This window comes from Plectropomus leopardus, chromosome 11 (assembly GCF_026936395.1).
Source record: "Plectropomus leopardus strain MGB_pleo_1.0 chromosome 11, ASM2693639v1, whole genome shotgun sequence".
In the NCBI taxonomy this organism is placed as follows: domain Eukaryota; kingdom Metazoa; phylum Chordata; class Actinopteri; order Perciformes; family Serranidae; genus Plectropomus; species Plectropomus leopardus.
In genome coordinates, this window is record NC_142186.1 from 11395576 (window position 1) to 11625436 (window position 229861).

Consider the following 229861-nt stretch of genomic DNA (forward strand, 5'->3'; position numbering starts at 1 on the left):
GAATTATGATGCCACACAAATGAAAATGTTCTGCATGATGGCAGCAGGGACCAATGCAATGATTATAGTATATAGTATATAATATATAGTATATATAACATAATATAAAGTATATATAGTAATATAATATACAGTAAAGAGGTAATTCTCTATAAAGACAGACTGGATGTTACAGAAATCACTTCTTTGTGTAAATTTAAGAAATAAGATCCCAGGTTCATATTGTATCTAACATTAGAGTCCCAATTGTAAGAATACAATACATTATTGGAAGGGGAAAATCTGATACTTCATGAATTTCAGGGGCTACCTCTACCCCTGTCACACCTATGTCTGAGGTGAAGGCAATGTACCGATAAAACACTGGATTCTCAAAACAAATGGGAAGGATGGCAAGGACACAGATTGACCAGGTCAGGGCGAATTATTCTCTCAAAATCAAAAGAGTGGCAATTTACAAGGGTGGTCCCTTGTTTGCCTGTGATAGAGAACACAAAGTTAAACATTAAGTATCAAATACCAGCATTTTACTAACAAAAATGAGCTCCTAATAGAGTAAACAAAGATTTCCAAGTCAAAACAAACAATGAATGTCATTCAGGATTGTAGGTAAAAACTGGTGTAACATCACCTTTAAAGCAGGCTCCTCACAGCACCAGTACCGGAGGGCGCACCAAAACAGCCCAATATCATCATCATCAATCATAATCTAAAGTATTGCATTAACTCTCTCAGTGAAGGCCCTCTGAGACACAGCGCTGGTTCAGTTGGTTAATATTATTATAGTTATTTGGGCCTATATTGTCTGTTGCCTCTGCAGAGCGATGTTTTTTTTTGACACTTAAGCTCACTGAAACATACCTGCGTTTATCAGTGAGACAGTCTAGCTGTCATCAGTGCAGAACTCTTTTCAGAAGCTGTCATATAATCATATAATGACCTCAATAACTCCCAGGCAGACATGTTTCCCTGCAGAGCAGCTGCTGTAAAATGCCTGTTCTACAGTTCTGTTGTAGTGGTACATATATGCAGAGTTTGTAAAGTTTTGCGCCTTTTCCTCTGTTCTATGTATCAAATTATGCTTAGTGCACCCAAAAGACCAGCAGTGGCCCAATCAGCTGATCAGCTGCTGCCTTCATGAGAAACGGGCGTTGCTTCACATGAGGCTTCAAAGGAAACAACGTCTCATGTCTCTTAAAACCGTCTGCGCTCGTTTCTTCTGACCTTTCGTGGTTTCTCTAAAGGGCAGGGCTTAGACTCAAGGAAAAGACGCAAGTGAGGGAAGGAAGGATACAGTTTAAGGGACTTGGGATCCAGCCCAGGTGTGAACAATCAGTCTCTCCCACCAGACTCTTCCTTGGTGCAGGTGTGGGCAATCAGTCTCTAAAGTGAGAATTTAGTCAGGCAAAGTCTGGCACACGACTTCTTTGGCAGCCAGAAGGTGAGTGTTAAACTGAACAGGGAGACGGAATGTGATGAGAGGGTTAATACTGGGTGTGCACCCCCAGTGAAGCCACACTGCCATAATTATTTGTTTGATCCTTTGTTTAGTTTTCAGTGACCATGTGCGCCCTCATGGTCATAATCCCCCAAAGCAGGGATCAGCAAATCAATCTGTCCTCGGGCCAGCAATTAGCAATTAGATGGCAGGCCAGAACATAATCGAAGGCTGATTTAAGAAACTGATTTATAAAAAAATAAATAAAATACAACTGAAATTTGTGACACACTGCCTTATAGGACACGCATGTGTGGGATATGCAAAGAATGGGTAAATAACTCAAGAAATAACAGAGTACATGGATAGACCCATGATGAAAGTAAATCATAGCTACATTTCATATATAGAATTGAGTCATGAAATGCTTTTAATGAGCTTGGTATTATTTCCCTTTTATATATCATATTGTGATTCAACTTGTAACCTATCAATTTCATTTTGAAAATGACTGCTAGCTACTGCTTCACACACAAAACATCACCACTTGGACTGACCATGTAGCGGAGCCTAATTTATTCTGATAATTATTTGATATAGTTTTAATCTCAGAATTATTTCTTGGTATTGGTGACACCTCTCCTCACGGTCAACATAGCATTTGTTTTTTAAAGATATTTTTAGGGCTTTTAGTGCCTTTTATTTGATAGGACAGACGTAGCATGAAAAGGTGAGTGAGAAGGGATGACATGCAACGAGGGGCCAAGGCTGGGCTTGAACCCGCGGCCGCTGCGGCTAGGACACAAGCTTTGTACATGGGGTGCTTACTCTACCAACTGAGCCATCGGACACCCCCAATATAGCATTTTATAAAATTGTTTGCGTGCAATATTATATTTTGTGCAGAGTGACGTTAGCTAAACATTTAACCTGCTAGACTAAGTATACTATGACAAGTCTCGACAAGCTATAATATGTCGTTTTCAGCAATCTTTTCAACATGTCAAAATTTGAGGTTCTGCCACATACTCTACCATGTTGTTTAAAGCTATTTTTTCAACATGCTATATTAGAAAGTTTTTGGCTGTTCAGTCAACTTGGTGATGTGTCTCTACGAGCTATAATATGTCGCTTTGAACTGTTTTTTTGTCATGTCAAAATTTGAGGTTTTCCGATATACTAAATAATGACGTTTTCAGGCATTTTTTCGACATGCTATGTTACGATGTTTTTGGCTGTGTTTTCGACTTAGTATACTATCACGTGTCTCCGCAAGCTATAATATGACATTAAAAATGACCAAATAAGCAAGACTATAATATAGCAAATTTTTCAAAATTTGACATGTCCTAAAAACAGCTGAAAACACCTCAAAACAGCATAAAACAACGTGCTAAGACACGCCATTGCATTAAAATGTTCAAATATGGCAAAATAAACCATAATATCACAAGTTGAAAAAATGAGCAAAAAAGCAAGGCTATGGTTTGGCAAATTTGTCAAAATTTGACATGTCCCAAAAACAGCTGAAAACACCTCAAAACAACATAAAATACTGTGCTACTACATGCCATTGTGCTAAAATGTTCAAATATGGCCAAAAACAACATAATATCACAAGTCGAAAAAATGACCAAAACACCAAGGCTATAGTATGGCAAATTTGTCAAAATTTGACATGTCCCAAAATCAGCTGAATACACCTCACAATAGAATAAAATAACGTGCTAAGACACGCCATTGCATTAAAATGTTCAAATATGGCCAAAAAGGACGAAATATAGGAAGTCGAAAAAATGAGCAAAACACCAAGGCTATATAGTATGGCAAAAATGTCAAAATTGGACATATTCCAAAAACAGCTGAAAACACCTCAAAACAACATAAAATAGCGTGCTAAGACACGCCATTGCATTAAAATGTTAAAATATGGCCAAAAATAAGTTAATATAACAAGTCGAAAAAATGACCAAAAAAGCAAGGCTATAGTATGGCAAATTTGTCAAAATTTGACATGTCCCGAAAAAGCTGAAAACACCTCAAAACAGCAAAAAAATACACGCCATTGTATTAAAATGGTAAAATATGGCTAAAAAGGACAAAATATAGGAAGTCGAAAAAATGAGCAAAACACCAAGGCTATAGTATGGCAAAAATGTCAAAATTGGACATATTCCAAAAACAGCTGAAAACACCTCAAAACAGTATAAAATAACGTGCTAAGACACGCCATTGCATTAAAATGTTCAAATATGGCCAAAAAGGACATAATATAAGAAGTCGAAAAAATGACCAAAACACCAAGGCTATAGTATGGCAAAAATGTCAAAATTTGACATGTCCCAAAAACAGCTGAAAACATCTCAAAACAGCATAAAAATATGTGCTAATGAACGCCATTGCATTAAAATGTTAAAATATGTCCAAAAAGGACATAATATCACAAGTTGAAAAAATGACCAAAAAAGCAAGGTTATAGAATGGCAAATTAACAAAATCTGACATGTCCCAAAAACAGCTGAAAACACCTCAAAACAGTATAAAATACTGTGCTAAGACACGCCATTGCATTAAAATGTTCAAATATGGCCAAAAAAAACATAATATAGGAAGTCGAAAAAATGAGCAAGAAAGCAAGGCTATAGTATGGCAAAGATGTCAAAATTTGACATGTCCCAAAAACAGCTGAAAACGCCTCTGAACAGCTTAAAAATACGTGCTAATACACGCCATTGCATTAAAATGTTAAAATATAGCCAAAAAAAACATATTATCAGAAGTCAAAAAAATGAGCAAAAAAGCAAGGCTATAGTATGGCAAAAATGTCAAAATTTAACATATTCCAAAAACAGCTGAAAACACCTCAAAACAGCTTAAAGATACGTGCTAATGCACGCCATTGCATTAAAATGTTAAAATATGGCCAAAAAAACATAATATCACAAGTCGAAAAATTACCAAAACACTAAGGCTATAGTATGGCAAATTTGTCAAAATTTGACATATTCCAAAAACAGCTGAAAACACCTCAAAACAGCATAAAAATACGTGCTAATGCACGCCATTGCATTAAAATGTTAAAATATGGCCAAAAAAACATAATATCACAAGTCGAAAAAATGACCAAAAAAGCAAGGCTATAGTATGGCAAATTTGTCAAAACTTGACATGTCCCAAAAACAGCTGAAAACATCTCAAAACAGTATAAAATAACGTGCTAAGACACGCCATTGCATTAAAATGTTAAAATATGGCCAAAAAAACATAATATCACAAGTCGAAAAAATGACCAAAACACCAAGGCTATAGTATGGCAAAAATGTCAAAATTGGACATATTCCAAAAACAGCTGAAAACACCTCAAAACAGCATAAGAATACGTGCTAATGCACGCCATTGCATTAAAATGTTAAAATATGGCCAAAAAAACATAATATCACAAGTCGAAAAAATTAGCAAAAAAGCAAGGCTATAGTATGGCAAAAATGTCAAAACTTGACATGTCCCAAAAACAGCTGAAAACATCTCAAAACAGTATAAAATAACGTGCTAAGACACGCCATTGCATTAAAATGTTCAAATATGGCCAAAAAGGACATAATATAGGAAGTTGAAAAAATGACCAAAACACTAAGGCTATAGTATGGCAAAAATGTCAAAATTGGACATATTCCAAAAACAGCTGAAAACACCTCAAAACAGCATAAAAATACGTGCTAACGCACGCCATTGCATTAAAATGTTAAAATATGGCCAAAAAGGACATAATATAGGAAGTCGAAAAAATGAGCAAAAAAGTAAGGCTATAGTATGGCAAAAATGTCAAAATTGGACATGTCCCAAAAACAGCTGAAAACATCTCAAAACAGTATAAAATAACGTGCTAAGACACACCATTGCATTAAAATGTTTAAATATGGCCAAAAGGACATAATATAGGAAGTCGAAAAATGACCAAAACACCAAGGCTATAGTATGGCAAAATGTCAAAATTTGACATGTCCCAAAAACAGCTGAAAACATCTCAAAACAGCATAAAATAATGCTAATGCACGCCATTGCATTAAAATGTTCAAATATGGCCAAAAAAACCCATAATATCACAAGTCGAAAAAATGACCAAAAAAGCAAGGCTATAGTATGGCAAATTTGTCAAAACTTGACATGTCCCAAAAAAAGCTGAAAACATCTCAAAACAGTATAAAATAACGTGCTAAGACACGCCATTGCATTAAAATGTTCAAATATGGCCAAAAAGGACATAATAGAGGAAGTCGAAAAATGACCAAAAAAGCAAGGCTATAGTATGGCAAATGTGTCAAAACTTGACATGTCCCAAAAACAGCTGAAAACACCTCAAAACAGCATAAAAATACATGCTAATGCACGCCATTGCATTAAAATGTTCAAATATGGCCAAAAAAACATAATATCACAAGTCGAAAAAATGACCAAAACACCAAGGCTATAGTATGGCAAAAATGTCAAAATTGGACATATTCCAAAAACAGCTGAAAACACCTCAAAACAGTATAAAATAACGTGCTAAGACACGCCATTGCATTAAAATGTTCAAATATGGCCAAAAAGGACATAATATAGGAAGTCGAAAAAATGACCAAAACACCAAGGCTATAGTATGGCAAAAATGTCAAAATTTGACATGTCCCAAAAACAGCTGAAAACATCTCAAAACAGCATAAAAATACGTGCTAATGCACGCCATTGCATTAAAATGTTCAAATATGGCCAAAAAAACATAATATCACAAGTCGAAAAAATGACCAAAAAAGCAAGGCTATAGTATGGCAAATTTGTCAAAACTTGACATGTCCCAAAAAAAGCTGAAAACATCTCAAAACAGTATAAAATAACGTGCTAAGACACGCCATTGCATTAAAATGTTCAAATCTGACCAAAAAGTACATAATATAGGAAGTCGAAAAAATGAGCAAAACACCAAGGCTATAGTATGGCAAAAATGTCAAAATTGGACATATTCCAAAACAGCTGAAAACACCTCAAAACAGTATAAAATAACGTGCTAAGACACGCCATTGCATTAAAATGTTCAAATATGGCCAAAAGGACATAATATCACAAGTCGAAAAAATGAGCAAAACACCAAGGCTATAGTATGGCAAAAATGTCAAAATTTGACATGTCCCAAAAACAGCTGAAAACACCTCAAAACAGCATAAAAATACGTGCTAATGCACGCCATTGCATTAAAATGTTAAAATATGGCCAAAAAAACATAATATCACAAGTCGAAAAAATGACCAAAAAAGCAAGGCTATAGTATGGCAAATTTGTCAAAACTTGACATGTCCCAAAAACAGCTGAAAACATCTCAAAACAGTATAAAATAACGTGCTAAGACACGCCATTGCATTAAAATGTTCAAATATGGCCAAAAAGGACATAATATAGGAAGTCGAAAAAATGAGCAAAACACCAAGGCTATAGTATGGCAAATTTGTCAAAATTGGACATGTCCCAAAAACAGCTGAAAACACCTCTAAATAGCATAAAAATACGTGCTAATGCACGCCATTGCATTAAAATGTTCAAATATGGCCAAAAAGGACATAATATAGGAAGTCGAAAAAATGACCAAAACACCAAGGCTATAGTATGGCAAAAATGTCAAAATTGGACATATTCCAAAAACAGCTGAAAACACCTCAAAACAGTATAAAATAACGTGCTAAGACACGCCATTGCATTAAAATGTTCAAATATGGCCAAAAAGGACATAATATAGGAAGTTGAAAAAATGACCAAAACACCAAGGCTATAGTATGGCAAAAATGTCAAAATTGGACATGTCCCAAAAACAGCTGAAAACACCTCAAAACAGTATAAAATAACGTGCTAAGACACGCCATTGCATTAAAATGTTCAAATATGGCCAAAAAGGACATAATATAGGAAGTCGAAAAAATGAGCAAAACACCAAGGCTATAGTATGGCAAAAATGTCAAAATTGGACATATTCCAAAAACAGCTGAAAACACCTCAAAACAGTATAAAATAACGTGCTAAGACACGCCATTGCATTAAAATGTTCAAATATGGCCAAAAAGGACATAATATAGGAAGTTGAAAAAATGACCAAAACACTAAGGCTATAGTATGGCAAATTTGTCAAAATTTGACATGTCCCAAAAACAGCTGAAAACACCTCTAAACAGCATAAAAATACATGCTAATGCACGCCATTGCATTAAAATGTTCAAATATGGCCAAAAAGGACATAATATAGGAAGTCGAAAAAATGAGCAAAACACCAAGGCTATAGTATGGCAAATTTGTCAAAATTGGACATATTCCAAAAACAGCTGAAAACATCTCAAAACAGTATAAAATAACGTGCTAAGACACGCCATTGCATTAAAATGTTCAAATATGGCCAAAAAGGACATAATATAGGAAGTCGAAAAAATGACCAAAACACCAAGGCTATAGTATGGCAAATTTGTCAAAATTTGACATGTCCCAAAAACAGCTGAAAACACCTCTAAACAGCATAAAAATACATGCTAATGCACGCCATTGCATTAAAATGTTCAAATATGGCCAAAAAGGACATAATATAGGAAGTCGAAAAAATGAGCAAAACACCAAGGCTATAGTATGGCAAAAATGTCAAAATTGGACATATTCCAAAAACAGCTGAAAACATCTCAAAACAGTATAAAATAACGTGCTAAGACACGCCATTGCATTAAAATGTTCAAATATGGCCAAAAAGGACATAATATAGGAAGTCGAAAAAATGAGCAAAACACCAAGGCTATAGTATGGCAAATTTGTCAAAATTTGACATGTCCCAAAAACAGCTGAAAACATCTCAAAACAGCATAAAAATACGTGCTAATGCACGCCATTGCATTAAAATGTTCAAATATGGCCAAAAAAAACCATAATATCACAAGTCGAAAAAATGAACAAAAAAGCAAGGCTATAGTATGGCAAATTTGTCAAAACTTGACATGTCCCAAAAAAAGCTGAAAACATCTCAAAACAGTATAAAATAACGTGCTAAGACACGCCATTGCATTAAAATGTTCAAATATGGCCAAAAAGGACATAATATAGGAAGTCGAAAAAATGAGCAAAACACCAAGGCTATAGTATGGCAAATTTGTCAAAATTTGACATGTCCCAAAAAAAGCTGAAAACACCTCTAAACAGCATACAAATACGTGCTAATGCATGCCATTGCATTAAAATGTTAAAATATGGCCAAAAAAAACATAATATCACAAGTCGAAAAAATGACCAAAAAAGCAAGGCTATAGTATGGCAAATTTGTCAAAACTTGACATGTCCCAAAAACAGCTGAAAACATCTCAAAACAGTATAAAATAACGTGCTAAGACACGCCATTGCATTAAAATGTTCAAATATGGCCAAAATGGACATAATATAGGAAGTCGAAAAAATGACCAAAACACCAAGGCTATAGTATGGCAAAAATGTCAAAATTGGACATATTCCAAAAACAGCTGAAAACATCTCAAAACAGTATAAAATAACGTGCTAATGCACGCCATTGCATTAAAATGTTCAAATATGGCCAAAAAGGACATAATATAGGAAGTCGAAAAAATGACCAAAACACCAAGGCTATAGTATGGCAAAAATGTCAAAATTGGACATATTCCAAAAACAGCTGAAAACACCTCAAAACAGTATAAAATAACGTGCTAATGCACGCCATTGCATTAAAATGTTAAAATATGGCCAAAAAAACATAATATCACAAGTCGAAAAAATGAGCAAAACACCAAGGCTATAGTATGGCAAAAATGTCAAAATTTGACATGTCCCAAAAACAGCTGAAAACACCTCAAAACAGCATAAAAATACGTGCTAATGTACGCCATTGCATTAAAATGTTAAAATATGGCCAAAAAAAACATAATATTACAAGTCGAAAAAATGACCAAAAAAGCAAGGCTATAGTATGGCAAATTTGTCAAAACTTGACATGTCCCAAAAACAGCTGAAAACATCTCAAAACAGTATAAAATAACGTGCTAAGACACGCCATTGCATTAAAATGTTCAAATATGGCCAAAAGGACAAAATATAGGAAGTCGAAAAAATGAGCAAAACACCAAGGCTATAGTATGGCAAAAATGTCAAAATTGGACATATTCCAAAACCAGCTGAAAACACCTCAAAACAGCATAAAAATACGTGCTAATGCACGCCATTGCATTAAAATGTTCAAATATGGCCAAAAAGGACATAATATAGGAAGTTGAAAAAATGACCAAAACACCAAGGCTATAGTATGGCAAAAATGTCAAAATTGGACATGTCCCAAAAACAGCTGAAAACACCTCAAAACAGTATAAAATAACGTGCTAAGACACGCCATTGCATTAAAATGTTCAAATATGGCCAAAAAGGACATAATATAGGAAGTCGAAAAAATGAGCAAAACACCAAGGCTATAGTATGGCAAAAATGTCAAAATTGGACATATTCCAAAAACAGCTGAAAACACCTCAAAACAGTATAAAATAACGTGCTAAGACACGCCATTGCATTAAAATGTTCAAATATGGCCAAAAAGGACATAATATAGGAAGTTGAAAAAATGACCAAAACACTAAGGCTATAGTATGGCAAATTTGTCAAAATTTGACATGTCCCAAAAACAGCTGAAAACACCTCTAAACAGCATAAAAATACATGCTAATGCACGCCATTGCATTAAAATGTTCAAATATGGCCAAAAAGGACATAATATAGGAAGTCGAAAAAATGAGCAAAACACCAAGGCTATAGTATGGCAAAAATGTCAAAATTGGACATATTCCAAAAACAGCTGAAAACATCTCAAAACAGTATAAAATAACGTGCTAAGACACGCCATTGCATTAAAATGTTCAAATATGGCCAAAAAGGACATAATATAGGAAGTCGAAAAAATGACCAAAACACCAAGGCTATAGTATGGCAAAAATGTCAAAATTTGACATGTCCCAAAAACAGCTGAAAACATCTCAAAACAGCATAAAAATACGTGCTAATGCACGCCATTGCATTAAAATGTTCAAATATGGCCAAAAGGACATAATATCACAAGTCGAAAAAATGACCAAAAAAGCAAGGCTATAGTATGGCAAATTTGTCAAAACTTGACATGTCCCAAAAAAAGCTGAAAACATCTCAAAACAGTATAAAATAACGTGCTAAGACACGCCATTGCATTAAAATGTTCAAATATGGCCAAAAAGGACATAATATAGGAAGTCGAAAAAAAGACCAAAACACCAAGGCTATAGTATGGCAAATTTGTCAAAATTGGACATGTCCCAAAAACAGCTGAAAACACCTCTAAACAGCATAAAAATACGTGCTAATACACGCCATTGCATTAAAATGTTAAAATATGGCCAAAAAAACATAATATCACAAGTCGAAAAAATGACCAAAACACCAAGGCTATAGTATGGCAAATTTGTCAAAACTTGACATGTCCCAAAAACAGCTGAAAACATCTCAAAACAGTATAAAATAACGTGCTAAGACACGCCATTGCATTAAAATGTTCAAATATGGCCAAAAAGGACATAATATAGGAAGTCGAAAAATGACCAAAACACCAAGGCTATAGTATGGCAAAATGTCAAAACTTGACATGTCCCAAAAACAGCTGAAAACATCTCAAAACAGTATAAAATAAAGTGCTAAGACACGCCATTGCATTAAAATGTTCAAATATGGCCAAAAAAACATAATATCACAAGTCGAAAAAATGAGCAAAAAAGCAAGGCTATAGTATGGCAAATTTGTCAAAACTTGACATGTCCCAAAAACAGCTGAAAACATCTCAAAACAGTATAAAATAACGTGCTAAGACACGCCATTGCATTAAAATGTTCAAATATGGCCAAAAAGGACATAATATAGGAAGTCGAAAAAATGACCAAAACACCAAGGCTATAGTATGGCAAAAATGTCAAAATTGGACATATTCCAAAAACAGCTGAAAACACCTCAAAACAGTATAAAATAACGTGCTAATGCACGCCATTGCATTAAAATGTTCAAATATGGCCAAAAAGGACATAATATAGGAAGTCGAAAAAATGACCAAAACACCAAGGCTATAGTATGGCAAAAATGTCAAAATTTGACATGTCCCAAAAACAGCTGAAAACACCTCAAAACAGCATATAAAATAACGTGCTAATGCACGCCATTGCATTAAAATGTTCAAATATGGCCAAAAGGACATAATATCACAAGTCGAAAAATGACCAAAAAAGCAAGGCTATGGTATGGCAAATTTGTCAAAACTTGACATGTCCCAAAAACAGCTGAAAACATCTCAAAACAGTATAAAATAACGTGCTAAGACACGCCATTGCATTAAAATGTTCAAATATGGCCAAAAAGGACATAATATAGGAAGTCGAAAAAATGAGCAAAACACCAAGGCTATAGTATGGCAAAAATGTCAAAATTGGACATATTCCAAAAACAGCTGAAAACACCTCAAAACAGTATAAAATAACGTGCTAAGACACGCCATTGCATTAAAATGTTCAAATATGGCCAAAAGGACATAATATAGGAAGTTGAAAAAATGACCAAAACACCAAGGCTATAGTATGGCAAAAATGTCAAAATTGGACATATTCCAAAAACAGCTGAAAACACCTCAAAACAGTATAAAATAACGTGCTAAGACACGCCATTGCATTAAAATGTTCAAATATGGCCAAAAAGGACATAATATAGGAAGTCGAAAAAATGAGCAAAAAAGTAAGGCTATAGTATGGCAAAAATGTCAAAATTGGACATGTCCCAAAAACAGCTGAAAACATCTCAAAACAGTATAAAATAACGTGCTAAGACACACCATTGCATTAAAATGTTTAAATATGGCCAAAAAGGACATCATATAGGAAGTCGAAAAAATGAGCAAAACACCAAGGCTATAGTATGGCAAAAATGTCAAAATTGGACATATTCCAAAAACAGCTGAAAACACCTCAAAACAGTATAAAATAACGTGCTAAGACACGCCATTGCATTAAAATGTTCAAATATGGCCAAAAAGGACATAATATAGGAAGTTGAAAAAATGACCAAAACACCAAGGCTATAGTATGGCAAATTTGTCAAAATTTGACATGTCCCAAAAACAGCTGAAAACACCTCAAAACAGTATAAAATACATGCTAATGCACGCCATTGCATTAAAATGTTCAAATATGGCCAAAAAGGACATAATATAGGAAGTCGAAAAAATGAGCAAAACACCAAGGCTATAGTATGGCAAAAATGTCAAAATTGGACATATTCCAAAAAACAGCTGAACACATCTCAAAACAGTATAAAATAACGTGCTAAGACACGCCATTGCATTAAAATGCTCAAATATGGCCAAAAGGACATAATATAGGAAGTCGAAAAATGACCAAAACACCAAGGCTAGAGTATGGCAAACATGTCAAAACTTGACATGTCCCAAAAACAGCTGAAAACATCTCAAAACAGTATAAAATAACGTGCTAAGACACGCCATTGCATTAAAATGTTCAAATATGGCCAAAAGGACATAATATAGGAAGTAGAAAAATGACCAAAACAGCAAGGCTATAGTATGGCAAATTTGTAAAAACGTGACATGTCCCAAAAACAGCTGAAAACATCTCAAAACAGTATAAAATAACGTGCTAAGACACGCCATTGCATTAAAATGTTCAAATATGGCCAAAATGGACATAATATAGGAAGTCGAAAAAATGAGCAAAACACCAAGGCTATAGTATGGCAAATTTGTCAAAATTAGACATGTCCCAAAAAAAGCTGAAAACATCTCAAAACAGTATAAAAAAACGAGCTAATGCACGCCATTGCATTAAAATGTTCAAATATGGCCAAAAAGGACATAATATAGGAAGTCGAAAAAATGAGCAAAACACCAAGGCTATAGTATGGCAAAAATGTCAAAATTGGACATATTCCAAAAACAGCTGAAAACATCTCAAAACAGTATAAAATAACGTGCTAAGACACGCCATTGCATTAAAATGTTCAAATATGGCCAAAAAGGACATAATATAGGAAGTCGAAAAAATGACCAAAACACCAAGGCTATAGTATGGCAAAATGTCAAAATTTGACATGTCCCAAAAACAGCTGAAAACATCTCAAAACAGCATAAAATAACGTGCTAATGCACGCCATTGCATTAAAATGTTCAAATATGGCCAAAAGGACATAATATTACAAGTCGAAAAAATGACCAAAACACCAAGGCTATAGTATGGCAAATTTGTCAAAACTTGACATGTCCCAAAAACAGCTGAAAACATCTCAAAACAGTATAAAATAACGTGCTAAGACACGCCATTGCATTAAAATGTTCAAATATGGCCAAAAAGGACATAATATAGGAAGTCGAAAAAATGAGCAAAACACCAAGGCTATAGTATGGCAAAAATGTCAAAATTGGACATATTCCAAAACCAGCTGAAAACACCTCAAAACAGTATAAAAATACGTGCTAATGCACGCCATTGCATTAAAATGTTAAAATATGGCCAAAAAAACATAATATCACAAGTCGAAAAAATGACCAAAACACCAAGGCTATAGTATGGCAAAAATGTCAAAATTTGACATGTCCCAAAAACAGCTGAAAACACCTCAAAACAGCATAAAAATACGTGCTAATGCACGCCATTGCATTAAAATGTTAAAATATGGCCAAAAAAACATAATATCACAAGTCTAAAAAATGACCAAAAAGCAAGGCTATAGTATGGCAAATTTGTCAAAACTTGACATGTCCCAAAAACAGCTGAAAACATCTCAAAACAGTATAAAATAACGTGCTAAGACACGCCATTGCATTAAAATGTTCAAATATGGCCAAAAAGGACATAATATAGGAAGTCGAAAAAATGAGCAAAACACCAAGGCTATAGTATGGCAAAAATGTCAAAATTGGACATATTCCAAAACCAGCTGAAAACACCTCAAAACATCATAAAAATACGTGCTAATGCACGCCATTGCATTAAAATGTTCAAATATGGCTAAAAATGACATAATATAGGAAGTTGAAAAAATGACCAAAACACCAAGGCTATAGTATGGCAAAAATGTCAAAATTGGACATATTCCAAAAACAGCTGAAAACACCTCAAAACAGTATAAAATAACGTGCTAAGACACGCCATTGCATTAAAATGTTCAAATATGGCCAAAAAGGACATAATATAGGAAGTTGAAAAAATGACCAAAACACCAAGGCTATAGTATGGCAAAAATGTCAAAATTGGACATGTCCCAAAAACAGCTGAAAACACCTCAAAACAGTATAAAATAACGTGCTAAGACACGCCATTGCATTAAAATGTTCAAATATGGCCAAAAAGGACATAATATAGGAAGTCGAAAAAATGAGCAAAACACCAAGGCTATAGTATGGCAAAAATGTCAAAATTGGACATATTCCAAAAACAGCTGAAAACACCTCAAAACAGTATAAAATAACGTGCTAAGACACGCCATTGCATTAAAATGTTCAAATATGGCCAAAAAGGACATAATATAGGAAGTTGAAAAAATGACCAAAACACTAAGGCTATAGTATGGCAAATTTGTCAAAATTTGACATGTCCCAAAAACAGCTGAAAACACCTCTAAACAGCATAAAAATACATGCTAATGCACGCCATTGCATTAAAATGTTCAAATATGGCCAAAAAGGACATAATATAGGAAGTCGAAAAAATGAGCAAAACACCAAGGCAAAAATGTCAAAATTGGACATATTCCAAAAACAGCTGAAAACATCTCAAAACAGTATAAAATAACGTGCTAAGACACGCCATTGTATTAAAATGTTCAAATATGGCCAAAAAGGACATAATATAGGAAGTCGAAAAAATGACCAAAACACCAAGGCTATAGTATGGCAAAAATGTCAAAATTTGACATGTCCCAAAAACAGCTGAAAACATCTCAAAACAGCATAAAAATACGTGCTAATGCACGCCATTGCATTAAAATGTTCAAATATGGCCAAAAAAACCCATAATATCACAAGTCGAAAAAATGAACAAAAAAGCAAGGCTATAGTATGGCAAATTTGTCAAAACTTGACATGTCCCAAAAAAAGCTGAAAACATCTCAAAACAGTATAAAATAACGTGCTAAGACACGCCATTGCATTAAAATGTTCAAATATGGCCAAAAAGGACATAATATAGGAAGTCGAAAAAATGAGCAAAACACCAAGGCTATAGTATGGCAAATTTGTCAAAATTTGACATGTCCCAAAAAAAGCTGAAAACACCTCTAAACAGCATACAAATACGTGCTAATGCATGCCATTGCATTAAAATGTTAAAATATGGCCAAAAAAAACATAATATCACAAGTCGAAAAAATGACCAAAAAAGCAAGGCTATAGTATGGCAAATTTGTCAAAACTTGACATGTCCCAAAAACAGCTGAAAACATCTCAAAACAGTATAAAATAACGTGCTAAGACACGCCATTGCATTAAAATGTTCAAATATGGCCAAAAAGGACATAATATAGGAAGTCGAAAAAATGAGCAAAACACCAAGGCTATAGTATGGCAAAAATGTCAAAATTGGACATATTCCAAAAACAGCTGAAAACATCTCAAAACAGTATAAAATAACGTGCTAAGACACGCCATTGCATTAAAATGTTCAAATATGGCCAAAAAGGACATAATATAGGAAGTCGAAAAAATGACCAAAACACCAAGGCTATAGTATGGCAAAAATGTCAAAATTGGACATATTCCAAAAACAGCTGAAAACACCTCAAAACAGCATAAAAATACGTGCTAATGCACGCCATTGCATTAAAATGTTAAAATATGGCCAAAAAAACATAATATCACAAGTCGAAAAATGACCAAAAACCAAGGCTATAGTATGGCAAATTTGTCAAAATTTGACATGTCCCAAAAACAGCTGAAAACACCTCAAAACAGTATAAAATAACGTGCTAAGACACGCCATTGCATTAAAATGTTCAAATATGGCCAAAAAGGACATAATATAGGAAGTCGAAAAAATGACCAAAAAAGCAAGGCTATAGTATGGCAAATTTGTCAAAATTGACATGTCCCAAAAACAGCTGAAAACATCTCAAAACAGTATAAAATAAAGTGCTAAGACACGCCATTGCATTAAAATGTTCAAATATGGCCAAAAAAACCATAATATCACAAGTCGAAAAAATGACCAAAACACCAAGGCTATAGTATGGCAAATTTGTCAAAACTTGACATGTCCCAAAAACAGCTGAAAACATCTCAAAACAGTATAAAATAACGTGCTAAGACACGCCATTGCATTAAAATGTTCAAATATGGCCAAAAAGGACATAATATAGGAAGTCGAAAAAATGAGCAAAACACCAAGGCTATAGTATGGCAAATTTGTCAAAATTTGACATGTCCCAAAAAAAGCTGAAAACACCTCTAAACAGCATACAAATACGTGCTAATGCATGCCATTGCATTAAAATGTTAAAATATGGCCAAAAAAAACATAATATCACAAGTCGAAAAAATGACCAAAAAAGCAAGGCTATAGTATGGCAAATTTGTCAAAACTTGACATGTCCCAAAAACAGCTGAAAACATCTCAAAACAGTATAAAATAACGTGCTAAGACACGCCATTGCATTAAAATGTTCAAATATGGCCAAAAAGGACATAATATAGGAAGTCGAAAAAATGAGCAAAACACCAAGGCTATAGTATGGCAAAAATGTCAAAATTGGACATATTCCAAAACCAGCTGAAAACACCTCTAAATAGCATAAAAATACGTGCTAATGCACGCCATTGCATTAAAATGTTAAAATATGGCCAAAAAGGACATAATATAGGAAGTTGAAAAAATGACCAAAACACCAAGGCTATAGTATGGCAAAAATGTCAAAATTGGACATGTCCCAAAAACAGCTGAAAACACCTCAAAACAGTATAAAATAACGTGCTAAGACACGCCATTGCATTAAAATGTTCAAATATGGCCAAAAAGGACATAATATAGGAAGTCGAAAAAATGAGCAAAACACCAAGGCTATAGTATGGCAAAAATGTCAAAATTGGACATATTCCAAAAACAGCTGAAAACACCTCAAAACAGTATAAAATAACGTGCTAAGACACGCCATTGCATTAAAATGTTCAAATATGGCCAAAAAGGACATAATATAGGAAGTTGAAAAAATGACCAAAACACTAAGGCTATAGTATGGCAAATTTGTCAAAATTTGACATGTCCCAAAAACAGCTGAAAACACCTCTAAACAGCATAAAAATACATGCTAATGCACGCCATTGCATTAAAATGTTCAAATATGGCCAAAAAGGACATAATATAGGAAGTCGAAAAAATGAGCAAAACACCAAGGCTATAGTATGGCAAAAATGTCAAAATTGGACATATTCCAAAAACAGCTGAAAACACCTCAAAACAGTATAAAATAACGTGCTAAGACACGCCATTGCATTAAAATGTTCAAATATGGCCAAAAGGACATAATATAGGAAGTCGAAAAAATGACCAAAACACCAAGGCTATAGTATGGCAAAAATGTCAAAATTTGACATGTCCCAAAAACAGCTGAAAACATCTCAAAACAGCATAAAAATACGTGCTAATGCACGCCATTGCATTAAAATGTTCAAATATGGCCAAAAAAACCCATAATATCACAAGTCGAAAAAATGACCAAAAAAGCAAGGCTATAGTATGGCAAATTTGTCAAAACTTGACATGTCCCAAAAAAAGCTGAAAACATCTCAAAACAGTATAAAATAACGTGCTAAGACACGCCATTGCATTAAAATGTTCAAATATGGCCAAAAAGGACATAATATAGGAAGTCGAAAAAATGAGCAAAACACCAAAGCTATAGTATGGCAAATTTGTCAAAATTTGACATGTCCCAAAACAGCTGAAAACACCTCTAAACAGCATAAAGATACAAGCTAATGCACGCCATTGCATTAAAATGTTAAAATATGGCCAAAAAAACATAATATCACAAGTCGAAAAAATGAGCAAAACACCAAGGCTATAGTATGGCAAATTTGTCAAAATTTGACATATTCCAAAAACAGCTGAAAACACCTCAAAACAGCATAAAAATACGTGCTAAGACACGCCATTGCATTAAAATGTTCAAATATGGCCAAAAGGACATAATATAGGAAGTCGAAAAAATGAGCAAAACACCAAGGCTATAGTATGGCAAAAATGTCAAAATTGGACATATTCCAAAAACAGCTGAAAACACCTCAAAACAGCATAAAAATACGTGCTAATGCACGCCATTGCATTAAAATGTTAAAATATGGCCAAAAAAACATAATATCACAAGTCGAAAAAATGACCAAAACACCAAGGCTATAGTATGGCAAAAATGTCAAAATTTGACATGTCCCAAAAACAGCTGAAAACACCTCAAAACAGCATAAAAATACGTGCTAATGCACGCCATTGCATTAAAATGTTAAAATATGGCCAAAAAAACATAATATCACAAGTCGAAAAAATGACCAAAAAAGCAAGGCTATAGTATGGCAAATTTGTCAAAACTTGACATGTCCCAAAAAAAGCTGAAAACACCTCAAAACAGTATAAAATAATGTGCTAAGACACGCCATTGCATTAAAATGTTCAAATATGGCCAAAAAGGACATAATATAGGAAGTCGAAAAAATGAGCAAAACACCAAGGCTATAGTATGGCAAATTTGTCAAAATTTGACATGTCTCAAAAACAGCTGAAAACATCTCAAAACAGTATAAAATAACGTGCTAAGACACGCCATTGCATTAAAATGTTCAAATATGGCCAAAAAGGACATAATATAGGAAGTTGAAAAAATGAGCAAAACACCAAGGCTATAGTATGGCAAAAATGTCAAAATTGGACATATTCCAAAAACAGCTGAAAACACCTCTAAACAGCATACAAATACGTGCTAATGCATGCCATTGCATTAAAATGTTAAAATATGGCCAAAAAAACATAATCTCACACGTCGAAAAAATGAGCAAAACACCAAGGCTATAGTATGGCAAAAATGTCAAAATTGGACATATTCCAAAAACAGCTGAAAACATCTCAAAACAGTATAAAATAACGTGCTAATACACGCCATTACATTAAAATGTCCAAATATGGCCAAAAGGACATAATATAGGAAGTCGAAAAAATGACCAAAACACCAAGGCTATAGTATGGCAAAAATGTCAAAATTTGACATGTCCCAAAAACAGCTGAAAACACCTCAAAACAGCATAAAAATACGTGCTAATGCACGCCATTGCATTAAAATGTTAAAATATGGCCAAAAAAACATAATATCACAAGTCGAAAAAATGACCAAAAAAGCAAGGCTATAGTATGGCAAATTTGTCAAAACTTGACATGTCCCAAAAAAAGCTGAAAACATCTCAAAACAGTATAAAATAATGTGCTAAGACACGCCATTGCATTAAAATGTTCAAATATGGCCAAAAAGGACATAATATAGGAAGTCGAAAAAATGAGCAAAACACCAAGGCTATAGTATGGCAAATTTGTCAAAATTTGACATGTCCCAAAAAAAGCTGAAAACATCTCAAAACAGTATAAAATAACGTGCTAAGACACGCCATTGCATTAAAATGTTCAAATATGGCCAAAAAGGACATAATATAGGAAGTCGAAAAAATGAGCAAAACACCAAGGCTATAGTATGGCAAAAATGTCAAAATTGGACATATTCCCAAAAACAGCTGAAAACACCTCAAAACACCATAAAAAAACGTGCAAATGCCCACCATTGCATTAAAATGTTAAAATATGGCCAAAAAAACATAATATCACAAGTCGAAAAAATGAGCAAAACACCAAGGCTATAGTATGGCAAAAATGTCAAAATTTGACATGTCCCAAAAACAGCTGAAAACACCTCAAAACAGCATAAAAATATGTGCTAATGCACGCCATTGCATTAAAATGTTCAAATATGGCCAAAAAAAACATAATATCACAAGTCGAAAAAATGACCAAAAAAGCAAGGCTATAGTATGGCAAATTTGTCAAAACTTGACATGTCCCAAAAACAGCTGAAAACATCTCAAAACAGTATAAAATAACGTGCTAAGACACGCCATTGCATTAAAATGTTCAAATATGGCCAAAAAGGACATAATATAGGAAGTTGAAAAAATGAGCAAAACACCAAGGCTATAGTATGGCAAAAATGTCAAAATTGGACATATTCCAAAAACAGCTGAAAACATCTCAAAACAGTATAAAATAACGTGCTAAGACACGCCATTGCATTAAAATGTTCAAATATGGCCAAAAAGGACATAATATAGGAAGTCGAAAAATGAGCAAAACACCAAGGCTATAGTATGGCAAAAATGTCAAAATTGGACATATTCCAAAAACAGCTGAAAACACCTCAAAACAGCATAAAAATACGTGCTAATGCACGCCATTGCATTAAAATGTTAAAATATGGCCAAAAAAACATAATATCACAAGTCGAAAACATGACCAAAAAAGCAAGGCTATAGTATGGCAAATTTGTCAAAATTTGACATGTCCCAAAAAAAGCTGAAAACACCTCAAAACAGTATAAAATAACGTGCTAAGACACGCCATTGCATTAAAATGTTCAAATATGGCCAAAAAGGACATAATATAGGAAGTCGAAAAAATGAACAAAAAAGCAAGGCTATAGTATGGCAAATTTGTCAAAATTTGACATGTCCCAAAAACAGCTGAAAACATCTCAAAACAGCATAAAAATACGTGCTAATGCACGCCATTGCATTAAAATGTTCAAATATGGCCAAAAAAAACCATAATATCACAAGTCGAAAAAATGACCAAAAAAGCAAGGCTATAGTATGGCAAATTTGTCAAAACTTGACATGTCCCAAAAAAAGCTGAAAACATCTCAAAACAGTATAAAATAACGTGCTAAGACACGCCATTGCATTAAAATGTTCAAATATGGCCAAAAAGGACATAATATAGGAAGTCGAAAAAATGAGCAAAACACCAAGGCTATAGTATGGCAAATTTGTCAAAATTTGACATGTCCCAAAAAAAGCTGAAAACACCTCTAAACAGCATACAAATACGTGCTAATGCATGCCATTGCATTAAAATGTTAAAATATGGCCAAAAAAAACATAATATCACAAGTCGAAAAAATGACCAAAAAAGCAAGGCTATAGTATGGCAAATTTGTCAAAACTTGACATGTCCCAAAAACAGCTGAAAACATCTCAAAACAGTATAAAATAACGTGCTAAGACACGCCATTGCATTAAAATGTTCAAATATGGCCAAAAAGGACATAATATAGGAAGTCGAAAAAATGAGCAAAACACCAAGGCTATAGTATGGCAAAAATGTCAAAATTGGACATATTCCAAAACCAGCTGAAAACACCTCAAAACAGCATAAAAATACGTGCTAATGCACGCCATTGCATTAAAATGTTCAAATATGGCCAAAAAGGACATAATATAGGAAGTTGAAAAAATGACCAAAACACCAAGGCTATAGTATGGCAAAAATGTCAAAATTGGACATGTCCCAAAAACAGCTGAAAACACCTCAAAACAGTATAAAATAACGTGCTAAGACACGCCATTGCATTAAAATGTTCAAATATGGCCAAAAAGGACATAATATAGGAAGTCGAAAAAATGAGCAAAACACCAAGGCTATAGTATGGCAAAAATGTCAAAATTGGACATATTCCAAAAACAGCTGAAAACACCTCAAAACAGTATAAAATAACGTGCTAAGACACGCCATTGCATTAAAATGTTCAAATATGGCCAAAAGGACATAATATAGGAAGTTGAAAAATGACCAAAACACTAAGGCTATAGTATGGCAAATTTGTCAAAATTTGACATGTCCCAAAACAGCTGAAAACACCTCTAAACAGCATAAAAATACATGCTAATGCACGCCATTGCATTAAAATGTTCAAATATGGCCAAAAAGGACATAATATAGGAAGTCGAAAAAATGAGCAAAACACCAAGGCTATAGTATGGCAAAAATGTCAAAATTGGACATATTCCAAAAACAGCTGAAAACATCTCAAAACAGTATAAAATAACGTGCTAAGACACGCCATTGCATTAAAATGTTCAAATATGGCCAAAAAGGACATAATATAGGAAGTCGAAAAATGACCAAAACACCAAGGCTATAGTATGGCAAAATGTCAAAATTGGACATGTCCCAAAAACAGCTGAAAACATCTCAAAACAGCATAAAAATACGTGCTAATGCACGCCATTGCATTAAAATGTTCAAATATGGCCAAAAAAACCCATAATATCACAAGTCGAAAAAATGACCAAAAAAGCAAGGCTATAGTATGGCAAATTTGTCAAAACTTGACATGTCCCAAAAACAGCTGAAAACATCTCAAAACAGTATAAAATAACGTGCTAAGACACGCCATTGCATTAAAATGTTCAAATATGGCCAAAAAGGACATAATATAGGAAGTCGAAAAAATGAGCAAAACACCAAGGCTATAGTATGGCAAATTTGTCAAAATTTGACATGTCCCAAAAAAAGCTGAAAACACCTCTAAACAGCATACAAATACGTGCTAATGCATGCCATTGCATTAAAATGTTAAAATATGGCCAAAAAAACATAATCTCACACGTCGAAAAAATGACCAAAACACCAAGGCTATAGTATGGCAAAAATGTCAAAATTGGACATATTCCAAAAACAGCTGAAAACATCTCAAAACAGTATAAAATAACGTGCTAAGACACGCCATTACATTAAAATGTTCAAATATGGCCAAAAAGGACATAATATAGGAAGTAAAAAAATGACCAAAACACCAAGGCTATAGTATGGCAAAAATGTCAAAATTGGACATATTCCAAAAACAGCTGAAAACACCTCAAAACAGCATAAAAATACGTGCTAATGCACGCCATTGCATTAAAATGTTAAAATATGGCCAAAAAAACATAATATCACAAGTCGAAAAAATGAGCAAAACACCAAGGCTATAGTATGGCAAAAATGTCAAAATTTGACATGTCCCAAAAACAGCTGAAAACACCTCAAAACAGCATAAAAATACGTGCTAATGCACGCCATTGCATTAAAATGTTAAAATATGGCCAAAAAAACATAATATCACAAGTCGAAAAAATGACCAAAAAAGCAAGGCTATAGTATGGCAAATTTGTCAAAACTTGACATGTCCCAAAAAAAGCTGAAAACACCTCAAAACAGTATAAAATAATGTGCTAAGACACGCCATTGCATTAAAATGTTCAAATATGGCCAAAAAGGACATAATATAGGAAGTCGAAAAAATGAGCAAAACACCAAGGCTATAGTATGGCAAATTTGTCAAAATTTGACATGTCTCAAAAACAGCTGAAAACATCTCAAAACAGTATAAAATAACGTGCTAAGACACGCCATTGCATTAAAATGTTCAAATATGGCCAAAAAGGACATAATATAGGAAGTCGAAAAAATGACCAAAACACCAAGGCTATAGTATGGCAAAAATGTCAAAATTGGACATGTCCCAAAAACAGCTGAAAACACCTCAAAACAGTATAAAATAACGTGCTAAGACACGCCATTGCATTAAAATGTTCAAATATGGCCAAAAAGGACATAATATAGGAAGTCGAAAAAATGAGCAAAACACCAAGGCTATAGTATGGCAAAAATGTCAAAATTGGACATATTCCAAAAACAGCTGAAAACACCTCAAAACAGTATAAAATAACGTGCTAAGACACGCCATTGCATTAAAATGTTCAAATATGGCCAAAAAGGACATAATATAGGAAGTTGAAAAAATGACCAAAACACTAAGGCTATAGTATGGCAAATTTGTCAAAATTTGACATGTCCCAAAAACAGCTGAAAACACCTCTAAACAGCATAAAAATACATGCTAATGCACGCCATTGCATTAAAATGTTCAAATATGGCCAAAAAGGACATAATATAGGAAGTCGAAAAAATGAGCAAAACACCAAGGCTATAGTATGGCAAAAATGTCAAAATTGGACATATTCGAAAAACAGCTGAAAACATCTCAAAACAGTATAAAATAACGTGCTAAGACACGCCATTGCATTAAAGTGTTCAAATATGGCCAAAAAGGACATAATATAGGAAGTCGAAAAAATGACCAAAACACCAAGGCTATAGTATGGCAAAAATGTCAAAATTTGACATGTCCCAAAAACAGCTGAAAACATCTCAAAACAGCATAAAAATACGTGCTAATGCACGCCATTGCATTAAAATGTTCAAATATGGCCAAAAAAACCCATAATATCACAAGTCGAAAAAATGACCAAAAAAGCAAGGCTATAGTATGGCAAATTTGTCAAAACTTGACATGTCCCAAAAAAAGCTGAAAACATCTCAAAACAGTATAAAATAACGTGCTAAGACACGCCATTGCATTAAAATGTTCAAATATGGCCAAAAAGGACATAATATAGGAAGTCGAAAAAATGAGCAAAACACCAAGGCTATAGTATGGCAAATTTGTCAAAATTTGACATGTCCCAAAAAAAGCTGAAAACACCTCTAAACAGCATACAAATACGTGCTAATGCATGCCATTGCATTAAAATGTTAAAATATGGCCAAAAAAACATAATCTCACACGTCGAAAAAATGACCAAAACACCAAGGCTATAGTATGGCAAAAATGTCAAAATTGGACATATTCCAAAAACAGCTGAAAACATCTCAAAACAGTATAAAATAACGTGCTAAGACACGCCATTACATTAAAATGTTCAAATATGGCCAAAAAGGACATAATATAGGAAGTCGAAAAAATGACCAAAACACCAAGGCTATAGTATGGCAAAAATGTCAAAATTGGACATATTCCAAAAACAGCTGAAAACACCTCAAAACAGCATAAAAATACGTGCTAATGCACGCCATTGCATTAAAATGTTAAAATATGGCCAAAAAAACATAATATCACAAGTCGAAAAAATGAGCAAAACACCAAGGCTATAGTATGGCAAAAATGTCAAAATTGGACATGTCCCAAAAAGAGCTGAAAACACCTCAAAACAGCATAAAAATACGTGCTAACGCACGCCATTGCATTAAAATGTTAAAATATGGCCAAAAAGGACATAATATAGGAAGTCGAAAAAATGACCAAAAAAGCAAGGCTATAGTATGGCAAATTTGTCAAAACTTGACATGTCCCAAAAAAAGCTGAAAACACCTCAAAACAGTATAAAATAATGTGCTAAGACACGCCATTGCATTAAAATGTTCAAATATGGCCAAAAAGGACATAATATAGGAAGTCGAAAAAATGAGCAAAACACCAAGGCTATAGTATGGCAAATTTGTCAAAATTTGACATGTCTCAAAAACAGCTGAAAACATCTCAAAACAGTATAAAATAACGTGCTAAGACACGCCATTGCATTAAAATGTTCAAATATGGCCAAAAAGGACATACAGTGCCTATGGCAAGTTGAAAATTCGACCCTTATGAACCTTGCAACCTTTCGCCACATTTCAGGCTTCAAACATAAAAGATATCAAATTAAATTTTTGTCAAGAAACAACAACAAGTGGGACACAATCGTGAAGTGGAATGAAATTTATTGAGTAATTTAAACTTTTTAACAAATAAAAAAACTGAAAAAGTGCAATATTATGCCTTTGCGTTAATACTTTGTAGCGCACCTTTGCTCAATTACAGCTGCAAGTCGCTTGAATGTTTCTATCAGTTTTGCACATCGAGAGACTGAAATTCTTGCCCATTCTTCCTTGCAAAACAGCTCGAGCTCAGTGAGGTTGGATGGAGAGCGTTTGTGAACAGCAGTCTTCAGCTCTTTCCACAGATTCTCGATTGGATTCAGGTCTGGACTTTGACTTGGCCATTCTAACACCTGGATACGTTTATTTGTGAACCATTCCATTGTAGATTTGGCTTTATGTTTTGGATCATTGTCCTGTTGGAAGATAAATGTCCCAGTCTCAGGTCTTGTGCAGACTCAACAGGTTTTCTTCCAGAATGGTCCTGTATTTGGCTCCATCAAAAACATCTTCCCGTCAATTTTAACCATCTTCCCTGTCCCTTGCTGAAGAAAAGCAGGCCCAAACCATGATGCTGCCACCACCATGTTTGACAGTGGGGATGGTGTGTTCAGGGTGATGAAATGTATTGCTTTTACCAAACATATCGTTTGCATTGTGGCCAAAAGTTCGATTTTGGTTTCATCTGACAGCACCTTCTTCCACATGTTTGGTGTGTGTTCCCAGGTGGCTTGTGGCAAACTTAAACGAGACTTTTTATGGATATCTTTGAGAAAATGGCTTCTTCTTGCCACTCTTCCATAAAGGCCAGATTTGTGCAGTGTACGACTGGATTGTTGTCCTATGGACAGACTCTCCCTACCTCAGCTGTAGATCTGCAGTTCATCCAGAGTGATCATGGGCCTCTTGGCTGCATCTCTGATCAGTTTTCTCCTTGTTTGAGATGAAAGTTTGGAGGGACGGCCGGGTCTTGGTAGATTTGCAGTGGTCTGATACTCCTTCCATTTCAATATGATTGCTTGCACAGTGCTCCTTGAGATGTTTAAAGCTTGGAAATCTTTTGTATCCAAATCCGGGCTTTAAACTCCTCCACAACAGTATCTCGGACCTGCCTGGTGTGTTCCTTGGTCTTCATGATGCTCTCTGCTTAAACAGAACCCTGAGACTATCCACAGAGCAGGTGCATTTATAATGGAGACTTGATTATTACACACAGGTGGATTCTATTTATCATCATCAGTCATTTAGGACAACATTGGATCATTCAGAGATCCTCACTGAACTTCTGAGTGAGTTTGTTGCATTGAAAGTAAAGGGGCGAATAATATTGCGCCCACTTTTCAGTTTTTTATTTGTTAAAAAAGTTTAAATTATCCAATTAATTTCGTTCCACTTCACGATTGTGTCCCACTTGTTGTTGATTCTTGACAAAAAATTAAAATTTTATTTCTTTATGTTTGAAGCCTGAAATGTGGTGAAAGGTTGAAAGGTTCAAGGGGGCCGAATACTTTCGCAAGGCACTGTAATATAGGAAGTCGAAAAAATGAGCAAAACACCAAGGCTATAGTATGGCAAAAATGTCAAAATTGGACATATTCCAAAAACAGCTGAAAACACCTCTAAACAGCATACAAATACGTGCTAATGCATGCCATTGCATTAAAATGTTAAAATATGGCCAAAAAAACATAATCTCACACGTCGAAAAAATGACCAAAACACCAAGGCTATAGTATGGCAAAAATGTCAAAATTGGACATATTCCAAAAACAGCTGAAAACATCTCAAAACAGTATAAAATAACGTGCTAATACACGCCATTACATTAAAATGTTCAAATATGGCCAAAAGGACATAATATAGGAAGTCGAAAAAATGACCAAAACACCAAGGCTATAGTATGGCAAAAATGTCAAAATTTGACATGTCCCAAAAACAGCTGAAAACACCTCAAAACAGCATAAAAATACGTGCTAATGCACGCCATTGCATTAAAATGTTAAAATATGGCCAAAAAAAACATAATATCACAAGTCGAAAAAATGACCAAAAAAGCAAGGCTATAGTATGGCAAATTTGTCAAAACTTGACATGTCCCAAAAAAAGCTGAAAACATCTCAAAACAGTATAAAATAATGTGCTAAGACACGCCATTGCATTAAAATGTTCAAATATGGCCAAAAAGGACATAATATAGGAAGTCGAAAAAATGAGCAAAACACCAAGGCTATAGTATGGCAAATTTGTCAAAATTTGACATGTCCCAAAAAAAGCTGAAAACATCTCAAAACAGTATAAAATAACGTGCTAAGACACGCCATTGCATTAAAATGTTCAAATATGGCCAAAAAGGACATAATATAGGAAGTCGAAAAAATGAGCAAAACACCAAGGCTATAGTATGGCAAAAATGTCAAAATTGGACATATTCCAAAAACAGCTGAAAACACCTCAAAACAGCATAAAAATACGTGTTAATGCCCACCATTGCATTAAAATGTTAAAATATGGCCAAAAAAACATAATATCACAAGTCGAAAAAATGAGCAAAACACCAAGGCTATAGTATGGCAAAAATGTCAAAATTTGACATGTCCCAAAAACAGCTGAAAACACCTCAAAACAGCATAAAAATATGTGCTAATGCACGCCATTGCATTAAAATGTTAAAATATGGCCAAAAAAACATAATATCACAAATCGAAAAAATGACCAAAAAAGCAAGGCTATAGTATGGCAAAAATGTCAAAATTGGACATATTCCAAAAACAGCTGAAAACACCTCAAAACAGCATAAAAATACGTGCTAATGCACGCCATTGCATTAAAATGTTAAAATATGGCCAAAAAAACATAATATCACAAGTCGAAAAAATGACCAAAAAAGCAAGGCTATAGTATGGCAAATTTGTCAAAACTTGACATGTCCCAAAAACAGCTGAAAACATCTCAAAACAGTATAAAATAACGTGCTAAGACACGCCATTGCATTAAAATGTTCAAATATGGCCAAAAAGGACATAATATAGGAAGTCGAAAAAATGAGCAAAACACCAAGGCTATAGTATGGCAAAAATGTCAAAATTGGACATATTCCAAAACCAGCTGAAAACACCTCAAAACAGCATAAAAATACGTGCTAATGCACGCCATTGCATTAAAATGTTAAAATATGGCCAAAAAAACATAATATCACAAGTCGAAAAAATGACCAAAACACCAAGGCTATAGTATGGCAAATTGTCAAAACTTGACATGTCCCAAAAACAGCTGAAAACATCTCAAAACAGTATAAAATAACGTGCTAAGACACGCCATTGCATTAAAATGTTCAAATATGGCCAAAAAGGACATAATATAGGAAGTCGAAAAAATGAGCAAAACACCAAGGCTATAGTATGGCAAAAATGTCAAAATTGGACATATTCCAAAAACAGCTGAAAACACCTCAAAACAGTATAAAATAATGTGCTAAGACACGCCATTGCATTAAAATGTTCAAATATGGCCAAAAAGGACATAATATAGGAAGTCGAAAAAATGAGCAAAACACCAAGGCTATAGTATGGCAAAAATGTCAAAATTGGACATATTCCAAAAATAGCTGAAAACATCTCAAAACAGTATAAAATAACGTGCTAAGACACGCCATTGCATTAAAATGTTCAAATATGGCCAAAAAGGACATAATATAGGAAGTCGAAAAAATGACCAAAACACCAAGGCTATAGTATGGCAAAAATGTCAAAATTTAACATGTCCCAAAAACAGCTGAAAACATCTCAAAACAGCATAAAAATACGTGCTAATGCACGCCATTGCATTAAAATTTTCAAATATGGCCAAAAAAAACCATAATATCACAAGTCGAAAAAATGACCAAAAAAGCAAGGCTATAGTATGGCAAATTTGTCAAAACTTGACATGTCCCAAAAACAGCTGAAAACACCTCAAAACAGTATAAAATAACGTCCTAAGACACGCCATTGCATTAAAATGTTCAAATATGGCCAAAAAGGACATAATATAGGAAGTCGAAAAAATGAGCAAAACACCAAGGCTATAGTATGGCAAAAATGTCAAAATTGGACATGTCCCAAAAACAGCAGAAAACACCTCAAAACAGCATGAAAATACGTGCTAATGCACGCCATTGCATTAAAATGTTAAAATATGGCCAAAAAAACATAATATCACAAGTCGAAAAAATGACCAAAAAAGCAAGGCTATAGTATGGCAAATTTGTCAAAACTTGACATGTCCCAAAAACAGCTGAAAACACCTCTAAACAGCATAAAAATACGTGCTAATGGACGCCATTGCATTATAATGTTAAAATATGGCCAAAAACACATAATATCACAAGTCGAAAAAATGAGCAAAACACCAAGGCTATAGTATGGCAAATTTGTCAAAACTTGACATGTCCCAAAAACAGCTGAAAACATCTCAAAACAGTATAAAATAACGTGCTAAGACACACAATTGCATTAAAATGTTCAAATATGGCCAAAAAGGACATAATATAGGAAGTTGAAAAAATGACCAAAACACCAAGGCTATAGTATGGCAAAAATGTCAAAATTGGACATATTCCAAAAACAGCTGAAAACACCTCAAAACAGCATAAAAATACGTGCTAATGCACGCCATTGCATTAAAATGTTAAAATATGGCCAAAAAAACATAATATCACAAGACGAAAAAATGAGCACAAAAGCAAGGCTATAGTATGGCAAATTTGTCAAAACTTGACATGTCCCAAAAACAGCTGAAAACATCTCAAAACAGTATAAAATAACTTGCTAAGACACGCCATTGCATTAAAATGTTCAAATATGGCCAAAAAGGACATAATATAGGAAGTCGAAAAAATGACCAAAACACCAAGGCTATAGTATGGCAAATTTGTCAAAACTTGACATGTCCCAAAAACAGCTGAAAACATCTCAAAACAGTATAAAATAACGTGCTAAGACATGCCATTGCATTAAAATGTTCAAATATGGCCAAAAAGGACATAATATAGGAAATTTAAAAAAATGAGCAAAACACCAAGGCTATAGTATGGCAAAAATGTCAAAATTGGACATATTCCAAAAACAGCTGAAAACATCTCAAAACAGTATAAAATAACGTGCTAAGACACGCCATTGCATTAAAATGTTCAAATATGGCCAAAAAGGACATAATATAGGAAGTCGAAAAAATGACCAAAACACCAAGGCTATAGTATGGCAAAAATGTCAAAATTGGACATATTCCAAAAACAGCTGAAAACACCTAAAAACAGCATAAAGATACGTGCTAATGGACGCCATTGCATTAAAATGTTAAAATATGGCCAAAAACACATAATATCACAAGTCGAAAAAATGAGCAAAACACCAAGGCTATAGTATGGCAAATTTGTCAAAACTTGACATGTCCCAAAAACAGCTGAAAACATCTCAAAACAGTATAAAATAACTTGCTAAGACACGCCATTGCATTAAAATGTTCAAATATGGCCAAAAAGGACATAATATAGGAAGTCGAAAAAATGACCAAAACACCAAGGCTATAGTATGGCAAAAATGTCAAAATTGGACATATTCTAAAAACAGCAGAAAACACCTCAAAACACTATAAAATATCCTGCTAAGACACGCCATTGCATTAAATTGTTGAAATATGGCCAAAAATAACATAATATCACAAGTCGAAAAAATGAGCAAAAAAGCAAGGCTATAGTATGGCAAATTTGTCAAAACTTGACATGTCCCAAAAACAGCTGAAAACATCTCAAAACAGCATAAAAATACATGCTAATGCACGCCATTGCATTAAAATGTTCAAATATGGCCAAAAAGGACATAATATAGGTAGTCGAAAAAATGACCAAAACACCAAGGCTATAGTATGGCAAAAATGTCAAAATTGGACATGTCCAAAAAACAGCTGAAAACATCTCAAAACAGTATAAAAATACGTGCTAATGCACGCCATTGCATTAAAATGTTAAAATATGGCCAAAAAAACATAATATCACAAGTCGAAAAAATGAGCAAAAAAGCAAGGCTATAGTATGGCAAATTGTCAAAACTTGACATGTCCCAAAAACAGCTGAAAACATCTCAAAACAGTATAAAATAACGTGCTAATGAACGCCATTGCATTAAAATGTTCAAATATAGCCAAAAAGGACATAATATAGGAAGTCGAAAAAATGACCAAAACACCAAGGCTATAGTATGGCAAATTTGTCAAAACTTGACATGTCCCAAAAACAGCTGAAAACATCTCAAAACAGTATAAAATAACGTGCTAAGACACGCCATTGCATTAAAATGTTCAAATATGGCCAAAAAGGACATAATATCACAAGTCGAAAAAATGTCCAAAAAAGCAAGGCTATAGTATGGCAAATTTGTCAAAACTTGACATGTCCCAAAAACAGCTGAAAACATCTCAAAACAGTATAAAATAACGTGCTAAGACACACCATTGCATTAAAATGTTCAAATATGGCCAAAAAGGACATAATATAGGTAGTCGAAAAAATGACCAAAACACCAAGGCTATAGTATGGCAAAAATGTCAAAATTTGACATGTCCCAAAAACAGCTGAAAACATCTCAAAACAGTATAAAAATACGTGCTAATGCACGCCATTGCATTAAAATGTTCAAATATGGCCAAAAAAAACATATCACAAGTCGAAAAAATGACCAAAAAAGCAAGGCTATGGTATGGCAAATTTGTCAAAACTTGACATGTCCCAAAAACAGCTGAAAACATCTCAAAACAGTATAAAATAACGTGCTAAGACACGCCATTGCATTAAAATGTTCAAATATGGCCAAAAAGGACATAATATAGGAAGTCGAAAAAATGAGCAAAACACCAAGGCTATAGTATGGCAAAAATGTCAAAATTGGACATATTCCAAAAACAGCTGAAAACATCTCAAAACAGTATAAAATAACGTGCTAAGACACGCCATTGCATTAAAATGTTCAAATATGGCCAAAAAGGACATAATATAGGAAGTCGAAAAAATGACCAAAACACCAAGGCTATAGTATGGCAAAAATGTCAAAATTGGACATATTCCAAAAACAGCTGAAAACACCTCAAAACAGCATAAAGATACATGCTAATGCACGCCATTGCATTAAAATGTTAAAATATGGCCAAAAAATCATAATATCACAAGTCGAAAAAATGAGCAAAACACCAAGGCTATAGTATGGCAAATTTGTCAAAACTTGACATGTCCCAAAAACAGCTGAAAACATCTCAAAACAGTATAAAATAACTTGCTAAGACACGCCATTGCATTAAAATGTTCAAATATGGCCAAAAAGGACATAATATAGGAAGTCGAAAAAATGACCAAAACACCAAGGCTATAGTATGGCAAAAATGTCAAAATTGGACATATTCTAAAAACAGCAGAAAACACCTCAAAACACTATAAAATATCCTGCTAAGACACGCCATTGCATTAAATTGTTGAAATATGGCCAAAAATAACATAATATCACAAGTCGAAAAAATGAGCAAAAAAGCAAGGCTATAGTATGGGAAATTTGTCAAAACTTGACATGTCCCAAAAACAGCTGAAAACATCTCAAAACATCATAAAAATACGTGCTAATGCACGCCATTGCATTAAAATGTTAAAATATGGCCAAAAAGGACATAATATAGGAAGTTGAAAAAATGACCAAAACACCAAGGCTATAGTATGGCAAATTTGTCAAAACTTGACATGTCCCAAAAACAGCTGAAAACATCTCAAAACAGTATAAAATAACGTGCTAAGACACGCCATTGCATTAAAATGTTCAAATATGGCCAAAAAGGACATAATATAGGAAGTCGAAAAAATGACCAAAACACCAAGGCTATAGTATGGCAAATTTGTCAAAACTTGACATGTCCCAAAAACAGCTGAAAAAATCTCAAAACAGCATAAAAATACATGCTAATGCACGCCATTGCATTAAAATGTTAAAATATGGCCAAAAAAACATAATATCACAAGTCGAAAAAATGACCAAAAAAGCAAGGCTATAGTATGGCAAATTTGTCAAAACTTGACATGTCCCAAAAACAGCTGAAAACATCTCAAAACAGTATAAAATAACGTGCTAAGACACGCCATTGCATTAAAATGTTCAAATATGGCCAAAAAGGACATAATATAGGAAGTCGAAAAAATGACCAAAAAAGCAAGGCTATAGTATGGCAAATTTGTCAAAACTTGACATGTCCCAAAAACAGATGAAAACATCTCAAAACAGCATAAAAATACATGCTAATGCACGCCATTGCATTAAAATGTTCAAATATGGCCAAGAAAACATAATATCACAAGTCGAAAAAATGACCAAAAAAGCAAGGCTATAGTATGGCAAATTTGTCAAAACTTGACATGTCCCAAAAACAGCTGAAAACATCTCAAAACAGTATAAAATAACGTGCTAAGACACGCCATTGCATTAAAATGTTCAAATATGGCCAAAAAGGACATAATATAGGAAGTTGAAAAAATGACCAAAACACCAAGGCTATAGTATGGCAAATTTGTCAAACTTGACATGTCCCAAAAACAGCTGAAAACATCTCAAAACAGTATGAAATAACATGCTAAGACACGCCATTGCATTAAAATGTTCAAATATGGCCAAAAAACCCATAATATCACAAGTCGAAAAAATGACCAAAAAAGCAAGGCTATAGTATGGCAAATTTGTCAAAACTTGACATGTCCCAAAAACAGCTGAAAGCACCTCAAAACAGCACAAAATAGCATGCTAAGACACGCCATTGCATTAAAATGTTAAAATATGGCCAAAAATAACATAATATGACAAGTTGAAAAAATGACCAAAACACCAAGGCTATAGTATGGCAAATTTGTCAAAATTTGACATGTCCCAAAAACAGCTGAAAACACCTCAAAACAGTATAAAATAACGTGCTAAGACACGCCATTGCATTAAAATGTTCAAATATGGCCAAAAAGGACATAATATAGGAAGTTGAAAAAATGACCAAAACACCAAGGCTATAGTATGGCAAATTTGTCAAAACTTGACATGTCCCAAAAACAGCTGAAAACATCTCAAAACAGTATAAAATAACATGCTAAGACACGCCATTGCATTAAAATGTTCAAATATGGCCAAAAAGGACATAATATAGGAAGTCGAAAAAATGACCAAAAAAGCAAGGCTATAGTATGGCAAATTTGTCAAAATTTGACATGTCCCAAAAACAGCTGAAAACACCTCTAAATAGCATAAAAATACGTGCTAATGCACGCCATTGCATTAAAATGTTAAAATATGGCCAAAAATAACATAATATGACAAGTTGAAAAAATGAGCAAAACACCAAGGCTATAGTATGGCAAAAATGTCAAAATTGGACATATTCCAAAAACAGCTGAAAGCACCTCAAAACAGCACAAAATAGCATGCTAAGACACGCCATTGCATTAAAATGTTAAAATATGGCCAAAAATAACATAATATGACAAGTTGAAAAAATGACCAAAAAAGCAAGGCTATAGTATGGCAAAAATGTCAGAATTGGACATATTCCAAAAACAGCTGAAAACATCTCAAAACAGTATAAAATAACATCCTAAGACACGCCATTGCATTAAAATGTTAAAATATGGCCAAAAAGGACATAATATAGGAAGTTGAAAAAATGACCAAAACACCAAGGCTATAGTATGGCAAATTTGTCAAAATTGGACATATTCCAAAAACAGCTGAAAACACCTCTAAACAGTATAAAATAATGTGCTAAGACACGCCATTGCATTAAAATGTTCAAATATGGCCAAAAAAACATAATATCACAAGTCGAAAAAATGACCAAAAAAGCAAGGCTATAGTATGGCAAAAATGTCAAAATTGGACATATTCCAAAAACAGCTGAAAACATCTCAAAACAGTATAAAATAACGTCCTAAGACACGCCATTGCATTAAAATGTCCAAATATGGCCAAAAAGGACATAATATAGGAAGTCGAAAAAATGAGCAAAACACCAAGGCTATAGTATGGCAAATTTGTCAAAATTTGACATGTCCCAAAAACAGCTGAAAACACCTCTAAACAGCATAAAAATACGTGCTAATGCACGTCATTGCATTAAAATGTTAAAATATGGCCAAAAAAACACAATATCACAAGTCGAAAAAATGACCAAAAATCAAGGCTATAGTATGGCAAATTTGTCAAAACTTGACATGTCCCAAAAACAGCTGTAAACACCTTAAAAAAGCATAAAAATACGTGTTAATACACGACATTGCATTAAAATGTTAAAATATCGCCAAAAAGGACAAAATGTAGGAAGTCGAAAAAATGAGCAAAACACCAAGGCTATAGTATGGCAAAAATGTCAAAATTGGACATATTCCAAAAACAGCTGAAAGCACCTCAAAACAGCACAAAATAGCATGCTAAGACACGCCATTGCATTAAAATGTTAAAATATGGCCAAAAAAAACATAATATAGGAAGTCGAAAAAATGAGCAAAACACCAAGGCTATAGTATGGCAAAAATGTCAAAATTGGACATATTCCAAAAACAGCTGAAAACACCTCAAAAATGCATAAAATAGCGTGCTAAGACACGCCATTGCATTAAAATGTTCAAATATGGCCAAAAAGGACATAATATAGGAAGTCAAAAAAATGACCAAAACACCAAGGCTATAGTATGGCAAATTTGTCAAAATTTGACATGTCCCAAAAACAGCTGAAAACACCTCAAAACAGCATAAAAATACGTGCTAATGCACGCCATTGCATTAAAATGTTAAAATATGGCCAAAAAAACATAATATCACAAGTCGAAAAAATGACCAAAAAAGCAAGGCTATAGTATGGCAAATTTGTCAAAACTTGACATGTCCCAAAAACAGCTGAAAACATCTCAAAACAGTATAAAATAACATGCTAATGCACGCCATTGCATTAAAATGTTCAAATATGGCCAAAAAAACCATAATATCACAAGTCGAAAAAACGACCAAAACACCAAGGCTATAGTATCGCAAAAATGTCAAAATTGGACATATTCCAAAAACAGCTGAAAACACCTCAAAACAGCATAAAAATACGTGCTAATGCACGCCATTGCATTAAAATGTTCAAATATGGCCAAAAAGGACATAATATAGGAAGTCGAAAAAATGAGCAAAACACCAAGGCTATAGTATGGCAAAAATGTCAAAATTGGACATATTCCAAAAACAGCTGACAACAGCTCAAAACACCATAAAAATGCGTGCTAATACACGCCATTGCATTAAAATGTTCAAATATAGCCAAAAAGGACAAAATGTAGGAAGTCGAAAAAATGACCAAAACACCAAGGCTATGGTATGGCAAAAATGTCAAAATTGGACATATTCCAAAAACAGCTGAAAACACCTCAAAACAGCACAAAAATACATGCTAATACACGCCATTGCATTAAAATGTTAAAATATGGCCAAAAAAAACATAATATCACAAGTTGAAAAAATGAACCAAAACACCAAGGCTATGGTATGGCAAAAATGTCAAAATTGGACATATTCCAAAAACAGCTGAAAACACCTCAAAACAGTATAAAATAGCGTGGTAAGACAGGCCATTGCATTAAAATGTTAAAATATGGCCAAAGATGACATAATATCACAAGTTGAAAAAATGACCAAAAATGCAAGGCTATAGCATGGCAAAAATGTCAAAATTGGACATGTCCCAAAAACAGCTGAAACACCTCAAAACAGTCTCAAATAACGTGCTAAGACACGCCATTGCATTAAAATGTCCAAATATGGCCAAAAAGGACATAATATAGGAAGTCGAAAAAATGAGCAAAACACCAAGGCTATAGTATGGCAAATTTGTCAAAATTTGACATGTCCCAAAAACAGCTGAAAACACCTCTAAACAGCATAAAAATACGTGCTAATGCACGTCATTGCATTAAAATGTTAAAATATGGCCAAAAAAACACAATATCACAAGTCGAAAAAATGACCAAAAATCAAGGCTATAGTATGGCAAATTTGTCAAAACTTGACATGTCCCAAAAACAGCTGTAAACACCTTAAAAAAGCATAAAAATACGTGTTAATACACGACATTGCATTAAAATGTTAAAATATCGCCAAAAAGGACAAAATGTAGGAAGTCGAAAAAATGAGCAAAACACCAAGGCTATAGTATGGCAAAAATGTCAAAATTGGACATATTCCAAAAACAGCTGAAAACACCTTAAAAAAGCATAAAAATACGTGTTAATACACGACATTGCATTAAAATGTTAAAATATCGCCAAAAAGACATAATATAGGAAGTCGAAAAAATGAGCAAAACACCAAGGCTATAGTATGGCAAATTTGTCAAAATTTGACATGTCCCAAAAACAGCTGAAAACACCTCTAAACAGCATAAAAATACGTGCTAATGCACGTCATTGCATTAAAATGTTAAAATATGGCCAAAAAAACACAATATCACAAGTCGAAAAAATGACCAAAAATCAAGGCTATAGTATGGCAAATTTGTCAAAACTTGACATGTCCCAAAAACAGCTGTAAACACCTTAAAAAAGCATAAAAATACGTGTTAATACACGACATTGCATTAAAATGTTAAAATATCGCCAAAAAGGACAAAATGTAGGAAGTCGAAAAAATGAGCAAAACACCAAGGCTATAGTATGGCAAAAATGTCAAAATTGGACATATTCCAAAAACAGCTGAAAACACCTCAAAAATGCATAAAAATACGTGTTAATACACGACATTGCATTAAAATGTTAAAATATCGCCAAAAAGGACAAAATGTAGGAAGTCGAAAAAATGAGCAAAACACCAAGGCTATAGTATGGCAAAAATGTCAAAATTGGACATATTCCAAAAACAGCTGAAAACACCTCAAAAATGCATAAAATAGCGTGCTAAGACACGCCATTGCATTAAAATGTTCAAATATGGCCAAAAAGGACATAATATAGGAAGTCAAAAAAATGACCAAAACACCAAGGCTATAGTATGGCAAATTTGTCAAAACTTGACATGTCCCAAAAACAGCTGAAAACATCTCAAAACAGTATAAAATAACATGCTAATGCACGCCATTGCATTAAAATGTTCAAATATGGCCAAAAAAACCATAATATCACAAGTCGAAAAAACGACCAAAACACCAAGGCTATAGTATCGCAAAAATGTCAAAATTGGACATATTCCAAAAACAGCTGAAAACACCTCAAAACAGTATAAAAATACGTGTTAATGCACGCCATTGCATTAAAATGTTCAAATATGGCCAAAAAGGACATAATATAGGAAGTCGAAAAAAAGACCAAAACACCAAGGCTATAGTATGGCAAAAATGTCAAAATTGGACATATTCCAAAAACAGCTGACAACAGCTCAAAACACCATAAAAATGCGTGCTAATACACGCCATTGCATTAAAATGTTCAAATATAGCCAAAAAGGACAAAATGTAGGAAGTCGAAAAAATGACCAAAACACCAAGGCTATGGTATGGCAAAAATGTCAAAATTGGACATATTCCAAAAACAGCTGAAAACACCTCAAAACAGCACAAAAATACATGCTAATACACGCCATTGCATTAAAATGTTAAAATATGGCCAAAAAAAACATAATATCACAAGTTGAAAAAATGAACCAAAACACCAAGGCTATGGTATGGCAAAAATGTCAAAATTGGACATATTCCAAAAACAGCTGAAAACACCTCAAAACAGTATAAAATAGCGTGGTAAGACAGGCCATTGCATTAAAATGTTAAAATATGGCCAAAGATGACATAATATCACAAGTTGAAAAAATGACCAAAAATGCAAGGCTATAGCATGGCAAAAATGTCAAAATTGGACATGTCCCAAAAACAGCTGAAACACCTCAAAACAGTCTCAAATAACGTGCTAAGACACGCCATTGCATTAAAATGTCCAAATATGGCCAAAAAGGACATAATATAGGAAGTCGAAAAAATGAGCAAAACACCAAGGCTATAGTATGGCAAATTTGTCAAAATTTGACATGTCCCAAAAACAGCTGAAAACACCTCTAAACAGCATAAAAATACGTGCTAATGCACGTCATTGCATTAAAATGTTAAAATATGGCCAAAAAAACACAATATCACAAGTCGAAAAAATGACCAAAAATCAAGGCTATAGTATGGCAAATTTGTCAAAACTTGACATGTCCCAAAAACAGCTGTAAACACCTTAAAAAAGCATAAAAATACGTGTTAATACACGACATTGCATTAAAATGTTAAAATATCGCCAAAAAGGACAAAATGTAGGAAGTCGAAAAAATGAGCAAAACACCAAGGCTATAGTATGGCAAAAATGTCAAAATTGGACATATTCCAAAAACAGCTGAAAACACCTCAAAAATGCATAAAATAGCGTGCTAAGACACGCCATTGCATTAAAATGTTCAAATATGGCCAAAAAGGACATAATATAGGAAGTCAAAAAAATGACCAAAACACCAAGGCTATAGTATGGCAAATTTGTCAAAATTTGACATGTCCCAAAAACAGCTGAAAACACCTCAAAACAGCATAAAAATACGTGCTAATGCACGCCATTGCATTAAAATGTTAAAATATGGCCAAAAAAACATAATATCACAAGTCGAAAAAATGACCAAAAAAGCAAGGCTATAGTATGGCAAATTTGTCAAAACTTGACATGTCCCAAAAACAGCTGAAAACATCTCAAAACAGTATAAAATAACATGCTAATGCACGCCATTGCATTAAAATGTTCAAATATGGCCAAAAAAACCATAATATCACAAGTCGAAAAAACGACCAAAACACCAAGGCTATGGTATCGCAAAAATGTCAAAATTGGACATATTCCAAAAACAGCTGAAAACAGCTCAAAACACCATAAAAATGCGTGCTAATACACGCCATTGCATTAAAATGTTCAAATATAGCCAAAAAGGACAAAATGTAGGAAGTCGAAAAAATGACCAAAACACCAAGGCTATGGTATGGCAAAAATGTCAAAATTGGACATATTCCAAAAACAGCTGAAAACACCTCAAAACAGTATAAAATAGCGTGGTAAGACAGGCCATCGCATTAAAATGTTAAAATATGGCCAAAGATGACATAATATCACAAGTTGAAAAAATGACCAAAAATGCAAGGCTATAGCATGGCAAAAATGTCAAAATTGGACATGTCCCAAAAACAGCTGAAACACCTCAAAACAGTATAAAATAACGTGCTAAGACACGCCATTGCATTAAAATGTTCAAATATGGCCAAAAATAAGATGATATAGGAAGTCGAAAAAATTAACCAAAACACCAAGGCTATAGTATGGCAAATTTGTCAAAATTTGACATGTCCCAAAAACAGCTAAAACATCTCAAAACAGCATAAAATAGTGTGCTGAGACACGGCATCGGATGAAAACGTGCCAAAACAGCCAAAAATACCATAAAAGAACATGTCGAAAAAATGACAAAAAAGATCAATGCTATAGTGTCGCAAAAATGTCAAAAAATGAAATGTATGAATTGAAAACAGCCAAAAACCATATAAAATACCTTCCGAGACACGCCCTGGCATACAATTTTGCAAAAACAGCCCAAAACACCATAATATGGCATGTCAAAAAAATGACCAAAACAGCAAGGCTACAGTTTGGTGAAAAGGGTCAAAAAATGAAAATTCCCTAAAACAGCTGAAAAACACATACAACAGTATTCCAAGACACACCATAGTATTGGCCAAAACCAACATAATATGGCATGTCAAAAATACGACCCAAAAAGCAATACTATAGTATAGTGAAAAATGTCAAAAATTATTATTTACACTTGGTGTGTAGCTGACCTTTCCATAGCGCTGACAATAAGACCTCTGACACAAGGAGTAATGACTCATCCTACCAGGGCAAACACTACCATGGAGACATTAAGTACAGATACAACAGTCAGAATAAATGATTTACATTTTTCAAACATGAAGTCAAATAATCCATCTTCCATGTTGTGTCTGTTACAACATTCCTTTTTCAGTTCCTTGGTGAGCGTTCCTAGTTCGGTCAGTGTCTCTGTGAATGAACCGTTTAGTGTCATGTTAAAAGGATGAATGTAAAGCATTTTCTTTTGGCAGCAAGGGAGTTATATTGTTATGAATAAGAGCAGGTGATCTGGTAGGTCTGAAGGATCTGGGTCATCACTGATCCCACGTTGGTGACACAGTTGTCTACTGCCGTCACTTAGGTGGTAGCTTGGCATGCTACTTGTAGGAGGAGGTTGCCGTTTTCCCCCTCGCTCATTGTGTTGTTTGGTTGGTGTCCTCAGACAGTATGCCAATACTGTCATCCTAGATCTTTTCCTGGAGTGTGCTTTGGACACCTTAGAAGCAGCGATCCGCCTACACTCCTGACAAATCCTCAACATGTTGTGGTGACTTTAACTTGCTCTGGGCACTAGCTAATGTATTTGGAAAGTAAATGGAGGGCCCTGTGTCATCATATGGTTCTGGCACAAGTTTGGAATGGCGTGGACCCAAGTAGCCTTTCCTGCGATCTTTACAGCTGTATCAGTGGATAGCAGCACCTGGAATGGACGGTGATGTTGTCTCTGCTTCCACTGACGCCTCCTTTGGTCTTTAATGAGCACCCAATTGCCTGGCTTCAGGTTCTGAAGCACTGCTGTGGTTGCTGAGGACACATTCATCTGAAAATGCAATCCTAACAAAGTGGCAAACAGGTTGGAACAATATCACAGCATTTTATCATCGCATGAGGTTGTAGTTGGAACAGACTGCTTAACTGGACCTATTTTGGGGTGGTCTCCTCAACACGGTTTAAAACGAAAGGAGACCATGTTTGTTTCTTACACGAGCGCACATTTGAAAAAGCAATGGTGGAAGTGCTTTAACTCAGTCCAGTTTCATCACAACCTTTCACCAGTTTTGCCTTGAATTTACAAATTTCACGTACCACAGCACCAGGGCACTGTGGATGATAAGAACAGTGATGACGTATTAGAAGTGATGATTATATATATATATACACACACACACACATATACATATATAAGCTTAAAAAGTATGACACTTTAGAGAGCACATTGCCAGTCAGTCATCATGACTGATTGTCGAAATACCCCATCTGGGTATTATTTCATTAACAGTGCCTTTGTCACTGCGCTGACATTGTGTTCAGCTGTGGGGAAAAAAACTTTAGCCCATTTTCTGAACATGTCAACAATAACAAGACAGTATTTCTTTCCTTCACATTGTGTTAGTTCTGTGAAACTCATCATAAAATGGCCAAATGGTTTATGCATTGTAGGCTGTGCAAAGCATAGGACGTACAACTGTTCCTGTAAAAATCTTCTGCAAGAACTGAAAAATCCCTGTGTGTATAATGCACAGTTAAAAGCAGTACACATTAAAAATGCAAAGTTAATAACAGTAGTCATTCCCCCCTTTTGTACCAGATTTTGATCAGAGAGCGCTTTACTGCAGAGTAGTGTAAGGGTTAACTTCAGTTGGTGTGTTTTGTAAGACAACATGGAGGGAATCTTGAAACATAGCTGCATACGCTGCAGCATTTCCCGTAAAAAAAAAAAGGTTTGTTAGAGTGACCACAGCCTTTACTGCTGCAGCTGCAGCTCAAAGACACAGAGGGAGCCCAGCTGCAACAGGATCAAAGTTAATTTAAAAAAATAAGCATCAGGACATGATTTTGTGTCAACATGGACGTCATGTCACTGTCCTTTAAGTCGACAAACTGAGTAAATGGTAGGTCGGGTTTAGGCAGTCTTAGGGTCAGTTTATGAAGAGGTTTTAAGTCAGTCAAGGCTCTGTCAGTTCTGTCAGTCCAATTCAGTTTTTTGTGTGCACTGAGATTTAACCATGGATCATGAAGGAGAGAGGTGCCTCTCTGAGAAATTTGGAATCCATTGTTTACAGTATGACGTCATATTGTTTTTTATTTTTTTTTAGTATGGCAAAAAATGTCAAAATATGACATGCCCCAAAAACAGCTGAAAACTGCATGAAATAGCATGCTTAGACACGCTATAGAATAGTTTTGCATAGAATGTTGCAAAAACGGCCAAAAACACAGCAAGCTCTTAAAAATGAGCAAAATACAATACTACAGGATGGCGAAAAATGTTAAAATATGACATGTCCCCAAAACAGCTGAAAACTGCATAAAAGAGTGTGCCGAGACACACTTATATGTCAAAATCTGATGTTTTTCGACATACTATACTATGGCGTTTTTGGCCATGATAAATTATGATGGTTTTGGCCTTCTTTTTGGGATTGTATACGATGATCTGTCTGTAAAGGATTTAATATGTCGTTTTGAGCCTTTTTTTTTCGCCATACTATACTATCAGCCATTTTTCAACATGGTATACTATGACGTTTTTAAACGGTTTTTGAACTTGCTATACTATGACGTGTCTCAACAAACTAAAATATGTCGTTTTCAGATGTTTTTTCACCATATCAAAATTTGACATTTTTTGACATACTATAATATATCATCACCCTTCATCACCTTCATGTAAGGGTAACCAATTGTTAAAGTACGACTATCAATAATAATTAATAATTATTAGTGACAGACATCGCTGCCAATACTGAGCTAAAGGGAATGTTGAAATATTTGGACTGTTAGGTGGTTTAGCTCAGTGGGTAAATCAGGTGGTTAATATGCCTGAGGTTGCTGGTTCAAGTCTTATCTGGGACAGGCAATTTTTGACTTTTATGGCATAAATAAAATATATAATCGGCTGATATATCTGTCTGCTCTGCTGATATTAGTCATCAATGACGTACCTTGCAATGAACACATAAAACAGTTAAAACATACCACTGTCTCCTTGTCTCCTGAATTTTCATATACTGAATACTAAATTTTCCCTGACGAGAACTTAGTTGATTATCAACCGAACTCGTATATCAGTTGAGTTTTTGACAGACATCACTGCCAATACTGAGCTAAAGGGAATGTCGAAAACACCTGAAGGTACAGGAGATTTGGCTCAGTGGGTAAATCAGGAGGTTATTGTGCATGAGGTTGCTGGTTCAAGTCTTATCTGGGATGTGACTTTTGAAGACTGAGCTAAACCCAAAGCAAACATAGAGCTAAAGGGAACACTGATACATGAAGTTGGGTTAGGAGAAAAGTTAGTTAGGAAAGTCAGTCAAGTTGCATGCAGTTGGGTTGTGAGACAGGAAGGACAGTCAAGAGACAGGAAATGGAGGGGACAAACAGGTATTTGGGTTGAGAGAGAGGAAGGACAGTCAAGTTACAACAAATTAAGTTGAGAGACAGGAAGTTGAGTTGACCGACAGAAAGTTAAGCGACGGTAGAAGATGGAGGTTGAGGATTAGAATATAAATAAAATATCGGGTGACATATCTGTCTGCTCTGCTGATAAAAGGTTCAATGGTTTTGCAATAGAAAATTCAGTCTTGGCAGTGATGTCTGTCGAAAACTCGACTGATATGTGAGTCAGGCTGATGATAAACGAAGTTCTTGGCAGGGAAAAATCAGTATTCAGTGTATGAAAATGAAGGAGACAACTGTGTCACAAACAAACAAATAAAATTCCATACACTTGAATGTTAAAACCTGTCAGTACTTTCTAATGGACAAAGTATGTTATTATATCACAGTTTCTAAATTACCTCAGATTTTACTTTGATAATTTTTTCCGATATTCCTTGATTTCACCAGATGTATCTGTCAATACTGGTTTTAAGTGTTTCAGGACCGCTTCACCTGATTTATCGGCCAAAACAATATATCACTCAACTTTACATGTCTTAATTTGTTCTGCAATATCACAATCAGTGTCTAAACTGTATGAATCTACAGCCAAATTATATTTTATGGCATTACTACAATATCGGCTGATATGTCTGTCAGCTCTGCTGATATAACGGTCATATGGTGTTGAAATGCAAAATTCAGTATCAGCAGTGACGTCTGTTGAAAACTGGAATGATATATGAGTCAGGCTGATATTCCTTGATTTTAACAGACAAAATTCAGTATCTGCAGTGACGTCTCTGAATCCGACTTCCTGTTTGACACCTCAACTTCCTGTCTCTTAACTGTCCTTCCTGTCTCACAACCTAACTGCATGTAACTTGACTGACTTTCCTGTCTCTTAACCTAACTTCTTGTCTTTCCCCCAACTTCCTTCCTGTCTCTCAACCCAACTTCATGTAGTCTACATTCCTTTAGCTCTTTGCTTGCTTTGGGTTTAGCTCAGTCTTCAAAAGTCACATGTCCCAGATAAGACTTGAACCAGCAACCTCATGCACACTAAACTCCTGATTTACCCACTGAACCAAATCTCCTGTGCCTTCAGGTGTTTTCAGCATTCCCTTTAGCTCAATATTGGCAGTGACTTCTGTCAAATACTCAACTGATATATGAGTCAGGCTGATAATCAACTAAGTTCTCAGCAGGGAAAATTCAGTATTCGGTTTATGAAAATTCAGGAGAAAAGGAGACAATGGTGTGTTTTTCAACTGTTTGAAGTGTTTGCTGATATAAGTCATGGATGACGTACCTGCAACAGAGCAGACAGATATATCAGCCGATATTTCCTTTTATTTAGGCCATAAGAATCAAAAAACACCTGTGCCAGATAAGACTTGAACCAGCAACCTCAGGCACACTAGCCACTTAAATTACCCACTGAGCTAAACCTCCTGACTATCTGTATTTTTTTGTACAACTGAAAATGATAGACACGTGTACCTGCAAACTTTCTTGGAGGAGGTTTGGGAGCAAGAAACGGAAGATCAGCAGATGCTTCTCTTCTTGGCTCGGTGACATCCTGGGGGGGGGGGTCACTGTGGTGAACCAATTACGTCTGGAGAGGAGTCCATGGGAAAGGAGTAACACTAAGGTGCGAAAGGTGAAGCATCCTGGGGGATGAGGGACATGGCTTTCCCTTAATTCCTGAGAACAGAGGACATGCAGTCTCCGCCACCATTTTCCAATTGCGCTATACTTACAGACTTACCTTCACATGTTCAGTTAAAGTTGCACAAATGAACAAATCATCAGTGCAGTCCAGTGAATCCCAACATGTCTCGACAAGCTATAATATGTAGTTTTCAAAGGTTTTTTTTGACATGTCAAAATGTGACGTTTTTCAACGTACTATACTATGTCCTTTTCGGCCATCTTTTCGACATGTTATATAATGATGTTTTTGGCTGCTATTTCGTCTTACTATAGATTCAAAATTTGACAGATTTAATGTCACTTTCGGCTTTTTATTTTCAACATGCTATCTTATGACGTTTTTGAACATGCTATACTATTACGTCTCCACAAGCTTTATGTTGTTTTTAGCTGTTTTGATGTCAAAGAAACAGCTAAAAACAACAGTGTAGTATGCAAGACATGTCATGGAATACTAACCTGAAAAAAAGCCAAAGACATAATATACCATGTCGAAAAAACAACTGAAAATGACAGTATAGTATGTCGAAAAACATAAAATTTCCATGTCAACATAATATCTATCTATCTATCTATCTATCTATCTATCTATCTATCTATCTATCTATCTATAGATATATACACACACACACACACACACACACACACACACGTATCACATTAGGAGGAAGGGACATGAGAGGCTCGAGAAATACCAAGGGCTGAAAGAGGAGATGGAGAAGGTGTGGAAGGTGAAGGCAGTGGTGGTACCAGTGGTTGTCAGAGCACTCAGGGCAGAGACCCCCAAACTGGGACAGTGGCTCGCCAACTAAAAAAACTGTTCACCACAAACCCACCGATTTCCTGATTTTTACCTTCTTATAGCAAGGATTTTTTTGTTATATGGATGTGTTTTAAGGATATAGATCATGGTAAAATAAGACGTTGAGGCGTCCAGGTGAAATGACAGTCCATTTTATTGTTTCAGAACACAGCAGGCTACAGCAACCAGCTCTTCCCACAACCCCACCCCTTAGCAACAGCAGACCAATAAGAGCCCTCCTCCATCCCTGTCCTTCCACAGCCACACCCAACCAGCTAGGTCAGCTTACACCCCCTTTGGAACAGCAGAGACACATCAGTGTCCACCTTTAAAGCAAGAAAATAGCTTGATATTTGGACCATGATTTCCAATTCATGTTGTTTTTATACAAAAGCTACACAATGTTACACTTGATCATCAGAATACAATTCAACTGATTAACTTTAGTGTTTGGACACCATTTAAAATGTGATCAGATTCTTTACTTGGATGGAGCATTACCACTAAAAACTTAACACTACCAGAGACTTAAAATACAAGGGACTGCAAAAACAAAAGATGAATATCATAATCGAGAATAATGAAAAAAGCAAGCTAGAATCAGTTTGTACCATTACAGACTTGAGAAAAAAAAGAATAAAAAAGTAAAACAAAAACAACCAAATGAAGTATAAATGAAAAACATAAAAGTACATAAAAAGGGTTTTTTTCAAAAATCAACTGTTGAGATCAAAATCCATTTGTCATGTCAGGATTTGAAGTCAGCCCTCCCTCAGGCTGAGAGACCAGAACAGAACCGCACATAAATCTAGTTTGTCCCAATGGAGTTCCCATAGACAGGAAACTCTGCTTGCTGTTGTTGAGTCTTCTTCAGGCACTTTCTGAAACCCCGCCTCCTCCATATGGGCGAATCACGATGCAGGTTCATCCAGATCACGATACAGCTGCCAAGGGAGGAGGAGGGGAGGGGGGCAAGAGGAAGGAGACAGGGGCACAGGCGTTGGTTAAGACCACACACACAGATCAAACACCAAGTAACATCACACACACCACATCACAACACTTAGCAATTAGGAACAGTCTGAGCATGCAGCAGCCACAGTGAGTGAACCCACTCTGCTCTCCCTCCCCCAGCCAGACAGAAAACCTCCCCACTGCATTTGTACTTTTACATCTTGCCCCGGGAAATGCCTCTCATTCATTTCGGCTTACACAAGGATATAGCAATGACATTCTTACCTAGTAGAAAGTGTAGTGTAATGTTGGTCTTGGTATTTACAGGTCGGTATCAAACCAGGCCAGTTGGTTGGAGTCGCCAGGTGGCAGGCCTTCTATCAGTTCCTGGGCATGTCCCAGGTCAGGCAGCCCCTCTACAGGGGGGTAGTCCTGGCCAGGGTGATGGCCCCCGCCCAGATCATGGTCCATCATGGGCTCCATACCCATTGTGTCCCCTCCGTAGCCCCCCGAATGGAAGGAACGGTAACTGGGGTCTGGGGGAGGAAGGAGTGGGTGGAGGAGACGCAGGGGAAGCAGAGCAGTTGTTAGAAGCATGTTAACAAACCAAGCGTTCACACAGTAGTATGATCATTCAAACATGACACTACACAGCAACACAGCATACTGTCCATACTCCAGCAGAAAAAAATCAACTCAACTCATGGCTCAGCAGTTCAAGTCTTTGTTTTCACTTGGATGGTCCAGAGCCAGTTAATGCAGTTAGTGCGTGTTTATTAAAAATAAACGCCCTTTAGCTACTTAGCCTACTATTGCCCTTTAGCTACACAGGGCAAGGTCCTGCGATACTCGTAGCACTTAAGTGGCCCACTGTGACAATAAAGAAAAGCAGCAGTGTTGTATTTCTTATCCTGACTGTGCAGCAGAGGAAATATGAATCTACATCCTTAACTTTAAAGCATTATTGTCCTTCACCACTCTGTCAAGTTGCCTTTGTATCATGACCATTAGCAGTCAGTTCTGTCAACAGTAGAAATGCCGAATGGTAGGAGCTCAGTTATTGGACTGTAACAATATTCAGCTGTGTATTGACTAAGGAAGGCAGAGGAGGTCCACCGATTTTGAGAAACTAATAGAACAGGAAGGACACAATCACCCAGAACAGAGAAGGCGGTGACTGCGTGCTCAGTTAGTAATATTCAGCTAAACTTGTTTTTGTAGCAGCCTAACTGCTCTGGTGTTTGTGACCTTCCTGTGCTGTTCAGTGTTTGTCCTGGGAGCCTCACAGTCAGCCAGAGGTGTAGAGGTGACTTACCTTCTGGTCTGTAACCCAGAGGCTCTCCCTGAGCCCCAATGTCCAAACCCAAGTCTCCAGTCTGCAGAACAACACAGATGGACAGGGATGAGAACGAGGGCAGCAGTGTCAAGAAGACCACAGTTAGTTATGCAGGTTTATATTTACAACTCAAAGTTGACTTTAGTATCAGCATGTGTACAAACTCTACCGTTAAAAAAATTGAGTTGATTTTGAGTGCTTCTTACCTCGTTCCAGGCCATTGGTTCTGTTCTGAAGAGCGAGCTGGTGAGTTCTACAGAGAGGCGTTTCTTGTAGTCTTGGGGTTTGTCCTCAGACATACGGAACAAAACTGCTGCAGCGTAGGTGGCTGAGGGAGCATAGAGGGTTGACATGTTAGTCAAAGAGCAACTTGGTATAAATAAAGCAATGCCACAGCAATCACAGAGAGAAGATAAAGGTTGATCAACTTTTCTACATTAATTAAATCCATAGAAAACATCAAAAAGTGCCAGTGTTTTATCCAATCCTATTATACGGTTTTACTGAATACTTTAATCTGATTGGTCAAGAACAGCAATCTATGGTCTGTTATTTCTATACAGAAAATCACTGCTATGAACACAATTCTGATTATAGACAAGCAGCTGAAGCAATAAAATAATTTTAAATCAACATTTAATGACAAATTATTGATTTCTTTAATAAGTAGTCATGTAATAAAAAGAATACAGCAAGCAAAGGTCATTGCTGCAAAATGAACCCCTTCAGGATGTCCTGCATCACTCTGTTGTGGTTCATTTTGCATGAATGACCCGCTTGCTGTACATTATCCCTGACATAAGCACTCATTTCTCCTTTGGACGGGCTATTCTGAACATCTGCGTAGTCAAGAAGTAGCCATCATGTAAATGAGTCTGTTTTGGTGAACATACCGACTCCTTCGTTGCGGCTGTGCAATAGCTCTGTGAGTGGGGCGGTGGCTCCCTCAGCCTCGATGGCCTCAGCAGCTTCTTTATCCTGAGCCAGCTCACACAGGACGCCTGCTGCTACACGCTGGATGTTCTCAATGGGAGAATACAACAGCTGCACACACAAACACAGAGGAAAATACATTCTCAGCCTTCACAGTCCTCACATGATCTGAAAGGATGCAACAAGCAGAGATTCATGGAGCGCAAGGACACAAACACACAAAAGGTGGTGCAATAGATTTAACCCTTTTGAAAATCATGGAACAGCCAAAACAGGAAAAACTCCCTCAATGTGACTTTCAAAATTACTGACATTTTTAATAACTGTGGTCCCTGTTTAATACAAAATGACACATTCACACACATACAAAACCATAAAAACACATTCACAGTTTACAAATTCCTGGGAACATATTACAAAGTTGAAGATCAAACTTCTCTATATTATTTTATTTGAATTATGTGCTGGTATGATTACAACATCACAACACAAGAAAAGAGAATATACGAGCGAAAGAATGTTTTTTTTTGTTTGTTTTTTTACCTGTACAAAGAGTGGAATGGTGTTCAGTCCTCTGATGACTATTCTGTTGTGGACGTCTCTGGCCAGGATGTGAAGTGCTCCTGTGCAGCCCTCCACAATCTCCTCCATACGAACTCCCTCCTAATGACACAAACACTCAATTAGTCAAGTTGGAACTGTAGGAAGCACTTTAAGTCTCTCTGCAGTGACTTTTAAGCACAGAATGGTGGGAAATCACAAAAACCTACCAAATCAGACATCAGTTCTGGGTTTAAATTGTGTGTGTGTGTGTGTGTGTGTGTGTGCTTTGAATCAGTGATTTCTGCCAGGTAAAAAGATGGCATGGCACTACCACTGAGCTACAAATCGCTTTAACTATGCCGTGTTGGCGTGGTGTGTTTATAGAACTGTCTAAAACTGTGTGTGTGTGTGTGTGTGTGTGTGTGTGTGTGTGTGTGTGTGTGCGTGCGCATGTTCTCACCACAAACTGCTGCTGCGTGCCTCCCATGCTTGTGCGTCTCTGTGTGTCTTGGTGTGCTCTGACCAGCAGTTGAACCAGTCTGGGGATGGCTCCCTGCTCCCTCAGAGGAGCGTGGTTGGCAGGACACAGAGCCAGGTTACGGATCAGACCGACTGTAGCCTGATAAACAAAACAGATTTACATGTCAACTTTAGGTGGCCATGAGTCCCATCTAATTTAATGTAAAAAGTCCTTCCTTCTGACAGATCCCAAGTGGTTTATCTTGGTAATTTGGGAGCAAGTCTGGTCTCAATCATGTCACAAGAATGAAACTATTAAAATGCTTGCTTTTGTGTCCATCAAAACAAATATACTACAATATACTTAAGGCTAGACCTTAAACTGGGCGCAAAACCAGTATGATTTGCAGACATGCTTTTGGTTCAAGCAACTTCCAACAGCAATGCACTGCATTCTCAATCAACAAAACATTCAGTCCTGACAGACCCAAGGCTGCCAACATGGATTAATAACCAAAATTCCACAGGAGTAATACTGTGCCAGGTCAGACCCATTGTTTCAGATTCAAGGTGTGATCGAGTGTGAAGTGATTTTTACTTGTAACCCTCCTAAAAAAAAAAGAACAGCCACTGAGCTGCTTATGAGGCTGACAGCTGCTGAAAAGTCCATGTGTGAGTGTACCTTAATGAGAGGCCAGTGTGATGGCGGATGCAGTAATTTGACGACCACAGGGAGGCCGTAGTGCAGTCTGACAGCATTCTGTGCCATCTCAGCATCCTGGTGTCGAGACGTGAGGTGACGCAGGGCACAAATAGCAGGTTCTGTGATGTCTTCTCTGTCTCCGGCTCGAAGCACTGTGCGAACTAATGCCTCAATACCTCCAACCTACAGAGCAGGAGATGGAATAACAACAGATCAATGGATACATCAGATTCTCTTTAACTGGGTGGTGCGTTCTTCCATGAAGTAAGCATGCAGGCATTAGTACCCTTATCTTCATACTCACCTGGCAGACCATCATCTTATTCTTGTAGTTGTTACAAGTCAGGTTTGACAATATGCCAGCAGCGCAGGTCACCACATTAATGTCGTCACTGCCGAGGAGCTGGACCAGAGTTCCTAGGAGACCCTCCATTCCCTCCTAGAGACAAAGACAATTACAGAGTTAGCATGAAAGGACAGTTAGATACACAGTATTAAGAGCATGGAGAATGCTTGGTACTAAGATAAATTTCAACAGCAAAAAAATGTAGTGCCTTTTTTTCCCCTTTCTGCTGAGAAATACTTTTTTTAAATCCAAAGAGAAAAGTTACTCTGTCTTTCACCGACAAGATTGATTTAGGTGTTGCTACGGGGGGCAGTTCTCATCACCTGTTTGGTGGCAGCATCTGATAAGTTCCTGAGAGTCCAGAGACAGTTCTGGACAAGTCTCTGGCTGGGATCTGTCAGGTGGAGTCCCAGAGCCTGCATGCCTCCTGAACAGAAGAAATATGGAAATAATGAGTTATTTACTTATGTGGAAAATCATTATACATTCCAAATTTCTGACATGTCCTGTTATGAGATTCTGCCGTGTCTGTCATTATAAATGCAATTCAAATAAATCATAAGAAATAACCTGTCCCATGGACACACAGTATATGTATTATGATTTTCAAGTTTGCAATACAACCACTTTAATATTTAGGAGGCCAATCATACCAGCTTCTACAATGGCAGGCTTGTTACTCGAGCAGACAGACAGAACTTTGAGAACACGGCTTGTGGTCCACAACAGCTTCTCGTAGGTGTAAGTCCTCATGATGTTGACCAATGCCTGGGGGCCACCACTGGCTAAGATTATCAACTAAAAAAGAAGGAAGAACAAAAAGGTGAGAGGTTTTAATGCCATCATAAAAAAAGTACTTTTACCTTACAGTATGGAACAGACCAGTTTACAACAAGCATGTCTTTAAACATCAACATTTAATACATGGGCATTATCAAGTATTAGCACAGAGTCACCTTCTGACCATGCTCTACTACCTCTTACTGAACCCTCACCTTGCTTTCCTGGTTTCCATAGGCCAGTATCTGGAGACAGTCAGTGGTGATGGCCAAGAATTTGACATTGGTTTTGTTGAGAAGAGCCACCATTTTCTGTAGACCTCCAGCCAAACGGACAGCCATCTTGGCTCCTTCTTGGTGCAGGAGGAGGTTGTGGAGGGTGGTAATGGCGTAGAACAGGACAGAGTCCACTGGTGAACTGCACAACAAACAGAGGCTTATTAGACTACCGTCTGACTTAGGAATAACCACAACTAGAGATGTATTGGATTAGGTTTCACAAAAGGTCCTTCCTCTACACACCCTCTGCTTTTGATGAGTAAACAGGCAATGATGATTTTTTTTATGTCTCTCTAATCACAACTGATTGGCCACTGTTCCAAGAAGTTAACAATTTACTCATAAGGAAACAAAATCATGCTAATGCTGTTGAAAAACTCTGGATTCGTACAAATCTGGTTATAGCCAAAACATCACAATCTTTTTGTCCAGAGACCAGGGAGACATCCCACCACATGGTTTCCTGGCTTGCTGTACTAGTGAGCTGCAGTACAACAAATGGAAACCCAAGAAAAACACAAATCAAGTATCCCTCCTGTTACATACCCAAGCATTTTAACTAGCGCTGGTATTCCTCCAGACTTGAAAATTGCCAGCAGACCCTCTCTGTGATGGGACAGGTTGTGGAGTGTTCCTGCGGTGCAGCGAGCTGTCTCCACATCGTTTGTGTTCTGCATGGTCCTGACAATAGCAGACACCATCTGAGGAGAGCGCATGATGGCGTGGCGAGAAGCCTCTTTCTTTGAAAGCTGGTGGACCATCACTGCTGCTTTGTTTACTACAACCTGGAGGAGACAAGCAAAAATGTTAGGGAATGACCAGAAAGAGAAAAAAAAAAATAGAGCCGCAGTTTTCATGAGCACCTACCTGATCCTCATCATTGAGTAGTTTGGTGAGTTCTGGTATGGCTCTGGTTGCCAGCTCAGCATCATCTTGGTAGTTGATCAGATTGACCACAGCATGTTTGAGCATTTGCGAAGGCTCTGCCAGCCTCTGAACATTGGTTGGGTTTGCCGCATCATACTGTGTGGAGGGGATCTGCATGCCCTCCTCGAGAGTCTCTGGGAACATTGCTGCACGCACCCGCTGGGCACGCGTCATGGCATACTGACCATCTATGTCTAGAGAAGACAGAAGAACAATTGTTTCGAAATATTGAAATCCAAGCTGCTGTATGAGGCATACAGGTGCAAGACTTAATGTGTAGTAAAAAGATTTTCCTCAAAACACAAACAAATTTTATGCATTCTGACCTACCTTGTACTTGTTCCTGGGAGAAGTTCTGGTTGAAGCCCTGCTCCCACTCATACATGACCTGGTTGTCAACATCGTCTTCTTCGGGGTTGCCTTTCCCACTGAGAGAGGGAGCCGTTGTGGTGGCCCCTGAATGGATGCCCGAATCCAGGTAAGACTGTTGCTGCCAGTGACTGACTGCTGCCTTACGGTCTGGCTCCATGGCCATGTCGAGCTCCATCAGATCAGCTGTTAAAAGACAAAGAATTAGAAAAATCAACAAAAGGACAAAACATTTGGTAAAGTCAATCCAATCAACTTTGACATAGATGGAATTAAAAGAACAGAGCAATGTTTAAAGCGTGTTAACTGTCTACACAATTATTGCCATGAAATATGATCACAGCTACGGGTGTGCCATATCATATTGTTCATGATAATACCGATCTAATTTTTCATATGATATAAATAATTCATATCATGATATTGGCATTTTTGACTAGTTGACAGAATGGGTTTGATGGTCAGAACCAAATAACACACCTTACAGTGGGAAGAGTAGAGGAGCATTGACAGAGCATGCAACTCAATCTTAAAGGATTTTTCCAAAAGACAACGAAATCACCTGTTGATTAATTTGTATAAATATACAAGATACAGATTTAAGGGCAATTTTTTCCATTTGGCAGCTGTTTAGATCTTGACTTGTTTTTTTTTTCTGTACTATTTATATTATATACAGAATCTTAATATCACTCCAAGTTAATCACTGATTGCAAATTAAAGAAATTAGATAATTTTTGTTTAATTTTTACTGAATATTTGAGATGTGATGCTTATACTAACATATAACACTTTTTTGTTGCAAATGTATATTCTAGAAGTTAAAAACAAAATATTTTTCAATATTTTGTCATATCATTAAGAATATCATTATCGCAAAAATACCCTGTAATATATTACAGAATAGAACAGAATATATTTTAGAACTATATTGCCCACCCATAATCACAACTATTAACCCATTTTCAGAAACCCTATTTATGTTTATAGCCACTGCAATAAATGGATTTCTCAGACTCGTCATGCTCTTATTTTCCTACACTTTCACACTCAAATGATGTGTGATTTATCAGCAAAGGTCTCGTCATGCAGAACCTTTGATTTTACATGTGCTTCCAAGTTTCAAATTGAAATCAATAACTAATTCACTTTGCTTTTATGAGAGCATAAATCTGCACCAGGCGAAGAGACAGTTCTGAAATGCTGCAAAGTTTACCACATAACGCATTAGTCAATGAGTGTGTATGTGAGTAAGAGAGAGAGAGGGATACAGACAAATGATGAAATAGAAGCTGGAGAATGTGAGGGGGTGAAAGTGTCTGAGTGCGTGTCTGAAAGCTATTAACTCACCCTGGGAAGCCATGTTCCTTTCTCAAACCGCGGCCGACACAGCTTCCTGATCTGAAACAGGAAAAAAAGCAGTCAGTCAAACAGCCTCAGTTGCATCCTGCCTTCCATCACTCCTACCCTCTAACCCTGCACACTGCCAGTCGTCTTCCCTTCCAGTCAAACATCAGCCATTTGACTTTTTCAAAAGATCACAGCAAAAAAAACAGACTAAGCAATTAATGGCCTCACTGGATCAGAAAGGGTCCAGACGAGTGACTTTTCAGTGTCTTCTTTCCTTTCCCTCTTCCTCCCTTTCTTGGATTTCCCCTTCTGCTAAAGCCAGACATGCAAACAGCAGCAACTCACACACAAAGCCACCATTAAATGTAGCAGCTAGCAAATATTTAGGTGAGGAAGGACAGTGGAAGTGGAGCATTGGGTGGGGGAGAAAAGTGGCAGGAGGGGGGAGGAAGGCATATGCATTCCTGCGCTGGCTTTGAAGCTGAAACCACACTCTGCAGAAAAGTAAACACTGGCAATGGCAGGAGAGAGGTAGAGCGAGTGAGAGGGGATTAATTCAGACAAAAAAAGGGAAAATTGAAACAGAGGTATTTCCAATTCATACTCAAAGATAAATGCTATGACAGAAATGCCAAAAGGCAGGAAATGGGAAACTGCAGAAGAAAATCCTGGCTAAAATGAGACACAGAAAGGGGTGTATATCCATACAATCAAAAATCCTTTTGTCGTGCCCTTTTAAAAGTACAGCTGTGGTTATTCCGACATGAATCCTACAAGAAATAGAGACCAAATCCTTTTCAGTCATAGCATAGCATAGCAGTCTGGACATGCTTTAAAACTAAACAGCAATACTGACAAAAAATGAGGGCATGGCAACAAAAGTCGTGATTCATACATTACCAGAGAAAGTAGAGGTGACTAACAATGAGACAGACTTTCCGACAGTGTACTAACCAAGAGAAAACCACAGACCTGCCTACAGTATGCCTCTTCCACATAATCTACAGTCTACATGAAAATATATAAGACTTGACATTCTTTAAAAGCACATCAAAAGCCTTCATTTATCCCACCTCCGTTTGGCATGGATAGTTGTGCCCAAATTTATTTGCACCATCCACTGAAAAAACACATTAAGACACTGTACTTTAACACTAGTTACTGAATAAAGTACAAACAAGTTTAGAAATGGTATGTTAATATTTCTGCAACATGTAGAGAGCATGAACTGCTCCAATATTAGTATAATGTTCTTGACCAACACAGCAACTGCAGTACAAGAGACTACAACATGTAAAGACTAAGCAAGGCTACAGATTTAAAGTCACACCAACCTTGTCAGGCTGTGAACTAACCTTTTTTATGGAAAATAATCAAAAATCTACCCAGCTATTATTAAAAAGGGCTATTTTGGAGGATTGTTTTTCATTTGTCCCCATGGAAAATAAACGTGTTTGATTAAAATTCTAAGCCCCTTCTTGCCGCAAGGCTTGATGCAACAGGTGTGCGACCGTGCTGCTGTTGTGAGGTCAGCTGTAGTGACAGCAGCAACGCTGATGTCTGTGTCTGAAAGAAATCTTAAAAAATGGCCATGAAAAATCTCATTTCATTTTTCAGGTTTTTGTGTGGTCATTTGGAGCAGCATGCTGAATTTTGAAGGTAGGGACATTATTAATGAGATCAGAGGCTGTAATAGGAAAAAACACACCTAATGCAATAAAGCACCTCAACCAATTAAATGGTCAATAACCTTTGAAAAGACTCGCACTGCGCAAGAAACACAGGGTTCTGCCAAGGAGGTCAAGGCTGCCAGAGACAGTGCATTAACATTAGCCAATAATGTTAAAAGGCAATGATGTCAGAGTAGCATCCCCTAAAATGTTGTCTTCTCTTTTTAGAGGTGTGAGCTAACTTTGGTTTTTACAAACTGGCAGGAAATGCTATATCACAACCCTGAATCTCAGGCCCCTTTACAGAGATATCAACCTTTGCTGTTGGCTGTCACCAGTGTTAATATTATGTGATGTGATCATGTGATTGCTTCTGCAGAGACTCACCTCTGTCTATGAACACCAAAAACACAGTTCACTGTCTTTTCACATAAACACTGGCATCTTTTTTTCTCTAAACCTTTCTAAGCCTGTTTGGCCAAAGGTTAAGACGCACACAGTGTGGCGTGTATAGTGCATTTAGCAGACAACAGCAAAGAGTTTGGTTAACTGTGACTGACCCTGTAGTCAACACGTTGTATTAAAAACCTCACCAATGGTGCGGAAGATATGTCGGCCTATTTAAGGTAGATCATTTTTAATTTTTTGTAACCCACAGGATTCAATTAGGCTTGCATTGATATACGGATTTTAGGGTATAGTTAGATTCAATACACACTTGAAGAGCTTATGCTAACAAATACTGAACAAACTGATGATTAAGATCACCCCTGCAGTTGCTTACTTTGTTCTGCAAGTTCAATAGCTTTTACAGTGCTCTGTAATTTGACCTAAAGATGACTAACATTAAGCACAAAGGAGAAGACTAAACGGCCAATAAACAGAAGTGGACATACAGAAATACACAGCAGCCAGGCATGAAGTTGTAAAAAAATCAGTCTGGCATCGGTGCCAGTGAATGTGTAGGAGTTTGTGGAGTTAAAATGCTGCCAATATGCAGATACATTCAAGGACAACTAAACTACTGCCCTGAATTACTTCCCTCCTCTCACACCCACACCACCCGAGCTCAGCTGTGTCATTAAAACAGTCTTGAGTCAGGCTCCAAGACTGCTGCTGCCTCTAACCACAGACGCACCAACTCAAATTCACTGTTCGCACACCATCCTCCAAAACTTTGGGCCTGCCCCCATATAACCTAGCCCAGCACTAATGGGAGCCACATGTCTCATGCAAGGCTGCATACAAATCAAACATACAATCAAAGCATGCAGTGGAAACATTTATCATTCACATTGGTGGAAAAATGTGGGTCTTTACATCTGGCTTTGCAAACTGAGCCAATGACAGTTTTTTGATGGGCAAACAAGCAAAGACTGGTCTCCAATAGGGACACATAAATGGCAGCCTTACCAGAAAGTCTGACGGTTAAAAAAAATCATTACAGTTAAGAGTTCCTTGATATCAGGCTAGCAGCCTGGCTGCAAAAATCTGAATGAGAGGTTTCTTTGAAGCCAGATGTGAAATCCAATATGTAGAGTTGTGCCTGGTCCAGTTAAAAGGCATACAATTGAAACCAGATGACTAATGAGTGACACACCAGTTACCAGTCAGATGGCTGTCTAATGCAGTATGTGGGATGAAATGGAGGTATACAAAGTCACATGCAGCTATGCTTGGACAGGTCCATCAAACAGTTTCCTTGAACTCTTGGTTCATGCAAATGTAGATGGTGAGTAATTTGCATGCAAAAGAGCCCTATGAAGTAAAGGATAATCACAGCACTGCTGTCCCAGGTCAAAACTCAAATGACAGGCTACTGTTCCAGCACAGAACTGGAAGCCCAGGAATAGTGTGCTTCAGTCTGTTTCACTGCCCTGATTATAGTAATGAAAAACATAGCATTCATGTCAAGAGTTAGAGTTCATTAATGTGTGAATGACAAACAGAAAACAACAGAACATGAGGGGAAAACAGCACAACTTTTTTTCTGTTGGAAAATGTGGTTCTTTCAGTATCATAGAGCAAAAAAGCAATGCATTCCAAATTTTTGGCTCATTTCAGAACATAAGGAATACAGCTCATAACCTTCATAGACAGAGCTGGATGAAGAGCTGTTAGGACCTGGGTCGTGACACAAAAACAGGAAATAATAATAAATATATAAAAATCAAAAACATGACTGTAACCAGGAATAAATGTCTTTGATGCAACTTGATTTGTCTGCCATACAGGGTAGAGAGCAGGCACCCCTCAAGCATCTGGATTTCCCCACATGTAGATCTTGCTACATTGCACGGAGGGCAACTCAATTAGGATTAGGCTCAAAGCCAGATGACTGACAACTATCAGGAGATAACGACATGCCAACCCCCACTAACAAAATAAGACATGACCACTAGGTTATTACAAGTCCATGGTGACACGTACACAGTCTAATATGCCAAAGTTTAACCAATTATCTAATCACATTCAAAGCTAGCTGAGCAAGCGTGAAAGAAATCTGTAAGCTATGTGGGAAATCTTGCATTTCTAAACTCTTTAAAGCCGATAAAAATCTAAATTGCCAATGCAATAACACATACAAAAATCATCAGTTAATTGCTTAATAAACCAATCATAGGAGGTTTGAAAATCATACATATTTATTCTTAGCTGGAATTTAAAGCAGATAAGCACATCTAAACTCTCCAATCCTAGTTCCTCTCAAAGGAAAGAATAAAAGCCATTCTGTCAGCAAATTTGAGCCAGACTGTCACACAGTGAGTTCAGGTGAGCCTCGAGGTGTACCTTGTGTAAAGACGACAGTATCATATTAACATTTAAAAAAAAAAAAAAACTAAATCAGTTTGTGAGACACAAATCCTGTAAATTGCATTTCACTCTGTTGCCCTGCAGACATTTATGGCATAATTTTACAGCCTCTTCTTGGCATGCTGTGGCATTTAAATAACTTATACAAAATTAATTTCGTAGGGAAAATACACTGTGCTTGGGTTGAGGGAAGAAATGCATTTATCGAGAACAGGACTTCAAAAGAGCTAAATCCATCTAAATTCCTGCACAGAGCATTTCCTCTCAGGTGAAAAAACACAGAGTTCAATACATCCATATGAGTTAATGACCCAAACAAGCTGTAATATCGGCACAAGCAGAGACAGGAGCCGCCACAGGCTTCAGTGTTAGTCGTGTAATGTGCAGGGTCAGCAGCACTCACTGCTGGCTGCCAACAATACAATGAGCTCAATGCCTGCAGCCGCTGCAGTGTTTGGTCTGTGTTTTTAACTGCAAAATGACGGATGCCCATGGAGGAATAGGAGCTCCAGGAAACATCCCAGCGCCTTGTACATGATGAGGTCGTTTCCCTTGTTCTGCTCAATAATTATCAATCTATTTAAAAAAAAAAGAAAATAACATCAAATAGGACATGAGTACTACAAAAACGTATACAAATTCTTAGAAGCATTCTCCAAAATAGGTTGGAATAATTTGTTTTCAAAGGATGTTGAATTAAAATCTTTATTTCACTTCTTTCACTTAAAACCAATGGCATACCTACAAGCAGCAAACAAAGTAATATGTAGATGCGGACACATAGGTGGAAAGAAAAAGAGAAATTCAGTATTAGGTAATGGCAACACCACTAGAATGATTCATGGTAACAGTTTTCTTGCAAGTGGACTACCTCAAAACAAACCACAACCGGTCTCGGATGTAGCTTACACCTACGTTTCCGTCTTAAAAAATGTTAATGCACCCTGAGAAGAAAGATTTGCTGACGAGATGACGGCTTTGTCTGTTTTTTGTACCATTGTGTAATCTGATCGGGGATTTCACAGAAACACAAACAAAATATTTTAACCAATTTTAAACGAACCAAAAGCCAAAGACAATGCAGTGACTTCTGGAGCATGAAAACACCAGAGACTGTTGGCATCAGTACAGTAATTGCTTAAACTCATGACCCCGCACTTGTTTTCTTCTTATTTAAAATTAACCAATTTAGTTGCGGTGCTTTCGTGACTAAAGGAATGATGAAGCCGCTATGTGAGACGTAAACACCATCCACCCACAATTTAATCTCTCCATCTCCTTTTTTCCTATTAAAAAAAAAGCAAAAGCAAAACAAAATCAGCGGCGTAAGGAAAGCCCTCACCAATAAGTTGTTGTGTTCCACTAAACAACACAGCAAACATCTTTTTCAACCGAAGCCATCATATCGCCTGTTTTCAGGATGGCGAAAAGAAGCGAGGTAACCAACTTTCCCCGCCGTGACCCGCCTGTCTCTCTCCAGCAGCCATCAACATCTGGTTGTGCAAAGGGAAACGTAAACTCCCAATATAACATTTAATAAAAACAGATCAACACTTACTAACTATCCAAATAATAGTGTGCGGCACCCCTCTCCCCCACAGCTGCTGGCTGCCCCTGACTTTCCAACACCACTGACTCAAATTTCACACTCTGGCTCCTCCTCGTCTTCCTCCCAAAGCACAACGGCTGGGAGGAATTTGTCGGTCTTTGTTTAAAAGGACGAGGGGAAAACACACTCTCACGGGCTTTTTACCTTAAATAAACTTATATATAACCCATCAATATTAGCTCGGGCCGATTCTGCTGGCAACGAGCTGGATTTAACATGCAAGTTTTCAGTTTTACGAAGTTGCAGATAAACTTTCGGCGAAATGTTTGCGTTAACCTGACGTTAACGCTCCTTCACCAGTTTGCGTGACTTGGCTAACGTTAATTAAACTGTTGATAACTACATTTAAAACACGTCAAACTAAACACATGGCAACGATACACCAAGCTTCCCACGCGTTTATCTTTGCCCCATATTAAGTGTCTGTTCAGCTCAACCAGCTGCAAAAACAGCCGAGCAAAAGGCGAAACTCAAGTCGAGCAAACATGAGTCAGAATAGTGGAATGTGGCCAGCAGCACAAGTGGGCTAATAGTAGTTTAGCTAACTAACCTTAGCTATCATCCGCTAACTATTCAAACAAACGAGGGCACAACATCGGCGTTTACTCCCAAATCCACAATAACGTTTCCGAATAAACTGGAAGGCAATGAAATCCATCGGACACATCTCGCTAACTGATAACTACTGTCTTACCCAGCACAAGCCCCGCATTGACGTTAAAGTAAACGATTACCATCTCTAAAATAGTTATGTTCCCATTAGGCGGTGGCTGGCATATCCCAAATATCTGCCGTGAATTCAGCTGGCTCGCTAGCTGCGGCAGCAGCATCCCGGCCGGCCCGCACACAACAACCGTCTCCATTCCTACTGGCATTCAGGGAGAGCCCGACAGGAAAAGAGGAAGAAACTGTGTGGAGCCGACAGTTTGAATGTTGGAGCCTACCCTTGTCAACACAGCAAGTCCGTCCACTCGGGTCCTGGAGAGTAAAACCCACTCAGAAATGGAAAAAGTCGAGGAAAATGTGAAGGCGAGCGTCAGCGGGGAGCCCTCGTCCACTCCCTCCGCAGTCGGTCGTTTGTGACTTGGCCGGAACAGCAGAGACTGGAGAATGTAAGATGGCGGCGCATCTATATAGACCGGAGAACACCTCCCGTGGTCGCATATCCTGCCGTGCGCTCGAATAAAATAGTAACAACAATCTAAAAATTCTTCAGTTCAAGTCACTCTTACGTTTCTCAGCGTTATTTTATTAACAATAATAAACGCATACATGATCTCTTAATTTAGGTTAGTTTAATAAAGTAGAGCAAGCCAAAACCAGTGCCTACAGCATGAGTATGGATACACAATTGAAGGAAGTTCCGGCAAACTACAAAAAGGAAATCCGATTCCTTTCCCCAAGTTAAACCTCCTGGACTGTGAAAAAGCGGATAATATTGCTCACCTATACATTGTGAGACAGCGGGAGTTTCAGTGCCAACAGCATCACTGCTATCACCTGAAGTCGCCTGTCCCACGTAGAACAGAATAACACCCAGATTTAAAAACAAGTTAAAATAGTCTACAGAAGGCTGCAAGTAATAAACACAAAGAGGTAAGGTCATTTCCAAGACCCCAAAGCTCTGTTTTATTTAAACTATCATACATGTATTGGCAACTCAAAAATGTAGGTGATGGTGTCAAATTATGTTAAAGAAAACACAATAATAATCTCAGCAAGGAGGTTGTTTTATTACACTATTACACAATCAAAAGACACTGGGTGTCTGACAAATTTCAGTTGTCTGAGGAGCTGGCTTGTTTTATCCACTAACCCTTATGCTGTTGGCCATTTAAATTGGTTTTGTCTACATGTTTAAATTCAGCAGACAGTTCATTTTGAGCTTCATGAACAAAACTGAGTGATTAGGCCCATGGGCAAAGGGAAAGTTACTCATCAGGTTGGGGCACCTTGTGTAAGTGCTGCATTTGTGAGTGATTCCTGAGAGTTGTTGACAACTGAAATTGACTCAGTTTTGTTTGTGAATTTGATCAAATCTCACAAACAAAACTCAGGAAATATTTCACCGAAGTGATTCATCGCTGTTTTTTTCATGCTTTAAGTAGGAGAAAATGTGAGTTCCAGCAGTTGTATTATGGATTTAATTGATCAAACAATGCATGCATTGCTAAAAGGATTATTTCTTCAAAATACTGTAGCGTTAGATTAATCGTTTTTCTTGACTTAATTAAAAAGCAGATTCATTCATTAAAATTATTAGTGATCTATGGGCATCGCAGAGGTCCTTCAAGTGAATGGTGTGATCTCCCCTTTATTCTGAGATCACACAGTTGTGGCTATTAATTTTCAGATGACTTTCTATTTGGCTCAATAATAAGTAAGTTAGTGGATAGGCCACGCAGGAAATTTGAATATGCATTACAAGTCCTCTAGTCAGTGTTTGGTCCCTTAATCTCTGTGTTATGAAAGGTGGAGAGCAGGTAATGTGCTACCTTCATAGTGTCCCTTCATTCTACAGCTGACAATGTCACGGGAAACAAAGGGAAAATCCTCCCTTGTCATCTGCCTACAGGCTATTTCATTAACTGTTATTTACAGGATGTGGGTGGAATAGGTTACCGAAAGCCAAACTCTAATTCAGAACCGTCAGTGCAGCAGCTCCTGGATGGGATATACGGGAATTATATCAACACAGCCAGTATATGTGACACATCACCCAGAATGAGTCCACCCTGTGACATTAGATTGCAACATGGAACAATTACGGCAACTGAGAGTGATTGATTTTATTTTGAATGGCTTTCAAACCACAGTGGGAATTACTGCTGTCAGTCACTTTAATATATAGCTGTGATTTGTGAAATCAAATGGCTCACTTCATGCAGTCACGTGATTTCACAGGAGTGTGCTGATAAAACCAAATAGGTACTAATTCATGGTGCAGTGAGTGAGTTAAAAACAGGAACAGGATGACATAACACTCTGGGTTGTAGATACTCTAATTATACTCTATCAGTGGAATTCAAGTGTTGTGGTTAGAAAGCAGGCTGGTGACCAGAAGTTTGCTGGTTTGCATTTCAAATATGGCTGGAGAAATTGGAGTTGAATAAGACACAAACAGTATTCTCCTCTCAATACTAGCTGTTGTCCTTGAACACAAAACTTCACCCCCAACTTTTCCCCAATTTTTCACATCACTTTATTGTACGATAACTATTGTAAGATAGTGTACTTGTGAGATCCTCGTACAGGAACTTTCTGTCTGTTCTGTGTGTGAAATACAGCTTACCCAGCCTAAACAATTTCTCAAAATATAACACTTCCAAAACTATTACAGCCATTATAAATACTACTGTATATCATTTTTTTAATTTCCCACCTTGAAATGACAACAATACAAAAATCAGAAGAGCACATATTAGAGAAAAGTGTATTGATATTGCATGGTATAGCTATGTCTGTGTTAAACCATCATAAATCAGAAAGCAGACATCTTTTACTCCACTGTTTACAGACCTTTCACAATGTAAATGACTCTTTGATGCATTTATTATTTATGCAAACTGTATGTTATTTCTGCCATGCAATGTCTGTACTTACAGCAAAAGTCCCATGAATAAATCATGCTAAGAAAATGTCCCTTTAATCGAATAGAGTGAAGTGATGACAGTGTTTTCAGAGATGGTACAACAGTGCTGCTACAGAATTGGACTTTAGTTACAATAAAGTTATAGTGAAGACATGTTTGTGATCATCTGTGACCACTGGGTCTGGATTAAGAGCAAAGGGTTACAAATCTGATTTAATGTCTATGAAAATCCTGCTGAAGTATAATCTGTTAAATTGTACCTTTAATTTTAGACCTGTCAAACTCTACTTAGTCATATTTCAAGAAACTGTTTATAATAGGATAGAGATGGGAGATGGGATGATGCAGTTCTGAATGTGTGCGCCTTATATGAACAGCAAGTTGGAGTAGAAAGGTAACTTCTTACCTGAACAAGACATCAGGTAAAAGTATTGCTCACTTAAAAGTCTTTGAATGTTTTATTTTTTTGTTTGTGGAGGAGAAGTTGGACATAGTGTGAGGAAAGAATATGCAGAAACCACAATGCCACTGTATATTCTACTGTTTTTTTTTTTTTATTTACAACAAAAATGAAAAAGTGGATTTGGGGAAAAAGACAGAGGCCTATCAATATCTTTTGTTTGCACTGAATGATATATTAGTGGGACATTTGTCAGGGTTTGGACCACACTCACCTGAGGAAGGATGTGTATACACACTTTATTTTCATCTTTCTATAAGGAGTCAGGTCAAATATATTTACCAGTACATGATGTTTAACCTGATGTGGGTCAGACTCAATCCTCTCTATCCTGATTTATCACGAGAGACCCTTTAGCTCTTGGACACGTGAGGTTAAACATCCAATTTTGTTTGATCCTGGAGAGATCCTGCCAAAGATTAATCCATAATGCCTGTGAAATGGCCCTTCATCCAACAGGCTGTGCTGAAATAACACACACTGTTCTGTTCCCAAACACGTTGTGGCTCTCCAGTGACCCAGCGTTGCAGCACTTCAGGGAGCCCACGCAGCACTTGTTCTTCCAGCTGGATTAATGCTCCATCATGGCAGTGTGAGGGGTTCACTGGATGAGTATGTACACCTGCAATTTATTGATAAACACAGATTGGTATGGACATCAACACAGTATGTTTTAGAAAAAGCAAACAGTAATTGTGATGACAAATGTGTTTGTATGTGAATTGTATGTGTATGTGCTTCATATAAAGCTTTGAAAATATAAAAATTTGTTTATTTAAATACATAAAGTAAATACAGTGTCAAATGCTAACTTACAATGAAGGACATGTTAAAATTAATTTTTAGATCTTTTTTCCATAATGACCGAATTCATATTTGGCTGCTCTCCAACATCATGTACCGTGCAGGTCAGTTCACTCTAAAAGTAATCAGCTAATAGTATAAATCTGTTCACTGGTTAAAAATAAGGCCTTCTTCTTGTCACTCAACATTCTTATTTTAAAACATTGTATTCAATACTAACTGAAAATGTGTGTGTCTTACAGTTTAAAAACAGAAATGCGCTAAAGCAGATTAAAAATTAGAATACAGACGAGCACACATTGGCAAACCGTTGGGGATTGCATACGTTGTTGTGTGCTTGCACCACACACACATACACACACACACCTTGACAGAACCAACAATTATCCTGACTTGTGCACTCATCCGGCTTAATGCATGCTTGTAAGGAAACTGCATGGATTTGTATGTGCCGTCTGCACTCGCTAAACAGAGGACGAGCCCATGATAACGCAGAACCCCGGATAACAGAAATAACACACAAACACGTAAAAACAGGAAGGTTTTCCTCTCCCTGGGGGTTAATATTCACAAGGGAAGCACAGGTCACATTCAGGCTCTGTTCTTATTGGTTGAATCCAACTCAGTGCGTCTACGTATGTGTGCATGTGTGTGCGTGTGTGTGAACAATCTTATGTCTATGTGTAGGCTTGCACTGACATATGTTTGTACAATGTTATTTAATTTATGTGTAAGTATGCGTGCACTAACATGCCTCTATCTTTTGATAGTGTTTTCTATAAAACTCTGAAGGTGTGTATGCTGCGCCTAGAAAGCCTGGAAAAATATATATAGGTGTGTGTGCACTAAATGTGGATATTTACACTACACATACACTGTATGTGTATATGCCTGTGCACCTTAATGTAATGCAAATGATACCTTTTATAGAACTTTCTATGTTTATTCTGTTGTGCAGAGGTATGTATATGTATTTGGTGTTGTGTAGCTATTGCTGAGGAACAGAGACTGCAGTACAAATCCCCGAATTCCCAAGAGAGCAAAACGCCACACACACACATACACTAGGCCAAGGCCTGAGGGGTGTGGTTCCTTTCTCCGACTGTGAAAGAAAGGGGCAGGACAGAGCTATAGATAGGGGCAGACAAAACAAATACCCCCCCCCCACACACAGGGACACACGCACACGGCAACAGCAGCGCAGGTCAGGGAAGCGCTAAAGACAGGGCCACATGGAAGCAATGATTGTTTTGGACTGACACTCTCATGTAGAGGATTGCAACTTATTGCCCTCTTGAAAAATGGCTTATACACAGCGTCGTAACATATTATTTCTTTTTAAGAAAGTGTAGAGCTTAGGATGTCTTAATCAGTATTCATTTGTCAAGGTAAAATATCCACTTTGGTTATTAATATAATATTTGATTTTACTGATTTAGCAGGAAATGAGACAAATAAAGCATACTGTATTCCATGTACAGTATACAATAGTACCTGATCTCAATAATCCACAAAAATGGATTAATTAGCTTTACATCAACCAGCTCTGTATCTACTAGTTTATTTAGTTTGCTTCACTGCATGTTACAGGGCACTGTGAATTTCTTTTACACATGGCATGCAAACATTGCATCATCTAAACACCACCTCATTCACCACAGTATATACAGCAAAAGGGAAATTGTTACAAATTTTGGATGGTAAAACAAGATCAACCATCAAGTTTCTTTAATCAGAACTCCATGCTAACCTGTTAGGTGTCACTTTTCAAAGTTGCTTGGTTGTAATCCAGTGTGTGAAGAGGAGGGCAAGGAGGATACAGAAATCACATCCTAGAAGAAGGTGAAAGGACACTGCAGGAACCAGATATTTGACTCAGGCTACAGTGGGATTACGAGGATTGGGCAGTATAAGCCGATATAGGAAACAATGTGAAGGAGACACTTGACAATATTGGCAGAGCTGACATAAACAATGAAGTGGTGCTATAATGCAATATAGGAAGCCATGCGGAGGAGAGACTCTTTTGTCATCCAGAAACTGCTGAAAGCAAATTGAATAGAAAGGGAGCTGTGGTGCTGAACTAATACAGGAGCCTCATTTCCACAGCAGAGCCAAGTGGGATTTAGTGTTGACCACACCAGACATCAAAAGCACCACTTGCTCATTTAAAACAACAGCCCGGATGACATTTCACCTGCCTGCCTTGAATCCTGTATTAGTGCAACGGCAGCCAAGGCTCTGTCCCTGCATCTATACTGCATTAGTGGTTGCCATGGTAAAAGTCCTCCATCCCACATCCATCCTGCACAGACAGAGAAGCTGCACTCATACTGATTTCTGCTGAAGGAAATTGAGGGTCTGAGAAAAAACTGAAACCCAATGACAGCTAGTCACAGTTACACATTGCAGCTGTGTGACGTGTTAGCATTGAGAGCTACCTGTAAAATCGTGCTGAGATTTCTTGCATTGTATCCATCACTCCGTTACTGCAAAAACAACAAGATGACGACTGGTGCAGCAACAAGGAAGGCCACAGATTATTTTTATGGCTGTTTTTTTAAAAAAAAGACAAATTCTATGCCATTTTTCTGTTTTATTTAATACAACAGCAGCAGAGGGAGAGGGAGGCCAAGCCCTGGGTTTCAATCAACATGACACAGTGAATATGCAGCTGGTTCGCTAAGCTACTACACCGCTCCCTGATATTTCATTACATCTCATGATGTCATGTACAAATTAAACTCCACATGCAGAGATACTGGAGCTGAAGGGTTTAGAGCTCCTAAAAGTCCTTTATCAGCTGGATTATCGTCAACAGCTGCTCATTAAAGCCAGTCACATCTGGATTTAGATGCCATTTGTGTCACATACAGAGCACGTCCCAAACGACTGTCATTATTATGGTCATATCACTACGAACTAAGAAATAATTTTAAACAAGCCACTAGAGTGTAAATGTTAGTTAGATGGGGAATAAAAGGGAAATGCCAAACAGAGCAGTGGTTTTTAGTCATGATACAGCAGACGTGGTTTAGTTTGAATGGATAAACAGAGTGAACATAAATCCTGCAATAATAAAATGATGCCAGACAGTACTGCATATTGCAGCAGCTGTTCAATGTGCGAAAGAAGGGAATAAAGTGAGAAATAAACATAATCATTCACAAAGCAATAATTATTATTTTTTTATTGTTTTAAAGAAAAAGAAACACTGATTAATATTATTTGGTCACTTTAATCTGCCAGCTCAAATGATGATATATCATTAAAAAGTAAGAAAATAAATAAATAAATAAATGAAAATAAAAAATGAACTGAAAAAAATCTAAATGTTACACATACAGAAAACTCAAGCAATCAAACAAAATATGATTTTAATTTTTAAAACTAAATCCTGTGAAAGTCTGCATGGTAAAACATATCCAAAGATGACACTGACACTGACAGCCTGAGCCAAGCATCCTCCGCTGAGATGAGGAGAGCGCTTTCCGAGAGCATTGATTATATCAAGATTAATTTAATAAAAGATTGAGATATATTTCCAGTCATTCAATATTCCTAATTTGGTTGGCCTCGACAATTTCAAGCAACAAAACTGACATAAACAGCTGAATCGCATTTATCTCAAATCATCTCTCCGCAGCATAAAAAAAGCATCCTGCACGGCTGGCTCCAGTTCACCTTCAGTTTAATCAATTTAGGAAGCCAATTTTCTTCCAAACATTCCAATATTGAGAAGGACAAGGTTGTTATATCCATCTTATTAAGAGTGAATACTCTATCATTAGCAAATCAATTGCGGTTCCTATTCACATTTGGAAAGGGTTGAACCGAGAATGAATTGACGCCCTCCCCCTCCCGTACAAAGCCTGGTTCACTGACACCGAGCTATATGTGGGAAAGCCTTTTCTTGTACAAACTGTTTGGAATTGTCCTTTAAACTTCTCCTGCTCCAAAGCTGCTTATAGACAACAATGTCAAGTCGGCCCCATAGACGACCTCTAGCATGACTGATCCTCCGAAGGTCTGACTGTGTGTGAGTGTGTGTGTTCACGGTACGGAGAATGTGTGACATGGACAGAAAAAGAAAAATAGACAGCAGAGAGGGAGTATTGTGCATGCTAAACCTCTGTTTAAATGGCTGTGGCACACACACACACACACACCGTCACAACACTTTTCTGTTTACATAGACGGTTGGACATGAATAGCAGCTTATAGCACAGGCCTCAATCAAAGCTAACAAGAGTGAATGGAGCTGATAGATTCAATGGTGAGGAGAAGATGCTCCTTTTAAATGTTAAAAGATAATTTGGCTTAACACACAGCCGTCTTAATGCCGTCATAGATTCCGCGCACCTTCACGCTAATCTCTGATTCTACAACTCATTCAGTGCTTCTGCAAGACAAACAAAAACGGGTGTTGTTTATATTCCTTGATGACACAAGAAAAAGAGAAAACCCTCCAGACACTGGTGGAGATGTGGATCATTTTATCTATCTTCTGTTTTACTATTTAAGCAGGCACCATAAATCTAAATTGATTCTAAATCTAATGAGCCTCAGCACAAAATTCCATGCAAGGACAAAATAAAAGTGATGGTAATAATCAGTGAAATTCCCCTTAAACATGACTCCAGAGGGTGACACTGAATAAAATGTTGAAGTATGAATTTTGATGCATAACTACAAAAAAAAATTCTCCCATTGAATTATTTTCTAAATGATAGAACAGACCTGCTGTATTTTCCAACAAACTCCAAACGCACAAATACATTTAGACAACATAACTCACACATTAGCTGCTGAATACACCATCACACACACAGTATCACATGACCTTGAGCAGCTTGCGTCTATTGAAATCATTTTCAAAAGAATATGAGAGAAATAAGTATAAAACATGCTGTTTGACTTCAAGGCCTTGAAGGTAAATCACACCATCATCTTATTCACAGCACTTAAGAGACTATAGAAATCTTATCATTTGGGTCTACTGTAGACAAGGTTAAGTGTATACATATAGAGGTATATATTACCTGTAGAGAGATAAGAAATACGGAGCATGATAATATATCTGAGAGATGTGAGTGTTTGTTATCTGTAGAGATAAGAAATGTGCAGCATGATAATAAATATGAGAGAAGCTTCACTTAAAATGATTTTAATTTCAATCTCTTTGAGTAGTTTGCTATAAAGCTAAAGAATATGTGTATTTTTCAACACAGTTCTCATCAATAAATGGCTTTGTGGATCTTAAAATATCTACAGTGGATATGACTATTTTCTACACAGAAATAAAATCAAGACAGAGGCAGAGGTGAAACTATGAGATATTTCTGATATATATCACACATAATTTTGCCAACAAGAACAAACACGGATAATTTAATAAATAAATACAAAATAATACTACTTATATGCTTTGCAGCTAAAATAACAATCTTCTGCATCATAATTTAATAAATGAAAGACTGAAGCCCAATAATAAAAAAAGACTGAATCTCAACCTTTAGCATTACAGCATTAATTTCAATTTGCACACAAACTGGAGCCATCAAATGAAATGATTTTAAGATGTTAAGCCACCTGAAAGCCAGAGGGGGAGCTCTGCTGTTCAAACACATAAAGTTGACTTATTAGATACAAATAATTTGTTTTTATTCTCTTAAATAAATTGTTAAAATAATCAGTGAAATCATTAATTGATCTTTTTAACATATCTATGCAATAATAATAATCATCATCAGAATTAAAAAGACTTTATAATAACTATTGTTAATATTCAACCAAATCAGAACAAACGCACAAACAGGCACAAACGAACATACTTCATTTAATGTTAATTATCCACAACGTTTTGGTGTATGGACTAAATAAAGCTAATAATAATACATATCATCAAACATATGTTTGTAAGCATATTTTCAAGTATTTCTAATTAACAACATGTTTAAATGTAACAGATATAAATATTATGGTCTGAGTTGAGAAATTGGGTGAAATCTTAATAATGTTCTAATAATGATCAGTTTTTTGCAGCATCACATGCATTTGTTGTAGAAAAGAAATGACTATTTTTCCACGACAGTTTGATTTGAAACTATATTAAATTATGCTGCTATTAATTAACTGTTGTTATCAGGGTTTATGTCTGAGAAATAATTGTTTTGTGTCTGTGCTGGATTGCCAAATGACATTGCCATGAATATTTTGATCAATCTATATGTTTTTACAAACCTCCTTATTATATCATAAATAAAATACTATACTAAGATATTTAGCAATACTGTACATAACTAGAAATTTGTTTATTAAATTGAGATTTTGAAGCTTAATGGTATAGATATGAAAAAATATAAGAAATCAGTCACTGCAAAATAAGACTTCATTGTGACATTTGATTTCAAAATATAAAATGCAAAGGTAGCTTACAGTATGCTGCATGGTATGTAGAGCCAAAAATCAAGTATAGTAGATTTTAAATAATGAATTTGGCATTTTATGTTATGAAACAAAAACCCTGAAATAATAAAATAATTGTTGATTACAATACAATTTTAATAATCCCATCCGACCACATGCAGCAATATTTAGGAAGCTTAAAATGTAGAATATGTCCGTAAATATGTGAGATGTGACTGTCAACTTTCACGCTTTTTTTTCTCCAAAAGATTACACAATGATTTTGCACAAACGCCACCCTGCTAATGTGGGAAAATCTAAAAAAAACAAATCATTATTGTATGAAAATGTGAAGCGACAGAGGCGACACAAGCTTGTAAACAACGGTTATGGTTGCCACTTTGGGTGTGTGTCTCACTGACCGCTCTGTTAATCCACTTAAGACACAATAGACTGCAGACCCACACAACACCTTACTACCAATTTATCATTAAAAACACTTTATTCCAAATGTTCCCCTGCTTTTATAAAATCATGAGTTTTGAGGTGAAAATGACTGAAATTGTACGATTGTGATGTGCAGACATTAAAGGAAAAATAGCATCCCTGGGTCATCGGCACTCGGCTGTGGTCTGTGTAATTTTTCATGGTGTCTTCTCCCTCGCTCTTTCTCTCTCTCCTCTGCATTACCTTAACAAAAGCCTCACACACACACATACATCCACTCCACCAGTGTGACAGACAGGGAGACAAAATGGCTGAATAGTGATGGAGGAGCTGCGTGTTCCTTTATGTGTCGACTAATCAGCCAGCACTAACATGTGTCAACACTACACTCACACTCTCCTCAGAATGGGGACATTGTCCCGAAGACAGAGGGAAAAACTAACACTCTTTCGATATCCTGACAACAAATGAGGGACAAAATAAATAAAGCCCAGGTTGTTGTTTGAATATCTGTAACGAAATGTCGAGACATTTACTCACACAAGCAAAAAGTCTTAAAAAATATTGAAATTTTAGCTGAGGTATTTCTAACCAAAATCATTCCTCTTATGCTGTATATTTTAAAAATCAGAGCTAGTGGTTTTATAACGACAGCTTCTCTGTGACAGTGGAGGACTGGCCGACGGCTACCTTTTGAAGCCTGCCGCAGCAGCACTGATATCCTCCACCACACGTACACATACAGTGTCATCAGTAGTCTACAAAACCTGCCTGTCTCCCGTGCTGCTGTATTTATCACGAAGATAATTGACAGCTGGCATCAATCCTCAAATGCGTGAATATTTTTGTGGATCTTAAGAAAACGAAGTCAGCTGATAAAATACATTTTTTATTTAAATATGTGTTATTGAGATAGATAGATAGATAGATAGATAGATAGATAGATAGATAAAGTAGAGTGAATAAATGTTTTAATTGTTCCAACAATAAAATCATTCTTTTCATCCTCAATCAAATTCCCTAATTATCACATCAAAAGCACGATTAAGCGTTACGCCTCATGGAAAATAAAGGAAGACTGCATAAAAGCTGTGATAGAGATAATTGAAAATCATATTGACAAGGGATTCTATTTTTGCTTTAACTGTTTTTCAATTTTGCACCGTTAAAAATGAAAAAATGCAAAGAAAATTCGACTCATAACATTTTAGCCACACTGTGTTTCTGTGGATGTTGTGCGAGCCTGGAAATTTTTGTTTTTGCGCAAGTCGAGCATTTTCACTCAACCACCGTGCATTAACATACTGCAAGAGGGACAGAGAGCGAGCGGGAGAGGAAAGGAGGTGGAGAGATAATGAACCTGTGTCTGCTACCGCTATAGGCAATCAGGAACTAACCTTGTGAATAATCAAGGCTTGGCATGCTCGAGAGAGAGAAGGGGGTGAGAGAGGAAGAGAAAGAGAGAGTGTGACTATAGCACCAGTCTCTAATCCTATCAGTCCGGCCCATGGTGTGTGTATGTGTGTGTGTGTGTGTGTGTGAGTGAGGGTTGTTTCTTTAGGACAGCTCCCACTGCGAGCAGTGAAAAGCAACCTGAAATCAAAGCCTAAATGCATCTGTGTTTGTGTTTATCACACAATGGCAAACCTTCTCTCGCCGAGGCCTTCTATACATCTGAATCATTCTCTACGGCTCTGTGTCTTTCTCTGCCTCGCCATGCATTTCTGGGGTTTCATTTGGTGCCCGTGTGTGTTACATATCGATGCTTTTCCATTGAAGTGGCTTCCTCTTTAGGCAGTGCATGACTGTCAACTGCACAACAAATGACTGTAGGGCTTGTGCTGGGTAAAAAGGCACACATTACCCCTTGTATGTGCATCTAACAGTGTTCTGACATTGCTGTAAATTTGTTGAGGTGGGTCAAGCAGTTGGGGCAAACTTTAAAATGAAAACAGCCAAAGACAATTTTTCATAAGAGCTGTCTTCTATATGCTCACATATACACAAGAACCCCACGGTGGAGTTGGAGAGAGTGCATTATATTGTAATCTTGTCCTATGTGTGTGTACATGTCTCTGCAACTGCCAGGCTGCTTGCAGTTCTGCTTTTCAACAAGAATGGGATTGGAACAATTAGCCCTGCTCTGTGAGTGTGTGGCAACACAAACGACAGCTGATGCCGTGGACAGGTGGACAGAAGGTCACTATCCCCCACGAATGCGCACACAGATATTTTAACATACACCAGGTATGTGTAAGCATGTTTGTGTGGACACAGATCTGACATACTTACATCATTCGGAAATGCAGAACTAGTAATAAATGCATTTTTTGACATGCGCACACACACACATGCACACGCCCTCATAACTGCTGTGCAAATCATCCGACATACACACGCTGACGGAGATAAACAAAACAACACCAAATGCCAAACTAAAATAATGGCTTGACAGAAATCAATATTACAACAACGCGGCACAGGAACAAAAATGACAAAGCCGTGTCTTCTGTCTTACGAAGCCGTCCGCTAAAAGCATATTTCTCGCCCTCCATCTTACAGCTGGCTGGCCGACAGGCAGACAAAGAGACACTACCGCAGTGTGAAAATATACTGACGTAGCTGGCTTCTCTGTGGCTGAGATTTAGTCTGTGTGTGTGTGTGTGTGTGTGTGTGTGTGTGTGTGTGTGTGTGTTTCCATGCTGTATGGATTGAAGTAAATATGCATGCTGTGTTTTGGAGTGTGTTTGTGAGCACATGAGCAGATGCTTTATGCAATCTTACTTTGCAGCAAGTTTGTCTACATGGATGTTCACTGTGGTTATTGTATAAGCAAGTATGCCTTAATTTTGTTAATTTGCTCGTGTGTGTGTGTGTATGTGTGTTTGTGTGTGCGTGTGTGTGTGTGTGTGTGTGTGTGCGTGTGTGTGTGTTTCAGGTGAATGGTGGGGATGGGCAGGTTCGAGCTTTAGTAATCTGAATTTTCAGCACCTCAATATTCACTCTTCTTTCCTTCCCCCTCTCCTCTCCTCTCCTCTCCTCTCCTCTCCTCTCCTCAGACTATTCCACATTGTTGGTTGTAAATAAATTTGCAGTGCTAGAATTTTAATGACGATCTTTTTCTTCCCTACTGTCTGGTTACTGCCTAGATAGACACACAAAGGGAACTAAAAACACTGGTGTCTTTGTAGGGAAACAACACCCATTCAGGGAGAATACATTTAGACATTTACATAAAACCTCTCTCCACCCAACTGGTAATAATGATACCACTAATAAAACATAGCCATACCATCACAATATGAGGCATAAGGCAGACTGGATTCAGTTGTTTCTATAAGACATGATAATAGTGTGATTTCACTGTTTAGCTTCGTGTTAACTAACAATGCTAACGAGCTGTTTCACGATAAGTCACTAATACTGATACATTTCCCATCCAGCAGCAATGTATTTGACAAAAAACAATATAACGTGATAATTAACCAATTGATGCATTACAAAACCTGAATCCTACGACAACTACTGTATACACAGATCACAGTGGTGTTTTAAATGTGTGTGGTGCAGATGCTCACCTGTTTGAGGCAATTGCTAGCAGTTTCAACTGTCTGTGTGTCTGAGTGATGGAGGCCTGCAGAGGGCCGAGCCTTCACTGCTATTTCACACAGACAAAACACAAAGAACAGGTCAACAGCTAATCCTTAAAATCCCGTCCTAGTCAACTGAGGGTTAAATTAAAGAAACAGAAACTGAATTGCAGTGAAAAATGGTTAAAAAAAAAAAAAAAGTCACCCATCTATGGTGTAGAATGAAATTAGAAAGTAATTCAAAGTAGACAGGAGAGAAGGTGATGAGGAAGGAGAACAAAATCTAAGAAAGAGAGAGCAGAAACATGGTAGCACTTCACTGATCAACTTTCAACTTTGAGAACAGGAGCAACAGATGCAGTGGTGGTGCATTGTGGAGGGTATTAGGGCGAGGGACACCCCAAAATCTCCCCTGCTGCGAGTATGCGTTTGTTTGTGTGTGTGAGTGTGACAGCAGGGAGCAGCTCAGCGCAGGACGCTGCACGCAGCGAGGGGCCATTAGACATGGTGGGGTGACCCACATAAAAGACATACGCACACACACGCACGCACGCATGCACACACACCCACAACCACACACACACAAGCATGAAACTTTCCTTTTTACGGCCAATGTGCCATGATAACCATAAAGCCGGGATTCTTTAGCATTGGGTTTAGCATGGCCATTGTCACATGGTTCTCACAGTGTAGGATTTTGTAGGCGACTGCTGGTCCCATAAGCCTCAATATATTGAGCACAAATCCAACAAACTCTTTTCATTGATGAAACACATTCTTCCTGCTCAATTTTCTGAGTGGGAACTTTTTATTGTCTATGTCTTCCGCTGTACATTAGCTAATATTTCCATTCTGTTTATTCAAGTCTCAACACACATAAAAGGCTAATTTCTGCAATTCTGTCAGCAGTGAATGGTTTGTTGGTTATTTTATGGGGAGGAACAGTTTGTGGTGGGCTGAGAATATGGACCTTATTCCAACACATGCAATTAACTGGCAACAAACTACAGTCTCAATTAATAAAGGCCTCATTGACAACAGAAAATAGAAAATAGTTCATGAAACTCACAGGCACAATCTTCTTTTGCAAGGAACACTGAATTGCATTGGATTACATTACTGAATATTGCACAGGTGTTCCTGTAAGTGTGCTCACTCAAATCTTAGGGTCAAGTAAAACTGTTGGAAATTAAGTTTTCCAATTTCACTCTACATGTGCAGTAAGTTATTTGACTCAATAATGATCGTCACAGGCATTTTTGATGACACTTAGCAATCAATTAAGGTACATTTATTTTCAAAACCTTTTAAAACTAAGATTTCATCTCTCCAATCTTTCAATTTGCCCTCTACACAAGTGCAGCTGTCCCTGCAATCTGACTTCACGTGTAGTGTCTCTGCAGCATTTATTTACAGACAGTCCAGCTTTTTTTTATTAAAAAAATAAGAAACAACAAAAACTCCTATGTAAAAAGCACAACATTGTTGTCGAAATCAATACAGCCATTCTTCAAGAGCCATGGTGGGTCACAGTGCGTCCACAACAAACACCTGTGCTAGAAGAAAATCTGGAATTGTCTAACCACGAATATCATCAAATGCAATCAATATACAGCAGGCCTATTCAACTAGCTGCCTGCGGGCCAGCTCCAGCCCACGATCAATCCAGACTGGCCCGCCAATCAGCAAGTAAGTAAAATTTAAAAACAAAAATCACATTTTGCCACAATAAATCCTTCAAACCAGCAGAGCTTCTGTGCTGTCAGTTACAGTCAACCACAACATGCATTACTGAGGACAAAAGCCCTTCATTAGGCTACTTCTGCAAAGTAGCAAAAAGACTTTCTGAAAATGTGGCCCCCTGAAAAATATAGTTGAATTGCCCTAATATATTGATATTATTCAGAACCCAAATTAACCAATTTGGGATTGCTCCAATACTGTATACCATTTGTCACATGTTTCTGTATTTCACAGATGGTTTTAGTAGAACTAAACAGCTTTACTTCACTCAAAACTGAGACCAAAATAGGGACTCCTAGTGATGTAACTGTAAAGACATTAAATGCCATTTTAATTTTTCTTTTTAGTGAACGCTCAGCAAACCACAAATCAGAATCTGTGTTCATGTGTAAACAGCTATGAAGTTAAAAGCTGTGGAATATCTAGGCCTGTTATGTTTTGTTTTTAGGGAGCTTACCTTATTTTGTTTCATAAGCTAATAAAAAACAATACAAGAAATTATGTTTAACAAGGCCTTAAGTGCAAACCTGAAGTAACTTGTAAGTACTACTACTACTACAATGTAGGAATATCAGTTGTGGGTAGAGTGCAAAAGAAAATTTATACTTAGGCAAACATACAATTACTCCCATAAAAAAAGTAAAAGGGAAAATTATCATTTGAGGAACTTACTCAAGTAAAAGTAAAAAAAGTACCTGGTTACTTGTTGATAAAAAAAGAAGACGAAGAAGAAGCAGAGCAGAGTAGGTGGTTAATCAAACAGTTCAGCAATAGCACACGAGAAGGAGTGAGGTCAAATGCTGATACTCAGTAAAACAGTCCGACCAAAAGTGAGATATTGCTTTCCTACAACAGTTGTACAAGCACCATTAATTAGTTAACAGTAATGAGGAACAACAGATAGAAATTTGTTTGAAATTTAGAATTTGTTTGTTTATGTAGTCAACTGGGCTGCACTGTTGCCAAGCAACACAAATATTCCTGCATTATCCTGCTACTTAGATTACGTCCACATGTTACCACAGGTCTGCTTCTTTGACTCATGTACGTGTTTATTGTGCAACCAGTGAAATGAGGGTCTGTTAACAGTCGCCTAAGTGGCATGTGTGAGTGAGCAGCTTGGTCAGACAGTACGTTGCATCACTGACTGATGTCATCTGAGAACACCTGGAGGTTTTCAGTGAAGTGTCCTTCTTTTCCTCCCTTTGTCCTCATCCGACAACTATTCATAATTTAACGCAAATGTTATTTGTGGAAATTGGTTCAATTTTGTGGTGCAAAGTTTGTTCAACAACTGTAAATGTAAAGTGCACAATCTGGCACAACCTTGGTCATTTGTATATCGTGTATATCTTGATTATATAGTTCTGTACATTTATTCACACCATACACAGAGCACCAAGCACAGTGATAGTGATGATTAACGTAACCATTTGTTCATGCATGTACAGATGGAGCTATTTCTTTGAACAACAGTACTCTCATTTTAGTGTGGAGCATCAGATTGGATTGAGGAATGGACCTGCTGATTAATTTACCAGTTAAAAATGAAAGGCATAAAATACAAATGTAGGGAATTAAAAAGTAGGTTACTGGTTCAAGAATATGCTTGAGTAAAAAGTAGAGGTACAGTTCAAACAAACTAACATGAATTGTATTTGGTAGATATAGGAAACTCTGTCTGACCCCCAGTAATCTGTTTATTTGTTTATCTGTAACAGATTGCTGCCCTTATAACAATCTATTAATGCAAATCAGGTCTGTCTTCATCCATATAGCCCAATATCACAAATTTGCCTCATGGGGCCTCAAAATCTGCACACCATCCACCTCCCTCTATCATAAGACCTGCAAGTATCTGCTCCTATATAAACAGTATGTGGCATACTTTCTGTATGACAAGGCTAATTATTTGACTAAGCTGAGGCAGCATCAGGTTCTCCAGTAACTCCAACACAATGTTTTGTTCTGTAATAAATCTTGAGCCATGTCTTTTTTCTCTCAGATAATTACAATTTGGCTGCACAGCTCTACTTCCTCACAGTGCTTCACAGCAGACAGATTGTTGAGTTGGTGAGTTGGCCTGCAGTTCTGAAACTCTCCTTCTTTCATTATCCTTATCTCTCCATATCTCTCTCTCCTGCCCCCACAACACACACACACACACACACACACACACACACACACACACACACACACACACACACACACACACACACACACACACATATACATTGCCAGAGGGATTTGCAGCAGCTAGGCAGAGTATGTGTGTGTGTGTGTCTGTGTGTGTATGTGCACATGCACAGCAGGGAGTTGCCAATTACAGCAGTGATTAAAACCCAGCAGTGTGGAAAGAGAGAGTGTGAGAGAGAGGGTGAGAGAGGGAGAGAGAGGGAAGGAGAAAAAGAAAGGGATATGGAAAAGACAGACAGACAGAGCTACAATGAACACAAACATGTTCCTACACATGCAGCCTTTTCCATAACAGAATTGCACTTGTGATATTTGTGGACAGCATGAGAAATTTTGGAAATGGGCTTTTTTCGGCAATTACATAGGTAAAGCCCAAGTAGGATCTCTATAAACATTAGTGCATTAGCATCAAAATACCCACCATCATTATTGTAAGTAGGATAATACCAGATAATCACAAAGTGAACTTTGACAGGAAAAAAGAGTCCATTGAAGCCCACTCTGACTATAGCAGCTACCTCTACTTAACAACATTATGCATTTTGTATGTGAAGCTTAGAGATATACAGAAAGGAAGACATGGCATGGGATTAATGTAAATTTATGCATACTTGACTATCCTTTCCTCTCTTGCTGGTACAGTCACACAGAACCAAACACGTTGAGCTCAGCCCCAAAATCGCAACCTCTTGTCCTTTGCATTTCCAGCTTCTCTCTCATATAGCTCTGACCCCCTCACCTGCCTTTTACCATTTAAAATGAACTTTACTTGGCTCATGTATCACAATGAATCAAGAGAAAGAGTGAATGGAGAGAAAGAACAGTGAGAGAGGAAGAATAACAACAAGGGCATGGCACCAATGTATCGTTAGGATATATCGGTGGGTCTTTTTATTGATAAAATATGTCACATTTGACGGCACAGACAGGCAGGAAAACAGGTTAGTAAACAGTAGAAAGCAGCATGGAGGCCAGTGAAAATGATATGGTGGTTTCTTCTTTTTGAATATCTCTTAATTCAGTCTCTCTTTCAGACTCGGTGCAGACTAATTTGTAATCATCTTCGAGCACTGCCTGAACAGAGATGGATACTATTTTGTGGTGGCGCGTCTATGCATCTCACTGGTAGAGCGGCTAAAATTACTGCATTCATGTGTGTGATGTAGAGACGATAAATACATGTAAACAATACATGTAGCCACTGCAGCCAGATATTAGTGGATGTTAGTGGATTTTTTTGTGCAGTGGGAAAGGGGCTCTAGATGCATCGCAACACGGATGTGGAAGATTAGGCATCGGCTGACAAAAATCAAAACCTATTTTCTAAAAGTTCATATCGTAAAGGTATCTGAACCAAAAAGACAGAACTGAACTGCAACGGCTGTGCAGCACTCGGTCAGTCAGTCCGACATGTCCGACAGTCTACAGAACGGACATGCAAGAGTTAACTTGTAATTCATCAAACTGCAGTGGTTGCAAGCATGTTTTAATTTAATATCTATATCATAACATTTGTGAGACAAACATAAAGTATATTGTGAATACTTTCTACGCCATCATCCAGAGACTATTGGTAATGAAGCAGAGCAACAACTGTTCGTATGATATCCTTCAAAGAATCACCCTACGATTGATGTTACGCACTTAATGTATACTGAGTTATACTGAATGTACAAATACTTTTACTAAGGAAAATAATTGTGGTTGGGCACTGTTAGGTTAGGTAGGAAAGGAAAGTAACTGAGGTTTGGTTTAGGAAAAGAGACATGGAGATGATAAAATGACTTAAAGTTTACATGTTTCAAACTCCGGTCTCCTGTAGAAAGTCCTGCGTTTTATGCGGTATCTGTACCACCCCAACCTGCCTCCTTACGTGGACCACTTCATCTCCCCTCAGCACTCTGGACACAACATTGAAGCCTTCCCATATAAATGGATAATACACAAATTACTAGCTCATGAGTGCGTAGAATATGTACACATTGTGGTGCATTACTTTTGTACGAAGAGTGCACGAGAACTACAAACACACACGACACTTAAACAACTTAAATCAATTCTGTGGTGAAGAAAATAACTCTATACTCAGTCTGTTTCACCTCAAAAACCTTGCACCTGCTCAGCGCCTTGGCTCTCACCAGAGCCAACGGTGCAGCAGAAAGGCTGCACTCCGCTGCTGGAGCCATAACATTATATCAACACAGCAGAGAACGCCACCTCTCCCTCATTTTGTTATTCTCATTCTCATTCATTCTGTTAACTTTTGTAAATAAAAAGATTGTGAACCATTTATCTTAATTGCCAGTTTTGTTCCACATTGTATTTCAATGGAATGAGGACACCAATGAATGGTTTGGCACACAATATAGTCTACTGGAGCAAGAGACTGAACATTGTGCCCCCTTTGCGAATCATTCAATTGAGAATCGATTTTGAATCGAATAAGACATCAAAGAATTGCAACAGAACTAAACTGTGATATTCACAAAAACTCCACTTGCTGCGGGAAGAGGAGAGAGGCGTAAGGATGTGAGAGGAAGGGTTTGAGAGAGAGAGAATATTAAAAGGAAAAGAAAGCAAATAAGTGAGGTAGGATAAAGGGCAGGAGACAGTAGAGAACGGATATATGGACGACAAGATCAAAAGATGGAGTACCACGCATACAGCACTAATGATTAAATGATCAAATTCTGATTGCCTATTAATTTTACAGTTATCACGGGTAGAAATATATGTTAATCATAGTAAACAGAATAAAATGTATGTAATGTGAGTCTATGCTTATAAGCTATAGGTGAACTGCTCCTAGTGTTAGTATTCTTTACCAGTATCACTAGTGTTGAGGCACAAACATGATGCCTCATTCATTCACTATGGTAAAGGTTAAGGCTTTTCTCACTGACATCACAGGTTAAGAGTATATGTCTTTTTTGTGTTTTTGTGTATGTGTCCTTTTTTAGCTTTAAGAAACCTATTTCATGTTCACAATGACAATCCATATATTATTCCTCTATATATTCCTACGACGGAGCCCAGTAACCTTTAAATGATGTAGTCACAGTGGTGTCACATCCAAATGGAACAAATCAATCACCAGTTTACTCTGTGCAGCATTGGAAAGATAGAAATTTCACGTTTCCTCAACTCATGATGTTAAGTCACGTGCCGCATTTGTGTCATGTCAGATTTACCATAAATACAGGCTCCCTACTGAGAAGAACCATTTACGCCAGCCTCCTGGTGTACTTACAAGCAAGAGCTGAGGTATTTTTGTAGGAACAGAAATTTCTTTGCATCACAAATTGAAAACATGCCATGACATAGGATGTAAACACTGAAATAAATCCACTAATGTTGAACGTCAAGTGAATAAAACTATTATTCACATTGACAGGAAGACAATAGTTAGACAAAAGCAGGAACATCTGTTGCAGTTTTTAAATTCCTTGATTTTATTTTTGGTGGATTTTAAATGACCAAATTAAAATTCTAATCAGAACAAGTTGAACATGTAATTCAGATCTTGAAAGTAATACTGTAAACGAAAACACAAAATCCAAGACCTATTTCAACAAATGTAAGCGATGTGCTTCTACATTAATCTGTCTGTGATGCAAAGATTTCAGAATATTTTAAAAGCAGTGTACTAGAGTGAGTTACTGTAATGCCTCTGTTTTTGGTGGTAACTGGAAATGTAACTATATTAATTACGTTTTCAAATGTATGCAATAACAATTACTAAAACTTAAAAGAGAAATGAATGAGGTGATTCAATCAATCAATCAGTCCGCATTAGACTGTCACTCCATAAAGTGGCGGCATTTCAGTCAATTTGTTTTCGGGTAAACATGGACATGATTTTTCCTCCTCAAGTTCAAGGACAAAAATATTGTGGTTAGTTGTAGTTTATGTGCATGTGTGAGTACTTTATCCGCATCACAGGTGTTGCCATAGACCAGTACTGACGATAACCAAGATATTTAAAAATGAAATACTGATGTGTTAATAATACACATATGATAATATTATGAAAATTATCAGCACCTCTTGAATAATTTCTGTTTCTTTCCATAATCACTCTCTCTATGCCATTTGTTTTTTTCACTCTTCTTTAAGAGTAAATGCACTTTTTTTTTTACACTTTTGTACAGTTATGGATACAAACTCTCTCCACTCCTCCCTACCCCCAACTCATATTTTAAGTTTAGTTAAAAACAGAGACGAAACACAAAATTAAGGGGAAATTTGCATATTTATTATTATTTAAAATTTTCTTTTATAGGTATCACATTAACATTATTAATTTAAACTTTTTGCCCATGATAATTGGAAGAGAAAATCTGATTATTTGGGCCAACACTTATCCACATCAAAGAGTCATAACTTTAATTTTATGAGGCACCTAGTGAAGCAACACCAATCAAAGCTAAACTAAGCTATTTTTTTATCATCATCATTGTCATGGGCATCGTCATCATCATCGTCATCACCATCATCAATACATTTTTCAGTTGTCTTGTACCAAACTGTGCTACGGCAACACTGATTGAATATAGTTATGGGAACATTAATAAGAGAATTGAAGCAGATATTTAAAAGTAATGCAAAGTTACTTTCCACGGTAACTTACAACTAATAGTTATAATTCATTACTAATTTTCAGTAACTTGCACAACACTGGTTTAAACAGTCATATGTTACATTTATTTTAAGAGATGAGCTAGGTGGTCATTTCAAATACACTGCAAGGGATAAGAATGAAAAGGACAATGTGGCAAAAATCGACACATGATTACTTGTGATTCCTTGCCTCTGCATGGCTGGCTGCTGTTAAATTTGGATTACAGGTTAAAGCACTGTTAAGCCTTTACTTCAACATTTTCACTGTTCAGGTGTGTGTTTATTCATAATCTTTAGAAGTTGGTGAAACCTGAAAATGGAACTTGTAATCCTTTAAAATAATAATATTTTTCTTTAGAAAAGATCAAAAGTAAATGTACAAGGTTTTTTGGACGAGCGGCTAAGTGAGCAATCATTTGATGCCTTGCTAATGGACACTTCAACAGATCATTAATAGCCAAATCGGCTGTTTTGGGTATTGATTGTCTGAAGGAAAACTTTGTCAATGTTTACCCGTCAAACACGACAGTATTGTCCATCAGAAGGACAAAGAATGGTGCGCGAAGACTTTTTTTAACACAAATTTGATATTTTGTACCTCAAAGCTGAATCAAAATTCCTTGATTTATTTTATTCATCATATCGAAAGCCAGGCAGACTCTTTCTAATGAAGCCAGCGGACAGTTTGATGTTTGTGTGTGTATGTTTGGTGTGTATGTGTGTCTGCAGAGTGGCAGGTGAGTGAGCTATCTGCAGTGCTCACACACTCACCCCCTGCTGTGTTTAATCAATACCATTCTGAATTCCAGCCTTCACACATGCACTCACGCAAAAAACACACACACACATACACGCATGCATGCACGCACACGCACACGCACACACACACACACACACACACACACACACGCACACACAATATCTTTCTGTAGGACACCAAGGGAATAGTAAGTATGAGCAAATTCACACTCCTCCTCTGTGTATAAACAGTGCACACACATTACTCACACACACACACGAAGGGTGAATGTGTGTATTTTCTTGTGGGTGTGTGTGTGTGTCCATAACGGGTGGGGCTAATTAATTCTAGTCCATCTTGTCCACTGGGAGGAGAGGAATATGAAGATTGAACAAGAGATGGATGTGTGTGTGTGTGTGTGTGTGTGTGTGTGTGTAAGGCAGCTTTTCAAGAGGATTCAGAGCAGTGATCAGATCGATTCAAGTTCACCAAGGATGGGGAGTAGAGGGGGGCGGACAAGAGCAAAAGACAATAAAAGAACGAGAACATGTTTCCTTCATAACATTAATAATCGAATAATAAACACTTGTTTTCACTTCTTTATTAATTGTTTTTCATTAACATTTAACTTCAACAAGATAAGTTTAAAGGCCACAATCCAGCACACTTTACCCTGGCCTACTGAGAAGCTTTTGAGGACTATTTGAAGGTTAAATGAATTGCTCAAAGGCACTTGGCCAGTTAGTTGTTTAGGGAAAAAGGACTTGTTCATTCAACTTTCCCTCCTATATATTCCCATCCACTCCTGGGATTGAAATAACAGCTGTTTCCCTAAACCCCACCTGAAAACATTTTGAACCCCAAGGCCCAAGAAACTTGATTCAATATTTAATTATATTGCTAAAAGTTAATATTTTGGAAAAGAAAGCCTGATAAGCCTGATTTTTTTTGGTGAATTTGAACGTGTGGTTCATAGGAACCGGGAGGTCATTGTAAAGGTCACTGAACACTATTAGTTGTTTTCTGTATCATCTGTACAGTATTTCTGCATTTTTGTACAGTGTCAGGAAGCATGTGAAAGTGAGGGTTGTGTTGTGCAACAAAGGTCATGAGCTGTGTTTTTATGGGAGAAACCACTAAGCATATAGGAAGTCAAGCCTCACCACTGTTTCTGCTTCCTCGTATCTTTTTAATCTTGTGGGTATTTTATATTGTGGTCAATTCTTATCCAGAACATTTGTGGGTTTTGCCTTTTAACATTTTTTTGTGTTCTTGTTTAATTGACCTTTGTAAAGGCTGCAGCATGCCAATTTTTCATCATGCTCGTGACTGTATTTTGCTATGCAACAGCCTGTGATGCTGTAACAAAATGTAGTTTGGGGCACAAAAAAAACCCCAAGAATAATTAAATGGACCAGTTTCACAGAGTTGGCTTCAGATAAGTGAATACAGCTAATCATACCTAAAATTAAATCACAGTATGGGAAACATTAACCATTCTAAATCTAACAGTATAAAAACATCCAATTTGGGGTGTTTTTGATAGTGAATCACATTTTTTTTTACAAAAACCATTGTGTAATTGGAAGGTATGTAAACACATATTCATATCCTGAATTTTATTACACAGTGAAATGTTATGTTAAAAGAGGTTTTACAATAAAAAATATCTAATTTTCGCCTAATTATTGCTGAAGATGGAGTAATTATATTACTTTTTCAGACATAATTAGAAAGCAGTGGGTTGCAATCAATTAATATGCCAACTAAAAATCCAGGGCAGAGGTGTGTAGCTTTGTGAGTGTAAATCTGACTCACACGCTATTTACGAGTTGTTTCGAAGCCTCCCCATCCCAACTCCTCCCGCCTATCTCCACTGTGTAAAAATAACCGTAGTTAGAAAAATCTAGAAATGGGCCGCTTTGAGATGGAGGATAATTAAGGGGAATATGGAGCCAGTGTTTTTACCAGTCGCACTTTTCCTCTCCTTTCCCCACTCTGTTGCTGTCCCTCCTGACACCTTGCTCCCCCCTTTACACACACCCTTCCTAAAGCCCACCTCTCACACACACACACACACACTACCACCACCACCAACCAGCTCCCCTGCTGTGAGAGCAAACACTCATCGCACATGATCACCATGACGATATGGAAATATGAATTATGCATAAAGGCAGCCTCGCCTCGGCTGTGGGTACAAAGCCGTGTGGGTGATATTCTCCTTTCAAATGATATGGGAAATATCCCCTTAGTATTAATAATATAATAATCTATTCTACCGTATTATTCTGTTCTGCATTACTGTCTCAGAGAGTTGTGATTTTCTAGGTGTTTTACACATTTAAAACTCCTGTACGCACCAAACACAGAGCCATTAACAAATTTAATTCAGAAAACATTTGTGCATTGTGTGCTCAATATTAAAAATTTGCATAAATGATGAAACACGGTATTCATACTCCGAGCCTAATCGCAGAAACACAAAACAAACTCTACCGCAGTACCGCTCTTTAACAAACTGCAGTGGGGGTGGATGTTATTATAATTTGCTGACTTTGCTTTTCTTAATGTTCTTCATTGTGTCACTCCAAGGTCACGCTGCAATTAAACATCCACACAAAGAGAGTGCATAATAGGCATGCAAAAATGTAACACAATGTCAATATGATGTCTATTGTTTATTAAATTGAGTCCAAATTGTATTACAGGAAGCCATTTCATCAGCTCAGTATTCAAGGGATCTTGACAGGGTGACAGAATGAAGCAGCTCTCTGCGTCTAAACCCTGGCAAGAGACATCTATCTAACAGACTGGCTATTATTAGATATTTGTCTAATACAAATTTGACATTGAGATTATTGAAGTAGCAACAGCCCCAGTGTTGACAGACAGACAAAAAAAGGTGTCTGGCTATATTTGCCAAGAAATAGCTGTTCCTGGAAGTGAAAATACAACAGAAGAGGCCCAGAGAGGCTCTGAAACACGGGGAATCTGTACTGTACGACAGGCGCCGTGAAACATAGTTGACTGGAGGGTTACATTATGGCTCCATGCAGCTTCTATATAGTTGGTATTATAGGTGAGCCGATGGGCAGAACAGCCTGTGGGCATAATGGTATAAATAAAAGGCTCACAACGACTCTAACAGGGAAACAAAAGCTGTTCTATTTTACTTGGCAGCATCCAGCCATATTATAATTGTATAAAATAAATCACATTAGATTTTGGCTGACATTTTTTTCCCAGTCACCCTGCAGGCAAAGAAAAATGACCACATTACTTCAGTTCATCTTTGTTAATGATACAAAAGAACAGATCTAATAATTTATGCTTTCTGCAAGTAACTGCTCTCATCACAGTCTAATATTATTAATGATTATTTACACTGTCTTCTAAAATACCTTGTCAGAGTTCTTGCAAATATTTGCAGCCAGTAAAACATATACCACTGACATAAAGTGACACTTTTTTTCCAAGGCAATTCTCCAAAGGTTGGATGTGGGTAACTCTTAATGTTGAAAGCTTTTTAGATCATCAACCAGGAAGAACACGGCCTTCCTGCACACTGGCTGTAAATTAAACTACTGTGAGCTGTAATGTTAATAATATCTTGATATGTACACAGGCTGAATTACGTTCCATCTATGTTGTTTTAGAATATGGGGAATTTAAAGAAAGCTGTACAGCTACATGGCTGATAAATATGGGTTTATAAAACTGGTTTATAACATGATAAATCTATACTGTTAAAAAGCTTATTCTATGAAAAATAAAATCAAAATAGAAACACAGTAACATTTATTTTGAAGTGTAGATTATTTTAAGTGTAAAAAAAAAGCTGCGTGAAAACGGGTTGATGTCAAACTACTTACATTTTCATGTGGCTGCAAAGACAATTATACAGTCCTTGTCAGTTAGGATAAAGAGGTGCTGTTTTGTCATACTATATACAATAGTTTGAACATGATATTTACTGTTGTGAAATGCTCACCACATTTTAAACACAGCATATACACTACGGGGTACTCAATATTTCAACATGTCAGTTTTATTCAATAATACATAGTTTTAGTTAATAAATCACTATATTCAGTGTATTTTTAAAGTTGAAATATTAATATTATTATACATTTCTCATTATAATAGATTAATCTCACTCAAAATTAATTTTAAATGTAATTGTTTAAATTGTCAAATGATGCAAACATATTAGTATAATGTCCTAGTTTTCATGCAATACATCTGAATTGATTTGGCATTTCCAGCATGTTTTTCAGCATGTGTTTGTGTATAAAAGTGTGGCATTACCACTTATTTGATGTTCTCGGGCCTTAATGCTATACGTTAATGGTATGAGCAGACCTAATTATTGACTCAGTGCAGCAGAGTTTAGCTACACACTAAACAGAGATGACAGAAGTGTGTGCATGTGCGGATGCGCTCGCGTGTAGGTGTCACTTGGGTAGGTGCAATGGTGCTGACGTTCCCATAACTGTCTGCTGACACCTCCTCAGTATGTAAGAACCATCTCTCACACTGCATTATTTAAAGGTAGAGACGCAGACAGGAGGGGAGGGAGAGGGGACGAGAAGAGAGAAGGGGAGGGAGAGATTCAGGTATCCTTCAACAACATACAGTATCTCTACAATGCGTCTGAGTTAGAAAACCACTGCAAAACTTGACTAATTACAGCACTCTCTATCCCCCCTCTCTTTCTCTGTCTCTTTTTCTTCATTTCCCATGTGCTTTCTCTCCTCTCCCCTCTACTGTTTCTATTCCTTCCTCCACCACATCTCTTCCCTCCCCTCTCTCCCTGCCTCCCTCCCTCCTGCTAGAGCTAACAACTTGCCAGAAGAAATATGATTAGCACAGCGGAGAGCTGAGAACCACAGTTTGCTGGAGAAGTGACACATCCTGGCAGTATTCCCCAACTGCACGGTGCTGAGAGGAAAGGTGAGACAGAGAGGCAGGGTGTGACTATAATAATACCAGGGCAGCACAGTGGCTCAGTGGTTAGCTCATTTAGTGAGTTTAAGTGTGGAGTTTGCATGATCCCCCCTTGCGTTCGCCTGTATATTCTCCCACAGCCCAAACACACACAGGTCATGGGGACCAGAGAGTCTAAATTGCCCCTGAGTGAGACTGTTTGTCTATCCATATTCACCATATGATGCACTGTCGACCTGCTTTCGGAGCTTCCCTGTCCTTTGCTAAGTGCATGCTGGGAAAGGCTCTCGTCCCTGCCCCCCTCCACTGAGACCATGAATAGCAATAAGTCGGACTTAAAGAGTCAGGAATCACAATTATTTGTCAACCTGCGCAGTGAAAAAAGGTATATAAACGTGTTAAGCAGCGAATTCTGAAATATACACACATTTTAGAGATAATGCAGGTGACAAAATACTATTAAAATAACCAAAAGCAATGTTTCTAATTTCCCCTCCGCAGTAAATATTGAATGATAACATTAAATACTGCAATCATACCCCATCACAACTTTGTCGTTATGGTTTTTATGGCTCCACCTAAAATACTGTGAACGTAGTTCCGGGCGTCATTCATTGGTTAGCATTCATGCAACGCACACTCCCACTATTCTCCTCACATAACCCCTGTCCATATTTAAATTTGAACAGGGGAACACATCGTGAGCACAGCTCCGAATTTCATCTCAGACTGTTTAACTAAGCTGCACACTGCAGTAACAAATAGAAAAGAGCAAGACAAACAACAATTAAATATGCTAAAAGAAATATTTACAAAGACTGACCTTTCACCCAAGAGGTAAAAAAAACCCCACAAAACTGTTACTGGGAAAATAATGATAGAAAATTGGCTTAGAATCTAATCAGCAGTTCAGTGACCACCGAGAACGATGTTAAATTAAAGACTAATTGGAGGGCTGATACTACTGAATCTTTGACAAAGCACAACTCAGAAACTATACTGGATATGAAAGAAAACAAATATTGACAGCGACATTATAATCAACTCGTGATGCAATAAGAAGTCATAACTTCAAATAACTTCAATATAACTTTAGAAAAGTCCGCCTTCAGAAGAAGATTGACTATTTCTATATGAGATAAAAAGAAAGAAAGACAGACAAAGAATGGCAGGGAGCGAAGGAGAGAGACAGAGACTTAGAGAGAATGAGGGAATGCGGGAAAAGACAAGAGGGAGGGAGAGCGAAGAGGTTTTAGGCCGATGTGAAAGCCACCAGGTCACAGAGGTTCCCTTTGAATTTAGAACAAACCACAAACAGTGAATGTCTACTCCAAAAGGCTGAATGACTGATTATAATGGCTGCCTGTTTCGATCTCATCCAGTCAGCCTCTCAGCACTGCTTTCTTAAGACTGCTGTGACTGGGGAGCTAACATGTGGGCAGGCCTACCATTCACAGTTACAATTTGGGCATTTAGCTGACGCCCTTGTCCAAAGCGACTAACAATAAGAGCAGCAGTAGAAACGGCTATAGTGTCTGTGAGTCCTGTGATCCTCAGCAGCCTGATGGTAAACACACAATGTGAAGAACTTCAGGACAGGTGCAGTGCCAAAACAAGCGAAAAGAGACAACAAGACAACAAAACAATGCAGAAGTATGTATCAGCATGTCCCATGAATAGAAAAACCACAGTAATATTGCCTTTAAACACTGTGTCAATATAGCTTCTTTATTTTAATTCCAAATAAACTGATCTTATAAACACCACAGCCACGCTAGAAAGCTCTGATTGACAGTACGGGTTAAACAGTGACTTTAATTCAAATTTTACAGCTATAGTAAATTATCCGATTCCTGACAAATAATTAGAGATATTAACAGAATTCTGGGCCTCCTACTGCACCAGGTTGTGGTGGTGTAGCATGCATTCATGCACTGGTTTTGCCTGTGTTTTTACATACAGAGTGATATTTGCAGTTTTAGTAAAACATACTAATCAGATTTCACAGAATAATATTAGTCCAAGAAATAAGATGGCATAAGAGGCAGTAAGGGGACAGGCCAAAAGAGACTGCTTTCTCTCAAGCTAGCAATTAGAAAATAAAGACACTTACAGTGAAGGTTATGTCAAGGTCGAGCTGCATTAACACGGAGCACTCATCGTAATCTCCTCATCATTTTGAGTGTGAACTCGATCTTTAAACATCAAGAACACAATCAGTGCAAAAGTCATTCGTAATATGAAGCATCTGAGGTTGCTAATATTCTGCACTTATGTGTGACAGTACAAACCTAAGGGTCTTTGCAGCGACTGTATCACTTATTACTTTCTGCCAGTCCATTATACAATAATCACTCTGAACTGAGCTGCTTGAAAACAGACAGATCAGATGCCATCAATCTTCTCATTGCACTGAATACAAAACTGGTGATCCGTGTGTGTCCGTTTTAATTTTCATGTTTTTAATTCTGTTGTGTCGATGGCTGCCTGTCATGATATATAAAGTATATGTACACTAATATGGAGCGATGCAGTCTCACAGCACAATATAGATATGAGACACCTAACTCACTGCAATAACCTCACTAAAACTCTGCATCACACACACACAGAAAAAACTGCCAGCCATCTGCCAGTAAACACAAAAAATAATCACTTGGATGTGATGAGGAACATCTTCTCATCATCAACAAATTCATAAAGAGACATTCATGTACAAACCCTGCAAATATATAGAAAACTAGTGAAAACCAGATTAGCTGTCAGTGCACCAGAATAATACTTTAACCACAGTTGCAAAGAATTTTCTAGGTAAAATAAACAATACATTTCTTTTCTCTTCCTTTTTTTCTGCATAAATGTCAAATATTAGATTTTTTCCTTTTTGCCTGTCAGAAAGGCTGCATAAATGTCAAATATTTGATTTTTCCTTTTTGCCTGTCAGAAAGGCTGCATAAATGTCAAATATTTGATTTTTCCTTTTTGCCTGGCAGAAAAACATCCAGTTAAAAATAATGTTCTAAACCAAACTTGAATCCTCCAATGATTGGCCAGAGGAAGTTTGTGTCTCCTCCCTTCTTCATATAGCTCAGAAACCTGTTGTTTTGTTGGTCTGCAAGTTTCCATTAAACCGAGACTTGAAGCATGAAATGAATGATAGAAGAAACGCCCTGACCCATGGCTTATTGAAGTGATAATGTGTTACTTCAGTAGCAGGATGTCAAAAATCGAATAGTGCTACACACACGTATTAATTAAGGAGTAGAGTGTAAAAAATAAAACCATAATGTTATGTTGTTAGGAAAAGATCTCATAAGCATTATAATTACTTTGGCACTTATTTTAAACCCTCATATCAAACAAACTATCACTCTAAACAAGCACTGCTCACAAAATTAAAATACCAGCCCATGCTAATGCAGTGCACTCATTAAATTGACGTTTTCAAATTGAAATTCATCAAGATAATACTGATGAAACCTAAAAGATAGTTTTGTTATTTAAAATGCATGAACAGCTTATTTTATTACAGATTTTATTTTTAGTGCATTTATTAATTGAGAACATTAAATAACAATGCAATAAGAAAATGACATCTTAAACTAGAAACCAATTTTAGATGCATAATGTCTAAAGCAAACAACTTTAAGTTACTGTTAGCACTCACAAGATTTTTTTCTTGTAACCAGACAACATTTTTAAGAGGATAGCCTAGAAAACATCAGAACAGAGCAGAACAAAACCAAACAGAGCAGGTACTCACTCAGATAGATGCAGGAATAGCCCCCAAAACACATCACTAAAATGCAGAAGTCTGTCTACTATCCTGTCAGGGTGCAAGCTAGTTGCCTTGGCCCTGGCTGGGCGTTATTTGTGAGCCAAATCCTTAAAGAACAAGAAGCTTTCTCTGTGCCTAAACCTGCCGACAGACAGGGGGCTTTGAAGGCCCCCAACCGAGCTCAGCACAGAGCTTTGAAGCCAACTGAAAACTCTGCTTTATGGGACTAAATGAAAGCGAGGAAAAAGGGAAAGTTATAAAAAAAAAGAAAAGAAACACTGTTGCTATTCTGTCTCTGCCGGTTCATGGTTCTGAGTTTGTGTGTAGTTTGATGATTAATTGCGGACAGTGTTTGTCACTTTGGCAAATATGAGTGAGGTCTTTGGTATCATGTCAGTACGTAAAATGTGACTCTGCTGTTTGTTGGTCTCTGTTATAGTATGTTTGTTTTAAATCTCAGACACAATTCATTGTTATTACCTACTAGTTAACAGTATTAATTATAAGCAAATACATTTTTTTTTTTTAAAAAAGTCTATTTAAAAATGACCAAAACAAACTGAGATGCATTCACAAATCTCTGCAGCTCTGATGTTAAAGGCACATTTACTATTTTAGATCTTTTGCAGATATTTTATGTTTTATGCTAAAGCACTATTGGGGAAAAAAGAAATCCTGGCTGCTTTTTTTCTTTAAATCATTTTATGATGATCCAAACTGAAAAATGTGTTTAGTATGATTGTGTCTTTTCTCACTCACTGACACCAGTGATAGACTGTGCAGGATTGTATCATTTTATGATGATTCAAAGAGCTGATATTAGCGTTCATCACAATCTGTAGACAGACCGAACAGGGAATACAGAGTCATATGTCAGTGTCTGTTATTTACTATATATTTCTGAAAATGTTATTGCTGCAACATGATGTGGAAGCATCAACTTAACTGAAACAGTTAACCTGTGGATTCAACCTTTATTATAAAAAAAATGTTGCCTCCTTATTTCTGGACTCAGAGGGCCACTGTTTTTTTCTTTGCAAGGCCTCCATAGTTTTGAAAACGTAACAGTAGATATAGGATTTTAAAATTGTTCATTGTAATTGATTTTTCATGTAGTGTTTATTTATTTATTTGCTGCTATATCTCTAGCATGGTGGCATTCAGTATTATTTAGTATTCAGCATTATTGTCATATTTCTATAAGGATTATTCTATTTAATAATACAAATAACTTGTTGGCTATTGGCTTATCTTAATTGGCTATGGAGTATGCCAATTATAAGATTCCTGTTTTAATGATGACAGACACAAAATGTATTGGTCTATTTTTTATCAGAGTATGTTAAGTTTGTGAATTTGAAATTTGTGATTAAACTGCTAATTTAAGGTGTTTTATTTTTAATCTTATACAAAGACATTTTTTTCGCAGCAGTTTTGCACAATGTATCTTCATATATATCAATGTTGTACTTCAAGCAAGAATGTTATGTTTTCATGGTGATAACGGTGTGAGTGTGTGAGTGAACAGCAGCTTTGTTAGGTGAATAGCTCACTTCTGTTTATCAGTTCTGTCACCTTGATGTCTGAACTTCAGCTCTGAAAAACAACTCCGGTGCCAAGAAGCGTCCATGAAACATCATTGCCACGGTGCTTTTTATGTCACTCCAGCTTAATTAATTATCAGAAAACAGACAACACCTAACTAAACTGAAGCCTGGGTACACGCGGGATGCTGCAGCTGACAATTTTGGACTCACATCTGCAATCAGATCACCGTCTCTGGACTTTCAGAGAAGCATTAATCACTCTCTCCTTCTCTCTTTCTCTCTCTCCCTTTTCAATAAGTCCTTTAGAGGCACACAAACCATCTCCAGCAGACAAAACAGTGGACAAGCCTCTGTGATGTCCTGACTCATTCTGCTCCTCTCCTCTCCAAAGCCTTGGGGCCGACGCAATGGGACCCAAAACCAACACGCACATAATGGGGCCTTGTTGGAGCCGCCTTAATGTTTCTAATGTTATGTAAATGAGGAGGGAAGAGGGCAGGAAAGGAGAAGAGAGGAGCAGAGCGGAGGAGGAGGCAGTGGGAGTGTTTGTGTGTCCGAGGAGGCTGCTAAGCTCCCATTACCAGGGGATTAGGCAAATGCTGCCGTTGTATCGATGCTGGTTCGACAGCGAACCGCCAACCCTAATCCCCTCCTCTCTTCTCCTTCCGACAACGCCTCGTCAACGCCTCCTTTAACGCCTCTTCTCCTCCTCTCTATATAGTCCCCCCCGCCACAATCGTTTGTTACGAATCTTCACAGAACTTTCTGGATTCAACTTTTCAACTCTCTCCTCTTGTTTCTCAGTCATGCATATACACTCGATCGCACACAAACTCAAAAAACACAAATACTACTAGAATTACTTGGTTTACAGCCAGTGTAAATTTGTCTGTTCATTGATTTCTCTGACATGCGGTGTGTGTCTGTGTGTGTGTGTGTGTTTGCGAATGTGTGAGAAGTGAGAAGTGATCAATATTGAAAGCCAGAGAGTGCCTTTCTGGTTTGTCTGTGATGTGTGTTGCCTGGAGCCTCAGAGTACAGCTATGACCTACTGGCTTCTGAACGCATCAACTCTTCAGTTCACTGCTCCTCAGACTCCGGGCAGGGGACGAGTGCTGGTCTCTCGATGCTGCTCATCGGTCCCTGAGCGCACTGGTGGCTCCTTGAAAGGGATTCTTGAGACATCTTTCTGCTTTATCTTCCTGCAGTGAGACAGTGCATGGAGATAGGAGACAGAGAGGGAGAGAGCACATTATGTTCTATTTGTAGGGAAGCAGTCTCCTTTAAACTTTCTGCACCGTCTCTAAAGCCTTGCGTGTTTTCAAGGTCTTGAAAATTACTTTTCATAATGGAGAAATAACATAAAAGTAATAAATCATAAACTTAAAAAAGCAATTTTTAACCTTAATCCATAAGAAAAAGATCAATCTATAAGCATGTTTAAAGAAGGCAATGAAAAAAAGACATTACTACTTGTTTAAGATAATTTGATGTACATATTTAAAGCATTAAAGCAACAAATAAAGAACAAATTAATCTGTATGTATTATCGCCAACTATTCAACACTTGAGCTTAGGCTGAAGAATGTCATCAAGAAGTGCGGAAGCTATTCTGAGACAAACTAGCTTTGTGATGTTTGTGTGTGTGTGTGTGTGTGTGTGTGTGTGTGTGTGTGTGTGTGTGTGCAGTGACACAGTTGCAGGCAGAACTTGGAATACTCAATTATCACATTAGCACATCCAGGGAGAAGCCGAAAGGCTACACACACATGCCTGTGCACACACACACAGCCACACACACAGACACATGCACGTATACACACATCCACACACCCACACACACATACACGCCACCCCCGCATATCTCTGGAACTGCAGGCCCCCTGCTGAGAAGCTCAAACACACCAACTGATGGTGGGGGCTGGTGGTGGTGTTGTGGGCTGGAGGAAGAGGGGAGGGCTGTTGGGTTGTGGAGAAGCATGAGGCTGGTGAGTGACATTGAGACCAAGGTTAAACACAAACCACTCGTTCTGTTCTGCTACAGACCATGTTCAGACTGGCAGTAGCACTGCGTCACAGATCGCAGCCTCCTCATTCATTGCTTTAGCACAGCAAACGTGATGCCGTTCAAGGCTCTGACAATATAGTTGATATCGATTCAACCTCTGAGGCATCGTAACGCAACGTCTTCCAACAACACAGCGTTAGCCAATTAAAATCTGAGCATGTGACCATTCCAGGTAGATCACGCTGTAGTGTGTAGCTCGTAGGATTGTGCTAATTCTACTGTTTACCCGGCAAACAGGCAACTTTCCAGAGCCAGAAGCTTTAGATTGTAGTAAGCACAAACGCAGCCTGCTCAGGCTGGCAGTACTCGCAAAACAACAAATCAAAACATCAAACATGAAATTTGGCATACAAGTAAAATGGCAGGGTTTTGGCTATAAGGAAGCACTGACACAGTGTGTAAAGGCTGTAAGCTGAACGTGATGAAACTTTTGCACAGTCTTGTTCAGCACCTTCCAAAAACATCACTTGCAATTGTTAACAATGTTATATTACTTGTGGCTATGCATTGTTACACTTTACAGGGATACTTGTTTATACAGCTGAATTGGGATATTTTTCTGTGTTAAAAGAAAACTTTGGAATTTTTCAAACCGGACCCTTTTTCTCCTCTCTTTGTGTCAAGTAACTAATGGAAACAACAGTTTTTAAAATTGGTCCAATATTGAGCGAAAGTGCTGCAGCCAGCAGCTGTGAGATGGGCTGCAATGTAATCTTGGGGCAATATAGCACACCGTCAATGTATGTCCACTAAAATTGCCTTTTTCTGCCACGGACAGGTTCAGATGATTTTTTTTAAGTGTCTGAAAAAGACATTAAACATTTGTCTTTATCTCTCTCTTGATCCAGTCTGTTTGTTATTATGTCTGACCAAGTCTTGCTCAAGAAGAAGTCTTGTTCTGAAGTCTCACAAGTTGAGTTGTTGCAGGCAGACAATAACAAACAGACTGTTTCAAGCAAAGGGTGAGGAATTCTTTGTATGGATCCTTTCCAAAATGTTTCCAGACCTTAATAATAACACCCTGAGCCTAACAGTGGCAAAAACAAGCCCTTTTAGTGGAAACACAGTACATTGACAGTACACTTTTGCAACAAGGATTACATTGCAGCCCATTTCACGGCAGTTGGCAACAGTCTTCTTGCAAATCTCATTAGGCACAATATAGTGTCCTGGTTGAATAACACAAAAATGTTTAGGTGTTGTGGTCTATTCGTGCAGTGGCTCTGGAAGTATGTAGGGTCTTGCCATAGCTGACATGCATGTCCTCAAAAATAACTAGTGCATAGCTTGTGGGGCTTACGTAGAAACTGCATAAGCAGGGATCAGTCTGTTTGGGCATGCTTTTCTCCAACAATTTTCTGGCATCAAAATAGTTTGTTGATTCTGAAGCCCAGCTACTGCATGTTTAATAATACTATGAAAATATGTTTTTATATGATCTTGTACAATCAGTGCAAAACTTCCAACCAACTGTTGCTCTCTATTACAAATTAAATGGGCATAAGGAATACACAGCACTGCCTGATAATGCATAACAATATACTGCAGAGGTGGTAAGATAATGAATTGGTTACATTCTACTCTGCATAAATGCATTGGCTGTAAGGAATCATGGTATCAGACAGACACCATATTATTTGATCACACACCCACTCAAGGAGAACCACTGCCATGATTAACAAATACAGTTCAAACAAGAGTCTATCTAAATCCAAGCAATAATAAGTTAGCAGAGTACAGGAATCATTAGAAAACACGCAAGAGCACCAAATCAAATAAAGTGCAAAGTTAAAAAAGTGTGCAGACAAGGATCGCAATGACAAAAGACATAATCTGCACCTTTTTGATTCAACAATGATTTGCCATTACCGTCTGAGGTTTTGTTCGCTACAATGTCTGTGCTCAGTTTCATTGCTGTTAAGGAAGTATGTGGTCTATTACACGCTTCAGAAATACCACAATCATGGCAATCACAGTTATGAGTGTGGAAATGATAGCTGATAAAATATCTCAATAACCACAGTCAGGCTTCCTGATGTTGTTTCAGTGTTCACAGACAGCGACAAAAGGTTTTGTTACTGTAACTCACACAGAGCACACCTGATAAAAACAGGAGTCAGATGATTGTATTCAGCACTAGAAACACAAGATTAAGTTTTTTAACTACTACAGAGATTGTTAAAATCAGCTTTTTTTTAGTCTGAAGAAAAAGTCTGATAAATAGATCATTTTTGTCATTGAGGGTATAATTTAACAACTGTGCTGTCCACCTAAAGGTCATCATTTATTTTCCGCCTCAGTCTGGAAAAGAAACAGTTTGGTTTCCTCTTATTTTCCCACAGGGGAGTGGGACTGAGAGACAATTCAGAATTCAGAAATATCAAAGTCAATATTGTTACTTTTTCTAATTTCTGCATCCCACCTCTTTTGAAGCATTGCTGAACTGAGGCGGTATCATAGGGGCCCTGCCTTTCAATTAGTTATTCATACTGTTACAAGAGAGAAAACCCAGAAAACAAACAGGGGCCTAATGCTAATGTTAATCCCTTCCTCCACAAGGAAACACTAAGGACAAGGGACATTGAGAACCAAAGATCGTTATCCTGGATAGATGTAAACTCCTAGTAAAAGCAGCGGTAGGTATAGCGACAATAAACGGCTAATAGACACAACACAATTTACAGGAATCGTTTCTTTGTGTCATGATAGTGACTTCATTTGTACTTTCCCCAACAATATGTAACATGTGAGCAAAAATGTATATTCATAATATATTCAAAATTCATATATTCCTGAATATTTCAGGCTTCATTGTTGAGATTTTTGAAAACCCCATACAGATTTCAGACGACACAGCAAACAGCAGAGGTTTAAATTCACAGCTTACAAAGTATTGACAGCTTCCCCTTCCTGCTTCTACAGCTGTAAGACTAAAAAGCACATAGTCTTGGTTTAGTGATGGTGAATTACTGCTCAGTGTCAGCTTGGCTCGCTGTCAGCTGATACGCTGTAAGAGGTGTGTCTATTTTAAGTCTAGTGGCTGGCCTATCAGAGAGACCCATTACTATCTTGAAAGAAAGTGTTGTGTGTGCGTGTCTGTGCACTTGTGTGTGTGTGTGTGCTTTGCCATGTGTGTGACTTCAGTGTGTCTCAGCTGAGGTGTTGGTATGATACTTTGACTCCACTGGTATGCTGTATAAAAAGAGAGGGAGAGGGAGAGGAGAAATGTGGAAGTGATGGGAACAAACAGACATAAAGCTAATGAGCAGACAGAGAGGCATGTTTGGGGGGTAATGAGCGCCCTGGAGTGTGAGATATGTGTGAGTAATGAGGACGTCATAATATGTGTGGGCCTTATCGGACACATTATGTGGACATTATAAATTCAGGGGGTGATTCTGTCGTTCTTTAATTGCCTTCCTGATTGTCATCGTGATCTTTTTTTTTCTGTGTGTGTGTGTGTTTTCACAAACTGTATCTCTTACTGTTTATATCAGATGTACTGATCCCTGTGGATGAATTTATCCTGTGTTTTTGGGGTTTTTTTTTTTGCCTTAATAACCATTTTGCTAGTGCCTGGGAACCAACTCTGGCCAAAATAGTAATTTTGTTGCCATTTGATGTGGCAATTTGCCTGAAATCATTATTACCAACCAATCAATCAACAGATCACATGTAAATTTGGTTGGTTATTATTTTTAACATCCTTCTATTTTTGACAGTCCTATATGGCATGTTTTTGAGGATGCCACTTTGGGCTCTTGCGATTAAAAAAAGTTGAATCTGGCTCAACTTTTGCTGCAACGCAGAACCAGTGAGCAGTGTCATCCATCATGGTGCTGGGCCATCCAGTGTTTAATGCGCAACCACACATTCATGGCAGATTACTTTGTAACCCACTTTTGTTATTAAATCATCACAACATTCTGGTATCTGACAGAACCAGTGTTGGGGGGTGAGCCCTAGGAATGCCGCCCAGCTATGCTTCCAATTTTTCCAAGTGACCACCCGCAGAATTGCAGCCAAAAAAATCCACTACTGTAAAAGAGGCGTCAGTGAAACTGTTGAAAGGTAACTGCAAACACAATGAATAAAGACTCTTCCTATTATGATTTATTCCATGTTTTACATTTGTAAATTTTTCCCCATGCTGAGAAATGCAATTTAAAAATTTGCCATCTCACCACATTTTAAAGTCTATGAGCTGAGTGAAAACTTTTAGCCAGAGCCCGCAGGGGAAGCATAACCCGGAAGTAAACCCAGAGGCTAGAAACTTTTATGGCATATGTTCCACAAGAGCAGTTCTCCTTGAAATGAAAAGGTGATATGTTAGCATATGTATGGTTTAATTCTTTATTTTTAACTTGCAAAAGTGCGTCTTTGGCATTAACGAGTAGTGTAAGGTATTACTTTCAATATGGAGTACAGAAATAAAGTAATTTATTAGTAAGAAGTAGTTTGTTATACATTATTTTGTCTTAATTTTCGGCCCAAAAACTGCAAAAAACATTCTCCCACAGCCTCATGCTGTTGCAATATCTGGTAAAACAGAAGTGGACTCGGAGCAAGTCGGGGGATACAGCACCAGCTTAGGTGCTACTGCACAGTGGAAACTGAGAATCAAAGTTGCTATAAGTTCAGAAAATTCTAAATTTTAATCAAAAATTCAAGTTGCGGTAAAATATAAGGAAAAGCACAGGCATTAGGGGAAATGAAGAGCGAAATCCTAACAGTGAGAGAAAGGTAAGAAAGTAAAGATGGAGGAGTGGAGTTCAGTTTATATATTTTCCTTTGTTACCAGGAAAAATGTACTTACTTATTCCAGACACATATCTTTGTATTGTTTGTGTCCATGGAAGTTAGCAAGTGATTGACAACAAAACCTGCACTGATCTCAGCATTTTCATGATTCAGCACTTCTTCGAATAAAAGTGTAGATGAATTGTTTGTGCGTGAGTCTGTGTTACAGCTTTCTCTCTCTCTCTCTCACTCGCTTTTGTTATCTTGAAAAATGGTACAACATAAAAAGGTTCTGCCCCAACACTTTGCTCCCCTTTTATGCTTTTGGTCTTCAATCTCCTCTTTCTTCCTGGGACTCTCCTTCCTCCTCTGCGCTGTAAAAAGTGTCCACCTGAACAAATAATTTCATCTCTAAATAAATGTTCACTGCACTGGAGGGTGACATGCTCGCTGGCGTGTGTAGTGTGCAATTTTCCTCACAGGGGTTCACTCGGGAGCTTGGTAAAACACGCCTTTCTCGTAAGAGGCATTAGGACTTTTCGACCACAGAGGAACTAATAACATTATAAAGGCTGGTTGCATTATTGTTTAAGCCACAGGAGCATTGGAAATGTTAATGCTTGCGCAAAAGTAGGGTTTATTTTAGTTTCTAGTACGGACTATGAGGTGTTTATGTTTTTTTTTTATTCTTGGCATATCCTTACATTGTATCTCCAGATCCCCATGGGATGAATATAGCACTCTTATTTTTCTGTCATTTATCTTACCGGATGCATAGAGAGATATTTGCAAACATAAAGTCTTGAATAAGACTGCAACTAATTTGTCTCCTAGTGGTTACAAAATTGATAAACACTGCTGCAAATATGGATATTTATAGCGCTGCAGTATATTCTCTATTTCTTGTTTTTCTTGCCGTCTCAGCCTAGAGCAGCTACAGATTAGTTTTATTATTTTAGCTTTATTGCAATGTGTAAAGTTTATTACCTTATTTTTTTTTATATCGATCAATTTTCATAGACTTTTAGTTTTTTTTATTTATGAGTGTAATGCTTTTTTCTGTCCACTTGTCTAATTGGCTGATAAATCAAAGCTGCAGAGATGGTGTAATTTAATTGTGGTGGCTCACAGGAGCTGAGCGGCGCCTTTAAGCTGTGAGGCTTCTCTGTGCATGTCCACCTTTGTTTATGGGTTTAAATGTGTGTGTGTGTGTGTGTGTGTGTGTGTGTGTGTGTGTGTGTGTGTGTGTGTGTGTGTGTGTGTGTGTGTGTGTGTGTGTTAGATTTCAACTTTACCTTAATACAGCATAAAAAAGTCAGATTGAAGTGAGAGAAGAATAAACTGAGACAGCACAGCCAGACTGGAGTTAAGAGGGTTTTTGACATGTCACCGCAGGAAGAGCACAAGTGTAAATAATAAAATGAATGATGGTCAGTTTCATGGTTCTGTTATTGTGCATTTTGTCTGTTCATGTATGTGTTCACATACACATCAGGGTTAAGCCCAATAATTCTCTGCTGTCAATTAAATGAACTGTAAAAAGAAATACAGTGCAGCCTGGGGGCTCGAAAAATATGAACAAGCAACTGTGAAATTAAACATCGGTAGAAAAGAATTGAGGTCCTCTAAACAAGGTAATTGCAGGTGGCTCAAGAAAGAAAGAGTGAGCCATATGTTGAAATTATTTCTTCTGAATGATGAGGGATTTCTCATCCACACTGAGATGAATTGTGGCTTTCTGGTAAATGCAAAGAGTTTGCTTATTATGAATATACAATAATTTGCAACTGAACTTCAGTTGTGATATCTCATTGCAGTTCAAGGTACATTTTTGTACAAGTGACTCTCAAAATGATACAATTATGTTTTATCATCAGGTGTACTGGATAGGATGATTTAACTTGTGCTAGAAAAAATGAATCTTTCACTCACTTCCCCAGACTGAGGTCCCTTTACGCATTATGAAGAGGCTGCAGCCACCTATTTTAATGATTTGCATTTTATACAGTAGCAAAAGCCATCACTCAGCTCCTTATGTCTAATTTGTCAGAAAAAAGTGTGTATAAACAGTATAGAAAAATCAAGGTGATTTATGTGCTTATTACAGCTGACCTTTACCCGAGTAGTTTTCATGGCCATAGTGTATTGCTACGTGTTATCTATCAAGTGCCACAATGGCTATCTGTGAAAAATCATTTTAAACCTTCTCCATCAAAGAAAACAAATAATAATCCCGGCAAGCTTGCAGTAAAACTCAAAACTGTGTGCGAGAAATTTGGAGCCTTTTTGATCACAGTCTGTATTTAGGACCTTAAACGTAAACGGACACTCAGATATGTTTCCCTCTTAAAGCCATCATCTCTGTTTTTTTTATGATTTGTAAATTCATTAAATAACTATACTGCAGAGGAGTGGACTCGAGTCACATGACTTGGACTTCAGTCGCAAATTTGATCATTTTAAACTGGACTTCAACACCAGTGACTTGTGACTTCTGATATACAAGTCCAAAGAAAAAGTATATTTGAAAAAGTATATTATTTTGAAGTGTACAGCAGATCAATTCATTTCACCTCATTCCCTAAATTCACTGACATTAAGGCTATGCACTACCTGCAAGCCAACACTTCTTTTCTTAGATCCACTTTGTTTGAATCAATCCAACAGCATCCAGTCAAGGTGCAATGACAAACTGATGACTGAGCACCAGAATAAAATAATGATACCAAAGAAGAACCACATGGTGACCGTCAAAAAACATATTTCAGTTTGCATAGAGTGCAGGCCATAAATTACAGACAGAAATACAACAATGTCAAACAAGCTCACGAACTTTCAAATTTAAAAAAGCCTTCATAATTTTTGTGAATGTAATTGAATATTTCTCCGTTGTAAAATGGCATTTACAGTTATAGTTGGTGGAATGCATTATGACGTGTTTCGGACTCAAAACTTAAATTTAAGGACTTGGGACTTGATTAGGGACTTGATAGCAAAGACTTGACACACTTGACACACAACGACTTCGTCTAACCTCTGTTATATTATAATGTATATGCTACAGTGGAGATGAGTTCATAGCATCTATAAAGTGGAGCAAGACTATTAAGAAAGTCTGGTATGTATTTTGGTTGATTTTGTGTGTTGGTTATCTTGGTGAAAAAGAAATTGCTGCCTGTGTTGCAGTGTTTAAAAAAGCTGTTGTTTAGAGTTGAAGAAATAAAAAACTTTCTCATCAATTAACACACAAAAGTAATTACATCCCTATGTAACATTTAGTTGACAACAAGTCTGCAAAGTCAACGTAGCAACAAACTGGTGGATTTAGGAACGGCGCCTACACAATTAACGCCGTATGTGTTGCCGTTCCAAAGCTTCTGTGTCTCTTATTAGCTTGTTTTTCTCTCAACAACCTCCTTTTTTATTCAGCTCTCACTCATTCAGTCTATCCTGGCTCATGTCCATCGTGCGCTCAGTCTCCTCACCTAGCAGCTGATGCAAATAACTCTCTGCAGAGTCCTCCAGCCAACTGAGACTATCGCCGGGACACCTGAGTGTGTTTGAGTGTGTCAGGTGTGGCAGTGCCAGCCTAGCCAAACCGACCTGATAGATTCGGACTGAATCCGGGAGGGAGAGAATGTGTTTGTGTTTGGTCAAGCGCGTCTAAAGGGTTAATCTTTAGTCTTGGCATGACACTGCCTGGGAAACAGCGGAGTGGGGTCAGGTGTGCTACTTCCCGCCTAGCTAGCTAACCTGGCCGGGGAACGTGTGTGTGCATATGTGTGTGGGTCAGCTGTGGTAGCTGACCTGAGAATTTGGGGATTAGCTTGGATTTATCTGGAGCAGTTAGTGTTTACAGCATGGGGTTGACAGATGATGACAAAATGGCAGGTCAGACCGTGTCAGCCCGTCGATGACCGTGAAGACGAGGCAGAATAACCATATTTTGCGCTGCTGCTTGAGGCTCACCAGATGAATCATGTTTCCACTGAAGATAGACGAACATGGCTGCTGCGTGATGCTGTACGCCGGCCCACCAGAGTTTATTCCACAACACGGTGATGGAACAAAGGTGTAGCCTGAAGTTACTGTGTGTGCATGTGTGTGTCTGACAGACCGCAGCGCCTGTAAGATAACAAGTCTTTTTGTTCCTCTTTTTGTTTAGCTGCCCAGTTTGCAACCTGCAGCTCTGTTGCTTTATCTCTTTATCTTTCCCTTTGTTTCTCTTTCTCTCTTTTTGACACACACACACACACACACACACACACACGATTTGAGAAATTTTACTCATGTTGTCCTCTTTCCAAAACAAACTGTATTTACAAACTGATTTTTTTCAATCGGCAAAAAAGGAATCCACCCAACTTTAATCTATATGATGAGTTAAAAACCATGGCCTAGTAAGAATTACCACCATCATTTAGCCCACTAATATGTGTATTTCTCTCTGTGTGAATATCTATGTATGTTTGTGCGTACTTGTGTGTGCACTAAATCCTGGATAATCTGACTGTACTCTCTCACTGTGCTGTTGGCAGCACATCTGGACTGACACAGAAACTCGAGGGACAATCCACCCTGAAACTCTTGGCCAGATATGCTGGTTTTCACAGTCCCCACGGACAGTCGAATATAAATGATGTGGAGTCTGTTTTGGAAATAATGATGAAACATTGATATGAATGGCAGTGTGATGATTGGATTTTTTTCAACTGTTTATAGCGAAACTTTGCAGAGTCAGCTTTACTGGATTTATCCTTTACCATGTATGCAGTTACACACTAGAAAATGGACGCACAAAAACATACCACACATACACCAACAAACACATTTCTTCAACAAAATCTATAGAGTTGTAAAACATGCTGCCACACACACTCTACAAAATTGCCAGTTCCTAAAAAGTGTGATCATGTTGAATGGATAGTTTGTATTTGTTGAGATACATTTGTATGAGCTCCTCACTCCTAGAGCTGCAACTAACAATTATTTTTATTGTTGTAAATCTTTCAATTATTTTCTCAATTACTCAATTGGTTGTTTGGTCAGAAAAAAAAATGTCAGAAAGTGTTTCACAAAGCCTGAGATGACATCATCAAATGTCTTGTTTTGTCCACAAATCAGCGATATTCAGTTTATTGTCACAGAGGAGAAAAGAAACTAGAAAATATTCACATTTAAGAAGCTGGAATCAGAGACTGTGGAGACTGTTTTTTTTTTTTTTTTTTACTTAAAATTACTCTATTAATGAATCAATTGTCAAATTAGTTGCCAATTAATTAAAAGCTGACAACTTAATGATTAACTGATAAATTGTTGCAGGTACACTCAGTATGGTCAGCATGAACTTGGTTCAGATTTCGCAGATTTTTTGGCCAGCCTGTGATTAGTCAGAACATCGTGATCTGTAGCATAAAAGGGTGTAAAACAAACAAACAAAAAAATATGGGTCGCAACCCAGCATGGAATATTATATTGTAATTATCCACAATACACTGCTCAGGGACTACTTTCTGTGTGCCAATGAATTGCCATGCAGCTTTGTCTCATATTGTACTGCCTAAAAGCTGTTGGATGGAGAAGCTGAGCTACAACATTTTGTGATCTTAAACAGTATTTGTGCAAACCTCGTATCGCCACATTTCAGTTTTCTTTTTTTTCAGAAATTAATTCTACTGGTTCCCCTTTACGTCTATCAATTCTCAACCAATGATGTATTTGAAACAGCTTGTGACTTAACCTCCTATCTTGATTGGATCCTTCCTAAAAAATAGCAATTTTGGAGATAGCAGTGATATATTAGACCAAAGCAGCTGCAGTATACAGTAATAATAATATCTAATAGTATTGATGCACTAATATGTGGATATCATCAAAATAGTTCAGTTTAAACTGATTTTGATCTGGATTTCAAAGTCAATACTCAGCATTCACTTGGCCCTAATAAAGAAAATTGAAAAATGGAGGAAAGACTCAAAATGTAACTTTTTCAAATCAATATTTAACCTGGATTATCCATGTTTACCTTTAAAAAAAATGGAAGAAATAATGGATTCCTTAACTTTTTTAAAGTGAAACCCAAAATAAAGTGCCCTAAGAGCACTGACTGTACTCTATCTTCTCGTCTGAGACAAAGTGCTTTTCTGGCTTTATTTTATAAAAACTTTCCAAGTCTACGTCACCTTTATACAGAATTTGAAAAGTGGAAAGGGTTCAAAAGTGAACCTGGTCCATCCGAGATCTTTTAAGACAACTTTATGTCAAAAAATCCATCAGATAAGCTGCTGAACTCTCCAAGAGGACAATATGATGTCTGTGTTTCTCCTGTCTGAAATCCTCTCCCACAGACACAGGTGCAAACTGAGAGCTAGTGTTTGGGTGTATGTGTGTGTGTGTGTATGTATGTGTGTGTGTGTGTGTGTGTGTGTGTGTATGTGTGTGTGTGTGTGGAGCTGGGGGCTGCTGTGGGAGAAAGTGGCACAGGTGGCACGGAGCCCCGGCAGTGCCGAGGGCATCGGATCGGCATGTGGCGCCCAGCCAACCACACACAACATATGCCAAGGGGGAGGGGAGGGAGAGAGAGAGAGAGAGAGAGAGAGAGAGAGAGAGAGAGAGAGAGAGAGAGAGAGAGAGAGAGTGTTTTTCTAACTACCACATGGGTCCACAGGTCTCCTGTCTTGCACCATATGCTGTCAGCATGTCTGTCTACCTGTCTGTCTGTCCCCCTGCCTGTCTGCCAACAGAACAAAGTGCTGTCAATGGTCAAACTGTCAGTGCCAAGATGATGGGCGTGTGATGCGACTGGGGCATCCTCTGCCTAAGCCCCGAACATCCAGAGCACACACACACACACACAAACACTCCATAACACACATGCAGACCTACACCCGAGTGTGAACACAAATGCCCACATGAGCGCAGTGCCAGCTTGTGTCATTATCATATTCATCAATTATGTAAACAGTTATGTGAACAGAGCAGTAACACACACACACACAAGTACACACACACACATTCCCCAAAACACATGCATTTTAATGAACTGCCGTTGGGCTAGACATGACCTCCGCATTGCCTCTACACACACATAAACACACACAAACAAACACACAGGTGTTTGACAGTGCATAGCTGAGGGGAGAAAGTGTGTGTTTTTGTTTGAATACGGACAAGGGTTCTTACTGTGAGCATGAGTGTGTGTTGTGCATCTGTAATATGTTGTGTGGAATATTTATGACTGAAAGCAATAAATCAACTTGTTATGTATCTGTAAGGCAATAAAAGTTTGTAGTAAAATCTTAGGAAAGTGTGCATGTGTCAGTGTATGAATGAGTATCTGGTATTGCTTTTTTCATTCTCCTGCTTGTGCATCGGAACCTGCTCCTTTTTCTGATGGATGACTTTTTATTTGCTCATATTTGCAAATATTTGACAGAAAGCGTAGAAAAACAAAACAAAACAGTGTGATAACTTTTAAGTGGAAACAGACAACTTTTAAACTTTACCCACAATTAGCATTTCCAAATGTTCATATTTTTTGAGCCACTTTCGGAAAGACAGCCCCATCACCTTAAGATTTCCTCAGAGCCTAGTTACAGGGCTGCTTTTCTTTTGCTGCGTTTAATTTTACAGTTACATTGGTGTGTACACCGTCCGCTATTTCCATTACTGTGGATATTAACTGAAAAGAATTTACAGTGACACTCTTGGTCAACTGCAGGTATCAACCAGGGAAAACAAAAGCGCTATCGTTAGTGCAATCGTTGACACACTTGCTTTGTGCCATGAATTGAGATTGTTCCCCTTGGCAGACAGAGTTGCGTATCAAAAGCAAGGCTTACAGGGATCCGATCCAAACTTGGGATGCACAGATTGTGAAATTTGGGACAGATACTGAATCAGTGTTAAAAATAACAATTTCGGTTGAAAGCCGATACTGATAGTTATGTTTTTTGCTGTTTCTTTATCACACAGTGCGCCACTTTGTCCAAATATTAATGATAGTGGCAATAGAACATCTGCACACTCAAATCCATGCAAAAGTCATGTTTACTATGCAAGCTTTCAGCCAGAGACCTTCTTCATGGCTTAAAAGGTGTTATGCCCTGAAGAAGGTCTCTGACTGGGTGAGTGGGGTTTTTTCGAGATTTGACCAAATATTAATGATAAAAGAGAAAAAAAATATCCGTAGCTCATAGCCTATTAGTAAGATGCAGGTTTTTCTTTGCAAAGATAAACATATCTGCCTTGTTGCAGCTCAGTCTATCCAAGATATGAGATGCAGAGCTGAACAGTCACTTACTGAAAGCAAATGTGAAAACAAAACCAAACTTGCGTAGGGCACCCATCGCACTCTCACATCATGCCAGAAATGGGTCCAGCCATTCTCTTCTGAATGGGCAGCAGATGATGTTAGCTATTGCCCGAGTCTGACCTCAGATAACTGACACAACATTTAGCCAGTGTGAAATTGGTATGACACAACAGATAAACATCAATGAACGTCATCTTATTCGGCAGTCAACAACGTGAATATCAGCCAATATTTGCCTTGTTGAATGCTGTTTTGCCTAAATCAGGGCAACACTGATCTAAACGCAGATAGTGTCATTATTCTATGGCCATCACGTTGTGAAATCAATATTAACTTCATAATGGTAAGTTAAAAAAAGAAGAATGTCAATTACAACTTTCAAATCTAAAATGAATCTGCACCTTCAGTGTGTCTGTAGAAAAGCTGGAGAACAAAAATCAGCCACAAGCTTCCAGACATGACATTGATATACACCATGGGTAAAAAAACACAACAACGGAGATGAGCCATGGAGAACTTTGGCATGTGTCTGGTGGAGGTAGAAAAATGCAATGTCAGTGAAAAGTTGCTGTCAGTTTTGAACTGGACTTGTGTAACTGCAATAGTACAACAGTGACATCTGATCTGGGATCTGTCAGCTGGAGGTCCTCACAAAGTTTCGAGCCCTGACTTTGACCAATACAATTTCAACAGTTATATAGGAGTTTGATGTGTCCTGCAGCTGAATACCTTTATGCTGATGGCAGCACACTGATATATTGCCCTGTAAGTCCACATACTTTCAATATGTGTCTTCAGAAATGAAAAAGTATTAAAAAGGCTGCAAAAACCTCTGCTGTCTATATTTTCATTTCAGCGTGGTGACAGTAAATATAATCTACCATATAAAGAAAACTAAAGTTACAAAAAATGAGCACCCTAACATGTAAGTACTGTTTCATGACTCTATTTAGGGCAAACCATTGTACAATATGAAGGCATGCAGCAACACACTGACTTAAAGTGTACTTTTCTGGAAAAGCTTCTGCAGCAGGCCACTGCCAGGAGGATAGGAAACAAATTGCTGAGCATGCATATTTTATTTGTTTTTCAGGTCTGGTTTAGAGTGGGTGGAGCAGCAAGAGTGGATTTGTCAGTTTCATTAACACACACACACACACACACACACACACACACGCACGCATATGCAAAGACACATACACAAACACACCTTGCTGACAGCTCTGTTGCAAAGGATGTGCAGGTGAATGCACAGGAGGGAGCGAGAGACTGAGCGAGTGAGCAGAGGGGAGAGAGAGCGCTTGGTGGAGAGACGGCAGACTAAGAAAGACAAAGACAGTGAGTCTGCGAGATTTGACAGTGAGAGTTGAGATTAATTCACAATGTCATGAGGACCTCAGAGAAGGCAGATCACGCAGGTGAATGAAGATGAATAATAATGATGAATACACGTAGGACCACGGTGCATTCACTCAGACAACATTTGGCTCAAGAAGGCAGCCATAGCCACCTTAAATAAAAAAGAAAAAAAACATGCTGTAAGGTACACAAATCTAATGTAAATACTTTAAAGATATATTTCAAATTGAAAAAATCTAAATGTCTTCCTCTTGCAAAGATGAATGGTGAATCTAAATCAAGTAAAAGCGAATGAAAACCTGCTTTTAAAAAAAAAAAGCCGACTGTCGGCTTGGTGTGTCAGGGCTTTTAACAGTTGTTACAATAGAAACCTGAATAGCCATTTGCACAGGGTTGTAATAAAAAAAAACTCTTAGTATATCCTTAGTAAAAAATCCTTAATATTACAGACAAACTAAGCTTTTCCTAAAAATAACAAATGCACTCATACAAAGGTTATCCCAATTATCACTTATGATCAACTAGAAGCGTGTGCCAGTGTATTAATCTGCAGACACTCTGTCCTCTGCTTGTATTTTCTTATTTTCTCCTTTATTTGTTTCATTGGGGACGTTCCGGGGCACATCATGCAGATGAGGTCTGGACTTTTTAAAAGGTAGCAACGAGCTGATGTCAAATGTGATGGCATCTTAAACTCCATACGTGCGCCATCCACGTCTGCTAAACACAGCTTCATACAACTGAAAGTAGTACATAGATCTCATTTTACTAAGACCCATCTGAATGTTTCGCTGTTATGCTTTCCATGTGGAAGCCAGCCAGCAGACTTAACACATATGCTTTGTTTTATCCAAATCTTTCCTCCTATTGGATGAGTATTTTTAAAGCTTTTAGTGAGATGTTTGAAACCAAAGTAGAACCTGACCCACTCTGGTTAATTGAGTTAAATAAAGCCTATGCAGTCATAGCTTTCACTATTCAATCAATCAATCTTTTCTTCCAGACTCAGGGTCCATATACTATTTTTTTATTTATTTATTTATTTTTTTAAAGACAAAACATCACATGCAATAAATAGATTAAAATCATGTCATAAATATAGTTTAATCAATGTCCAACAAAGAGACAACTACACCAGTATCCCTCTAAACTATAACAAACACACTTCACCAACAGAGCATTGTTCTGTTAACTCTCTTACACTGGCAATACTGCAGAAGCCCACAATTCCTGCACAGTATACCTTTAACGTGGTCTAAATTTATACAGGAAAAAAAAAAACAACAGGAAAACAAAGCAATATCTGCCTCTTTGTTTTGTTTGTCTGTTGATCTGCCCCTTTGGCTGCAACTCTGGGTTCAGCAGTTAATAAATAAACAAACAAATAAATAAATAACATGATCGGGGCACTGACATATTTTTCCAGGGCCGTAGTTCAAGAGGCTGTGCTTCAGAGGGCCCGGCACACATCCTCTGTTGTCCATCTATTGACTGAATCCTATGGGGTTCAGTAAACCCTGCCAACTAAATGAGTGGCAGACTCAAAAGAGATGCCAACTTAGCAACAATTTCCACAGGCAGTAAGTCAAGGCTGTGGCACCCAGACAACATTTGGAGCCAAAGTAGACGGGCAATTTAGCCAACGATTATGACCAAGAGTATTTTTCCATGATACTTTGCTCCCTTGCAACCCATTGTGTTATAGACATTGATTTTGTCTGAGTTGCCAATTCCATCCTTGCTGAGGGCAATACTGTCTAGCTATATTCCCCTGAATAGTTGTGATGGTGTCAGTGTAAAAACAAAAAAAAAAAACCCAAACAAAAAAACATACCCAAAACAAACAAAAACGCACAAATAGGACTTGATTTTTGGCCGTCTCCCCGTCCTGGTAAAATATGTGTAAAGAGAACAGATTTTGCTCAGATTTGGGGCCATCACATTGTGCTTTCAGCTGGCAGTGTCATCTAATATCCATTACAGTTTTGGCATTTGCAACCGCTGAGGCTCCTGAGTTATTGTGCTGCTCAAGTCCAAGCCGGGACGCAATGGTTTGGAAACTAAAGCTATAAAATGTAACAACAAGTACTCTGCATGTCTGAAAAGTGACAGAGCGATGAAAAGACAAAGAGAGGGATGTGCTCTGTGAACAGTAGCACACAGGGAACACAGCTTTCAGTGGCCTCTCCTGTTTGCTGACTAATGAGTGAATAATTGAGTGCAGTCGGCCCTGCGGCTCCCTGATTAGAGCCTGACTGGGCCCCTGAAAAGACAGAAAGGCAGGAGTCAGGTCTTTCTTTCTCTCTGTTTTATCACCCAATCTCTGCTATCCTCTCCACTCTCCACTGCACAGATACTTATCACATCAGATAATAAATTACATGCACACGCACTTACACACATAGACACAATCCCTTACACATACAGTCACACAGTGGTACTGATTGCTGAAACAATATGCCGTCCAATCAGACAATACATGCAGCATAATTGGCCCAGAGGACAGTGACAATGACATTAGCAGCACAGAGCGCAGCGAGAAAGAAGTGAACAGAAGAGTCGGATCATGGTTTTTGTTTTAGAATTTAGGTTTCAGCAGCAAAAACCTGTCTTGTTGGATCAGCAAACCACATCCTCAGAGGGTGAAGTGTCCCTGAGAAGAAAATGGGGAAATGTTTGGAGTATGGAGCTGAACATGTTGCATGGAGGATCTGTCAGCTGAGTTATTAGATGGAAATTAAACAACCCTCCTTTGACGGACGAACTGAATGTGACAGGTAAGAGCTTCAGATTTGAAATATAAAACATGGTGAAATGAGCTTGCAATTAATTGATGTGTATGCAGACACATGCTGTCACCACAACTACTTCATTTATTTTCATATTTCGCATAATTACTGTTTACAAGGCGATCGAAATGATTGCTGCCATGATAACTATGGAAAGTTGTTATGGCAGCAATCATTTCATTGTGCGTTCTAGTATTGAAAAACGTTGTTTGTGCCTCTGATAAGTGCTACCTCTTGCGGCTTATTTATACTGATTTTTATGTACCAAAGCAAAAACTGTCATTTCAAATATTGTGACCTGCACTGCCAACATGGTTCCACACATCCTTTAAGATGGTATAGATAAAGCCAACAGATGGCACAAAAGGCCAGAGTCAACAACAAACAAGATAACGGTGGGGGAGGTCGTAATAAAGTACAACCTAATGGAGGCAGCATTGTAGACAGCAGTGATCTGTGAAGCCATTAAATACATTGTGACATGTGTACGGAGAAATCTTCCCACTATATTACAGATTAATTCCCGTCTGCAGTTTTTAAAATGTCTGTCCTACAGTCGTAATTTGCTTGAACTACACTACACTGCCTCCACAGTCTCTGGTGGTGCCTTTCCTTTTTCCCCGTATCCGTAAAGCAGCAACCTCAAGGGCTGAAAAAAATGAAGCCAACGTTGAACTGCAGTCCCTCTAATGGCCACTAGAGGCTGGCTCCAGAAACCAGGCCCTCCCAATAGACCCCTATGTTAAAATGCCTAACTTTACAGAAGAAATAAACATATTTACAGCCTGGTGCAAAAAGCAGTTCTGGTGTTCATGGCTAATTACAACATGCATGACAACTGTACTTGGTGTGATCTTTATATAAGTCACTCATTTACATTGTTATTAAGCCTTAAAATTATGCATAATTAAGGGTGGGACCACTTTTAGTGACAAGCTGTTTGTAAGTGACCTTGGTGTTTGAGTCAGATCCCCCCCCCCACTCTAAATATCTGAGATGGCGAAGGCCAAAATGCCAAACTCGGGGCTTCAAAAACAGGAGTCCACAAACCAATAGGTGAAATCATGGTAGCTACAGCCATTATTTTATACAATCTACAGAACTTGGAAGATTTATGAGGAAAAGGTGCACTAATATGGACAAAATGAGCTACTGAGCATAAATGAGGCATTACTCAGACTGAACTCACTGGATCATAGGGACACCTCCCTCTTACTTGAAGCAACACACCCCTACTAGTCAGTGTAGCCACTTGTATCTTCCTGAGATATGGCTGTTGATGGTTTGAACGCTTGTTTACTGAAATGAGGATGAGCCTCTCAGCACTAACAAATGCATGCAGATAAACAGTCATTTAACCGCTGAATAATTTGTAAAATTCATCCCAGGGGCAGCATGTGACAGAATTAAGACACCCTTTTTGTCTGCATGGCATTATTTTCCAACTCACTGCTGTTTTCTGCCACTGTGGACAGGAGGGGAAAAAACTCAATCCATAACAGCCATGTGTGAAAAGAGGTGAAATTGAACGTATGGGAGATTTAAGTGTGAACCACAACCGTACATAGATATCTGAAGTAAGCAATGTTCCATTTTCCATGTGTGAAAAGAGCTGCCATGTCTTTCACATGCTCCCAATTCTTCGGCATTTGTCTCCTGTGGTCTATGAAAATGGAGAAAAGTGGAAGCAAACACACACACAGGCACACACAAAGCGCCGATACTGCAGTGCCTGCAGCCACAGTGTAGTAGTAAGAGTGAAGGTGTGTGTACGTGTGTGCATGTGTGTGTTAGCGGGACTAGTGCCAGTCTTGGCATGGCTGGATGCCTGTCTGTGAGCCTCCTGAGAGGGGACCAGGGGCACAACAAATTGGCACACTACACTCCTTAGTCCCACCTGCGTGTGTTTGTGTGTTTATGTGTGTGTGTGTGTGTGGAGAAGAGGCTAATATGTGTGTGTGTGTTTGTTTGTGTGTGTGTGTGTGTGTGTGTGTGTGTGTGTGTGTGTTTGTTTGTGTGTGTGTGTGTGTGTGTGTGTGTGTGCACATGTGAATAGCGGAGGCTACTTTGTGTGTTTTTCTGGAACCCTCTGGCTGAGACTAGCATCAGCTGTGGAGATGCCCTCTATCCTTCCTCCTTTTCCTCCTTCTCTTCTTCTCCTCATTTTTTTCTGTCTTCCTGTCTTCAACTCACCTTCATCCCTCCATCCTTCCTTTTGTCTCACTGAAGGCCCTTACACACATGTATACTCCTCAGTATTAACAGAATAAATTGCACATTTCAACCAAGCCAGCAGCTGCTATTGTTTACACAAGCAACACCTTAAAGGATAATGCATCTATATTTATCTTATTGCCAACATATCCCGTGAAATAACAAAACCAACAATGTGTTAGTCACTCAATAATTTGTGACTTCCCCAGCCTGTTTTATGGCTCTCTGCACTGAGCCCATTTTGCTTTAGTGAAGATGTAAAACACATCACATACATATTCTTTCATTCAAAAGAAAAATAACTTCCTAAAACAACTGGGGCAGCAGTTTTTAGCAAATGTTACTCAAGGGACTAAATGGTGCTTGTGTGGGGGACTATTTTCAGCTGCGGATTTGGTGCACTACTGAGTATTTGCAGTAGCAGGATGCTGTATGTGGGATTGACTCAAAATAAACTACAGTGTCCATGTTCATTGCAATGAAGCCTATGACCTGATGCAGTGATGTTGTTCATTGATTTGTTTTTGGCCAACAATGGAGCTGTACACACAGAGGAATAAAACATATCAGGCTTTAGCTACACAGACAGTATTAGTAAGTAGGACACATTCATTTGGTCTTCTCAAGAATTTTGTAAACAATAAGAAAAACCTGGTCTTTAAAGTGAAATGGCATCTGTCCGTCCCCCTCAAATGAAAAATCACATATCCAAGTCCTTGCATTGTGTATACCATGTAGTTCACACAGTATGTCAAATTGCTGTTTTAACTACAATTTTGGCACCACCTCATACATTCTATTGATGGATTAGTTGATTTGTATTTTGTCTGAGAAATCTGAATTTGAAAAGTAACCAGTAAGTGGAGTTCTCAAATAAATGTAGTGCAATAAAAAGTATAATGAAGTGGAGAATGAAGTGAAAGAATGAAGTGGAGTAAAAGTATAAGTAGCATTAAATGGAAACACTCAAGTCAAGTACCTGAATTATTTCACTGCTGGAAAGATTTTTTATAGATAAAACTAGGTTGTCTATGCAGTAGACAATCCAGAGAAAACTGAGCAACAGGACTGTGGCATTCACTTTGACTCAATAAATAGAAAACCTACAACTACCAGAATGCACTGCACCTAACATCGCCAAAAAACTCTCCTGCTGGTGGGTGATGTAATAATCATGTTACAGTTAAACAGTAAGCTAAAACATGTTTCTACAAGCTTTTGAGGAAATAAGGAATGCAGGAACATAGTCTTGGTTCATGTTTGATTGTCACTTTTAATGTCTGATTTGACTTTTGGGTGCATTCAAGAGAGAGGGGAGGGGGGTATCTCTGTCTTGATCCGCTTCTAAACCCTTGGTGTCTGTGGTGGCGGACATATGAAAATAAGGAAGAACAATCTGCACTTTGAGCATCATTCCACTATTGTTACATTTTCACCATCTCTACTCTTTTACTACTTCACTGTTTTCCTCTCTTGCCATCCACCGCAGCAGCCTTTAAAGCAGGGAAACCACGAAATTATACCTTTGTAAAAGTACAGCCATGTTCATTAACTGCCAAAAGGTAAAAGGTGACGATGCCTTTTTGTCTCTTTCCAAGAACAACTGAGATAGAAAAATGAGGGAAATATAAACTTAACCTTTAGACTGTGTTATTTAAGCTGCTCTTTATCTTCAATTAAGCTTGACACTTGACATTTGTGACAAAAAGTCACAATTAACTGCCTTTTCCTCTGACACTGCAACCCATTTTGAGCATAATACAGTATTTTCCTTCCTTTGGGTGGATATTACTCTATTAATCACACGCAAACACCTTCATCTCTATTACATATTTGCAGCAGTTGTAGCCTACTGAGTATCTTCGCCCAACCATCTCCCGACCAACATGCACAGATTCATATTGGTTTGCACAGTGACCAGCAAGTGTATTGGAAATCAATGGCTGCTGCTTGAATTGAATCATGTGCCCCTGTGCAGTGACTGTGAGTGTATCAGGAAGAGAAGGGAGGATGTGAATTGGATCACTGGGCAATTATATCAGGTATGTGTTCCAGCTTGTAGAAAATATATCTATATCTACTGTTTGTTCATGTCATGTCTGCAGGTCTTCATCCTTAGAATAATGTGTCCTCTAGTGTTTTATGACATTACAATTCAGCTTCATAACAATTTAGAATGTCAGCGACATGAAAACATCTGAAGACCTTGTTGTTTACAAGGTTTTCCTTTAAAAGATTGTGCTATTTTGTCATTATTGGTGCTTGTATTCTCTACTCAGGCAGCAGGAGAGAAGAGGGGGTGGGCAACTGGGATTTGATCCTCGGGGCGGAAAGAGAACACATGTGGTTGCAGAAGCAGGGGTCAAAACCACTCGTCTATCTTTTAGCACCCATGTCAGTAACTTTTACAATCACTTACTGAGCCTGTGCCAGCAAAACAGGAACCTCTCAGTAGAAAATAAAGTAAAAAAAAAAATCACTTTAGATCTCGTTCACCCATGAATCTTTGCCCTGTAAAATGGTGGATATAGATTTAGTCTTGTCTGACTTGAGGTCTGTAAGGTTTTTGGATCATATTTGTATATTCCATAGGGGTGAAGCCATTCTTGTCTGTTGTTTTTATTATCATGGAGTCACATGGGGAAACTTTAGCCGTGTGCACCTTGGCCGAAGTCAAAAGGAACACCTTTAATTCAGAGACAATAAAAATCAACCAGAAATACTTGTCAGCAGGCCAGTGTTTGCACATTACATTACAATAATACCTGCAGCATGCAGGGAGAGCATTTTTTGCACATTTGCATCATCCTCAGGATATCTAGGAGTTGTCTTTTACACTCAGAAACTTGAGCAATTTGGCTTGATTTCTTTCAAAAACATGTAAGAAAGGCAATTAGCAACAAGAAATGACCGAAAAAATGAATGAGAAAATAATTTCAAAAGTTATAAGAAGATTACCTGATAGGTAAAAGATATGTTAAAAAAACAAAATAAAAATAATAAAGTCTTTTTTTGTAGGCTAATTTTAAACATATGATTATATATTTATAGATTTCTTGATATTTTCCCCTCGTTATTTGATTTTATACCATTGATTTCCTCTCTCTCTCTCACTCTCTTTTTTAAGGCAATTTTCAGGTCATTTCTTTGTCACCTTTTACTGACCGTTTTTGCAATGCTCGAGGCATTTCATGCCAAGTTGCTGATTTCATCTCCCATTGTTTTTGAAAGAAATCAAACCTATCTGTTTATGTTTCAAATGTTTAAGTACTTGTGAAAGGTATCTGAAGGCAGTACAAGAAACCTGATGCCGATCCAGGTTTCAGAGGGTTAAGGATAGCCTCATTTAACTTCTTTTGAATTCGCACAAAATCGACAAGTGCTCTGAAAAATCTAGGCATGTTGTCACTGAGGCACACAGGAAGACAAATACTGCCAGTAGAAAAGCAGAAGAGAGGCAGAATGAAGGACAGACGCCCAGAGTGTAGAGGAGAGAGAGCTTAGCAGCCAGAGAGACAGAAAGACTTTGAGACAGGCGGGCAGACAGATAATCTGTGGACTCAAAGGAGGGGAATGTCATTGATCTCCCAGAGGACAATACAATACCGGGCCCTCTGCAGTGCTACCACCAGCCCTACACACACACACACACACACACACACACACACACACACACACACACACACACACACACACACACACACACACACACACACACACACACACACACACACACACACACACACACACACACAGGGGTCAGACCTTTTGGGGTGTGGTGGTGAATAGAGTCTAATTCCTATTCAGTCAGATGGAAGATAGAGAGTCATTGTCAGGAAGCATTACCCAGCATGCCACACACCACATCAGGGCACATAAACCATCATGCATTCTTTTGCTTTTTTGCTTTTAAAAATCACAACTTTCATGACTATTTCATAAACACAGACTGCTTTTCAGTTTTCAGCATCCACTCCATATTGCTGTAGTACATTTTATACAAAAGTTAGCTACGACCAAGTAATCTGAATGAACGCGAGGCATTCCCTGAGTGCTGATGTGGAGTATAACAGGGACTGTTAACTATGGATATATCACTCGCTTCACAGGTGTTCTAAACCATTCATTACATCAACCATTAATACAGAACCCCAGTAATGAGTCCTAAAAACCATAAAAGAAATGAACGGGTTTTTGGTTTGAAGCCCGAAAAAAAGTCTGTGGCTAACAAAAAGCTTAAGAGACTTTCACGTTTTGTTTACCAACATAAAATACGTCAGTAAATACCCAACCGTGAACTCTGAAGACTATATGTGTCTTTAAAACAAAAAAGGTCTGGTGATTGCACTGAAACTTCAAAAATTAAAAAGCAAATGGTGTTTGTTTGGTATATCATAAACATTTGTTTACCACAGAGCTTATTTTCTGCAGTGATCCAAAATCCAATGGAAAAATCTCATAGGCTTTTTGACAAGGGAATCAGGGAGACACTAACTTTCATGTTGGCCTAAAAAAAAACGAATCCCTGGGGAACGTTCTTACCTTACATTAAACATACGTTATAACAAACTGTGCACCATAAAAGATGAACTTACCTCCACAAAAAACACTTGAGTTAAATTATGAATGGTCGTCAGGAGAGGATGAAGGGAAGGGAAGAAGCTTCTGAAAACCTCCAGGTACGCTACGACACCACTCTGCTGATGAGTTAAGCTATTAATTCACCTGCGCACATGTATGCCACCAAAGCGACTGTCAGCAGACTCATGATATAAACAACAAAGAGTAGCACGCTACAGTGCAGGAATGTTTGTGTTGCCGAGCAACAGTTCAGTCCAAGTCCAGATGCAGAGTAAAATAAATGATTACATTAACAAACAAATCACAGTCTATACTAATAAACTGTGTGTGTAGAACTGTTTTTGTACTGAATATTAGCACGGCTCTAGATATTAATCTATGACGGCACCACAGACATGCTGATATAAATACATCAGTCGGCATTGAAAGTGAAATTGTGCGATTGCTTTAACTTTGCCTCCATTATAATTAACCAGAGTTTATCCATAGGTCCGTTAACATTGTTTGTAGTTATTTATATGCATTCCAGTAGCCTCTTTTAATTGAACACAAATGGGGAGTATACATTTTGGTCCTACAAACAAGCAATTATCTTTGTGTTTTCCTCTTCTCCATTTTCTTCACAGGCTCACTGATTAAGGTAGCTGCAACATATTTAATTAGGATTTTTTTCTTTCCCAATTTTAATGAGGAAACTTTAGTGAAAACTGATGACTTCTGTCCAAATGTCTCTGTCTCTCTTTGTCACTATATTCCTCTTTGAACATATATAGAAACATGTTACCTTTACGGTGCATACATTAATTTAGTGTATTTTCCATTCTTACGCAATTTCTTACAAACTCAAAATGGGCAAATAATGATTCTGTAATTATTACACAAACACTGCCCCTAAACCGTTGATGTGCTCTTGGTTGGCTTCCAATGTTTTACACAGAAGTATATCACTATATCACAACATCAAAGTCGTTTCCCTGCAGATTGTGTTAAAAATACGACACATATCAACCTAAATAAAACACTGACTATGAAAACAGACTTCATAAGACACTTGTTGCTGGCCTACACAAACTTAATTGATAAAAAGCTTTCAACCTTGATCCAAAAAACACATCTCCACACTCACGTTGGAGAGTGAATAAAAACTGAAATATAATATTATGGCTCAGCCAAGTGAGAAAGCCTCAAATATAACCTCTTTTAAGAGCACCATACCGACCTTGTACCACTCAATCAAAGTGAGGCCCATGCACACTGTTTTAAATGTTTTATTTGTATGTTCAAGGTCCGTGACACATGGCAAGGCTCTCTGATTAACGATGAATGGGAGAAAATGAAGTGGGCTAAAGGGAACAAAACCTCCAGACTGACTATTTTTATTATCTGTTATCAGACGACTGAAAATGCTGCATAAAATGGCAAAAATATATATCTCTAGTTGGGAAAAAAAGACATCTAAAACAGCCGTGTACCGAACATTTTCTACAGAAACCACGGGTTTCCAAAAATACCCTAACACAACAACGTTTTCCCAGAGAGAAAAACTGAATTCTCTCTTGACAAGCATGTTCCCATGCATTATCAATGGTTTAGCTCGGCCCCATGGTGATAAAACATTTTCTACACATGAGAGACAATGTTGGCTGTCAGTTACTTAAAAGAAATGTTAAATTTGGAGCTATGGTTCTTGGAAACATAGACAATATAAATAATGAACAACGGCTAGAGAAAAAAAAAAAGAAGCCAATTACAGAGAGAGCTGGGAATGTAACTGATCTCCGTCAATGTGAGACAGAAATGGACAGAGATCGATGGATGGGGCTTCGGTACATGTAAATATTTACAGCCTGACGAGTCAATACAGTAAGAGGAGGTGAGAGAGAATGTTAGGGACAAAGAGAGAGACGGACAGACACATGGAGAAACTCAGAGAAACAAGGACTTATTGGGCAGAAAATAAGAAAGTAATTCTACACACACACACACACACACACACACACACGCTCTTGCACAGCTCACTGTGATAATGGTGACATTTGCAGGCTGCCAGTGGTTGTGTGCGGCTGGCTGATGGCCCACAGCGATGGCCTTTAGAAGAGTGACAGGCCAAAATTACCATTAAGAGCCAGCAGTATTAACCCTCCATTATACATACACCACACACACGCTCACGCACACACACTTCATTGCCATCTATTACTGCTCTATGTGACTTCAATAGCTTAATAACCTCGGTGTTGGAAAGATTTGATTGCTCTCTCTGTCTCCTCTGCTCACCTATCTATCCTTCTCTCATCTGCTCCCGCCTCCATCTTCTGCTCCCTGCAGCCGGCCGGCCGCTCTCCACCTCCGTCTCCACCTCCTCTGCTCCTATCAGTCCTCCCATCTCTCCTCTTCCCTTATCTACTTTCTTTCGCATCCTTTCCTTCTTTCCTTACGTTTTCCTTTCATCCTTCATTACTCCTTTCCTTCTTAGATTAAATACAGAATAAACACCACATCATGTCCTGCAAGAGTATTTGCCCCCAGCCTTTTTTTCTATTTTGTTGCACTTTTATCTGTAATTTATATATATGTTTTTAAAATGTTTTTGTCTACACAAACCTCAGACCTAGTCAAAAATAAGTGAAGTAAAATGAAAATAAAGAAATTTCCCCACAAAATGTACTAATACTAATACTTGTATAAAATGCAGAGTGATGTGTGCATGTTTACTTCCTTTGCTATGAAACCCCTAAATGACACTTGGTGCAACCAATTACTTTCAAATAACATGCTTTTTAAAAAAAATAAAGTCCACCTGTGTTCAGTCTAAGTGTCACATGGTCTCAGTATCTACGTGCATGCTCTGAAAGGCCTCAGATTCTGCAGCAACACTAAGCAATGGGCACTCTCTTAAGAGGTCAGGGGAAAAGTTCTGGAAAAGTTCTGATCAGGGTTGGCTTCTGAAAAAATATCGGAAACTTTGAACATTCCATTAAGCACTGTGAAATCCATAACCCCAACCAACCTGCTAAGGGAGGGTCGCGCACCAAAACTCAGGGACCAGGCAAGAAGGCCATTAAATAGAGAGGCAACAAAGAGACCAAAGATAACCCTGAAGGACCTGTAGAGCTCCACAGGGGAGACTGGAGAATCAGTCCATGGGACCACTTTAAGCCCTGCACTTCACACAGCTGAGCCTTGCTCGATTACCTTATCAGTCATTTTTATGTCTTTTATGCACTATGGTTTCTGCCTTGTGTATTTTATTCCTGTATCTACGTTGGTATTGTTTTAAGTGAAAAACTTGGTTATGGTGGTTTTGAGAAGTGTTACTGAAATACATCAATAGCTTTCTTTTGACTAATGCTGCGTTCACATGGAATCAGGCAGGCAGTAGCTGGCAAACAAAAAACATCTTTTGGATGGCACGGAAAAAAACAAACAGTCACGTGGAATGGCAGGATGGGAAAACTTCACATGCATGATGACGTGTTGTAACGGTTGTACCATACTGTTTACAAAGAATGGAATAAAATACACTGAATGCATGTTTTGTGCTTATTATTTTATGTAGTTTTTCTAGTAATGTCCTGATTGCATTTGTTTTCCCTTTGTGTGTGGGAGCTATGCAACATGGGTTGTAAATTCCATAGCGGAGGACATCAAAAAGTTAAAGTATTTTAATTATGAATGGCAATGCCATCGACAGTTACCATTACCTACTGCTTCCATCCACTTAAACGATACCCGGTTTGCCATATACCATCTAACACATCAACGCAGTGTTAGAAATGTGTAAAGACAAACCACATATGTTGTGGCTACATACCACACTCAAGACAGGACTTTGAAAAGAGGATGAAGCTGTAAGCGACACGTGTTGCGCCATTAAAATCTTTATCCTCTTTTCAAAGTCCTGTCTTGAGTGTGGTATGTAGCCACAACATATGTGGTTTGTCTTAACACGTTTGTACTTTTTCCATAGTACCAGCACCTTTACTAAAGCTGTGCACGGGCATTTTTCTATTTTTGCAGTGTTAGAAATGTTCGCTACGTCATATTCATATGTGTAGTTTTTTTTGTTACATGTACAAAATATCAGGTAAAGAAAATTGCAGCCTTTGTCGGGTTAAATCTGGTTAAAGTGCAGAGTTTTGTTCTTTACATTATGTTTACACATCTCCAACCCTGCTGCAGCACAGAGCTTCACTGCCTAACAGATGTGAAAGCTTCTCCTAACAATACTGACCTTGGCAGCAGGGGATAGACAGGCAGGGCAGTAACCAGACACACAGACAAATAGACTGGCTGATGCTCTACAGGCTGCAGCATTTACTGGTCTGTAAAGTCAAGTTGGGAGAAGTCTGTGCATGGCTTTGGTGCATGTGTGTGTGTTTAAGAGAGTGTGAGAGAAAGCTACTGCCTGTATGTGAAAGTTTGTGTGTGTGTGTGTGTGTGTGTGTGTGTGTGCAATGTGTGCACGCATGTGTGTTATCAGGTTGGTGCAGACTCTGCTGTCCAGCGGTGTGTGAGATGAGACAGAACGAACGATTTACCACCATGAAACACTAAGCAGACTATTAAACACGCGCGCACACACACACACATGCACAGAAACAGCCACACACAGCCATCCTTTCCAGCTCCACACACACGCTTTCACTCTTATCTGCTGTGCTACACACAACACACACACATGCACGCACAGATACTCATATTTAGCAGCAGTGTTATCAGAGGTCACCATTGGTCCATATCTTGGCCAGGGGCAAGCACTTTGGGCCTGTATGATGTCAGGCATGTCTGCAGATGGAAAACTAACCAGCCATAGCTTCAACACTCAGCCTCACACAGTACACACTCAAGCACACAACACTTTGCTAATATTGAGTTGGGACCCAATGATGGCTCTGTGAAGAAACTCTCTTTTAGCTGGCACCCTTCAACAGGAAGGTCAGGAGCAGGGTCAACTGCAGACAGCACTGTGGAGCTCAAGCCGCTGTCCAGCACAAGAATAAGGATGATGCTTACAGAGCTGTATTTTTTCGGTAGCTCATTCCCAATTTCAACCAGTTCCACCCTTTGCTGTCACTTCCTCTTAATTTTGGATTCCTTTCTATCAAAAGTTAATTATTGCCTTTGCACTAATTATTTAGAGCGTGAGTTCTGCAGCACATCTGCAGAATCCTTTGAGTGTTTTTGTTCAGTATTAATGCGAGAAGCAATGTGGGCCTTTTCATTTTGCATGATGCAAACTCAACATGTTATTAACTATGAATCAGAGAACCGCACTGGGAACACAAGCTCGAAGAGTCTAAACGATATTCATTAAAACTGGCACATGATTTGAACAAAAACAAGGCCAGCACAGCCACAAAAAGACTTCTATACTGCAAAAATCTGAAGTCCGCTTGCCTGCATGTAGGTGTAGGCAGGCAGATGGCATGAGAAAGGAGGGTTGGGCGTGTCGAGCAAACAAATGGACTTAAAAATCTGGCTTATAGGCATACTTCAAAACACACAAAATCATTTTGTTGGAAAGTCAAAGAATAGTTAAAATTCGAGCATATAATCCACACAAATGTAGATTATTTTTTGCTGGTTTTCAGACAGCAAATATCAAACCATCATATTTTCAAAACTTTTAGTTGTTGAATCTAACCCTACCATGCAGATGTCATTACAGTTTTACAACCTCAATACCTGGATATCAATTATCTACCTGAAACAAGCAGGCGAGGATCCAAAGGCATTGTTTGCCCTGAACCAAAACTTCTGCTTTATAGTAGTTCATGAGTGGGTTTCCCTTAAACTAACTACACTTGCCTTTCGCAAGAAGTCCGCCTTTGAGATTAGATGATGTCACCACACTATAAAATATTTTTAACAATGATGTTTTCTCTCAATTTTTCCCCGACTTTGAAACATTCAGTCTTCTGCAAAACAGCATTGGATTAAAAAGCTTTTGTATTTTCATTTCTTTATTGTATTATTTTGATTAATTATTCATCTTTATTTCATTTTAGTAATATATTTTTTGTGTGTGGAGAAAAAACATGTTATATACCTCAGTGGCGTAAGATAGATACGATGGGACCCATTGCATGGCAGTTAAATAGTTATAAAGCACACACACAACTCAGCTTGCACAGCTCATATTGCCTTGTCACACAAACAAATAGAGACTTAACATTGGACAACATCAACATACATTTTCCCCTGCAGTCACTTCTGTAAACGTCTATGACAAAAATATGTAAAATATGTCGAGGAAGCATAGAATTTTTAGGGCTGCCCCTTGAAAGTCGGAGGCGAGAATCATCAGAGACCCTAAATTGACTGAGATTGCTTCAAGTCCAGCAGTTGTTTTGTTTTTTCTGTAAAGTTTACTTCTGGGGACGTTTTGGTCCCACGATTTTGCTGCAGAGTGAGTGCTCTTGACTTTCACACTACTCTTTGCAGCTTATGCAGGCAGGTGAGGAATTAGTGAAATACAGCTCACAGTGAGTTAATATGATACAGACTCTTGAATTTGTCAGCAAAAATGTTGTTGCACATTTGCAATCCGTTGTTAGCACCATTACCTTGTTTACTACATGAGGTGAATGCTGCTGTCCCACTGGATGTCCTGCGCAGCCTGTTCAAACTTTAAAACTTTGGATGGGAAAACAAACTTAATTATCGAATATTCATATTAAACTACCCAATCCAATTCAAAGAGCATAATCTGGGTAGTAGAGGTCCATACAGCCCTAATACACTGGTTAAAGATTGATGTTAATTTACAAAATAGAAAAAAAAAGTAGAAAAACCAAGCCGGAGTTGTGTTTATCTTTTTGAGGGCATGTATAACATAGCACTATTTTGATTTTTTTTATTTTGATTATTTAGATTTAATGTTAGTTCTCTTTTGAAAACAGGCATATTTTCCGGGTGGCAATCTGAAACGCTCAAAAGGGTTTATTCTCCAACATGTTATTGGAGGGCTCTCTCTCTCTGCCTGTATTGTCTGTATTTACGCCCCTGGTATTCCTTCAGATCAACATGTAGTTTTCTGGTGCTTTCTTCAATGTAAACACACCATTTAATGTGGCTCTCTATTGTCTGTAATGTCCCATTTGATTGGTTGGAGCCTTCTAAAATCGGAGAAAAGATCATCAGGATTGTCTTGACTTGGGCGTGGAGATTACAGATTTGTTGGTATGGAGTTTGAAGGACTTGGGCAATCTCAGACAAGCAGGGTCACGGAGGGAAGGGACGCTATTATTTCCATCATGGCAAATGTAGGATCCACTTATTGTTATCCAAACAAATGTCAACCAGCTTCAGACGTCTTGGCACGAACACTGATGCAGAAAAATAAACAAGTAGAAATAATGAGGCAGTATCTGTACGGTATATCTAGGTTGGAGGCTATTTGGCTGGCTTCTTCTATTGGCACTATCAGCAACGCTTCTCTTACAACCCCAACAGAAACCAACTGAATTAGCCCATACAATGGGCTGATACAACAAAACAAGCCAAGCAGGGGAATAGAGCCATTAGAAGGAGTCATTATGGCCTAAAGTGCTGCTCCACTTTTCTTTATCGGCTTAAGGCTTTACAGGTGTTACATTTTAACTCAACTTGAGACTTAAAAATGAAATAAATGTAGATTGTAAATTTAAATAACTTTGTACATCAACCTCACCAAAGTCCCAAATGGAAAATATCAGTTTAGTTTTTTTTTACCAATGAATCAGATAATAGCCTTAAAAAACAATGTTATTAAAAAAAATTATGAGGTGAGGGTTTTAACGAATCAGTGGCAAAATCTTTTTAAATGTGATGCGTGAGACACATTAAAATCCCCTATTCCCTAAAAGTTTCTGATGACAAACTCCTGGCAACCCAGGGGTTTTGTTTATTTTGGGTATGATGCCAAAAATATGAGCTAGACGCTGCTACACGGATCAAGTCTGAATATTATTCAAATGAATTTGCCAATCTCAGGTGACTTGTTTTACTCAAACTTAAAACATACACTTTCTAGACAAATTTACGACAGCGCTTTATTTTTATTTTTTATTTTTTTTTGTCGGAAGCGAAAAAACAAAACAAGTTCAGATCACACAGATTCCTCCTCCAGGCAACAGCTCACCTTTATTGTGCGTTCCACATCCAAATTTTGCATCGCAGCTTTTTGTAATTATCATAAACATCAGTTATTACTGATCAAGGGATTTCTATTGATCAATCGGTTGTCTTTATCATCGCCCCAATACACAGAACAGCTCTATAGACTCACGTATAAATACACACACGCACACTCAAAATTGAAAAAATAACAAGATTGCTAAAAATAAAAAGCAGATAAGGATTGGGGTTGTTAAATTATTGAAAAAATAGCAGTTAAAAATCTATTTAGGTCTCCAGAGAAACTCCCTGCCTGCTGATATTTGTTTTGTTCCATTCGTTCTGTTTTTATTGTCTAACTACCCCAGGCCAAACCATCACAAGTGTCTAGCGGGGGGGTTGGGGAAACAGCCAAGTTGAGGCAACACTCTGCTGCTGCTGCTGCTGCTGCTGCTTTCCCAGATTTATATTCAGGAGCCATTTTCTGATTTGGCTACCCAGAATTCAGTCTGAGCAGGTCTCTCTCTTCTCTATGTCTCACTCTTTCCATCTCTATCACTCTCTTCATTATCACTGTCCACTCCACAAGAGAGTAAAGGGAGAGGAGCAGGGGGTGGGTGGTGGTGGAGGGTTAAGAGGGAGGGAAGTGAGAAGAAGGAAAAGGTGAGACAGACAGACAGAGAGCAAGAGAGAGAGGGGGGGGTACAGAGAGCTGTAGCTATCTGCTGAAATATTCATGTTGGTGCCAGCAGCTTTTCCATTCCCCGCTCAGCAGGGGGCTGCTGTTTGATACATCCATCGCTCTCTCTCTCTCTGCTCACCCCTCCCTCCCTCGGTCTCTCTTAACTAGTAAGGTTAGCAGATAGTTAATGCTCATCGAGAGATGGAGGACCGATCTCTCCCCCAACTCGGACAAAGCAGCACTGCCTCTCGGACTTAAAACGCTCTGCATTAAAGAAAAAAAGTCTTTCTCATTTCCCACAATTTTACAAAAAAACCCCTGTCTTTTGGAAATCAAAGCTTCTGCACGTTTCTCCCTTGCATACTAATTAATTGTCTTATAGAGAAAAAATGACCAACATTTAGACCACAGACTGTATGTAAAGAGTTAAGACTCTATAGCCAGCTGCTATGGGTGGATGGTATGACATGATAATATATACCAGGAGATTATAGAAATTTGTCTCCAGTCAATGCCATATTGTTGATACCATGCTGGCTATCACTTAACAGTTTCTGAAGGTGTGCAGAACATTGATGGGCAAACAATGAACCAGACTGCTGTATGGTAGGCTAATACTGGATTTTTATCATTTTTGCACCAAAGTGAAGAATATCTTATAATAAAAAAAATAATTTGACAGACACAGATCTATAGACATATTAATTACACACAAATACAAAAATAAGTCCTGCCATTTCAGATCATATTTTGGTCATAAGTTGCACTTATCAGTATTACAAAATTAGGGCATGGACATGCATTACAATTTTGTAGAGTTCCAACCTCAAATACCTATGAGCAAGTTTAATATTATATCACACGTTATTTGTTGAAAAACATAATGTCAAAGCACTGTTTACTTCAGCTAAACAAATATGGGAAGCAACTCTTCCAGTAAACAGAAAATTAAAATTGAACTGTCGCCTCTAGCCTACAGTCACAGGTATGAAATTTGAGGAAATTGTGTCTTTTTAGCATAAAATGAGCTCATGTTAAAAGGGTTGATGATGAAATTTCAGCTTAAGTTGGGGACAGAAGAAGGTGAGTATGAGAAGAGAAAAAGCAGGTAAGAAAGTAACACAGACTGAAAACACTCAAGGGGAGCTATTATGCGCATTCACAGGTTCATACTTGTATTCTGGGTTTTAACTAGAACATTTTTACACTTCATATTCCTCATACTGTCCGTGCTGGACCACCTGCATTCACTTTCTGTCTAAGACACTCCATTTAAGCGTCTGTCTCTTTAAGTCCCCCTTCTGCAAAAAACTCACTCTGATTGGTCAGCGTTTCTCATATGTCTTCACTACCACTTTCTACTGTAACAAACTCACCAATAAAAGCTTCTCAACCAAAATCCACGTTACCAGACATGTTCCAATATGAATATAATCAAAATTCAATTCAAGAAATTAACAACATTGAAGATTACATGCTTCCCTGATGTTAGCATGTAGCTACATGTAGCAGTGTGGGCAACATAATGTAAACTCTGCAGTAGTGTGCCTGGACAGACTGTTCTCACGCGCTGTTCATACGTTTACCTACGAAGAGTAATACACCACAATTCATATCATAACCCATGTAATCATTAGCCAGCGATTTGTGTATAAACCACTGCTTCAGGGGGGCTGGATCATGTGACCAATTCACACATTGGGGAACTTTGAGTTACTTTAAGGTATTCAACTCAATTCAGTTTTATTTATAAAGCCCATTATTACAAATCACTTGCCTCAGAGGGCTTTACAGGATACAATATCCCTCTGTCCTTAGACCCTCACATCAACAAAGGAAAAACTCCCAAAAAAAACCTATGATGGTTGAAAAATCTGGTAAAAACCCAAGAAAGAGTGGCTGAGGATGGATTCCTCTTCCAGGATGGACAGACATGCAACAGATGTCGTAAAGGACATTAAAATCACAGTATGTCATCAACATGTTTCTTCTCCTATCTTTATAATCTTACCAAACCCAACCAGTGAAACTTTATGCCAAATACGTAACTTCACAGTGTGTACGTGACATCATTTGGGGGTGGGGGGAGGAGCACACAACCCTGTAAGAAAATCCATCACAAGTTGACGTCAGCTTGTGATGGACGTTGGAAACCACACCTGTTGGAAACAGAGCATTCTGAAGCCTGAGGTATTTGCTCACTGGGATTAGTTTACATCTGTTTAGTACGTGCTGCACAAATAATTGAAAATCATCCCAATCAAAATTATTAGCTTCCAACAAGATTTTTTAGCAAAAATGATTGCAATATTGACGTTTTAAAATGCATGCTTGCTTAGAGAAAACTACTGCATATGAAATCAAGTGCCCCCTTAACTAATACAAGCCTCCACTTCTAAAGAGCTGTCACATGGCAACACCTGCACCATGTCACAGCAGCGTGTGGAAAACTTTCCTAAATGTTCCAAGTGCAGACGGGCAAAATGAAAACCATCCATCATTAGCCATCATCACGCGTTGCTCAGAAGTGTTTCGGATTTACAGAGAAGAAATCACAGGCTATGCAAAGAGTTCATGAGCCCCGTGTCTGCGCCACAAAGCAACTCAGTCAACTTGTTAAACCTCCTAAAAAAATCACCACCAACTTCAGAATGATGCATGCATGAAAGCCAAGAAGAATAATGTCACTAACATTATTGGACTGTTACTGTTAATCCCCATCCCTGTCCAGCATCAACATCCATGACAGCTGTGAACTGTGACCACTGTTAAAAAATACTTAAAGATACTTATCCATAGAAGATGCATTGAATTCTGGTGAAGAAGAACCTTATTTTCTAATTCGAATGCAGAGATTAGTAGACTTACATTAGCAGGAAGGTTAAAGCAATGCTCTGTTTATTTAAATGTAAAAAGAGCATTTAAAATATTTTTTCCCTACAAACAATAATTGTGATAAATAGCCTTTATCTCAATATTGATAATAATAATATTCATGACCATAATTTTTCCCATATTTGTGCAGCCCTAATGTTTACTGCATTATTTGAAACTTATTTAATCCTCATATTTAATATGAGGATCCAACACAGTAACTTTTTATATATGACAGAAGAATAAGAATATTCGGTGCCCCACAGTCAACATATTTCTATAACAGTAAGCTGGCTCAGATCGATGTTTGTATCACAATCCAAATGTACTTTTCACGCTCACTATAAGTTTAAGTGGAAATGTTCAGTGTCACATGATCCAAACACTGTTCCAGAGGCCTCTCCACACAGCACAGGAAACAATCCAAAGGAAACACCGCTGGAGAAGAAAAAAAAACACAAAGCAGCAGCTGAAGTCTCAGAGGGCGAGGCTGTGCCTTTCGGTGAACAACCGCATCATTTTATTTAGAACTGATGTCAGGCCTGGTGGTTAAACAGGGAGGGGCTGCCCGTATGATTGCACTGGGTACGTCCATGCCGTGTGCTTGTGTGTGTGTGTGTGTGTGTGTGCGTGTGTGTGTGTGTGTGTGTGCATGTGTGTGTGTGTGTGTGTGCCTGTGTGTGAGTGTGTGGTTGCATTTAACCAGCACATGTGTTGGGGGATGTGGCAGATGTTGCAGAGGCAAGGATTAGTGTGTGTGTGTCTTTAAGTGTGTGCATTAAAAATATCTTCTCCACAGCAGGAAGCCACAGTGGCCAATTACAGTGCAGCATCTGGGCTTGCACACATTTATTAGTGTGTGTGTGTGTGTGTGTGTGTGTGTGTGTGTGTGTGTGTAGAGGGGATGGGGAGGTTCAGGCGGAGTTCAGGTTATTTACATCTTAGCATGTACAGTTTCAGTAAATGGTGCATTGTGTGTGTGTGTTTGTGTGTGTGTGTGTGTGTGTGTGTGTGTGTGTGTGTGTGTGTGTGTCTGTGTGTGTGCATGCGTGTCAGTGGTGAGGCTATGTCACAGCAGCTGAATCTAAACAGTCGCCACGAAGAGGAGGACAGACCAGGGGAGAGAGAATTAGAGGGAAGGAAAGAGGAGTAAATACACTGTAGCAATGAGGACAATGGTGAGAATGAAAACAACACTTTATGGAAGGGAGCGGAGAAAAACTCGATAAGAGCTGTCACTTCCAGCAGAGACGTGATACCTTGCTCTTTTTCCTCTCCACACTCTCAGAAAAGAAGGTCTGGAGTTCAAGTACAACCCTAGCAACAAAAGGTGCAACTGCACCATTCTTAGTCTGTTGCATAATTCCCTGTGGAGTCTGTGGAAAATTGATTCTATTTCGATTCATTTCATTTTCTCTTTTTCAATTAAACACTCTGAGGTGATGATAACTGGTGGATTGATAGACACTGGTTGGCCTGGTCTCAATTTAATTCCATTGAGATAAATTAAATCAACAAAGGAGGTGAAATACTACAGAATGGTGTATCACAAATTTACATTTTCCTTCAAGAGAGTCAAATAAATATAAACTTTTCTCATCCTGTAGTTTGGATATTGTAGCTGAATATATCTAAAGTCTCAATACTGTTGATTAAAGCTTAATAACAATGCAAATTTCTGTGGTTAACAACAACATGCAAAGGCCACGTAAAATATTTATCGGTCTTCATTATTGCCATTGTTATGATTAGGCCTGGCCAAAATAGAGAAAATCAAATATCGCCAAATTTTTGGCCAAATACTTCAATATTATATTGTCTGGTTGACAACTAGTACTTTCACAACATATTTACACAATGAGATTTTGATTAATAACCATCAGTAATCTGGATATAATAACTATGTGGGTAAAGACAAATAATTCAACAGCTACAACAGTCTGGTAAGTTCTGGTTTTGTCAAAAATATCAATTTATCAATACATATCGATTCTGAGTAGTTTCAATACAGGTTTTCTGCAGTATCGACACTATCAATACAACTCTCGTTTTCTCTTCTCTGAAACTGTGAGTTGACATACAAACAGCTGCAGTGCCCTCTATAACCACACCTCCTCTCACTCGCTGTCTCCTCTCAATTTAATTCAATTTCATTTAAAGGGACTTTTTGCCAGGCCTTTGTTGCCATCAGACACACGTCTACGTCGTCAAATCAAGAGGAAAATGAAAACAGAAATTGCACATCCAAAAGCAAAGAGCTTCTTAACAGCACTTCATTGCATTTTGAAAATGTCAGAATCTCGGAAGCTTCTAAACATGTGCATTTCCACAGGAAGAATATTGTTTTCCTTGAAGTAAAAAAAATTCACTACAATCATTCTGCTAATCTCTGCGACAAACCAAGAAAAGAAAAGTTGTCATGTTATAGCCTTGTTTCATTTATTATCATTTTAAAAATACATTGTAAATTCTTGTCCAAGCGGTATTGAAAATGGTAGCAAATATGAATATTTTTCAAGGTTTTGCATTAAAGTTACAAATTCTAGTATTGTGACAACAAGTTTAAAATATCACATCCCTTTATTGTAATGCAGCGTTTCAAACCAGAAACTAGAGATGCACTGATGGCAGTGGCCGATGTTTTTCCATTGTGTAACATCAATTTTGCGCAGGCTAAAAGGAAAGAAAAGATCAACGTGTCAGGGGACGCATTCCATTGTTTCTCTGATAAGCTACATTGTAAACAGCAAGCCCCTGCATAAATCAGCTGGCAGAGAGCTGGTTAGCTAAAGCCATTAGCAGGCGGTGGCCGGAAAAACTGCTGACGGAGGTTGCATGGAGTTACACTATGATGCGTTTAAGCTCTCTTCGGTAAAAATGAGAAGTGTGTGACATTAATTTATAATGTTCTTGTGATGTGTTTAATGTAATCTTATGAACTGTAGTTTTTGGCAAGAAATTTAGATAAATGCAGCTGTTTAAAAGAAAAATCTTTTGATGTTTTTGCAGCAAGATATAATAGACGGAAATTAACTTAACACACACACACACACACACACATATATATATATATATATATATACATTTCCCTTCTTGCCGTATCCCCTTTTCTGGGGGGGACAGTTTCTTCCTTCACGTTCGGGTCTTCTACCAGAGGCCTGGGAGCTTGAGGGTTCTGCGCAGTATCTTAGCTGTTCCTAGGACTGCACACTTCTGGACTGAGATCACAGATGCTGTTCCTGGTATATGCTGCAGCCACTGTCCCCGAGTGCTCCGACAACCACTGTTTCTACCACTGCCCTCACCTTCTCTAGCTCCTCTTTCAGCCCTTAGTATTTCTCGAGCATCTCGTTTCCTTTTTCCTGATGTTGCAATCATTCGGGATTGCTACATCTATCACTACTGCCTTCTTCTGTTGTTTATCGACCACTACGATGTCTGGTTGGTTAGCCATTACCAGTCTGTCAGTCTGGATCTGGAAGTCCCACAGAATCTCGGCCCCGTCATTTTCCCCCACCTTTGGAGGAGTCTTCCATTTGGAGCTTGGGACTTCCAACCCAAACTCAGCACAGATGTTCCTGTACACGATGCCAGCCACTTGGTTATGGCGCTCCATGTACGCTGTGGCTGCCTGCATCTTACACCCTGCTGTTATGTGCTGGACTATTTCAGAGGCCTCTGTGCACAACCTGCACTTTGGGTCCTGCCTGGTGTGGTAGACCCCGGCCTCTATTGCTCTTGTGCTGAGTGCCTGTTCTGTATAACAGGCACGCATGTGTGTGTATACATATATATATATATATATATATATATATATATATATATATAGTACATAAGGGAGACGGCCCCAAGCTCTGACTTGCTAAGTGAATGTTAAGTTAATTTGTTTATTATATATAGCTGCAAAAAGCAGCAAAGCTCTTATATATATATATACACACACACACACACATATATATATGGATATATGGATAAAGATATATAGATATAGATATAGGTTTTTGAAGCAGCTTTTGAGTTTTTTAAGTAATATGTTTTTCATGTGAAAAGTTACATTAAAGGCTCAGGACTTTGCTGCATGTCATCCCCTCTTTCTCCCCCTTTCAGACCTAAGCTGTCCTATCAAAGTAAAGGCAAAAAGCCCTAAAAATAATCTTAAAAGAAAAAAATCAACTAAATAATGAACAACAGCAAAAACAAAACAAAGAAAAACAGCGGTATTGGCTAAGACCTAATTGTTATTTTAAACACTGCCAGAAATTCACAATTGGTGCATCCTGAACCAAAATCTCATATATCTATATCAATATGATATCAATATAATGCCCAGCCACAGTTGTCGTTAGAAAAATCAGGGAAGGGGGGTGAGCTTGTGTGTGTTAGTGTGTGCAAACGTACACAAATAAGAATTACAAAATCTGGGAAATAACCATTAATCACCTGTGTGCTTCTAAGCCTTTGTGGTATTTCAGGGAATTAATGGAGAAAGCCAATTTTAATTGAGGCGCCCAGACAACAGAGCATAATAATTACTTTGGAGAATCGAAGAAAGCGGCTTCTACAGGAGGTTATTGACGAGTGGAAAAGCGTGCTGTATTACTACTAATTACGACTGGGGCTATGTGAGATCATGTTTGCTATGCTGACCAGATATTCACTGATATGATCCATCCCACTAATACCTGTACAGTGATGAGTGATGAGTGATGCTGTTCATGTGATGAGAGGACTTTATGGTATTTATCTACTGCACATTTTCCGTTGACATCTAATGAGAAAACATATCGAAGCTTTAGATAATTTTGCAAAACTCCATTCACCTCTACGTATTTTTAACATGAAAACTTAAGTTAGCCAAACATATCATTCATTCATGTAGCCAGTCGTGCCAGTTCATTTTAGCGAGTGGTTGAGCTCATGCCACAAGTTTAACTGAGATCTCACACGCTGGTATGAAAGCTTCAGTTGGGACAAATAATGACACCAGATAATTAGAGGTCTGAAGGACAGAGTCATGACACTTTACAGTATTGGTGAAGGAAGAAAAGGAGGAGAGAGGGGTAGTGGAGGAGGATCGAGGTGTATCCAATGAGCAAGAAAGCTCTCATATAACTTTAGAGCAACTCCAATTGACCATGTCCTCAATCAGTCTTTTCCCATGCGTGCGGCTGAGGAGAGAGTCCACTCTAATGTGAGCACATCGACAGTGGCCTGCATTATTCATACGCTCTGTACAGATACTGTGTTTGCAGCACATCTTTTAGAGCACACCTGAGTTGAAAAGCTCGCTAAGATGAGAAAGTGTAAGAATTTAAGTGAACTCTGTTGGGCACCCATTTAACAAATGTGATCACTGTTAATTGCAGAAACATAAATACATCCAGGTAATCATGTCAGAGCAAAACATCTTTAGTCAAAATAATTGATTCTTAGATGCACCATGATGACAGGTTATGTCTTGATGCAGAAAAGTCAATAATCACAAATTTGGAACCCAATTCTTGACATTACAATCGCCTCTAAACATTTGTAAGACCTGGCTGTATACTCCTTTAAGCTGAAGCAGCTGGATGGTAAAAACAACAGGCCTATCATCATGTGCGTCGCTTTAATGTTTGAATATTTGAAATGATTTCATTACTCATTTTCCACAGTATTGATAGACTGGTACCAACTGGATGTTGCTGCTCTCTCTTGTAAATGTTTACTACAGTCAGTCTGCTGTTCATTGCTACTAACCAAGAAAAGTTTCCATTGTCATGCTTTAGCCTGCAGTATTATATTTATTTTTAAATTTAAAAAATTTAAGTTTTATGCTCTCAAAGTAATTTTCCCCAAGTATTGAAAATGTTATCTTTTTTTTCAAAGTATTCCAAATTAGAAGTTCCAGTATTATGACAGAACAAGTTACTACTATTGTATCAATAAACTATAACAGAAGCAAATTCATTTCTTTATTTTAACTATGGGTCATTACAAATGCGCTGTGTTTTATAAGTAGCAAGTAGTCACACAGTGAGAAAAAATAAAATTTTGATGCATCAAGATGCATCAGTAATCATTTTTTACCCACTAATCCTATATCAAAATATACTTAAATTGGAGATAGAATTTTATAATGAAATAATAAAAATAATAATAATGAACTTAAACCACAATATTGCATGCAAAAACATACAACAAATGAGTATTGTCTATAACGTCAAACCTTTTTATTATTAGTATATAATGACACTACATCTACAATTAACCTGACGCACATTATATAGACTACAACGTACAGACTCTAACAAAGGGAATTCTTAAATGGGTTAAAACCTAAAAGTTTCTGAAGTTGGTCACGTTCAATCTGTCACAAAATAATTAAGAATGTGCTCTGACATAAGTAAATGACATTGAGATTGTGTTTCCATTTTTAATTAAGAGAATTAAAGTGAAACGACCTCGGTCCTGCTGTGATAATTAGCTGTTAGACAGCTCATATAGAAAGTCTATTGGTCTCAAAGAAGGACTAATGTCTCTGGGTCCAAGCTGCCAATCCCATATACAGGAATGGCCATAACCATTTCTTATTCTTATTCCTTTTTTTATTGTAATGGCTACATGTAGCCACAGGCCAGCACAAGAAAGACAAGAAAAGCTGGCCCGTTGGTGGAGTAAATGGAGAGAAAGAGTAATGCAGAGTATAGATTGCTGCAGTGGATATATTGCTGTAGAGAGCAGAATGTGCTCAGCAGGGCAGAATTAGTCTATCAAGCATAAGATAAAGCATGTAAAATACCCAGTCAGATAATGTAGAGCCCAGGGTATTGACTGCAGCAGAACACCGCAAAGCATCTTAATGTGAAGGTTGGTGGTCTATTTGTTTGTCAAAAATCTTGTTGGCTTCATTGACATTTAATTTTTTTGTACTAAGACTGAATGAATAGCCACTTCTGTCCAATCAGAGTTAGAGCTAGAACTGCTGAGAAACATATCTCATTGATTAAATGCAAACAAAAATCAAATGAAAATCAGTTACAGCGACTTTTATTTGGTCTGCTGTAACATTTTCTGCTCTATTTTGTTATGAGGACAAACATCACTATCAGCACATGCACAGCTAATGATGCCCATGCGCTGATTACAGCAGAAAGAAACATTCAGTCATCCAAGTTTCTGGCAGGCCTTTAATGCACACCTGCTACTGTAGGGAGTCAGCCTCCACATTATTATTGAATCTGTCATGTTCTCACGACTATAGTGTTGCTTTCTCCTTATAAGCAGCCAAAATAAAGAATAAATAAGCGAAAACAACAATTTACACGCCCTCAGTGGCGACAGCTAACCCGCCCAGCGCGTCTTGTTGGCCTCAACATCGCCTCTTTTGTCCCTGTACTCTGCTGTGTCCCCTGAGGTGAGTTTACTTTTTATCCATGTGTAACTACTGCCCCCCAGCGGCCAAAACCCCTCACTGCCTCCACAACTGCACTGCAGCACGGGCACGCTTTTAATAGAATATTAGATCTTAATAAGGCCCAAAATCGTTCCTCTCACTTGGGGATCAGAAAGTATCAGACACACACACACACACACACACACACACACACACACTGATCAGTGTAGCAGTTGTAGGAGAAGTTTTATCTGGTTGCGACTCACTGCACACCTTAAATCTTGCGTACCTTCCCTTTGAAACTTAAGGCCAGTTTTACGCAGTTTTTCATAGGCCTATACACTGAAAATGGACTTTAGTTTAACTAGATATAATTTTTAAGAAACTTTAACCAGGAATAACCATATCTGATATAAACTGCTGCTCAAGGCAGATTTGTTAAAAGCACAGAGGGGTACCTGTTTTTTAATATGTGAAAAATTAATTTAAAAAAAAATTTAAAAAGCACAAAGGAGCTCTTAAAATTGATCTTCACTAGTTTAAACCTCACATTACAGTGCAGTTGTTGCCCTTATTTTATTTTTAATTTCAGGGGAAATTAATGATGTTCCCTGATGGTGTCATTAGGGAAATCTCTGAGCCTTTAGTGATGCTGGCAGCAGTTTTTGCACAGGCTGCAGTGCACACATGCAACGCTAGGTTGTCTTGCAACGTTTACCATCTTCCGGACATAGTTACAATCATTACAGACTGTGTTTTTGTAGCTACTCACCTATCTGAACACCTTTGAGTGAGTCTGGTGCACCACGAGGTCCTGCAAAATCTGCACAGCTTCTCTGCCGTTTCATTCCCAACGCCAGAGTCCACTCCACAGGTCCACCTGGCCTCTCTGCCCCACTTTAACCAGTCCACTCAGCCTCTCTGTCCCAATGCGCACCAAAAAGTTTGCAGACAGTTCAAACTGTGACGGAGATTATCGTTAAAAAAAAACCAAAAAAAAAAAACAGTGGGTACATCAGAAGTCATCATGGGCGTTTTAGCATTTAGCAGACCCTGCATGAACCTGCTAGTCAACATCATAGGTGTGCCGCAACTTTTTCTTCTTCATTGGTTTTTAATGACTATTGGCATCCAAGAAGTTGCATTATCGCCACCTACTGGATAATAATAATAATAATATGGTAATAATAACAATAACAACAACAACAACAACAACAATAATAATAATAATAATAATAATACATTTTACACCCTATTATAAATATATCATGTATACAACATCCCCACAACATCCAGATATCTCCTTGCTGCATCTATGAGGATCTAAATTTTCTCAGATTGTCTCTTCTGTTCCATCAGGACAGTCAATAACCATCACCACACAGTCCAAAAACTTCATCTGATCCTCGCACAAGCATGCCTCCTGACTTGTCCTCCTTAGCTTCCTGTCTCACATCATTTCTCATCTATTTCCTCACATTTGTCTTTTCTTTCATTCTGGCTCTGGTTATTTCTGCCTCCCTCACTCTTTTTGCACAGTTTGCCTTCTGCATGATCAGCTTTCCAAAGAACACACTCTGGTTCTTTCTCATATTCTCCTTCACAGTCGCTCTCTCCACATTTACCATGTGTCAGAATCACTCCTACACACACATGCACACACACACACACACACACACACAGACTATGACCAAACTTCACCACACCTTTCTCACTGTGTGATGCATCAAATCAGTAATTAATTAAGGTAAATGCAATCATTTTTAAACTATGCTGAGGTACAATAATGCTATTAGCATTATTTACACTTAAACCTCAAAGGGATAGTTTAGATTTTTTAAAGTTGGATTGTATAGGGTGCTTATCCATGGAGGGTAAATTACATACAGTAGATTTCAGTCGGTGCACCCCCAGTTTGGAGAAGCATGTTGGAGTTGGACATAGAAGCGAAGAGTAGAGTGGACAGCAACAAAACATATTTTAGCCAACTAAAAAAGTAGTCTGAAGTATCTGCTTAATTTAGAATATGTTCACTGCTTTACCTTCACATCAGACAGTGATTTCCAACAGGAAGATTAAATAGTTGTATTACTCTCTAAAAAGCCAGACTCCACTGAGAAAAACAATGATTAAACATTGCTGTTATTGAGTGACTTTGATGCAAAACAGTTAATTCAAAGTCACACAATAACACAAATTAACTAACTGATCGAAGCAGCAGTAGACCAGCAGTTCAGTGGGCTAAAATTACTGTTTTTGTCCACAGATTGGCTTTGATAGATGGGGAACTGAAGCCGTTAATTGCTTCGCGAACTGCTGGGTGATTGCACCCCTCACCCCTGATTATTAGTAAAATTAATATTCACATTACCCTCTGAAACAACCCTCCTTTTTGTCTGTTCCTGTTTGTCTTCTGGGTTTTGTCTTTCTAATGATGCCACTTTGCTTTAGCAGCCCTCTGGCTATTAGATATCGAAGCTTCCTTAAATGCACTACAAAAATGAACTGCTCATCGCAGCAGGCTACATAACTCAAGCAAGACTGAATCTCTGCAAATTGATTTTCATGGTATTGCAGGAAACAATGACAGCCTGGAATGCAGCACATCAACCTAAACAATCAATTATTGTTGTTAGGGGGCTAAAACATGCAAAAGTATGAGTAGCTGTCCTTGGTTCCCTCACACACACAGACACCTCCTCTTCCTCCTTGCCTATCAGTATCATTTATCATCAGCAGAAGAACTGTTATTATCGGTGTGGTTTCACACAGGTCTCTATTTCTTGCCTTTAACTGTGAATCCCTCTGAGAGGACTGTCATCTAAATTTCCCTCCTATTCATTGTCACCTCTGCACCACTTCAAACATATATGACTAGCATTTATATACATCACCACACAACAAAATAAAAACAGTTTTTAAAAAAAGAGCAGTGACAGAGCAGTATGCTGAAGATAACTAAATCTTATTTTATACTAAAGCGGCTCTAAGGTGTTAATTTGATAACCTTTCAAATACCCAGCAGCTCACGCAGTTGTATTTAATATGTGAGCGGATATGCAGTATGTATAATTAAATCCTTCATGGAGGGTTGTCCTTGGATTCTTGGACAGGAACACAACTTCCTCTGCAACAGCGACAACTTGTCTGAGAGCACACAGACTGTCTTCGTCAGTGCACCATGGAGAGAGCGGCTGTGGTGTCGGCCCCCAGGAGTCCCTCAGTACCAGAGTGCAACATCTCAACCTCCACCTTGGCCTTTGACCAGCACTTCACCACAACTGCCAAAGGAATACTCCTCCTGGCTGAGATAGTAAGTGTGAATATGGATCTAAAGCTGTGTGTTTGAAGACTAAATCAGTACAAATGTTTAAACAAAGCTGATTACAGGAAGCTACTATTGGATACAGTCAACCTTTGAAACTTGAACAACTTGTTTTAATTTCTTTAAAATATGGGCAGAAGGCAGCGACCAATTTGACAACTCATGGCCGAAAAATAATCGGACATAATGAAAAAGTTTTAAGAAAATTACCTAAAAACAAGCACAAAAAAAGTTTAAAAGCAAATGTTTCCCCCCCAAAAGTGGACAAAAAAAATGTTCATTTCTTTTTCTTTAACATAACTTTAAATATATAATTAGAATGATTATAAATTTCTTTTTCTGGACATTTTTCCCTGGTTTCCTGTTCATTTCTTTTAATTTGTGGGACATTTCTCTAGTTGGTCATTGCATTTTTTCTCCATGCTTTTGAAAGAAATCAATCCAATTTGCTTAGGTTTCAAAGGGTGAAATCGTTTGTGAGAGGCGTCTGAATGCATCAATCATTTTCAGGAATTGGTAATGATTTTAATATTTCTGAGAGACATTAAAAGAGAAGAAAAATATGTGTTAGTGATGAGAACTCCTCTCTCCAGGTGATTCAGAAACACACACACACACACACACACAAACATACACGCTTAGGGACAACTTGTGCACATATGAAGGCAGGTTTTGTGTTAGAAAAGAGTCAGAAATTGGAAACTTTCTTTTACCCAAAGGATCTGAAATCTATGAGAGTAAATTGTTTTTTTTTTTTTGTGTTCAGTAGACTGTATTTAATGGAGTTACAAAAAAACCCAAGAAAAACTAACAATTACTTCTCTATGAAAATAGGAAGTTAACCAAAAACACACCAAGCAAACCAATTATTCCTCCTTCCTCTCCCTCATTGTGTCTCTTCCTTTCCGATTTAGCAGAGGGAAAAAGTCAAGACAGGCTTTCTGTAAATACAGTCTGGCTGGCTGCCATGCAGAGGCTGGGCAGGCCACGGTTTGAGTATCTGATTGCAAACAAGTGCAACAACTTACAAAAAAAGTAGAATCTAACTGTACAAAGACTCTTAAGCTGTTTTAGATTGAAAATCATATTTGTGTGATTGTATAAATAATGAGCATAACTTCGAATCATAAATACTAGATTTTGATGTTATATTGATAACCAATAGGAGATTTTACTTTAAGAAAAACCAATCCTCTTTGAGGTCATGATTCACACCAAAAAAATGTTTTCTTCCTGTGATATTGAAACATCCAGCAGCAGTCTTTTGTTGCAGGACAGGAAGGGTGAGATTGGCATAGAGCTGGGAGGAAAAAGATTCAGTTACTCACCACAGTTTGAGAGGAGATGAGGTATGATGGGTGTTTAAAATTTGGAAATTATTTATGGAACAACAAATGAATGGCACAGTAGGTTTTTATGTACAAAAGTGACACAACAGTTAACATTATGATTTTTAGTTTGACTTAATTATTTTTCTATTTGCACATCAACTGCCTCAAAATGCTACACTTATAATCTCCTTTTTGTGACTTCAAGCATGTATATGGTGGAATCAATGAGGGTTTAAAGCTCCTGAATGTATTCTGTCAGAATTTCAAACAAAGGACAACTGTACCAAATATTTTCTTCATTCAGTGTGGATAGATATAATAAAGTGCTGCCGTCAGTGGAAAAACACACCAACAAAACTGTGTCAAACCTTGTTTGTTATCACTCTCATTTCTAGTTTTATCTTTCACTTCTTTTTATCTTTTATTTTCTTCTTTCACTCTGATGATAATATGATATGGTCTCCTCTCCTCTACTACAGGTGTGTGGTATGCTGGTGTGGATTCTGGTCGGGGGTACAGAGTATTTTCATTTGTCGGCTCTCTGCTGGGTGATGTTTGTTGCCATACTGTGCTGGGTCCTGACCGTCTGCCTGTTTATAATTTACCTCACTGGAGCCCACCACAAGATACCACAGGTTCCCTGGACTACACTGGTAACACACACACACACACACACACACACACACACACACACACACACACACACACCACACACACACACACACACACAGTAGTTTGGTTCACTCATTTTGGCTTTGCATTAAACTTGGTTTCCCTGCTTGTCTATTCATCTTTTTCACTGCTTGTGTCTTTCTTTCTTCTAGTCGCTGTGTGTGAACTGTTGTGCTGCAGCTCTGTATCTTGTGACAGCTGTAGCAGATGCTCTCTCAGTCAACCAGGCCATTAGAGGGCGACACAACTACAACTGCTGGGCAGCATCTGCAGTAAGAGCACTTCAGATTTTTTTAGAGCTTGGATGGATTACTGAAAGGGCCTGCTGGGCAAAGGGTCCAAAAAGTGGCAGGGGGCCCCTGGCCTTCCCCTGCAAACTGTCATTCAAATTACTGCAACACTTAACGACTGCTGAGACTCAAAATGATCACAAAAAGAGATGCAAAGAAACTGCAAAGAGACACAAAACAAATGCAAGGAAACAAAAAAATGTCTATTAAGAGCCACAAAACCACAACAATTTGCATAACGACTAGAAAGAGATGCATAACTGTCTTGCTGCTAGAGGTTCTTTGCATATCTGTACCCTGCGGCCCGTTGTCTCATAATCTGCCCATGGTTGAGAGAAAAGTTCATCCAAAAAGACAGGTTTTCCTATTTTACGTATGCATGTATGTCAAAAATATCACAACAGTTTGTATGTCCACATTATACAGAAAAAGAAAAGAGCAGCCTGTTGTCAGAAAAACAACTGACGCTCCATGAGTTTTTGAAAATAAATAAAGGAATATAAAATAACCACGTGTGCAATATAGTGTAGGAATTGTTCAAACAAGTGACTGTGCACTGTGCAAAATACTGTCTAGTCTGGATGCCAAAGTCCCGTCCTCGCTATTGTTTTGGTGAATCATGAGCCCTAATTCTACAAATATGTACAAATACACTGGGCTTTCAAAGCCGATTCACAGATTTTTAGACACTAGTACTCCTTGTGAGAAGTAAAACTCACTTTGTCTGTAAAATTAATGGAATCCTCCTTTAGGTAGTTTTAAGACATTTTTTTAGAAATTGAATCAGTATCTAGTTTTTTTTTTTCCACCAGAACTGTATTATTGGCAGCATGGGGAGTATTTCAAAACATCCTTTACAGAAACTATAATGTCCAACTGTTTATGTCCGGATTTTCATTCTGATACATCAAGTCCCTGCTGATACCAAGGGATCAGTGCACTTTTCTCCAAGTTTGAAATATGTAGACATCATAGTGTTGAACTCGCTCAAATCACTGTCATGTATTGTGCTATGATGCCAGTGATTACTGTGGGACTGACATAATGGAATTAATAAATATGATAATATAAATATGTTATTGTAGGCTATAATGATATTGACAAAGAATATGTATCATATAGATGAGGTCATATCATGGCTGACACTGTATTTATGGGTAGAGCAGGGAAAAAAGCAATGTCTAGATTTGTGGCACATTTTCTGTGCATTTCAGTGCATTGGTGTTGAAAGTAAATGACACCAATGAAATGAATTACTGTAATGAAGAGAGCAGAGCAACCATAAATGGAAAAGTTTTACACATAGTCAGGGGCATCGTAGCAGAGGGGACTGATTGCTCAGGGCCCCAGTAGGAGGGGGGTCCTCAAAAAGCCTGGAAAGAAAAGTTTGGTTTTGTTTGCACATTTTTATTCATAGGACATTGTACCATAAGTAAATTAAAATTGGCTGAATAAATCAGTTGAAAGACTGAACTGTATAAAAAATAGTAGAAGCTCTCTGCAGTCCCTTAAAAGAGGAAAATAGTTTAGTCCGCCCCTAAACTGAGACACAGCAAGAGCCAAGTGAGTGACTGATTATGCTAAAATAAAAGGTTTTTGAAAGTGACATAACATGAATCAAGATATGAAGGGCAGGGGCCCACAGAGACTGCTTCTATATGACTTGACTTGACTTACTTAAGCCCTTTGCTTCTCCAATGAGCATAGGTCATTGACAAATGACTTCCATTTCACTCAATTATTATTCAATTATTGCTTCTATATGGGCCCCAGAATCTGGTGCTATGCCCCTGCACATACTACCCAAGATGCCAGATGTGACAGATTAAGTAACTAAGGTGGACACTGAAATTTTATCAGTGCACTGAGATTTTGAGTTTATAGTGAATAATGCTCTTGAAATACCGTCCCTCTCTTTTTTCCCATGCTCCTTCGGTTTCTCATTTTCTCTCTACCTTCCACGCTTGTCAGTTCTTTGCGTTTCTAACCACACTGTGCTATGCAGGAAGCAGTTACCTGAGCTACTGTGCCTGGAAAACCACAGAAGAAGGAAAATAGTCAACCAGTCATTGCTGTTTGAAGGCAACAATGTTCAGAGCTTTCTCTGAGGAGCGTGTGTGATGGAGAGCTGACTTCAGAGCACAACATGGCTTCAGTCACACAGAAATTTGTGCAGAGACTGTAAATATGACCATGATAGAGTACCTTTGCTACATGACTTGTGTTTTGCAGGAAGACACTAAGGCAGAGGGAGACACTTTTGTTCACAACAAATTTTTGTGGACTCTGTCAAATAAAACTGATATTGGAGTTGAATTGTGCAATTACAAAAAAAAGTAGTTCTCAGAATGAGCAGTAAGCTGTCTGTGATCCTGCACTCAGTAACTTTTTTAATTCATGTGAATTTTGTTCCTGGTGTTGGGTATATACTTTGTGTGATAGAGGACCAGATCTTGCCTTTTAAAAAATGCTTTCCTTAAATGTATTTCTTAATTACACACAACCAAGTTGCTTTCATTTATTCATGTATTTTTTAAAATTAATTTTAAAAAACAGCCACACAGGAGGAAGTTACAAGAGGGAAAAAGTACCTTTCATAAAATACAGGAATATATTGCAACTGAATTCAATATGGCTCAAAGTACACATTTCTCCAACCAATAAAAATATACAGATATAAAAATCACAAAGTAATCTGTATAATCTCATGCTAACTTTAAAGACAGCATTACTCAAAATACATGTTCAATAAATCATTGCTTTCTTTCCTTCACAACTGCAGAGTGACAAAATACTTTAAATAAAAGCCCCTTCATTTAATAGATGAAAAAAGATTGCCTTGTATATAAAGTAGATCCTGTGTGTTTAAGTGCACCACACAGGGTGACAAACTGAGTTCATCTTTAACCGTCACCATTAATACTTTCTTTTTTTGTTGTTGTTCATTAACCAAGACGAAATTTGGCAGAGGTATTCATATAACAGTGCAAAGAGTCTAAATGCTTCCTTAATCGAAAAATATAGATTGATCATTCTAGTTTATGATTATGAAACAGTAACTGGTTATTAATCAGCTTGTTTTCAATACAGAGTGTTGTTGCTGTTGCTCGGTTCCTGCCAGAGTTTCCAGTGAGCTCCCACAGATTTGAGCCCTGCAGAATTGTAGCGACCACTCAGCATAAATAGCTCAGAGCCGGGGTAGTCGGCATACATGTTGAAGGAGTTCTGTAACAAAGCATCAACAATTAATATGTGACCATGAGTAATAGTAATCGTACCAAAAACAAAAGGTTGAAGGTAATTACATGTGAGGGCTGGCCAGCTGACAGAGATCGCCCATGGTCAGTCTTGAGGACCAGCTGATAGATGTAGGAGGTCTGGTATTTGCCAGAGACCTGTAACATGACAATTTCAGCATATTAATACACTGGGTACATGTATTTAGTCCTTTATGAGAGATCAAATTATTCATTTTTTAATAATGATCAATTAATATAGTATAATATAAATTAGAGTACATTACTTATTTAAAGAGAAAATGTGCTACTTCTACTATAGTATCCTGGATCTGTATAATAAAATACACTATTAACAATATTATTATTGTTATTTTATAAATGTCAATATACTGTATATTACATAACATTGTCTTAAAAATAAAACAGAAAAGTTTGAAAAACACACAAACACACACACATACGAAAACACAAAAAAACATCCTTAGTATCAATGAAATAGCTGACCTGAATAATTTTCTCGCCTGGATAAAGAATCAGCTCCTGCTTGTCGCCCCATTTGCGACCTATAACCTCCGACCATATGTAGCCATTGCGCACCTGCAAACTGCAAGGACACACACAGGAGAGAGAAAAAACACTGCTGAACACCAACAATGCAGTTAACAAGAAGATGTGATGGCACTTATTAAAAGAATAATGGATGGGAAAACATTATGTGCAGTCATAATGTATTGTATGTGCAAGAACAAGCAGGTCAGACAATATAGCAAATGCATAGAAAACACACTGGGCATAAAGGGCAGCTGATTCTTATGGTTCACTAAAAAAAAAAAAAAACACAAGTCCCTTCCCAGCTTCATTAAAACTTTCAATGAGCCCTCCCCTTAAAAACTGCAACACCCTCCCCACTAATATCTCTGTTTTAGCATTATTGTTTCAAAGCAGCAATTTAAGATGTACAAAGAATTCAAACTGGTGTAGTATTGTAAACTGTTAATAATCCCGTTTCACAGTATCCCCAAAATTGCACATGAGATAACACTGCAAACATAGCATAGTGTATTTATGTTCCAGCTACCCTGTTTTTGAACAAAAGCGCTATTAACTGAACAGTTACTGCCATCTTCAGTGACTAAATGCACTGGTTACAGGATTTTTAATAGCTCAAGGACAGGCTGAGATAAAATATAAATCTGGAATTGAAAAAATATATATTTGATCCAACTACACTTTTCTCCAAAAAATTCAGACCATCATCCCTTCAGCTAAAACAAAAATATCAATAACCCTCCCCCTGTATTCATTTTCTAATAAATTCCAAACATTTGGACAAGGAGGACAGACTGACCCTGTGATGTAAGAGTTTGTAGACTCCCAGATCCTGATCCCAGTGAGCCGTTCGTCTGCTTTAGTGGAGAAGGCAGTGCCACTTCCAGGTCCAACAGGAGGTGAGAAGGAGTAGTACGAACTGGGAGCTGGAGAGGTACAACAAAGTTATTATGTAATGGATAAGAGGAAGCTATGGCTTCTTGACTCAACAATTTATGTACAAAGGTCTTATTAGATGGTAGATGTTTGTAAAAAAAAAAAAAAAGTATAAAATTAGTATTACAGGACTCATCAGATGGAAGTCTTACCGGCTAGGCAGCTGGTGCAGAGCACAGCAAGGAACAGGAAGGAAAACATTCTGGTGTGTGAAGGCGTCCAGGGACAGGACTGGAACCAGAAACCAGTTCATCAATCATCATCATCATCATCATCATCATCATCATCATCATCATCATCTTCACCTTCATATTATTATCAATGGCTATACACATTTCTTAAGACATTAATCCAGTCTGGCATTTGCAGATGACCAAAAGCCAGTAAATTAATAATAAATTTTAAAAAATCAGAATTTGAATAATCAGTGCCCATAGCCACAGTAAAATGCTAACGAAAGTTGGTCTATTTTAGAGGGAGCCATGTCCCACATAGTTACAACTTTATGATACAGATATTCAAACTCACCTGCAGTCTAGATCTTCTGAAACCAGCTCGAGTCCTGAACAAATGATGAGGTGACACTGTGTTGCTGGCATTAAAAGACTTATACATCCCTCCCTCCCTCATCACACACACCCCCATACACACCCTAACATTCCTACTTGACAGCCTTTGACAGCTAAATAATAGCAGGCGTCTCATTCCAAAAGTTTGAAACTGATCCAGGAAGAGAGCATCATTTTGATTACATAATTGAATTCAGTAGCATAGTTTGCACGACATTTATGGGAAATTTGAACTTGTCCAACCTAAACCATTTTGTAAATTCTATCTCTCTTTTATCTGTGTCTCATCATTTATTACCTTATTACATCAAAGTTAAATTAGCCTAGTTTTAAAATAAATGTCAAAGTCAATGTCGCTTGTCAGTTCTTTGCATTTCTGACCACACTGTGCTATGCAGGAAGCAGTTACGTGAGCTACTGTGCCTGGAAAACCACAGAAGAAGGAAAATAGTCAACTAGCTGTTGCTGTTAATGTTCAGAGCTTTCGCACAACATGGCTTCAGTCACACAGAAATTTGTGCAGAGACTGTAAATATGACCATGATAGAGTACCTTTGCTACATGACTTGTGTTTTGCAGGAAGACACTAAGGCAGAGAGAGACACTTTTGTTCACAACAAATTTTTGTGGACTCTGTCAAATAAAACTGATATCGGAGTTGAATTGTGCAATTACAAAAAAAAGTAGTTCTCAGAATGAGCAGTAAGCTGTCTGTGATCCTGCACTCAGTAACTTTTTTAATTCATGTGAATTTTGTTCCTGGTGTTGGGTATATACTTTGTGTGATAGAGGACCAGATCTTGCCTTTCAAAAAATGCTTTCCTTAAATGTATTTCTTAATTACACACAACCAAGTTGCTTTCATTTATTCATGTATTTTTTAAAATTAATTTTAAAAAACAGCCACACAGGAGGAAGTTACAAGAAAAGGACCTTTCATAAAATACAGGAATATATTGCAACTGAATTCAATATGGTTCAAAGTACACATTTCTCCAACCAATAAAGATATACAGATATAAAAATCACAAAGTAATCTGTATAATCTCATGCTAACTTTAAAGACAGCATTACTCAAAATACATGTTCAATAAATCATTGCTTTCTTTCCTTCACAACTGCAGAGTGACAAAATACTTTAAATAAAAGCCCCTTCATTTAATAGATGAAAAAAGATTGCCTTGTATATAAAGTAGATCCTGTGTGTTTAAGTGCACCACACAGGGTGACAAACTGAGTTCATCTTTAACCGTCACCATTAATACTTTCTTTTTTTGTTGTTGTTCATTAACCAAGACGAGATTTGGCAGAGGTATTCATATAACAGTGCAAAGAGTCTAAATGCTTCCTTAATCGAAAAATATAGATTGATCATTCTAGTTTATGATTATGAAACAGTAACTGGTTATTAATCAGCTTGTTTTCAATACAGAGTGTTGTTGCTGTTGCTCGGTTCCTGCCAGAGTTTCCAGTGAGCTCCCACAGATTTGAGCCCTGCAGAATTGTAGCGACCACTCAGCATAAATAGCTCAGAGCCGGGGTAGTCGGCATACATGTTGAAGGAGTTCTGTAACAAAGCATCAACAATTAATATGTGACCATGAGTAATAGTAATCGTACCAAAAACAAAAGGTTGAAGGTAATTACATGTGAGGGCTGGCCAGCTGACAGAGATCGCCCATGGTCAGTCTTGAGGACCAGCTGATAGATGTAGGCGGTGTAGGAGGTCTGGTATTTGCCAGAGACCTGTAACATGACAATTTCAGCATATTAATACACTGGGTACATGTGGTTAGTCCTTTATGAGAGATCAAATTATTAATTTTTTAATAATGATCAATTAATATAGTATAATATAAATTAGAGTACATTACTTATTTAAAGAGAAAATGTGCTACTTCTACTATAGTATCCTGGATCTGTATAATAAAATACACTATTATCAATATTATTATTGTTATTTTATAATTGTAAATATACTGTATACTACATAACATTGTCTTAAAAATAAAACAGAAAAGTTTGAAAAACACACAAACACAACAAAACATCCTTAGTATCAATGAAATAGCTGACCTGAATAATTTTCTCGCCTGGATAAAGAATCAGCTCCTGCTTGTCGCCCCATGTGCGACCTATAACCTCTGACCATATGTAGCCATTACGCACCTGCAAACTGCAAGGACACACACAGGAGAGAGAAAAAACATTGCTGAATACCAACAATGCAGTTAACAAGAAGATGTGATGGCACTTATTAAAAGAATAATGGATGGGAAAACATTATGTGCAGTCATAATGTATTGTATGTGCAAGAACAAGCAGGTCAGACAATATAGCAAATGCATAGAAAACACACTGGGCATAAAGGGCAGCTGTTTTCAAACATGTGGACATGGAGGACAGACTGACCCTTTGATGTAAGAGTTTGTAGACTCCCAGATCCTGATCCCGGTGATCCGTTCGTCTGCTTTAGTGGAGAAGGCAGTGCCACTACCAGGTCCAACAGGAGGTGAGAAGGAGTAGTGCGAACTGGGAGCTGGAGAGGTACAACAAAGTTATTATATAATGGATAAGAGGAAGCTACGGCTTCTTGACTCAACTTGAGTCAACAATTTATGTACAAAGGTCTTATTAGATGGTAGATGTTTGTAAAAAAAAAAAAAAAAAAAGTATAAAATTAGTATTACAGGACTCATCAGATGGAAGTCTTACCGGCTAGGCAGCTGGTGCAGAGCACAGCAAGGAACAGGAAAGAAAACATTCTGGTGTGTGAAGGCGTCCAGGGACAGGACTGGAACCAGAAACCAGTTCATCAATCATCATTATCATCATCATCATCATCATCATCATCTTCATCATCATCTTCATCTTCATATCATTATCAACAGCTATACACATTTCTTAAGACATTAATCCAGTCTGGCATTTGCAGATGACCAAAAGCCAGTAAATTAATAATAAATTTTAAAAAATCAGAATTTGAATAATCAGTGCCCATAGCCACAGTAAAATGCTAACGAAAGTTGGTCTATTTTAGAGGGAGCCATGTCCCACATAGTTACAACTTTAGGATACAGATATTCAAACTCACCTGCAGTCTAGATCTTCTGAAACCAGCTCGAGTCCTGAACAAATGATGAGGTGACACTGTGTTGCTGGCATTAAAAGACTAAATGACCTCCATCCCTCCCTCCCTCCCTCCCCCATCACACACACCCCTATACACACCCTAACATTCCTACGTGAAAAAAAAACAAAACATTATTTAGAAAAACAAAAGTTTGAAACTGATCCACGAAGAGAGGATCATTTTGATCGCATAACATAGCATAGTTTGCACGAAACTTAACACTTAAAATGTATTGAGCAAGAAATTCTCACCCCAAGAACCAGCTGTTCTGGAGCTTCATCAGTTCAACTCAATTCAGTAGATTCTATTGGCATGACATTTGACGTGTTGCTAAAGTGCAATTAAAGACACTGAATGAAATCAGAGGCATTTTTAAACTGGGGCTGTATGAGATACTTATGTAGATAGTCAGTGTGTTACGTACGCGGTTGCCGCGCTCCCAGCCTGCAGTCGGGCGTGCACACAACAGGGATTGATATCAAAATGTATTTTCGCCACTTTTAAAAAGGCCTACAGAAACAAAGCATTTTCAGTCTCAGTGGACGTAATATTTAGAATATTTCCACGGCTTTACCTTGCTGTCACACAGCTTTTTCCTTTAGCACTACATATCTCATACGCTGTTCAGCTGTTTGGATCAGAAAGGACTGTTAGCAGCTGTTACACGATCCGACTGTGATTGTGATGATTCCACCATATTCATTTTTGAAGTCATAGAAAGGAGATAATGAGTGTAGCATTTTGAGGCAGTTGGTGTGCAAAAAGAAAAATAATTAAGTCAAACCAAAAACTATAATGTTAACTGGTGTGCCACTTTTTTACATTTAAACCTACTGTGCCATTCATTTGTTGTTCCATGAATGATTTCCAAATTTGAAACACCCATCATACCTCATCTCAACTCAAATTGTGTATATGTGTGTGTATAGTAGATCTGCTATATGAGTAATTTAAGTTTAACAATTACATTAACAACAATTTATAATATATAATCATCAACTGTAAAAAAAGAAATAAAGAAATTTAAAAAAAACTATGGAGGAGTGGAATGCTTAAAAAGGCAGTGTGTGAGCTGTGAGATGATCTCCAGCTGTTATGTGTTATTGGTTTTGTGTGTGTGTGTGTTGAGTTGCTTATCCTGAGTTGAATTTGCTGAGGGTCAGTAAAGAGACAAGCTATAGATTAATCTAAAATCAGAGCTATTAATTGTAAAAAAAAACAAAAACAAAACAAAAACAAACAAAAAATATTAAGTAGTGGACTAAAAGAATCACGACAGAGTTTACTCAGTCATCAGAAAAATATAAATGTTCAAATCTGACTTTTTTCTGAGTGCCTTTAAGCCCAGCTCAGACCAGTGATTTGCAATAAGAGGAAACCATTTTAGACTGTTGCAGAGAAATGTCGCAGCAGTGTGAACTGGCCTGTCTCAGCTCGACTCAAGCCGGCTGATGGTGTCACCTGTGACTTAACTTGTCAAGTCGCCAGCGGCTGGTTTTAGACACAAGAATTTCTTGTCCATGATGTCTGGACCTGTAATGACCTTAAGAACATTATGGACAAGAAGTCATTTCAAAGGGCAAACTCTGCAGATAAACATTACGTGATATGAAAACAGCTACTACAGGGACCTTAAGGTGTTTCATGAACATTTTTCTGGATGCCGACTTATATGTCGGAATTCATTAGAAATATACTTTCATAAATACAAACAAACAAAATGTAAAGACACCAGAGTTAAGGTTGGTCTTTTGCTTACCACAGTTCTGCTTATACGCATTATCGGATAAACTTCAAATATGTAACTCCCTATCCTGGACCTGAACCCATGGGTGTGTCAGAGAGAAGACAGATCTACTAGTAAGCTGTTTTTCCTCCAAAGCATTCAAAGTCATTTATAAACAAATTCAAAGGTTGAAATGCCAAAATGTCCCGTGCAGTACTAGATTTTTGAAAATATTTTTGTCAAGTTTTTACTCCATTTCCTAAATAAATTTATACTTTTACTCCAATAAATTTCTATGTATCGGCATAAAAGTATCTGATTATCCAATAATTTCTGGACATATCTGCACAAGAAGGAGAAAAGTCTGACCCAGTGATGTGGGAGCTGACTAGACTAAATCTAATACATTTTTTTTCTCAAATGCATTCTAAGTCATTCATAAACAAGTTCAAAGGTTGAACTGTCAAAATGTCCCCTGTAAAGGCTTCTTATAATTATAATATTTCTGTTAAAAAGAGTAAAAAAAAAACCAAAAAAAAACAAAACATGCACTTTTTTCTAGGTCTCAGTCCCTCGTGTTGAGTCGTTTAGATACATCCAGTATAATCAAATTGAATGTTTGTCAAGTCAGGAATCAAAGAGCAAATAAGAATCATAATAATTTACTTGAAAACCTTCTTTTGATTAAAGAGATGTGACATGTGACATTCCCTGAACACACGAGTAGACAATGTCCTCCCAAATGTGGGAGTTTCCACAACATTGATTCAACTGGTTCTTCTGGAATGACCTTTTGCAGCATTCTTGTACGATGTCTCACGATTATTTTAAAACGAAACGAAACGAAAACTTCCTGCTTTTATATATATATATATATATATATATATATATATAGTGGTATAATGTTACGAGTAATATTTTACATTCCTATTTTATACTCCTAAAAGTATATTTCTTCATTTTACTCTTTTTACTCCAGTATCTATGTATTTAATATGTATCTAAGCATTTTTGTTGCTTTGTTATGACAAAATAAAAGTGTAAGCTGTGGCAAATCAGTGGTCCTCATGTGCAAGTCAGGTAATAGGGGAATCACATAAAGGCAAGTGTAAAGAAGCACTCTCAAAGCTGCAGTTAAATTTCAATTTCCAGTTAAGCCCAATCAAAATATACATATATACTATTAAAAATACTATTAAAAAAAAATATAAGAAAGAAATAATTAAGTTAACGCAAGAAAAAAACTGATGGTGAAAAAGAACAAATTACAGTACAGTGCATGCATAAAAGTCCAAGATATCAATGTCCCAAATTACATGTCATGATACTGAGTGGAACATACATGTCACTGTGTTGCTATGTTAAAAAAGATTGCAATGCCATGTTGTTATAAATAATAATAGATTTTTCCTTGTGAATGCATCATTAAGTTATTTTTTTTAATAAATGAAATAAAATCTACAAACATAATTTGTAAAGATCAATCATCATTGCCTTGCAGTCTTACATGGCGTTTATCTATTATTATTATTATTATTATTATTATTGTCCAGTTTGCATTTTAAAAGTCTTTTTTTTTCATTGCTTTCCTAAAACAGAATGAAATGTAAAAGACAATGCAAAATGCCTGTCTGTCTTTCTGGTAAGTCTCTTTTACCCACAGATGATTGCAAAAACAAGGAAATGGTTCCTGACAGTAAACATGTCTGATGTCGATCATGAGAGAATGCTGGGAATGGTTTGGTGTGGCTATCAACACACGCCAGTGCTCTCTGAAACTGATGAGCAAAATATGCATGTCTGTCATCACAAGACCGTAAAATGCCTTCTGTTTGCCAAAAAGTACACCAACAGGAAAGACCAGAAGAAACGCTTCAAAGGGGAATTTAGAAACAGTCCAAAGACAAGTTTTAAGTTTGAGTTAACATCACTTGAAAATGAAATCATGCACTGTTTCTCTATTTTGGCAGTCACAGAGAGCACCTGTCACACAGCTGAGGAGAGGAAAACTGAATGAATACCTCAGACGAGAAGATTTCTTTAAGTATTATAATACACACACGGCAATTTTTAAATCTAACTTTTAAAGTATATTGACGTCCATGTGAGCATATATGTCTCAGGGGGAAGTCAGTTTGACAAAACCATTGTCTTGACTGATGCATTGTTCTTTTGCACATGGACAGTAACAGCCGTGTGTAATGTCTGTCTGTAACTGTGTTGATGGTAAAATGTTTGACAGGAAGGAAACCTTGTCTTTTACTTTAAACAAAATCTAAAAGGACATATATAATAACCTTAACCTTACCTTTATCTACTCACCTTACATAACTTATGCATAACATCTTGCCACATCTCAAATATTATAAACCTGTCATAGGAGGGAGGGGTATGTTTACATTGCATTCCTGTTATTGTGGTTAATATGTGTGTGCGTCACCAAGCAGAGCATTGGCAGTTCCCCTGTTCATTATTTGTGTATTATTAGTTCTGTTTGAAGGCACTTGGCCAACACATACTGGGTGAACTGACAAAAGAACAAGGAAATTGTATAAAACACTTTGATGACAGGATGGGGCCATTAAATAATGATTATAAAAATTTTAAAAAGAGGGGAAAAAAAGACAATAAGATAAAGTAAATAAGATACATGTACACACACACACACACACACACACACACACATAGATAATATAGCAGTTAATAAAATAAAAGCTATGTAAACCCAAGTCTAAAAAGATTTTAACGTTTAAGTTTTTTTGGGTTTTTTTTAAGCTGTCAAGGCTTTTGCAGAGATGAGGGCCACTGACACAAGGTGCAGCATCACCGTACTTCTTAGGTCTACTCTGGGGGACATTTAGGGGACCAGAGGTAGAGGATTTTAGGGATCTGGAGGTAATGTGAAAAACAGTAAGGAGTCAGTCAAGAAGGACAGAAGCAAAATCTTCAAATGTTTTCTGAAATGAATAGGAAGCCAATAAAACCTGAATGTTTAGTTTATGGTAAGTTGGCGTGCTACTGCATTTTGGATCATCTGAAGCTTGTTGTTGTCTTAAGAACCAGACATTTCAGTAGTCAAGTATGCTTGGAATAAAAGCATGTTTTTTTCCGTGACTTCCTCAAATGTAAAATGTTGCCTGAGGGAAATATTTCTGAGATAGAAAAAAAATGCATTTCCTCCAAAGCCACGGGGAAAGTATTTGTATGGCTGAAAGTCAGAGAAAAAGAGACAAAACAAAATTCAAACTAACATTTTATGTGAGTTTTATCAGGTTCAGGGAAGCCTCTTTAAATCAATTCTCAAGAAAAATTCCACTGCAGCCTCCCTTATACAATTATTTTAACATCATTACCCCATGTGGATATGGCATGATTTTTATGATAGAGAAAGTGATGTTATTAGTCATAATAATATGTATTTGTTATTATTATTTACATTTTAGCCTTACATTATTTTCCAGTGAAGAACTTATCTGATAAGGAGGATATGGACAGACGGGGAAATATGAGGATAAGGGAAAGGGTTGGAAATTAAGTTTGTTGTCCACCTGCCACTGTGGCTGGTGGAATCCAAAATCTACCACACACTCAATAGATTACTGTTGGGTTTTGTTTTTTTTTTGGCTGGTGATTTCAGCAAATTTAGAAGCCACTTGCATATTTTACCTACATTTGGCTGGTGCTAGCTTTCAACCCTGATAAGGCGGAAATGTCATGCACATTAATACGATATAAAACTCTTTAGAGTTGAACTTTGTCTGAGGAAAAAAAGTTTGACAAGAAAGAAACAAACACAGAGCAGCTTCTCCCTCTCTCACTGAACTTGTTGTTTTCACATGGGTCTAACGCAGGAACAACCCATACAGTGATGCAAAAAAGTTAAACCACTGCAAAGCTAAATAACTCTTTGATGGCTCATCATAGAAGCTGGCATACCATGTCAATTAAATTGATACGGCAGAACTCCAACGGACACAGCCTCAATGAAATAATCCATAACATAACAACCACCTCCCACACTGTAATGTTACAAATTGAACTTAATTACAGGAAATCTATTATGCTGTTAAACAGGCCAGTTGGAAACTATGTCAATATGACAGTAAAGAAAATACATACTGATATACAAAGTCTTCTTATTTTACAGTTAACATTACTATCTAAAATATCAAAAAGAAAAAACTCCTTGGGTAAATAACAATGATCCTTAAACATTTTTAAAATATTTTAATGTAATTTTCCATCAGAATGTACTGCAATTTATGTCCATTAATAATTGATTACAATTACAGAACCTAAATAATACATAACATGACAGCCGACTGAAACAAATCAGCAGGATTTCACAACAAGTTCGAAGAGGAGACTGAACAGGTGACGCAGAAAGGTCAGGTGATTTGTGGGGATTGCTCTGGTAGCCTGCACTTAAAGGAAGTGGTTCCTGGGATTTTAACCCTTTGAAATCTGGATCATCATCAGTTTTCTTGCGATGCATTCAAGTTCCTTTCACAAGCTATTTGACCCTTTGAAGCCTGAGCAAACTTGTTTCAAAAACACAGGTGAAAAAGGCAATGGCCCCTTTGGCAAGAAATTAGTAAAAGGTGGCAAGAAAATTACTTAAAAATTAGTTTGTATGTTTTTTAACTTTCAAAATAATAGTGAAAATGTCCAGAAAACTGTATTCATAATAATTTTATGTTTGAAATTGTTACAGAAAAAAAAATATAAATTAAATTAAGTTGGGTTTTTTTTCCACTTTCAGCACTTTTAAAGTGAGTTCTCTTTTGTTTTTGTATTTTCTTTACTTTTTTATTGCTTATTTAATCATTTTTTATAACATTTTTCTGGGGGTTTTTTGTTGCTAATTTTGGGCCATGTCCTGTTAAGTTGCCCATTGCCTTTGCCCGATGTTTTTGAAAAAAAAAAAAATCAAATCAGTTTGCTCAGGTTTCAAAAAGTTAATATTCAAAAGGAAAGGGGTATAAATGATGAATTTGGGCCACTTGTTTTGCTTGAAGAAAAAATAATTCTCATCAAAAGACAGAGAATATGCACTTTTTTGATATCCACTGAGGGCTAATGTCATTCTGCTGTTTATGTCATCCACAACCCATTAGAGATATGAGCATCAGGTGACAATAAATCGTTTATAGGTTTTGACAGTCCTGAAACGTGACCAATTAATAATCAGGCTTTTTAGCTTGATTGAGAAAGTAATTTTACTATTTTTGAACAATATTGCCATAAGGAAATGCCATCAGATGGGTGAAAATAATTGTTAAGTTTGGCAAAATGTCCAAAGGCACCATAGTTTCACTCAAGTGATGCCAATAATTAAGAACTTGTGTAAACCGCTATCAAAGGCCTTTTAAAAAATATCACAACTTTTATTCTTTTGAAGTTTTCTCAACATTTTGTGGCCTTTCCAGGGGCACAGGCTCTGTAATAAACCATCTGAGCAACTAACAACTTTATAATGTTGTGAGCCAAAAACTGACATTTGCTAACATCATCACATGACATTTTTTAAATGCAACTGTCCTAACATCCTTCATTTTATGTATAGTTTTTATTCTTACCAGCAGCAATTCAAACGAAACATATAGTCACACATTTTCTCAAAGTAGTCATGATCCACACCAGGAACCACGTGGAGTCTTCTGTCACCCTCTTTCAACGGCTCTGTAAAGAAACACAGGCAAGGAATTACAGAATTGACAGGATCTGTTTGTGACACACTCACAACACTTTTTGACTTTTATGATAAATTTGCCTCATTTAGAGCAGCAATCTTTAAAACGTTGTAGCCCGCATTACAACCTGGGGAACAAGAAGGTTGGAGGCGTTGGTATTTAGTTGGCAGAAAAGGTAAAATCAATTAAGCAGCAGCAAAAGAAAGGACTTCAACATATATGTCTTCCTCGTTTCTGATTGCCATCATCGACTGAAATGTCAAATGGACAAGAAATAACTTTGTTGTTTAGCATAGTTTTATCAGAGGTAGGCTAAACGCTAACTCACAGTTTAGCATATGATGTTTCCTAACACTGGCTAGGTGACTCACTAGACTGATTCAATGAGCCAACTTTTCAGGGCTAACTTTAGCTTAGCAGCAACACTACGCTTCTGGACATTTTCACTTCCCACCTTTATAAAGACTCACCACAGATATTAAATTTACTGAACCGTTAACATTATCAACTGCGCCGGGCAACTCTTTTGGGTGAACGACCACATTTTCCCCTGCCATCGCCGTCATTTTTGCAATAAAATCAAACATCTTACAGCTCACCTCAACACAACGACCGATTTACTTTACTTCCGGTTGCGTCTGACGTGTCTTCCGTTTCTCTTGGCAACAGGGGGACGCGGAGAAAAGACAGTTGTTTCACAGCCGATTACTGAAAAATGGCAGGAACTGAGCGCGTAAGTTGTCTGTGTTTTGTGTTGGGAGCATTTTTATCAATCTATATGTTCTTATGTCAGCGATAATACACTTTTAATGTTTATATTAACGTTAGATAACCGAAAACACTGAAATTATGTCAATTTTAGCAATGAAAACTTACTGGCACCTTGCCAACGTGACTGAAATCAAATTGAACTTTCTTTATTAACTACTGTTACATTAGCACGTTATACCAAATATTTCCTAATTTTATTAAATATCTTTTTAAATCTCATTCTGCAGGCCAAAGTTGAGGAAACACTGAAGAGGATCGAAGCCCATAAAGATGTGATTGGAACAATAATAGTCAGTGCAGAGGGTAAGCCAAAAAGCATTAATCTCCAATTTTCAATACATGATTTTAAATGTCTGACTATAAAGGGTGTACATGTTTTATCTTTTTAGGTATTCCCATTAGAACAACGTTAGATAACGCCACTGCGGTTCAATATGGAGGACTTCTTCGCAACCTCACAATGATGGCCAGGAGCGCAGTGAGAGATATTGACCCTCAGAATGACCTCACTTTCGTCCGTGTCCGTTCAAAGAAACATGAGATCATGGTTGGACTCGGTGAGTATGTAGAAACTACATCAGTGTTGCTGACTTATGTTGACCACTGAAACAACCATTTAAGGTTACGGTTGTAACCGAGAAGAGGCTGTGTTTATTACATTTGTACCCTCCGTCTTCTCTTTTTTTATGTTTCTGCAGAGAGCAACTTCCTGCTGATTGTCATCCAGAAGCTTTGTAAATAGCTGCTGGACATTTCCATGGGAGTCAGTCTTTTGTTTGTCATGCTGGTGCTTTGTCCAGGCAAAATATCTTTTTCCACTGTTACTTTGCTCCCGTACTGCATAATCCATTTTTTTCACTTACTGAAGTATGTCACCTTGATTTACTTGATGCATTGTTCATGTAGCCTGTCAATCTGATAAGTGAAAAATGTGATAAACCTGAATAAACGTTAGGGGAAAAATAACAAACGCAGATGCTTCTATACAATAAGAAATTAACCAGGATGTATAAAAATGCTGAGCTAGCTTTGATCAGGACTTTCTATCAAGATGGCAAGAATAAAAGTCTAAGGTGACTTTAAAAGGGAGATCATTACTTGACCCCAGGAGCTTTAGTTGCTCAACTGATTAAAGCTGAGCAATCCTTGTAACTTAATTGAACAGGAGCATTGACTTAAGTGGAAAGGGCATTTATCTCTACATGATAAGCACATGCTTGACCCAGTTTTGGTCTCTGATAACTCTGCACTGTGGATCAGATTTTTCTTGGCATGGTTTGAATTCTTTTGTCCTTTAAGAGATGAGGGTCCCTGGAAATCAACACATTGTAACTAATCACTTTTATCCAGATCGTTAAGTTTTTAGATGCTTTATTTAAGTAAAAGTACACAGTGTAAAAATATTCCAAGTCCTGTATTCAACATATTAATGATAATACGTAAGTGTTGTAAAAAATGTACTTAAATGATTAAAAATAAAAGTACTCATTGGTCAGAATAGTCCCTGTAACCAACTAGTGCTTCCATTGTTCACAACCTTTAGGATTTTGTTAAAATTGTGTTGTTTTGTGGGGTTGTACCCACAGGTACCCATCCATCATTCTAAAGTACAGATGGTGAAATGATTAAATTCTCTGGAAAGCTCCACCCATCTAACACCAGGAATGCGTTCAGCCCCGTCAAATCATAGCAAATAGCTTTTTTTTTTTTAAAAAAAGGTAGCATGTTGAACTCCCCCTTGTGTTATGCAAGCATACTAAGGTATGGCAGGGTTTTTCAGTTTCTTTCAAAGGGGCTTTATTAGCATGGGAAATAGATGCACTGCCAAAGCAAAGCCAAAAATGCAAAAATCTGAAGTTTAATAAGTAAAGATCTGCTAAATGTTTAATTATATACATGTCGCTCCTAAATGGGTAACGCTTGTTTTGTCCATTTGAACAAAAGAAAACATACCTCCAAACCCATTGCACACTGTTCCACACCATTTAAAGGAAACATTGAACCACAGCAAAATGATGCATGCCATTTTGAGATTGAACATGCTGCTGAGGTCTAATCAGTCAGTGTGACTGAAAACACTTGTGAGTGTGCAGAACTTTCAAAGGAGCAATGTGTAGGAATTACTGCCATCTAGTGTTGAGGTTGCAGATTGCAATCAACTGAATATCCCTCTGCTAACCCTTTCCAAACATGTGGAGAACCTGCAGCAGCCATTATAATGTAATAGAGCCAGTGTTTGATTTGTCCATTCTGGGCTGCTGTAGAAACATGGCTTGCTTCATAAACCAGGGCCGGCTCCCTATGCAGATATAAAGAGCTCATTCTTAGCTACAAAAACACATCAATTCTTAGATTCAGGTGATTATACACTAATAAAAACATATATATGAATATTATTTTCCATTTCTGCCAATATATCTTCCTAGATTCTGCACACTGGACCTTTAATTTGTTATAGCTGTCAGATTTACACAGTGGAGTAAAGATGCAATTTAAGTTACATAAAAGTTAATTTCAGATCCATGTCTTTGCTCAGTCTCTCTGAACCTGGCAATCACTTAAGTAGATGTTGTCTACTCAGTTCTTTATCAAAAGTCACTTTAGAATTCAGTGCAGGTTTCTATGAGATCAGGCTTTTTCAACATAACTTTACAAAATAAAAGAATCTAACAAAAAAATGAATTGAAAGTGAATAAAAAAATAATCCAAACCTCCAAAAATACTTCTAACGAAAAATGTACAATAAAACTATACAAACTTCTTCATTTAATAATGGTATTCTCCATAATGCCACAGTCACTTATCAGGGTTTCTCTTTTACTTTTTTAAGTTTTGCTGTCAGTTTGTACTTCACTCACTGATTCTAGTCAAGCCACTATGCTCCAGTAGATGGCCTCATTGAGCTACTGAAGATTAGCTGACCTGCTCACTGCTGTTACTTTATTAATGAGCCATGCTGTAAAGAGTGTATGCAACAGTAGAGAGCAGTTTTACACTGTAGTATGTCACACCATCTGTATTTGTTTATATGTTGTATTTGACTATATTCAAATGCCGACTCTAAACTTTAACCCTTTTTAAACACCTTAATCATAATCAACAATAATATTGTTAGTTACAGTCACAGAAACTGCACTTCATTTCAGGTACAGTAGCAATGCATTTTAATACATCGGTTTTGGCTCTCTGGGGGTTGATGGTTTTTACATCATCTTTGAAGTCTGAAACGGCCACAGCAGGTGAAGCAGGGTGGATGCGTTTATGATCAAATGAGTGATTTTCACTGCTTTTCTGTCTGTGGGTGTTAAATCTTAGCAGGCATTGAGATGTCAGAGAAAAGCGAGGTGCCACTTGAGACAAGGGAATTTCTGTGTATGTGTGTGTGCGTGTGTGTACTACTGTACCCTATAGTAGTTGTATAGCAGTATAGCATTATAGAAATATAATATAAATTCAAAATCTACTTTTAGTTACAGCGTCACTTCAAGTACTTGCCTCAATGTATTACCCTTAAATACTACTTTTTGTAAACTCCAAAATGCTTTTTTTTGTGGGAAATATTAATATAAATATAAATATTTATAAATAATTTTAGTTGCTATGTTTCTAATCGCAACATCAACCATCATACTGAATATCCCTTCATGCCCTCTGGGTTGCATATACTTATAAATCACCAGTGCAATTTACAGTATCATTAGAAACTTTGGGTGTTTGATGGTTTTGAACAAAGTGAACATGGACTTGTAATGACTGGCTCTCTGGTTGATCCAAAATTGGGCTTAAATTGTGTTTCTTTTTCCCATATTTATGAAGTGTGGAGTCATTTTCTCTTCCTCAATCTAATTTAGTTCATCCTTCATTTTGTTAATTTTCAGTCATGCTTTAATAGGTTGAAATGGAATCTTGTGTTTCAGTGTCACTAAATTAAACTTAAATAATAGGCTTTCTTTACAGCAGGCATTTTTAGTTGTCATTGTTATACTTATAAGTTATTTTAATAAAAGCTACCCACTTGCTTTGAAACATTTTTTCTTGTGCATTTTATAGTCACTTTATTTTGTTTACTAAGCACAATACAATGATTCAACTGACCTAACTGCAGTGCTGTCAGCTGGCAGAAAGTAATGACATTATAAAAGCTGTTAATAGACCCTGATTGTCTAGCTCAGTTATAAAACAGCACCTCTCTTCTACTGCAAAGTTGCTTTAATCTTAGGGAGTCGGTGTGTGTGTGTGTGTGTGTGTGTGTGCAGTCATTGTATCCACACCTCTGCACTGCTTACATTATTGTGAATTAATGAGAAGTTTTCACTCTTCATGCCCTAGGGCCCGATGTATAAATGGTGTGTATGCACAAAAAACATGCATATGCATCTTCCAAAAAATAAATATATATTGGAGAACATGCGGTGACAGTGTACGCATCTCACGCTTACTTCAGACTGGGAGCATACACAGTTTTAGCTGAGATAGCTGTGGGTGATATTTTTGTACAAAAGATCAACTGTTACAAATGATATACTTGTTTCTATTCTATATCTTTAAAGACAATAAAAATGTAAAAAAAAAAATGTATTTAAAACTTCTGAACAGAAACAACACTACAAACACTAAATGAGGAGAAATGCAAGTAAAAGCATCTTTAAAAAGACGCTCCCCCTGTGGTAAATGATCATGTGTCTCAAACTCCATACCCCAAGTTTGTAAAACTGAATTTCAGTTATAAATTTGTTGTCTCTAAGCATGATATGATATGACTTCTAGTAAGTGACTTCACTTCTTAAACCTAACAGAACTTCCCTTAAGCCACACAGGATGTCATGACTGTTTTCACACACGGATAAAAACCCACAACCTGAGTTTGTAAAATTGCTGGAGTTCCCCCTAAACATTACATTGAATTGAAATTAAGCTGGTGTTAATTTCTTATGTTCTATTAATATCAAAAGTAAGAATACTCGCTCAAAGAAAGACAGAAATATTCTATGTTTTCATATGCTTGAAAGCACAGAGCGCCACGTCGGCTAATCAATTCAATCTCAGTTGAGTTTAGGTGAATATTAACAAAACAGTTTAAGTCTATCAATGCTACATTCTGCATGTAGAAGCATCTGCGCTCTTGCAAAACTCTTGCAACTTGCTGCAACTGATGTTGGAATCGTCAATTCTACTGAAATAGATTTGTTGATCTTCTGTAAGTATCGCAACCTGTATTAGATATATTTGCAAACAGTGCTGTGGTTGTATTTATTGTATTAACTACATTTTCCTGAAAAGATAAAGCTGACACTCGAGCAGGGATAGCCAAGGCTGAACTTTGCAATGCAACAAGACTTCTGGAAAGATCAGCAATGATGTGACTATACCGACAAGCTGCATTCTATACCTCCCATAAACATTTATGAGTTTAATTGAGCATTAAAGCTGAATATGTGCCATGCAACGTGTGCTAAGTAAAGTATCGTCTGTGTGTGTGTAGAGCAGAAACAGGTCAGTGTTGCTCTTGTGAGGCAGGCAGAGCTGGCAGGACATTGAGAACACTGACTTTTAACCTCACATGTGATATCAAATTTGGGTGCATGAAATTTGACAGGGACATATTTTCACGTGTCAGACTGGATAAATAAATGAGATTTTACACATTTAAACTATTTTTGGTACAGTAGATGGTGTGGGTCTTTTTACCTAACCAATTACTAACAATAATCTACACACACACCTGCAGTGCAGGGGATGATTCATTTACAGAGTTTCATTAACTATGAGTCAGGTTTAAAGTATCATTCAAACCTATGCATTCAAGAAGATTGTCACATTTCATTCCCTCCTACTCTTTTTCCAAACAAATTACCAGGAACACACACCCACAAGACTCCTGCCAAAAGGGAAAATAATCCACCTTCTTTCCGTGCTAATAATTGCACTGATTGTTGTACCTCTGATACACTGAGTGCATTATTTAAGACAAAGTTGACTTCATTATTTTTTGCGAAAAAGTTATATATTTACAGTATGATTACATATAAGATTTTTTATATAACAATGTAAACTGATGCAACACTTTACCACTGGACCATTTGTTCAAAGAAAAAAACATCTAATTTTATGGCAGTTCACAAAAGACTGCACAGCTACAGCGAAATGTTGAGCATAACCCTGACTTGGCTGGTTCTGTGTAAAGCAGAGTCTGGTCTAAAGTGCAGAGGTGACTGTTGTTCAGTGTGCTGAGAGTAAGGGTGATTTGGCAGGCCACCAGAATTTTGACATACTTTTTTTTTTTACATCTAGACTTTACAGGCATTCGTCATATAGTCAAAATGATGACGACTGTCATGGTGGGTACTATTGATCTTATCTAACACTGTTACTGCTCCTGGAGACAGATAAGACTCTATAAATTTAAAGATTAAGACTGAAATGAAAAGTGCATTGAATCCACGACCATAACTTGTGTACTTGCATTATGCACATAAGCCACTCACTTCCACCAAACGATGCGGTGGACAAACTGTACAAGACCAAACCCTAAGTGTCTCTGTGAGGCAGTACTGTTGCAATGCCTTAAGTCAAAAAAGAATTTGGAAAAGAGGCTCCTTAGAATTGCACATTTTGCAATAACAGCTTAGAACTTTAAACATCCCATGAGGGCGCTAAAATAAAATGTTATTTTCCAGAAATCCCATAGTGAGACCCCTTCTAGCTAACAAAATACAGCTTGGTACCATTAGCTATGGCAGTCAGCTAGCCACCTGTGACTGTCATCCACACAGTCAGGAATAACCGTCAGTGCAACCACCAGGACCTCGATGAGCTTCTTTGCATGGGGCCACCAGAATCTAGTTTTGCAACTGCAAGAGCGAGACAAGATCAAGACTTTGAGGGGCTGAGACCAAGTCCAGATCAAGATCAGGCCAGTGTGAGTCCCATGCACACAGTTCTGATAAAATGTGAAACATGAAAACCATAGGCACTCCTGAAATTGATCTGAAAAATCAACATTGTTGTTTGACCTTTTTAAAGTTTGTAAAGGTGATAACAAGTTCTAATTTTATTCTACAATGGAAGTTACAGCTAATGCAGTAGACATTACGCATGTTTTCTTGGTTAAACCCTCCTTTTATCTCGTACCCACTCAAATTTCCCTTGAATCAAGGCCCCAGCTGCAGAGGAAGTTCCATCTTGGCTTCTTTTTAAAAATGAGCGCTCACTTGTGGTCTTTCTTAACCTCTGAGTCTCATAATGCATTTTTTTTTAAATGGGTCACTGGAAACAGACTCTCTCAAAAGCATCACTGATTAACCCTAACTGACACAGCAAGGGTCAGAGCTATTACACCGTCATCAGGCCTAACTCTGGTCTTTACTACCTGCTGCTGCAGAGGTTGCATCAGAGTGTAACTAAATGGCATTTAAAGTTAAATGTCTGTGGGAATAAAGTGCTGGGTAAGCAGTTAACCTCAGGGGGAGAGGGAGAAGGAAAAGAGAAGACATAATGTGAGAGAGAATACTGATGCCATAAATAGTCATATAGGTTTACAGTCCTCAGGTATAACATGTAATGTATGCTGACACTTTGTATTGCCAGTGTAATTTCTTGTCTTAAAAAGTAGCCTGTGACAGAAACACACACACAGAAACACACACAGATTCACACACATGCAAAAACACAGAGCACAAAAGCAGTGCCCTATCCGGTCCAAACCAGTTTTTGTGATCTGGGAGATTTGGCTTCTCAGCATGCAGACGAAAAAAGAACAAAAGCTTAATTGCATTAACCTGGTTTTGAGCATTAAGACTTCCCAACAAGTCGCTGTGGGCAAAATGTCTATGCACAAACACACACGGCAAAAGGTACTAAACTAAAGGGAGTGAAATAAATAATGTAAGTACATACTTTATATCTACAAGTGAAATAAGTTAAATATTACTTTTTCACTGGAAAAAGTAAAGCTAGCTAAATGCACAATGATGTCTTTGAAAGCAAGGGCCACCAAACATAACTGAAACACTAAATCCCAAAAATGATGAACAATATTTTGAGGGAAGAGACTGACTTAAACTTAATGTAGTGTTTTAGATGTCGAACAGACATGATTTTGTTTTTCTAAACTGTAGGTAAGATTACAGGTTTGTATAACACTATTCACATGTAAGACTGATCAAGCAAGCTGATACATCTTCACCTGTAACCTTTGTGTGAACTCTGCTCTGACCATGCTCTGTACTGTATATTGATGGATGAATGTTGTCCAGTTTTATTATCATTTAGACACGTATGCACTTCACTTGCATTCAACGTGCACCCACACATAAACAGATGAGGATAACTTGCTTATAAATACACCCTCATAAACAGATACAATCTAAGCAGGCATGCCCCTGCAAAACACACACACACACACACACACACACGCACACACGCACGCGCGCGCACACACACACACACATGCACGCACACATCCTGACCCTACACACATGTTTACACTTACTGAATTTAGCAATAACCCCTAATGGACTTTTGGATGGTTGGAAATCAATGCCCCCGCAGGGTTCAGCGTGTGGTCATGTCACAATGTCAAATGATCTCTGGGCTGCTTAATTTTATCTTCATGCAGACTCCAGAAACACATAAAGTTTACAGTAAAGTAGGACACTTGCATGATTAAATATGATTCCAGGCACCGAGTTTTGAATAATGTGTAATGATCGTATACAGGTCTAACTAAGCTCATATGGTATCGTGTTTTACTGAAAAATATCTCATCATAACAACTGTACGATAAAATCTTAAATTGACAAAGTTTGATTTTTCTCATCACTGCAATTGAAGTGGCACAGCCAACAGGTTAACAGCAGAAGACGATTCTCTGTTTCAGGTGTTTTCAGTGTGAGAATTCATCCTTTAAAGTTTACTTGTGGTCAAAGAAAAGTTATGGCACAGTCACAGTTTCTCACTAAAATGCAGAGCTTATCGAGCGCCCAGTGGCTCAGCTGGTAGAGCAGGCACCCCATGTGCACAGGCTATGTCCTCGGAGCAGCGGTCATGGGTTCGAGTCTGGCCTTGGCCCTTTGCTACATGTCTTCCCCACTCTCTCCCCCTTTCACACTTAACCTGTCCTGTCCCAATAAAGGCAAAGGCCAAAAAAATAGAAAAATGTCTTGAATGCTTTTTCTTCCTCATTCAATATCTAAAGAGCTGATTATTAGACTTTTTTTTTTTTTTTAAATTAATTGCATTTGTTAGCATCCATGTTTACTTGCCAGCAGTCATCATCATTGCCTTTGAGGGCTCATTGCATCCTCGCTAAGCATCAATCAGCAAAAGAAACTGAAACTGACAGTATTAATGTGTAATACATCGTCCACATGCTCACACGAAATGATACCAACAAGCCAGGGACCTACTTGTGAAAATGTGCTACATGGTGCTATAAATGGCCAAAACAGGGCACTTCTAAGTGCATTAAACACCCACTTTGAATGTTATCACTCAATTAAATGGCTATTGTAAGTGGTTATCAGCCTCATACATATGGATTAGAAGGGGCCTGCTACACCTATTGGCCGGTTAAGAGGCTGTTGTTAATTCATTTAATGAATTTTATCAATTGCCAGTGCAAGCATACATATGAAATACTTACAATTATATGAAAGCTCTCCTGTTTTCATGCTTTTGCTGCATCGCTGAATGGCTTTAGCTTTTTAACCAAACCACACAGATGGTAAACATGTCATCTACTCTTAATTTGAAGAAAACAATGAATATATTTTTGATATATGTATTTATTTCAAAAGTACTACAATAAGCACAATGAAAGTTTCCACAGCAGCTACATGCTGGTAAAATACATTTTTAGAAGAAAATAGGTTTGAGGGTAAACCGGTTCCATTCTCTTTCTTTGGTATTACATGATTTGGCTGTTGAGTCATTCTCTACAATTATGAGAAGCAAACAAGTATCAGCTTGATGGATTGCATTGCAAAGCAGGTAAAATGTCAATGGTTATCTTGCATACCCTCGATGATGTTCAAAACAAAATGACCACGATTTTATGTTTAATTTTTGTGGGTTAGGTAACAAGCATCCATGGACCCTGGGGCATCTTAAATTGCTGTCAAACAAAACAATGGCATCAATCCTTGAAATTATCCACCAGTGATAGTCACCCTTGCTATAGATTTCTGAAAAATCAACATACTTTTTTAGCTTACTCATGCACAACTGTATTAGAATGTGGCATTGGCACACTTACTCACAACTCTACGCTACTGAGTGGCCCGGCTTGCATCTACAACTCGAAATATCATCAGATGAATTTACATTTACAAAACTCTTGCAGGGTTAAATAAGACCTTATTTATCAGCCTGCAGAGTGATGCTAGTTTGTGTATGAGCCTGCACGCCTCATTACTGTGTTTGTGTCCCTGTGTGTGTGTTTGTGTGTGCGTGTGTGTGTGTTTGTGTACTAAGCCCAGAGAAAAGAGCATGCAGGCTCATAGTTTTTTCTCATGTCTGGTTGGAAGCATGCAGGGGCAGAGAGGATTTACAGGAATTGGAGGAGAGGTGAAGCAACAGTGGTTCTGCAGCAACTGATGCCACAACCTACTGCCAAGAAAATGACGAAGGCGTGTTAAGTGTATGTGTGTGTGCGTGTTTTGTATACACTCATAATTTCCCTAAGACATGGACCTCTGGGACAAGACCAAAAAAATATCTGATGGTCTGTGCACATACAAAAACTCCTTAATGGACTCAGGGGTTTACAGTGGAAGGAAGAACAATAAATAAAAATAAATACTGAATACTAAATACTGGCACTACTACCTTTATAGCAGTTCTGTGTTTGGTTTCATTGCTTTGTCTATGTGGTGTTGCCATACCTCAGCAGAAGCCATCTCTGGACTACTGTGGGAAGCTACCATCGAAGTATAAAGAGACCTGAACAAAGTGTTCGAGGTGTGCCCCCGATCATAAGTTTCACGATGGTGCATGAAGCCAATAAAGCTCAATTAGATATAACTGCAGCTGAAACAGATACGTAACCCAACCACTGGCTACAAGGCTCACCCACCATACCTGCATGTCACTTCACCATCAGCCCCCTTCGCCTCTTGGCCCAGAAGCTGAAGCCCTGCTAGCTATAGATATATATTTATTAGTCCTTTCATAAATTCATTTTGTGCCATACAGCATTCCTGAAATAAATAATCAAACAACACAACAAATAAAAACAACAGGGCATCTCTTCCATATTATAGACCTATTCAACACATATTATTGAAATGCTCTATATAGCCATGAAGCTTTAAAGTATTACATTGAAAAAGATGTCAGTGAGGTTAGAATAAGAGTAATGGGAGGGTTACATCTTGTTACTTATAAGGTGAATTAGAAAGTAGATTATTGCTACATTTGGCCTCGTATTTGTTCACTATAACACCTTGTTGTTGCAGGGTTTTGATAACAGTTGCATTGGAGGGTGTGTATTATACTAGTGGTTGGCGTTTTTTGTCGGGGTATGTCATATACGCCACAAATAGAATGTGTCTGCAGCTATACATGTCTCTCTATATCTGTGGTATGAAATTGCCAGGATTTTCCACATTGTGCAGCTCATAGAGCAAGTGCATGCAAGGCTTATGGTAGCCAAGTTTATCCAAGTGTGGCCAAGCGGCTAACTTCTGATTTAGCCCTCTGTCAACTTAAATTGGGATAAAAAATTTTCATCATGCAGCTCTTCAAGACTTTTGAAATGTTATCAGACCAAATGGCTTAAATTCTAATGGTAGAATGAGTCATTTCGTAGGGGCTGTGATGCTCAAAAAAAAAGTGTCCACTAAATTATAGACCTTTCTTTAACACTTTGTATTTGTGGAAAAAAAGGTCATTTTTGGTATCATGTGAGGTACTCAGATGGTATAATTCCACTTCTAGCCACTAAGTAAAGCTGGCCTCTAAGCAAATCATATTAAACACTGCAGGCTGATGTCTCTCCATTGAATTTTACCATACGTGGAAAACTAGGATTTATAGCCTATGGGTATTACTTAGTCTACATCACTGCCGACTGTGATCTTTTATGTTCAGTTTATGAACAGTTATCTCCTTGCAATGTTATGCCAAATTTTTGTCAGAATGCTAACTAGCCAGCATACATTCTGTGCACTAGCTGCTTAGGACTTGTTCATGTTTCAGTAGTTGATGGAAAACATCATTTTGTACATAATCTTGCAGTGAACTGTAATTATGGAAATCAATAATAGTTTGATAAAAAAAAGTGTCAGTAATTGCATGGATCAAAATCTGTTTTGGTGAAAATGGGTTGATTTGCAAGTACAAATCAATCCACCATCACTAATGTTAGCTATCTTAGCTATGTTCCCTGACAGTAAATGAGCCACATAATCAGCCAGTGACCAACAATGGTGCTCACAGGTGTATTGAACTACATTCATGTCTTCATTACATAAAATTTCTCAGAAAGGCCATGCGAAGTAAAGTGTCAATTATTTATGTTGTGCTGCGTAGACAGTAGGCTCACTGGCTCATAACATAACATAATCCTCTTCAGATTAAGTTGAAGGTTTTGGTGGCAAAACATTATCTTCCTTGCTTTGATGACAGGAAATACTGCAAACCATGCAGGTACAGCAATTTTGAACATCCATTCTGGGAACCAAAAGCAGAGACTTCGGCTGTCGTTAGAAATAGTGGGCTGATTTAACGATAGAACAACTGTCTCTCAGTACTAAAACCTTCTTGTGTTAGCATTTCACTCACCCATGCATGTTGATGTCATTCACCACTATTAACATTTTATTTTAAAAAGTCAAAGCTTGCATCATAATTTTAAATGACATGATGAATAAATAAAATCTCAGCTGTGATTTTTCTGCACAGACTTGATTGGATTAATAATTAACAGAATGGAGTTTCGCATATGTGTGTGCACATGTGTAGCATAATACATATACACGCATCAGGCGAACATATGAGTGTGGGCACATGCATGTCTGCTGGTGTATGCATTTCAATATCAGTCTGTGTGTCTAAGTGTGTATATCTCTGTGCCTGTGTGTTCACTAATCGATCTCGTCTGTGTGTCAGAACGAACACTGTCTCAAATTGATCTCCTCCATCTATTTCTCTTGTGTAAGAGCATCGTGACTGATAGTTGACCTCAGAGTTTCTCTATCTCCTGACCTGATATCTGAACATGAACAAACCTGCGTTTGAGCATTGGAGCCACTATCGTTTTGTAATTTTGCAAAATACAGTCCTGTCATTGTAATGTATGCAACTCTAAATAATATATTGTGTTTGTCCTTTTACTGTATATATCCTAAATCAATAGAGCATAGAAGACTGTAGAAAGACCTAGTCAAAAAGTTAAGATATTTTGAAATAACGCCCACAAAGCAGCTCTCACAAACAAGATTACTTCTTCAACAACTCAGCATGTTCAGATGATGCAGCTCATTGAGTTTATTTGTGTTGACCCAGTTAATCCTAATGACCACAGATAAAGGAGACAGACAACTCTGTGATTTTGTTTGATCATTGATAATGATCATTGACTCGAACTTGATCAAGTTTGAATGGCTTGTATTGAACACTGATCGTTTATGAATGGTCAACATGGCAAAAGTTTGCTGCTTTGATTAAATCTTGATGTGAAGGCTTAAACCTTTGAATAATCCTGATAGAATGGAGACTGTTAAGATAAAAGACTCAAATGATAGCTGCAGGAAGATTATGCGGAAAAGGCTGACAAACTAAACACACACACAGACACACACACACACACACACACACACACACACACACACACACACAGACACCATGAGCGCACTACTGAAGTACTGAATTGAGCCAGCACACACCCATCAAACTATTCATCATCCATCATAAATTCTTGATGTTGCATAATCCCAAAAATTTCAAATGGAACGACAGCACGCTCTGAGTATGTGTTTACTACAAACCACAACTATTCTTTTATGCATGTTTCCTTCCTCAGAAAACTAAAGACTGGCCAAGAAAACCGTTACTCACTTCCTCTTTCGTGTTGTTCAAAGAAAACCAGAGACAGGCAGAGTAACCAAAAACAGGCTGCAAGAGAAAGAAAAAAGAGCAAAAGTGAGGGAGAAAGAGAGAGATCAGTGTGATGGGATGTAGTGGTGTAAGAAGTGTAAAGTATTCAATTACAATAATATTCATACCTACAGGAACTGTTTGACATTTTTAAGAAACATGCATATTCACTTTCTTGCAAAGAATTGCAAGAGGCAATTAATATTCCTCTCCTCTCTGTACTTTAAATATGAAGGTATAACCAACAGCCAGTTAGCGTAAGCTAAAGCCTGGAAACAGCAGAAATCATCTGGCCTGGCTCTGCACCCACCAGCACCTTTAAAGGTCATAATTTAATATGCAGACTATTGCTTTAAAGGTCAGCGTGTAGGATTTAGGGGCACCTATTGTCAGAAATTGTATATAATATTCACAACTATGTTTTGATTTGTTCATAATGACCTGAAACTTGTTGTGTTTTTCTTACTTTAGAATGCTGTTTACATACGGAGAGGGTCCTTTTACACAGAGTCTGCCATTTTGTGTCTTGGCAGTAGCCTAGAATCTCATTATTAACACATGTAGTTAAACATAAAAGTACTCATTATCCTCAAAGGCATTGCTGTCATAATATGATATTTGAATATTTTTACTGATGCATTTACACGTCAGCAGCATTTTAATGTTCTTCTTGAGGAGAAGCTAATTTTAACTTCTTTAAATAATCCATGACTTCTATGTACTGTATAGCAATGCATTGTATCCTTTATGCTTATCATGTAAGATGAATGAAGCACGGTTAAAAAGTGCAGTATTTCCCCTTGAAATTTAGTAGAAATTTAATGGAGATACCCATGTAAAGTACAAGCTCAAAGTTGACTTAAATGGGAATGTAATTAGTTTACTTTTCACTTCTGATGAGATGGGAAGAAAGGCCAAACATCCAGGAAGACTAAGAACAGAAACACAGATAGGAAAGCACAATGAAAACGGACACACAGGCCTTTATCTTTCTGACAAACCACCTCATTCAGCCACTGAGCCACTACCTTGACACAGTAATTCTCTGAACTTCAGCCAGATTTAAGGACAGGGACCCTGAGCAGGTCAAGTTAATATGTCACCAATCCTGGCTTTCAGGCCCCATTGTGAAATCCTCATGTGAGTACGTGCAGGCCATGCTAAGCTATCAAGGGAGAAAGGGAGGGTTTGCAGTCAAAGGGGCTGATCTCAGCGATTGATCCGCTGGTATAAAATGCTGCCCATGGCCGAGGCTCAGAGTGGACATGCTGCTCCAGCACTGAGCCTCCAAACCATCTACCCATTCCTTCTCTTTACAGTCTACCATCACCTTCAATCAGCCATGGGAGTTGCCTACAGCGTTGGAGAGTAAGTGAAACAAATCTTCAAGAAAGCTGCAAACTTTGTCATGCGGGGTCCTGATCATGGGGGTGCTATCTGGAGTTGAATCGGACTTTACTTTGGTTTGCTTGTTTCATTACATATTAGTAAGAAAATGAGAGCTTTATTTCATTATTAGATTTTAAATGCAACCTTCAAGATTTAATTGAGGATGCATGGGATGTAAATCTGTGTCCAAGTCACAGGGATTAGTGTTCTTGATGATGCATATATTCAATGTTACATATGTGCAAAGGAAGCAAAGAGGAGTTACTTTCATTTTACATGGTAGAAAGAGATGTTGCAATGCGGTTGACAACTCTGATGAGTGTGTGTGTGTTTGTGTGTGTGTGTGTCTGTGAGACAAAGGAAGAGAGAGCAACAGTGTGGGAAAGGGAGAGAAATTGCTGTATACTGTAACTGTTGTCGTCAATAGAAAATGGATTTCCAGGATTTCAGCCCAGAAGTGGCTCTCTTTTGGAAAACTGTAAAAGGGGACAGAATCCAACATAAATAACTCCAAATAAGGGCTTCCAATTTTTCACTTATGTTCTCGGATATCCACAGCCCAGCATGATTAATGCCTAAAACATTTAAAGTATGCTTCACTTTCCCACTATTCATGTTCGAGCATGACTCAACAGATAATAGGGATTTGCCAGTGGCATTTGCAACAATTTGTTTTCTCTCTCATGGAAATAAAGGTTGGGCCAACTGCCATTAATGATTTAAGGACGCAGCAACACTTATATGCTCAGTAAACTCCGAAATGTGTTAACTGTTCTGCTGTTGAGATGATGTAATGCATCATGATTATGCTTGGGTTGCACAATTTTCTTTTATTTTCTAACAATATTGTGTCATCATAACTTTATAGTGGTGTTTTATGAAAAAATCATTTTGCTTTTCATGTTAAAATTATTCATTTTAGTCATAGCAGGGCACATGAGTAAATACTAGGGATCCACGATATTGGATTTTTTTGTGGATATCCAATATGTGGATATATAACAAATCATTTGGCCGATAGCCAATGCAGATATCTATTTATCCACTTTTTTCCCCACCTTATTTTAGTGATCATCAAGTCTCTTCTGTCGTGGAATTAACATCATATTATGCATACTCTTATTGTGATGGCCCACTAGCAGATGGAGACATAAAATACAATGCGTTTCAGTCTGTGTCATATTCATTCATTCATTCATTCAAAATACTTAACTTGGAGTTACTGTTTTCAAATGTTAACTTTGTCAATTAAAAAAACAAACAAAAAAAAAACAACTAAAATATCTGTTTGTCATATCGGTAGAAACCACCATGTTGGCCAATTCAAATATTTTATTTTGTAGTGAATATCAACCGATACCGATGATGTGCCAATATTATTGGGCATCCCAAGTAAACACATTATCTTTTTAGTTACAATATACAATGATTATCTTTTATTCAAAAATGCACTTTCTCCCTTTGCTTCCACAGGGTTGACCACCTCTACACCTTCTTTGTCCAGTGGTCACCAGAAATCTACAATAAGGGAAACAAGAAGAACCGCAAGCCCCGCTACCGTATCAGAGAGAAACATCTGAACCGCTGTCTGGTAGTGGAGAAGAACAAGGAGGCTGTGATCAACAAGATCCTCAATAACTCCTCCAACTCAACTGCTAAAAACTGGGAGGTAAGGTTTGAATGAACACACACGATTACAGGAGAAACAAAAGCCCTCTGTGGCTCTTTCTCTGCAGGTTAACGTCAGGGCAAGACGAGAAAGCTCTGCAGTTTAAACATTTGTTTTTACTTTTGTAAACCCTCTCACAAAAATCATCAAGTATCCCCGATTTACAGTAACTGATGCACCAGAGTGCTTGGCAGCTATCCCAGAGGTGGTGGGAAATCCCAGTCTCTATATATGGACATCCTATCTCTTACTCCCTCCCCATTATCCCAGAGCTGTGCTTCACTTTCCTGTTAGAGAGAAAAGAAACTGTTCTCTATCAGAGCAAACCAATGAGAAACCCCTCCACTTAACTTTTAAACCAATAGCATGTCAGACACACAGAGTGAAAGCAACCCAGGGGTAATAAAAGTGACGGATGCTGGTTGCTTTGGTTAACAGACATGTGGTTCTCCAGAGTGCACAGCTTGACAGAGAAATCAGGAGCTATGAAGCTGCTGCCAGAAAATATCAAGGTGTTTTATTTTGCAAGGGACTGTGGGGAGCCGTATGTTGAGGTAGGACTGCAGTGCTGCATCTTATCATGTTAGGAGACATAGGGCTTTTATCGGGTACAATACGCTTTACTTTGGGTTCTCTAACAGAAAAAATTTAGACACTGAATTTGGTGAGTTCTGGTAAATTTTTAGACACCAATTTGTGCCTTCTCTGCATTCATTTATGCTGTAAAGGTCATTAATTCTGTCAAAACATTTCTCTGCTACTCTGATGTTTTATTGTGAAAATAATTCCTACTTCCAATCAAGGTGTACTGGAGGAGTACAGGAGCATTAGGTGACATTGTTTTAGATTTTTTTTAGTATAAAAAAATCAAATTCTTCTTATATTTCAAAGTTCTTAAAACTGTTGAACTTTGTAAATCAGACAAAAGAGCAAAACAATGTTTGTTCTCTTTTAAGCTTTACCACTGAAGTTGCAGCTATAATCATACATTCTAAATGAGGGGGATGTTTCCCCCGCATACACCCCAAAATCCAAACCTATGGTGTTAACTGTAGGCAGGTGCAATGAAATGTTTAGCCTTAAACATTTTGTGTGTGCTTTTTGTGAATGAGTCACTCAGCCACAAGTTTCTGTGTAATGGAGAGGAAATATTAATTTTGTTTTACCTTGCGTCTTCCCCCAGATAATCAAAGTGAAGGACTCCAAACGCCGCCTGAGTCTATGTAGTTCTGAGGACTCTGAGGCAGAGGAGCCTGACTACCAGGAGGAAGTTGATGCTCTCCCTGTCCTGGGAGACCACAGCCAGCTGCTGCATGACTACCACCTGGAGAGAGTGAGTTAAAACAGCAGCTTTATTATAATCTAAGTGAACAATTTTGCAGTGATTATCGCCATTGAGAAAAGTTTTTGTGATGATTATTTTTATACCTTTAAGTACGACACCTTTTGATTAACATCTCCTTTTCCGACAGCTTGCTGCTCACATGCCAGCCAGGACCCAGGGCTACCCATGGCAACTAGTCTACAGCACAGCCATCCATGGGAGCAGCCTGAAGACTCTGTACAGGAACATGGCTGGTCTGGACAGCCCTGTGCTGCTGGTCATCAAAGACATGGACAAAAAGGTTTGTATATTTATCTTCACTCGCCAAAGCTGTTCGGGAGACAAATGTGGTCAAATAGACACCCTGATTAATAATAAATCTGTGGCTCCTCCTTTAATGACCCTGTGTCTTGGTCTTTTTAGGTGTTTGGGGCTTTTTCTTCCGATCCATTCAAAGTCAGTAAATACTGTTACGGCACAGGAGAGACCTTCCTGTTCAGCTTCAACCCTGAGTTCCAGGTAAGAGTGGAGTTTCCTATAGTGTGGTTAAAAACAAATGTGACGTGAAGTTTGCAACTATTTAAGAGCAAGTTTTTATCTCATGAACTAAACATAGATTGAGTATATGAATAACTTTAAAAAAGCATCATGAAACATTTTTGTCATCTAACATTTTCAGATATTTTGAAACATGTGCATTGGGTTTAAATGAGTGTCTAATGTCTTTCTTTTGGCATTTCCCCAGCCATACATGTGGAGCGGTGAGAACTCCTACTTGGTGAGCGGCAACTTGGAATCTCTGCAGATTGGTGGAGGAGGGTAAGTTATTAATTTCGCCCTGTATAATTTAGATACCCAAGGATAAGGCAGAGGTTGCTTCTTCCAATGTCATAAAGTCATAAAAAGAAGGACCATAAAATAGTTACATTAACAGCTACCTGTGAGATATTTGAGATTACAGCACTTTTACTGCTATCTACAGGCATAAAACATGACCAACTTTTATAAGATTGGCATTCATTTTCTATTTTATGTTCTTTCTTAGGGGTGGATTTGGGCTGTGGTTGGATGCTGATCTGTACCGTGGCTCAAGCTTCTCGTGTCCCACCTTCCGCAATGCGTCGCTCTCCACACAGGAAGATTTCATTGTACAAGACCTTGAAGTCTGGACTGTGCAGAACTGAAGAGAGATCATCTGAAAAGTTGAGCTAAATACAATACAACCCACTATCCTGTCTGGAGTTACAGAACTCCCAGACCTTTAAGGAGTCCATGTAGTTCTCGCCACTACTGTACAAAACCTGGTAGATCAGCTGCTATCACCTGTGCACCTGGCTCAGATTAGCCCACATACAGTTGCAGAAGCCTGTTGTGGTGGTCCTCAGGTTGGACGGTCTGTTTATGCCGGTATGATCTGTGCCTGTTTAAGACAAGTGGCCAGATGGAATCCTGTAATTCAGGGTCCTGCTGCTTTAAAATACCGGCTATTCATCAATAGCCCCAAGCTAAGACCAGTCAGTAACTGGCATCTGATGCTTTAGGCCCTCCATGCCCTCCCTTTGTTGTGGGGAGCATTATAATACAAAGTTCACAGTAACACTGTTGAATAAAAAGATTGTAACTACTGTAAGCACATTCAGGATTTAAGGAAAATCTTTTAATTTTTTTGTCTAACAACGATTGTGACATTTTTAAATGTGCGTTTACAGTATGTATCTGCGTGTGTATGTTTGTAAGTGTGTAAGAGTGCATGTTTTGTTTGCTTTCATGGCCCTAAGATTTATGAAACTTACTGGTGCAGAAAGGGTCATGTAAAACTTTGAGACAAAAGAAGTTGAACAATTACTTCATGGTGAAAAAAAACACTTTAACATGACAGGACCCATACTGGGCTATCTGGATTTTAATTGTACGTTTTTCTAATATGAGGTCTGATTTGAATGTCGTCCATTTGAAAAACTACTGCTGCAGATGAAGACCAAAACACTCAGGTTGAAAAATAAAGTAAGGAATTGCACTATGAATAATGTCTGGCCTGTGATGTGTGCGATTTGTGGAGGAAGCGACCTCAACTGTTAACTGTCACTTCTGTATTTGTAAGGTGAGACAAGGTGTCTATTTGCATAGACAGTATTATGGAAGCATTTCAAATCTTTTACATCCTTTACCACCTATATGTAAATATATAAATGCATTTTTTAAAATAAAATCTAAACAGGAAAGCAAAGCAAACATTCTTGTTGTTTCTGTTTGTTTTATATTTCTTTACATGTGTGAGTCTGCACTGCCAGTGTTGTTTTGTGAAACCACAATAAAACTGTGGTTTTCTGGTGAAACACATCACCTTTTACCCTGAGGAAGCTGTTTTTTCACACTAAAAACAAACTATATTTCAACTGTCATATTTGTGTGACTATAATCACAGACAGAACAAACACACGTGCATATAATGAGATAAACAGAACCACAAAATACATTTTCCACTTAAATATTACCACTGAATGAGGAAACAACAGAGTAGAAGCAGAAGTAAAGCGAAAAAAATATAATAATGTGAACTTGCAGACCTCTAGACAATAGGTTTGCTGTACCTTTGGGAACTTCAGTCAGCCTTAAAGGGCCTCACCATTCATCAGAAGCAGTGGTTTGTAGTGCTTCAAGCTTACAGGAAACCATGCATGGAAATTACCCCATTCACTGATCTGCAATCAGTCTTCAGCAACAAACAACCTGAATAAAGATATTGAGATAAAGCAATTTGGAAATAAAAGATTAAGTGGTGCTCTGCATTACATTTTCATTCATCCACAACAGCATGCACTGAATGAGAGGCAGAGTACACTCTTAAACCACTGCCAGCCTAGATACAGATATGGATGGGTTACTAAATTAGCAAGGGGGGCCAGGTATGGTGGCCCAGAGAGCTAAACACACAGAAAATTAAGAAAACACATGCAAATAGACAAAACACAAGCAAACTTATTTAAAAAAAATCGTTCTCAATGTGACAACACATACACAGCATTTAGAAAAAAATGCTGTAAATACAGCAAATACTTTGTGTTGGTACTTATCTCTACTTTCTATAATTCTCTAAGCTTGGCATCAGAGCCATGCACTCTAACAAACCATAATTTCCCCTAGGGATCGATAAAGTATTTCTGATATCTGATAGTGATTCTGAAACACAAACAAATACAAAAACCAGCTGCAATGAGAATACACCATATTGAAAACTGTTTCCAGGACAAACTAAAAAGAGTCTGTTTCGTCACATTATTTACTGGCAGGCTAATAATAAGACATGGAAAACAATAAACCACAAACCATGGCAACAAGAAGTGTGTCCCCACCCTATGCACACTTTATAGCATCCCCTGGGAATAGTTTCCATTGTCATCTGTGCTACTTGCAGCTCGTATTTGGTTGTTTTCTCTGTTTCAAATGTTTTATTACTTAATGCTGTTAAATTGATAGAGATGTTTTCTTGATTTGCTTGTTTTGTGAGAGTTGTTGTGGGTTTTTTTTGTTTGTTTGTTTGTTTACTTACATGCTTTCTGTATTTGTGCCTTGAGCTCTCAGAGCCACTGTACCCTGCGGCTTTAAGCAGGAGCGTCTGTTTGAGGTAACAGAGCTCAGTCAAATTAAAAAAAAAAAAAAAAAAGTAATGTCCTAACCTTTGTGGATATATGTAGGCCACAAAATGACTGCATTAGAGTAAGCCGATAAAGCAGATTAAATGTATGTCTGACATCAGAATAGTCCAATTTAAAGAAATTAGAAAGGATTTAGAAGTTTATTTTCTTTTCCAACAAGGACACAATAAGTAACAACACTTAAGAGTTTTGAGGTTAACTTGCAAAGTAGGCCACCATGGAAAAAGATGCAAAACCACAGTGACAGACAGTGGTGTGGGCGGCCTTGCAGGTAGGAGAGGGGCTTTACCAATGTTAACCAAAGCTACCCAAATGTCTCATACCCTGTCCATGGACACAGGAAGCAAATGCAGTCATTTGCATGCAAAAGAATGAAGTTCCCCAATGCAGAAGTGCTGTGACAGTCTTTCAGCTGAAAGACACAGGGGGACATGTAGCCCATCTGGATGCTCCTTCCTGATTGGATGGTCAACAGTGTCTTTTTCTGACTGCACGTGCTACTAGCTTTTGTGGTTTTGTGGACTTTTTATGGACAATGCTGTTCACTTTAAGGTAGCCTACTTACTCTGCCCCTTTTTAACCGGACCAGATAGTCACAGGAACGACTATGTTTGCTTATTAAGTCCAAAAGTCTCTATTTGAGTTTGGTAAAGTTCAAATGTCGTTGTGGTAGATAAAAAAAAAGTTATAAAACCAGCCAAAATACGTTACCGAGTATAATGTGTTCAACTGCATCGCTCTCTGGTGGCAGTTTACTTCTCCTGCACTCTAGATCGACAATCTTTCGGTTTCCCCTTGTGAGATTGATGACCTCTGAGATCGATTATGCAGGCCCTATTTTCGACAGTTCATGTATAACAATGGCGACCGTCGAGGCTACACAACCTGCTCAGGTTGATGTTTCCAAAACGAGCAGTTTGCCAGCCGAAGGACATGAGAAGAAATGTATTTTCTGCAAGATCGTGAACAATGAAATGGGCACGGAGCTTCTTCACTGTGTGAGAATATTGTAACGATTAAAAATATTGAGTCCCAAGCTAGCTTAGCTTTAGCCTGTTTCTTTTGTTTTTTTCTTATGTTGTGTTTAGCTGCAGCGGTATTAGCTCTGTAAAAAGTACCAGCGTTTTGAATATCTAGCTGTATTTAATGGTTGGTTTTCTTTGGTGTATGTTGATTGTACAGTAAGTTATCTACCATTTTTATTTGGTAGTATTTAGTTTGTATTTTCATGAGGGTCTGTTGTTTACTATTGCAGTCTGTGCCCCATATTTATCTCCTGGGGTTATTCAACGTCAGATATTGTTTCCAGCCGTGCAGGCATGTGCCAGCTCAGCCCTGTGTTATGTAATTCATATTTGTCAAATCCTTCCTCCACCAACCACTCAATAAATATTTTTTACGGATCACACACGGGCTCTATTTTTTGAAACCAAAGCTGTAGGAGAGATTATTAAGAGCTGAAAAGAGGTTTAATGCATGAAAAAAAATAAAATAAAAAAAAAACAAACAGAAATAAATAAATATAAAAAATACATGAATAAATAGGGGAGTAAACGAATAAATAAATGTTAATATTAATGAAGAAATAAATGAACTTAAAAATGTTAAAACAAATATGGGGGAAAACAATTTAAAGAAAAGAGCCTGAAGTTACAAGACTGATTTTTCTTACTTTTTTTTTTTTTAATTAAAACAATGAAAATGTAACGAACATATAGTTTAAAAATATATAGGTTGCACTTAGTCTGAACCCTTCTTCCCTTCCAGTCCTGAATCTGATTTATCCATTTGCACTGACTGACATTTATATGTGCTGCAGGATGAAGAGATCTCATGTTTCAGAGACATCAAACCTGCAGCTCCTCACCATTACCTGGTCGTGCCAACCAAACATGTAGGGAACTGTAAATCACTCAGCAAAGAACATGTGCCTTTGGGTAAGGTTTGAAGTACACACTGTATGTTTGTGGACTGGAACTTGAGTCATAAATATGTTTTTGTTTTTCTTGTCACACCCAGTGACGCGAATGGTTGAGACAGGGAAGGAGATCCTCCAGAAAAACAATGTAACAGACCTCAGTGATGTCAGGTGAGCTACATTCAGTGGTCAGTTTTGTAGTTGACAGCTCCTCACACTAATTAGCTGTGGCTCAACATTGTAAGTGCTTAGTTGTGTCTAGTACAAAGGGAGCAACCCAAACATTGTTAGTGAAGCAGCTTCTGTCAGTTGATATAAAGCCCAGGTCAACGCCAGGTTAAGATTTCTGTTAATGGTGACTGATGCATTATTTGGAGGTGAATTGTCCCTTTGATACCAATCAATACCAAAAGTCAACACCATGCCTGTCTAGACAGAGGAATAAGCTAAAAATCCACAGATCTAAGCCAAGTACTGATAAATATTATGCTTATCAGGACACTTCATCACAATATCTACTGCAGTGTAACATGTTTGTACCTAGAGAACAATAGGCTTTCATCTATTGGAAATTGATAAGCTGATAAACTGCTGTGTAACTGTTACTGACTGATTATTGAGCTTGACATATCTGATGCTTGGTGGATGTAACACTTGAGCAAGTGGTACTCAAACTGAGTAAACAGTAGAAACTTATCATGTCTTCAACCAGTTAGTCTGTGTGCACTAAAATCCTTTCCCTTGTCTGCAGGTTTGGTTTCCACTGGCCCCCATTCTGCTCTGTTACACACCTACACCTTCATGTTCTGGCACCTGCCAGTCAAATGGGCTTCATGTCCCGCCTCTTCTACAGACTCAACTCCTATTGGTTCATCACAGTAAGCCCCTACTTCATTATTTTTTACGTTTGTGCGCCATCAGGCTACATGTCAGAAAAATAGGTCGACTATTCATCTTACAACATGAACATGCTTTTTCTTGATAAAGTGCCGATCTTGTAAGTACTGTGGTTTAAATGTGCAAGTCCTGTTGACCTAGTAATGTAGTATTTGATGAATGAGCAGCTGTTTTGTTTTGGGTTTTCTTTGCATTTCAGAGTTTTTCCTCATTCTGAAATTTGTAACCTAAGACCAAACAAACAATACAGTAGAGTGTGTTCAGTTTCTCTGCATAAATTTCAAAGTATTTATGAGTGTGTGAAAATGTGGTGCTGTATTGGATTGCATTAAAAAACAGTGGCTATACGCCCTGTTGCATAAGGGATTTACAGTCTAGAAACTGATATAATACACATAACTGACTGGAGGACAGTGTGCTGCCAGAGTATGCTCTTATATTTAGTTCAGTAATTCTCTTAGGGACTTAAGTGTGGTGCTGCCACATGCTTTCGTTTATGCAAGTGGTCTTTTCATGTCAAGCAGAATTTCTGTCAGCCTAATGTCTGTTCTGTCCACATTTTCAGGCAGATCAGCTGATTGAACTTCTCAACTCTAAAGGAGAGACCAACTGATCACTCGCTCTGGATCCAGTTCACACAGTACCTATCTTTGATGTGACTGAAACATCCACGTTCTTGCAGATGTCATGTTGGATGACACACTCTCACACTAAGCTGCTGTCTGTTTGATCAGAGCTGATGGCAGTATTTTAAACTGGTGATAATTTGTAACAAGTAACCTCTTTCCAGTCTGGATGCCAAATGGAGGCTTGAATGGAGCCAAATCCTGTTTCTTGCTACTTGAGACATGTGTATTTTTGCAGAAGTTCATGAGTTCATGAAACCTCCATGGATCTGCTGTAATAAAAATGAATTTATTTTATGGACCAAGTAATGTATGGTGTAATTCAACTATTTCATTTGATAATCACAAAGAAAATGTGGAAGGTATCGGCCCATATAATGTAAGATTGCTTTAGTGCTTTGAAAATCTGATTTTATGCATGTGTAAATCTAGTTAAACCCTGTGCAAAAAAATGAAATGAAAGTGTAATTAATATATACACATAACATATTGGACAGCTGTAAATATCATGAGTTTCTCAGCATTTCGTGGCCAAGCTCACGTGGGTCAAAGCACTGATGCGTTAACTAGTTACACATCTCCTTTACAGTGGAAGCAGCTAAGTCATCTTCTGACAATGTAAAGTTTTCATAATAAGCTCAACAAGCAGTGAAATATAGTGGGGTATTTGTTTATATGTCTCATATTTGATCTGATGTAATTTCATAGGAAGGTGAAGTATATAATATGAAAGACATGGTTGGTGCATGAAGCGGATATTTTATGCGATACAATACTGCTGTAGACCAAGGAATAGAAAGAAAGAAAATCATACTGTATGTACTGTATGGAAGTGTATGCACTTTAAGAATTAATTTATCTTATAATAAATTATTCATTGCTGCTTCTGTGTGTTTGTAATATTAGTGTGCCCCAGATATCAGATTACACTCTTTCCCAGTCATTAGTGTAACTACACCAGTCAGTGCTTACAGTTCACAAAGCATCCACAGAAACACAGTGACTGACAGGAGACTGTTAGTTTCATCTTTATTATAATATCATAAGCTGTACTTGCTAACTGATAAGTCAACTTCCTTATGCTAAAAAACATTCATTAGTTTGCTGTGTGCCAGTTTGGCATGCATCAGTCAGTGCATAGTTTAATGTGTAGTTCTCATTTCTTTAAAGCAGCATTTGTAGTTCATTGTGCATCTGTCTCAATCTGGTGCAGGTATACAAAGTTTCAAACTAAATTAGAAGCACACTTGTAACAAATACATCCTCTAAAGCACCCAAACCAAGTCAGATCAAGTTCATCCTATAGCACCATATTATCTGTCACAGGCAGCCTCATGTTCTCCTTGGCTTCAGTTCAGACGCATTAACCACTCAGACTCCATTTCAGCTGCTCGCTCCTCCACTTTTCCCCACATTACAAAAGTAATATGGGAAACGTACTATTTTGTGAAGTACCTAAGTTGCCCTAGGAAACCCATTTCAGGTTGAATTTCCCTGAAACATACACATTTTATTATTATCTATATTATTATTAACTTCATTTTAAGTGTTTTGGCCATTTTTTGGATGCTGTTGGTTGCTTTGAACCTCATGTATCAACATGCTGATGAGCTCAAGTTCACCTGACGTGACCAAAATTCTTGAGAGCATTTGCTAATTGTCATTAACTATCATTCCATGTCTTTCAGGTTTTTATGTGACTTTCTGTACTTCCTGTATGTATCTGCACTTTGCAGGATTGATATAGTAGATTGTGTGTTTTTAAGCATTAGGCGAAAAATGCATTAGTATGCCTACTGTGTGACTTATCAGCCACTTGTGTAAGTATAGGTAGAGGTGTTTAGAGTGCTATTATGTGACAAAAGAACAATCAGTGCTATGTGAACACCACAGTGAGTGCGGCCATGAAGTATCTCAATACTGCACATAAAATGAATCAAGGCGTAAACACTACGTTTCTGATCATTGCAACAGAGTGATAACTGTGTGGTCATCCTTTCCCTGCCACAGCATCTCCCCCTTAAACTCAACCAGCCGCTGCTTCCTCGCTCGCAGCAGAATCCCCACCAGTTTATTAGAGATTGTCACATAATGCTCAAACAGTTTCCCAAATTCCACAGTGATTACTTTCTCATCGCTCCCGCTTCTATCCCCATCTTTGTGCTCTCCAATGTTCCTTATCACCTCACACAGCTCCTCAACCTCTCTGCTGATGTGCGTGTGAGCATCTTTCCCCCGCTGCTCTGTCATGGACCCCTGCAGGGGCCTCCCATAGTCGTCCTGCCCCCTCTGAGGGACCACCACACTGGGCCTGCTGTCGTGACTGAAGGGGTTGTGCTTCTGGTACTCCCGGTGCTCATCAGACCATTTCTGCCAGTTCTCCTTTAAGCCTTTCACAGAAACAATGCACGCTGCAGTGTCGTCACTAAACTGTGCAGGATCTGGGATGTCATCTCCAGTTTCCATGATGGTGCTGCTCTGGCTTGTTGTCCCCATCACTGGCTCTGTTGAATGGGTGATAACACAGCTTCAATTGTTCATGTGGGAACACAATGTTGTACTCGGTGTACTTTGCTGTTTTTATTACTTTATAGTTAGAATAACGAACTAAATCCATCTAAATAACCTCCAGATTTCAATATAAACGTTATATTTAACTCAATTGCTGTTGTCTAGTTATGTATTAAGTCTGTTTTTGTGATTCAGCATTTTAGATCTGAATATATGGTACCTGACACATATTCAACTGACAATTCATAAAAAACTAAAGAAAATTAAGTCTATTATTTAACAAAATCAATATCAGTCAAAACTAGAAGAAGTGAACAACCTGCATAGCAATGAGACCTATGAAGACTAAGCCTTTTAGAGATCTGAAGTTATCAAACACAGTTCAACTTACATGTAACACCCTGACTCGATCCTGAGGTCGCCTCTGATAATGTGTCATTGTAGCTAAGGTGCAAACAAATTATACAGTTACACTGTAACTAACAATACTGCACCACTGCTGACAGTGGCAAGACTGCAGATGCTTTTCTGCCGAGGACAAAACCGCTCTGATGGGCGTCTGTCTCAGCCAATCGCCTGTTAGAGAAGATCTGCACAGCCAATCAACGTTCAGAGAGGGCGGGGTGACAAGGCGCCTCTGAAGTAAAGCAGATTACAGCCTGGAGTGGTGAGGAGTTTATTCTCGGACCTAAACGCAGAAGAGTGAGCTACTGATGATAAAAAATAATGCTAATAGCCGACATGATATTGTTTTGGTAAAAACAAACAAATTAGTTTGATAGTTTATCACTTTGATAAGGTCAGCACATTATATTTAAAATCTCAAAATAACATCAGCTTGTTGGAATTCTGGCTATATATGGTTATATGTATCAAAATGCACACACAAAAAAGGAAAAAAATATTGCACAGTTAAATTTTAGGCAAAAAACCCAAAACATTTTAAGATGAAACATACGAGAAGACATCATTCTTTTCCATTTACGGTAAATTTGTCCCCCAGCGGTACATTGTGTCTCAGCCCGGTTTCGAGCCGGACGTATTTTGATTGGGCAATAAACATGGCGGCGTCCACCAGCCGATCATGCCTCCAGTATCTGTTACATCTTGCCCAAGATAATCTGGACTTCAGATTACCGGTAACCTTTGTAAACTATCTCAGTTTTATGTCTTTTTTTTATTGTGAAAGTTTAAGTTTAATTCTTAGTGAAAAGAGCAGGGTTTGGCAGAAGAGACGAAGAGACCCCCTCTCTTGGTGTGTGGCGTTAGCTACATGCTAATTCAAACTGTCAAAACGGTGTGATCTGATTTAATATTAGCTTTGGTTTCATGTGTGAATATTTCGAAGTTTTATTACATGATAATAACACATTAGCAGCTAATCTCTCTCTCTCTCTCTCTCTCTCTCTCTCTCTCTCTCAATTGAATTTAATTCAATTTGCTTTATTGGCATGAATGTTTGTAAAACAATATTGCCAAAGCCTCAGATACAATTAAATGATGATATAAATAATTACAAGGAAAAAATCAATAATGACATTCAAACTATATATACTATATATATTCTCTCTCTCTCCGTCTCTCTCTCTGAACTCAATCGACATGATAATAAAGTGGTAGTTTACACTGACATAATCTTTATCTTCTTTTAAGTCACGTTGTCATTGCTCATCTGTAAATCAAACTATGTGAATAAATCCAATATGCGTGTTTGCACAAATGGACCATTGACTATAAACTATATGTAAACATTATGTTTACATCATAGACTTTAACTGGAGTAATACACACGTGTTAATAAGCAGAATCATGTTCAGTTTTGGTGATGACTTCACTTGTAACAATCTGTATACTCTACTGTGCTCCTGTGATATCTTATTCCCATGGGGATCTTTAAAGGGGCATTTCACTGATTTTACACATGAGGTTTATTTTTCACTTGGAATACCACTAAGTCTGTGAAGACAGCTGCATGGCCTCTAAAATCTGTAAAATAGTCTGTAATATGAACTGATGGTTTTGAATTTAAAAGAGAGTATTTACCACACAGGGAGGGTCTATCATGTTGTGTGATCTCACTTTTTTTTAAGGTTGACCCATGCCAGTCAATAAAACTCTGGATATTTATTTCAGCCACTGCTGTAACAAATCTGACCGCTCTTCCTTTAATGTGTCTCACTTAACTGCACCGACATTATGAGAGGGGAATATGAAATTGCTATGATATGCTTTTAATCTGCCTCTGTCTGTATTGTTTTCTAATAAATTGTAGTGTATATGTCATTATTTGTAATTTATATACTAATTCTTGCAGGAGATTAAGGCCTTATTGGCTCTCAGAGGAAAACCTTTCCACCCTAGTGGAAACTTCAGAGAAAAGGTTTGCAAGTCGCAAGGTCTTATTTTCATTTTTCTCCTTTTCTTGTCAGATTCTAATTAATTGATTGGCTATGATGATTATAAAGTTTTTGTCCAGTAGACTCCTTTTCCCCACACCCACTCTTTTTTCATGCCTCTTCTCTCTAGTCTCCTTTCTGGTGTCTGAATGGTTTGTCCGAGGAGGATGTGCACGGCATTATGACCAGATCTGTTTGCGCAAAGTAAGTCTTTGTAACTTTGTGGGAAGTGTTTAGCCTACACTTTCAGTGATGGAATGACCTGAGCATGCTACACATATTGCCATCCATCTTAATCTGTGCCTTGTTATCTTGGCAGTATTTTCTTTACTATAGTGGCTGAGATTAAGCTGTAGTTCATGTCACATTATCCTTGCAGGTCTGCCTTTGAGCTGTGGGGCCACGGACAGACACACAGTGAGCTCAGAGCATCCCTCCTGAAATACCCATCAGAGAACATGGTTTGTAATGCTGCGGCTTATTGTGTTAGACGCAGCAGTCCTTGAAACATCGTGAAAACTTTTTTATGAAACATACAGATTGTGAGCGGATATCTTAAATTTCTGTTTGTGCTATTGCTTCACATTCCCCTTCAGTTGCCATTCATGCACAAAGACTCAACTTACAGAATCAATGTCTACACTTTCAACAAGACTCTGGAGTTTGCAGACAGGATCAAAAGGATCGATGTGAGTGGAAATACATGAATGAGTGCATTTGCACGGTGAGTGTGCATCTTTGAATGCCTGTATATATGTGCAGAATGTTTTTTATTATCTTGGCAGGCTATGGAGTATCTTCCATTTGAGGGAACAGTAAGCCTGAAGAGCCCTCAGCACATCTTCTGTTTGTTGGAGGATTACGGCACAGACCCCAACGACATCCCTGAGCATCCATACTACATGTATTTCGGCCGATGGGTGAGATACGTTGGAGTGTTTATTTATATTTGACAATAAGTAGTGAACTGCAACTGAACACGTTCCATCTTTACACACTCCTGCACCAGATAGCGGATGGACAGCGTGAACTGATTCGCTCCCACAGTGTGAAGAACAGACACTTCATAGGGAACACCAGTATGGATGCTGGGCTCTCATTTATTATGGCCAACCACGCTAGGGTCAAAGAGGATGACCTCGTCTTTGACCCGTTTGTTGGCACAGGTGAGATAACCCTTTCACTCACTCTCAGTCGCATACATAGCTTTAGACAGTCACAGACTCGGAGACATCAGTGTCAATAAGTGGTTTAAAATCTTTGTCTCTTGATCTGTTTTTAGGGAGTCTTTTGGTAGCATGTTCTCATTTTAGAGCCTACGTCTGTGGGACAGATATTGACTACAACACTATTCATGGCAGAGGTGAGTTTTGTCCAATCAGAGCCTGTGGCCTTTTATATTATGGGATTGTAGGTTTATCTAATGCTTGAGTTATGTTTTAATTCAAGCTTGCAATTATGTTTTAGGTCATTTTTAGAATCAGAGCCAACAGTTACAGGAGCCTTTTCTGACCCCTCTGAATTTCAGATCCTATCCAAATCACCTCAAAGTGTCCCTGTCTTTCAGGTCGTTCGAGCCGTAAAAACCAGAAGTGGCGAGGACCTGATGAGAATATCAAAGCCAACCTGCGGCAGTATGGAACAGAGAAGATGTATGTAGATGTAATGGTGTCTGACGCATCCAAGCCTGTGTGGAGGGAGGCTGCTCTGTTTGATGCCATCATCACTGATCGTAAGCCCTTAGTTTATTATTAACACACCACTGGTAACGCTTACTTAGTGTGAAAGATTGTGATAAATGTGTCTAAAGCTTCTTTATTAATTCCTGCTGTAAACTTATTAAAATGTTTACTGATGCATTATTGCAGCAAGCAAGCACTCCAGCTACATTTGTGCATTCCTCTCATAATGGAATCAGTGTTGTCTTAAATTTGTCTTGTTTGTGATTCCCTTGTGATCCTTCCGTTGTCAGCTCCATACGGTATCCGTGAGTCCACAAGGAGAACAGGCTCCCACAAAGACATTGCTAAACTCCCTGATGGCATGTGAGTTCACCTGATACTCTATGACTCAATGACAAAATTGATTGTGAGGTATGAAATATCAGTTGCTAGCAAAAGTAAAGGGCCTTCCACACCCAGAAAAAGTGAGATGGTTCATCTCAAGGAGCTATGCAGTATTCAGGTTTCTAAAAAATGACAACATGAGCTAAAAATATGAAGTTTTAAAAGTTTTTCCAACTCAAGTGAATGTCAGAGTCCGCACTTCTATTAAACCAAAAACGACACTAACAAACAATATCCTTATGATCACTTTCACAGGGATGTGATGAAAAATAGAATCACTGACCGCCAATCAAAATCTGTCTGAATTTACAGGGCGGCACAGTTCAAATGCACAGTGCATGTCTGGGGCCACTGTTTACAAAAAAGTTGTCATTCATCAGTGTGGATTCTCACATCGTTATCATTCTTGGTTTTTGTGGCTCCTTTATGCCGTGTTTGACTCTGGAGCAGGTGTAGCCTTGGCAGCCTGCTGGTGTTCATTCAAACCATTTCCCTCAGCAGCGTATTTCACTGTTGAGTTCTTCCCCTCTCCTTAAAGGATTGTGGAGTCTTTGGTTGGAATGAAAAGCTGCTGTAACTCTTTCACTTACTGTTAGACTTTTCCTAGGCTTCATTTTCAGTTGTAGGTTTACTGTCCTTGGTAACTTTTCCCAAGTAGGTGAACTTGAAAACTGTGAATGCTGAAGAAAATAATTTTAAATGCTTTGTTTTGTTGCTGTGCTCTCAGTCTGTGTGTGTTTATTTGATTTTTGCAGTTATGCAGAGTCTCACGTCCCTGTCTCTCAGGCGTACCACCTGAGTGACATCTTCACAGATCTGTTAAACTTCTCTGCCCACCACCTGGTTTTGGGTGGGAGGCTGGTCTATTGGCTGCCTGTCTACAGACCAGAGTGAGTATACAGATTTGATTTTATTCAAGAGCCTCTCATAGTAACATCCAGCACTTAAAAGCTGAAACAGATTTCTGCTACTTGAGCTGTCAAACATGGTCTGTGACCTGATTTATTTAAAAACAAGCTTTGGTGAACTGAGATTCTTATTTTGATACTACATTTGACTTGTACTTTGTCCTCATAAGCTTAGATTGGGAACTCCTCCTGCTGGCGCTTTTCTCTAAATAATAAATTGTATCAGTAGGGGGCAGGCTCAAACCATAAACCAGAACTGCACAATACAGGCTTTGCTTGAGCACAACCTAAAACTTTTAAATTTATTGTTGACCTTATTAATTCCCCAACTAGCGAAACAGTATGAAGTAAAGGATTATTATGTAAACATGATTACATTTTATAAAATCTAATTACAGCATATTTAATGAAATTTGGCTTTGTAAATAAATTGTGTGAAGTGTTAATGTAACACAGACTAGTGAAAGTCTGTTTATTAATCAGCTGATGAAAAACAAATTAGTTAACAAGCTGCTAAATGCTTTTTAAAACCCAGGGGTGTGTTTGTAGCTCTTTCAGTTTGAGTTAAGTCGACTGGCACACAAAGGACTTTTCTACCACACTTTTCCGCTTTCCAGCATTTCCCTGTAACACTATTCCATTCCCGCTCCCATAAAACATCGTCCTGCGTGTGTAACCACCTGTGTGAATGACGGTGTTTATACAGAGTAGTATACAGGTGTGTTGAAGTTTTCCCGCCCAAACAGCTGGATCACAGTCAACCACAACTGACAGCTGCTTTATATGTTGGCTCTATAAGACGGCTCCTCTGAAACAAAGTTGTGCATTGTTAAATATTCCGTGCGCTAGCGGAAAGTGAAGTGCTGACTCCAAGTGCAGGTGTTTGACGGTAAATGTATGAACCACAACAGACGGCAGCAGCAACAGACGTTTGGGGGAGAAAAACCCCACAGGGCACTCCTTTAGGCCACTAATTATAAGATCGAGAAGGAGACGAGATAATCCTGCATCCTCTGGTTGTTAGTATGTGTGTATGTGAACGTGTTGTACAAACAGCTTGCAGACTTTTGCTCATGTTCATGTCTGTTTGTCTTTGTGTATGTGTGTGTGTGTGTGTGTGTGTGTGTGTGTGTGTGTGTGTCCCCATACATATGCATAAATGTGTGTGGTCTTTCTTATGAGCCCATGCATACATATGTATCATCATGTTCACACATTTGTCTTTGCTACTCATCTACCACGCTTGACTCTGTGCTTGTCAGAGCACCGTGCCAAAATAAACGTCCGAGGTCAGGCGAGTCAGATATGTGAACTATCTGTCTCTACAGTCTGACCTGTGTGTGTGTGTGTGTGTGTGTGTGTGTGTGTGTGTGTGCATCTGTGTAAAATCACAGGTGTGTCTGTGTGTGTAAGCACAGACGTAGCCTGTCTCCTGGGCCTAATCTGGGGCTCTACAGGGGAGATATCGTGTTTCTGTCACCCCCACATATGTGTGTATCTGCCTCCACAACTGTGATAGAAACAGTGAGGATTGTGTGTGTCCGCCTGCTTCATGAAAATGAGGAGGTTGTGTGTGTGTGTGATGACAGGTGACACAAAGTCCTGTCAGCAAAAGACAGCATCTAGACCAGGTCAGACCCCTTAAACTCTCTTCCCTTTCTCCCCTTAAAAATAAATGAAGGAGGAAAAAGTATCTAGACAGATGATGGTATATCAGTCATCACAGCCATTACATGTAATTACAACATAAACACGTGAAGAGAAGAAATAAAGGGGCTTTATTGTCAGGAGTAAGGTGATACATGTGTCACTGATGGAGTATAAGTGAACCATGTTTTCATTTTAAGGTCACGGTTTTTTACTTCAGCATAAATCTTTGCACAATCTCACATTTAGTTGTACTGACACTTCAGCTAGAGGCCACTGTCTTCTGCTTTAGCATCAGATTTTGCAAGATGCAAAATTGAGAGCATAAATTGGATGGATTTTGAAATATTACAGGACAAATAATATGATTAGGAATTTACTTGATGCATTTCAAATCATATTTTTTGGAAATGCAGTTATACAGTCATATAATTGTGTTTCCTATAAAATTGCATTCCCCCTACACCAATGTTATTTTTACAGTTGAAATGGTCCAGTGTGTGAGGTTTAGGGCATCTATTGGCAGAAATTAGATATAATATAATAAGTATGTTTGCAATAGTGGGGTGGCTATTGGGTCCCCTGTCTAAATTTGGAGTTTTTTGCGAGTCTTTGAATGCAGCTCAGGCAAAGCTCCCCATGAGTTCTTCTTTTCCTCCGCAGAAGTTTGTGACTTGCAGGGTAGATAATTAATTTACTGAATATGTTCAGAGCTGATAAGATTAAATAGATGGATGAGAGGAGCTGCTGCTGCAAGTGAAAGCAAACTTTTAGTCCCAGCAGAATGAAAGGTTAAGTTTCAAATATTTTGCTCTTGTCATCTATCTTATAATTCCTTTCAGGATTACTTATTGTCTTTTTTTTTTGAAAGTTTTTATTTTTTATGTTATTTTTTCTCTCAGTAAACAGTATCAGTACTATGATAATCAATTATCATAGTACTGATACTGTTTACCCTGTGAGCAGTAGCAATTATTGTGGAAGTGTACAAAAAAAAAGAAGCACTTAAGTCTAAAGACAACCCCTGCTTCACTTGGACTTTAACACTACCTCAACCGGTCGGCCTCTTCTGATTGGCAGCAGAGAATTATCACCTGACCGCATCACTGTTAGTCACCCTGGCGACCAAACATCCAGTTGCCGCTCAGTTCCGCATGTGGCCATGGCAACAGACAAACAGTGACTTGCAAATCTGGCTTTGAGTTGGGAGCGTTACTACTGTGACGGTGGTTAGGAGAAAGTGCTACTGACACAAATATGCAAACACATACATCATCTGCTGTTAATAGGCCCTAACCTGGCCTGGCTGGTGATGACAGAGCCAGCAGTCAACCTGTCAGTTCACAGTCAATTTTTCCACCTTCATTTTACACAAAATGAGCTACCTTCACTTTACCAGCTGTGGTTACACTACACCAGTCGAATGTTTAGTGATTCGATTGTTTAGATAGAAACATAAAGAGGCATAGAGTGGGAAAGGAAAGATATTAGAGTGCGTGGCAAAGAGACTTGGCAAACGGTAGGTAGTAATTTTGACAGGATTAGCCTCTGTCTGTGTCCCAGCAGTCTCTTTGCGGCCTCCAGACAGAATAGGAAGTGCATTGTTTTCACAAGGGCCTCAAGCATTGCTCTCATTTAGTTCTTTAGGTGTAACTGAAATTGGTCGACCTCTGTTTTTCTGATTCTCTACTCCTTATTTTTTTTTGGAGGTAACTGTGACATGATATGTGTGTGTCTCCCCTTTTCAGGTACTGTGAGGAGATGATACCTCTTCACCCGTGTCTGCGGCTCATCAGTAACTGTGAGCAGACACTCTCCAGCCACACATCACGACGCCTGATCACCATGGAGAAGATCAAGAATCCTGAGGTGTGTGTATATGCTTATGAATGTGTTTGCATTAAATGGTTCAGTTTCAATTTCAATGCAGCTGACATTTTTCTGCTCCATCTGTGCCCAGGGTACGCTCTGCGCTCCGAGAGTGTTGATAAATCAATAACCAAGCGGTATATATATATATATATATATATATATGTATATATATATATGTATGTATATATATATATATTTTTTTTTTTAGGCATTCCTAATAATTGGTCCAGCTCCAAAAATAGAAAATCTATTTGTGGCGGGAGTTGTTTTAATAGTTGTCGACACAAACCCTGAGTCCCAATATCAGTGGTAAGCGCCATATGAGCGCAGTAAATTAGTGGGGGTGATGAGCTAGCCAGTAGGGCACACACATGCACTGACACGCACATGTAACTAACACTAACACTAACCCTAAGCCTACAAGAACAAACAGAAAAGCTCAGATTACAACACAGCTACTGCTCAGAACCATTACTCCACTATATCTTTACATAGCAAAAAAGTGATTTATTGCAATATTAATGCACTGAATGTCATATACAGCTCCTTTGATTTTTTAAATTAATTTTCTTTTGTAAATCTGTGTTTCATCAATGAACATTGTGCACTTCTTTGTGACATTTTTGTTTTCATAACTGTTTATTTTCCTACAGGTCACTGTTCTGTTTGCACAGTTACACACATGTAAACTAGCATTGATGTTTGGTTAATGTGCAGGAAAAACAAGCTATTTCACAGAATTTAAAACACACATTTTTCCAGTCGTGTGTGTATGCCTGCAAAGTTGACCGTATAATCTAATTTTACTCATCCTTTGACTAGAAGCACGACTTCTTCTATATATTGTTCTAAGTCCTGTATCGAAGTTAAAATAATAACACATCTGCACAGTGCCAACCTGTGTGCTGCAGAATTTGTTTACTGTTTTTATATGTGTGAGCATGAACAGCAACACATACATGACTTAGTTTATGTAAAATGAGAGCATGTGTGTGCCCGCCTGTCCTTTCATGTTTTTGTTTTTTATGTGTAGTTCATAGGATTGTTTGTATATGTAACCACATAAGTATATGTCATTTACATGTATGTAGCATATGTGTATGTTTTTTACATGTCATCCTAATGGAAGTGGTGGTGTCTCTTTGTATGTCTGGGGTAAATCCTCACCATCTGGCTGTGATTGGCTCATTTCTTTTATACTGGAACTCTAAATGGTTTAATCACACATCGTATGGAAAACAATCCATCTTTGGATCTGACATCCATTCCACTTCAAAACCTCAAATTGCTCCCATAAAGGGCCCTGTATGACACGCACACACAAACACACAGCTGTTTGATCTTATCTGACTGGTATCTATCTCACGTTGAGTTTTTGCTCTCCAAATAGGCCTCAATCTGCACCTATCTGCACTCGTTCGTCAGGGTTCACAGCTCAGTGTGTGTGTGAACACCTCAATGTGTTCGTATGCCTATGATCCGTGTGCATGTGTTAACACTGTTTCTGCATTTTAGCAAGAATGGGGCCAGTCTAATGTCTGTAAACGTTTCCTGTTAAACCAATGCAGTAAAAAAAATCTCTAAAATCTACATTTTCTTATTTATGTGGTGTGACAAAATGTGATTTGTAGCCATAAAATACTTGTTTACCAAGTGTAGCACTAAATGTACGTAACCCTCCACCTGTATGACTGTTGGCAGAGACGGAGTGGTTATTTCCACTGTTTTCAGTTGTTTGTAGTTATGTCTCTGTGTCCTTATTAATTTGGGGGTCATGGTTATGTTGTCAGTCTTGTTACCCAGAGTTTTCCCTACAAGTGGTCATGGAAACTGTTTCCAGGTTGCTTGGCAGCATCAGCGAGCAAAAGAGAGGTGTTCCTGACAAATTACAGGCCCAGCATCGGAGTCATCACTTCCAACTCGACTCACCTCATTATTCCTCTTCCCAGCATCTCTCTTCCTCCCTTCATCCCTCCATTGCTACCTTACAGCCAAGACAAACTGTTTAACTGAAGGGATTCATAACAGTTCATATACACTGAGAATATACCTGAGCTCAGTCCTGTTCCTACATGCAAACCTTTTGATGCAAATTATTATACTGACATGTAGTGGGAGTTGCTGCTTTGACTGGAAAAAGGAAGAGCTGTTTCATCTTTAACATCCATATTACTTTTGTATTAATACAGTGTGATTAAATTTTTAGTCTCATGTTACTTTAAGAAGCATAGCTAGCAGCTGCTTGTTATCCAGGTTTATTTTTATTTCCTTTATTTTTCCCCATAACATTCTTTAACAAGCTATACATTTGAATAGCAAGATGTATCCATAAACTGGATAAAATCTTGTTTTTTTAAACAAAAAGTTAATGGGTAAACATAAGTACATGTATTCAAATATGTAAAATGTGGCTAAATGTAAGAAGTTCTGTGTTTTAATAATAGGGGAAAACAGGCTGTACTTTTTGGCAGTTTAGTACAATAAACTCTACATTTGTTTCTTTAAAGGAATTAGACAGCCTGGCTCATCTAACAGACCCACGCTTCAGCCCCTACCAGGGACACAACGCCTTCAGAGAGAAGTATTTCAGTGGACTAAACAAGAGGTGCAGCAAAGAGGACAACAAAACTGATGTCAGTGGAGAGTGAAGGAATGAACTGCCTCCAAATGAAGTGATTTTCTTTATAAAAGAGAGAAAACAACTGGACACAAAAGTCATAATGTGTTTGTCAGTGGATTTAACGAGGGAACAATGTTAACGCTTATTTGTTATAGTTTAAATTTCTAAAATCTTTCTCACTATTTTAATTATGATTATTTGTATGCCAGTGCTTATTGCTTTGCAAATAAAAGGATAAAATACAACTGTCCTCTACTGAGTTCTGACTATTAAAACCAAATGACAGTTACTACACCAGGACAGTTGACTGCATCAATGGTAAATGCAGCTTTAAATATTTTACAAATAACTTTTAAAGGGGACCTATAATGCTTTATTTTATGTTTATACATAATGTTAAAATGTTGTGTGTTTATAATAAAAATGTCCAAAGTTTCAAATTATAAGTAAAAGTAAAAATTTGAACAAAAATGCTTCAGACCATTGTGTTTCCTACGATTTTTTTCCACTTTTGAGACACACTGATCTGAGCTCATGAGGGATTTCTTTATATGATCATCTGCTCCAGGCTCACTGCTGCAAGTGGTGCCATTACAGAGCCAACACTGCTACATGTAGTAACATGCTAACATCCGGAAAACCTGTAATTTTGGTTTTCAGATCATTCAGCTTAACATGTCTGGTCCCCTTTAAATAGGAATATTGTCTAAAATGTTAAAGAGGTACACCAGTGGTCATTTTGGATGGAGGAGTGACCAACTGAAAATATATCCTGACTTTTAGTCACTAATAGGCTGTATGTTAAGCTCTTACAACAATGGATCCTAAACTTGTCTTTAGAACAGTTTTTAAAACCTAATGTGTCTGCCAAAGCCACTTGGCAGACACAAGTTTTCAGTATTCAGTATCTAAAATCTTTTATATACTGAAATATAACTGCAATGCATATCATTGCTGTTAATGTGGTTGTTATACAATAACAACAACCTTTTTTGTACCAGACTGACCTGGACTGACTTTTATATGACTGTTTGGATTTTCATATTCTGTTGTTATTTTTACCTTTTCACTCAGTAGCAGAGCCTGAATACTAGTAAAAACAGAGTGTCTATCTGCATTTAGAGGCACGGTCCAGCTTTATTCAGACAAAGGCGGCATGTTTAGGCGAGTGAGGCCTCCCTGTGCAGGCAAGAGCCCAAATGACAGGGCGTCCCCACCACGCCGCACACCACTACAGTTAGTCAGCAGCTTTTGTTGTTTTCCAACCACAGTTTACATGCAGCCTGGCTCATTATTCATTTCCTGAGAGCGACGCAGCAGGCCTTTATGTACATTACCCCTTCACTCTGTTTATCAGTTGGGCCTCTGCCTCTCCACCACACTTCCCCGTCTGCCCTGCTTCACAGGGAGAGAGTTCCAGGCACCATCACATGATACCCGGCTCGCCATCGTTTGTGGTGTGTGTTGTTTACAGTTCCCACAGTGCCCTTTTGTTGTCCATCATCATCAACCAAAATCAAATGATTCCACAAGACAGTTAGAGACTTAGCCTTTCTTTACTCATCACTTCTGTCCTCTCTCCTGGCATTTCTTTGCTTGTCACTTGTAAATGAGTACAGTGTTTGCCACAACAGACGACCCCTCAGTGTTTAAGATGGATGTTTGAACACAGTTCCTCTATTACTGTGTGTGTGTGTGTGTGTGTATGTGTGTTTGCTGTGCCACAAAACAGTGATAAACCATGCTCTCAAGAGCCCTCAGTCTCCAATGATGCAGACTATAATTAGGGAAGGATGGGGGGGTTCCTCTCTGCAACACGTAATGCCGTCCAGACGTGGAAATTCTGTTTGTGTGTATATGTGTGTGTACTTGTGAGATCTGGTTTTTGTATTATGCTGAATGCTTACTGCAGCAGAGCAGTTTAATGGTGTAATTCCGTGGTAAAAAGAAATTATTTTAACCTAACCTGGAAATAACAGTCAGCCATTGCTTTGGTCAGTCTTTACTTCATTCTCCAATTTTCCTGCTTTTTTCCCCCATAATCCCTATATCTTTAATTCTCTGTGTAAAATGAATTTACAGCAACAAAGGCTCAATTCCTCCTCCATTCTTCCTTGTCCCCGATTTCTTTACCACTCTCCATCTCACCTCCACCAGTTCGCCCAGCCTCCTCTTCACCTCCTCACCCGCCTCACCTCTGCCCTCTCCTCCTCTGTCATCTACAGACCTCTCATTTTCTCAAAGGGGAACTCCCTGTAGGAGGAGATGGTCGCTGTCTTGGAACAATGGCTCCTGATTAAACTCCCCCTGTCTAAAAGTGACCTTCAGACTGCTGAATCAGATGAGTGAGGACCTTAAGACACACACGTATACACATATACACAACCGAGATATAACTTTAATTTAAAGCTTTAAGTTAAATCAAGTAATATTCCAACAGCTTCTCAAAGAAGAGGACTAGTCAATATGCCTTCATTTTCCAAAAAAGTCCTCACACTGAAGAGCTAAAATGGATTTATTTTCATTTTGACTGAACCACAAGAACATGCGCACACATCACTATTGGCTTCTCTTTTTCTTTTTTTCTTTTTTTTTTTTGCTGTCCAGAGGCGAAAAGGGCAAGGAGCAAACACAAAAACACACCAAGGAATAGTACAACATTTTGGGAAATGAGTATGTGTGTGTGTGTGTGTGTGTGTGTGTGTGTGTGTGTGTGTGTGTGTGTTCCAGTGTGTTTATAAAACTGGCTGGTTAATTGCAGCTGGAGCTGATATTGGGATGATGGCATTACATAAATGTTGTACCCACCCTCCAGTTCCCCATGGTTAACACCATCAGCACTGTTGCTGTTGAAAGCACTGTTAACTGCTAGCCGCTGGCTCAGCCACCTCCATACTGAGTGTGCACGGACAGTCCCGGCTCAGACTCTGGATCATAGATATGCTCTCAATGTCCGTACAGCTGCTTTAATATGAAGCAGTCAGTTACCTTAATTTAGCATAAAAAATGGAAACTTGGGGAAACAGCTTTGAAAAAAAGTGTAATAGTGTAAAAACAACAATATCTAAATATTGTCCACCATGTACCATTTACCCTTTGGTTTTTGCAGGGATGAAACAAACAATATTAAGTGTACTAATTATTTCAATTATTGTTTCATACAAAGCTAACCAGGTGCTGGCTGTAGCCTCAAATTCAAAAACATAAAAGTAGCATCAATCTTCTTGTGTGACTCTGCAAGAAAGCAGATGAGTGTATTTCCCAAAAAGCTAAACATTTCCTTTAACCACTGGAAGAAAAAGGCAACACACACCCCTCTTAAACTCTTAGGGAGGATCCCTGCAGTCAGAGGGAGAGGTATATCTTTTAAGATCTGATGAAAAGATGCTGCACACATCTGTTAGCCACTGATGGATAGCAGGTGATAAGACACCTATTGACCTGTAACACTAGCTAACACATTGATTCTCACAGGCGTGTGTGGGGCACCTGGTGGAATGTATAAGCGTGTGTCTTGTAGCGAAATTGTATGTGAAGGCTGTGTGGGCGTTTTAGGAGGCAGGGTGGTAAGCATGTGAAGGTGAGAGAGACAGACTTCATAGTGCACAGCTGGTATTCAGGAGTGTCAGAGCTGAACACACACACGTGTGAGTGACTGAACACATGTGGCACAGGTGCAGCGCACCTGTCCGTGGCCAGGGTGGTTTGGACACCTGCAAGTCCTCCAGCCCTTCACTGTTTGCCGCCCCCGCCCTCAGGTCACCCCAGCGCCCTCAGCCACTCTGGGAAGCCCTCTGCAGCCCCTCAGTTGTTGATCGAGGTAAGGTGAGAGCTGTTATCTCAATGTCTGGGAGGAGAAGCACAGCAGAGCTAGAGCCATTATAGTGCTACAAATCACCACAGGAGTCCCACCTCACACAGCTGTGTGAAACTCAAACCATGCTCAGAGAAAAGAAGGAGAGGAAGATGAGGACTGAAGAGGGAGTAGAGAGGAGGATAGATTTAATATTTTGATATTATAGGTTTTGCTTTTATTTGTCGAATACAACTGTGGTGCATTTTTTCCCAGTATCATTAAATTCAATGCCACTAGATGACAGCCTTGAGCAAAGAAAGCGTTCAAAAGTATCTCTCCCAAAGTGATTCCCCCTAGAGTTCCTGTGTGATCTGTGTGTACTGTTCTCCAGCCTACAGACTGTTTGCCATACAATCAATGCTGTTCAGCTTGTAAACAAACAGTTCAGAGGCTAAGCTTTTGAAGTGATAGAGCTGTGGTTGAGAAAGTGCAGAGCAGCTCCGAGCACACAACATCCTCTTTTAAGATACTCGCCTGGAAGTGGTGAGGGTTGTTGGCCCAGGAAGTAAAGGGGGTGACTGAACGGCTTGTCACACAACTTCCTCATCCTTCTTTCACCTATCCACGGCCTATTCACAATGACCATATTTGACTGCCGGATCATCATGCGAGGGTTTTTTTAAATAAAAAATTTATAGAGTAAGCTTGAGGAAACTAAGCAACAGCCATTTACTTTAAATAAATCCCCAGACATCACTCTTTGTGGTTTGTGCAGCTCCTTGTTTTCCTGTTATTTTTCTGGCATATGACCCCAAAGCCCTCCAGAGCACTCCACACAAACATTGTTGATTTTGCAAAATTACATGTTTGTCTGTGTGTGCATGTATTTATGTGTGTTTATGGGGTCATCACACTTAATACGACCGGAAAGACGAAGGAGGAAAAAAGTGTTTGTGGTATAGAGCAGCAGGGAGCAAAAGCCAAAGACAAACAGTCAATGGGTGTATTTGGATGTGTGCTCATGTGCCTTATTTTTTGTTTATAGTGTTTGTGTGTATGTGTGGGTTCCTGCGGTCGTCGGTGCTGGTCTTCATTAATGACAAGAAACCGCTGGATGGCTCCCTTACGCCCTTTTTTAATGACTCTTAACTGCCAAGTGGGTACACACACATACAACCCCCAACACACACATATACACACCCAACATGGCAAACATGGTAGTAGTGACACATTTCCTCTTTTGCTCTTGCAAGGATCATAAAGCACTAATGTCTCTAACTGGGCCTAATATAAGACACCGGTGAGGATGTCGGCATCATGAGTGCATATTTTATCCATTCATAAATTTCTTCCTGTTCAGGGATTCTGGGAGCATAATCCCAGCATTCATTGCATTGAAGGCTTGGAAACAACCTGGGCAGGTTACTGATTTGTTCTAAAGCAAATAAAAACACACTGACATTCACACTAATGAGCAAATTTGAGTCCCTGATCTCACCAGAATTTTATGTATTTGCAAAGTGGGAGGAAACTGGGGCTGCCAAAAGAAATATTTGAACACGGGAAGAACACCACAGAAAGGAAATATCAATATCCTCTGTGCTTTAGGTGATTTATCAAGTCATTTGTAGAACCTCCCCCCTGTATTATAAGGCTATTTTGTTCACACTCTAATATGCAAACGTAACAGCGCATGTCCATTCTTCCTTTTCTTTTTTTTTTTATTCCTGACATCCCCTTTTTATCTCTTCCACCTCCAGGCCACTTTGCATGGTCCCTGCATCCCCCCACATCTTCCCTCTCCCTGAGAAATTACATCTTTCAGGATGAGCTGCTCTGCCTCTCAGCAGTGAAGAGTGCTGCTCTGTGCTGGGTTTGAATTTCAGTGATGCACCTCGGTGCCTCTTGAGAGGGTCTGATTGAGGTGTGGGGGTAATGTGTGCATCTGTGTGTGTGCCACAGGCAGTTGTGTGTCCGTGAGCATGGCTGCGTAGATATGTGCTTTGCCGATTACACCGGCTTTGCCAGGTCTCACGGCTGTTTAGCTGAGTGGAATGTGTGATCCATGGGGGTGTGCGTTAGTCAGGGCCAGGATACACGCATGATGCTCTAATGTTTTCTCCTCTGGGACCCGCCGAGACTATCACACCCCTATGACTACTGGCAGAAGTTGCGGGGAGCCTCCTGGCTAGCAACACACTCACACCTGTCTTTCCTGAGGTGAGCCTGCTGTGGACCGGCTGAACCCAGCTCACCTGCATGTGTGGCTGTGTTTCTCTGTGTGCTCTGTCTTTGTCTAACCACATTTTAATTGTCACCTTTTCTTTTGTTTTTAGCCTTATTTACAATGAAGTGTGTGATGACATTTGAGATATTGCACAAAAAGTTCTGTTTTTGCTCTTGACATTGAAGGAATAGTTCAACATTTTGGAAAGTTTGCTCAGTTATTGTCTAAGTTAGATGAGAAAATCAATACCGCTCTCATATCTGTCATGGAGCTATGGGCTTGAGATGGCTAGCTTAACCCTAATTCACTTAAACATTTAAAGTTTGGCATAATTCAGGGTGTGGCTGCTTTGAGTGACAGACTGTCTGTGGATTCTGTTTTAAGGCTCTTAGTTAGATCCACGTCTTGCTCCTGCACAGTTTTACCCTCTCTGTAATGACTTAGTACGAAACTGGGACTCAGTGTCAGGAAAGAGCACCAAACACCAACAATAGTTTATCAGATCCAGATCTCTACTTATTAAATCAGGGGTCATATGCATACAATTAGTCAACACAAGACACAAAGTCTATAAATTCAAGTAGAGTCAAAAACCAGAGAATCAAACTTAAGGAAACGGCTGGAGAGCATGACCACACTATGGCCACAATGACAATGTGGCAACTGAACAGGGGAAACACTGGGCTTTAAATACACAAGGGCTGATTACTAACAGGTGAGTGAAACAAGACACAGGTGAAACAAATGAGGCAATCAACAACGGTGGGAAAACTCAGGAAATAAAAGTGGCACTAAACACAATGAGAACAGATTTCAAAATAAAACAGGAACTGGATACAAACACATGAGCATAAACTTGACACAATATCACAGTCTCATCCAAATCAGCGCACTTCTGGCTCCAAATAATTAAGATGAAAAATTCCAAAAAATTCCAAACTTGACCTGTAAAACAGGAGTCCATAAACCAATGTGTGACTTCATGGTTGCTAGGTCCCCAAATTTTTAGACAGATTATAGATAGAATGTGTTAATTCGTAAGATCTAGAGCTCCTGGTGAGAGAAAAACACTTATTTGGAAAGAAAGCAAATTTGACAAAATGTTGAACTAAGAAACAAGATCCTGAATGCAGACAGGAGTTACATCACAGACTGCCTGCACAATAAAATGAAATATCTTCCCACAGTCAATCATATTTTATGCTCCCTAAATCCCCTCCAAATGTATAGCCTCATAATCACTAGCTTATATAAAAAGTTGTCTTGAGTATTTAGACAACTTAATCATATTTTTTCCATTCAGCCTTTCTGATCTGATAAATCAGTACATATAAAAGTGCTTGGATGAGGAACTTTTCGTAACTTCATTTTCCACTCTGCTGTGCTGTGCAGCCAACAACGACCTCGCCAGTATCTGACAGTGTGGAACTCAAACCAAATAAACCCTGTAGATTTGAGTTAGTGCTTGTTCTTGTTGTTACAGCTTTTTGGCTTGGCGCAGGCCAGGACCAGCACTGACTTTCATCCATGTAGCATAAGGAGCTGCCCAGAACCCTAACAACGTTGTTTTATATTACAAGGCAGCAAAGGAAAGCTACAGTATAATGCTGGTAAAATGTCTCTGAGTTGTCTCTTAGTTGTCTTTCCAAACAGATTTATCATGGGCATCTCAAGCTGCAATCGTCTATAAAATTTTAAAGGCGGAGACGCTTAAATCCAATTCAAGTGTTTTGTGAAATGCGTTTGAGATCGTTAGTTTCTCCACTGAGCAACAACATGCAGGAGGGAGAGGATTCTTGAGGCACTTTAACTGGTTGATATAAAATTAACTGCTACGGGCGGATTAACAGAAAAACACAACTTTTTTTCAAAAAAACCACTAGAAATGCTGTTTTATTTTTCTTCTTCTTCTTTTCTTACTGTTTTTAAACAATGTTGCTATGTTACCTCTTCCTGCCGTAACACCATAAACAATTTGCAGACCGCAAAAGACCCTGCTGGTGGCTCAGGGCTTGCTTGTTTGCCTGCAGGTTGCTGGGATATCCCGTGCTTCAAAAACACATATTTTTTTTTCTGTTTTCTGTAGATTCTGGTTCTATATACTGGTGATAGATGTTGATGAGACAAAGAGCAACCTCATGAACAAACTCAAACTCATTCTTTCACCTGAAAACAAAAAAAAAGCTTTGATGTGAATGGCATGTTTTAATCTATAGTGTGTAATATGAGGCCGGTGGGAAGTTGGTTTCATTTGTTTACTTTGTGTGTTTGGATATTGCATGATGAAAAGTTTGTTGCTGTTGTTTTTTATTTCATTCTTGCGTAGCTTTTGTTGAACATTTTGAGGTTTTATGAATCTAAATAAATAAAATGTGTGTTTGTGTAAGCTTCTGCGTGTGCATGCAGGAGCATGTTGGTGTGTGTAGGTGTCTGCACACCCGTGAGTGTGTTTGTACGCCTGTGTGTGAATGATTTGGACTATCTGTACAATTTGTATCATGGGGGCTTTCCAGAACATCTTTCTTGTTGCTTGCAAATTTTCCTTCCAGCTGCCCCCGTTGAAATCTGCACCCTTCTTGTTTTCCTCCCCCTGATGCTTTTTACCTCCCACCTGCCAGACTCATGCAATGATTCAGCATCTGCCATAAAACAGCGAGCAGCCCCGGTAGTCCAAAAACCGCCACTCTGTTTTATTTGGATTTGATTTGAATCAAGGTGTAACATGGTCATTCTTTGTGGCCCAGGGTTTTTCCACATGTTAAGCAGATTTATAAATCCTGGCACGAATCTGGTCTTTCACAAAGATTCCTTTTGGAATATGCTCTCTATATGCATTGTGTTACAGTTTTAACCTGAGCAAATTGGCTTTATTTCTTTCCCAAAAAAGGGCAATGAGCAACAGAAGAAGAAATAACCCTTTAGTTAAAAAACAAACAAACAAGGCAAGCAAGATTTAGAAAACATGCTTTAAAATTACAATAATTCTGCAACACAATTTTAAATATGTAATTATAAATTCAGCTTTTACCTACTTTTTTCACTTTTTTTCCCCCAAGGAATTTTCCCCTAGCCTTTTAAAAGATAATTTTCCAAATCTACTAATTTCTAGTGATTTGTTGTATATTTCTTACCAAGTTGCTCATTGCCTTTCCCCCATGTTTTTAAAATAAATCAAATCAGTCAGATCAGGGTTAAAAGGTTAAATTACTTGTAAATGGCACCTAAAAGCAGCTTAGGAAAAGTGATGTTGCTCCAGGTTTCAAAGTATTAAAGCAGTTTTTTTTTTTTTTAATTAAACTATTTAGTTACTGTGTAAATGTCACATATCTGTCACATGACCCAAAAGAAAAGGTGTGCACAGTAAACTTTTGCTTCTGTACCTGTTGTGAATATTCCTCAAAAATCTGTTTTTGAGGGCAGGGTACCACTGTCTGATGTTTCCACATGGCTATAAATTCTTAAAAATCTTTCACTCTGTTTGACCAGATCAGTTTAGAGTTATGTTTGACCTGTATACACCGGTTTTATCTGACATTCATTTTGAGTTATCTTATAGTTCTGTGGCAGGCTCCACACTTCAAAGTTGGTGATGGTTCATCTGAGAACTGAGCCAGATGGTTCTGGATTCCAGCAACACAGCAGGACGTTGATGGAGACATTATGAGGGTCCAGAGACAGGTGACAGGTGCTCAGATGAAAGCACATCATTGTGATGGATTCTTGGAGTGATAGTGTGATAAAATTGATAGATTTTGTTATAAACTTGAACACGTTCATTTTAGTGTGTGTGTGTGTGAGTGTATATGACTCACATGGGGACGTATATCTGTTTACACACACACATTGCAGGGACTTGCCTTCTTTTTGGGGAACAAAACTCAAGTCCTCATGATGCAGTTTTATGATGAAGATGGGTTAAGGTGAGGCTAAGGTTACGGTTATGTCAGGGTCAGGGTTACCTAGGTAACAGTTATGCTAGTGTCTCAAGATCACTTTTTGTAGGTCTTAGTCTCATCTCAGACTCGACTGCATTTTTACTTGTCTTGGTCTCAGACAAAGACAACTCAGGATTTTATCGCAAGACTGGTCAAGTCCACAACTGCAAGGATATATAATAGCCTTTGTAAAAAGAAGGGGTTGAATAAAGATGGTGAAGCTCATTTCAGCTCCTTAGTGTTTGTATTTGTTTGCTCATAGAAAACAAAGGAAAAGTGCCACACATAAAATTCACCTCTGTAATGCCTTTTGATTATTCTATGAAGTATTCAATGTAATGTTCTCAGAAGTGATGAAAACACGACTGCATGTGTGTGTGTGTGTGTGTGTGTGTGTGCGCGCGCGCACACACATGCACGTGTTTGTTTATGTGCATGAGTGTGTCAGTGGGTTAAAAGCCTGAAGTAACAAATGAAGTCCCTCTATTAAATCTTCAAATTGGACCACCATCGAGCACTTCAATTACATTATACTGTACCACAAGCACAGGATCCAGTAGTGCAAACAACAATGGGAGGTAAATAACTTGACCATAGTCATTAAGTGAGCAAATAACAAACTTGACATTTTACTCACCAAACTCTTGCTGCGCTGGGGAGAGGGAGGACTAAAGAGCATAACATTGCCAAAAGCCTCAGTAGTAATTGTTCAGGTGAATGTTCAGTTGCTTAGAAACACAGAATTATAACTGGGTCCATCTGTGCCAAGAGTCAGAATTGGACACATTTCTTGGCAAATGATAAAGAAATTATTAAAGAACTATGGAAGGAGTCACGTCCTGATTTAAGGAGTTTTATCTCACCCTTTATGAGACACTTAGCACCTCATCAGAACTTTCCAGACAGAGATGTTGTAAAAAGGGATGATTGGAGGCTTGCCAACCTGCAGCCATGGTGAGCATGACTGGCAGGTGTTGGTGGGGGTTTTCACTGGTGGTGATTTCCAGTTGGGTCAACACCGTACTGGGAACTGGCTACATCTGTTTTAAAAGTGGCTAAACTGTGATCTGAGTGGTCAACACAAAGGCTTTCAGAAGGTCGGTACTTTAATGGGCATAGCAGATTTTAATGATGATGGCAGCCATGCTCTTTTTTGCCAACCAATATTTGAAGTTTGTCTGAAAAACTATTAGAAAGCTAATCAATCTAGTGTACATAACACTGCTCCACACATTAAGACCAACACCACATGCAAAGCATACAGTCACATTAACAGGAGGGAGTTGGGTGAGAAATTCCTGTGTGATTTCGTAGGCATTGAAGTCATTTTTCTTTAAATCTGCTCTCATTCAGTCAAATAAACTGACCAATTTACCTTTCTATGACTAATTGAAATGGTCTTGAAGGAACCTTTATTTTTAAGAAAGAAAAATAAGACTCAATTTCTCTTCCACCTCACCAGCCTCGTACCTCTTATCCCTCCCACCAGTCCTCATCAAAGGTACATGTGCCCGCAGTCTAACACTGTGTGCACCTCCAACAGTCATTTATCATCATATACTTATTTCTAAAAAAGAACCATTTGTGTAATGAAAGCTCAGATGGGGAAAAAACTGGGGGAAAAAATTTAACCTGTAATAAAAAACAGACATGCCATGTAGGAGGCGAGGAGGTGACGTCTCATTTGCTGCCAGCACTCCCCAAGGTAGTGGTGGTGGTGGGGGAAGCGTTACATTATAAGGAATGAATTAAGGCTTGGATGCAAAGAGGGCGCTTTAGATGCTCTTCAATTTTATGAGGCTGCAAGGAGAACCAAACACACCGTTGTTGGGCTGGCTCTTAATAGCTGAATGGTCTTGCACAACGGCATCACCACCGACTGCCATGTTCCCAGCACTGAGGCACATTTTTCCACTGTTAAGATGTCACCAAACAAATGTTGAGAATATATGCCCAGCAAAAGGCAGATGTCTTTGGAAAGAACGTTGAGGAGAGGCAGGAAGGGTTTTTGAAGGAACATCTGCAAGGAAACGATGTTTGAGCTGAGATTATAGCTGTGATGGTAGTCATTAAGCAAATCTAAATTTGGCAGATTTGGACTGATTATTATTTTAAATCCTTCTTTTCTTTAACAGCTCTTGATTTTACAAGCTCATTAAAAAGCTTAGGGCTCAAAGACATTGTTACTATTCAATTATTGCAATACTTTATTTGTTTTATATACATTTTTATATTATGGCATAGGTATTCTTTTTAAGTGGCACAAAAAAGTAGGCTATAACATGATTTCATAATTCTAATAGTATCATATAGTGGTGGTAGAGAGGACATCCTTTACTTTTTTCACTTTGTTTTTTTTTGTATATTGTATCTCTAAAAAATAAGACACTCAATATATATGTTCAAGGAAAAAAAACAAGAGTCTTCAGCCACATGTGCCACTGTTAACATGCTGATGCTACTGCAAGCAGGTATAATGTTCAGCATGTTCACTAGCTTGCTTGCTGTTCACTAAACAGAAGTACAGCTGAGGCTGACATCTGTGTCATCAGTTTTGAAGATATTTGGGCATAAACCAAAATATTAGACAAACTGTTTTGTTGGGTGGGATAAAACTAAATAGTCAGATAAATAACCCAATTGCCAGAATAAATGTTGGCATTGTATGTTCCCGCAAACTATGGATATGTAATATATCTACATTATTATGCAGCGAAATAATGAAACTTTACTTTCCAACATTACTGTGGTTAAGGTGTGGTTAGGTTTAAGCACAGTAACCTCTTAGTTAGACATAGATCATGTTGTGTCTTAAAATATTAAATTTTGGGAGCACTATCCCGGCAGGAAAGCAGTAATGTTTGATTTTTCGGGATGCTATCCCTGCTGGAAAAACAATTATGGGTCACTACAAAACACCCATTTTTGGGTGACTATCTAAATCATAGTAGTTTTGCTGTATTTTGGTCTCAAATCAATCTTACATAGGGGACACACTATCCACCATCCCCACCACCTTGCAATGACAAGGTGAGCTCGTATACTTTGTCACTTCAATACACATCAATATGATACATATGGAACATGAAATTTAACATGGCTCACAGAAACATACAATGCCAACATTTTGTTGTGGTGACTGGGCAGCAGAAACTGTTCTCTGACTAAATATTACTGTGTTATATATTTTTAGAACATAGTGGGGTAGAGGTATATGATGATGATTGTTATATGATAAAATGATTACATTACAGAACAGTATATACCAGTCCACTCAGCCTCCTCTGTCACATTTTTCAAAAGCTTTTAAAGTGAATGAGCACTCTACAGTCACAACTGTGACAGAGACTATTGTCAAAACAGAAGGATCCCACACATCTCACTAAAAGTAAAAGCTACTCATTAACACAGAAGTCACTGCTAGAAGACTCACCATGAGCATTTTAGCATAGTAGCTGAACCCAGCATGCACCTGTTTATTTTGAAATGTGTTTGAATTGGCTCATCCGTGTATGCCAGATGGTGCATTCAATCCAGGATTAATCACGATAGATGCAAGCTTTTCTTATAAGCTATACAGAGGAACAATAATGACAATCTTAACTATAACCAATATCTTCATGCTTAACTGAATTGCATTGTTAAGCATTTTAAATAAGACCTGGCCTGGATGAAACTCTGCTAGAAGTGCTGTGTGCCAAGAGGAAGTTTGGACTTTGGACTGTCCCAGCACGTAATCCTTCTCTGCTGCAGCTGATGTTTGGCTCCTTTCCTTTGTTCCATTCTTAGAGTTTATCATGACTTTTTCATGTTACTTTTGTGCTTGCTCTACAACAGATGTGTAATGTAGAGACATACAATGTTTTAGGGAGAAAAACAAACAGTATACGTAAAATCACTGATTGAAAACACTACAAGCCCACTTTATTCATCCATAAAATTGCAGACATGCATATAATCCTTGTTTATGCTCACATTTTGCATGGTAGTGAAGTGTTAAATTTGGAGTCAAAAACTCAGAGGTGCTGTTAAGGGATGTGAAGGAGACAGGAGTGGAAGAGAAGGTCATTCTCATAAAAGTGACTTACACATGGTTAGGTCAATGCAAACAGATGTGCGGAAGTGGCTTTGTCCTACATAGACTTTTAACTCTATCACCTTGGATAATCCTGAACAGGTGAGCTGTGGGTTCTCTTTAAGTGTTGCAAAAATTGAGCAGCAGCCACAAAGGATCGCGGGCCTGTTTATGCAGGGACCCCCATGATAGATGTTTTAAAACAACGACAATGTAAGAGCAAAGTATGATGAAAAAGTTTGATAAACCCTGTTATATCAAGACTTAATCTCGTGCAAACAGCTAAATTGGATGCCATTAATTCGGATTTTCACCTGTAACCATCCACCCTGGCATGTAGACAAAGTCGGCTTTGTGAAATACATTCAGTAATTGGCTTAAAATGCCCTCTAAAATCCACACTGTGCCTATTATTATACTAAGAAAGCTTTGAAGCCACGAGGTAATGGACTACTGTGCTGTATTTCTTCTTGACACCCTCTTTAGCGGGGAATCAGATCCAGCACATGTGCTGGCAATGAAAGCTCTGTGATTTAACGTCCAGTTAACTGAGGGTAATGGTTGGTAATTGATCATTCACATTATTTATTGAGCAAAAAGAATTTATAGTTTGCTAATTTAGCCACACCTTGTTTTTTTAAACCTATCTCTGCAGAGAGCACTGACCCATGGATGCACATGAGAAGACATGGACTGAAACACTCACACATGCATAATGTTTGCAATATAATCAAGTGTAAAATTTTGGATTGGGGATTTGGTGGCGTCTAGTGGTGAATTGTAGATTAAAACTAACTAAAACTTCTCCCGGCTAGAGTTCCTTCATTCACTGGGAACTGAATTATCTACAGAGGTCTTTTCCTCTCCAAAACAAACAAAGCAGGCAATTAAAACAGCTATAAACACTGAATAAAGTGGTCTAACATTACAAATCAATGAATCTCCAACACTGGGGATGGGCTGCTAGTCTCCTTTTCTCTTATAAGTTAATGTGTGCTCACCTTTTTCTGATCAAGATGTTCAGGAGGTTTTTTTTACTGTGAGTCAAATTATCTGTTGAGGTCCCTCCCTTTCTAAAACAAACAGACACAGTGATTTAAACTGATCAAAAACCAAATCCAGCTGTTTCAGTTTAAAAAGTAATGTATTTCCAACACAGCTGACATGTCGTTGAGGGTTACTAGTCTAACACATGCTAATGTGAAGTCACCTTCTTTCCTCCGATAACTTAAGAGTTAGATGTGCAGGAAGTTTTCAATGAAAGCCAAATTATCCAAAAAGGTCTTTTCCCCTCCAAAATAAGCAGATACGCTAGAAACACTGAATAAAGATTTTTCACAACTGACAGTGTAACTCCGGCGCTGCTCAATGCAGTTGGGCTTCTTATTACGATGGCTGACACAAAAAAGCAGATGGACGTATATGGAGCCAATATTTCGTATGACCATACTGGGCTGCTGTAGAAACATGGTGATGCAGCATGTTCATTTCCATAAACTAGGAACCCGCTCTAGTAGTAGCTAGATATAAACAGCTCATTCTAAGGGGAACAAAACTCTTCTTGATTTCAGATGGTTTTACACTAAAGAAAACATACTAACTATATTTCATTTCTGACAATATATCCCCCAAAGTTCTACCAACTGGACATTTAATTGGCAAAAAGAAACATGTTTGTCTATTGCAAATGTGAGGTGTACTGCAAGTAATCTGCTTTGAGTTTTTTTTTTCCTGTGAGCTGATCTTAAAAGCAACAAACACACCATCTCTGAGAATCTCTTATGAAAACTATCATTAAACATAAGCTTGTGTATGGTAGATATATGCGCAGGCTTAACTTTGTTTACGATCCATCCATAACTTCTAAACTTCCCTTGTTTAATTTTATGTTCCAGCTTGTACACCATAACAACTTTATTCTCCACTTACACCCTCGTTGTCTGGCTCCATCTCATTTTATCTCACCATATTTTTCTGCTTCTGTCCTCAGTTTCCCCCTCTCCTTCTCTCCTCTCACCACAAGACTAGCTACTGCTGTCACTAAGGATAACCGGAGAGTTAAAAGAAAGTTAAGAGACTTGAGGAGAACGCTACTGTGAAACAGAGGCAGGACTGTTATGGTTCCCTTCACCAGCAGGTCGTGCATCATTTCAGCAGTTGTCCCTAAAGGTTGAGTGTACAGTAATGTTTGGGAGTAAGCTGATCCCAGTGCAGCGCACAGCTGGGGCGGCAATGGTGTATGAGCCAGAGTGATAGCACTGCCAAGACACCAGCATTTGTATTGGATACATTACATGTTTCTGTTTGTAGAAACGCACACACAGACACAGCATATCAAGTCATCCATGTGTGTCGGACCTCATTAGGGAAAAACAATCAGGATGACATCACTTCTTGGGCTCAGAAAAAAGACTCTGGTGGAGGTGTGTTTGAAAAGAAACAATGAAAAAAACAGTATTTAAGATGCCTCTGCTCTGGATCAGTTTCTTTTCTGTTTTTACTCTTGTAAAAATGGCATCATGAGGCAAAAATTATTATGTCAACGTAGTGGTTAGAGGTTATATATCACTGTAATAAAAAGGGTTATCATTAGGAGAAAATCGAGAACGTATTGTTCTATTGTTGAAACCTCTGAGGTTTGTGAGAGACTTGAGCCCAGACTGAACAACAGAGTAAACACAGATGACAGTGATCGGCATCAATATGGATTCCATTTGCACATAAAGTGACATCTGATATACTTCTAAGGGAGAGAGGCTACATGTGTTATCTTGAGAAATGTTTGCTTTGAGTTCAATAACTGTAGGGTCGACTCATGAAACATTTATGATGAATGGCGGAACAAATTTTCAATGCACATTACTTTTCTCATTGGATATGTTATGTTTTGCATCAAACTATCAGTTGTTGTTTTCCCACAACACAGCTCCTGTCATATCAACAAGATACACTTGGTTTTTATCACTAAAAATTAACATATTAGCGTGATAGATTGATTGCAAACACAGTGTACATGCATGCACACTCTTGGAGGTCCTCAAAAGGACTTAAACATCAAATGAGTCCTTGTTTATGCTTTATAAAACGTGTTCTTTGACGGTGATTAATCTACAGATTCATGGTTCATGTCATTTTAAATTATTTTTTTAGAGCTGATGATGCCACAGATAGTGTCTCCGGAACTAAAGCAGACGTTGGATCAGATGAGGATCTGACTTCAAAGTTATATAAAATGCCAAAGTCTGTCATGAAAAACTCTGCTCTTAGACCAAGTGGAAAACATTACCTCAGTTATTCAAAGTGTTTCATAGCAAACAGCAATATTTACTAAAAAACACAAACTAGGGCTCGCAACCAGCTCCACAGGTGCTCACATGTGGCAGAAACAATGCCCGTGGTTTCTGAGAGTATTAGAGGCACAGTTTTGGCTCATCAAAGTGTTTTTATATGTGAAAATTCTTTGGTAAATAGGGCAAATTAGACATAAAAAGTATTCTTGTGTTTCAGCGGCAGCTTCAGTAACATGGCCTCTCCTCAGTGTTACAAATCAGAGAGAAAACAGGCTTTTTATTGACCACACCTGCAAGAGCAAACAAGTGCAATCAAGTAAACAGATCACAGGTGTGTCCTGTCCTGTGTGAGCAAGTTAGACACAGAACACCTGATGAATCAAAATGAATTTTTATACAAGATTTTTAAAAACAATCAAACCCTTTTTCAGTACAACTTTGCAAGTGCATAGACTATCAGATCTAGACATGTTTATTCATATTTGCCTTTTGCTTTGGAGGCACAAAAAGAGGCTAAAGGAAGAGATTTAAAGAAAAACATAAAATATGCACTGTATGCTCTCAGTATGAGTGGATAGTAAAGAAAATAAGACCTCAGACAGATGCTTACCAGCTGGCACCAAAAGTCAATATAACATCAGAAAGAGATTAAACTCTTAGGTCAGACAGACCATAGACCGTATAGACCGAATCCCAATGTTTATTTGCAATAACTTCCGGGTAACAACCGCCACCTCATATACATGTAATCAAATAGTATTGAGCAAACTCTGCCTTCAGAGTGTGCTCAGGCCTAGTTTTAGGCCACCAAAAAAAGAGCCCACCTAAAAAAGCAATGTCAGTTTAGGTATACATTATATTGAAATTATTTTCACAGCTTTATCTTTTATTGATTCTACTGTGAAAAACTATAATTCCACCGAAAGGTAGAGTTGTTGGTCTACCACTGCCTCGATCAGCTATTGTGTGAAGTAAAGTAGAGTAATGAATATAGTGTTCACTTTTTTTAGGTGACAAAAATATGTTTTTACCACTGCCCCATCCACAGCAGTACATTACTCAGCTTCCATACCGGTGGATTTGGTTTATCAAAGACATTAGTAAAGCAACACAGTACATAAAATAAGCACAACAGAAATGTCATATAAGTCAGACCACAGTGTTTAACACTATATCTTTATATATTAAAGTTATGACTGAAAATGACAGCAGAAATAAATATGTTTTCCAAATTTACATATCTTTGCAATTCAAAACAGTTCCCACTTTTCTACCTGGAGGTGAGTTTTGTTGTTAGCACGACATCCCGATGATTCTATAGTCAATAAATAATGGATGTAGCTACCATGATGTCACCCACTGGATGCTGATCTGAAGCCTTGAGTTTGGCATTTTGACCATTGTCATCTTGGTTTTTTTGGAGCCAGAGGTGGCTATATTTGGGTGAGAGGCTGAAAAAACATTCACCACACCTGACAGTTTTCATGAAATTAGATATACAAAGCAAACCTGTTTTGTTTTGTTTTGTTTTGTTTTGTTTTTATACCCGGCAGTAAACATGTTTATTTCTTTTGTAAAGTTTGGCATTTTAACATGGGGATAAATGGGGAATTACTTGTTTTGGAGTCAGCCTCAAGTGGCCATTTAATGAATTACACTTTCTGGCACTTCTGCATTGGCTTTGTTTTTCAGGAGGTCTGACGACATTAGAATTTCATGTAGTATGGATCTTAACATTATGACGTTTTTCAGACCTTGGATTTATTCTCCATACCTTACAACAATATGTTATTATTTTACTTCAAGATGACGTTGGAATGACATTTTTAGAAGACACTGGATTTTGTTTACTTAACAACACAACTTAAAACCAAAAAAATATCAACATCATCTGTTATCAGTGCAGCAAAATAAAGATAGCATCACATATTGTCCTGGCACTGAATTTTGGTCACCTGACAACACAACCTAAATTCAATAAAATATCAACATCTGACAATGTTGGTGGGCAGCTAGGTTACTTTTACCCATGGATTTATATGGTAAATTAGAGCATATTTTGGAAACAAACACCAAGAAAAATGATCCTATTAAATTCACTTTTAGCACAGAGGTTCACTTCAGGTCTCGTGTTACAGGAGATTCATGGGTCCAACTTTTTGATACAGTGTTAGAAAACCTAAAATGGAACAAAGCTTAATATTTGCACTGAGTTGCTTTTGAGAAAGTGGGCTGAGGATTGGTTTGTTTTCATTTGCACACTCTGAGGTATCGCAAGCACATAAACACATCTGACCTGTATCACTCAATCTCTTTGACATATTGATCTCTAAAAAGCACAGAGGCTCTGTGCCTTTTCAAGCTCTGTAAGAATTGTTATGATTCACTGTCTATCCATAGGCCAGAGAGGATCAAATGAAATACTATCACATTTAGAAAATGTCATCTACTTGGCTCATTTTCAAATTGAAGTCAGCACCACTCTTTTGCCGTGCAACCTTTACTCCTTTTTGTGTTAAACACTTCAAGTTGGTAAAGTTTGATGTGTTTTTTGCTGTTCAGGAGCAGAAAAATGCATTTCAATGCCATACATTGAATGGTTCGGCATGCACATATTTGTGCTTGTGAGTAAGCTTTGGTATGTCTTCATGCTTGCAAATGGTGTGTAAAGCATGCACTGCCTGCTGCAATAAGGCACCTGGCATACCCCTACTGTCTTGCTAACAGGGCCTGACAGGTCTGCTTCATGCAGGTCCAAAAGATGGTACTTAAATTATGATGAGTTGGCAGGTCATTACTTGTGTCTCCATAGGATCCGTACGTCAACCAGATGGGCTATAAGCAAGGGTAGAACTTCAGCATTTTTGCCATCTCAGGAAGATCAGATTTTATAAGCCAACATTCATGTTATGGCCAAAGTTTGCAGTAGTATTTATTGACGTTATATCCTGGATCACTATATGACAGGATGAGGTTGTACTGATAAAGAAAGACTAATTTGTTCAAAGTGCTGCTGCAGGCAAAAAGAACGAGTTACGTAATTCATGCGCGTACCACATGGCTATATTCATTTTATGTGAGCTTGCGTGTATACACGCATTCTCCTACCTTCTGTGTGTTTGCCTGCGTTTGTAACTTAATGTCTGTGTGCACATATGTTCTTGCATTTTTTATGTTCTTGTGTGTGCGCATGTGTGTGCATGCATTCTGTACTCTCTAAGCCCCCGTCTTTGATGTGCCCTCCCTGAGTTGAAAGGGTAACATGAGAACTCAGGACCCACAATGCTGCTCTCACCTGTGTCCTTTGATGATAGGACAGAGGCTAAGTAGACCAAACCATGGATGTCTCTGTCATGACACACACACACACACAGATATTCTCCATGACCTTTTATTGTGGTGAGTGCACAACTCAAACCAGTCAAGCCGCCTTTGTTGGCCGTCGCTCTGATGCGCTCCTGTTACGATGGTGGATGGATGGGTGTCATACGGAGGTGAAGGCCATGCTCTCCTCTCTCCATCACTCAGCCCTCACTATAGGAGCCACTGAAAACTCTCAAAAGTAGTATTACTTTAAAATCACTGCTCCTTCTCTATGGATATGTCTTCATTACTCTTCATGCCTCTATGTTTATTTCCAGCTTTATCATTTTCATCTAATTTTACTGACTAACATGGTCCTATATAATTACATAAATCTCAAAATACTCGACTTTAATGTTAACTAACAGGGCATTCTGTATCAAACAGAGCATCAATTTATCAAATAAAGACTTTTTACTGTGATTATGACAAAAACATCATTCTCAAAAAGCTGTTGAACACATGAACTTTAAAGAAGGGAAACAGTCTATATGTATTTTGTAGATTGTGAAAAAAGAAAAAAAAAATGTAGATTGACACTTGGTCATGAGTGAGTGATTTGCCCACAGGAGGGAGCAAAAGGGCCATTTGTCATTATCAACCCCCCTGACGTTTCCTCCTCCCTGCCCTGTTAGAAAGTGTGTGGCTATACAATCACACCTGCAAAATTACATTTATTTTATGATTCTGTTTGAACTTTTCACAGTGAATGTTGAACTTATTTTACAGCAGCAGGTGTGAAAAAAGTTTTCAGTTCTTGGGGGTGCCTTAGCTACCTGGTATAGAGTGTATCACTAGTCTTTACCTGGGTTTGAGTCTGGCCCGTGCTACATGTCATCCCCTCTCTTTTCCCTGCTTTTCCTTTCTCTCTCGCTTTCAAAAAGTCAAGCAGAAATGCAAAAAGAGGGTCTATGTTTTTCTATATGGCTCGACTGACAGTAAATCTATTATCCAAATCCCCTTAACCTATTCATGTAAATCTCACTTATTTCACATTTGTTGCCAACAGGGGTTAACAATAGCTGAGTTTGCAGCCACAGAGGTATAATGGTTGGACTGAAAGTGACGAGTTGACAGCAGGATGAGGAGATCCCCTGTGGACAGGTGAACCAGATACTGGCTCAGGTCATTACAAGGTCAGAGCACAGAGCAAGAGAGGAGCTCTGTGTCTGTCTGTGCATGTGTGTGTGTGGAGGATAGTGCTTCCATGAGGTAATGACTCTTCCTCCCTCTGTCCTACATTCTATTACAAACACACACACACACACACACACACACACACACTCCTGACCCCTCCCTCCACACACAAACCCAACATTTAGCCAGGCAGAAGCAACCCATTGTCAAACCAAAGAGGCGCTGAAGGGTCCTGTCCTCCGGTCACTTCATCCCTCCCTTCATCCCTCCAGCCCTCAGCGGGGGTGACAATGACCTCTGTCTGAAACAGAATAGGTGCTGCACCTGTGGAGAGAGGAGGACCCATGCAGGCTGGTTTGATTCTTCTTTTACCCTCATTATCAATGTCATACAGTGCCTTATACACTCAGCAAAAGTAGATCACAGACCCTCCCATGTTTGGTCTTTTGCATAAGTGAAGCACTTTTTATTCTGTTTAGGTGATGTTTGGTTTCTGAGTATGAGCAGTTAAAGAGGGTCACGTTTGAGTATAATGAAAAGTTAATAATCCCTGTGGGTAACATTGGTCATTGTAGCAGATTGGCTGTGATATGTCAAATGAGACTGTCTTTTTGACAAAGGCGGTTTAGAGGTCTATGAGCAAAGGAAGAATTTAACCTAAAATCCGGCACTATCTTAGTGCATCTTGGGTGATGGTTGGCATTCTGGTTTTTCTTTTCTGTTTTCTTTTTTAGTGGTAAATGTTGGTGCATTTTCTCTTTTTTTTCCTTTTTGGTCTACGCTGACAGTTGCAGATGAAATGAAGTCTTTGCAACAGTAACCAAAGTGACAATAGACATTCAGCAGTCTGAAACCTGTCAATCCATCAGAATCCAGATGCAAGAACCTCTGTCAAGACTCACTGTGGACACTAATGTGTCTGGTACCAATGTCCTGCCAATGTTGTGGGCAGAACAAGTCCAGGCAAAGTCCTTCCAGTAACCCAAGTTCTGGAATAAATGTTGGCATTGTACATTTCTGCAAACCACGGGCATGTTAAATTTCTACTTTTTTTATGTTGTGGATATTGAAACTTCTTTTCTTTACATTTCAATTTTCAATTTTATGTTGTGACAGTGCTGTGGTAAACATGTGGTTACGGTCAGGAAAACAACATGCTTTGTCCTAAAATACCCTGTTTAGTCGCCACTGGAAATGTCACTAGTCTTGAATAGAGGTCTGCTGCCGTCTGCTGCTTGGCATCTGTCTCGCCTGGATGTCACGCCATCCACCATCTACTCATCTGCCTGATGAGCAACTCAGCTCATATACATCCAATGTGAACTACATTTTTATAAAGCATGCAACTATAAAACTTCAAGATTTGCAGAAATGTATAATGCCAACATCTGTTGGGGGTAAAGAAAAGCACTGCCGGAAATGTATGTGTGTCATAATTTAAGAACAGGCGTGCAAGTATTGCCCTTCTGTTTACCATTCAAACAAATGAAAACAAAAAATGCATACATAGAACACGCATACTTGCAAAATGACATCTACTCAAGCCGAAGGGCATGATAACAAAATCTAATCAAATTTACCACCTGTCATTTCTCAGCAAGACAACCTCACTTCTACAGTATCTGTATATATTTCTCATCCCTCTCATCCGTCCTTTAGCAAGTCCCCTTCGTCCTCGCCTTCATACTTCCTTTTTACCTATCACCCTCCTGGCCCCCTCCCTCCCCCTTCTGTCTCTCTGCCAGCCCCAGTCTGTCTCCAGTGGCCGAGCCTGAACCAACAGAGCTCTAATCCCAGGATCACCTCTCATCGCTGGGTGACAGAGAGCGGGATCAGCCCTCCTCCCACCTCCAGGAATCTCCAGTTTAACTCTCATGGCTGGGTCACACCACACAGAGCTGAAGATGGGAGGGTGGGGGGGAGGACGACAGAGACACTGACAGAGATAGACTCTGACACATGCGTCATATATTGCCTATGTAATTAGAATGAAAGTAGTGGCTGCTATTTATTGACACAACTGAGCCGGTGTGTATTGTGTGTAATTGTCGGTCTGGTACAAGGTGAACAAGGCTTGTGGCAACATTTCCCTCATAGCTGTCGTGCTGTCATGCCTCCCCTCTATAATGGTGAGCTATACTTCACACATGCACTTTAATACAGCAGATCAGCCTGCAACAACAGACTGAGGCTTAACATGATGAATCACATCAGACGGCTTTAAAGGCTAACACTGGTCAAGCGCTAGTCATAGTCTTTGTTTGATTCTGCTGTGCTATCTTATTATTCTGCAGTAATAACAAGCAAAAATCATAGTGTAGATTTTTATGCTCATACAAATACTATGAAAGCGAACACCAAGACTATGCAGCTCTAGTGCAATTTGACACATGCTATTAGATTTCCAATATCAAGCAACCCAGTTATGCCTAAATGGTCCTACAAGAAAGAGTTAATAGTTAATAATGGGTCTGGTCATCCCCCCTTTTGCACCGACAGCTGCTGTTAATCAGGAAACTGTTAGAGCCGTCACGGGCCACAAAGGAGGGCAGCAAGCAGGCAGGGCCCTCTGCAAACTGAGGGGTTGACTTTGGTAGCACTGCAGCACCACAAGATAACACAAAGCACATCTGCTTAGTCTCAGCACTCACACTTTATCATGATCAAGCATTATTTTAAGATGCTGAAAAGGTCTCGAACTGGTGTTACTGAAAAGTCAAACCTCACACAGTTTTTTGGACAGTCCAAGAATTGCATTTTGTTTTGAGATCATTAACATATTAATATATAGTTTACCTAAATAGCTTGTTTTATAGTTTATGACACAATACGCATTGTCTTCTTTTGGGGGTGAACTGGCATGGGTTGCAGCATGAGTGTGTATTAGTGATGTTATTCTATCCAAAAAAACCAAGGCTGAATCTGATTTCCTGTTGGCCAGACCCTGAGGGAATCGAGTAGTTACCTCCAATAGGCATCTGCTCAATGTCAAAGCTCAGACACTTTGTCATCAGATTATTATATTACCATTACACACAATCCTGCACTTAATGAGGTATCAAATAGTATTGAAAATCAAATTCAGGCTGAACCTCTGAGTCCTAAGGGTTTCCTCCAGTAGCTCTGTGTCATGACAAGATAAAACGCAGCACATCTGCTTAGTGTCAGCGATCCACCACGGCAGAGAGTTGGAGGGATGAACTAGGCGAGGGG

General features: G+C 38.1%; 9 protein-coding genes, 2 long non-coding RNA genes and 1 pseudogene across 12 annotated transcripts; 5 read left to right on the plus strand and 7 right to left on the minus strand.

The window, feature by feature from the left end:
- Positions 1–48090: 48090 nt before the first annotated feature.
- ctnnb1 (catenin (cadherin-associated protein), beta 1) lies at positions 48091–64134 on the minus strand. Of its 2 annotated transcripts, XM_042489192.2 has the most exons (17): positions 63970–64134; positions 56933–56983; positions 55544–55768; positions 55154–55407; positions 54833–55071; positions 54224–54425; positions 53882–54026; positions 53552–53655; positions 53187–53321; positions 52862–53065; positions 52181–52339; positions 51721–51840; positions 51138–51288; positions 50451–50572; positions 50224–50284; positions 49194–49444; positions 48091–48898 (listed from the first exon to the last, which is right to left on the minus strand). In XM_042489192.2, the coding sequence occupies exons 2-16, from the start codon at positions 56943–56945 to the stop codon at positions 49230–49232; spliced, it is 2349 nt and encodes a 782-aa protein (XP_042345126.1). In that variant the 5' UTR covers positions 56946–56983; positions 63970–64134; the 3' UTR covers positions 48091–48898; positions 49194–49229. The 2 variants fall into 2 exon arrangements, with proteins under 2 accessions (XP_042345126.1, XP_087940146.1); XM_088084020.1 differs by lacking the exon at positions 49194–49444.
- Positions 64135–64633: 499 nt separating this feature from the next.
- Positions 64634–144071, minus strand: LOC148188209 (uncharacterized). The gene is made up of 3 exons (XR_015778053.1): positions 143768–144071; positions 98952–99101; positions 64634–67699 (listed from the first exon to the last, which is right to left on the minus strand). It is a non-coding gene; the product is annotated as an uncharacterized LOC148188209 (long non-coding RNA).
- On the minus strand, positions 138768–139395 carry LOC148188210 (uncharacterized; annotated as a pseudogene).
- A 2072-nt stretch (positions 144072–146143) lies between the features above and the next one.
- Positions 146144–151169, plus strand: cmtm8b (CKLF-like MARVEL transmembrane domain containing 8b). Its single transcript, XM_042489149.2, has 4 exons — positions 146144–146308; positions 148131–148304; positions 148476–148595; positions 150585–151169. Exons 1-4 carry the CDS (start codon positions 146177–146179, stop codon positions 150669–150671), a joined length of 513 nt encoding a protein of 170 aa, XP_042345083.1. The 5' UTR covers positions 146144–146176; the 3' UTR covers positions 150672–151169.
- Positions 151099–153946, minus strand: LOC121945124 (zymogen granule membrane protein 16-like). The gene is made up of 6 exons (XM_042489150.2): positions 153866–153946; positions 153490–153568; positions 153201–153327; positions 152357–152456; positions 151919–152008; positions 151099–151838 (listed from the first exon to the last, which is right to left on the minus strand). The coding sequence occupies exons 2-6, from the start codon at positions 153536–153538 to the stop codon at positions 151695–151697; spliced, it is 510 nt and encodes a 169-aa protein (XP_042345084.2). The 5' UTR covers positions 153539–153568; positions 153866–153946; the 3' UTR covers positions 151099–151694.
- An 815-nt stretch (positions 153947–154761) lies between these two features.
- Positions 154762–157112, minus strand: LOC121945981 (zymogen granule membrane protein 16-like). The gene is made up of 6 exons (XM_042490370.2): positions 157001–157112; positions 156622–156700; positions 156319–156445; positions 155983–156082; positions 155554–155652; positions 154762–155473 (listed from the first exon to the last, which is right to left on the minus strand). Exons 2-6 carry the CDS (start codon positions 156668–156670, stop codon positions 155330–155332), a joined length of 519 nt encoding a protein of 172 aa, XP_042346304.2. The 5' UTR covers positions 156671–156700; positions 157001–157112; the 3' UTR covers positions 154762–155329.
- Positions 157113–162977: 5865 nt separating this feature from the next.
- LOC148188211 (uncharacterized) lies at positions 162978–165068 on the minus strand. Its single transcript, XR_015777871.1, has 2 exons — positions 164929–165068; positions 162978–164447 (listed from the first exon to the last, which is right to left on the minus strand). It is a non-coding gene; the product is annotated as an uncharacterized LOC148188211 (long non-coding RNA).
- On the plus strand, positions 164378–169749 carry LOC121945912 (dynein light chain roadblock-type 2-like). Its single transcript, XM_042490281.2, has 5 exons — positions 164378–164463; positions 165128–165191; positions 165457–165532; positions 165619–165786; positions 165928–169749. Exons 2-5 carry the CDS (start codon positions 165174–165176, stop codon positions 165969–165971), a joined length of 306 nt encoding a protein of 101 aa, XP_042346215.1. The 5' UTR covers positions 164378–164463; positions 165128–165173; the 3' UTR covers positions 165972–169749.
- Positions 169750–180537: 10788 nt separating this feature from the next.
- On the plus strand, positions 180538–185940 carry ncoa7a (nuclear receptor coactivator 7a). Its single transcript, XM_042490042.2, has 7 exons — positions 180538–180694; positions 182189–182384; positions 183568–183717; positions 183857–184009; positions 184132–184227; positions 184454–184527; positions 184754–185940. The coding sequence occupies exons 1-7, from the start codon at positions 180561–180563 to the stop codon at positions 184890–184892; spliced, it is 942 nt and encodes a 313-aa protein (XP_042345976.2). The 5' UTR covers positions 180538–180560; the 3' UTR covers positions 184893–185940.
- A 2223-nt stretch (positions 185941–188163) lies between these two features.
- hint3 (histidine triad nucleotide binding protein 3) lies at positions 188164–191688 on the plus strand. The gene is made up of 5 exons (XM_042489147.2): positions 188164–188362; positions 189184–189301; positions 189384–189453; positions 190034–190160; positions 190745–191688. The coding sequence occupies exons 1-5, from the start codon at positions 188171–188173 to the stop codon at positions 190790–190792; spliced, it is 555 nt and encodes a 184-aa protein (XP_042345081.2). The 5' UTR covers positions 188164–188170; the 3' UTR covers positions 190793–191688.
- A 129-nt stretch (positions 191689–191817) lies between these two features.
- Positions 191818–193846, minus strand: LOC121945121 (actin-binding Rho-activating protein). Its single transcript, XM_042489146.2, has 2 exons — positions 193708–193846; positions 191818–193309 (listed from the first exon to the last, which is right to left on the minus strand). Exon 2 carries the CDS (start codon positions 193299–193301, stop codon positions 192768–192770), a length of 534 nt encoding a protein of 177 aa, XP_042345080.1. The 5' UTR covers positions 193302–193309; positions 193708–193846; the 3' UTR covers positions 191818–192767.
- A 492-nt stretch (positions 193847–194338) lies between these two features.
- Positions 194339–205070, plus strand: trmt11 (tRNA methyltransferase 11). Its single transcript, XM_042490078.2, has 13 exons — positions 194339–194455; positions 195631–195696; positions 195843–195916; positions 196092–196173; positions 196309–196401; positions 196498–196632; positions 196722–196878; positions 196995–197075; positions 197280–197444; positions 197685–197757; positions 198534–198668; positions 202082–202202; positions 204713–205070. Exons 1-13 carry the CDS (start codon positions 194378–194380, stop codon positions 204851–204853), a joined length of 1401 nt encoding a protein of 466 aa, XP_042346012.2. The 5' UTR covers positions 194339–194377; the 3' UTR covers positions 204854–205070.
- Positions 205071–229861: the final 24791 nt, after the last annotated feature.

Excerpts from the sequence above, each read along its gene's own strand:
- ctnnb1 (XM_042489192.2), bottom strand. Across the intron at positions 55,408-55,543 it reads CTCCCAGGAACAAGTACAAG|ACATAGATGGTCAGTATGCC; the intron begins GTAGGTCAGAAT and ends TGTCTTCTCTAG. Across the intron at positions 51,289-51,720 it reads CCATTCCACTCTTTGTACAG|CTGTTGTATTCTCCCATTGA; the intron begins GTAAAAAAACAA and ends TTGTGTGTGCAG.
- cmtm8b (XM_042489149.2), top strand. The coding sequence starts at position 146,177 with ATGGAGAGAGCGGCTGTGGTGTCGGCCCCCAGGAGTCCCTCAGTACCA. Across the intron at positions 146,309-148,130 it reads TACTCCTCCTGGCTGAGATA|GTGTGTGGTATGCTGGTGTG; the intron begins GTAAGTGTGAAT and ends CCTCTACTACAG. Across the intron at positions 148,305-148,475 it reads AGGTTCCCTGGACTACACTG|TCGCTGTGTGTGAACTGTTG; the intron begins GTAACACACACA and ends TCTTTCTTCTAG.
- LOC121945124 (XM_042489150.2), bottom strand. The coding sequence starts at position 153,538 with ATGTTTTCCTTCCTGTTCCTTGCTGTGCTCTGCACCAGCTGCCTAGCC. Across the intron at positions 152,457-153,200 it reads ACAAACTCTTACATCACAGG|TTTGCAGGTGCGCAATGGCT; the intron begins GTCAGTCTGTCC and ends GTGTCCTTGCAG. Across the intron at positions 152,009-152,356 it reads CAGGCGAGAAAATTATTCAG|GTCTCTGGCAAATACCAGAC; the intron begins GTCAGCTATTTC and ends GTCATGTTACAG.
- LOC121945981 (XM_042490370.2), bottom strand. The coding sequence starts at position 156,670 with ATGTTTTCTTTCCTGTTCCTTGCTGTGCTCTGCACCAGCTGCCTAGCC. Across the intron at positions 156,083-156,318 it reads ACAAACTCTTACATCAAAGG|TTTGCAGGTGCGTAATGGCT; the intron begins GTCAGTCTGTCC and ends GTGTCCTTGCAG. Across the intron at positions 155,653-155,982 it reads CAGGCGAGAAAATTATTCAG|GTCTCTGGCAAATACCAGAC; the intron begins GTCAGCTATTTC and ends GTCATGTTACAG.
- LOC121945912 (XM_042490281.2), top strand. Across the intron at positions 165,533-165,618 it reads AATAATAGTCAGTGCAGAGG|GTATTCCCATTAGAACAACG; the intron begins GTAAGCCAAAAA and ends TTATCTTTTTAG. Across the intron at positions 165,787-165,927 it reads TGAGATCATGGTTGGACTCG|AGAGCAACTTCCTGCTGATT; the intron begins GTGAGTATGTAG and ends ATGTTTCTGCAG.
- ncoa7a (XM_042490042.2), top strand. The coding sequence starts at position 180,561 with ATGCTGCCCATGGCCGAGGCTCAGAGTGGACATGCTGCTCCAGCACTG. Across the intron at positions 182,385-183,567 it reads CAACTGCTAAAAACTGGGAG|ATAATCAAAGTGAAGGACTC; the intron begins GTAAGGTTTGAA and ends GTCTTCCCCCAG. Across the intron at positions 184,010-184,131 it reads TCAAAGACATGGACAAAAAG|GTGTTTGGGGCTTTTTCTTC; the intron begins GTTTGTATATTT and ends TGGTCTTTTTAG.
- hint3 (XM_042489147.2), top strand. The coding sequence starts at position 188,171 with ATGACCTCTGAGATCGATTATGCAGGCCCTATTTTCGACAGTTCATGT. Across the intron at positions 188,363-189,183 it reads GCACGGAGCTTCTTCACTGT|GATGAAGAGATCTCATGTTT; the intron begins GTGAGAATATTG and ends TATGTGCTGCAG. Across the intron at positions 189,454-190,033 it reads ACAGACCTCAGTGATGTCAG|GTTTGGTTTCCACTGGCCCC; the intron begins GTGAGCTACATT and ends CCTTGTCTGCAG.
- LOC121945121 (XM_042489146.2), bottom strand. The coding sequence starts at position 193,301 with ATGGGGACAACAAGCCAGAGCAGCACCATCATGGAAACTGGAGATGAC.
- trmt11 (XM_042490078.2), top strand. The coding sequence starts at position 194,378 with ATGGCGGCGTCCACCAGCCGATCATGCCTCCAGTATCTGTTACATCTT. Across the intron at positions 197,445-197,684 it reads TGATGCCATCATCACTGATC|CTCCATACGGTATCCGTGAG; the intron begins GTAAGCCCTTAG and ends TTCCGTTGTCAG. Across the intron at positions 202,203-204,712 it reads AGAAGATCAAGAATCCTGAG|GAATTAGACAGCCTGGCTCA; the intron begins GTGTGTGTATAT and ends GTTTCTTTAAAG.